This window comes from Colius striatus, chromosome 3 (assembly GCF_028858725.1).
Source record: "Colius striatus isolate bColStr4 chromosome 3, bColStr4.1.hap1, whole genome shotgun sequence".
Taxonomy (NCBI): Eukaryota; Metazoa; Chordata; class Aves; order Coliiformes; family Coliidae; genus Colius; species Colius striatus.
In genome coordinates, this window is record NC_084761.1 from 16685297 (window position 1) to 16966895 (window position 281599).

Below are 281599 nucleotides of genomic sequence, written 5' to 3' on the forward strand. Positions count from 1 at the left end.
GAGCCCCCCTCCAAGTGATGGAGGGTTTGTGTCTCCCCTGAAAGAATTCGATGGAGTTGGGGTCAGGCTGGTGCCTCCACAGGCTCGGCTGGGCTGGGTGCTGAGGCTCGCCACTCTGCCCACCTCCCCATCAGCATCTCTGCTCAGCCCACAGCCGTAAGCCCCACACAGGAGTCCTACCAGCTTCCTCTGGCCACATTTGCATGGGGTGAGCATCTTGGGTTTCCCTTCCGTTCCCAACTGCTGGGACTTAACCCTGATGTCCATGCTGGTGGCAAAGCCCAAACAGCTTCAAAGCCATCAGGGGTCGGGGTCTGTGGGGTGGACGAGGCTTTGCCACCGAGGCCAGGGTGGCAGCGGGGATGGTGTGTTACCTTCTGATTTTTGTGGCCATGAGAATGAAATGTGCTTTTTAGGTGGTTTGAATGGCAAAGCAGAGAGGAAGAGTTTTGATGACCTTGGTTGCTTTCTGGGGACATTCTCATTTTGAGGAAAGGGGTGTTTTTCTGTTGCAAAACATGCTTGGAAGGAGGAGGAACGAGGATGCCTTGGTCTGTGCCTTACCCCCGGGAGGGGCTGCAGATGGTCCTGGAGTAAATCTGTCACTAAGGACATTTCACGGTGTGAGGGGCAGGGATCCCATGGCCCAGAGACAGTTACTGACACGGGGAAACTCCAGCAGCTCTGAATAGATTTGTGTTTGGTATTTCCAAAACCCTCGGAGGCAATCCTCCTCGTTACAGAAAGGTCACTGGGAGAAAGGAGCCAATTCCAGCCTGGAGGGGCACAAAACGGCTGCTCAGATGGTATCTAATTGTTTTCATCTCCTTCCTCTGCCTGCTCCTAAAATTGAGTGTGTTTTTCTTCCCACAAATTGGCTCAGAAAAGAAAAAAAAATTGATCCCAGGTTGAGATTTCTGTCTTGCAAGTATTTGAGGCGTGTTTCTCTTTAGCACAGAGGGAACATCGCAGCCGAGGGCCTGGCTCTGGTTATTTAATACTCCCCTCTCCAACTCATGCAGCTTAAAGACAGCGTGAGCGGGCTGGGTGTCAGAGGCACCGTATGATGGGGGGACAGGGCATGGAGATACATCCATACAATCAGAATCGTTTTGGTTGGAAAAGACCTTGAAGGTCATTCAGTCCAACCATTCCTGTCAGTTCTCCTTTGCCGGAGTCCGTATGGGACCAACCTGACTTAGAGTGCATGTTTTTGGGTGCAGAGACTCTTCTGTGCCCCTAGTCCACATGTCCATATGTAGACCAGGTGCCCCACTCTGTTAAGATGGGCACAAGGAGTTGAAGGGAGAGCAAGTGCCCAGAGCTGGTAAGCACACAGAGGTGTTCTCCATCTCCAAAGTGTCTCTATGTCTGTTCCCTCCTGGTGCTCCAGTGGGTTCTGTCCATCAAAGACCACTCACTGGGCTGGAGAGAGGCTTGGGATCCAGCTGAGTCCTTATGTCCTCTCCATCTGCACAGCCCATGCATCACATAGACTTCTCTTGGCTGTAGCCCTCCTTGTGCCAGGCGAGCTGGGGAGCAGGACAGAGCTATAGCTCACACGAAGAGGTGAGTGATGCTCCTGAGGTCAAGCGAGAGCAGGAGGGGTCCCAGGGGAGCCCAGCAGCCAGGTCTAAATATGGATCCACCATGTGCATCTTCTCCAGGAGCAGCCAGCCAATGTTCCCACAGCGTGTGTCACGGTTCCCTGAATAACCAAGGCGTTTGTACAAACAAAACAAAGAAACTCTCCGTCTCTCCGGAGACAAGTCACAAACAGAGAGCCAGGCCAGGCCCATTGATGGAGCTGAACACAGTGAATCACTCAACCAGCTGTAGTTTAAGCAATTTGGGTCAAATATGCACCCTGGCATCATGCCACCGACTTATCTTGCATTTCACTTGTTGTACCTCAGCTCAGGGGCTGCCTTGCAGTAGCTTTCAGTTAACGGTAAAGTCTTCAGGGTTGAAGGTGGGTACCTGCTTCTGCAGAGTTCCCCGAGGAATCTGCTGTGCTGGCTTATTCCTATTCATTATGATGTCAGTTTTATTCCTGGCTAATTTTTATAGCAGCCGAACACAAAGGACAGCAAGAATGGTATTAGCAAAGAGCTTTACTGAGCTATTAATGTTCCCCATGGGTGCACAATGAACTTAGACACTCAACAAGTGTATAAACGGGTCCATAAAACGTGCCCAGGGTGTCCCAGGGGTGCAGCACTGAGGGGCTGCGGGGAGACTGGCCCACTGCCACGCACAGGCGAGGGCCTGGAACCAAGGGCTTTAGTGAGGCTGGGCCCAGGGGACCTTTCTCCAGGATTACATCAGTAGCATGAGGATGCTGAGTGTACTGTCTGGGAATCTAGAAGACGAGGGTATTTTTTTCTCTGAGATTATGTATTTGATAAAATATGTTCTTCTGACTCTCGGGCCGCCTGCAGAAAGGGATGTGCTACAGAAGCGACGTCGCATGGTTCTACAGTACCTGTGAACTGGCAGCTCTGTGTGCTGAGGCAGTCGTGGGGCTGGGCTGGGACTCACTCCCCTTCTCCACATCCCTGCCCGGGTGGGTACCTGCTGTTGCTGCAGGCAGGGATCGCGTGGCCGCTCTGCCGTGGGCAGGGAGATGTGTGCAGCAGCAGCGTCTGTGAAACAGGGCCAAAAACATCTGGTTCAGCTTAGTTGCGCTGCTGTTCTCTGCTGCCCCAGGGATGTGCTGGAGGTCCCGTGCCCTTGGAGGCTGTCCCGCAGCTGGGGACCTGGGCTGGAACATGATGAGGGTGCTTGGTTGGCTCCACACACATGGGTACCACTGGGAGGATGTGTGGGAAGCTTGGCCAGGGTGACTTTACCCATGCTGTCCATTTCCCCTTAGCACGCTGAGGACAAGGGAAAACTTCTTTGGTGTTGAGGTGAGGGAGCCCTAGGACAGTCTGCCCAGGGAGGGTGTGGAGTCTTCTTCTCTGGAGTTTTCCAGACCCGCCTGGACACGTTTCTGTGTGACCTGATTGAGGGGAACCTGCTTTAGCAGGGGGTTGGACCGGATGATCTCCAGAGGTCCCTTCCAACCCCCACCATGATGGGATTCTATGTCTCACACTGTTTGGGTGATGCTTTAAGCAGCTGTGGGATGCAGCTTTGTATGGCAATGAAACCTGATGATCCAGACATTCCTGATGGGATTGTACCCTGAAAGAGTGAGTGAGGTGAGAGAAGGAGCAGAGAGAGTGCAGTGTGCACACAGAGCTCAGCCTCTGAGAACACAGGGAGCGAGCCAGAGCCCTGTGAGGATGGGTGAGTGTCAGGAGGAGGAAGGCAGAGCAAGACTTTACTGGTCAGCTCTACACTGGCTCCTATGTGCAAAGCAGGAGTAGAAATGGGAGAAAGAGAGTAGGCCAGGGCCTTTCCTTTCGGGAACAAGCTGCTTTGAACAACTGTTTGCTAGCTGGTTGGGGGAAGGCAAAGAGGATCCAGTTCCTAAATTGGAGGCTATCTGGAAAATGGAGGTCTGTCGCTGGGCAGCAGGTGATTAGCCATGGGGAAGGAGGTAAAACATCAGCCTTCCTTTGGTCAAGATCACAGGGACATAGTTGAGCACCGGCCAACGCATCTCTCAGGCCAGCACTCCACAGACAGACTCCACCTCCCGAAACAACTGCATCGGGCTTGGCAGCACTGCTCCATCTGGCAGCCCCCTCCAGAAGAGGCTCAAAACTGAGCTCATATGGAGCCAGAATAACCTCTCATCCCGGGAGGGGACAAGAGAGGAGCAGGACCCATATCATTTTCCATGTCAGGGTTCGGTCTGTCCCACAGGTGCAGCATCCTCAGGAGCACTCAAATGGGTGGCATCAACCTCAGCCTTGGGTGCAGCATTCGAGGAGACCCTAGTCACATCCCTTAATCTCTTTCACAAGTCTTTCAGGGTGGAAATTGGGACAACTCTTTGCCCCTGTGCCAGACCCAGCCTTGGCCCCCACTAAGCCCGCCCAAGGCTGTTGGCTGGTGGGGAGGGATGCTCCAGGGGGGCTGGTGTTCCCAACCAGCATTGCTGGCCAGTTGAGTGAAGCTTCTTTAAAAGCCCCAAAAATTTACTCCACTTTAACTTTTCAGCAAGAAACTGAAATTTTAGCAGGAGGAGAAAAAAACAGAATTAAAATGTCAGTGAGGATCTTTAGTAAATCACTCAGATCCTCCCAAGCACAGAGGACACTGGAGTTGTTCCAAAACTGCAATTTTAACAAAAAACCCCCCAGCAAAAACAAACAAAAAAACAGTTGGCTGTGTTTTTCATTGCCCCCTTCCCCCTCCTTTTTGATCGTCTCTGTCTTGTACAACCCTGGTATAGGCAGACAACTGAGGATTTCACTCATCTTTTCAAAGTAGCATAGAGGAAGAAAGCAGCCTTTGTAAAGGGGTTTCTGAAGTTCTCTGTTCTGGGAAGGTTGGAAATAGCACAAAAACATCCTTTCTCACTATATTGTGTCACTTCCAGCTCTAAGCTCCACCACGACCCAGATGTTTAGATGCTGATGCTGAAAATAAGAGCCATGGTGAGCAAGCAAAGAGAGTGGAGATGCTGTGTGAAATTTGCTTCTGAAAACCTGCACTGCTTTGGGTACAGTGTCTTTCTTTTTGAAGAAGAGAAAGGGGAAGGGAATTAGAGAAGGAAACTCAGACCTTGTGAATTAATATCTTAATTCAGTAGATACAGTGATGACTGTTGGGCAAACTGCACATGTGCCTATGGGCAATCATATAGTTTAAGATAATAGGTATGTTCAACCTGGAATGTATTCAGCATTTTTTCCTGCTTTTTGATCTGATTATCCGTTTTTCACCACATTGCTCCCAAATTTTCCCAGCCTTGGGGCAATTATTGGTGTGAGTACATCGGTCTGCTTTTAAAACTATCTTTATAAAGGAGAAGGGGAGGCTTCCTTAGGCAGATACATGGAATAACTCTGTTATTACCTAATTGATTGGATAAGGACAGTTAAGTGTGAAACTTTCCTTTATTGTCTGTATCCTCTCTCTAATTATCCTGTCTCAGCAAGAACATCTCCAAATGTCCTGTCCATAGTCCCTCTCTAATTGTTCTGCCTCAACCAGAGTTTCTCCAAGTGTCTGAGCTGCTAATTCATCCCTTCCAGTGAGGTCTCAACATGGGGTTTTACGGTTGGTTTCAGACAGGCAAAGTCCATGCTGATGTGGGAAGGGGGTGACCCCCACCTCTCCCGTTGTGCCAGCATCAGTGTCTGTCCAGCTGCCGAGACCTGTTTACAGCTGGATTTTGTGCTGGAGAGAGGGACTGGGGCCAGACCCAGATGTTGATGGTGGGGGGAAGGCTGCAACACTGCTGTCCCAATGCCCTGCCAGCTGTCCTGGGCAGAGGGATGTTGGGGGAGAGTCAAGGCACTGTCTCCCACCCATCCTAAGCCCGCTGCTGCCAGAGCACAGGTTGACCTGGTCAAACCCTGGAGCAGGAGGTGAGAGCTGAACTCGTCTCTGCTCTGGCAGGCAGAGAAGTGAGACAAACTGCCCCAGTGCTGACTTTTTGCAGCCCAAACTCTGCCTCTCAGTGCACAAATGGCTATGGGCTCATCCCAGCCAGGCCCTGTGGCCATCAGTGTGAGAAGAGAGGGCACATTCCTGTCCTGCACTCTGCTGCCTTCTCGGAGGGATGCTTTAAAAACAAAGCCTGGAGCCTGCAAAGGTTGTGCTGCTGGAGCGACAAGGCTGATTCACTGGCTGTGGCGGCAGGCGGCCATGGAGCAGCAAACCATATGGTGGAGCTGGGTTGGAGGACGAGCTGGGCTCCGTGCTCCCCTGCAGACCCCGGGAATATGTCATCCGAGGGTCTCCAGGTACTCTGGGTGGGATGACCAGCCCGGGGAGCCTGCACCTCCCTGCCCCATGGTCAGCTTTCCCTTTAGAGCCTGTCCCCAGAGCACAAGCAACACTTGTTGCTTTGGAGGGCTACAGGACAGTGGTTGCAGGTGAGTTCCACTGCCCAGCTCCTCCACAGGCTGCCTGTGGTGGGTGATGGGTGCAGCGGTGGATGTTCCACTGTCCTGGAGAGGACACCCCCCACCACCACCGTGGGCTCACACAGGGCTGAGCTTTTGCTTGTGTTTGCTGCAGGTTCCCTGCCATCACACTGTCCCCAAACACCCCCCTCACCAACCCCCAGCCTCTATGCTTTGCCAAACTGGAGAGCAGTCAGAGACCCAGACAGTTTCTCCACGTCCCCACTCTGCTCTCCCCTTTTCCCCATTTGTGCCTAATTCAATTTGCCTCTCCCCAAACAGCTCCCCATAGCTTGACCATTAACAAACGGACTTGGCCAGAGGCCTCTACGACCATTTGCATGCTAAAGCTGCTGCTGCTGCTGCTGCCTGCCAGCTGGGCCCTGGGCATTTCTGAGCCACGCTGCCTTTGCCAGCATCCATCCATCCACCCATCCATCCATCCACCCATCCACCCATCCCTCCAGCCTTCGGCACGGCACATGGAGCTGCCAAATGCCAGCGGCACCGCTGCCAGTTCCGAGAGAAGGGGGCGAGGGAGCCACACACAAAGAGCGGTTTATAGCCCAGCCGGGCACCTGACACGGGGAGGAGGGAGGGCTGAGACGTGCTTAGCCCTGATAATCCCCAGTTTGAGTTTAATTTTTTTATTATTATTATTTTTTAATCAAAAGCACAGCAACAGCTGGGGCTGAGGCTTTCCAGGAGATGAACTCATGAACAACTGTTCAAAATAACTTTATTTGTACTGCTATTAGATCAGTCCACTGGGGAGCAACCAATTATTTTTGATTACTCGAGGCAGATAAGGCTGGGGTAGAGCCCAAAACCATGAGCTGTGAGGGATCAGGGGCACCTCGTGGCTTGGGCACGTCAGCTGTGCTGCTCACCCGCAGGTCACAGGCACCCAGCACCCATCTGAGCTCCTTCCACGGTGCCAGGGATGGTGCTGGGGGAGGCACAGTGAGGTAAGGGCTTTCTCATGGGGGTTTGCAGGTGTGCAGGAGGCAGCAGGCACTTGGGTGTGGGTGTATTTGCAGGCAGGTGTGTGCCTTTGCTGCCTAAAAACCAATTAACAGTGACACTGCTGAGCTAATTAGCCTGTCTGATGTTGGTCTGTCCATCTTGTTCACAAGCCCTGAAGCCAGCACGGCATCAGCACAGGGAAACATGAGGGGTTTGGAGCAGGACAAGTCCCTTCTCAGCAGCGAGGTGAGCAATGCCTGGGCTTATGGCACAGGAGTTATCCCTGTGTGCCCCTGCCCAGGAGCATCGCAGGGCTCCGAGCAGGGCAGTGCCCCATCCCTCACCCGGTTCCCATCCTACAGACCAAACTTAAAGCACCTTCAGTCAGCTGAGGCCACTGCCAGACGTTTCTGCTTTCCAGGATGACATCAAGCAAACCTGAATGTGAGATCTGTTAGCCAGAGGGATAATCTCCCAAGGGAAGAAAGGTGGAAGCTAAACCACTAGAAACTGGGCTGCAGGGAACAGCCTGCACTGGCCAGGAGACAGACTGCATGATCTAATAGGTCTTTTCCATTTCTCGCTGCTGTGATTCAAGAAGTCTTGTCACTAGGGATTTCTTAAAAATAGACTGGATGAAACAGAAGACGGTGGATGGATCAGTCCTGCCTTGGCTGGGAGGCAGGTTGGTCTAACAGGACTTTTCCATCGCGCTGTTCCATGACTACCCGAGACAAGAAAAGAAAAAGGAAATTGATAAACACGATAGTAACTCCATCCAGGGTTTGCCTTAGTCAGGTTATTGTAATCCTGACATCATGTCTTGAAAAGAAGACTGGAAATAAATCTCTAGTAGATAATATCTGCTCGCTGAGGATCACGAGGTGCACCAGGCTGCCAGGGGCACAAAGAGTTAATTGCCTTTAGTGGTCCCCTCCCCAAAAAGCCGTTTCTCCCCGTTTTGCTGGTTCTGAAATCAGCCACAGGAGCACGTAGCTTTCAAGGAGACCTCATACCTTCTTCTGCCTGTGTTCCTCAGCCCTTCTTGCTAAAATCACCCGCATGAAAAAAGCATTTTCTGAAGCCATCTCAAGGTGACTCAGAAGTGTATTTCCTGCCAGGTCGTTTAATCAGGAGGAACGCTGGGAATCATAGAATCACAGAATGGTAGGGGTTGGAAGGGACCTTTAGAGATCAACTAGTCCAACCCCCCCTGCAGGTCCACCTAGATCACAGGAATGCATCCAGGCAGGTTTTGAAAACCCCCAGAGAAGGAGACTCCACAACCCCTCTGGGCAGCCTGTGACAGGGCTCCCTCACCTGAACAGTAAAATCGTTTTTTCTTATGTTAAAATGGAACTTTTTGTGTTCCAGCTTCATCCCATTACCCCTTGTCCTGTCACTGGATACAACAGCAAAAAGTGATGCCCCAACCTCCTGACACCCACCATTTAGATATTTGTAAATATTAATGAGATCCCCCAGCAGTCTCCTCCAGACTAAACAGACACAGTTCTCACAAGTAGGAAGTTTGGGTTTGGCTTCAGCCACAGAGGTGAGCAGTCTCAGGACAGCCGTGGTCTGCCACTGGATGCCTCATGGCCAGGTCCACATGGGAGCAGGTCCTCACCCCCACTGCCAGCTCAGATTCAGATCAGCCTGAGCTATAGCTATTTCCAGTGGTCTCATACTCTGGAGGTGCAGCTCAGGTGAGACAGAATGTCTATGTGATGTGCATCAGGATTTTTTCTGTCCCTTTGCCCTTTATGTCTACTCCTGTGGACAGATGTAAAAGACGTGAGCGAGGTCGCTCAGAAACGTGTCTGATCCTGCAGACCCCTCACCAACGCCGCTGGGAACTCACAAACTGCTGCTTCATGGAGGAAAATGGAATATTCTCTCTTTTTTTCCCCCTGAATTGTCTCCACTAATGGAAGTTCTCAGTCTGGAATTGATTTTACTCCAGTCACCAGAGCTGCTGCTACCAGGGATTTCGTAAGAGCCCATGAAGCATTCAGTCCTTTCTTCTACAAATAGGTATGATGTAAAACCCAAATCCTGACTGCCTTGTGGTTAGGAGCCTTGTGGCACTCTCAGCCGGAGCCGGCGGTGTGAGCCTGGGGCTCCTGGCCGAACTCCAGCCAGGGAATTTGTGTTCTCTCTCTGCTTTCCCTGCAGCTTCATCTGTGAAAATCGGAGCTGCTCCAGGCTGGTCCCAGCTGCTCCCACCACGGCACAGCACTCGCTGAAGCAACCTCCACACCCAGCCCTGGGGACAGATGCATTTGGAGAGGCAAGACTTGCCTTTTTGCTCATTTGCTTCCTTTAACAAGCGTTTTTTTGCAAAATCAAAAACAAAATCCCACCTGTAAAGGAGAAATCCAGAGGAATGCAGCTCTGCTGCACCCTCCAAAGGTCTGGCCATCTCCAGACCAGGAGATTGCCAGCACAAGGCTCAGTGTTTCTGGGTTGAAACACATGAGAAAAATGATTGTGCTATTCATCAAGCAAAGGTTTGAATGTTGCACCCAGCAATTCTCACGTAGCATCTCTGCAGCCTTAGCAAGTGGAATATATATCTATAGACACGTGTATTTAAAACAGCAGCTCATTTGGAAATGGTCAGTAGCTCCAGCAAAGGTCATGATGCAGAGGTGGGTTCTCACAGCATCTCTGCATCTCCCCTGTCATGATCTAATCAATGCTGAAAAATACCTAAAGGGTGAGGGCCAAGAGTAAGAGGCCATTATTTTTGCTGCAGTGACCAGTGACGGGAAAAGGGGAAACAGGCACCAATTTGAAACACAGGAAGTTCCTCTGGAACACAGGGAAAAACTTCTTTGCTGTTCAGGTGAGAGAGCCCTAGCACAAGCTGCCCGTGGACGATGTGGGGTCTCCTCTCTTCTCATGCCAACACTGGAGTTTAACCAGCTCTTTCCTGTCCATTAGTGCCTATAGCTAGCTATCCTAGCCCATCTTGGACTTCATTTTCCTGGGCATGACACTCCAAAGTCTCTGATCTTCCCTGGCAGGTCCCACTATGGCTCAGGAGAGCCAGGGAACATACATCATTCTGGGTGATGCCTGGAGATGTCGGGGAGCATCAGTCTCGAGTGTTATCCCTGCTGGCCACTGCTGCAGGGAATTTCCATCTTCCCATTGCTTATGGGTTTTTTCCCCACTCTTGAGCTTGTGACTTGCTTGGAGGATAAGGAGGACAAGACAGATGAGGTCTGAGGTGTACCACAGCCTGCACAGTCATGGAGCAAGTTTGTGACCCCCCCTTCTTTGAGCTCAGGCACTACAGAGTGCCCCATTACCTGCAGTCACCCTCAGTATCCCCAAACTGATGGCTACTAGGTCACTGGCCTGGTGAACTGTGAGCATCCCTGATGATGCTAGAACTTTATAAACATTTAATTAAGTACACCTCCCAGTAGCACTGTCTGCCTTCACTTCTCTAGCTCCGGATGTTGCCTGGGGATGAGAAGGGATGTGGCTGGCTGTCCAGGAGCACCCGGCACCCTTGGCCACTGCCTGGCTCACTGTGGGACCTTCACAGCAACCTCAGCCAAACAGCATCGTATTCTGCTGAGGAACAGTCTGCGTTTCCTGCCTAGCTCTCTGTTAAAGCAGTCTGGAAATGGGGACTGAATGCTCCTGGTGCGTCAAGAGCATGATGCAAAAACTCCCTTTGTCAGAGCATCCCTCCGCTCTCCCACCTGGGGACGGTGGAGGTGGGGAGGTCTCCAGGAGGGATGTCAATATAGATGTTTAGTCACCCCAGGACAGGGGCAGGGTTGTTGGTGTTCATGGCTATCAGTGCAGCTTAACCCTGCACATGTTTATTTTCCTTGGCTCTGGCAGAGAAACGTGCTCCTTGAGGACTTTTCATGAAGCAAAAAATTTACGAGAGAGGATGAAAATTGTATTTTACTGTCTGAGGTCTCAGTCAGTGCTGTTTCTTCAGATGTTTTGGTAATTCATCTTGGCAAAGACTGAGAAAGTTTCTCCAGTGTGAAACAAAAATTTTAACTTCCACATTTGGAGTCGGTTGCATCGTCCGGTTCCGTCCCCAGCATGGACCAGTGCCCAGAGCAATGACCACCTTTCCCCCAGGGATGCAAAACAAAAGCGAAACACCTCACAATTTATGTCCAGTGAAAAATAACGTGTACATGATGGAAAGTGTTATTGGGATTTGATGCTAATTTTAGTGGTCACCTTGGCTGAGTCTGAGGAAGTTGCGGGTGCTGCCAAGAGCAAATTTACCTGATGATGAATGAGGAACCGGAGCATAAAATAAATAAATATCAGCAACACCTTTTTTCCTTTTCTTTTGGCAGATTGGTGTCATCCAAGGTCACACATTTGTGCAGTAGAAGAACTACTGCCAGAGCTCTAACGCTTTAAAGTCATCTGTAAGTAAAGAACAGCAGTTAAAAAGATTTATAAAGAAAAACCAAACCAGAATCTCACAAAAGTTCTTTCCCATTGGTTACATTTTCATGTTGCTATTAATTGTCTCCTGTCCTTGTGTTAAGGTTTGGAAGAAGCTTGCACTGAACTTCTTCAAAAATTCCTTGTTTTCCTCCTTGAAACCAGGCCTGAAAATTCCCATGCCAGGTACCAACCGCTCTGCATTTGACTTTTTTCTCCTGTTCATGGAAAACCTTTTGAAAAGTTGTGCTCCGAGATGGAGAAGAAGGAGGGTTTTTTTGACAAAACCCAGCAAATCTCAACAAGCAGGAAAATCTTTTGTTTCCATCAGCAGTTTTCGGGAGAGGGAACAGTTCCTGGCCAACTCTCAGCATAAACTCAGGCCAGGCTGTGCTTGGGGGGAGGAGGCAGAAACTCCCCATGGTGAAGCTCATCCCAGAATGGCCTCAGTCAGAGGGTCATCTCTGCTTCCCTCTGGCCACTGTCAGAGGACGGATACTGTCCCACAAGCCTGGGGAAAATGCAGCCATTCCCACATTTTTATGATTTCTTTTCATTACTCCACAAGGGAGTTTAGAAGGAATAAGTGTTTTCAGGCTCACAGCACTGTAGCGAGGGGAAGCAGAGAATCAGATGCTCATTTCTCCATGTGCTTTCTTTCCAAAATCTAACACAAACCCTCTGCACGTTAAATCTGTAACAAAAGGCTCGGGAGCAAAATGTGCAGAAGCCCTCCTGAAGTGACCCCTGGTCCCATGGGCTCCAAGGGCAGCAAGTGTCACTGCTGGCCTGCCCAAGCTGTGGCTAATTACTGAAGGCATTTTATTTAAAAGTAAATACCAAAAAAACCCCACAAATCACAAAACAAAAAAGCAGGAAGATACCCTGTTAAAACCTACAAGATTGATTTGTATGTAATACCAGCCATTTTGTGGTTTTGGAGATGGCCTTTAAAGATTTGGGGGTTCTTTAATTTTTTATTTCCCCCTCGTCCTCAAAAGAGGACACGGAAAAGAGATGTGTAAGGTTACAGAAATAACACAACTTACAAAGGGAGGCGGACAGAAAGTTTGTGTTATGTTAAGCAGGAGAGATGGGGCACAGCTGAATTTATAGCAACCCTCAGGAAAATGATAAATGGAAGCTGTAATTTTTTTATTGGGGAGGGGGAGCAGATCATGGGTGAGGGAACATAATAATAAAAAAAGCATAAATTAGGAGCGTGGCCTGACAGTTGGGAGTAGAGAGCATTTGGCTCGTATATAATGCGAGTTTCTTCTGGAACATGATCCAGGGCAGTGCATGGAAACTACCTGCAAAAAGACTTTCTATTAAGTCGTGTTAGAGTGAATTTTCTCTGTCACAGCTCCATCAACTGATGCCCCAAGAGAAGCGGCTGCACTTCCCACTGCCCCTGGCTGCTGCTGTCCTACAGCAGCCACCCGCACTTGGCCGCCCCACGCTGAGCTGCGCCGGGTTCACCAGACAGTTAATATGCACAGGGTGAAATTCACCATGTGGGGACAGTGCAAAATTTAAGCCAGACCAGCAGGAAGCTCTGTGTTTCTCCTAACAGCTTTAGGAGAGGTTTTGCTGGCTGTTGGGCAGCTGTCTGTTTCTGCAGTCACCCAGCAGAAGCAGGTGCTGGTCCCTGAGTTGTGGGGCAAAGTGTTGCCATTCGGGGTCATCAGCTCTCACCCAGAAAAGGCTTTACCTGTACTGGGAGAGCACAAGAACATCCACCTATGCAGCTGGGATAAATCTGGGAGCTCTGAGGACATTTCTTCCATCCAGCACAGGCTGAGGCCTCTCAGTGTGTTGTCTGCAGGAAACAATGGGACCCTGGCTTGTCCCCACTGGAGGTGCTCTGTGGATTTGCAGGTCGCTGGTTCCCACAGAATAAGAGTTGCCTTTATAAGTGGCCCCGTCACTGCAGACCTATGCTCCCAGAGCCCCATGGCCACAGAATCAATCCCAGAAAGGTGGGGATTGGAAGGGACCTGTAGAGATCATCCAGTCCAACCCCCTGCTAAAGCAGGTTCATCTTGATCAGGTCACATAGGAACATGTCCAGGTGGGTCTGGAAGCCTCCAGAGCAGGAGACTCCACACCCTCCCTGGGCAGCCTGTGCCAGGGCTCCCTCATCTGAACACCAAAGAGATTTATCATGTTCCAGTGGAACTTCCTGTGTTCCAGCTTGTGCCCATTACCCCTTGTCCTGTCTCTGGGTGCTTCAGAAAAAAGACTGACCCCATCCTTTCAACATCCGCCCTTTAGGTATTTATAAGCATTGATAGTGTCCCCTCTCAGCCTTCTCTTCTGCTGGCTAAACAGCCCCAAGTCTTGCAGCCTCTTCTAGTTAGAGAGATGTTCCAGTCCCCTCTTGGTAGCCCTCCACTAGACTCTCTCCAGCAGTTCTCTATCTCTCTTGAACTGGAGAGCCCAGAACATTGCCCATGAACTGTGCAGTGGCACGTGCAGAACATCCCTTGCTCTGCATTTTGAAAGGATGAACATCCCTGGAGGATTTTGTGGCTTGCCATAGGAATGGAGTGAGTCTGGGTCTGCATGAGTGAATAAAAGGAGTGAGAACGAACCAGGCATCTTTCCATGACACATTTCTACCCACCACATGTTTCTCAAAGAGCAGCAGACTCACAGTGCCCCAGACTTTCCAAGTCAATTGTCCTGACAGCCAATCTTGTCTCTAGACCTACCCGGCTTCTTTGGGTTTGAATCCATCTACCAGTCCTCATCTTTTTTATGCCAGAAGTGCAAATTTCCCTGGTAATTGTCCTTTGGATTAGTTTGGAAAATTGCATAAGCCCTGGGTTAGAGCTGGCTGCGTCTCTCATCTGAGTGCATAAGGCTTCACAGGGCAAGGACTAAAGAGCTGCGAAATGCACAGATATAACAGATGTTGACATGTAGTGAAAATACTAGACGCAGGAGCCTAAGATAATAAATCTGAAAAATTAACACATAGGAGGACGAAAAAAGGAGCAATATGTTTTGGTAATCATTCTGAACTGCTGAACCTTTCTCCTGCAGTTCAAAAATCTCTGGTATTAAGCAGATGTCATTCAACCAATGATTAACACATTACCGAATTTCTCCAGTCGTTTAATAAAAGTTTTACATAACACGCAGGTAATTGCTTCCAAATGTCAAGGTAACAATGTGGGCTTCTATGGATGGCATTGTTTCCAGCATCAGGTGAAAACCCCTCTTGTTGCCTTGATATCAGGCAACGTCCTCCTGCGAAGACCCCGTGCCCAGCCAGCTGCTTGCTCTTCTGAACACCAGAGACAAAGAAACAGGCTGGGGAGAGTCAAAGCCTTCCATCTGGGACTGGTTTCTTGCCTTCAGATGTCTGTATGGGCAGCAAGCAGGCCTTGTGCTCCAAAAGTGTGGCACATGTATATGTGATTTTTGTTTAATTTCTTTTTCTTGCCAGAAAATCTCATCACTGCTGAATGCAATGATGAAAGAACCGTGTGCATGGGAAAGTTTGTGATGGGGGGGATGTTCTTCATAGCAGCTCTTGCCCTGAGCCCAACCCATGCTCAAAATCTGAAATCATCCATCATAAAATCAGGAAAAACCTCATCCCAACCGGTTGATTTGCTGGGGAGCTGCCCTGATGTACAGCTGGGGATACCTGCTTCACACCCGTGGAGGACCTCGCTTGTTATTTCATTGTCGGTGCCGGAGTGTGAGAGTGATGGATGCTCAGGGACAAGGGAGCCTGACAGGCTGCAAACTCTGTGCAGACTCAGAGAACTGCTGGCTAATGGCTTTCAAGGCTGCAAATGAGCTTCCCAAATTATTATAGCTGGAGAACAGGACACCTTTAAAACAACCCAATCTGTCATAAGATGTATCCTGTGTCTGCCAGAGGCTAGCATAGCTCCACTGGGGGAGTCTGTGACAACAGATCTAGAGAGGGCTGTTAAAAATGCATTTTGACGTGCCATTTCTTTTTCAGCAGCCTTAAGTGATTTCTGCTGCCACTGCAAGCAGCACGTGCCATCTCTGCTAACCAGTGTCTCCACCACGACTCTCACTGCTGCTGAGAGAGCAGAATTGTCCTGTGGCCTTACAAACGGAGAGAGGACGTGTCCAAGGTGCAGATGCTGTGGGTGTAGTGCTCTGTGGCAGGACACAGAAAGCCTTGATCCCCAGGAAGATGGTGGAGTTCCTTCATCTCTGCACTCCAGTTCCTCAGCTGTGGAGGTGGGTTTTAACCCTTCCCAGACACCTGTGAGCATACATCTGCTGATGGCTGAGGATGTGCAGGTAGATCCTCTTATAGTATTAATACCCAGTGCTATGGCCAAGACCCGGATCTGCTCTCAAGACCTTGTGCACATTTTGTGTGCCTGGTGCCATTTCAGTGACCTGCAGGTCCCCACCTGGCCTCCCAGCTGCTCTTCCAGCAGGCTCAGGTGTCCTGTAGATCCTGGCAGTCCCACAGTTTGCACTGAAACCCCAAAGCATCTCACACAGCACCAGATACATCTGTTTAGGGCTCTGAATCCCACACTTACTTCCTTGGAGGGTGGGTTGCAACTGGTGGTGACCGCTGCCCTTGAGTCTCATTGGTAGCCATCTCTGTGCCACAGGCTAACAGGGACCACCATTCATGGCACCAGCACTGCATAGGCTTTCCTGCACCTGGGAAGTTTGGGCCTGTTCCCAGCACCACAATTCATGTCAGCTACTGTGGATCAGAATGATTTATAGGCACGTTATTAAAACGGTCATTTCAGTCTGAGAGCATGGGGGAACTGGTGGGTGGTACTGGAGGCAACATGACCAGGGAGAACTGGGGAGCTCCTCAGACCACCTGGCTTAACAGCCACAAGGCTGGGTGACGGGCTAGCCCAAAGCAGTGGACAGGAGACTCTGGAGCAGGCCTAGCCTTGCTCAGGAGGAACAGATTAACCAGGAAACACCTCCCACCTCCTCCTGCACTTAACATCATTCATCAGTTGCTTCTGCTCTCCATCATTGTCAGGCACCAAGTTTCTGTGCGTGGATGAGCTGCTCAGAGACAGCACAGATCACAGAATCCCATAATGGTGGGGGTTGGGAGGAATGTCTAGAGATCATCCAGCTCAACTCCCTGCTAAAGCAAGTTCCACTCTATCGGGCTGCACAGGAACTCATCCAGGTGGGTTTGGAAACCTCCAGAGCAGGAGACTCCACACCCTCCCTGGGCAGCCTGTGCCAGGGCTCCCTCACCTCAACACCAAAGAAGTTTTTCATGTTCCAGTGGAACTTCCCATGTTCCAGCTTGTGTCTGTAACACAGATGGTACCATGGTCCAGGGTGATGCAGCGGATGGTGAACTGCTCACATGCTTTCTGCTCAGCAGGTCAGAGTCACTGACGTGCCCAACCTGCCAGCAAGCGGCTGCATGCGCTCAGCATCCGCAGGACTCTCCAGTGAGCTCATCGCAGTCTCCAGGCAAAGATGTAGAAAGCATTTGCAGGGCATCTGCTCCCCCACCCTCACACCTGGACACCTTCTGCCTTCACCTCTTTGAATGATCAGCTGCGCTCACTCATCGCCTCTGGGTCCTGGCCCCGCTCCTCTGGCCCTGCTCATCACACCGTGCCAGATGGGTCCCTCCTGCCTTTTAAGCAGATGAGATGCACTGTATGACGTCAGGGCATGGCGTGCACCTGCCTGGAAACTGCTCTGACACATGCTACTTGTGTGTGTGGCAAGTACTGGGGCAAGGTCAGAGCCACCAAGAGAAACGTGCTCAGGCACAGCCCCGGGATGGCAGCAGGCCTGGTCATTCGAAGGAAGAAAACAGGGTGGCAGTAGCATCACTGGATTTCCAAGCCTGGAAATAATTTTGAAAAAAACCTAAAAAATAGGAGTGTTTCATTTCTTTTATCATGTCCACATCAGCTTTTATCATGAGCGAAAAACTGGCTCTTTTTTGTACATTTTGTGGCTTTATGAGGACGTAAATCTGTAGATTTTGGTTCCAGCCTGTCCTTACAGGACTGTATTAGTGAGCTCCAGGGATAACAGCTATTTGCTCTCCAGCTCCAGCTGGGTCTCCAGCTCTTTACAGCCTACCAGAACAAATCCCACTTGCGCACCCTCTGGTCCAAAGTCCCTGGGTTCTGAGATGGTATGGCCCAGTGATGAGAGCCATTCTGGGAAGAACAGAGCAAAGGCTGGGTAAAGCTGATGGAGATGGCTGATGTGCTACCTTGAGCTTGTTTGGCTTATCTTATTGCTAACATCTGTGATGGGGCAAGAGGTGTGCAAGCATCTACCTGTCCGTGGGCTGCAGAGTGGAGACGACCTTTCCACGGGCCTGCACTGAGCAGCTTGGAGAGAGCAGGGCTGTGCAACTGCTGAAATGGCCTGGCAGGAGGTCTTTAAATTGCTCGATGTCTCTGTACTGAAAAGCAATACCTGCTGAGATTAAACCATTTGGCCTCTATCTCCCTGTCTCCAAGGCAAACATAGACAGTTCTATTCATACCCACAAGAAATACATATTTCAGCATTTGATTCTTTCTGTGTGTGCTTTGTTTTATCTAGCGCCATGGAGCTTGGATGTCTTTTTCATCTCATATTGTGCTTTGGATGCAGCCTCTTTTATTCAGCCCTCTTGCTGCCTTCATAAAGAATAACAGCAGCAGTTGTTGTTTTTTCCCCTGGAGCAGGGGCTGCTGTAAACCAAAGGGAAACTTCTTGCTGAAAGAAGGAGAGGGCAGGCAGGGTGCTGCCATATCCATTTCCACACCAGAGCTGCGGCCCTGGAGGCCATGCAGTTTGGCTTTCTCAAGCCTTCATGGAGAGCAACAAATTGTCCTATAAAAATTCTTTTCTTGAATTTTATTTTCCTAAGGAGACGGGCCCAACTTGTAAACTTGGGACTAAATTCTAATTCCTAAATGGACAGCAGAGTCCAAGATAGAAGCCATGGCACTGAAATCTAACAGAGGCTTCGGATTCTGCCTCTCTCCCTCCCTGGATTCGCACCTGAAACCTTCTCCTGGCTGTGGAAAGCCCATTTTGGGGTCTTAGCTAAGCCCTTGTCTCATGCAGCCTCTCGGCAACTGGGAGAAAACCTTGCAAGGACATTTCTGCTTATCTCCCAGTTGAAGATGGACAAGCGCTGCCAGCCCAAGTACCAGATTTGAAGGATGTGGTCCAGCCTCATTTCCATTTTACCATGAAGGTAATCTGGGGTGAGGATGGGAACTGCTGCCCCCAGCCTCTTCCTCCCCATATCCAGCCTGGAAGTCATTCTGTATGTGTTCCAGAGAGCCAAAGGTGCACGTGCCCTGTCCTGAGGTGTCATTTGTCTTGCTGTCAGTGGCTGTGCTGCTTACTCTGTGCTTCCCCCTGCTTATGCCATTAGCTCTGTGGTGTGGCCCGGGAACAAGTGGCACTGAGGTTTGCTCTGCAGGTCACCAGCTGCTGATAAATGGTTTTCCTGTTAGAGATCAATCGCTTCCCGGGGCTGCCTGCACAGAATGGCTCTGCTGGACCCTGGGGAGAGGTCCCTGGTTGTGGTCACGCTTGAGACACTCTGAAAAACAGTAAGAAAATCAGGGCCCCATGTTAACCAAGAGAGAGGAAAGGCTGGTGGGGGAAGGACCTGGGCATCCCCATTTTCCCTTCTTTCCTGTTCCAGTCTTGCTCTATGCCTGAGAGTAGACAAGAGCCAGGGTAACATCTGTTTGGGGCTAAGATGCAACAAAGACCCTCCCATAGGTCTGAATTACACAGGTCCTCCCATTTTAGTTATTTTCACCCTAATCATAAATAGTGTGCTAAGCAGCAGTTTCTTCTTCCAGAAACCTTTATGCACTGGTTCCCAGTCATCCAGCTTGTATTATTTCCCAGACAGGGTCTTGCAAGCCACACCACCCTTTCCCTGCTGGGCCTGTTGCCGTGGTGGTTTCCAGTGACCGCAAGTGATGCTGGAAGCAAGAACATCTTGTGGCAATATGTTGCCCTTGAACTTCGATTTGGGAATCATGGGTTTTAAGGCGTCTATGTCTGATATCTGTGACTTGAGTCATGCTCAAACCTGAGAGAAGGGATACTTTGAACCTGTGTTGAGTTAACCAGAGCAGCTCTTGGGACCTATAGGGTCTGGGAGATAGTGCCCAACAATACCCTTCCCAGCTCTACAACCTGGTCCTTCATGCCCAGGTAAATACCAAAAAGTACTTATTTTTTAAACAGATGAGCCTCTTGTTGGCTTGGGCTGTGTGTCTGCCCAAAAGTGGTAAGAAAGCTGCTCTGACTCTTTTTTTTCCTACCTGCAAAGGGCCAGGTGAGGGATGGCAGGTACCATCCCTGCTACCAGAGCTGTACATATACTCCTCTGGCAGTGGCGCAGGGGAGGCAGGATGGGCAGGGTTGGGAGCAGCATCTCTTCGGCCACATGCGTCTGTTCAGCTGCACAGACCACTGAAGACAAATGAACTGGAGGAAGCATTTCCTCTGCCGATGGCTCACACCAGGGAGGTTTCTGTTCACAGTGTAGGTCAAGAGTTGAAAAATGAAGAAGAAAGGAAAATGGATAGAAAGATCCATCTTCCCTTATAAAATCCCCAGAGCAGGGGGCATTTGGAAGTCATTTTTCACTGAGCTCAGCGTTGTTTCTGGCCCTTTAGCAGACATTATTCTCAAACCTCATAGTTTGGGACATGGGGAAGCACTTTCCCTCCATCCTCGCGGGTGTTGGAAGAGGAGCGTTATCCTGCTGCAAGACACTTTGCACCTTCCTCCAAGGCCAGGCTCTACAGTGGCTTGGGCTTTGGGGCAAGATGGAGCCCAGTGCACATGGAAAATTGCTCTGTTCCTCAGCATGCAAACATTTGAAATGTGTTAGGACTCAGATGCAAAATGAAACGAGTGGCTTGGATTTGCTGCAATTAATGCATAGGTTAAGAGGGACAGCTTTTAAGAGGGAAAACCCCATGCAAGACTAGGAAAGAGAATTTCAGCATGGTTAAAGGAAATCTAAATAAAATTCCTTTCTGGAAGGAATTCAAGAAAATTATTTTCCTTCTGTGTTTCTCTCTCTCTTCTTCTGGCTTACAAAAACACCTTGGCTGGGATATTACATCAACTCTGCCTTTTATTAAAAATCCCTGCTCCTGTTGTGCAGATTTCATGCTGTTACATGAAAGTAAAATTTTATGACCAGAAGCTGAAATTAGGAAGGAAACTTTTTTGTTGTCATGGGTTGGATTTTGTTGGTAGTCATGAGGTTTTGTTTGTTTTTGCTTCTTCTAAAGCGCAGCCAACTCCTCTGGGTCTCAGCACTCTGAGCATTTTGGGGGATGTTTGTTCCAAACAGGTGCTAACGTGGGAGAAGCTGAGCCCTGGACAGAGCAAGGGGATGGGTGATGTCCTCTCTCCACTACCACGGTTGGCTTATAGCAATCCGGATTCTCATGGCTGTTTCAGAATAGGACATAGGTGTGGAAGAGCAAATGCATTCCATTGCGTGGGACACAGATACCGGGTGTCCAGCCTAGAACAGTCTCATGATATAAGCAAATTGTGCAAGACTGCAAGCTGTTCCCTCCTCTCAGCCTCCCCTGTGAATCCAGATCTGACAGATGATCATTTGGTACGAGCCCATATTAAACACCAGCTGCCTGATGGCTGGGTAATGCCAGCAGACTGGGGCTTTTTCCCCATTTCTCTCTTTAAATGTAGTCCTTATGATTTCCCATTAATTCCTCACTCCTTAAAAAACTCCAAACCTATGGAAGGGTGTAAAAAAAGTTCTAAAAGGTCATTCAGCCCTTCCTTGCTAGGAGGTACTACATCTGAGTTGCATGGAGTTAGATGACAGTTATAACTATAAATTACAGTATTGGTTTCTTGTGGGACCTTGGCAAGATGGTTTTCCATCTCCAGGATACCTGAAGGTCCTGTTTCTACCCAGCCCTTGAGGCAAACACAAGGACCCTTGGGCTGATGGGAACAGCAATATGGGGCCATCCTGCCCAGCCCAGTTGCAACTTGAGGCCAAGGACCTATCTCTGCAGCATCTTGTGGATGGTGCAGCCAGAGGACATCTCAGTGGGCTTCAGGGCATGAATCTCCTCTTCCTACAGGCATGTGGCCACCACAGCATGCTGGGAACAGAGCCAGGGTCCCACCACAGCCCTGCTCCAGAGACACTCACCACGGCCGGGATCGGGGATGCAGGTCAAGCCCAATGGCCCCTCCGATTCCTTCCATCCCAAACGTCTGTGCAACCTACTCCTGCCCTTGGAAGATTTACAGAGCAGCAGTAAGTATTTCACCAGCTCTTTATTAATAATGCAGCAATAAAAAAGGTGCAGCCTTTCTTTCCAAGGACTCACAGAGCCCTTAATAATCCAAGGAGGGATTTGGCTCCCCCCAATAGATAGTCCACTGGTGGGCATGCTTTACAGCCCCTTTGTTAGAGCAGGGCTGTTCCCCCATCCTCAAAGTGCGAACTGAGGCTCTGTGATGGGCTAGTCCATAAATCTCTCCCCTCTAATCCTTTCCTTTCTACTATTTGCAAACTAGGGGAGGAGGGGATGGACTGGACTAGGCAGGCCAAAGCTTTAACTCTTTGTGCTTTGGGGGATCTTCTCCTTCTGAGCAGATGGTGGTACATGGAAAGAAGGGTATTTCACAGCAGCCTTTTAGAAGCAGGTAGTTATATTCAGCAATTAAACCCCAAATGACAGCTTAAAGAGCTCCTTTGGAAGTTTAATAAGTCCACCACTGTATATAAGAAATAAATCTGGCTGTATTACAATCACTTCTAACTACTTAAGCAATAAATGCAGAACTCTGCTCTTATTCATCCATTACTTGTGTAATGTTGCTTAACTCCTCGCTTGGTTTCCAGGGCTGGGACACCAGAGGAGGGCCCAGGCCTGCGTTCAGAGCCAAATCCATGCTGCAGAGATCACAGGTTGGGGTGGGAGGGGAATCCAATGCCTGGGTTTGTGGCCACCTTGTGCCTGAGGCCAAAAGGAAACACTTGTGGACTCTGTGGAGGTGAAGAAACTGTCCGAGTCAAATGCCAAAATCTCCTTTAGCTCCAGGGCTGGTGACATATCAGGCTCCTGAGAGAGGCAATGCACCCTGGCTACCCGAGGGCTGATGTGGAGGTGATGGGGAAACTCAGTGAAGAACAGGAGGCGAGACAGTGATTTTTTTGTCTTCAGGTGTTTGTGCGGACAGCTTCCAAGGCCAGGTTTTGGCAGACTGGACTGATGCTTGTCATGGTGTGAGACCAAAGCATTTCTTGGTCTTGAGAAGGAGTGGATTTTTATCCTCCCAGCACCCGCTGGAGGTCAGGAACAGGTACGAGGTGCATCGGTGGTCACCTGAGGTTCACAGAGAGAATCTGGGAGCAGATCTTCTGTGGCATTCAATCTCCTAAACCAGGGTTTGCAAGCCCTCCTGGCCCTGTTACCTTAAACCTGCCCACTATGGGATACTTCCATGCCCGTGAGAGACAGGAGCAGGCCCAGGGCAGGATCCAGATGGTAAGGGGCTGCCTCCTTCCCCCTTCCATTTTTGAGGTATTGCCACACTTGAAAAGTGAACTCTCTGTCCATTTTATCATAACAGATCCTGGGCTTTTTACGCCCAGCTTTATAAACAGTGATGAAAGGTCCTGCAACGGGCAGAGGTCTGCTTTTGAAATTGAACAAATTGTCGTTTTATGGTTCCCATGGGGGGGGATGCTGTAAATCTCCGAGCATTTAACGCATCTGTTCTTTTCCAACCACGCTACCAGCGTCTCAAGGAGGAGAGGGAGAAATAGCTGACATTTCCTGACATCGGCTGCTCTCATGGCCCCCGGGAGTTCCTCAGGAAAGTTTTTAAAGTAATATTTATGGATGATCATGGTGAATCAGGCCCTAAAAGGTACAGAGAAAGGACTGTTGTTCATTAACATTTGGAAACTGTGCACTGAGGATTTCCCTGTGGAGGGGCAAAACAAATGGAGTGAAAGTGAAATAGCTTTCGAGTTAATCCAGATCTTTTTTGCCATTATTGTTGTTGGTAAAAATCAGAACCTTATTTTGGATGAAGAATAAAAAAATAAAATGGAAGTGCATTTTTGGGATGGTTTTCCTCAAAGTGGTTTTCTTTCCAAAATTCCGTAATGAGCTCCCCAGCAAAGATGGTTGTCCTTACTGAGGTAAGGATATGTGGTTGAGTTTCCTTCTTTGTTCATACACACCTCCATACTAAAACAACACAATATCTGCTCTGGCTAGGAACCTAGGAATAACCTCAATACAGTGGTTTTGTTTTCCTAAAGGTAACTTCCTTATTGCCACAAACCATTTCATCTTGGTTCGATAAAAATGTCCTTAAAGCTTTTCACTCATCGCAGCTTTCACATGATGTTCTCCAGGTTAAACCTCCCCATCAGTAAATAACAGATCTTTCACCGAGACTTGTAAAATCCCTCAGCGGTTACTCAGTATTAATTGCTCGAGTTTTATGAAGAGGGAAACTAAGCACAGGAGGAGGGATGGCTTGATAGAGCGTGAGTGGAATGGCATCCTGGGGTTTCAAGTCAGTTAAAAGCCTTCTATAGACTTCATTGATAAGAGAAACTTCCCAGAGGTGAGCCAGGGCTTGTCCTTCGATGTGTTTATGTAAAGTAGCTTTGGAACAGATTTATTCAAATGAATGCGTAGAGAAGATGAGTCCACACATGTCCTCTGAGCTGCCTGTTTCTTTCCTTTGAATGTCTTGAGGTTTATAGAGTGTGTCTGAGATTAGAATTAGATATGGAGAAAATCGGGGTATATACATATTCCTCCATAATCCCCAGTGCTGGAATTTGCTGTGACCCTGCATGTCCTCCTCCCAGAAGGGACCACCTGACTCCTGCAGCTCCCAGCACCTCCCCATGGAGGGATGGCATTTCCTTGGGGGTCTTCCAGCTGTGGTGGTGTGCAGGCAAGCAGAGGACTCAATGGATGGGACACACGGGTCATTTGGGTTCATCACTGCAACAGCAGGGCCAACAGCAGCCACAGCTTATTGGTGTGGTGAACATACGCCATGCCAGGCTGCCATCCTGACCACTCAGGTGATAGGATTGGTGGACAAGACAGGTTGTGGAGTCTTCTTCTCTGGAGGTTTCCAAACCCTCCTGGACACATTCCTGTGTGACCTGATGGAGGGGAACCTCCTTTAGCAGGGGGTTGGACTGGATGATCTGTAGAGCTCCCTTCCAACCTCCACCATTCTGGGATTCTGTGAGAAAGCCTTGGAAATTGTCAGGCAATTATTGTAAGCATGGGATGGTTTCAGAGTAACTGAGCCTCTGCAGGAGGTTGTTTTGATGTGCAGATGCCATGCAGAGGTGTGTATACCCACACACTCCAGTAATGATTTCCAGGGAGCAGCAGTTGGTCCACTCCTCTTTAAGAGGTGATGTGCCAAACAGATGAAAAATGCCAGGAACAAGTAGGTAGTAAAAAAGAAAGTGCTTCCTTCTTATTGTAAGACATCCCACCTCTGCATCATTTGTTGGGGCTGTGTACCTCTGATGTTTCTACATGGAGGTGATTGGCAGCCGGAAGGACCTACTTACACAGGTTCATCCATGATCACAATCCTCCAGTGAGGAACTGTTCACAGCTCGGCTTCTTTGCTTGACTCTGTGTACCTGGCACAAGGCAGGAGGTGAAGAACTCAGCCTGGGCAGGGCAAACCTCTCCTCCAAGTGCCTGCAATATCAGGGCCCCAGAGAGGCAGCAGGCAAGATGATGATGACGTGGTGCACTACAGCTGCTTTACCCCATCCTCGCAGCAGTGGGACGAGGAGAGGGACACAAAGCCACAATGACTTCATCAGCAGTGCAGGTGCAGGACAGTGTCCAGCTGACCCTTATGAAGCCCTGCTGAGCGTGCCTGGCCAGTACACCCTCCTCACTGTAGTCACTTCAAACCCAATAGTGAATTGTTACCACAGGCATCAAAAAAAAGGGGGTTTTTCTGCTTTTCTGTGACTTGTAGAATCCTAGACGCTGACAATTATCTATCATTCGTGGCATTTAAAACCTCAACACCTCCCTCCCAAATGAAAATGGGGTCCTGTTCTTCCCTGTACCACTTGCTCCCCCCTGCCTGCAGCAAGACCAAGGAGATTGGTCTTTTAGGAAGCAGCTACAGCAATCCTGCGTCCTCTGTTCAGCTCAATTGTGTTTGCAATTTGGGACCATGGCCTAGTGACCCTGCACTCTGCATATACAGTGGGGCCTGGGGCAACAGGAGGACCTGGGGACAGGTCCAGTGGGGAACCTGGTTTAGCCATTCCTCAGATTTTTCACCACAGCTCAGGAGCTGTTGGGGGTCAGCTGCATTTGGTCTGCGGTGGTCTGTTCCTGGTCTGTCCAGAGGTATTCAACCCCAGAGTAGGTGCTCCAACTCTTTGCTCATGACTCCCATGTGTTTCCAACATCTCTGTTAAAAAGAAACCTCCATCTCTCCCCCTCGTTTCCTTTTCACTGAGACTCTGCTTCGAACTTGCATAAATCTTGCCCAAAAATAACACTGGCTGCTCTCCCAGCTGTGGGCGTCGTGACTTCTGCGCAGGGAAGGCAAGGCTGCGATCTGATTCGTTTCATGGCAGATTTCGGTCGGCTCTGGCACTCCTCCATCCTTGCTGGTACCAAATTTACAAGATTCCTCTTTCCAGCTTTTCACTCTTCTCCTGGGCTTACCTCTACCTCTGTTGAGGCCTGGCCTCTGGAATACCACAGTGTTTTCTTGGCACAGCTGCCTGCAAAACATGGCACAGACAAACCAAGAAAGAAGTAGCCAATACACCCAGCGAGTTTTCTTTCCTTCGCTGCAAGTGGCCGAGGCAGCACTGCTTCCTTTGGGATGACATTAAAATGCAGCAGAGAGGATGAGACTCGGATCCCTTTCTGTTTATTTCCCGGCCAATATATGATTTTTCCACTGGTGTGAGAAGAATTCTGAGAAATAATATTTTTTTTCAAAAAGGAAAATAGTTATAGAGACATCTGGCCGCGGTGTCTTAGCCTGGGGTCCTCACTCTCTCAACCAGGCCTTAGGACAGTGGTGGGTAATCAAAACTGGAGTGAAAACCAAGTGCCTGATGCCCAACTGGTGGAAATTGGTCAACCTCTCGTGATTTTCATGAGCTTGACATCCATACATAGAACACTTGTGCTGATAGCTCCCTTGCATGCTTCTGGTGGGAGGCATTATAAGGAGGAGAAAGGGAGGTTGTTACACTTGGAAATCCTTCACCCTTCTCTGTGCAGAGAGGAAGGATGTCGAGGGAGATGAGTCTTGGCTGATGCATATGAGCTGGAGGATCTTTGAGACAAGGAACTAGCTTGACTTTCTGGTAGTGCGGATAATTTTCCTATTCATGCAGGATCTATCAGGAGGAAAACATACTGAAATGGTAAGCATGACCCATCAACCCATCAAAACAACCCATGCCATGGGGGAACAGCAGCAGGAGAGGCCCTGTGAGGTTGGCAAGGGAGCCTCGACCCTGCTCCGAGGCTGTGGGCAGCCTGGAATTGCACTATACTGCTGGTTTGCAAGAGCCCCAGGGATGACCTGCAGGGATGACCTGGTGGGGCCAAGACAGCCTTCAGCGAAACCCTGCTGCGGGCTGCAGCCCTGTGTGGACCAGGGGCACCCTTTGAGCTGAGCAACAGAAAGTGACATAACCCCCCAGGACCGAGTCCCCATGTGGGACCCTGACTCCTCCGACTCCAACTCAAGACATTGACAATGATGACTTGTGTTACTTCAGCAGGAAAGCTACTTTTCTGTCTCCTCTGGGTATGGTTGCTGATACAGTGCATTCGAGGTGGGAAGCAGGGACATTTCCCCCCGTTTGGGAGCTCAGAAAGCTCCTCTCTCAGACAGCCCTTTGTCTTGTTACAGTCCTGGCCTTTCTGCACTGTATTAATTTAAGATGCTGTGAAGTGAGAGGTGTGGGGGTGGGGGATGCTGTCTAAAACTTGTTCAGAGCCTTTGCTGGATAAATCCCTGTGGAATTTAATTTAAACGAGCTGACACCAGTATGAATCATGCCAGCATTACCAGCTCTTGAACACTTCCTACCAACTGCCTGCAGGGCTCTTGCTTTTATTTAACGTGAAGATTAAAAGCATCTAAAACGTTTTAAGACCTCTGCCCTAAAAGAATACTTGTTTGGGTTTTTTTTTTTCTCCTTTTCACTGTACGAAGAAACAACATCTGCTATAAAAATCTGCTGGCCAGGGGCAGTGGGAGCGGATACCACTTATCACAGCCTGGCTATTGGAGGCAGCGGCTGGTTCCCAGCAGAAAGTGTCTCAGCACAGGGCCCTGTGATCACGGTGTATACCAAAGCGGTGTCTCATCTGTCTGCAAGCCGGACAGATTAGATGTATGCAGAGAGGATGGAGAGCTAGGGGAAAAAAAAAGAGAGGACAGAGGGAATTGGCTGGGAAAGAGGAAGGAAAGGAAAGAATGACTTCCATGAAAGGGAAGGAGACAACGCTGTATTTACAAATATGCACCTGGGCTTAAATGAAGGGCTTAAATGCTGCCGGGACACAAAGTTGAGCTGCTTTATAGTAAAATCTGTGAGGTAGCATGTCTGTTCCAGGGCTTTAACTGAAGAGTGACATCCCTGAAGAGGCAGGAAAGTGGTCAGGAGTAAGCATGAAACATGTAAGATTGCAGAATTCAAAAGGATAAACATTATTTGATACCTTATTTATAGGGCACCACAGGGGAAAGGTAAAGGTTTCAGAAAAGAAAGAAGCACTTTAATTTTATCTGGAGATTTTCCAACAATAAAATCTAATCCATCATTCTCTCTGTATGACTGCTCTTAATGAAAATTTAGAGGCTGTGACTGAAATTTAGAATTCACAGGGGATACTATTAGGAAGATGTCTAGCAGCTATGCAAAACCTGTTATATCATAGCCCCTGCCAAAGGCCGAGGAAGAGTGGAGTGTGAAACGGACAGCTTTTAATTTGGCGCGTGGAGGCTCCGCAGTGCTCAGCCTCCTCTCCAGGCGGCAGCGGCACAGGGACGCCTCGGGACTCGCGGCAGCCGCCGTCCAGCGAGTCCCCCTGAGGTCAGCTCACCGGGTGACAGCAAGGCTCTGGCAACGGCAGTTGGGCCATCGACTTCAAAAGAGGTGGGATTCGGCCCCCTTACATTTACATCTGTTTACCCAGAGCAACTTGCTCACCCTCCATCGGTCTCCCTGTGGTGACGAGAGCTGTCGATCTCCTCTAATGCTGTCTTTTCTTGCCCAGATTTATTGATCGCAGTATTGAGCTTTCCAAACAGAAGAGAGCAAACCATTTTCTGCAGAACGTTTTCTTCCAAGACTGAGTGGAGACCCCCAAAAAGGGCCAGTGTTTGGGGCGGGGGGTGATAGGTGTGTTTTCCTGTTCGTCACCTGGACAGAGACGGTTCAAGTCACACGGCCACAGCTACTGCCAGTTAGCAATGCAGCAGTACCATCAGCCCATGCCTGGTGCTGTGCAGAGACAAGCTGTGCCTTTTAGCTGAAGGTGACCCAGAGGGGAAGGCTGACCATCTCTAATCGTTACCAATCCTCTGCACTTTATTTTTAATCAAAGCAGATCACTAGACTGTTTCCAATACTTTTTAATGGGCAAAAAGGGGCTTCGATTATGAAGACAATAATGTTAAACTATTTAAGGGCCTGGATGTACATCATGAATCAGTTTAGTACCAAAGTCACTGCCAATTATTCATCTGATTCAAAATGAGAATCCATCACAAAATGTTAAATCACAGGATAAATCTGTCCCGGGAAGGGCTTTAGTAATCAAAATTCTCTCAAAGCAGAAAAAGCTTTTCTAAAAGCAGGGGAGGGAAAGGGGGTTACAGCTTAAGCCAGACATCATATAGTAATGCCAGATGTTAAACAGTTGACTTAAATTATTGGCAACTATCAAATGCAAGATACTAATACTACTGGTTGCAGTGCTATGCCACCAAGTTTGTAATCTGTGGAATGGGCTTAAATATTCTTTTAATTTTCTGCCTATGGATAACGGGCAATTTGGATTAGCTTCTGCAGAATAATAACCTCCTAATTCTCAGCAGATGAGTATAAGCCTTCTGCAACATCAAAAAAACAAGACCATGCTTAATATGTAACCTTTTAATGGCATATGTTTTTAAATTATATGATTCCATTGGACCTGTGCAATTAGCCCAAGAAATGCCTGAAACTACTCTGCCTGCCCTGCAGACAGCAGAAGGCCCCTAGATAGTTCCCTGCTCCCAAATGCAGAACAAAACATCTAAAAAGTGTTCACAGATTTGCACGTTAACCTTCTCTATCCCCAAATTTGCCTATTTAAAATGTTGCTGTGCATGCCTGTGTCTGGAGAACACTGATACACCGCTGTTACAGGGAGCAAGGATTTGCTCTGTACCCATCTGCCTATTTGATCTGGACATCTCCCAGCTCAGTCCAGGCCTGGTGGGGACTGCCTCATCCCCTGAGTGGGCATTCATCTTTTCCCACTTGCCTTGCAGCATGACCATGAGACTGGGTACCTCACGCCTTGCCGGATAGGATTTGTTCTCTGTGTTGGGACTGGGATATATTAGAAATAAAAAGGGCAGAGTCAGAGCTTGGCCAGTTCTCCAGCCAATCACTCCTCAGCATGCGTGTCGTGCACATTAAGTCTCTGCAGCACAGCTACAAACCTACAGGGCCTGTGAGCTCCTCAGAGGCACAAGGACAGCCCCCAGCCTGACCTGCTTGCTACAAACCATAACACAATGTCCTGCAAGTCTAGGCTCAAGGTGAAGTAACAAAACTCAGCTGTTCAGATGAGCCAAAACCCACATTTGCTTTTTCTTTTTTACCCTGATACAAAGCTGCAAGCATTTGAGAGCATGGACAGCAGGGATCGGCCTGTTCCTGCCTCTGCACTGCGGGTAATGTCCTTGCTCAGGGGCTGGAAGATGGGTGAAACGGCGGTGAGGAAAGGGTCAAAACACATCTCCTGCCTGCAAGCAAAAGAAAAATGTTGGCAGAGCAAACCTTGCCACAAGAATAAAAGGTTGTCCTGACTGTTCATATGACTCCACATGGGGTGAGTAAAACTGTCGGTCGGACTGAAGCGTCTGATATACAAAGGGGAATAAAAACTCATTAAAGGTTTAAAAGGAAACCCTATTAAAATACCAAATATAAAACGGAGGAGACTTGATCACCCTAGTGCTAGAGAAGTGTCAGGGTTTGAATGAACCTGACTTTTTTTTTTCCTCCCTTGAAAGCAGAGGAAATGTGTTTTGTGGAAAGCCAGGTGGAATAAAGGGCAGGTAGAGTGTCAAAGAGCACTGATAATATTTCAGGGTCTCGCTAGGAGCCTGAAATACGAAGGGGATTTATTCAGCGTTTGACGGGGAGGAGAGTGCTAGCAGATTTTTGAAGGCATTCCAACGAGGTTCATATTCATCTGTTTCTTAAATCGAGAGCTCTTGGCCGCCACTGTGCCGAGGTAGGGAGCATCTCCACTTCTCCCCTCTCCCGGGATTCAGGCTGGCTCACAGCCGATGGCGAATTAGCACTGGTGGGTCCTTGTGATTCTCCTGCCTTGGCCTGGCTGTTGTTCCCCTGAAAAGCCAACAAACCAGACCATTTTTACAGAGCCTGAAATACCCTGAGAATGGTCTTTCTCACGGCATCTCGTTTCTACTTTACGTGGTCTTGGGGAAGCAAAGAAATTACGAGGGGAAAGAGCTAAACGAACCATTTTCTTTCAAGCATTATAAACTCACATCGTCTTGTTTGCCCTGGAAGCAATGAGGCCTGGTTTGCAATGGCTTCATTTCTCATGGTTGGTGGACATTTAGACCAAATTGTGGCAGGCTTTCACCTCTTCTTAGACACCAGAAAAGCTATCTGGGGATAAAAGACATGATGAATTACTCACCCCTAGCAATTACTGCCTTATCAGTCCCCAGAATCTCCTTCTCAAGCATGTTCTCCTGGGAGGACTCTCTGGTGTCTCATAGGTGTGAATGCTACCAAGGCTCTTCTGTGGCTTGGGAATTTTTGTCCAATCTCTTGCTGGATTTGTAGCTTTCCGATCGTGGTTGAACTCAGAGAAGGCATAAATAGAGGGTTTCTGTCGCTCACACACATACACGTCTCTTATCTCAACACTTTTGGGCATGTATTGCCTTTGGGATTTGTACCTGCTCTCCATTTGGTTGAAACGGGCACTAGAATTCAGTATTTGCCAAAGGCTGGAGCTGTGGGAGAAACATGCACTCATACATGGGCTTTCACCACAGATATCTCATTTCCTCACAAAATCAGGGTTCCAGTAAAAGCTTGGTTCTTATTTGGACAGAAGGAGAGATTCACTAAGGCAAGCCCTGAGCTAACCTGTTTTCCTTGCTCTCGTACCATTTTCCTCCTGCATAGCAAAGCATGGATTTTTTTTCAGCCTCTCCTCTTGGATCCTGCTTTTTGGAGAACAAGGATAGCTTCCTCCCATCCCAGCCACATCAAGATACAAAGAGGGGCCTGTCATTCAGTCCTACACACATTATAATCGCTAAGTCCTTTTTCCTTATGAAACCCGAGCAGAGCTGATTCTGTACAGCGGACGACACTTCAGCAGCCCATTGCAGTGTGCTATGCTATGAGGCACTTCAAAGATGAAAGCAGGGGGGAACCTGCCTTCATGTCACCATGGAAAGTTTGCCCTTTAACAGAGGCAATGAATCTGCAGAGACGCCAAAGGTAGCTAGAAAAGACCACAACTCTTTTCCCAGAAGCCCAGTTACAAGAATCTATTTTACAGTTCCAACACTGAACATCCTATTTTTTGTGCCAAACAAGCACAAGAGCCGTGATATGAGCCAGCTCTGAGTGCCTGGAAATACCTATGGCACCTTGCTTGGGTTCAGCAGACTGATGGATTAGCACTTGTCCATGTAGAATTGCAGGTTTCAATCCTCAGAGCCTTTTCCAGTCAATTGATCTATCCCAGGCCTTTCATCGAGTACGAACGGGCCTTTGACTTTCAACAAAATGAAGCAGCAGTAAATACAAATGGGACGTGAAAATCTTTTTGAGAAGACATTTTAATGGTCTGTTTGCTATACAACTCTGCTGTAGTGGTCAGAGAGAAATTCCCCTTCTACTTCAGGAGCAGGTGGATAGAAACCTGTCCCCCTGGCCCTTGCCTTTTCAGTCTCAGGGAGCAGAAGTCTTGTGCGTCTTTAGTTATGCCCCAGCCTGGTCCAGATGGGTCCTTGTCAGGCTTCCTGGAACCATCGATGTGGGTCCAGTCTGGGAACCTCACACACCTTTTCCCTGAAAAATAAAACAAGATTGTGGCAGAGCTCTGTGAGGAGGTGACAGGCACAGTCCCAACAGCTGGTGGCAGCTTTAATGATGCATGCTGTTGTGTGTTCCTTAATGTTTCACCTTCCAGCTTGCAGCTAATTATTGTCAATTATTGAGCCTGTTAGATATCCCTCAACACACTCTCATCTTCTTTATTCCTCTATCTTTGCTCCTATTCCAGACAGATGACGAAGATGAACCTGTGCTGCGCCGAGTGCCAGCAGTACCGAGTTCCCACTTCCTCTGCACAGAAAGGGGCAGAGGCAAAAGCGGTCTGTGCTGCAAGGGGATCGGAAAGTTGTTGCTCTCATGCTGAATCATGAGCAGAAAAATCAGTTTGCCTTTCCAGGTGTGTTTTGAGACATTTCTATGGGACAGCTCTTTACAGAACCCCGAATGGTGGGGGTTGGAAGGGACCTCTAGAGATCATGCAATTCAATCCCCCTGCTAAAGCAGGTTCCTTTCCATCAGAGGGCACAGAAACGCGTCCAGGAGGGTTTGGAAACCTCCAGAGGAGGAGACTCCACTGGGCAGCCAGTGCCAGGACTCGGTCACCCTCACAGCAAAGAAGTTTCTCCTCATGTTCCAGTGGAACTTCCTGTGTTCCAGCTTGTGCCCGTTACCCCTTGTCCAGTCTCTGGGCACCACAACAAAAAAAGACTGGCCTCATCCTCTCAAAATCCACCCTTTATGTATTTATCAGCATTGATAAGGTCCCTTCTCAGCCTTCTCCAGGCTAAACAGCCCAAGATCTCTCTGGCCATTGAAAGAGACTGAACATCAGCCTAATCACCATCATTGTGGGGGTTGACTGGAAGCTCTTTCTTTTTTCATTTACTTCACATGATTTGTGGCTCAGGATGGGGCGTTACATTTGACTTACATGGAGCAGGACAGCTGTCTCTTCACCTCAAATGGAAAAAACACTGACCTACAAGATGAAGACTGTGAAGCAGGAGCCTATGATGTCAGTCCCAGACCTCGAGCTTTGATAGGTCTGGGCACAAAACCTGACATGGCAGAGCAGACTGAGCTCAGGCGATGTGAAATTTAACCAACATATTTTACACCCACACCACTAAAAATAGGATGCCGACGCCAACTCTTCATCTGGAAAGAGAGGAAACACCAGCATCGCTGTGTTTTGGATGAGGTGCAGCACTGCAGTCCTGACCATATTTAGCCATAAGATCATCTTGTAGGACTTCTGCATGAGACTGGAGTTTTGAGGGAAAAAATTCTGGCCCAGTTCCAGTTCTGCCTTTATTTTTCCTTCCTGCTATCTCAATACTTCATTTCATCACCTTAATTACTGTGTTGAGTTACTCAAGGCTGCTAAAATGTTGTCATGCCACAGAGGCAACTATATGAAGGAAATGATGTCTGTGCAAGCGCCGAATACAGCTGAAATCAGGCCACCTATTTAGGTATCGCATTTAAGTTTTTTCATTGTAAGCACAGAAACGTGAAACATTTTGCCCAAATGTGCTGAAAGCCACAAAGACGTTCAAGATTATTCATGGAATAAATATTCATTTGCAGGCAGAGTTTTTTATCTTAGCACATGAACGTTTCTGGCAGTGCATTTGCAGTGTGTGCACTGCAAACAGAAAAACGTGATCGTATTCTGAGTACTGTTTCAATAGTTCTTTATGTTAACGACACCAGGAACATACCTAGTTTTTACAATTCAATGGCACTTTCTGCTTAAGTTAAAATACAGCCTAGATTTTCCTTAACTATTAACTATTAGTAATGAAAAAAAAAACCCCTGATAATTAGTCTTCAAATGTTTCCCTACCAGGTGCTGCAATATTGTCACTTTGCTGGTAATTTTTAACCACAAATACTATGCTACACTTGTTGCCCAGAACACCAGGGGGGAAAAAAAGGTTTTATTTTCTTCACAACTCCTCCCGTCCGCTTTTTCCCATAGAAAAAGCGAATACTTTGCCAACAGCATATTAATACATTGCAGCTTTATATCTTCAACTTTCCGTGTTTCAGAATTTCCAGTTTTTTTTACTTTCTATCCGGCCGTGTTCTGCCTGAGCCTGTGTGGAGCTCTGGTACCATCTAGTGTTACTGGGGAAATCCTCAGCTGCTGGATGTGGCTTTTTCCTCGCTGATCTCCCGCTGGGATCGCAGTAGGAAAAGCCTGTCGTGACAGAAAGGGTCGATTAAGGATGACTACATGCAGGGAACGCATTTCCTCTGCCAGCAGCTGCCGTCCCGGCCACGGTGGCTCAGGATGGGCACGTCCCAGCCGCACTGGAAGGGATGCAACACTCCCAGCTGCAGGGAGATGCCTGTGGCCACATGGCCACGCGTGTGTGCGGGTTGGCCTCTGGGGAGCCCGGGCCACCAAGACGCCCCCCAGAGGCCACGAGATATGCAGCGGGGCTTCGCCACTTCCCTCTTCCCCTACGCCAGGGCCTCGCGCGTCAAAAAGACACACCCCCGCCTCGGACTGTGCACCGATTCCCATTTCGCTCCCAATCTACGGTCTGAGGCGGACGAAGCTCTACCGAAACCCTGCGGGAGCCCCGCCGCCGAGGGAACCGCTCCTGCCCTCACTAAATATGGCGGCTGCAGCGGAGCGCCGCCGGCCCGCTGCCAGGGCGGAGGCAGCGCGGGCGGCGTCGGCGCGCGGAGCCCTTCCGGGGTGGCCGCCTCGGAAGCGGTTGTTCGTTCAAAGAGTGGCGGGGTTCAGCGGCTGGGAGGCGGCGAGAGCGGCCCGGGGCGGGAGCGGGGCCGGGGGTCGCGCGGTGAGCCGGAGCGCCGGGGGGGGCCCGGCGGGCGTTGAGCGGCGGGTCCGTGATGGGGAAGGGATGTGGGGCGAAGGGAAGCGGGCGCGGGGGGCGGTTGGTCGGGGAGAGGGTCGGGGCCCGCTGGGAGCTGCGCGGGAGGAGGCAGTTGGTGTGTGGCGAGGGGGCTGCGCGGGGCTTGGAGTGGGGGAGGGGAGAATCCAGGTGTTTTGGGGGGCTGTTGGGACGGTGGGGGAGAGGAGAGGTCTGGGGGCTGTTGCGTGAGGGCCGAGGGGTGGTTGTGGGGTGGGGGAGATGGGGGAGCGTTTGTTTGAGGCTGAGGAAGTGGGAGGGGAGGGAGCTGGTGGGTCTGCGCTGGGCATCTCTGATGCCTTGAGCACAGAGTTTCTGAGAGCCAGTGAAGTTACTGGGAATACAGCTGTCACTAGATGGGCTTTTTGAAGGCAGTTCCACCAAGGGAATTCTTTTTTTTTTTTTTTCCTTTTTTGTGGGACTGAGTTTTTTATCCTTCTGCTTCCCCAAACTTGTTTTTACAGTTCTCCCAGCTCTGGATGGAAACTGCAGTGTTTTTTGAGCTGTGGACTGCAGTAAGGGTGGAACAGTTCTGTCTGTAGTGTAAGTTAGTCAACATAGATGAAGAGTTTGTGTCTTGAAGAAGTCTCTCTCTTCCTGTCCTGAGAAAAGGACCTCAAAGTGGAAGCTGTCCTTGTGTCCTGTTAACTGCCAAGTCGTTCCTTTCCTTTGGAGTTCAACAGCCATGGGGCCATCGAAAAGAGAAGAGGAGGAGCAGAGCATAATCTTGATCAGCGATGATGAAGCTGAGGTCACATGTGAGAGCTCAGTTCTGTTAGTAGACCAATTGAGTAAGTACTTTGCTCTTGTTGGTGAAGTTCTGTACAGAGATTTTGAAATACACTGAAGTAAAACGTTATGTGGTGTGCTTGCAACGTGTCTTTCTGCTGCCGGGGAGAGAGAATACTTTAAAAGTAATTAAAACCAGAGGGAACTGCCATTATTTCATAACTCTGGGGATTTCTTTGATGGCACTAATTATATGTTGTGGTTTAACCCCAGCCAGCAGCAAAGTACCATGTGGCCACTTGCTCGCTCACCACCCCAGCAATGGGATGGGGAGGAGAATGGGGGAAAACTTGTGGGTTGACATAAGTTTAGTAACTAAAATGAAATAAAATATCATAACATCAATTGTAAAATATATAACAAGTGTAATGAAAAGGCAGATAACAAAAAGAGAAACAGAAGCAAAAAAAAAAACCCAAGCGATACACACTGCAGTTGCTCCCCTGCACTGACCAATGCTTGAGCAAGGATCTGCCCCTTCCTATCAACTCCCCCCAGTTTCTGTACTGGGTGTGACATCCTATGGTATGGGATAGCCGTGTCGCTAGTTTGTGTCAGCTGTCTTGGCCATGCTCTCCCACAGCTTCTTGTGCACTTCCTCATCTTTCACTTAGGATAAACACTACTCAGCAACAGCTGAAACATCAGAGTGTTATCAATATTATTCTCACTCTAAACGCAAAGCACTACAGCTACTGCAAAGAAAATTAACTATCCTAGCTGAAACCAGGATATTATCTTAAAGGATGCTGCTGTGTAGTTTCAAAATATTACCAACCTGGCTGAGAACAGGTTTTTTCAATATCAAGTGGGTCTTTTTTTATTAAATTAACCCTGTTTTTGTTAGTGTGTGGAAGTTGGTTTTTTTGGTCTGGGGTCAGTGTACTGTTTCTATTGGCACCGTGTGAAATCGTAAGAAAATTTAAGCCCTACAATGTTTTGAATTTGTAATGAAGTTACAGTTGCCCTTCTACTGATTTACACTGCATATTCTCTTTTCTACAGAGAAATCTGCACTGGAAGAGGAGAAATCTGAAGAAGTTGTGGATGAGGAATGTGAACTAATGGTTACTTTCTGTAAACAAGCAAATGTGATGCCTCATGCAAGATATGACTGTACAATGCACCCCTTTGAGTATGTTCCGTGATGTGGGAATTAATATGGGGGTCCTAGTTTCTGCTTTTAGTCCATCTTGTCAAGTAGCCTTGTTAGCTTTTTAGCAGCTGAAAGCAGGGGCGCAGTTGGATGAGCATGGAACTTGTTTCATAAGTAACATTCTGTTTTTCAACTTTGTAGGCGAACGGAATGTGACACATGCTCACCCCTTGGAAAAAATGCTGATATCTGTAATCAGTGCTACTGCTACATTTGTGATAAGCTAGCTTCTGAGGTAAGAAAGCTGTAGCCATGAAGTGCACAATTTGGAGTAAACTAAATTACTCAGGAATCCTTTTAAAAGAAATCACTCTAGAGTGACACATGGAATTTGACTATTCTAACAGTTTCTCTCCTAAAGGTTGATATCTGTCTACTTCAAATGCTGCTAAAAATGTGGTCGCTGTCTGGGTTTATTCCTAGTGGTCCAGCCAATTACTTGGTTTGAGCAAACGTGCCTCCCGTTTGCCTTAGGCACACAGTGTGTTTCATGGAATTGGATTACTAAACCAGGCTGCTTCTCACTGCACTAGGCAAATGTCCAGCTTTTTGTCTTTCACATCTTATGGAGCGGGGCGGGGGGGGGGGCATTGAGTGTGTGGAGTTTGTTTGGGTTTATCTTTATTTCTTTACAAATATCTAAAGAGTGGGTGTCAGGAGGTTGGGACATCCCTTTTTTCTACGGTATGTACCAACAGGAGAAGGGGTAATGGGATGAAGCTGGAACACAAAAAATTCCATTTAAACATAAGGAAAAACTATTTCACTGTTCAGACGAGGGAGCCCTGGCACAGGCTGCCCAGGGAGGGTGTGGAGGCTCCTTCCTTGGAGGTCTTCAAAACCTGCCTGGACACGTTCCTACGTGACCTGATCTAGGTGAACCTGCTTCTGCAGGGGGATTGGACTAGATGATCTCTAAAGATCCCTTCCAACCCTACCATTCTATGATTCTGTGATCTTAGAATTCAGAAAACTTTGATCTGTGAACATAGTTGGGGTGAACATGCAAAGACAATGCTCTGTTACTAATTTACAGTGGGGAGGGTACCAGCAGTAAGTGTCTCTATCAGGTGTTCAGGAGTGAGAGTAAATTGCTGAGATTTGGTTTTTCTTTTGAAGCCATAGTGTCAAGGTATTGCCATGTTGACCTCTTGCCCTGGTCGTCAAAATACTTTGCTGTGGCTTTGTCTGGCTGTGTAAAGGATGGAATTAACAGTAGTTATTCTCTTGGAGAGACAAGTTAACATTTGATTTGCTCATCTGTACAGAAAAGAAACCCTCAGATTTTCCCTGTTTTTCACATTTAATGAAACAGTGCCAGAACTGGACAACCCCTTCCCTCTGTCACTGCAATGCACACAACAAGAGCAAATTCTGGAAGGACCAGCGTGACTTTGCCTTGGCTGGTGTTCTGGTGATGTTCAATTTGGAGCTCACAGATATAGATGCAGACCTTCGGCATGGTGGTAAGAGTTCTGCTCTCCTACTGTCCTGAGACACCTGTGGCTGCTCAGTCTGGGGCTTTATGGGTGGCTTGTCTGGTCCACAAGTCTCCTTGCAAAGGTGATTTTTTTTAAGGTAGCAGCTTATTGGGCCATACTCAAACCAGACACAGATCTGCAGGTCCAGTTTGTGCACCTCCTCCCTCTGGAAGAAGCCACAAAGTTTTTCTGGCAAGTAAGATTAGGTGTGAGTAACTTGCTAAATATTTTACATGAGGTGCTTAAAATTGTCTGTTTCTTTTAGTTTTGAAAGAAAAAATAAACATTAAAAAAATTGCACTGACTGTTTCACATCTCTCTGCTTCTCTTAGGAAGTCTTCTATTAAAATTTATCCAGGAACTTTCTGTGGAATATAACAAGTACCTGCTTGGAGAAAGAATGTCTCCCACACAACACGAATGCTTTTGCCTCCCAAAATTGCCTCCTGGGCAGTGCAACATCTGCAAGTCACGTGGCATGGAGGTTGTATACAAGTAAGTGACAACAGAACTTGGCTACTAGCAGTACATACTGATCAGTGCAGGTTTGATTGCCTTCATAATCAGAACTATGGCACCTGGTACAATGGAAACATAGTTGAGAGAACTTGCTTGACCAGTGAACTATTAAATTGCATTTGGATGCAGTTTAAAGCCCCCCCCAAATACATCTTTAAACACAACTTTAAGTACATCTCATGCTATACTTAGCCACTTGATCAGATGCCTCATTATTATAACTTGGGAAGGCGTGAAAGTCGACTCCATGGTTTTTGTTCATTTGATTGTTAGAAGGGAGTTCCTTTTTTACTCCATAGTATGTGCCTTTACAATACTTAAAGTCATGGTTTTGCAAATACCTTTTCACCATTTTATAGTTGCTTTTCAAGGACAGACAAGTCAATTTGTTCACAAACTGGAATGGTCATAATTGCCATTTATTCACAAGGTTTATCATTGCAGCCCCTTTATCTTATGGACTACTTTACTTTCTTAGGTATTGTGGAGTTTTTGCGCTGGTAACGAGATTTTTAAATCAGGCAGAAGGAGAGAGTCCTAAAGCTGCTGCTGTCATGTTTCTGGGGGCAGCTAAAGAGATAGCACTTCATAAAGATCCTGCTTTGTAAGTATCCAGTTCCACATCTAGTGTGTAACCTTCATTTGCTCCTTAAAGGGAGGAGGCTAAGTGAGAGTTCTGGTTTTCCGTTTGTTAAGGGTAAGGACACAGATCACAGCCCTGGCTGCAGCAGAGTGAGAGGAAAATGAGTACACCTGAGGGAGAAATGAGATTAGTTAGGGGGAGGGATTTAAGGGGAAAGAGAAAGTTAAAAGTTGGATTTGAGAGGGGGAAGCTGTAGTGGGATTGAGTCATGAAAAGGGGAGATGATCTCCAGCAATAGGAAAGGATTTGAGATGGGAGGAGAGAGTGTCACAGACAGCAGATGGTAGTAGGTGAGGTTAATTCTTCAGAAGGTATAGGAGCTGGGGAGCTTTTCTGGGAGGAGAATGCATAAGCTGCATTGTGTGAAGAAACATCTGCTTCTGACCTGGGAAGAAGGGAGGATGCTATGTTCCTTGGGTAGTGAGTTTTAGATGCCTCCTGTAAGGCTGGAGGCTGGGAGAATTGCATGATAAATAAAACAAGACTTTAAATATTCAGGTTTTACTACTTGTGGTGATTATTTCATTGTTTATATCGTGGCTGTTTGATGCTTGATAGCCTTAGCAAGGTCAGAGCTTTACTTTGCAAAATCTAAATATTTTAGGGCATAAATTCAAAGCTTTTTATAAAGATTCAACAAGCTGGAAACAGCAGCTCCTCTGCAGTTCTTCCTGAGGAACTGTCAAGGTTTGCAAGGAGCAGGCAGGATACCTTATTTGGGTAGGTCTCTCTTTGTATGCTTACTAGGAATCCCACAGCATTCACTGTAGTCACAGGGCATGTGGTTTGCTCTCTCTTGGGATGATGATATACAGCCCTTCAGAGGCCCTGTAAGAGCATAGATGTGCCCACCATAGTCTAATAGGGCAGATTAGAAGATTTGGTGCTGCCTTACACTGCTTGGGTCAGGGTGGGGAAGCTATGCTTTAGTTGGTGAGGTACTGCTGTAAAACAGTGTTAATTCTAGAGTGTGCTTTAAACTTTGAGCATTTGTTTTATCTGTGTGGAATAATTTTTATTAGCATGAGAGCTCCCAATGCTTTCTAAGAAAATAACTACTTCTAAGAAAACTGGGTTTTTTTAAGCAATTGAGTATAGAGAAGGGGAAAAGTTAGGGGAAAATCAGTCAAACCTTAATTAGTCAAACCATAATTAGTGCTTTTTTTTTCCCCTCTTAGAAGCTGGCAGAACCTTGGTCATACTGCTTCATTGAAGATTGCTGTCCCTTGCCTGTTGCAAAGGTAAGACTTAGCATGTGATGCTGAGATGGCAATGAAATTGTTGCTGCCTGCAAACTTTCTGCTGGCATTTAAAATGGTTTTCAAATTACTTCTGTTCCAAGGCATGAAGGAAAAAAGTGAATGCTTGAGGTCTTAAGCCAAAAGTAAATTTGCGAGGTGTGTAATCTTACAGGTCTGTAGCACAGGAAGCTCCTTATCATGGAACACAACCCCACTCTACTGTTGTTGGCATTGTCTGAGCAGAGCAGGAGCAGGCTGCTGCTGCCTGCATGTGGGCTGCAGGTGGGTAGCAAGAGGCAGAAGAATATAAACAACATCCACCAGTCAACCTAAGAGCAGGGACTTCAGGCTGCTGTCGGGTTCTACAGTTGTACGTGACCGAGAAGGACTTTTAGAAGCTCTGTTTAATATTAGTCTCTTTCTGTGAAGGATGAGGGTGATACCTACTTTCCGTAGACCCATATAAACACTCAGTCCCTCCTTGTGGCCTCAAAGGAGAGTAATTTAATGGGGAACTCAAAGCCGAGACAATGGATTTCTGTTCAACTGTAGTCTAAGAGTGTAAGGCCAGACCGGAAGATGGGGTCAGGTATCTACCTGAGGTTATTAAGCCAAAGTGTAAATAGTGTCTGTTTAAAGATCAAAACAGCAGCCTTGTCATGCTCCACAGGGATGGAGTAGTCAGGGACATAACATAGTATGGTTCCCCCAGAGGCTGATGAATGAGGACATCTAGCTCACTTGGCTTAATTCATTTCTCATTTTAGCTTTGTATTTCACCTTTAACCCCAAATTCACTTGCAACAGAAGGTTAATGAATTAAAAATTAACTTCTTTTCAGGAGCACTCAAAAACAATTATATATTCTCACCTCTTATACCTGTCATTAGTTTCAAATAACCTAAATCCTGGATCAGTTTTCATTTTAAATTACTATTCTTGAAGTTTTTAATTTCTTACTTCAAAAGAACAGGAAAAGGAATTTTTTTTTTGGCCTCCCTCCCCCAATTTTTAAAGTGTAAACTTTGTGTGTGAGCTCATTTCCAGTTTTCAGTTAAGACAAAAAGAGTTTCAGTAGCTGTGAAGCTCCAGGAGCTTACTTTGCATGTCAGGTTCATCACACATTGCTGCTGTTTCTCACACATCTGGGGATCTTTATTTTAAAACTTAAGACCACATTTAACAAGAAAAACCTACCAAGCTTCTGTAGAATGGTCTCCCATGGGATTAAAACAAATGCAACAACTTACTAGTAATTCATCTGATTTTAAGAAGGTTTTGTTGTGTTGCTTTTTCTTGTCAAAACACAGGATCACGACACAACTTCAGAGGATGCTGGTGTTGTGTGACTTCCCAAAAAATTTGTATGAGAAGTTTGTTAATTTTTTTCAGTCCATTTCACTTCCATGTCACTGTTTTGGCTTCTCAAATAGGTACGTTCTTTACAGAATCTCTTTTTATACAGTTGCCTGGTTTGAACACATCTCTGTAGAGTGGTTCTTTCTCTGGTAGTGTTAGGTGTCAGCATTTTATAGAAAGATTTCAGTACCAGCGGCTTTTAATTTATCTTGTCCTTACAGGAAAAAATGTTTGATGCTAAGTTGTTGTCCACATAGCTTTTCTTTTTTTTCCCCTCAGAAGTTTTGAGCTGTAAACCTTACAATGTTTTATTGGTAAATGTTCATGTTAATTAAGGGAAATAAATTGTGGCATGTGAACACAACGTGATTAAAACTGACTTTAGTTTTGTTCTTCCAGCTTGAATGTTGTGCCATGGGACCATGTGTTACTGACCACAGTTTTAAAAGGCCAGAACATCACTGGTCAAAGAACACAGAAAGGAAGAAAAGTATTTCTGTGGGAAACGCTCCCTGTTATAGAGGCTCGAGTGGAGAGATTGGTAGACAAACAGAAGTAAGATTGGCTTGGTCTTGATCTGGAGTTCTCATTTTAAGAACTCAACTCTTATGTTTTGCGTGGTGCTGACTGTGGTGTAGTGTTTTCCTGACATCTGCAGGAGCTTTGTTTAATGGGGAGACACACAAAACAAAGACTCGTTTGAAGTTGTTTCTGGCTGTTGCTTCTTATCAACAAGGCCAGTAGCTTTTTGAAGTTTTTCAAAGCAGAATCAAGCCCTTTGAACACTTCAGGACCAAAGAAGAATGTTGAAGTGGATAATTTCTTTGTTTCCATAACCCCAGTAGGTTTTAGATATGGATGTTTAAAATAAATTCTGTTCATCAAAAGCTGACTAGGTAGAAGACAGCACAAATAAGTGCATTCTGGTCTCTGGATCTTCAGAAGTCTGTATTCTAAAGAGCACAGTCCTCTAAAAGAATTACATTGAAAGACAGCCTCCTGGGGTGTTTTTTTGCCAAAGTACAGAGATACATGGATATCTTCTTGGAACTTACAACTGTCTCTTTCTGCCAGTTGTATTTCTGTCCTATTGTACAACATCTCTTGTGTGGGAAGATCTACTGTTTTATGTCATTAGTTGTAGTAAATATTTAATTGACCTGTGTATAGCTTTGCACTTGCTTTTCCTGTTCACATTCTTTTTTTTTCTCTCCAGCTATAAAGAAGTTGTTCGCTACCTGAGAGCTGTGAAATGCAACGATACCAAAGGGTAAAATGGATTTTTTTTTTCCCTTTCTTTTTTGTTTTCTCAACTGTAAAGATTGTGTCCCAGTCTATTTTTTCAGTGTGTAATAAACTGGCAGAATCAAGAGCAATAGGATTTTGGCAGCTGTTTGCTAAGTGCAGGCAATGCTGCATTGCAGCTAATGTCTGCCTGACCTGCTGTAACTGCCCTAGTGGTCAAGCATAATCTGCTCTATACATAGCTACGGTAAAACTTTCATGTTCATGAAAATCAAATACTTGGTTCTTCCCTTCTTCCAGCTTAAGAGACCTTCGAGATAAAATCCCCTTCTATCTGTGCAAAACTGGAGACTTCCTGGACGCTGCACACTCGCTGCTGTTCCCTGTCAACAGCCTGGCGTGCTGCTCGGCCTGCCGAATAACACCCTGCCAGTTCGAGGTCTACCTCAAGATGTTCAGAACGGGCAGTGTCCCCACTGGAAAGGATATGCTAGACCCTGGGCCCTGGATTACTGTTGGCAAGTGTGATTTCTTGCTTACATATGTTTAGAACCTTACTTAATTACAGCTTTTTTTGTTTACTCTTTCATTAAATCTGGTAACATTCTGAGAGACTCTGAACCCAACTATAAATCATCTGGGCTAAAGCATGATACATAACACTAGACAGGAAGAACATCTTTGTATCTGAGCATGAATTTGTTCAATACACTTCACACAAAAGGCTACTTTTGTTGGCTGTGAAGTTGTTTTGCTGAAAGCAACCTACTAAAAGGCAATACCAAGCACGCTGTTGTATCCTGGCATTACCAATGGCAGCAGGTAACTTAGCATTATGGTATGACCCAGCTGTGACCTTGACCATAAAAGCTTTCTGATGGAAAGAGTCTCAAAATCTGTATTGTGTTCTGTAATGAGTTCACCCATTGATGACTGATCATCTGTCTTGGTGAGTGCCTCTTGTCAAGGTGTGTTCTGAAGAGAAAGGTTTATCTTGGAGACTTTCAGGTACCAGCAGAATTCTTAGCCAGACAAGATGCTGACACTGTGCTATGGTGTGATGTACATAATGAAAACTGTTCTGTGGTAGCTTACTCTAGATTGAATTCAGTTCTTCACAGCTCTTTTGAAGCATTTTGCAATTGATGTTTTTTTTATTCAGAGCCTACAAAATATTGCAAAAAACAAAAACTGTAGGTGCTTGGCTTTTTGTTTATGTTTCTGTATAAATGTACCTGTAACAAGTAAATGTCTGATTTGATGAGTACTCTGGAGTTATTCAGGGAATATAAGATGTGTTTTGGGTTTCTATTTCTTGCAGGGTCACCCCTGAAAGATGGTGTTCTGATTAAGCAGGCACTCAAACTCCTTTACAGCAACGTGTCACTATACAGGAATGTGAGTCTGTGTTAAAGCTGTGTATTACCTGTTTCTTCTCTAATGCAAGGGTTTCCTATCAGAACCCTTTTCTCTCTGAATAGTTCCCATCTCTGTGAAGGGATTTGACTTTGTGAAACAAATGTTCTGCTGTGTTTCAGCCTAAATGCTGGAGTTCCCTCATCATGATCTTGGGTAGTAGCAGTTTACTGGAAAAAAGTGGGAACCTACATCCCCTGTCCCTGAAAGAGCCACCGCTTGACTTCCAAAAGGTAGCATAAACAGAACTGTGCAATGGGAGAAGGTGTTGTCTTGGGTTTATATCACACTTCATTTGATGTGGGCTTTGGCTTGTTCTTCTAAATACTAAAGTTAACTGTACAGTGCCTCATCAAATACTCCTGTGCTATTTGCCTACTGGAACACTTGGAGAATGTTGTGATTCAGGAGTGTTAAATACAACAGTACACAGATTAACTCTGCTTTCAGCTCAATGCTTGGTACTGATTCTGTGTCTTTTAGTGTTGAGATGGATCAGGTACACTACTTTCCTATCCATTTCATTAAGAAAAATCTGTTCAGGTAGTCCTAAGGAGTCAGTATCTGGGAATTTCCTTCACAGGAGCAGAATTAACTATTTGCTAAGCATAGTTGGCTAAAATAAAGAATGATATGACACGGTTTGGCTGGTGCTGCAGAGCTTCAATTTTCCCTGAGTATAGTGTGGAACACTCAGCCTTCATCTCTAAAACGTCTAAAAAATAAATAAAAGCACACTAAAGAAGAGTCTTAGATACTGTTAAATGTTTGTAGAGTGTCTGGTCTTCCTTCTCCTTTACTTGTGACTTGTTACCTCTGTTGCAGGGGGTGCTTGCTGCCAGTGGTGGCCTTTTGGAGGAACTGAAGGCAAAAATTAATGTTTCTCTACCACCTTCTATTTTCTCTCCTCATGTAAGTGTGCATGTAGCAATGAGGAGACTTATCATTTGTGTTATTTTGCTTGATACAGCAGAATTGAAAAGAGTTGGATGATTATTAAAGGCTTTTAAGAGGGACTTGAAGCTTGTGGAGGTAAATCAGCATAAGACTGTTCATAGGACAGTCTAAAGGCTAGAGCAGACACCTGAAGGTAAGAGAACTATCTGGGTTTGTTCTGATCTGACACCATTTTCAACCTAGGACAAGTCACTCTCCAAATTTATGCATTTATAAAGTGGGAGGGCTGGTAATAATTGATTCTGTCTTAACTTCTCCCAGGGTGATCTTGTGTTTGATTCAAATTAGAGACCATCCTTTGAGACAGCGTGTCTGTCTCAGAACTCGGAATGGCCCACAACTTCTAAACTTGTTTGGAATGATTGTTTGAAGTGTAGTGGAACGTGCTTGAAAATTACTTGGAGTGTGTTCTATATGAGATACAGCCAATACATCTAAGGAGCTGTACATGTTATTTTTTCCTTTTTTTTAAGGAAATTTAGCTTACTTTCCAAATATGTGACCCTTGGGCCAGAAATTTGTACCCGTTGAGTTCTGCGTCTGTGATGGTGTGAGATGTTGTTTTTCTGTGAGGGCTTTGAGAGCACCAGCTGAAACGTTCTGTATACATAGGAGAACCTGCTCCATTTCCTCATCATTTGGTCTTCCTAAGACTCTTGTGACCTTTGGTGTCTGACATCCAGACTATCTGATTGGAGTGGCAGTAACTTAGTGCTGATTTGTCTGGACACCATATGCAAGTAGTGGGAAAGCAGGCTTTTAAATATGTGTTTTCTTGTTGATATCTCTTCCTGCAGTTGCACCATGAGGCTTGTCTCATTCTCGCAGTGCAAGCAGTACAACAGATGCTTTTCTGTGATCTTCCATACTTGACTTCCTTCTTAGAGATAGCCCTGGCTTTCGGGGTGAGTCCTAGATACTGATTTCTCTTCTAAGAGATTAAAGCAGATTGTATTTAAAATCTGTGTAACAGCAACTTTGAGATTTGAGATACATCTCACTTGGTTTTGTTCCCCATTAGCTTTGCTGACCTTTTATTTACTCTTTTTTTTAAGAAAGGATTGGCAATTAGGTTAAATCACTATTTTATCTCTTCCCAGAGTAACTTTTGGGCTCTGAAGCTGTTGTTGGACCATCTTTCCTATGAAGAACATGTTCTCCATGGCACCGTCAATCTGATTTTGAGAGATCTAAATCGTCAGAAAGCAACAATGCTAAAACTGTGAGTAAACACTTGCTCCCTGAAATCTGTTTATGGAAATAGTAAGGGCAGTCCTGCAGCAGTAATGCTTAACAGGATATAATCCTTAGTTCTTGAAACCCAACCACCCCAATGCTTTGGGTATGTCATGAATGCAAATAAGATGCTAGGAATCAATCAGGAAACTGTCTCTGAACAGCTATGTTGTGTTTCCTGGTTTTGTATTGTTTAGGTGGCAAAACCTAGGTCCCCAGTACGTGGGTGAATTCCTCTGCCTGTTCCTGACCTGCAGACATAAGAAGATGCAATCCATTGGCTTATTTGCTCTCAGCATTATCACAGAGAACCTGCACCTGTAAGTGTGGATCTTCATCACAGCCAAATAGAAAGTCATTATGTATTGCAACACTGGGATAGTTTTCTCTTAATAACGGTCTTAACTCAGAATTTGTTCTTGTTTCTTATTCTTCCTTGTTACTAGCAGTGGTAAAGATACTGAACACGAGGTTTTGGGTAGATCTGGAATTGTTCTGTGTTACCTGTTGCAACCAAAGGGCCTCCTTGCTCCCCAGGGAAAACCTGTTACCTGCTCTTGGCAGCCCTGGGCAGTCATCAAAGTTACATGTGGTACAGTCCAGTTCTATTAATATCATTATCATCAAGAACCAAAAAACCTTAATTAGGACTTTCAGCAAAGCCATTACTGGACTCTAAGGAGGCATAATACTGCAGAAAACTTTGTTTATTGAAAGTAGCTCCAAATGTATGTTGTTATGTATCTCCAAGAATGCAGTGGATGTACAGGCGTCAAGGTTCTTTTCAGCTTGTGACAAGTACTTCTCATGGTGGTGAGGGAGTCAATCCTCATAAAAACCTAAAGATTCAGGAACACATGTGCAGTGTAATGTGAACCGAGGACAGCGTTAGGTTTGTGCCTCTGGGTCTTAGCCTCTTTTATAAAGGAGAGAGACCACTTTCTATGCAGCAGCCCAAAGCTCAAGTGGGTGGGAAAACAAAGTTCAGGAAATGTCCGAGTTCTTTCTTTAGATTACAAACGCTAATGAAACACTGGTGTGTCACTTCTGAAACCACTAGCTGTTTGTAAATGTAATCCTTACTCTCCTGTGTTAAGCACTAAAGCTCTACAGGCTTTAGAGTGATAGACTTTAATGTATTGACATAATAGTTTTTAAATTAAGTGATTCTCTGGTTGGATATGGGAATGCAGAGTAGTTGCCTGCTCTGGCACTTTTAATTCACATGTAGCTGATGGCAGCAGAGTAACAGTGAGAATTCACCTCTTGGTAGCTGTCCTAAGTGGAAATCACGGACATGGGAGTTGACCATCTTTGTGAAATGCTTCTGTGTCTGTCTTCTCTCCAGCCCTTGCTGCGTGTAGCTGAGAAAATACCTCACTGCACTCCGTTGGGCTAAGCAAAGCTCACACATTTAACAAATTTGCAATTTCAATAATTATCTGGGTTTGATTTGTGAGGCTTTGCAGTATGCTCTAGCAGTCACCCAAGAGAATCTGCTGAAATCCTGTTCTTATGATCTGTCTTAATTATTTTACTGTACGTCTGCTGCTGAAATTATCTCCTTTTGGCAGCTGAAGTGAATGGTGGGATTAGCTGCCTCGTAAGGATTTTGAATCATAAGAGTGGCTGAGGCTGGAGGCAAGTCTTTCCTTGGCAGAAAATGGATTAAGGATCTGTATCTGTGTTTCAGGTGTCCGTGGGCAAAGCATCTTTGCAACTTCTTTCACAGTGCAGTGAGTATTCTCTGTATTTTACAATTCAGCAGCAAAGCATGTTGCTGTCAACTGCATTACTAATCAACTAGACCTTGAAACTTACCATTTGATATGTCATGTATCAAATATACCATATCTCAATGTCATTTATTAGAACATTATAATAAATATTGCTGAAGTGTTCTAACTAAGTTGTTTTCTCTGCCCAGGGATTAAGGCACCTGCCCCTCGGCACCACAGCTCTTCATGAAGTCTCAAAGTTCATGAGCATTTTTGAGAAACCCTAATTTGGCAAAAGCTCCAGGAATATTTTCCTATTGGAATCTGAGAAATCTCTTGCTGGAGTCCCACGTGTTCTGCCATGGCTGTCAGCTCCAAACACATTCAGCTATAAAACTGACTTCAGACAAATAAAGACAAAACTCGCGGTTACTCTGGTGAGCAGTGACTGTACTTCAGCAGACATGTTTGGAAAACTCCCTTTCTTGCAGGTCCATGAATTAAGCATTTGTTTCAAGAGGTAGCAGGTGTAAGTTTGGGACTTTTTCTTTTTAAAAAAGCTGATCTACAGAGATGCTGATGGAGGAAGTGACAGAAACACGGACGCAACAAAGCGCTGCAGTGGTTACTTCTGTAGTGACACAGGTGCGGGCACAAGGCCTGCAGCAGAGCAACCACGGGGGGAGCGAAAGCTTAGACAAGGGAAACTGCCTCAAAATGCTGCTTGCACACCCTCTTCTGTCTGTGTCATTTTAAAAAGAAGCCACACTTGAGGCTGAAGGACATTAACTGAAGTTTCCTTCCTTGCTTCGAGACAGATCCAGGGAGGCCTGATGCAGTAAGTAGCCTGGTTGGTTTGTAAGTTATCATAATCTCTAGTTTTCAGGGGTTTCCATTTGTGGGGCTTTTGGTTTTTGTTTTATCAATAGGTGATTGTTATACTGGTGCTGATGCCTCTCTGGATTTCTCAAGTCCTTATTGTGGTGCTAAGTTTAACTTCTGAACTGTGAAGGTAGAAATGGAGAGAGTTTTTTAACCGGTTGATTCTCTCCATTGTCCTACCGTGGTACCTGTCTGGACAGGTTTGGCAGTCGGGAGGGGAAAAATCTCAACCTGTGGTGAACTGTATTTTGCACATTTGAGGCTTTCAGTGGCTTTTACAGCTTTTGTTATCCTAAGCAAGCTATGCTACTATTCGAGTTCTGTAGAAAAGTGTACATGTATCGAAATCAACACAATGTTAAGTAAAACTCCATAGAAATTCTACTGCTCTCAGTTGGTTTGGGGCTTTGTGGGGGTTTTTGGTTGTTTTCAAAACAATGGCTGTACATCTGTCTTGTGTTGTGCCAGTTTGGCCAGGACAAGCAGAGGTTGGTGAAGTCCCTGGATACTGGGGAATCTGGTTCTGTTGACTGTCAGCAGGGCTGGGGTCTCTTCTCCTCAAGATGCGCTGTGGTGTTTCATCTCAGTTTCCAAAAGAGGTTTTCTTGCAGGTTCCTAATAATATGGTCTTTCTCACCTCACCTACCCAAGCAATAGAAGATCCCTGATCCTGAGGTGGCTGAGAGAGAAACAAAAAGGGGAGGAAACCAAGACACTGATCATTGTAGGTACTGAGTCTGTGTTCTCAGCTTTGCCCAGGGGCGAGAGCTTACCGTTATCTGCCCTGTGATGCTCTGGCTGCCAACTGTCCTGAAGGCACATAACAGCAGGATGTGGGTGGGAAATGGCAGCAGCAACACCACGTAAGAGCCCTAATGTCAAACTGAACTTGTACCGAGGTAGCCTCCAGTGTCAGACCTGGTGCAGGAAGGTGAGGGGGCAAGTGAGGGCAGGAGTTTTGTTACCCCTTCACGCCTGGATTTACCATCACAAGACAAGGCTAAGAACTGCTTATTTACTGTAAGTAAAGAGCATATCCATTATTTATCTGCTGCTGAATTCTAATGAATTACAGCAGCTCTTATAGCAAGGGTTATACTATAGATAACAGTATAATCTTTTATGCATGAAAAAACTATTTTCTCTGAAGATCTGCCCTTGATTTTGGGCATGGGTAGGGTAGAGAGGTACAGACATGACAGTTAACACCATCTTCCCAGTACCCTGAGACTGACTAACCTCTAAGGTAAAGTGAAGGCTGATCTCATCTACTTTGCTCCAGGTATAATTGAGACAAAAGGAGCTCATTAAAAATTGAAATGCAGCGTTTGGAGCAGAAAATGGGCAGCTAGAGCTGTCTCATCCAAATATTGTATTTTAGCAAACAGAACTCTGCTGTTTTAGCAACTGTGTATCCAACTGATCCTGCCAAACAATAAGCAGAACATTTGCAAATCCATGGAAAAATAACATTTCAGCTGAAACTAGTGAAATTGTGTGATGTGCCTCAGCTCTGGCCTGGGACTGCCAGCAGCTGCCTGGCTGGGGGCGGCAGCACACAGACCTCCTGGAGAGTGAGCATCCCCAGTGAGGGGGGAGAGGGCTGCAGGAATACGTTGCTAATGAACTGTTTACAGGCCAGAGAGGGGAGTTCTCAGTAAAATATTTAAGAACAAATGCGCACACACACACAGAGGATGCCAAGGTCTTTCTGGATATGACTAGAGAAGAGGAAGGGGGCAACTTTGCCAGCTCAGCTCCATGGGCAAGTGTGAACTCTTACAGTCATCTTGACCTTTGGTGAGCGCACAGCCACAGAGCCAGCTCCCAACCCCTTGCTTAGGCTTCCCCACCTTGCCTGTTGCATGGGCCAGGAGAGTGCTGATACTGTTTCTACATGGACACTAATTAACCTGCTCAATGAATCTCTCCCGTCGGAGTATGCAGCAGAGCACTGACTTCTCTAGAATAACATCTCAAACCCTGAAATTATAAGCCTGTGCTGAGGGCAGGCCCCCTGCTTCCCTGGGCTTCCTTTGCAAGGTAGTGGGGGCTGTCAGCTCACTCATCCCCAGAAACATCCCTAGGTCCTGCCTCGTGTAGCACCAGACTAAGGTAGACACACACAGGATCCCCTTCCCTGCCCATGGGCCAGATCCTGCCTGGGAAGCTCATCTTCCCCCACCTACTTGGGTTTAAGTAACACAAAGACAGCGAGGAGGAGCGGGATGCAAGTCATGGTGCAGCTACCCAGGGGCCGAGGAGCCACACTCCTCCAGAGCCTGCCAGCCCCAAAATACACCAGTTTAATAACTGGACTAAGCAAAGTGAAAAAAACAGCTCATTGCTGGCTGCCAGATTAACAGATGGCTCCAGTCATTAATATTGCAAAACTTCAGGAGTTCATAATTCTTTAATCTACAAAGCTGGCAGGGGTGGCCAAGGCGGGCCCTGCAATCTGCCAGCCCGGGTGCTGCCGCCTGCCCTCCCACCACAGCCACGGCCCTCGCTGACCCCTGAGGCCTGGGCATCTGCCTTGGCCCTGCCTGGCCACAGCAAGGCTCTGGAGGGTCCCCTAGGCTTGGGGCTGGCATCGAGGGCAGCTCTTCAGGCACTGCCCTGCACCTGCGCAGCTCTGCCAGCCCCGCTCAGCCCTCGCTGCCCTCAGATTGCAGGAAATCCATAGAAATCCAATAACCCGTCTCCAGCATCGTTTTATCGTTAAACCCAAGCCTTTCCCAGCATGGTGGGGAGATTATGATTGATGTCAACAGACAGATAATCTGTGGGTCAGCATTTGGGATCGCTGACCTTGTTCGTGGGCACAGGTGACATTTGGCACAGGGGGGAGCGTGCACTGAGCTGCAGCCACCCCAAAGCAGCCCAGCAGTGATGTTACAAGCAAAAAATACACTTATGATTTCCTTGGGGTGATAAAACCCTCGTGCTGCAACTGCAGCGGGCTCAGGGTTTGGCCCCAGCCAGCCCCATCGATCCCTGGCCCAGCCCCAGCCTCCAACAGCCTCTCTTGGGGAGGGCCAGTGGCTCCATGGGGCTGCTGGGCTGGCTCTGGCCACTGTGGATGCTGGGCAGGGAGCCCAGCTGGCCCCACAGGCTCAGCACCATCCTGCTCTCAGTGCAGTCACCCTGCAGAGGCTACTGGGGCTTCTCTTGGACCACATCAGTGGTCAGCATTGACCTCCTGCTTCATAGAAATGGCCCTGGTGCTGGAAAGGCCTACTGAAGAGGCCTTATGTATAGATATATGTAAGTATCTATACCTGTGTGTGTGCATGCATGTTGTATTGTATATACATATAGATACATTTATGTGCAGTTTAAATATCTTGTAATGCACATAATATCTCATTTAAATTAAATCATAGCTACATACACACACACATAATATGAATACAGGTTCTCCACCAGCAACACCTGTATTTACATATGTATTTACACATATGTCTGTGTATGTATGTGTAAATATACATGCACATACACAGTCTCTCAGGTCTTCCATGTGTTTATATATATGCACACATAATACATCCTACCAAATGTCATCAAGTCACATCATTAACATATCCTATCAGAAATATGATTCCATCTATTTCAGCTCTTTTGCACAACACCCAGGGCACCGGAGGCTCTGGCACAGGGGGGAACGCTGGATCGACAGTGTTAGCCTCAGCTCTTTGGGAAGGAATAGGACAAATCCCACCCAGGTGTGTTGTGTGGAGGACAAACAGCCACAGGTCTTGGGGCTACCACGGGCTCTTGGGAAGTTGGTCTTTATGGAAACCTTATTTTGGGGTCTTTAAAATTTACACAAAGAGGGTTTTTTTCATTGTTCCTGAATCAAGGGCAGGAGTGGGTAAGTTTTGGTTTGTGGGGTTTTTTTCACTTCTTTGTGTTTTTCCTTTTGCATTAATTCTGACACTTTTGATCAGCCAACTGTCAGTGGGCTTTTGTCCCTCCCTGTGAATCTCACATCAGTATTTTACAGCACTGCGCTGACCCTGCCCCTTCACCCACCATCTGTTTAGTCTCCCAACTGCTCACTTTTTGCATTTCTCATGTGGGGATTGCTTTTTTCATTTTACTTTTAGATCTAAGCCTCCCCTCCCTGGGAGCACCCCTGCCCCTCTCCTCTGCCAGCAACCGAGGACGACACGGAATCTGGGGAAGCCGTGGAGCGGCTGCCTTGGGCAGGGCAGAGGCAAGGGCCTCCCCGGGGGGCTGCTGTGGCCCACCACGCGTTCCCCCCGCCCCCTTGGGGCCTTTCCATCCCCTAGGGCTGAGGGGGAGGCTGGGGTAACCCCGTTTCGGCAGCTCGGCCAGCGAGTACCAGGACGCTGCCTCCATCCCGGGCGCTCATGTTCAGCGGAGCCAAATCCCCCGGGAGCAGCGGGGGGAGGACGCTCCCATTATCCAGCTCCTGCCGCGTCGGAGGCAGCTGGATGTGCCGGGCATTAATAGATTACACAGAGGATTTGGGTTCGCCGGCAGCAGAGGCAGCGCTTGCGGAGGCAGCGCGGGCAAGGCCGGGGCAGCCGCTCGAGCCAGCGGGGACGGACGCAGCCCCCGCGCCCCAGTAACACCTTCTCCAGCACAGGTAGGCGGGGGCTTGGCCGCGGGGCTGGGATGCTGCTGAGATGGCTGGAGCGAGCATGGGGATGCTGGTGCCCATCAGCCTCCAGGAGAGCCGGCAGCGGGGGCTGGAGCTCCAGGGAGGGGGTGAGGGGGGTGCTGGGCTCTGGGTGCTCCCGTGGCCGGTGATTTTTCCGGGGAATGCTCTGCAGAGAAGCCAAGCTGAGGCGGCCCGTGCAGCCGCCGAGCTGTGTCGGTGCGTGGCTGGATTTGAGCCGTTCGTGGCTGGATTTCATGCCCCCTGGCCCCAGCACCCCCAGCCCCTGCCTGCCCCAGCGCTGGGGGCTGCAGCCTGGCCTGGGGTGCAGGACGCGGTGTGAGGGCACCCGTGGGGTTCGCCTCTGGGGCTCAGCCACGCCGGTGCAGGGGTGCTGCTGGGCACTGCCCCTCGGCTCTGCACGTTGAAGGGGCTGAGGTCATGCCAGGCCACGGGCTGGGGAAGAGCCCCTTGCGCCACCGATTCCTGAGGTGGCACAAGGAGACTGGTGCTCACAGAAAACCTCATGCAGCCATGGTCACAGTTGGTGCCCCATCGGTCGCTGTGCCTCAGTTTCCCCATCCTGCATGTCCGTGCCTTTAGCCAGCATCCAGGGCCGCTACTGTGAGTGAGGGTGTGAGGGGTGTGTGGTGGTTTATGTTGCTCCCGGAATCAGAGGTGACTGTTCACATGAGGCAGCTCTAGGGCTCTCTATACACCCATATGGACGCCTAAAATCCCCCTGGCTCCTGTTCAGGGACTTGGTCAGGCAGAAGACAGACACCTCCCCCCTCTCACCCATTCCAAAGAGCCTCCAGTTGCTATTTGCTGCTCTCCACCCTGAGCAGTAGTACCATGCAAATTGCAGTCAAATCTGGGTTTTGCATGTGCCTGTGGGCACAGCGTGGCTACAAAAAGGCAGCTCTGAGTGCCTGCCCTGTGCCAGGCTGGCTTCCCACCCCCCAGGTAAGCGCAGCCTTTGCCTCCTAACAACCCCAGTCTCTCAGCAGGGCTGGAGACATCCCCCAGAGTATGGTGACACACTGTCCTCGTCCTGGGGGACCTTTCTTTGAGGGATGTAGAGCTTGAGGGGCTGGGGCAGGATATGGCCATGGGATACAGCACCATGATCCTTGTTTGCAGCCCTGCAGAGCCCTGGGCTGCCGCCATGGACGAGTGGGACCTCCCGCAGTGGAAGAAGGAGGTGGAAAGCCTGAAGTACCAGCTGGCCTACAAGAGGGAGATGTCCTCCAAGACAATACCTGAGTGAGTGGCCACCCTCCCTCCCGTCCCCGCACCCCTGTATGCAGAGTCTGGCTTTTCACCCCACAGCTGACACCGCCATCCCCCTCCAAATCACAGGCTCCTCCCAAGGAGGGTCTAGAGGGTTTTTTTTTCCTTTATGGTTCTTCAAGCCCTTCAAGCCCCAGAAGCAGAAATGGCACCAGCCCCAGTGCCAATGCCTGCAAAGCCCCGTCCTCCTTCCCACCCAATATCCCCCATGCCAGCTCCCGTCCACTGCCCAGGCTTCAGTGGTGGCCAGGACATGGCCACAGATATAGGACTCCCTGTCACCTGGTTGCCCCTGGGAGCTGCCCCAATACTCCAGACTCAGCCAGGCGAGACCCCTTACTGCAGAGCTCAAAAGACAAACCTGTGAAACAAAGTCATGAACAGGTATTTCCTGGTTTGTAGCTCACTGCTCTTTGTGAAGGGGCCTGGGACACTCCACCAGTTAACCCCTCCATGGCCCTGTCGCTCACTGGCCTCTTAGAAGGGGAAAGGACAGGAAAAATAAGTGCATCTTTAGCAAATGTTTTAAAACATGACAGCAGAGCGGTCCCCATGCCAGCAGCAGCATGTGGGTGGCCCCAGACGCAGGGGGACAAAAGGCTTTTATTCAACCTGTCTTGTGCTTAGTCCTCCCAGCCCAAACCCCGCCGGGCTGTGCAGGGTTCAGCGTTGGCACAGGTCGTGCAGGATGGGACCAGAGAGGGGTGAGCCCGGACACTGCTGCACCCCAGAGAAGGGTACACCCCAAAACCCCTGCCTGCCATAACAGGGAACACCCCCCATCGTTCTCCCATTTTGCCACTGCCCCATGTCATGTTTGCAAACCTCTGTGTGCGACCCCCTTGCTGTGGGCCGGGTCTGTGCCCACCCTTCCACTCCCTGCAGGTTTGTCAAGTGGATCGAGGACGGAATTCCTGAAGATCCCTTCTTGAACCCAGAGCTGATGAAAAACAACCCCTGGGTGGAGAAAGGCAAATGCAGCATCCTCTGAGGGGCCACCCCCTCCCACCCCCGGCGCCGGCTCCTGCCGCCCCTCGCTCCTCCCCACTGAATGTACACTTTTTTACTAGCTAGCTTCCTAATATGACTACCTGAACAAAAACCCTGCCCTCATCTTGTCTTATTTTCAGCAGTAGAAGTGGTTCATATTTTTAATATGGGGAGGGATGGGGAAGGCAGATGGGGTGGGCAGCGTGGGGGGCCGGGAGCAGTGAAGGTCTCTCTGGGGTTAGGGTGCAGTTTGCAGCCACAGAGCTCAGCTCACCTCTGCCATCGCCAAGCAGGCAGGTTTTTCAGCTTGTAAAGGAAGAAAACTTTTATAAGAAACATTTTCAGTCATTTTAAATACTCTTTTGTATACTGTAGGACACAATTTTGCAGCAAAACAGGCAAAAATATGGCAATTAAGGGCTTACAAATGAAATAAACAGAACAACACTTCGTGAATAATTTTTAATACATTTTATTTTTTTCCTAAACAAAACAAGTGGGCACTAAAAAAATACCCCCAAAAAAAGGAGCATGCACAGACACCTAATCCATGGCTTAGAAAGCCAAAAGCCAGCTTATCCTTTCAGTTCTGCCTGTAGAATTCCTGGTTTCATCTCTGCTAGAGCAGGTCCTTGATGTAGATGTTCCTCCTGACGGCGTTGGAAAACCCTTCGTTAAACCGGAACCAGACGTCGCTCCTCCCCACGGCCTTTCCCATCTGGCTCTCGATCGACTCTTCCTTGGAGGCCTGAGGGGCTGCAGGGGCAAAGATCAATGGCAAAAACTTGCAAAAACTGAGGGGCTGCAGGGGCAAAGATCAATGGCAAAAACTTGCAAAAACTCTGAATTTTAAGTTACAGCCTGTGCCCAGGCTGCACAGAGAAGGTGAGGAGCTGCCCCCCAGGAACACGGGGGCTTTGTAAGGGCAGAGGTGATACTCCCATGTCCCATACCCTGCAGCACCCACAGCTGAGCTTTCTAGTTCAGTATGTTGTTGGCTCTTTGGACACTGCCAGAAGCCACCAGCCTGCCCACAGGCACTTCCCTGCCTGTGGCATCAAGGGCAGTTTGTTCCATCCCCCTTTCCCACCCTGCTGACGAGTCACAGCCTCTTTGGGTGAGTGTGTGGGTCCTGAGTACTGCGAATACAGTGACCTCCCCAGGAGCACCCACAGCCACCTCATCCCTCTGCCATCCCCCAGGAGCTGAGGCCACCTGCAGCCACTCCATGGCCACCCCATCCCTCTGCCACCTCCCTGGGGCTGAGGCCACCTGCAGCCACTCCATGGCCACCCCATCCCTCTGCCATCCCCCAGGAGCTGAGGCCACCTGCAGCCACTCCATGGCCACCCCATCCCTTTGCCACCTCCCTGGGGCTGGGGCCACCTGCAGCCACCCCATGGCCACCCCATCCCTCTGCCACACCCCTGGGGCTGGGGCCACCTGCAGCCACTCTATAGCCACCCCATCCCTTTGCCACCTCCCTGGGGCTGGGGCCACCTGCAGCCACCCCATGGCCACCCCATCCCTCTGCCACACCCCTGGGGCTGGGGCCACCTGCAGCCACCCCATCCCTCTGCCACCTACCCGGGTCCACAGCCACCCGCTGCCGCTGCAGCGGCCGCCCAAAGAAGTCGGTCTCAGGCTGTGGAAAACAAAAAGGAGGTGAGTCACATTCAGAGGCTGTTTAGAGTCAGCCCATTTTCTCTCTGGCAGCTTGGTGCAAGGCCAGACCTCAGTGACCCCACTCAGCTCTGCCCAATTTTAGGCCAAGTCAGCTCCAGGCAGTCAGCCCAGAAGAGTCCCTTGCTGGTGCTGGTGTGTGGCCATCACCCCGCACTCAGGGCTGCACCAGCCCCTTCCCCCTTCCAATCCCCAGCACAGGAGGAAGCCACTGAGCAGGAGTTGGATGCAAATCCTGCAGGCAGAGCTGGCAGGCTCAGTAAAATGCAAACTGCATTCAAAAATAGGGGAGAAAGATAAACTTTATGGCTCATCATACTACAGCAGGGTTTTATTGGTGGCCAAGGCCTTGAAACTGAGAGGGCTGGTGGCAGGGGAACACCTCTTGCTCCTCCTGGTACACACTGGGATGCCTAGGGTGGGAGCAGCCTGGCTCTGATATCTATCCCCACAGCCCCCCAAGCTGTCTGTGTACCTCCCTGAGCTGAGTGTCTACCTCCCCACACCTCCCACTGAGCCAAAATTCAGCTATTTTAACCTATTCGCATCTCTTTCCTTCCTCATCCCTACAAAACATTGTGGGGCACGTCTGTCACTGTCACCCAGCTCTAATTCAACCTGATGCTGCAAACCCAGTGATGCAATGGTGGCGCTGAGGGGTTCCCTGTCACCAAAAAATAAACAAATGCTGGTGGAGAGGGTGAGTCTCCAGCAGCCCAGGTATGTGCTGCCAGGAAACTGGGCGGGAACGGCAGCCCCTCACCTTGTCCTCCACCGCTGCCCTCCGGACGATGTGCTCCAGGCGCTGCTGGTGGTTGGGGGTTCCGGCTGGCCCTGTTGCCGCTTCTTCCTCTGCCTTGCTGAGGCCATACCCAGGCTCCTGTGGGGACACAGTCCTGAGCCAGGGTCCCCTCGGGGCCAGTGAACTCAAGGGTTGGGCATCCAACCCCATCACCACCATCCCTCCCTGGCCCCAGTGACGCACAGCCCAGGGCAGGACGGTGCCCTGTCACCCATCCCACACGCCTCCTGTTTGCCGCTGGATTTGATTACAACATCCCAACAACCTGGGGGGGGGTTTGTCATCGTTTTCCCTCTCCCAGCAGCACATGGGATTAGCCCCCACAGAGCTTTGGGCACCCATGTGTTCACTGCCCCTTTCCCTGGGACTCCACAGTCGGCATCATGTCAACAAGGAGCCTTCAGAGATGTTTTTCCGGCTTCTCTTTTCCCCCAAGCATCCCCTGAGAAAGCCCTTCTGCTGCAAGAAGGGGCTCTCAGGGATTAATTATCCCCACAGCACCTGGGCAGGGCAGGCACCAGCTACACTCAAGATGTTTCTCAGCCTTTTTCCACTCATTCCTACCCTCTCCTGCCTGCTGCTCGACAGAGGGTTTCAGCAGTGGGCGGAGTAACTCTGCCCCTCCTGAGGGCTTTGGGACCAGAGGACCAAAATGAAGCAGCAAGGGCAGGGGCAGGCAGGAGAGCGCAGGTCAGCAACCCCACAGACACGTCCAAATTGCAGACAGACAAAGTAAAATTCCCCTCCTGTGCAGCCCTTGTTACAGTCAGAGGTTTTTCCCCCTCACAGGGAGGGTTTCTTCCCACAATTCCTATACAAAGATGATCCCTTGGGGCTCATCACCCCAGCACAGATGTACTGCCTGGAGACAGATGTGCAGGGAGACTGCTGCGACTCGGGGGTTAATCCTGGATTTCCATTTGCAGAGCAAAAGCCATGGGCTGCTTTGGAAACACCAGGTCCCCCACCCTGGCCCTGAGGACTTTATCCCCATCCACAGACCCCCCTGAAGCCACAGGACACAGTAAGCCCTCCCTACCTCGCCCTGGTTCCGTGCCTGCAGCAAAGCCTCCGTCCTCCTCATCTTCTCCAGCTCGATTTCCCTAGCAATGAGCTGCTTGGCCTGGTAGGTCAGCTGCCTGCGGGCTGGCAGGTCTGGGAACCGGCACACATCCTCCACATTCCTGCAGCACCCAGGGGGGAAGCAGAGAAAAGAAATCAGTACTCAAAAAGCTCTCCAAGCAGTACCACAGAAACCCAGAAAGGGGGGGGTTGGGAGAGACCTCTAGATCTCATCTCCAACTCCCTGCTAAAGCAGGTTCCCCTCCCCCAGAGGGCAAAGGAACGTGTTCAAGCAGATTTGGAAACCTCCAGAGAAGGAGATTCCACGCTCTCCCTGGGCAGCCTGTGCCAGGGCTCCCTCACCTGAACAATAAAGTTCCCCTTGTGTTTTAGGGGAACTTTTTGTGTTCCAGCTTGTGTCCATCACCCCTTGTCCTGTCACTAGAGATGACAGAAAAAAGTCTCACTCCATCCTCCTGACAACCACTCTTTAGGTACTTATAAGTGGTGATCAGGTTCCCCATCAGTCTTCTCTTCCCTAGGCTAAACAGCCCCAGGTCTCACAGCCTTTCCTCATCAGAGACATGCTCCATTCCCCTGATCATCTTGGTAGCCCTTCACTGGACTCCCTCCAGGAGTTCTCTGTCCCTCTTGAGCTGGGGAGCCCAGAGCCGGACACAGGACTCCAGATGAGGCCTCACCAGGGCAGAGTAGAGGGGGAGGAGAACCTCTCATGACCTGCTGGCCACACTCTTCTTGATGCATCCCAGGATGCCATTGGCCTTCTTGGCCACGAGGGCACATTGCTGGCTCATATTTAGCTTATTATCAATCAGGACTCCCAGGTCTCTCTCTGCAGAGCTGCTCTTCAGCACGTCAATCCCCAGCCTGTACTGGTGTGTGGGGTTGTTCCCAATCTGACCCCAGGCCTGTCCTCCCTGGCCTCTCAGTGTGCCCCTGGCCACAGTGCCTGCATTTCCCCACCGCTGCCCTGTCCGGTGACAGCTGCAGCCAGTTCCGGGCACTAATTGAGATATGGTCATGGACAGTAATGTCAGCTAATGAGAGCAGTTTTATTCTTACTGAGGCTGGTGCACCTGCTCTGTGGCAGCACAGCCCAAGCCCAGGTGCAGCCCCAGCACCAGGGAGCCAGTGGGGCCGCAAATAGTTCACTTTACTCACACTCAGTATTATTCCCTTTAAAACAAAGGCAGCAAAGTCCTCTGTCAGATGGCTTTGCAGTCACTTAGAAATTAGCTGTCAGACCTATGATTTTTAAGACAAAATACAGGTTTTGCTGTCAACAACAGCTTTGTTTGCCAGGCAGAAGCTGGGACACGACTCCCAGGTGTCACTGGGACGTGACACCCCCATGATCCCAACCATCATTGCACAAGGTCAGCCAATGGGTGCAGAACTCACAAAAAGAGCAAAGCAAAGCAAAGCAGGTGCTTGTGCCACACAGCTCCCAGCATGCCAGAGCCACGTTCTGGTGGCCCAGCCCTGTGCAGGGAGGGAGAGGAGGTTGGCTCCTCACAGCCCCTACAGGCCTTTCCAGGGGGGAAAAATACTCAAGTGCCTCACTGTAATTAGATACAGCTGCTTGATTTAACAGAGGCTAATTTTTGTAATTAACTTTGCACCAGGAAGACATTAGTGTTGCTCCTAGCTGTGGTTGGGTCTGTGTTACTGCACTGAAGCCTTGGGAGCATTTAGGGCTCTGCACACACAGAATAGTGAGACTCAAGTCTAGTGGTGGCTGGCTGTAAGTCACCCATGGCTACAGGGACCTCCTGTGTGGCTGTGCCCAGGCAGACCCGCTCTGCCCTCCTGCCACCAGCCTCCAGCAGCATTGGTCCCTCGTCTGCCAGCTCCAGTGAGCCAAAGGCAGCTGCTTCCTCTCCTTTAACCTCATTACAGCACAACCAGTCTCTCTTCAGCCTCAGCCTGAGGGGTGACGGGGGCAGTCAGACTGCGCTGTAGCTCCTGAAACCTCTGAGCTCCAGCTGCAAGAAACCAACTCAGTGCCAGCCACCACACTCTCTGGTTCATACTCCTGCCTGAACCCTCTGCTGTTATCTTCAACCTCTACATCTTCCCACCACCCTTGGGACTTACGGGTCGAGCTTGTAGATGTACTGGCCCTCAGGCAGGCGTTCCTGGTGGTAGGTGAGGTTGTAGGCCAGCATGATGCTGATGAGGTCTGCCAGCTGCTGCTTCTCCTTCAGGCTGTAGAGCTGGGTGTTCACCTAGGGAGGAGCCCAGCAAGGGGAGAGCATCACTAACCTAACACTTAATAACTTCTAAACATAAAAATAACTTGAAGCACAGGGTTTGTCTCTACATGAGAAAGGACAGTTAACACCCACGAGGCTCAGGACATGTTTAGGTTCCTATTAGGGACTTGCCTTGCCTCTGACTCCTGCATCTGCTGCAACACCAAATCCACCCCAAATTTGGGAGAGAGGTTTGGGATAGCTCAGCCTGGGCGAGGCAGCAAGGGGAACGTGTCCCAGCCCTCGTGGGGGGTTTGCAGAGGGGACACATCACCCAGGCAGGACTCCTGTGACCGCAGTGAGGGGGCTGGTGGGCACTCACCGGTCGGAGCTTTGGGGTGATGATGTCCAGCAGCAGACAGAGCACCTCCAAGACCAGGGACTGCTGCCCGGCGCGGCTGCGGGCGCTGGGCGTTATCCCCGACACCATGGACACCACGAGGTTCTGCATGTGGTTCAGCTTGGCCAGGGCCTGAGTGGAAAGGGCAGGGATGGCTCAGCTGCAGCCCTGCAGGTGACAGAGCTGCAGCCACGCTGCCGCCGTGCCCTGCCCCGTCCTTGCCTCGTGCTGGCTGCTGGGGTAGGCGAGCCGGGGGATGGTGGTGGCTGCAAAAAGCATGTGGAAAGCCACGGGCAGGAAGGGCAGGTACCGCATCAGCTGGAAGCGCTGCCCGTGCAGGACAGCCTGGCTCAGCAGGTCGGAGAAGCCCAACCACTCCAGGGCCAAGCACACCGAGCTTAAACTGGAGTCCCGCAGCTTCATGTTCAGGAAATTCTCGTACAGACCCTGGAAGTGGACACACGATCAGAGACGGCTCGAGGCTGGGCAGATGGTGCTGTCAGAGCAGCCCCCTCAGCCCAGTTCCATCGTTACACCCCACCACTCCACTCCAAATCAGCACAGTCCAACTGTGGGGAGGGATCTCCCGAGGCACCTCCCAGCCACGACCCTCTGGATCAGGAGCTGCCCTCGCTCCAGCCAACACAGCAGAGGAAGGGTCCAGCTCTTCCCCCCACCATCAGGTGCTCTACCTGGCCCAGCTTCTCCTGCTCCCCTGAGGAGACGGCGAGGTGCAGGATGTGGTGGAAGCGGTGTGAAGACGTGTTGAAGGCAGCTGTCCCGCCGAGGTGTGACAGGTCCTCATCACCCACCAGGAGCTGAGCCGGCAAAGTGGGGTCCATCCCTACCCTGTGCCTGGGACAGCCCAAAGAGGAGAGCTCAGCAAGGAACATTTCAACCCTTGCAAGGTGAACTGAAGGCAATGCTGATGCCAAATGATGGGGCACTCAAGAGAGCAGCCAAAGAGCATTTGGACGCACAGATCTGCTGAAACAAAGCTGTGGCTGCTGCAGGGCTGACCAGCTCTCGGGACCTTTCAGGTTTTTCTACCTTGCAAGCAGGTCAGGAAGCAGCAAGAAGCTGTCCCCAAAGCAGACCCAATAAATATCACCCCTTTACCTTTGGACCTTTGGCAGCTGGAAGATCTCCTGCCAGATGGAGAAAAGTCCCTTGTTTTGGTCCTTCAAGCCGATCTTCATCGTCTGCACCACTTGCACGCTCAGCTCCTTCTGGCCTCGGCTGTGCAGGAACTGCAACACAAGTGAGGGGCCTGGGGGAAATGGGTGCTGCAGGGAGGGAGGGGATGCCCACAGCAGCTGGGGAAAGCTGGAGACAGTGGCACCTTGCTCTTCCTCCCTTTGTAAGGCAGTCAAGGATAAAAACAGCAGAGGGAAAAGGGTGGATGCTGTAAGGATCTGCCCAGGACACGTTTTTTCTCCATTCATCCCCATCTGAGCCCAGATGACAAGCCAGAGCAAGCCCATGCCCCTGAGGCCCCCGGTGCCGGCGGTACCTGCAGGGTGTTGATGCAGGAGCGGATGTCGTTCTCGGCCTTCTCGCAGAGCGCCAGCAGCGCGCCCGTGTCCGCCCGCATGCCCTGCTGCAGCACAATCTGCCAGAGACAGCGGTCAGCACAGGGGATCCGCTGGCCGGGGGGCCCCGAGGAGCCCCGGCCCACCCCGCACCTCGCAGAGCCGCTGGGCGAGCCGGGACGGCGCCGTCCGAGGGAAGGTCAACAGGAAGGACTGCTGCCGCAGCGGCCGGAGGGCAGGGACGTACCTGGCGGGGGGAAACACAGCGGGCTCTGAGTGAAGACATCCAGCTATTAATGCCCTGCTCAAAGACAGAGATGGGTGGCTTAGCAGCTGCCTGTACACCACTGAACACCTGGGCATGCACAAACACAACCAGTGATGCTCACACTGAGCAGCAGGTCCCCCCAGCAGGTATGAAACCTGTGGGGTTCCAGGAAAGCTGAGTGTCTTCTAGTTTTATGCAGGTCTGCTGGCAGATAACTTGGCACAAACACCCCATGCAATGCCACAGGCTTGGAGCAGAGTGGCTAGAAAGCTGTCCAGTGCAAAGGACCTGGGGGAGTTTGTCCACAGTGGCTTAACATGAGCCAGCAGCATACCCAGGTGGCCAAGATAGGCAATGGCATCCTGGCTTCTATCACAATCAGTGTGACCAGTAGGACCAGGACAGTGATTGTCCCCCTGTACTCAGCCCTGGTGAGGCCACACTTCAAGTGCTGCGTTCAGCGTCGGGCTCTTAGGTATAAGAAAGACACTGAGGTGCTGGAGCGTATTCAAAGACAGGCACTGGAGCTGGGGAAGGGTCTTGAGCATAAGTCTGATGGGAAGCAGCTGAGGGAGTTGTGGGTGTTTAGTCTGGAGGAGGCTGAGGGGAGACATGATCACTCTCTACAACTCCCTGACAGGAGGCTGTAGTGAGGTGGGGGTCAGTCTCTTCTCCCCAGTAACAAGTAACAGGACACGAGGAAATGGCCTCAAGTTGTGCCAGAAGAGGTTTAGAGATTGGGATGAACTTTTTTACTGAGATGTGACACTGTCCCAGGCTGCTCAGGGAGGTGGTGGAGTCCTCATCCCTGGAGCTATTGCAAAGCCATGTAGCTGAGGTGCTGAAGGACATGGGTTAGGGGTGGGCTTGGCAGTGTGAGGGGAAGGGTTGGACTCAATGAGCTTAAAGGTCTTTTCCAACCAAAATGACTCTATGATTCTAAGGCTTTGGCTGGAGGCAACAGCAGCCACCTCCTCATTTGGGGCAGGGGCTCCAGCTCTCCACCCCTCCCCGTCACGGTGGTGATACTAACTGGTCATTGCAGATGCAGATGATGGGCCTGAGCAGCAGCCCTCCCTCGTGCCGCCGCCGCCGGCCTGCACCCGCCGCCGTCTCACACTCCGCGTCCTTACGGTGGATGATGTTCAGCAGCACGTTGATAGATGCCTTGGGGGGGGGGAGAAATCAATCAAGGGGAGAAGGGATGAATTCTTGCTCTTCAGAGCCAAGGCACCACTCCTAAAATGGATGAGGGCAATTTTCAAGCCAAAGATGTGCAGCTGCCAGCTGGGCTCACCGCGGGCGCGCCGTCTATCTCATCGATGATCAGGCAGTTGGGCTTCTCGTTGGCGCCCAGCACAGACTTCATCTGGGTGGCAGCTTCGATGCGGGTTTTGAAAACCTCAGGGCTGCGGTCATCACTGCAAGACCAGACAGTGCTGGGCTGCTGTGGCACCTCTGGCGTGGCGTCACTCTGGCGTGGCATCAGCTCAGGCACGGCACCAGCTCCACTGGCTTCGGGCCAGGGCAGGGCAGGGCAGGGCTAGGCAGCCAGCAGCCACTCACCTGGCGTTCATCTCCACGGCATTGTACCCCGCGTGCCTCGCGATGACGTGGGCCAGCGTGGTCTTGCCCAAGCCAGGTGGGCCACACAGCAGGGCTACCTGTGGCAGAGGGGTAACGTCAGCCCGGCAGGCAGCGAGGCAGGGCTACCTCCAGCACTCAGCAAGGCTGCCACGCACGGGGACAGGGCTCTGCAGCCTGCAAACCGGCCGGCTTCAACCCTTGGGAGCTGCTGCGCTGGCTGGTGGACGTACTGAGAAAAGGGAGAGTCACTGGAGGAGAATATACCAGAAACCTTCAGCATCTCTCACACGTGTGTTCAAGTTTGCAGGCCAACAGGTAGAAAAGGCTACACAGAATCCCTTCCAGAATTACACTCCAGAGAAGCAATGCTGTTAGGATCTGGTTCTGCTCCCCCTTTTCATATCCTCCCACTGGACAAGCTGAAGCTGGTAAGCTGCCCTGGGTATGTTATCTCTGCTGCCCTTAGCACTGAACACCACCATTCCTCTTCCCCAGATGCAGAAACTCCAGCTCAAAGCCATGTCACGTCTGTCCCTAACAAACAAAGTCATGGCCAACCTCTGCTAAAAAGAGTAGTTCTTTCCTCAACTGGCCTATTTAATGTGCCTGGGGGAAGCCTATTCCCCACAACTTGGTATCATGTTACTCAAGCCAAAAGAGAAGAAATGAGAAAACCCCAGGTTCACTAATAAGAAACACGGAATCCAATTTTCTCCTAGATCTGTAGTGGAAAGAAAGAGAAGTCCCCGCTTCTCACCTTGGTGAGAGGGTGAGTGGGATAGAAAGACCTATTGCTGCAGCATCCTGGCCTGCTCACCTTGTATTTGGGTCTCTTGTGCTGGTCCAGCTCAGCCTCCAGAATCTCCTCTGTGAGCTGGACCTTTGTTTTCCACTTATTCTGCTGCTCCTTGGACTGGTTGAAGGGAGGATGAACTCCAGTGCTGGGCTTGGCCTTCTTCACAGCCTTCTCCTTCCCAAATACCACTGTGTCCCAGAGCTTAAGCCACTTCAGAAGGCAGCGGTTTGTGTACTGCATGTTGGGCAAGAACAAAAGCAAATCCCATCAAACCTCAGACGGATCTCGCTGAGGACAGACTTAAAACGATCATGGCCCTCAGAGGAAGGAGCTGAGCCCAGGAAGGCAGCGCAGAGTGAGTCTGCCCAGTCACACCTCGAGGGCACAGCATGTCACCCCCAGCGGTGGGAACCAGGTTTCCACCTGGCCTCTCTCTGCACCAGTTCACAGCTTCCCCTCCCGCCTCAGCCACTGTCCTGCACGGCAACCCAGGACAAGCCACCTTGGAAGCCCCACGGTCAAAGGCAGCACCATAGAACCTGGATCCCACAGCGCTAAGGAAGAGCTATATAAGTGGTAAACCCGCCCCAGTCCCAAGCCCCCACTTATCCTAACAGCTCACATCATCACTGAGCAGCTCTACGTAGCGCCGGGGAGTGAACTTGTCCACCCAGAGGCAATGCTGTGCAGATTCCTCCTCAGGTGCCAGCTCTGCTTCCCCGCTGGGCTCTGAGCTCTGGGTGCTGGTCTCACTCTCAAGGCAACTGAAAGAATAAAAAAGAATTAACCCAGGGAGCCAAAGCAGGGCTGGGAATTACACCCAGACTTCCCAAGCTGGGGACGCTGAGGGCTAAGAGGCTCCTCTGCTTGTATGTCCCCAAATCCTGGACTTCAGAAGGATCTGGCTGAGGACAGACTTAAAACTTATCATGGCCCACAGAGGAAGGAGCTGAGCCCAGGAAGGCAATGCAGTGTGTCTGCCCACCAGAGCATCCTGGGAGCTGTATCCACCAGCACAGCAGGGATAAGAGTGGGATTTCATCCCAGTGTCTCACCTGTTTATTATCTCTGTCAGCTGCTGTGATGCCTCCAGAACATGCCTTCGACGCTTGAGAACAAAGACGGCAAGAGGTGAGGTCAGAGACAACCCAATAACCCACAGGGACAGCAGGGGAAGACGGGAAGGTCTGGGTACGACGTGATACCTCTGCATTCACTTGTTCCTTCAGGTAGGAGAAAGGCACCCCCAGCAAGTGGAGTGGCCTCCGTGCATTCCAGCCCAGAGAGTCGGGGTGCTGCAAGGACCAGAGGACACACACCGATCATCACATCGATGCTCAGCACAAACATTTCACCCCTTCCTCAAAGATCCCTTCAGATACCTCCACCCCTGTCCTGAAGGGATCTTCCCTCACGACCATGAAGACCCTGGTGCCCTCGGTGGATGTCACATTGATGTAGTCCTCCAGGATGGGTGGCCGCTTGAGGACCTGCTTCCTCTCGGAGGGCGGTGTGGTCTGCAGCGGGGCCATGCCACTTACCTCCAGGTGGTCTGAGCTGGAGAACATCAGATTCCTTTAGCAGGGATGAGGGATGAGGGAAAGGGGCCTTGAACCACACCTTTGGTGGGTTCCACCCCTGCTAAAAGCGGGGTTCACAGTGGCTGACCTGGCAGTCTGCAGAGTAGAAGGTGCCTCTGGACCAGCATCCCAGATGACATCAGGAGTCAACTCATCCTCCTCACCAAAGCTGAGCTTCTTAACAGCTTCCAAGCGTTGTCGCTTTGCTTTTGGTGCTGTGAGAGACACCAGGGCAGAAGGAACAGAAGCATAATCGCCCGAGGGTAGCAGCACCCTGCAGCGCTCCTGGGAAGGAGGCAGAGGAAGGGGCCAACAGCACCCGGGGACCCACCGGGGCTGCAGACACGGCTCGGGTGAAACCTACTGCGGTCTGCGGGCAGAGGCGGGGAGACGGGCGGGTCGCAGCCCCGGTCCCTCTTCCGTGGGTTGGGGCCTCCAACAGCGTCTCCGATGGGGTCGGGCTCCTCCGGCACACGCCTCCTACCCCGGAACTGGGAGGTTTTGGGGCCAAGGGGTGGGAACGGGTCATCTGTAAGAGACGTTGTTACGGGCCGCTGCCGGAGACCCACGGTGGGCCGGGCACACGCGGTCCCGCGGCCGGCCGCGCAAAGCCCGGCCCCTGCCCGCTCCCTCCCTCCTCTGCCACCACCTCCAGTGCCGCAGCGCTCCCACCTCCCAGCTCCGCCAGCGCCTCCAGCTCGTCGGCGAAGCGCTGGTAGAAACCCTCCTCGGGGCTCTCCCCGGCGCCCGCCATGGGCCGCGCCGGCCGCGCTTCCGCCCGCCGCGCCGCAGCGGGGACGCCGCTGATTGGACGCGGCGCGCCGGCCGGAAGCGGTGGCGGCGCTGATTGGACGCGACGCGCGGCTGGACGCGCCGATTGGACGCGACGCGCGGCCTGGCGCCGGCGCTGGAGACGATGTAGTCGCTCGGCGCCCCGCAGGCCCGGCCCGCGGACAGCGCTGCGGGGGGCGCGGGGCGGGCGGGGGCTGGTGGCGTCCCCTCGGCGCTGCGCCGTGTGCCCCTCGGCAGGGTCCGCGCTCTCCCCGCCGCGTCCCGCCGCCGCGCGTGTCCCCTCGCTGCCGTGTCCCCCCCGCTGTGTCTGCGGTCGTGCGGTCCCGCAGGATCCCATCCCGGAAGGGGGGAAAGGCCGAACCCCACCGTCGGGAAGGATGGGCCCGGCGCCGTGCGGCTGCGGCGCCTCCACGCGTGCCGGCGGGACGGGGCCTCCCGGCGTGACAGCGGGCCGTCGGCAGAGCCGTACGGTGTGACTTCATGTGACACCGGGACGATTCCCCCCCGCGCTCCCCGCAGGGCGCTGGCCATGGAGCCGGGCACCATCGACAACCTGTCCATCCTGTACCAGAGCTCCGACTTCATCGTGGTCAACAAGCACTGGGACATCCGCATCGACAGCAAGATGTGGTACGAGACGCTGACCTTGCAGAGCCAGCTCAAGCACCGCTTCCCTGAGCTGGCTGACCCCGACACCTACTACGGCTTCAGGTGAGCACCAGCCCAGGCTCTGCCCTGCCCCTGAGCCAGCCCCAGCAGGGGATACTGCCGGAGGGATGCTCCTCGGGATGCTCCTCTGTCCCCCATCTTCTCCCCAGGTTCTGTCACCAACTTGACTTCTCCACCAGCGGGGCTCTGTGTGTCGCGCTCAACAAGGCGGCAGCTGGCAGCGCCTACAAGTGTTTCAAAGACCGGCTGGTGACCAAAGCCTATCTCGCCCTGGTAAGCCCACCCTGCCAGGCCCCGCTTCAGGACATACCTCCTGAGTTTGCAGAATCACAGCTTGGCCTCTGCTTCTTGTCAGTCTGGCATCGGTGAGGAGCAAGGGCCAGGGCTTGGGTTGCAAACAGGCTTTCTGCCCTGCAGGTCAGGGGACATGTCAGCCAGAGCCGCATGACAATCAGCTACGCCATCGGGAAGAACACGACTGAGGGCATGACCCACATGATGTGCATCGATGGGATGGAGGGTGAGCGTCTCCCACACCCTGTCTGCACTGCCCAGGCCTCCCAGCCTGCGCTGGGGGAGCTGACCCCTCTCTGGATCTTGTTGCAGGCTGTGAAAATCCCAAGCCTTGCCAGTCAGAGCTGATAGTGCTGGAGCACGGATCCTACAGTGGAGACCCTGTAACCAAAGTGCTGCTGCAGCCGCTGACAGGTGGGAGCTCAGGGCTGGGGCAGTGTGGGGAGCTGCAGCAGTGCCTGTCCTGACAGCACCAGATGTTGCAGCTGGACAGGCAGGGGAGGCAGAGGTGCTGCAGCCCTGGGCCTCGGCCACAGTGTGGGCATGGGGGGCAAAGTGAAGCCTGAGGAAGCAGAGAGACAGTGATCTCAGAGGGTTCTCGGTGGGGCAGCAAACTAACCGTGAGCCAGCAATGTGCCCTCGTGGCCGTGAAGCCCAGTGGCATCCTGAGGTGCATTAAAAAGAGTGTGGCCAGCAGGTTGAGCAAGGTTCTCCTTCCCCTCTACTCTGCCCTGGTGAGGCCTCATCTGGAGTCCTGTGTACAGTTCTGGGCTTCCCAGCTCAAGAGAGACAGGCAACTGCTAGAGAGAGTTCAGCAGAAGGCTAAGATGATGAGGGGACTGGAACATCCCTCTGACAAAGAAAGGTTTCAAGACCTGGGGCTATTTAGCCTGGAGAAGTCTGAGAGGGGACTATCAATGCTGATAATCACCTAAAAGGTGGATGTCAGGAGGATGGGGCCAGTGTTTTTTCTGTGATGGCCAGTGGCAGGACAAGGGGTAACAGGCACAAGCTGGAACACAAAAAGTTCTATTTGAATATGAGGAAAAACTTAGCTGTTTGAGTGAGGGAGCCCTGGCACAGGCTGCCCAGGGAGGATGTGGAGTCTCTTCTCTGGAGGTTTCCAAATCTGCCTGGACATGTTTCTGTGTGACCTGTTCAAGGTGAACCTGTTTTAGCAGAGGGGTTGGACTGGATGATCTCTAGAGGTCCCTTCCAACCCTCACCATTCAGGGGTTCTGTGAAATGCCATTTGGTGCATCATTACCTCCCACCACTGTGCTCTCAAGGAGATGTTTGGGGATAACCTGTGTCCCCACTTGCTCTGTTACAACTCTCCCTAGGGAGGACTCATCAGCTCCGAGTTCACTGCAGCGCCATCGGCCACCCCATCGTGGGGGACTTCACCTACAGCCACAAGAAGGACAGCAGCCCTTACAGGATGATGCTCCACGCCTACTACCTGCGCATCCCCACCGGTAAGGAGCTCATCGAGGTCTGCGCGCCCGACCCCTTCATCACCGCCATGGACACCAACTGGGTGCCCCACCACGTCACTCACCGCCTGGATGAGACCATCCAAGAGCTGAAGGACAAGGTGCTGCAGAAGGAGGAGGAGGAGAGCCGGGAAGTCGTGCTTGGTGGCCAAGGAGAGGAGGCACTGAGTGAAGCCAAGAGCCTGGAGACGGAGGAGCAGCGAGCCCAGTGTGAGCAGTGGTTGGCCGAGTGGGCTTTGGAGTGAGCCACGTCTCTGCATTTCCAGCCCAATGCTCCATTTTCGTCCCAGTGGGTCCCCATGGAGCTCACCGCTGACTGCACGTCTGCACTTGCTGTATGCCATGGCTTCCCTCACTTCTGGGGCTGGGATTAGGCAGAATTTAGCAGCAATTAGGATGGGTTTATTTTTTAATGTACGCATCATCCATCTAGCCACTGGATGCCCTTTTCCTAATTCTGGGCCTCAACAGCAGAGTCAGTGTCACGTACCAGCTTAGAGTGACCCCAAAGCTTTAGGTCCCTGTCCCAGAGCTCAGGCACAGCAGGGGCAGCACACGTGCTGCCTTCACTGCAATGGACGTGGGGCATGAACCCTCAGTGCCAGGGTGCCAAACTGCAGCCCAGCAAAGGGAGAGGAGGACATGCTGGGTGCAGCTTCCTTGTCCCTTGTGCCCATTCTCTTTGCCCTATCCCGCTGTGCTCGCTTGCAGGAGCTTAGGAGGCACCTACAGCCCCCCATATTCCTGGGGCAGCCCCAGGTGTGTTGCCCATAGGGTTGGGCTGTGGGATGGGTGCAGGAGAGGTCTCTGCCTGCCCCTGGGATGTGCTGCCTGCCCAGGTCTGCTCATGAGCTTTCCTTCCTGCCTCAGCCCACGTCTGTTTTTTTAAAGGTTTGTTGAAGGTGAGTGAGTTGATACAAACGGATTTTACACTTTTTCAGATTTCTATGAGAAGAATTTAGTCTTTTAGCAGTTCTGAAATACGGGTGGTCTCAGAGATGACTGTATTTTTAGTACTTCTGTGGTCAGATAGCCAGCAGCCCAAAGCTTTTTTTAATAGCTCTTATCTTTCATTCCACTAGCGTTGCCTTTCCTAGTGCCCACTGTTATTCCGGGCATGGATGTAACCAGAGGACACAAGCCCCTTTCTGCTTTACCCACAGAGGAGGAGTAATGATCCTGTTTTGGTCCCGTCATGTGGCTCCTGGCTGGCAGGTTGCTGTGGGGATGTCAGCACCAGAGGGATCAGGAGCAGCTCCTTTGAGTGGGCAGTTTCGAAGGGCTCCAAAGCAGTGAGAGCAGCTGAGCAAGTGGTTGAAGCTGAAAGAAAGGCTGAGGACTGATTCAAAGGGTGGGAAGGAGCTCAGCTCTCATGCTGTCACTCAGCTTTGTAAGATACCAATAACAGTTTCTCTGGAAATGCCCTTGCTGTGCTAGTTGATGTCCTGCCGCGTCACTCTCTCCTTCCCACCCTGCTTGTCCTCTGCAGCCCTTAGAGGACATTTAGAAAATGAAGAGAGATGGGCAGCTGGCATGTGCTGGAAGGAATGGAGGTGGCTAGGGCCCATTGCATGCAGAGCACCCATCCCCAGGGTATTTGGCACTCAGCACCTGCCCCGAGTTACCCTCATCCCCCAAGCCCTGTCCCATTTAAAACGCACCTGACGGGAGTTTCACACGAGATTCCTGCCCTAAAGGGGAATGAAACAGCTGAAATCCCAGGGGGGTTGCATCACCCATCCCCTGCATTCCGAGTGCCACTGGGTGGGTGCAGGCTCCTGTGCTGTGGCATGTGGCTGGGGCTGAGGCAGCCATCACCTTCGTGGCTTGGTGAGTTCTGCCATCCACTGCGGGAGGAGCACAGGCACATGGGGCACAGCTCTGCAGGCACCAGCCCAGGGCACAAAGCAGGGACAATGGGCTTGTGGTGGCAGAAGGCTCAGGGGTGGCTGGAGGAGCAGGATAATATCTTCTTCCTCCTGAGTCCTGTCCCTGCCCACCTCATCTCCTAGGAGCGGCCAGGGAGGGGCAAGGCAGCAGCAGGCGGGTCCAGAGGCTGTAAATTAATGCCATGAACCTGTTTGACGAAGTTTCGGGTGAGATTTGCAGCATCAGAGGCGGGACACAGCCTTCCCTCCCCCTGGGCCTGGTGTGGGAACAGTCTCCACTGCGTGACGGTGGTCCATGGGGACAAGCCCGTGCCCACGCCAAGGGGACCCTGACAGACTGTCCCCCAGCACTCTGCCTCGGCGCTGAGCAGCCCTTGCACCCCACACCACCTGTCAGCCTTTGCACGCTGCACCTTCACCTGACATTGCAGGAACCAGAGATAAATATCTATTTTCCTTACCCTGCAGAGAGTTGTTTTCCAGGCTCCCCTCCCACGGCACGTCAGGTCCCGCTCCCTCCTCTCTGTCCTCGCTGCCACGGGGCCCTTTAGCTGCATCATCTGTGGATACACTCGTGCTTTCAGGCCCGGGGGCGGGTTGCGATCGGGTGTGTGTGTGTCTCGTGACGTTCTGTATGGCTTGCAATAGCCCATATTTCTGGATGCACGTTACTGTAGTAAACCATCCCCTGTGTACCCCGCAGTTTGCCCTGTGGTCTGTCCATCCACGCTGTGCTGCACAGGCTGGGGCATTGCTGCAGCATGGCCAGAGCAGTGCCAGAGGGGGCTTCCAGGAATGAGCATGGCCCAGTGGGACCAGACCCAGGGCTCCAACCTGGACAACCTGTTGTGGTGAGGACTGTGCTCATCCTGCTGAAATCATTCTGTCCGAAACCACTGGGTTTATCTACCTGAAAGCCTTCCTGGATTTAGTAACTGTGACACAGATGACCAAGAATGCCTGAGGTAGCTGAAGCTGCTGCCCTGGCCCTTCTTTGGGCTGTTTCTGCCCACTGCCCACCCTGGCCAACACATGTGGCTGGGATTGTCCTGAAGAGCAGAGGCAGAAGAAAAACTCCTAACACTGCATCTCTCCCTGGAAAGAAGGAGGAACAGCCCTGGGGCTGCTGGTGTTTTCAGGGTGCACAGGGAAAGCTGCTGCCATAGGCAATTTCTATATAACTCTTGTAAATCAATGGTCATTCCTAAGGGTGGAGTGACTGGAAAAGGGTGTGAAAACCCAAAGGAATTATTTGCTGTCTTCAGGTTGTGAGATTTTTAAGGTTATAAACGAGGCAAGGGCAGAGAAGCAGCTGCTTAAGGGGAGGGAGCAGGGAGCGTTTCGAGCCCACTCAGCACTGGGAGATGCAGCCGAGCCTACCAAGGCCCCTGGGGAAGGGGGTTGGGCAGATGCTCCCCGGCACGTTCAGGTTTGGGGGTGAGGCTCCTGTGCCTGCTCCTCCTGGGGTTGGTTTTAAACACTGTGGGGACATGGTGAACACAGTGACCTGCAAAGGGGAGCCTGGGGCAGGGGCTGTGTCTCGCCAGCAGCCTCATAACTAACAATTTTCTATAATTTTACCACTGCAACTAGAGCTATTTTTACAGCAAATACTTCCAAAATAGAAACCAGAAACACCCACACGTGTTGCCCAAGCCCTTGTGCTGCAGGACCGGTTGCTCAGGAGCACCGAGGGGTCGCAAATCCCACTCAGCACCATGCCAGCACATCCAGGGACCCTTGGCAGGGGCTGATGCCTCCAAACCTGGCTGAGTAGGTGGTGCAGCCAGGTAGCCATCCCAGCCAGCTGCTGCCAGCTGCTTTCACCCTTCCCTTTGCTGGGCATCAGTGCTCAGATAACATTTGCTGCCCCACAGCATCTGGCTCCTCCAGGTTTTCATCACATAGCCTCAGAAAGGTTTTGCTGCCTTTCTTTTTGGTCTCCTTCTTCATGGCACGTGTTGGATGGCGTTTCAGAGCAGGATCAGAAATTGCAGGGAGAAAACTGTAAAAACAGGGAGCAGGATTGTCCATGGTCAAGGCAAAAAACATGGGCACACGGGAAGCGGCTCCCATAGCGGTGCTGAGCCCATCCACAAGGACTCTGCGCTCCACTTGCCTTCTAAAATACAGCCCTAAATAGCTCAAAGCTTTTTCCCTCGAGAGGACCTTTGTCTCCATTGAGAGCACAGAAATCACCAGAAGATTTAACTCATTTGCCTCAGTGACCCTTTACAAGGAAAAAAAAAAAGCCAAACCAAAACCAGGAGAGGAAACAGCTTTACAAAACACTGTTGAGAAACTGCCCTGTCACACCCCGTTTTCAGAGCAACATCCCCACCCCACAGCAGATAAGTGCCGAGCTGTCCCTTGGTGGTGCCCATCCACAGCCACCGCGGTTGTGTGAGCACCTTCCCCCGCCCGGCTGCACCGAATCCTTGCCAAACCTCCCAGGACAGAGAACAACCCGGTAAGGCCACTGGTGGGATTTGGGGAACAGAGTAAGGCTTGGTGGGAAAATAACTGGCATCTTGTTGGAAGGGCTGTAAGCTGATTGCTCTGGGCAGTGCTAAGCAGCCCAGCTGTGGCATTTCTGGAGCAGAGGTTTATTTTCTATCAGGGTTTTCCAGCTGAGAGGTGTGGGGTTGGGTAGCGGGGGGAGGACAAGGCCTGCTGGGGCTTCTCCACTGGGTTTCTCCCAGTCAGTGATGGTGTGGTCCTGGGGGATGGAGAGGGACTCTGTCCCTGCAGGGCACAGGCGCAAGTGGAGCTCTGGTGTCAGGACAATTTATTAAAGAGTTTCTTCTAATAATGGCTGGAGAATGAAGTTCTGTTTTCCTTTACAGAGGATCTAGTCTCTCTCGTGGCTGTGGGGGTTTCTGCAGGCACTCACCCAGCACAGGAGGGCACTCTGAGCCTCTCCACGTCTCCTGCCCCAGCATCGGACGAGAGAATCAGCTGCAGAACCCTCCCGGCACCTTCTCCAGCCCAGCCAGTGGCCAGCACTGGCCCAGAGCCTGGGACACAGCCCCCTGTTTGTGCTCTGCTCACCCGACCCACCCCAAGGCAGAATGGTGCAGGCAGCCCCAGCAGCCGTCGCTCTCTGCCTCCGTGAGTTATACCCTGTCCCCCTAAAGCTGGCCCTTCCCCAGGACCCCCTTCCACCCCCAGCCTGTGCTGCTTTTCATTCCCAACCCTCTTGGCTTTGGCTCTGCCTGTGCTCTGCCTCGTGCTCCCTCCAGTATTGCAGGCAGGGGGAGTTTTCCCCAGCTACAGCCAGCACCGCAGTAGAAAACTGCAGAGACAGATTTACAGGGACAGATTTATCACTTTTTATATAGAACACACCCCAAGGCACCCCAAAGTGCCCGGGCTGGCAGAGGCTGCAGGGGCTGCTCTCTGCATAGTGCTCACCAGCATTTACTAAACATTAAATTGACAAAGGCACTTCCCAGACCTTAAAACTGGAGCTGCTTTAGAACAGCCCTCAACCGCCTGTGCAGACAGTGATAGAGGCCTTATAACCTGCTTCTGCTTCCTTGTAGGTTTCTCCACAGACCTGATGAAAGCAGCAATGGTGAGTCACCAAATATCCCAGGGCTTCACCAAAAACTCACAGCTGATGCCAGGACCAGTCATTGGCTCGAGGGCAGCAAAGCTATCACCTCCCCACTGGCCCTGGCCCTGGCCCATCGCACCCGTTGCTCGCCCGCTGCCCAAAAGCCTCCCTGCCCTTCTCCCAAACTGAGGGCCGGGACCCTCAACCTGACAGGCACCCAGGACCTGTAGCTCTGGGCCAACAGGACAGGGAAGATCTGGGCAGTTCTCAGCTGCCCACAGCTTGTGGGCAGCAACAACTGGTCCGATCTGGTTCCCTGCCCAGGCTTTGCCTTTAAAAGCCTTTCTCACCCTTGCCTCAGCCTCCCTGTTCTCCTCCCCAGGCTGCTCTGATCATCGGAGCTGTCTTCTGTGCCACCGAGCAACACACTGAGTGAGTACCAGCCCCAGCGGGGTTTCTGGCAAGTGGGAGGGTCTCGGGGCCAGCGTGGGTGGATGTTAGATTCTCCCCACACCTATGTCCCAGCTGCTGTGACAGGTCACTTGGGCTAGAGAGAATTTAGAGCCTTGTGCAGCCGGTTCTGGTGCTGGCACCCAGGCTGGGATTGCACCTGAATCGGCTTTTGTTGTAGCACAAACATACCAGGAATTTCCTTTCCTTTATGGGGCTGACGTAGGTGCGACATGAGACTCCCCCAAGCTGAAATCCAGGCTCTGCTGGTTTCTCTCTCACCCTAGCCCTGGGTATGGTGGGCACCTCTGCCACCACCCAGACCACAGGGATGGGCATCCCCCTGACATTGGCATTATGGGACATTTTCATGACACCCCATGTTATTCCCACTTATCCCCACAGCCATGGTCAGGATGGAGGGGGATTTCTCAAGGGAACAAGCAGTTTTTTCCTCCCTGGAGTGTTGGGGAGCTAAAGTGGCTGGGGAAATGCAACCGTGTCTCCCCACTGCAGCCTCACAGCATCGGTCCTGCAAGGTTTCCAGTGCATCCCAGCCAGCGACGTGTCTGCTGCCGATGTCCTCGCATTTGCCCAGGGACTGGAAAACAAAACAGCAGAGCTGAGCAGTGCCCAGGTGGGCAGGGAGAGGAGTGGGGGGTACAAATCCCCTGGAGCCTGATGGGGCACCGGGAGCTAGGGTTGCCAGGGTGAAGGGGCTCTCACTGGTTTGTCATTGATGAGCCAAGCCTGTCTCTGCACAGCTCTCCTGCCTGGCCAAGCTGCTTGCTGCCAAGAACCTGACAGCTGATTTCAGCAGGTACTCTCCAGACCTGTTGCTCTTCTTTGAGTGAGTATCAAGGGCAGCACACGGCTGTGGTTTTGGTGCTTAATCACCCTGGCACACCCTGGGGCACATGGGAGCTCTATGTGGGAGGATATCACAAAAATCTGTGAAAATCACTCACAAAGGGCATTTCCAGCCCCACACACTTCCTGGTCTTCTTCTCACTCCACTCCTCTCTGAGGCTGGGGCCATGCTGGCCATGCCATTGGGTGCACAGGGTTGGGCAACCCCATCCTGTGCCCAAGACACTCTCCCCAGGGTAAGATGGGACCCATGAGCCCCATGCAACTCTGCAGCTCATTGCTCAGAAGGGAGCAACAGTTTCTGCTTCCCTCATGCCCAGACAAAGCGTTACGGGTCTTCCTCCCGTTGTCCCTGCCCCCCTGACTCGTGCTCCCCGCAGCTCGTCCGAGGTGCGCGCTGGGACCTGCAGAGCGTTTTACGCCCAGGCATCCCGTGGGAACCTGTCCCTGCTGCCCCGGGGCTCGGCCCGGCGGACGGGGCTGCTGTGCGGGGCACTGGCCTGCCTGGTGAGTGGGGGCTGAGTGGGGGGCGGATGGCATCCCCTGTGTCCCTCGCCAGGCGTTTGCACTGGGGCTGGTTTGTCTCTCCCAGGGGGTGAGGAGCAGCCGCCTGCATCCTGAGCAGCTCGGCAGCCTTGGGGCACTGGTATGTGACATGGAGCCAGAGACCATCACAGCCTCTGACCCCAGCATCTTGGAGAACCTGAAGCTCTGCCCAGCACTGACGGGGACCCAGCAGGATGCCCTCAACGCTGTGCTCCTCAAGGGGGGCACAATGTACGGGTACTTAGCCTTTGTCTCCTCTTATGGGAATAGTCAATAAGCACAAGAGATGGTGTACTCACGAGGATGCTGAGCTGGTCCTTCTCCCAATGGCCACAGGGATCCTTCGAGCTGGAATTTACAGACTCTACAAAATTTGGGGCCCCTCCTGCTGGCTTTGAACCAGACCACGCTGAGCTTGGTGGCTGAGGTAAGCTCCCTCCTTGAAACCTCGTGGCGAGTTGCCCAGCAGCAGGACCAGGACCCAGCAGGACCCAGCACCCTCCGTTCCCCGGCAGGCAGTGCGGGAGGCTTTCGGAAGGAGCATCGTGACCACATATGACAGCCAGGAGCGTTCCCAGAGGGAGAAGTCCCTGACCCTCCTCAGGGCCTTTGCAGCACTGTCAGCTTCAGCTCATCCCAGGCTGAGGCGGAGCGCAGAGGGTGAGCATTTCCTTTCACCATGGCCAGCTAGGACCAGATCAGGGCTCTTGGGGAGGGGAAAATGCCCCCAGGGAGGGGGACGGGACCAGGCAGAAAGCTGTGAGGTTCCTGTAAAGAAACTGGGGAGGTGAGAGAACTGTCCTTACAGCAAGCTGCGGGGTTTGCTCTTAGCTGGGAGCAAACAGCAGCAGCCAGGAAGGAGCCAGGCAGGGGCAGCACCAGCGGAGGACGCTGCAAGACCAGAGGGTGCTCGTGTGGGTGACATGGGAAAGGGTTCACTTCACAAAGCATTTTTAGTTGCCTTTAACAGGATAAAGCACATGTGGCCTACAGAAACATCACCAGGTTCTTCAGGAATAACTCTAATGAATCCAAGCAAATAAGGCCTTTTTCTGGGGTGGGGACCTGGGGGATGGGAAAGTGGCTTACAGAACCCAGCTCATGGGACCCAGGGGATGGGAAGGTGGCTCACAGTCCCTCTGGCCAATGGTTTGAGCTGTGTTACTGTGATTCCCTGCTCATTCACTGAGGCCTTTGCGAGGGGCTCTGAGGCCCAGCTGGAGGGAGGAAGAATGGACGCACCCTCCCTGCCCACAGGCTGCCAGCCCATCACCAACAGCACTGTCTCGGACCCCTTCTTAATCATCAATTACAACAGTGAGCAGTTCAACTTGTGCCTGAGTGACGAGGTTTTAAAAGCAAACCTGAAGCCTTTGTTGGAACAGCCGCTTCCCATAGAGTTCCTCCAGGTCATGAAAGAAAAGCTGGATCAGGTGATGTGTGACACAGTGCAGGGTCCCCCACACAGCTCCTGGTAGCGTGGGCATGCTCCATGATGGGCAAGGCTCACTGTGGGAGTGAGCATCACCAGCCATGGGGATGAAAGCACCTGAGTGGGTCCTTTGCACCCGTTGCTGGCTTCTTTTCCCTCCCCTGACCCTCTTTTCTGCCCCACTGGCCTGGCCCCACAGATTTACCCCTTGGGGATGCCAGAGGCGCAGCTGAAGCTGCTGGGGCAGCTGTCACGCCTGTACACAGCAGAAGAGATCAGCCAGTGGATGGTGACCTGCAGCGACACATTGCTGGCCCTGCTCGACCCCTCGGATGGCAACTGGGAGGATGTCCAGGTAAAGCCATGGCAGCAGCAGGGACGGGGGCTGGTGAATCCTGAGCAGGACAGCACAGTGCCCCAGCCCAGCTTGGGGTGAAGGCATTGCCCAGGGCAGCATGGTGGTTTTGCAACCCACATACCCACCCATTCCTACCGGGAGCATCTTCCCTCCCTGCTTGCCCGCAGCCATGCCAACTGTGTTTCCCAGATCCAGCAGCTGCTCAGCAGGTACCTGGCCCTGGGGGGCATCTTGACTGGGACCTTGCTTCAGAGAATAGGTGGGAGGAACCTGTGTCTGCTGCAGGAAGAGCAGATTGAGCAAATCCCTCCAGCAGCAATCAGGTAAGCAGCTCTATGAGGAGACTTTCCAGTCCTGCCAGGCCCCTGGGACAGGGGGAGATGAGGGCAGTGGGGTGGCAGACTCCCACCTCCCTTTTGGCTCTGCAGCACAGTGGAAAGGCCGCATCCTGCTCCCAGTTCCTGCCTGAGCCACCAGCACCACGGGCAGGGACAGACCACCCGTCTCTCCCCGCCAACTAAAAGGGCTTTAGCTGTGCTTTGGGGCAGTGCTCTTGGCTCTAACCTGTGACTCTCCCTCTCCCCAGGACTGCTGGATATTTAAACATTTCTTCTTGCTCTCAAACCAAGAAGGACCTATTCTACAGAAAAGGCCAGGAAGCCTTTGCTGGCCAGGCTGGCATTACCAGGGCATATTACTGCCAGATTTGGCCATACCTGGGTAGGTGTTTCAGCCTTTGCCCTCCTTCCCACAGCAATGGAGGCTGGATACCTCTTCCTCAGCCAGGGGGGTTTAGCCATCCTGAGACATGTCCAACAGTCTCCAGAACCCCTCCAAGAGTCCTGGAAGTCTTTGCACGTGTCTAGGTACCCCAAACACTTTCTTTAGGTGGAGCTCCAGCCAAGGACCTGAAAGAAATGGCAAAATCTGGCATTGCCATAAACATGGACATAGATACCTTTCTTGCCCTGAATCCTGATGAGCTGCAGGTATGTGCCCAGTATGCCACTGCTCTTCTCCCTGCTGAAGGGCAGGGTCAGTTGAGGCTGAGTGGTGAGGTTTGAGGCTACAGCCTCTCATCAGATCACCAAGTCTTTTTACCTTTTAAATCTGGAAGTTGCCACTTGCTCTGCAGTCTCCTTAGAAAGATACTTTGTGGCAATGCCAGAATGGGGATGAACAAAGATGTTGTTGTACATGTATTGCAGAAACTCGGTGTCATGGATGTGAAAAATTTGCTTGGAGAAAACCTCCCCTACCTGAAGGAAGCTGAAAATGAGACCTCGGTGATGCAATGGGTGAAGAGACAGTCCCAGCAGGAGCTGGACTGTATCCTGGGAATCAGCCTGCAAGGGGGAACAGAGGAGCCCAGCCCCATAGGGATGACCACCCCTCCTCACCCCACCACCTTGGCCAGTATCACGCCCACGGCCACCACTCCCACCCCTATTGCCATTAGCAGCCACCCAACCACTAATTCCAGTACGGGCCTCCCCAGGGTCTCCAGCACAAGCACTGCCAACCTGACCCCCCCGAAGAGCCCTCCCCCAGGCACCTCCACCGCTGCCACCTCCGCTGCCCGACCTGCTCCGACCAACGGCTCCCTCGCCCCCTGCTCCACTCAGCAGCCTGCTGTCTCAAGCAGGGCCACCCCCTCCACCATCACCCTCCTCACCACCCTCCTTGCCTCTGTCAACCCCAACACCACCTCCCCCAGCTCCGTCCCACCCCCTCCTCTCACACATGGGGCCGCCACCACCACTAGCATTGTTACTAACTCATCTGTGGCCTCCCACAACACCAGCACTCCACTGGTGTCCGTGAACCCCCCAGCACCTGGGGTTACCACCCATGCTACTCCTGACACCCATAACACCATCACCCCCAGCAACCACAACGCTCTCAGCACCCATGTCCCTAACTCCACTCTTGCCCCAGCTGCCACAAAGATAAACACCCCTACCCATAAGCCCACCCCGATTCCCAACTCCACCGTCTCCACCCAAAAGAGCCTTGTCTCCTCAACAGCCAAGACTACAACGTTGGCTTGCAAGACCGGTGCCTCTACGGCATTTTCTGGTCCCCCTTCCACCACCATCAGCAGTGAGACCACTAAGGAGACACCCATGGGTGTGCCAGAGACACTGAGACCGACACTTGAGCCTGAAGCTGGTAAGGTGTGAAGGTTCAGAGTTGGGGAAAGTGTGTGAACTGATGGCAAGGCAGAAATCCTCACCAAACACAGGACCTGATCCATCTTGTTCATGGCCAGACTCAATACAAGTGTGCTGCTGTCCACAAGAAACCCAAGGAGTTACTGGCTGGACAGGCAGCAACGTGTCTCTGTAGGGCATTACAGCTCCTGGAGCTGGAGCACACTGCCCTCCTGCTTTCCCCTGGGATGGAGATAATCCTCTTCTGAGTACAGCAGCGCTTAGTTGCTGGCTGGGGTTAAACCATGACAGGATTGCACGTGCTCTCAAGTCTGGCAATGCACACGTTAAGACATCCCACCTCCTTCTGAGCACACTGTACCCCTCAGCTGCCCTGCAGAAAGTGGGAGTAACTCCCACCATGCCAGCACCCCATGCTAGTTTTCACAAGGCAAGGGCACGGCCTCCCTACTTGAGCTGCACAGGGTGTTCCTGACTCTGCATCACTGTAAAGGCACTGACATTTGGAGTCCTTTAACCTGAAAGAGCTACAGCTGTAGCTTTAATGACTCCAACAGATCTGCTCCTGCTTTATGCTGGTGAAGGTAAGACTCAGTCCTGCTGACCACTTGCAGGCAGGTGACACATAACTAGGATGCAGGTCAGTGCCCGAGGTGCAGGTATGGGCAATGCCACAGAGAGCAGAAAAGCGTTGTTCAGACACAGGTGACCCTCTGCGTACCCGAATCCCAAAACATCCCTGCTACCTGTTTGGCACTATGAGGTCAGTAGTAGGACTCAATCATCTTAAAGGTCTTTTCCAACCACAGCAGTTCTGATTCTATGCCCTGAGAGCTTGTGTGGATCATTTGCCTAGATAACCCCCATCTTTCTCATGTGTCTCCACACAGGATCAGGCTCCAGGCTCTCCTCCTGCCTGCTGCCCATGCTGCCCATAGTCCTGGGGAGCTCACTGCTGCGTGCACTGCTCTGACACCTCCAGCACCTGGACCCTCCTTCCACCCTCACCATCCTGCAAGCAGTGCCAGCCCGTTCTCTGCCAAAAGCAGAAACCCAGGGAAGGAGCAGCATTTGTCTATTTGGTACCAGCACGTAATTGGCTTATTATTTTTAAGGCTGGGCAGTGAAAAGAGGACAGACTTTCTCCAGCCTGAAGAAGCCCGACAGGTACCTACCAACTCATTGCTCTATGTGAAACAATCACCAGCAGTACTGACTGGTGTGACAACATAGATCTGCTGGAACAGTGGGATAACTCAGGGATTTCAGTCACTGGCTGATGCAAAAGAAGCATAATATGGCTCAGCAAAGCACTCTGACAGCTCAGAGATTCACTAAATTGCATTTAACATGTTTGATGAACTCAGGAGATTTTGATCAAGCTTTGTTCAAGCTACTTGAAGCGTAGGTAGATGGATGATTGACTGAAGAGAGCTGATCATGATTACTGTTGCAATGCTATATAATAAAACATCAATCAACTTTTTTTTACCTAATCAAATGTGTTCTTTGGTGTGTTTAATGCTTTGTAGGGCATTTCTCCTAACAAGCTCAAATCTAAAGTTTCCACTTGTTTTGCTCTTTCTTCATTACACAGTGCCTCCTCTTCCAATAGCTCTGCTACACCAGAGTGCTTCTCCCTCCTCCTTGAAGACCTTCCACTTATTAGTTTCATTCTCCATGGGCTGAGGAGGATCTTGCATGTCATTTATTGAGAGTCAAGGCACAAAGAAACAAAGATCTCTACCAGGGGAGCACTGCTGTTCAAAAGGCAACTGTCCCACATCAGGCTCTCTGCCCGCCAGCCTGGGCTGCAGGCAGTGAGGAAGTATCTCTTGCAGTGAAGGACAGACTAGGCTCTCCTGGTCTCCATAAAACCCAGACAATGCACATTTGTGACATTTTTGCAGGCAGGGTCTCCTCCTGAGGGATAAAGGAGATTTGGGGAGGTGGATGCAGGTTCCACTGAGGCTTTTTGGGACACAAATTCCCAGTAAGTAGAAAAATAGTGTGGAAAGTCTTATACAAAGTTATTGTATCCTCCCCCGGAGGAAGCTGAGAACAGCCTGAGTTCTTTAGCCTTGAGTAGTCCACAGCACAGAAGAGTCACAGGCATGGCTGAGGTTTCTAACTACTTAAATAGGATGACACCTGCAGGCAGGAAGGTGCAGGCAGTCTGAATGAAGAGGAGACAACAGCAACTCAGTAATTTGCTTCTGGCATTTTTTACTTAGTTCCATTATTTATTTATGATCAGCCAGAAAACTTCACTCCCACTCAGAGGTCTGGGCAGTATGAAGGGATCAGGCTCTTTGAGAAACCCGTAACATGCAGAGCAGCCAATTTGCTCACCCTTAAACCCACCAGGGTTGCACTGGGAAATATTGACAGCGTTTGTGTTGCAGTAACGTGGATGGGGCTCACCTGTGTTTGGTCTGTACCAAAAGCCAAAGATCCTGCTCTGTGGAGTCTGAAATCTGTGCTTCAGTCAGAACACTGGGGGATTTTTTTGAGTGATTTGAAAGACAAAAGTAGCTAAAAGTGAACCCTGGGCTGTATAACAGTTGCCTGCTAGCACCCATGACCCCTCACCCCCCAGGTGTAGCTGTCCCAACAAGCCCCAGAGCAGGTGACAGGCTGGTCCCCCTCATTTTGTTTTCTCTTGAGGGAAGATTTTCAAGACAAAACTGACATCATCAGGAAACTGATAAGCAGAGAAGGCAGGAGGTGGAGCATCATGGCCACAGCACCCAACGAGGCTGAGGATGGTACTAGAGGAAAAAGAGGGGGCATTAGTGCAAAGAAATCCATGATTGGACCCTTCTTCCACAAGGAAGAACATCCCTTTATGCCACATCCAGGGAAGATCTTTAGCCTTATAACTACAGTAAGAATCACCTCTAACACCACCATCAACTAACACAGGCAGAGGAGGAAGCTCTGGAAGTGCTCGCTCAGTTGAGATGGTCAGCCAGTGAGGATGCTCTCAGGGGGATTACAGGATTGTTTCTCATATTGGACCCAGAACGTGCTCTGCAAGGCTTAAGGCTCCTCAGTAGAACTGAACTTGCTGCTCTTTGATGCCAGGAGGCCAAAGGTGGAGGTGAGCACTGCCCAGTGTGGTGGGGCTTGCTGGGTCAGTGATGACAAGTGCCACTGGAAGGGGTCTGCAGTCACCCAAACCAATAGACTCTACTCTCTTCGCAGGACTTTCCAGGGCCTTGGCACAAGTACTGCTGAGGGCAGGACCAGGGCTGTTTGGCAGCACTGCCCAAGGCCACTGCTTGTTTGAGCTCGGTGCACTCACTCCTCTTTTACAGATAACTGAAAGCACTTTCACAAGGCAGTTTCCCCCCCTTGCTGTAAGCCAAAAATAAGTATTTAAAGCACAACAATCAGAGCTCCTAACAGAATACGTACACTTGGGCACAACAACGTTGATGTAGCCTTCTTGTGTTCCCCCAGTGAGCCCAATATGCAGCTGATCTAGTTCTGATTGTTTCTGCCTTTGGACCCAATTCCAGACCGGAGGCTTGTTCTGCCATTTCTTCAGATCACCAAGATGTGATCCCAGCAAGTCCTGAACCTCAGAAGGCGTCAGGCTCTGAGAGAAATCAAAGAGCAAGGATTACAGATGTAAATGCAGGAATGGAAATAATACCTTTGACCAAGGAACCAATGAGGCTTGCATTAGCACAAGTGTGAAGAACAAGGAAGAACAATGTCCTGTGAGTGGCTTCAACTGGGACAATCTTCCCTTACATTAGGGGAATGATGGTTCCTCAAAGACTATTTCTGTTGTCCTGTGATGACAAGTAGCCTATACTCAAGGCAGTCCCTGCTCAAATCACTGGACTTTCTCCCCAAATCAATTACATTACTGCTAGTACTCTTGTTAGAAGATTTATCCCAAAGCTGTGGGCTATAGCCTGTAGATGCCTGTCCCCTGCTCCTGGCACTGCTACTCTGAGAGCTTGCTCTAAAGAAATCTCTCTGGTATCACTGGCTTAGCATTCATGTATGACTCCAAATTACACTTTTAAACACATTTCAGGCCAGTTCTTCACTTTCTACGGGTCTAAGCATCACTCTGGAATTGATGGGAGTGATTTACATCAACAGACAACGTGACCAAAAGCAACTACTCAGAGTAACACAAATGCAAGGAGTTAAACAATTTCAGCTCACCAACAAAGAGTCTTCTCGCAAGTTCACAAAAGTACTGATTTTCATGTTCACGTTGTCCTTACTTAGAGCTTTGAGATCCACACCAGGAGCACCCCCTGGGACCAAAAAGAGACAGTGTATGAAAACGTGGAGGATATCCCTCAAAGGAGCAGTTGTGTGTCTATCAGATAGAGCTATAATTGTCCCCAAAACTCATTAGGTTTGGGCTGCTAAGAGACTGAGTTCCAACTGCAAAATACACGGATGCAACTTCGCTTTGCTGGGAGGTATCATTGTGTTGGTCACTAAAACAATCTGTGACCATGCCAGATGCTGGACAGAGAGGTAAGAGTTTGCTCAGGCTATGAATAAATTCTTGGCTTAACAGGGATAGAAATATATGTTTTGTGACATGGAGAAGGGCTGTGAGGTAAGTGTTAAGCATTGGCAGATAGATTTCTCATGGATCTGGCAGATCTTATCCATCTCAGAAGTCATGAGTTTGGTTTTCTCTGTGATAGTCTGGCAATTGATTTGCGCAACTTTAAGTCAGGTATAGAATCTTTCAAGGATATTTTATGTCACCTAGAAGCTGGAAAAGACTGAAACTTGGCTTTGAAAATTCCTAAATCTTAGATGGCTTTGACACACATTCAGCTTCTGGCTAAGACCCCTCCCCAAAACATATTGCTCTTTAACATACCTAGATATGGTTCAATAAGCTTATAGTAAGCAGGTAAATAGTGCTGGTCTGAAAAAGCACGTTTTGCTTTATCATATAAGGTGTCTTTCGTAAACTGTGAACAGCCTGAAGAATTCAGAGTTGCCAGTCTGCAGAAAAACAAAGATTTGGGGAGAGAGAAGAGTTTATTATCTTCAACCTGAATACATTTTGAACAGGGTTATCTCTCTGGGATTCTCTACATAGAGTCTCCTCTTCCCAGTAGACAGAAGAAGCTGAGCAGAGATGCTAAGAGAAAAAAAGAATGGCTCAGTCTTCTGCTCAAGCTGATACATCTTTGAAGTTATGATGGCTCTGATGGCAGATGATAAGTTTTGTGTGTTTGTAAAGATGAGATTAATTTCATTTAGCAGTCTTTCACAGGAATTTAAGTCAAGTTTAATTAACCCTCTTTTGCCTCTGGATCAAAGCTTGCATGCAGACCGTATCTGTTGTCAGCTGGGCTGCTATAAAGAGAGCTTGACTGCAAGTCTGAGCCCTTCCTGGCAGGATGGAGAACAGCAGGATTCTAAACCTGGACACAGAGCCAGTACTAAGTCGCTTCTTAGATATCCTTTCACTGAGTGGAGAAAAAAGGAAAATGCACTTGCTGTTGGGAAAGTGCTTTTGCAAGAAGCCAAGAGCATCACAATATTTGACTCACTTCAAGGTGTTGGGGTCTATCATGGCCAACTCGGTGGCATTTAGAAGACATGTGTAGTTCCTACCAATTGCGTTCAGTGCAGTGGCATTCAAGGCATTTCCCAAGTCAATATATCGTCTGATTATTGCAGAGGCCTAGAAATACATCCAATTTTTTCAAAAGTTAACTTGAATTGGGATTTATGTTTTCATCTTCAAAAGAAAAACAAATGCAATAAGTGAAAAAAAAAAAAAGGAATTATTTAAAATCCATTTGTTTGGACCTCAATGATGGGCCAATTGTCTTGGAACCTGCGAAGTTAGTCCTAAACCAGCAGCTCCCAAACCAGGAAGCAAACACGGGCAGGAGAGAAAACTCAATCCCTACCTGATCATCACTCCGATCTTTGAGCAAGAAAGTCAGCGTGTTAGCTGAAGTGATCTTCAATTTGGAAAGATCCTGAAGGGTGATGAATGAAAGGAGAGGGCCAAGTCTGGGAAGTAGACTTTCAGGATACCCATCAGGATAAGTCTGTGGAGAGATGGTAGTTGTTACTGCTGTGAACACTCATAGTCATGCCCATGCTCATGAATTCACGCTCGTTGCAAAACTAATGTGGAAATGTCCCGAAAGTCTGCAAGGGATACAAAACCAAAGCTAGTGAGATTCTATGAGCACATCTGCCCTTTTTTTCCATGGTAACTCAGGCAAGTCTGGGCCAGGGGAAGGAACACAACCTGAAGCACTGTGAACTGATGCCCCATGGATGCGGGAGGCAGGATGCCTTACAAGTGGGGAAGGCTCATAGAATACTGGGCTTCCCAGTAGCAGCATGGCCAGTGGGTCAAGGAAAATTACTATTCCCTTTCATTTCTCTGACATTTGTGAGCACCCACCTGGATACTATATCCAGTTTTGGGCTTCCTGGTACAAGACTTGGATGTGGTCTAGCAAAGCCTAGCAAATCTAGCAAGGGGCCATGCTGGTAGGGCAGGCAGAAGCATACAGCATGCAAAGTGGGGCAGTGGGACTGAGAGAGATGGTGCAGTCTGAGTCCCTGGAAATACTCAAACTCAACTGGACAACTCCCTGAGCAATCTCATCAGTAGATAATTTGACATTTTTCAGCCTGTCATTACCTCATCCAACTTATCCTTCAGCACAGCTAATTGCTCATTACTGAAGGAATAGGTCAGTATCTGAGATAAGTGATTTTCCAGAGAGACATTCTTCAGGCAAGCACGTAACTCCTCAGGTGTGTAGTAAATAGGCATCAAGTCATCATCAAGAACGACGTCTGTTATCTTCTTTTCAGGTGGGCAATCTGGGGAAGCAATTATAGAATCATAGAATCATAGAATGGTAGGGGTTGGAAAGGGACCTTTAGAGATCATCTAGTCCAAACCCCCCTGCAGAAGCAGGTTCACCTAGGTCACGTCACACAGGAACATGTCCAGGCAGGTCTTGAAGATCTCCAAGGAAGGAGACTCCACAACCCCTCTGGGCAGCCTGTGCCAGGGCTCCCTCACCTGAACAGTGAAATAGTTTTTTCTTATGTTTAAGTGGAACTTTTTATGTTCCAGCTCCATCCCATTACCCTTTGTCCTGTTGCTAGCTACTATAGAAAAAAGGGATGTCCCAACCTCCTGACACCCACCCTTTAGATATTTATATATGTTAATAAGATATCCAATTATCAGAGTGTGCTCAGTGTTAAATTCTTTTGCTTTAAGGTTTGAATGTTCCCTTGCTGGAGATGGATCATGGTACAACCCTCTTCTTGAGTGACTTGCCACGAACGTTCCATACACATTTAAGGAGACCCACTAGCACTAGGAACAACCATGATGCCAGGGGAAATGCTGTCACTATGGATCAGAGCAAGCTCTCATACCCACAGCACGCTTATGCCTAGTAGGCAGGAGTTCTTCGACAATGGCAGCCAGCTGTTCCCTTGACAGATGTGATTCATGTGCAAAGTTCTTCAGCCAAAGAATTAAAGCATTCTGCAAAGAAAATGACTCATCAGTCTAGAGAGTCTAGATTCATTACAGTCTAGAGAGTGCCACCAGCATAACAATTTGCTATTCAGATAAAGAAGAAACTTCATTATTAAAGTGCTATGGGCAGCAGACCCACTGCTATAAGCCTAGAGGTCTTTCCTTGGTAAGCCAAAAGGAAATTTCTAAATGCTTGAACTCTTTCATATCCCATACCTCACAATAATTTGAGGTAATTTTCTCACAAAGCATGGTCTATAGTTACTACTGCTTTCCACCTCTGGTGCTTGTTCAATAGTTCGAAGAAGAGAAGGACAGTGACGTAGATTTGCAGTTCCAGACTGTCAGACTCATTGACCCTCATGTCACATAGACCATCTATCCCCCTTAGCACCACACTTTTAAATGAAGACACTACTGAAAACATACTGGCTGAACAATTCCCATCATATTTTGTCCATACTGCAGGACCCAGGAGTGCTCCTCAAACTTCCCCCATTTCTGTGAATAGCCCACCTTGGGGATCTTCTGCAAGATGCTGTGATCAAATATAGGAATCAATCCACTCAGCTCATGCAAGGTGAAAGCTGACCACGCTACAGGGGGCCTGTGTACAAGAATTAGCAGAGATCAACTTTGATGGAACAACAAGAAAGCACCTTAAAAGCTGCTGGGATCATGTCTCTGCAGGATCTGAAGAAAATACAAGATTTAAATCCTAAAACTTCCCAGTCACTTCCTGTTACACTAAGCTTCACTCACCAGAGCAGGAGCACTTGTTAGTAACATGAGTAAAAGCAGCTGGATGGGGAAATGGCATTTAACAAAGATATCATTTTCATAAGCATGAAACTCAAAGAATATCTATTTCTTACTATCACCCAACTCAGTGCCAAGATCCCAGGGCATTTGACACAGGAAGGAAAAATACTTTGCACCTCCCTGGACTTTGCCTCTCTGTTAGATACAGCCAGCGATTCATCTGTCAGTTTGACAGGTTGAAACAGAATGTTTTCTGAAAGTCAGTGGCTGACAAACAGCTAGAGCCCACCCGGGTTCATCAGGACAGTCTCAGAGAAGTTTGCTGAATGAAAAGGGACCAGAGGGCAGGCTTTTATATCTACAGCAGGGGAGATGCAGAAGTGACAATGTGTTTTCCAATGGAATTCCAGACAAATCTTTCAGATGAAGGAAGTTCAAATAACACTATGTAAAAGGCCCATTGTGAAATTTAAAAGCAACAAATTACTCAAGTTTTTGATTAAGTTGGTTGGCTGGAGTTCACTCAGGTCTTAATACAACAAGGTTTTGTTTTTAGGGAACTGTTTTACTGATGTCCAGAAGAAAAATTCATACCCAAATGTAGTGTTACCACTGCTGGTGACAGTCCTAATCGCCTCTTCTTGATCAGGCAGGAAAGATTCACACTGGCTTAACTGCTTCAGCAAATGCCCACCAGAACTTCTAATGTATTCTCCACCCAGGTCACAGACCAGATGTCCCAGAATCTCTGCATTTTCCATGTTTATTTGTGTGCCAGGAATTTTCTGAAATAATACGAGACAGAGGTGTTAAATAAAACTGGATGCCACTGTATAAGAGCCTTCTGGAACTCCAGGTTCGCCCCAGTCCTGTGCAGAGCTGTCCCTTCATCACATACCAAACATGCTAAAGCCTCCAGGAGCAGTTGTTTCCGCTGAGACGACTCTCTTTGCAAAATATCAAGATTTGCTTTCCCAATATTAGCAAAGTACTGCTCACAGCTTCCAGTCTCTGCATAGTCTGAAGGACTAGAAAGACAAATACTCCATGGTCAAGTTCAAGGCTGCTGTGTTCAACAGAACATCTTCAACATCCACAGCCTAACTGTGCAGCTGTTGTTCCCAAAGATCCTAATCTACATTTAAAAAAAATTCATTTTCACTCTCTTGGAAGACTCAGCTTAAAACTGTTCAAGATTTGGATAGAGAACCACAATGGCTAGCTACCAGAACCAAGAAATCCACTCTTCTGTCTCTCTTCTGATTTATGGGAAAAGCACGTTCACAGAGGCCAGAAAGAACTCAAACCACATACTGCTTTCATATCCAAACATACATAGCTAAAAAGAGATTCACAGTATTTATATTAATATGATAATGGTTGACTCTGAAAGGATCTTAAAACCCTTTTGAAAGTTTTTGGCAACCTGATTTTCCTTTCCCCTGTAAGAAGGCCTGAACAAGTTTGAAATATACAACAAACGTGAAATAGTCATTACCAGCTCGGTTATAAATACCTTTTTTTCACACTAACTACTAAAGCAATAACATGAAAACTGTAGTACAGATACCTTAAAAACAGCAACAGGTCTTCAGGATAGCTGTCCAGATCCTTGGGAATCCCATGCAGTGTCACCATCTTCACTAAGCAACTCAGCTAAAAAGACACCAGGGTTCACATCAAAGAAGAAAAACAAGCATTAAAACACAAGAAAAGCTGAAACAAATACAAAGTTTTTACTCTGCTCCAAAGTAGGGAGGAAAAAAAAAAAAAAGACAGACAGAAATCAGAGGTTTTGCTTCCTGAGAAACCCAGCCAACTTTGACTTCCCTCTTTGAGGAAATCCAGAACTGTGGATGGAGATGCAAGACCAGTTTCACTTGCTCTAGCCCCTTAAGCTGAAAGTGGTTTTGTTCTTGATGAACAACTCTGATTGCCCTCCTCATGACATCAAATGTGGCATTTCAAAGTATGGGAACTGACCTCATCTTCTCCTAGCTTGACATTCTTCTTCTTCATGACTTTGGCTAGTTCCTGAAATCTTTCTACTTCCATCCCATTGGCATCTGCACATGTGAAGCCTTGGAGGACTGACTGGGAAAGCCTGAACATTTACAGAAGGCAAATCAGAGGGGTAAAGACTTCAGCAGAAAGCTCAGTGCTGATCTCCCACACATACAATGACCAATACAGCAAGCATAAACATCCCCCCACTTCTTGAAGCTTAATGCTCTCCAAACCTCATCCCCTCAAAATTGCTCGTATTGACATGTATGTGGGAGATCCAGAAGCTATCACTGGTCAAATAAACATAATCTAGACACTCATAGTGGATGTAAAAATGCAGGGACAATCCCTCCACCTCAAGTAGCATTGCTGTGTCCAGAATGACAAGATTTCTCTCCTCCCTGTGTTGTCAGTACATGCCGCATGTTGAAAACGATATAAGCTTTGTGCAGGTCCTCACCACTGGACATGGTCTGCACAGCCTGGGAGAGCTTAAGGAGAAGTCCTTAAAACTTTGCTTTCCAGATGGAAAAGCCTCTCTTGTGAAATCAGCAGGACACCAATGATGACTCCACTGTTTTTCCAAATACATATCACAGGTTTCATATTTTTTCATCTCAGATATAAGAGCTGACAAAAGATGTCTATCAGGCCCACTAAATTTAATCCCTGAAATAGCACTGTGGAAGATTGACACATTTTCTGATCAGAAATAGCTTCCACAGAGGCAGTAAGAGCAAGGTTTCAAGGGCAGTCTGAGCCAGCAGCACGGGTTTAGAAAGCAAGTGTGGCTTAGGGGTATATTTTACAGTTGAGATCATGGTAAATTTTAATGTTACATGCCTGTGTTTGGGTTTGCGTGCTGTTACCCATCTATTGGTATGGACTGAATATGGTGAGTATGCTATACATACCAAAGAAAACATAGAAACTGCCATCAAAGCAAACACAATCATAGAGAATGGAAGGAAAGAAGAAAAACATTACCTGCTGAAGTCAGGCTCCATCTGTATGGCATCACTGAAAAACATGGCAGCCTGTGAAGAAAACCCAGAGTGTCAATGGTTTCCCGTGAGGAAGTGCCACATCATTCACCTGTACTTTCAGAGAGATTTGCAGAGTGGACTCGTATCTCTGTAGACTCCAAGGCTGACACTGAGGGATAAGAAGGACACAAGCCACCAGCAATATTACCTGTTCTCTGGTCCACATTTTACTGTTGAGATCCTGAATATTGGGCTTCTCTTCCCCAAAAACGAGTAATGATTTTGGAACGTAACTGGCCAGAGCATCAGGGATATATTTAACCAGCTCAGCAGGGTGGCCTACACTGAAGGAAACCTTAAAAAAAAAAGCAACCAAAACATATCATTCAAACACTGTGGCTAAAATAAACAATTGCTGAAGAAGAAATGACGAACTGGAATAAAGCCAGGAAAACTCCCTGCTGATCATCTGAGCATTTCTCAGAGACTTAACACTGTGAAATGGTTGACATATTCATCTAGGAGAGCTGCTTGGAGCTAATACCTGGAGTCCTGATGAATGGGAACAATTCTGTCTCTTATCAGTTTGCCACCTCCTGGCTTTATGCCCTAAAAATGTTTAACAGGCTGGAAAGGAGGGAAATGTCTTTCCTCTCTGTCCACGCACGCAACACCTCAATCTGCCAAAAGCACATTGCAGAACAATCCTGTGGCCAACAAGATGTTATTTCTCTAATGCTTCACACAAAACCCTGGCTGCTCTGTTGCCCCAGGACATGCTACAGGCAGGACTTCTGGTGGCAAACACAGGTCTTTCCTACCAGAAGGAAGATGAATAACAACAAACTTGAAAGTTATACATGCAACTTAAAGTCAGTGAAAGAAAGAAAGGCAAAGAGGTGCCCAAATCCTACACAATCACATGGGGGAATGGAATAGTGCATTGCTGAAGCATCAGTCACCTTCATTTCTCACACATTCTTACTCCAAACCATAAGATGGTCTGACAGCATCTTTTCAAGTCAGTGGGGAATTGTTGTTAGGACTATGATGTGAAACAACCATCTTTTCTGCCCTTGTCCCCAACAGACTCAGCAGGACACGCTGGCTGGCAGTCAAGAACATCTACACAGGCACAGTGACAGGGACTTGAGATGCCTGTCCTGCTGCACACACCATTTAGCAACGGCAAACACCCCAAGGGAACGCTGTCTGGGTGTGCAGGTGTGTGTCAATGCCTGGCCCCAGGTAACCAGTGCTCCTAAATGTGAGTCACTGGACCTTTGCTAATTTATGACGCCAGAAGAGAAAAACAACTTTACCTTTTCCACAAATGTCCTTTTCAGAGCAGAGGGCACGGTCACCACTTGCTGCACAAACTCAGGCAACTTAATGGCTTCCACGACCAGTTCTGGAGGCAGACTTTGAAGTGTGCTGCTGTTGAGGCCAGTCATCAAGCTCCCTAGGTTTGCCAGGCTCTGTCCATTCCGGATCTGAAAGGTAACACATGAATACGTGAAGGGACAAATGTAATTTACTCCCAGCTAGCTATGCCCTAGGTGTGAGGTGCTTTTGTGGACCTTGTCCTTTTTGTACCTGATAGCCAGAGCTGAGGAGTTTGTTGATAATAGCACTGGACTGGTCAGCATTCCAGCCACGAACTTCACCCAAGGCAGGAATAGATGCTTCAAGGTCTTTATCACTGATGCTATTTTCAATGTCAGGTACAGAGAGTCCAACTGCAGTCTGGCCCAATGCATGCAGGATTGCAGGGGAGAAATGATCAAACTTTCTCACCAAAGAGGATGCAACCTGAAAAGGTCCCACAAGGACAGAAAAGAAAGTCAGAAAAGCAATAAAGTGTGCCTACCAGATCCTACAGACTTTGGGTGTCTTAAATCACTGGACTTTCTGCCTCAAAACTTGTCTGATAAGCCTGTGTATGGACTGTCTCCACTCATGGATAAATTTCAGATTAAGAAACACCAGCCAGATAACACAATTAAAAACCAGCAAGATGATATACAGGAGTGTACACAAGAGGAAGCACGAGAGTTGAATTCTCAACCCCCACAAATTTTGTCTAGGTGAATGATGAACTGAGTTGCAGGGCTGGACAGGAGATTACCTGCAGCTCTTCTGTTGTAAGGGAGAAGGGAGCTCTTTCTCTAGTTGTTCCTCTGTGTGTCAGGTTCAGTAGGCAGTTCTTACTGATCCTCTGGGCCAAGCTCAAAACATCATCTCTGCTCAAGTTGCTCACTGCTGAAGGTCTCAGGTAGCAAACAAATCTGTCTGGGAGACTGCAAGTGGGAGACAAGGAGGAGAGATTGCCAGTATGACAGACAGTGGCATTGTCAGATCTTTTCCCTTTTTGTAAAGCATGCTCTTTTCAAGTGTATGCTTCCCTCAATTAATTTTAGCTGTGATAATGCTGATGATCTTGTTTAGACAGAGCACTGCTACATCATGCAAAACTGCAAAACTAGTTGGTAGCTGGCACCGCATGGCCATCAGTTCTCAAGACTTGGAACTTGTAGTCTGGTCCTTCCAAGACCATGTGTGCAGTGTTTATTTGAGGAACAGAAAAATGCTTTAAAGGTTTGATGGCAGCAGCCATCAGAATCACCATGAAACAAAGTCATGGTACCAACTTAAACCATAAGTCAGGTCAGAAGTCAGGACAGGCCTTGTACCTTGATAAGGGGAAAGCAGGCACAGAGGTCAGCAGCGAGGTGTAGTACAGCGCTGTCTCCCGCAGCAAGGTGAGGTTGCTGATCAACTGCATATTGACTGGATCCCTGGCAAATTTTTGTAGCTGAGGGTGTTGGCATGGGAAGAAAAATAAAAAACAAAATTAGGTGGATACTTTAATTGCCACTTGGGACAATTTGAACAAACCTCAATTCAAGCAGTAATGGTTTTTTCACCTGGTTTAAAGTTGTGAGGAAATTTATTTTTTGTTTTCAAGCAACACACTGAGACCTTGTTTTATTTATCTTGGCACTCTGAGGGCATGGAAGCCTGTCTCTGACTGCTGCAGGGCACAAAGGTGGGCAAGATGCTAAAGGACATGGCCTTGCCCCTACAGCACTGCTCACACATGCAGGTCTGGTACAGTCAGTCACTAAACCAAGCCCAGACATTGGTCCAGTCATGAGATGAAATTTGGGTTTGCCCCTCTTACTGACTCCAGTTTTCTTTCTGCAGAACTAACTACACAAAATCAACTTCTGTGCAAATGTCTCTTATCACAAGAAAGTGTGATGAGTGAGAAATCTTCACCAACAACCAGGATGAGGGGATAGAGTGTACCTTCAGCAAGTTCCCTTTCATCACTGTGATGAACCTGCACTTACTGTTGGTTCATCACCAAAAAGCTGCAGGTCTTCAACAGTAGCATGCTCCAAAAAGGATCCAAGATAATGTTCAAACCAAGCAGTGGAATTCAGACCTGGAACAACTGCACTATAGCACTTCTGGTTTGATCCTGCAAAACAGCAGACATCATAAACTACAGATTTGCACTGCATCAGAAAATCAGTGGAGAATGGAGATTTCCAACCATGGCTTCAGTCTGTCAGAGAATTCAGTCAACAGAGAGCTCCCTAAGTGCCTCTGATCACACATTATGCTCAAATCTACACATTTATGCATTCAGATTATGAACATGGGACAGGAAAGAGATCTTATTCTTTCACAGCCCTCTGAATACTTCATCATGACTCTCTTTCTTACTCCCTTCAATTCTGCCCAAAACTTCTTGAAGGACATTAATTTTTTGCATACAAGCTAGTGCCTGGAGATGGGGGAGTGTCTTACCTGAGTCCCTTTTCTGAGCTAACTTCTGAGCTGAATTCTTTAGCTCTCAGAACCAAACCCTGCACTGTTCCTTCACAACAAAAACAGTAAATGCCTTTTGCATAGGATGTAAGTCAGCATAGGACTGACTGTGCTGATTTACAAAATCCTAGATTAATAAAGCCTTAAGGCAGGAAAATGATTCCTGATACCACTCATCACTCCACATTCTCAGTCTATTTCCACTGAAGAGACAACATAAATTCACCATAAATCTGTGAAGGTTCAGCCCTCTAACAGAAGGCAGCTAGTTCTCTAGCATCCATCAGTGGCTTAGAGTGTTTTGTTGTTTTTTAAAGAAAATGAAGTAATTTACCATCCTGGATGAGATAGTACTTCATCCCAGTGTAGAGATTCCTCTGTTCTTCCACCGATAGGTCAGAATATATGTCATTCAGGGCAGCAACTCTAAAGATGGATAAGAAAGGTAGACATTGCAAGCACAGATGAAGCCAAATCTGGCAGGGTTGGATTCTCACAGAAAGAGCTGTTATTTGGAAACTGGTATTATCAATCACATCCCTTTTCACCAATGTGACTTCCCTTCACAGTAGCCCCCACAATCAACTGGGGTGGCATTGCCAATGCTGCAACACAGGGTCATCACACACACATTGACTGACACAGAGGATCAGTTACAGGGTCAGCAGGTTATGAAGCCTTCAAGTGAACATCTCAGAAATGCCCATCTGGTCCTCCACCAATTCACAGCACTTAGAGGGTTTAGCCCCTTGTATTGGAAGGCTGGAGTAAAGGCTCCTTTCCTATCTCAGTAACATGGGACTGAAACAATGTCTTTGTTCAGCACTTACATCATCTGAAACGTCTCACACAACATGTTTTTGGCATGGAGGCAAGCAAAGACCTTGGGCTCAACGAGGAATGGCTGAAGCCCCTCTTGGACCCACTGAGACAAAACAGATGGGCTGTCAATATCCGGTATTTGCATTATCTTCTCCCACAGGCCATTAACAAAGATGATGTTCCACTCGAGCGAAAGAGGCGTGTGAGAAAACTGAAAGCAAGAGACAAGATGAAACACATGAATTAAAGTGAATATAGACCTCCAAATACACATTAACATAAATCCATGTGAATCTGAACAGAATCAGCCCTAGCAATAACCCCCTCTCCAGACTGTGAGCCTTTCACCATAGCAATATTTGTGCAATTCAAGTGCAGTCAGCCTGTCATTCACATTGGAATCCCGAGACTGTGTTGCCACTGCAACTAGTAAGAGCTAACCTATGTGAACTCATGGCTGTTATTCCTGTCCCCCCAGCTACTCTTGACAGCACAGAACTCTACTCTGTTGGTGGAGATCTATTGAATGAAATGGTGCCCTTTTTTAAATAAGGTAAAGTGAAGGTGAAAAATAAGGTAACATTAATTCAGGCCTTCCAGTGACATTAATGTCATAGATGAACACACAGTTGGATGTGATACCTACCCGCTGGCTGAACATGGTCAGGGCAGCTAGAAGCTTCTTGGCATCATATTTGGAAAAGAACAGGATGGAGTATTCTCGATCCATATCACTGACAGGTTTAGGGGTAAGGCAAGAATACAAGGATATGAGGAAATCATCCTGAAGGTCCTGGAGCCAAGCACGCTGAAAAAGAAAAGGGAAATCCACATAGTAATAGTAAAAGATGTGTCATATTTAGAGATGTTGCAGTATGCAATTCCTTTCAGGTCTGCTTCAGCAGATCACCTACATGTGAACGTTCAGCACTTTTAAGTATTGAAACCTGCTGACAGAAGAGTTTGAAGAAAGTCCAACTAAACATTGACTTGAAGTAAATCTAAACTTACCAGGTTCCAAGCACTTGGATCCTCCTGTTACCTAGCCTGTGCTCCCCTCAAGCAAGGGGAAGCTTTAAAAAACTTTATTCAAAATGTTTTCCCACCAAACAGTGATTTGATTAAAGTGGAAACTTCCACAGGGAATTTCCTCATTCCAGAAATATTTTTTCAGTGAAAAAAAAAAGCCAAACAAAAACCCCAACGACAGATTTTGAAGAGACGGCATCTTTTTGTCAGAAACATTTATGGGAGAATACAAATCATTGTCCATTCAGTTGCAATTACTGACAGCAACTTAGAGACAATGACAAAAGTGGGGAAGGAAGTAAATGTGAAATATTCCAGATGACATCTACCACACTGTAACCGCGTTTTATTGTGCTTGTACCAACTTCTCATTGTGGCTTACCCTAATGGACCAGGGTTACTCTCAGGCAGAGATTTGTTTCAATGCTATGATGTCAATCTCCAAGAGTACATTTGTTTTGGAAATCTCCTTTGTTCCACCTTTTCACTGGAGAGGTTTTGGAAAGGTGGGCATCCCAGGAAGGCCACTGTGGTGGTCTTAGCCACTCCAGAGCCTCATGACACAGAGCATGTGTTGCCTGGGAAGGTGACATTGCTGTGGCTCAGTGCTCAGCATGGTCCCTGTGTCCCTGTGTGTTTGATCCATCCCTTCTCTGAGTCTTGTGAGGGGAACCTTGACAACCCAGACCACAAGCAAGCACAAAGCTGTGGCCACTGCATTCAAGGCTACAGTGGGATTGTTTTACGATAGAAATGGCACTATTGTCAAGGAAAGCAAAACACATTGGCCCATGAAAAGAAGGGGTTTGCCATTACCTTTGAACAGGCATATTGACCAAAAGTGAGGCTGCAGGGGGAGGCTTGGCCACGGGTTATCTCAAGAAGCATCTCTTGACTGACACTGGTGGGGAAAGAACAAAGACATCACCTCCATACCAGCTGCCCCAGATGTGCAGCAGCTGGTGACAGAACTGGCGGGGAGTTGGCACGCCGTCAGCAATACGTCTGCAAAGGCAGGAGTGGAGGACAGCTGGCTCAAATGCCTCTCTTGTTCACTGAAGTTTTTATTCATCTGCAGCAGGGACAGCTATTAGCTGCTCTCATGGGAAGAGCCCATCCCATTCATTAAGGAGCAGGAGCAATGCCAGGCAGCCATTATGAGGAGGCACAGCCCACAGAGCAAATACAGAAGAACAAACAAACAACATAGATTATGAGAATTATTTGCTGGGACCATTTGGGAGTAGGAAGAGGGTATTTGTAAATTGTTGAGCCTTAGGAAGAAATCAAGCTAAATGAAGGCTTGAAAGGGACCTGTTTGAGTCTTGGGCCCTATCACTAGCCAAGCTAAGCTCAGCACCAATGCCAAGGCTCTTAGAGCAGTAAATCCACCCCCTCCCACTCGACCATCAGGCTGGCTGACACACCAGGGACTTGCCCTGCCTTTCTTTGTCCTGCACAGACACAGAGCCTCAGGAAGGCACTTTCCCTTCACTCTTCCAATGAGTACAATTAGAGCCCTCCCTGCCCACAGGCAGCCCTGGGGCTTTCTGGAGAGAAAGATGCTGCACCTGGTTTCATAAACTTCCTGCTACTTCAAGTGACATCCCCAACAAACCAGTATCACTCCCAAGGAAAACACTGCCAAGATAATTTGCTGATGGTTCACATACCTTTTCACTGAAGCACACACAGCAGATTCTGATTCCCCCCCAAAAAAGAGAAAAGACAAAGATAAAGGAACTGTGACAGGAATATGTATACAGAACAATGTCTGCATCTTCCTCACGGAGATTACTCAGTAAGAAACTCACCATTGACAGGGGAGCTGGAGCACTGCATTGGGAGAGAGGGAGAAAAGAGAGAATCTTACCATGCAGCTACAATGGCAGTACAACATTTTTTGTGATCATTGCACACAGACAAGCATGTTAGCTACAACCATTTGTACTTGGATCTGGCCTGAAAACACACAAGTGCTCAGATCCAGAGCTCTCATCTTGCTGTGCTAGGTAGCTGCCATCTGCAAAATTTGTATCAGTGCTGGCTCTATACTTCAAACAGTTGGAAGGTTCAGGGTTATGTGAGTCCTCACATCACTCTGGCAAGAAGGCCAATGTGACAGTCTGTTCTCCTGATGATTTGAGAGGGGTCAGTGGTGTCACATCGCAATGGTGATGTGCTTGCACTGAAGCCTTGCAAAGCCCTGGAGAAGCCATCCCAACTACACTCACTACTTGGGAAATGGGAAGGGCACTTACCATCCACTTTGCTCAAGCAATGCACCGGATCTGGCTTGTAGCAATTGATTCCACTGCTCTCAGGAAGGGGCCTACACTGACCACCAACCCACACACACACTTTGCAAGTAAAGACATGGATGACATTTTAAACACCCAAGTTGGCCTTACCAGATACGGCCCAGCAGAAGTTGCAGCAGCTACTTGCCAACCTGGAAGACAATGTGTGGTGACTTTAGCAGCAAATCCAGGACAAAGCTCATTCCCAAAGTCCAGTCCCTGTCTGGCTTAACAGATCCTTAACATCACTCATATAATTATTTTATTTCATTCCTCATTCTTGACATAGTATTTCACAGAATCATTTCTGTCAGACCTTGCTGCTGTTTTCTCTTTGATTCTGTGACAGCTGACTGGGTGAGCAGAAATGAGGTATTCCTCTATCCACCCTGGGTCAGGCTGGCAGAGGACAGAAATCTGGTGTCTTAGATGGCATGAGGGATTGCATGCATCTCTGTCCCCAAAGAGGAGGTGTGGAAAAGGGCAGAAACACCACCCCAGGGACAATACTCTCCAGAACTTCCTTGTCCAGTATCCCTCATGCACCGTGGCCAGCTCATGGGCAGGGATCACCGTGGAAGGCCAGGCTTGCCACGCTCACACTTCCGTGTTGCTTTTAGCTTTGCAGCTTCTATTTAGTTCTTACAGTGTCCATCAACATGTCAATTGTAGCCAAGCCTGTGATGTATTTCATATGTTTTTCCTGCTAAATCTTCAACTGGATTAAAATCATCCTATGCTGCAGAACTGCACAGGACACAGGCAACGCCAGTGTATGACAACCCTAATGCCAGTCTTGCCTGAGAACCTGACAGGGATTTACTGAAAGAAGTCAACCTGTCATTGCTGGCTCTTGGCAGGCTTCTGCAAGCCCTCCACTTGTCTGTTCCTTGTTTCCCAACTTTTACATTGTTTCTGATGGCACCTTACATCTTCCCTGTCAATGCCATGAAACTAGAAAGGTGGTGAAATGCAAGCTTGGGAAACCAGTAACAAAATACACAGACTCAAATCTCCCTGGCATTAGTATTATTTACTTCAGATTAGGAGGCTGCCAAGCTCAGCATCCCCGTGTACAGATAAAAAAGGGGTAGGTAGAGACTTCCATTAATTTCTGACAGGACAAAACAAATGAATGCAACAAATGCTACATGAAATGAGAAGCAGGGAGAGGGCTTCTGAGGTTACACCCACAGGCTGACTGTCACAATTTGCTATCAGCCACTGCACAGTTGATTTCATGGAATCACAGCATGGTGTGGGTTGGAAGGGACTTCTAGAGATCATCCAGTCCAATCACTTGCTAAAGCAGGTTCAACTACATCAGGGCACAAAGAAACAAGTCCCAGGTGGGTTTTGAAAACCTCCAGAGGAGATTCCACACCCTCCCTGGGCAGCCTGTGCCAGGGCTCCCTCATCCTTACAGTAAAGTAATTTTTCCTTATGTTTAAGTGGAACTTTTTGTGTTCTACCTTTGTCCATTACCCCTAGTCCTGTCACTTCAGACAACAGAAAAAGTGTCGTCCCATCTTCTTGACACATACCTTTTAAATACTTTTAAGTGTTAACGAGATCTCCCCTCAGTCTTCTCTAGGCTTTTGTCAGCATGTTTCTCTAACAGTACACTGGGGACTCTGTTGGACAGCACTTTAACTTTCACCCACCTCCTGGAGCAGCTGTGGCCAATCTCAGCCCACAGTGAGGCATCAGGGCCTTGCAGAGCTGTCTGCCACAGCCTCCCCTCACTGCACTTGACCACCACACCACATGGCATGCCCAGTTTGCACCATTCTCCTCCTACCCCTTTAGCTACATCCTCTGACCCACCTCGGTGTGTGGCAGACCCTAAAAAGCACAGAGTACCCCCCACTTCCCTGCAGACCTTGTTCCTCTGCTCATGGAGTAACACGGTACTGAAAGTTTGGCAGTTGTCTCTCAGCAGGGAGAGCAATACCAACTTCAGAGACTTTGGATCACTACAGTTAACAGGAGAGATTATCCCCACCCACACCTCATCTCCTGGACCCAGGGAGCAGCTAGCACAGGGCCTGCTGAGTGGTGCCCAGCAATCACGGGGAGGTGTGGCAGAGCTCAGGTTCAGCACAATTGCTCCACTGCTGTAAAGCAACAGTGACTCTAACTCTCCTGGCCCCGTCTCTCCCCCCCAACCCTGGGGGAAGCACAGTCAGGATTGGTGATGTACAAATATGTGGTCAGAAGTGACTCATGGCCAGAATGTGAACGACCTGAGCCCCCAAATCAAAACACAGGAGCAATCTCCTGTGCTTCCTCCACACTATATGGTTAAGGTACTGGGCTAAGATGGCCGAGGGCAATGCCAGTCAAACACATGGTGATATTTGGGCACAGAAATCAACAAGAAAGGAGCCCCCTATCACGGGTCTATGGCGGGGAAGAGGAGGAGGAAGGCAGTGGTTTTACTGAGTGGGGATGTGTTCACAAGCCCAATGACCTACATTAGGAGGGGGATTATAAAACAGCTTGTAGGCATGGACATGCCTCTAATTAGTTGAATAGCTTTTTTTGATTACTAACTGCTATACCTTTTTAATCATGTAATTAACAGACAACTGTAACTAAGTAATGGACATCCTCATAAGTGGGTAAATGCAGTGCTTTCTCCAGCCCTAACACACCTCAGCTTTACTCCTAGAGAAAGTCCTGAAAGAGTTACCAAAACCATAACCAAGAGTCCAGTGCCAGAGGTTGGCCCTGAGGCCATGCTTCCCTCCTTGCAGTCAAAGCTGGGCTGTTTCTGCTGTGATGATCACCCCTGCTCACCTCAGGACTGGGCCTTGGAAACACACAGCCAAGCTCTTTGGCCCTGCTCTTGGAAAGCTCTTTGATGTGTGTTTAAGCATGCAGATCATCCCATTGACTCAAAAGAGCTGTGTACAGAAACACCGACATAGGGAGAAGGAGGAAGAGGAAGGGTGGGTTCCTGCTCTGCAAGATCAGAGAGGACTCCAACCTACTATCACAAAAATCCTCCGTATATGACAATAGATCCTTCATATCACAACAAAGGCTACAGACTCAGCTCGTCTCATGAACCTTCTAAGATACGTGCACATGACTTTGGGAGTAAAATCCTCCTAAACATTGCTTTTGCTCCCACACTTTGTTAGGGCACGGGCACACACCAAGCTGTGGTGAAACCTTCTGTAAAGGAACAGACTGTATCTGTTCACAGTTCAACTCGTCTCCACAGCGTCTCCTCCTCCATGGGGGCACTTCTGTGAGCACTTCTCTGTCTCCCTATGGCTTCTTTACAAGGCCTTTCACACCGATAGTGTGGCACTGCTACACTTAGACCTCTCATCCTTCCCTTTCAGAAACCTGTTTAGAGACACTCAGAAATTTGTGCTTTCTTTTTTCTCTCTTTGATCCATCCCCAAAAGAGCAGTGCATGCAAGCTGTTGCATACAAATCCCTCAAAGCTCAGCACATTTCTGATATTCTGCCTTTCATCCATCCCCAGTTTTCTAGGGTATTTACAGAAGAAGATGAGTAGATGGGTGAAGGTAAGCACAGTCCAAAGAAATGGAATGATTTCCCATGGCTGCACGTTGAGCCAGTGGCCAACATCACCAAAATCACTGTCCTGTCAGACTTAAAAGCAATTGCACAAAGAGTAATTAACTTTTACAAGCAACCTGTGTACTTCTGCTGGACAGAGACATCGCTCCTTGTACAGGGTGCTAATAAGTAACAGGAAAATCACATTTTCATCAGGGTAGCCACAATACCCTGGTCAATTTTTAACAGCAACAACTGCTTAATTAAAGAAATAAAGAAAATAACAGAAGTTATCTGTTTAACTGTTTTCCTTCCCTTAGTCCTAATAAGTCAGACTTTTGGAGGGTTATGGAGTCTCGTTCTCTGGAGGTTTCCAAAACTCTCCTGGACACTTTCCTGTGTGACTTGATCTAGGTGGTCTTGCTTTAGAAGGGAGGGTGGACTAGATGATCTCTAAAGGTCCCTTCCAACCCCCACCATTCTGTGATTCTGTGAAAACGATGGTCCCTTTATTTAGCTCCTCTCCAGCCAGCGGCTCATTAGCTTGTTCATACTGTTACAAGTTCACACTTTACTGTCTTCAATATTCACTGAAAACATGATTTCCAGTCTGATGAGGGAGGAAGAATAAAGTGCTGACACTTTCTTAAAGAAAGATCCTGCTCTGGAATCTTTTACTACCAGAAAATAGATGAATACACAAAACAGAAAGTAGGTACTCAGACTCAGCTAAGATTATTTTTTAAGAGTTTTCCAATAGACATCTGAATACTCCAACAAACAGAGCAATAAGCAGACAGCTCTGTAACAATAGGAAGAGATCGAATTGCAATTTTGCCTTCCCATCCTGTTTATTACAAAACCCAAATATATCTTGGTTCACAGATACAGTAACAAACATGCATAACTAAAGACTGAAGAATCAGAGCAATCACCAAAGTAATGTTCAATGGTCTTTCAGCACAATTTTCCCTTTTGAGGATTCTCTCAACCACAGATGCTGGTATGAAAATCCTCCCAGGATGCTCGTTACCCTCACGGTAATACTCACCAGCCAAAAGGAGGAAGCCCAGTCCTGGAAGTAAAGGCAGCATTTCTGCAAAGGTCTTCACAGTGCCCACACATTCAAGGAATCACCTTATTTCAGCCAAGAAAAATCAAACATGAATAATGCTTGATTGCAAATCCAAACTCAGGGCAGGAAAATTAAAAGGTGACTGTCTCACAAGCAAACTTAAATGTGCCAACATCGTTCACTGAAACTAAACTATCTGAAACTAGACCTAAAGCACATGAAAAACTATTGAGGGTTTGCTATGCCTGGGAAAGCATGGAGCTGCATGCAGAGAATTCAGTTAGTTAAGATTCACTGCTATCAATACCCTCAAGTCAGGCTCCTCTCTGACAGAGGAGAGGAGGTTGCACAACCCCGTGGTGCTTACCTCCACGCTGCTGGTCGCTGGCACTTGCGTGTGCAGGACTACGATCCTGGAGGGCTGTTTTTCACTGAGCAAACCAGGGTGTGTCTCTGGCTTCTTAAATCTGCTTCTGAAATTACAGGATGGATTTGGAGCACTGGACACACCTATGAGTTCCTGAGAATACAGACGTTTAGCTGTACCAACAGATGTGTGTTATTTGTTAACGGCTGTCATTCCTAGGATACAGTAGGAAACACTGAGTGTGAAGCAAGGCTGCCTGGAGTGAGAAGGACAAAAGCAGTGAGTAGGTGCATTCCCTCCTTGCCCTGCATGGGACACGTTTGGCAATTACAGGAAGCAACAAAAATAAAGCTGTGCTCCCAAGACTGCACTATTCTACAGCCACTTTCCTCCAGTTACTAAAGAGATGTTTGTCATCAGGAAATTTGCTTCAGTGGAGCTTGAAATGTTTGGCCCTTTTCTTGAAGCTTCCGCTAACTCCAGTTGCCTCCGCCTGGGAAACCCCAGAGGATGGGATGGCAGCTCATCTGTTGACCAGTTTGGCCATTTTCAGATCACAGGTATGTCAAACTGGGACCCCTGCTCCAGGCTCAGCAAGGTCAGTCAGACGAAACACAGAGCTCTGCACTCAGCACAGAGGAATCAGGATAGCTGAAAGCAAAACATTGCAACCCTGCAGCAGGATAAGACCAGGGGTGGTACAGGCAAGTCCCATGGCAGGGCCATCTCTTGTTTCCTTGATGAACTTTTCCTTGCTGAGGTGTTCAGGGACACTCATGGCACTTTGACCTCATGCCAAGGTGCCCAGAAACTGTACCTAAGCGTCACATGGACACTTACATAGGCATCCACTCTAGCAGCTCTTTAGCACTCACAAGCACCACAGCAATGAGACCACTGAGTAGGAATGTTATTATGCAAAGGTTCCAGAACTGTAATCCCACAGATTCCTGTCTATCTATCACCAGAAGTGCCCTTTCCCTCAACAAACTATTTAATTCCTTGCTGCAAAGATCCTTAAACATAATTTTATGGCTGCTCTATTTTAAAAATAATGTTTTAAAGAGGTTACATTTAGTTTTAAGGAATCTTTATGAAGTAATTGCATGCTTCAGGAGCTGAAGGATGGGTTTGCCCTGCTCTTCAGATGAATCACACATGGTGGTGCTCCCCATGATCTCCCCAGACCTGTGCATCAGCACTCAGGGAGATCTCCTGATTTTGACTGAACTTGTGTTCTCCTCAAGCAAACTGTCAGCCTGTAAGCACTTCAGCAAGGAAAACTTGGCAGGCATAATCTGCAAGAATAAAAATGAGACCTGCTGCAGATTCTAACAAGGGATGGGTATTAAATTTTATTCCACCCGTTTCAGATTCCTTTTCACTGACTCTTGGATCTGATCCCCCAAGTCACTAAGAAATTGCCCACAGTAGCTCCCCCAATTTCTCCAGATGCAGTGGAGTATTTTGCATCCTCAGATTTGAAAAATCATTTGGTCATTTTAATGATGCTTTTCAAAACAAGTTTTTCCATAATCCAGTTATGTCCCAGGCTTAGGCTTGCTCCATCAAGCCCACCTAAAATGCGTGTCTTTGTGCAACACAGAAAAAAGCTGCTTGGCACACATCACCATGTACCCAAGGCCTGGCTCTCTCCACACCCCCCATTTTCTTGCCAGACATAACATGCTTATCAGTTATTTTGGAAAAAGTGAAGCACTGATGTATAAATGTACTTTGTCTGACTCAGAAGTACACAGGATGCTCAACATGAAAGTGACTTTTATCAACACCCATCCTAAGCTACCCAAATCTATATAAACTTTAAATACATCATTTTGTAAATACTCAGAATCACAGACTCCTAGTTCAAAGCAAGAAGCTTCTTCTTCAGGATATCCAAATGAGGTGCCCTTGACATGGATGGAGATCCCTCAATCAGGGTTCAAATACCAAAGCTTGCAGCATCTTGCCCCTTTTGGAAATTCAAGCCTGAAAGCAGGCTGTCAACAGCAGATGGACAGATAGATCTGTGTTTCTGGAGAGTCCTGAACACGCTGCGAGCCAAACTGAAGGTCCATGTCAGAGTCAATCGAGAAAGCAACAATGTGGCACAGCAGGGCTTTGTAGCCAGACCTATGGCTCTTCCCCAGGGCATTGGGAGGTGAAACGCAAGAACAGGAGAGATCTGAAAAGGTGAAAAAGTAACAGTGAGCCCTGGCCACAAATTGGGAAACCACGGGAGGGGGTAGACAAAGTGTCAGAATTTTCTGCTCACGTCAGCTAGGAAGTCATGCATAGCTAAAAAGAGCATGCAGAGAAGGGAGAGAAACCCGAGACCACAAAGGCAAGGAGGAACTCTCATCTGGAAGTAAATCAATACTTTTCTTAGGTCTGTGTGCAGGGTGGCTGAGCAGAATCACCCAGTACCTGCCGTTTGTGTTCGCCCTTTAGCAGTTACGAGGCATGAGCACAGATCCAAGGATGCTAGGTGTGGTACAAACAAGAAGGTCTTTGATTCAAAGCGCATATGGTTGAAGAGCTGAAGACAGAGAGAGAAGCTCAAAAATGTGAAGACAGGCAATGAGTTGAAGACAGCAACAGGTGAGCCACCATCACATTTTTGCCCACTTATGAAGCAAAGCAAAATTCTAATAGTTACACAGAACAAGGCTGGAGCTGATCTGTCGGATTGCATCTGATAAGAGTAAGCCTGACAGCTACAGTTCCCTGAAACAGGCCTCCAGCTAGAGGATTTAAACTTTTTGGATGTGGTGCCACATCCAGCTTCACCATTCTACAGCACAGAAAGCTGTGAACAGTACTTTGGCCTAGCCCAGGCCTGGGACACTGCAACATTACCATAGGAGGCTCAGCACTGCTTAGCATGTCAGTGCAGTTTTCAGAGCAGGGTTAAGATCACCCAGATGGATGGCAAGAGAAGGGAATGTCACAGTCTTGCACAAAGTGACATAGCTTTAGAAAAGCATGTTTTATGCTCATAACTCAGCAAAAACTTTCATACTAACCCAAAAGGGTTTGTATGAAAGGGTTAGTATGTCATTGTCCAGGAGCTTCATTCCTATTATTAGAATATCCTTAGCAGCATACAGTGATGCAGGTGACAACTGTGAGTAAGCAAGAACTATATATTCACAGCCCACATCTGGGCAGATGAGCCCTTCAGGGGACAGAGTCTAGCACACCCTGAGCACACCGCCCAAGAAGCAAAGCCCTCCCTGTCATTATGCTCATTTGCACCATGATCTCTTCCTAAGCACTGCTCTCCCCACCCTTTATGAAGTTTTGTAATTTTGCAGCATCACACAAATGGGAACACAGAGCACATAACAGAAATGCTAGTAAAACTTGCTCTCAGTGGGAGACAACCAAAGATCTTCTGTCACCCAAGAAGTACAGAGCTGGGAGGGGTCTCTGGGGCTGCCCTTTCCACCCCTTGAACCATGGTGCAATTCTATATAGCTAAGCTGACAGAGGGTGCAGCCAGTCTGCCCTTGCATAGGCCTGAGGGAGATTTTAGATTTTATTTTGGTAATAACAATAATTTCTATCTCAACACAGTTACACAGGAGACCTCTCTCTACCTCTACCTCTACCTCTACCTCTACCTCTACCTCTACCTCTTGCATTCCTTCCTCTCTGCAAGCTTCCTTTTCCCTAAACTGAAAAAAAAACAATGCCTTCATGTCACCTTCCCCTCTTCGCTTGCTTGGTGATAGCAAGTGTGGAGTGAAGCCCAGTTCTGCATCACAATCTCTAACACACTCCCCAAGAAGCTAGAGCAGGAGGGGAGGCAGTGAAACGTGCAATGGGTGGGCAGGGGCAGGACGGGCCTAAAACGTGGGCTGTACAATGGGGAAATGAGTCAGTGCCTTCTCACCTGACCTGACTCTGCATGTGTAGTATCAAGTATGGCTCAAGTGTTCTTCAGTAACTTTAAATTGTACAACTGATTAGCCATGTGTTCCTGCCATGTTAAGCCAGGTGTGGCACCAGACAATAAAGCTTTCCCAATCCCTTCTCCACCACATGCACCACATGCCCTGCACAGCCCTGCACAGTTTTAGTCATAACTAAACAGAAAGGCAAAGGAAGCTGCTGGAAGGAAGAAAGAGTATAATTCAAAAATCTGAAGTAATTTTTCTGTTTCTTCATTAGTTGTCTCACAAAGAAGAAAACTGTCAGGGCCCTGCTGGGACAACTATAAAAAGAAGATCTAGAGACTGACGTAGAGCTGTGAAAGGGAAACAAAATTCATTATTTGTATATCTGTATTCTTCACACCAGATCCCTTCATACATGAGTGCATCTAAGAATGATTCCCACATAGAGGTATTGACAGAAGAGATTACAGAACAAAATCACACCAAAATGCCCAGATAAGGTAGATTACATCAAAGAGTCCTGGAGGAGCACAACACAACACAGCTGTGGTGTCCAATCCTTTGCTTTGGACCACGGGTCAGAGATGATAAACACAACAGCAGCTTTTAGGAGGAGTGTCAAAGCAGACTGGACAGAGACCAGAAGAACAGAGACATGAAGGTCAAGTCTCAGCCTAGAGCAAACCTCTTCTCTTTGGTTGGGCAAGAAACAGGCAGGCTTGCAGCTAGATTCAAGTGAGCTGTGTAAGCCACCTGAAAAAAAGTTGTCTCTAAAGCTGACAGAAAAAGACAGAAGTGATGTAAAGCCTGTGGCCTACAGCACAAACAGCTCCAAGCCCACAAAAATGGTGTTATTATATAGTCAGCACTTGCACCAACCTTTTCCTTTTATCCTCCATGTACAGACCTCAGGCTTACTGGGACTTGGCACACAAAGGAAGACTCCTCAATAACTGAAAGAAGGCTGTGTGAAGCCTCTCCCCTCCTTATCGCTCCAAAAACACAAACAAGGAAATGCTGCTAAAAAATGCCCACATGTGAAAACTGTGATTTCAGTGGCAACGAACCAACTAGCACGCCTCACTGCTTCCTCCACACAGCAGGCCAGCCCTCTCTCCTGCTACTCTGGACCACCAGTACTGCTGCCTGCCTGCAGAATCACAGAAGAGAAAGTCAGGAGGGGTCCTCAGGCACTCATCAGAACATCTCCTGGCTTAAGAGTGGGTCGGTCTTTAAAACTACTTTTCTTGGAGCATTGTTTTGAGTTAAGGCTGAAGATGCATTTTTGGAAAGCCTCATCTTGCAGGTAACCTATGAATAAGGTTTTCTTCTGGAACATACTATTGTGGTCAGTGTTGGTAAGATGAGAGCTTTAGCACGAGCAGGAAACTGAGATGTGTGCAGCATGGAGCATTTTGGCTCATTTCAGCTGCACAGCCACCTCTCTCTGCTAACCAATGGATTCACCAGACCAGAGGGATGGTTCAGACCAGGAAAGGAGCCGACTCTCTACACAGGCAATGAAATTGCACAGCTCTGTCTCAGGGAGTGGCAGGTACTAGAAGTGGCCGCTGGTTCAGAAAGCAACTGAACAAAAATTATACCCTCAGATTTGTTATCAATGCATGTATAGTTTCAAATTGACAGGACTGACTCATATCTCAGTGTAGATCTTTAAAAGAAGGCGTAAGCACACAGGTCATACCCAGTTATGTGACTCTGTGGCATTATGTGCCTGCTTGTTAAATGTCAATTAGAGAGATTTTTATAAACAATATTTGGTTCAATAAGCAGCTTGTCTCACCTCTGTTTGCTTAAGTGTTCAGTTACAAGCAGGGAATATGTGAAAAGAAACATTATTGGCTTTGAGATGTTACTGTGCCCACACCTACAAATACCAGTGAGGTCACCAGAACCTGACACTGAATGTTTGTGTTTTACAGCTCATGCAAGACCATCTATCCTCACTTGCCTGCACTAACAGACCTTCACTTGAGGCTACTTCTAGGTTGCAAAGGAGGAGAGAGGAAAGCCAAGGGTCTCAGCGACCTGACTAGCATCAAACATGCTAAATCCTCAGACACCAGGACTAAAACCCAATCATTATTTATCCCTGGCTCTAGTAACTCCAGAGCAAACCCTGCTCTGGCCACATGACACTCCCACAGCTATTCTCTGCATATGGCTAAAGGAAGCTGAGATTATGAAGACAAGATCAAAAGGATAAATAGCATCAAATATGATTTGGTACCTGGAAGTAAAACCCAACCACCACATTATACCTTCCCAGAAGTTTACACAAGAGATTTTGCTTGCTTTCTACCTCATTTTCTCTTCTGTAATCTCCTCTGCAATTTTTGTGTTGCACAAAGTCAAAAACCACTTAATCCTTGCCCCGACTTACAAGCCTAACCAAGCAAAGAAAAAAAAAAAAAGGTAATTAACCTGACTTCTGGGTTTTGCCTCTCTGCAAGTTCTATTCATGCTGGTGACCGACTGGCTGCACTAGAGAGCTGAGGTGTTGTTCAGCAATGCCCTAACCCTACCTGTTCAGCTACCCATCAGGGCAGGATCTTGAGGCTATGCCTGTTGGAGATACTCATGACACATCAGCAGCCAGGAGTAAGAAGGATGACCAGTTTTAAGGTCACTTACATTACTGGAAGGCCAGTTTTCATTAGGGGCAGGCTCAGAGTTGACATACTGTAGTGGGTCTGGGATGGTAGTGATTTTCCGCAGCAGCTCTTGCAGTGCTGTGCTTACTGTTGATATCAATATTATGACTACTGCTCACACAGCATCAGGGCTGTCCCTCCAGCATTCCTTCCCCCACCTTCACCAATAGCTGTGGGTGGGCACAATCTTGGGAGGGACCAGGGCCAGAACAGCTGACCCAGGTTGACCAAGGAGATATTCCATGCCATATGACGTCAGCTCAGTAATATAAACTGGGGGAGAGGAGCAGGAAGGGGAGGCAAGATTCATTTCTGGCCTTCCAAAAGCAACCGCTACACGTACTGAAGCCCTGCTTCTCGGGAGGTGGCCAGACATCGCTGCTGTTGGGAAGTAGAGAGTAACAGCTTTATTTGCTTTTGCTTCACTTCCCGCGCACGCGGCTTTGCTGTATTTTTATTAAACTGCTTTTATCTCAATTCACGAGACTCTCACCTTATTTTCTCACCTCCCTGACTTGCTGAGGAGGTGGGTGATAGAGCAGTGTGGTGGACACCTGGCATCCAGCCAGGGTCAAACTACCATACATACATACCCTCCTAGAAGTTCAGACTAGCCTTGAAAGGCTGCTCAGGAAAAAACAGGCTACCATGACACACATTCCCCTCAGCCATCGTGGCTGTAGCAGAGTGCTCACAGCATTAGAAGTGTTTGGCATCCAGCACTCCAGGAACAGCACTGCTGGGTGTTCTCACAAGCACTGTGTTTTGTTCTCACAACTCCCACGTCCTTTGGCTGAGTGCATCCAAAGCACACACTCACAAGAGAGCCAGGGTGTGGTGCTGTGGGTGCCTGGCACTGCTCCCACCCCTCCCGGCTCTGTTGTGAGTATTGTCAGCATTTGGCCATCTCTGCCATACCCTGAAGAGCAGCAAAATACAGCTATAATTAACAGGCACTCCTTACTCTCAAGTACGAAGGAGCTCTGCCTCCTTATAGTATAGCTTCAAGAAAAAAAGTCCCAAGTATGATTCAACTACCTGCTAAGAAACTTTGTGTGTTCTCAGGTGCTTCTCCTTGCAGCAAGGCTGACACCTTGTGATAAAACTGAGCAGGCTAACCTGCCCTTTCCTTCATATACAAATATAGACATACATGCATGTGCACACAGTCACCTATAGGGGGTGACGGCTCATACACAGCCCTACAAAAGAAGGGAGGAGAAGGCAGAGCTCACGTTGTGGAAGTCAGAGCTCCAGTTCACCAACTGGAAAGCCTAATTCGTTTTCTAGCATGCCTAAAACCTGTCTCATTCTCTCTAAACCCTAGTCTGCCACCAGCCCTCAACACTCTTGGTAAGTACCTTCTCCTCACACCCACTTAACACTTTGCTGTGCCAATCACATGCAAGAGATTTATTTACTTCAGCTCATTGTATCCAGCCATGTCTTGCCCCTTGCAGTGATCTGCTCTGGAGGGTAAGATAACGAAGGTTTAACCCTTTCCTGCTGCATATGTTGACTAAAGAAAAGTAAACATGTACCAAGCAGGTCAAGCAATGAACCTGGCTGAACATCACATTCTAAACAGCACATGGGGCCAGCCATAGGCAGGCAATTTGCCTGGCTGTGCCCTTATTTTCCAGGACAGGAAAGGCAGGAGAAATATAGGACATTAAGCAATGTGTTAAAATTTACATGGCAAGGTCAGAGCTGCAGAGACAACCGGGGAGGAGAAAGGTAAGAAAACTTTGCAGGGTCAGTTCTTGTTCCTGCCTCTTGCAACCTGCCGGCCCTCCAGGTAGCCAACCATAAGGGTCACTGTAGTAAGCCGGCAGAGCTGCGCATAGCCCTGCCGCCTCCACAGCACCTTCTCCTGGCTTCCTAGGCTCAGGCAAGCAGGACTCTGGGAGCAGGCTGTGCCAAGGAGCGTGCAGGCACCAGAGGGCACCAGGAGCCCGGCCCGGCAGCCGCCAGCGCGCCCCGGCAGCCCGGCCCGCTGCCGCCGGAGGGCTCTGCAAGTCACTCAGTCGGCCGAGGGGAAGAGCCCGTTTCAACCAGCTGGAAGATTTCACAAAGCAGTATCTGTTCTTGTGGAAACTACCGGAAAATATTCACGTGTACCTATCACTACACCCTCTAGACAGGCCGCATGGCTGCCATTCCTGCCTGTCAGCCTCTGAACCTCGTGTACTATTCAGCAAGTTCCCTCCTTCTCTCCGAGTATCTTTTGGTGACTTGTCAAATGAACAAAAGTAGAAATCTGCCTCTGCAGCTGGCCTCATGCAAGAGCAACAGCTTACATGAAACCAAGTGGGATGTACTGATGTAACTGTCAAAGCTGACATAAGCCTAGACATGGAAAGTGAGTAATGTCTGCAACAGCTGTTTCCAAAATTATTTAACTGCTATTGAAAAAATAAATAAATCCAAGAGTCTCTAATTATTGCTGACTTAGCTTCCTTAATACTATGATTCTTCTGTCTGTACTGTAAATCTTTCCATGGTGCTTGCTTGTCCTCTAGTTTTATGTACTTACATTATAAATCTAATAATACATCGCCCTTTGACTTGCCAAGAAAAAGTCCTTCTCCATCCCTAGAATAAAACGTGGCTTGGAAAGAGTCTCTGAGTGTCTTGAGAATGTGGTCTAAGAAAAAGTAACAGGAAATCAGATGTTGACCAATAACTCACAAAACTTAGGAAACAGCCCAGATTGGACAAATTCAGGAAAAAAATGAGGAACTGAGGGCTGTCAGAAAATGGCTACTCAGAGCCAATGCTTGCTGAAAATGGGAAACTGCTCCTCACTGGATTAGACGTGCATTAGAGTCATCACTTGATTTTTAATTGTGGGTACACCCTTTAACCCTGCTGCCTTTGAAGGGCAGGAACTCACTCGGGTCTTCCACACCCAAAGGTGGCTTCAGAAGCACGCAGCCCCTTCACAGCAGAGTAACTTTGCTACAGCATAACAATGTGTTGCAAAGCAGGGAAGAGGCCACCCGAGGCCCAGGCCTGTGACCCTTCAGGCCACACAACTGCACTAAGGGCTTGGGCCGGATTCTGTAGTGGAGATACTACCTTGACAAATGCAAAATCCCAAATGCTTTTGTTGTAACTCAGCAATGCAAGAGAAATACCTGTCTGTATGTAATGAGCTATCACCATCTAACAGAGGTACCTGAAATATGTCCCAAGCAACATCTTACTAATTCACCTTTATCAACTACATAAATGCAATGGGTGAGATTTGGTCATTTTGGCCACTTTATCTGCTAACTTTAAGTGAATATCATTTGGAAACACCACCTTCTGAAGAATGTGGACCATTCCCTACAGCAGAAAGCTCTGACCTAGGCATCACAGACCTTTTTGGAAAGCCTCCATGTATGGTAGAATACACTATCTTTTTGGAGAAGAGACAGGCTTTGCTCCAGGTGATGTTGCAGAGTTTGAGGTCAGAACAAAGAGGAATACATTCGTCTTTCTCAAATGCAAGGTGAATTATACTTTAGTTTCATGATCTGTGAACAGCAGCAATCCTAAAGATCACAAAGTGCCAAAAAATTGGTTTTGTAGCACCAAATAAAAACCCTATTTGTGAAATGGTTACAAGTCTTTAAAGATAGCAAATGCCTGGAACAAAAGCCACAGCACTAAGATAGGGCTTGTTGGGATGCTGTAGGTCCAAGAACTACCAAGAGGCAAGACTGAAAAAGAACAAATACTGACAAATGCAAAACTCAGCTCCATCACTGGGGATTTTTCTCTTGCCTACACTGAAACACAGAAGATCCCAGAATAATGCTTAAGTCAGGCTGGAGGTCAACCAACCAGAGATTAAATCAAAGTCACCTTCTAACATCTCTCTGCTCAGGCAATTAGATAGTGGTGACAAGTAACTACTTTTACCCATCCAAAGGTACACCTAAAGGGCCTGTGATCATGCTCTCGAAAACCAGCTGCTTCTTTCACTTCTGGCTGCTACACCTGGGGATTTTCACCTCCACAGTTAAGCACCAATGAACAGAAATGGCCTGTTCCAGGGGTTTGTTTACTCCTGAAGTGAGTTAGAGAATTCCTGAGATGGGCAAGGACAGGAAACTCAAATGTCATCTCAAGAGCACAATAATTCTGAAGCCACTTAACGCTCTTTCGTGTTACAGTTCACTGAGAACCTCCCATGTACTAAGGTATATCAGGAAACTGAGCTCACCTTTATACACGGAATAACATTCAAAGTGACAAATACAAAGAGACAAATACAAAATGGAAAGAGCCTCTGAAGGGAAGAGCAGGTTAACACAATGCTGCTGCTGAGACCCTGGTGTATGTATGACAACAGAAGCAATCGGGGAATCTAGCTTAACTTCCCAGACAGGGCACATGGCATCTCATGAGGGAAGAATGAAATGAAGCAGGTGTGACAGATTCTGTTCCATGGCTTGCTTCAGAGACACATCAGGGTCACTGAAGTGAGTCCAGATTCTTATAAAAGAAAATGACAATGAGAGTCAGATCCTGTATTTTTTTAACCAGTTCTACTGTCACCACAAAAGTCTCACAAAGGAGGATCATGTTATCACAGTATTACCTCATTATTGATAAAAAAGGGCATGGCAGATAGATAGCATAGCAGCAGGGAGGATTACAAAGCTTTGGGAGATGAAGCGTAGCAAAATATCTCAGCGATGAGGTGCTTCTGAAAGACATTCTTCCCAGGTCATTCATTCTTGAGAAACAAATAAGCAAAAACTATTAATTCCAACTGTGCTGTTATTACATTCACCTTCCTTCCAGTTCCTTGATCCTGCCAGATGGATATATATATCCATTAGATAGATATATATTTGGCCCAGGTATTTCTAAGGGGAGGATTTGCTGCCCAATAGGGATGTGTGCAGTCCTGCAGCCTGACCTCAGGGCCTTGCAGTCACACCTCCCTGTGGCACCCATTTGAGGATCCAAGGAGTAAAACTGCTGCTGTTCCTGCAGTGTAACAATGGGGGAAGGTGAGGTCTTTCAGCACATTATCTAAGTTCAAGGCATGGGTTGTGCTTTCAGATCAACGGGGAAGTAAGCAGATTTAAATGCAATCACACAAAGCCCCCACCCCCCCCCCTAAATTAACCTGTTTGCAGCCACAAGCAGATGTACTATAAGGGATATCTTCTGGCACAGGACAAAGTCTGTCTCGCTCCTTATGAGAGTCCCAGAGGAACGTTAACAGCTCCTGAAACTGAAGCAGGTCCCTGGAAGAGGCTGTGTAAAGAGCAGCAGCATGTGGCTACTCCCTTAATGTCAATCTGGGGTTGAAACAGGCCAAACAAGATGACAGAGGTGGTCTATATTGAGCCCCTGCCATAAACCAAGTCAGAAGGTGGCCCTGATGGGTGCTTCCACCAGTGAAACAATAGTTCCTGTGAGGAAACAAACACAGCAGCCCAGATCTCCTTTCCCATGACCTGTACAAGATGCATTTGTTCACACCAACCATCTTGCAACTTCCTGGTTTTATTCCTGATTTACACAGGGTCTTGGTTTGGCTTCTAGTGAGGGGCAGAGCAGAAGACATTTCCTTCAAAAGAAAGCTAAAGACTGGGTACTCAGGAAGTAAAGCTTTGAAATATAGCATGATGGTGAATGCATAAAATCATAAAAACCTCTGAACTGTCATTATATCTCAACAGCTCAGACTCAGGAGTGTTGTGAAGCAAGAGGGAACAGCAAGATAGAATTCAAATTTTGCAAATTCTCACTACAACGTAATTCAATAATTTGCACTTGAGTGACAGTGTCTGCTCCCAGTGTCACATCACACCTGTGCAACTAGTCACCCAAGTGAGAAATATTTGGTCAGGCTTTTAACAGACATCCATAGGCCTCATAGGACTCTTAAGCATTTGGTGTACAAAGTAAAACTTTGAAAGATAACAGGAGCTTAGAAGAGTTCTTAAAACAGTGAGGATTAAAGGAATGACTTATGGATGACAAAGGAGCATAATTCAGCTCCCCTAAAGCTAAATAGCCACCTTTCTTTCACTATTGAAACTGATCCTGTTACAGAACTACACCAATAAAGAAACAAAGGACTTCCTCTTCCAAAACTATCCTCTTGACATTAAGCCACAAACCTTTAAATCACAGATATCAAAAAAGACAAACTGGTTTTACACCCATCAGCTTTCACTAGTGTTTCTGAAATCTCCTTTAGCTCTCTCACCTCAAGCACATAGCTGACTGATGGAGGTTCAAATGGCTCTGGCCAGTCAGGAGGCTGCAGTGACTGTTATCTTCCCCTACCTGCCTGTACTGCACAGTGGAGCAGCAGTCCAGCCCCTGGCAAATCCCTCTGATGCTTCCAGGGTACCGACCTACCTTCTCTGAAGGAAAATCCCATCAGACTTTCTGTTACTGTGCAGAAGTTGCAAAGAAGCAAAAGGAAGCATCTTTCCACATACTAGGAGCTCAAGGGTGGAATTTGTTGTCACAGAATACCAGAGATGCAATTAGACAAATTCATGGAATATAAGTCCACCATGGGCCCTCAAACACAAAGATGTATTTCCATCCCCTGACTCAGGAATTCCTCTAACATAGACAGCTGAAACTAGGGGTTCACAGATCTAATGCAGAGGAGTCTGTAAGTTCTTACAATCAATTCAACGTGAGTTTGCACTCATTTTAAAGTTTCCCTTTTCTGAACCAAAACAGAAACAGTTGTCTAGAAGAAATAGCTAAGAAAATTTACAGAGAAGTGTAATGACTATAATTGCTTATTCAAACAATCCCTTTGGATTCAGAAGTACAACAGAACAGATTAGCCCATCAGATCACATCAGAAGTCTCCAAAGCAGCCTGAAAGGAAACTGTCCTTGCAGCTAACAAGACTTAATGCTTTTCTTTACAATACTACTGAGGAAATGTTTCCTGTATCAATATACAGAATAAGAACATAACAACCAGTAATTGTAGTAGCCGGTTATTAAAACAGTGTTATGTGATGCCTCTCTGTTGGCTAAATTTAATAGCATGAGACTACAGAGGGCTCTAATTCTGCCAAGTTTTGAGCTTTCCAGGGGACGCTAAACTGCCCCCCACAAACTTGCTTGGGAAAATAATACAGAAATGTTGTCTATCTAAATTGCACTATCAAGTCTTCATCAGTTCTTTGACTTTTCCCACTTAAAAGCTGTTCTCACTTAAAGTAGCTCATTTCTATGCTGAATGGGTGGAGAAGGACAGAGACTACTACTGGGGTTCAAGTTTTTAACAAGTGACACCCAAGGATACCTCAGGAAGGGCTGGGCCTTTGCTCCTTGGAACAGAGTCAAAGACATCACCTGGTATCACTCACCATGTCACCTGTCATCAGCTGGCTATCACCATATAAAAAGGTGACTCTGGAGAAAGAGTTACTCCTGCAGTCAGCTGCTGGACTACATGCTGCTTTCTAGGATTCGAGATGTTCTGAAAGGAGAAAAAGTACATTTTTGAAGGTATGGCTGCTTTCTTTTCCACTTAAAGAGTTAAGTTAATGACTATTAATGAACAAGTTGGTACTCTGTGTAAGAATGTGTATGTTGCTGCTCTTCTATGTCATTTGGCAGAGCAACTGATCTCCAGTTGAACTGGATGCTGCTCTTGGCCAATTCCAGCTGTTCCATTATCGATTTCAAGGCTTTTTAAAAATAATAAACTCAGGTGATCAGAGAAAAGGTAGAGACAGACAAGCACAGTGAAAAAATGAGTAAAATATGACACAATTTCAAAACAGTGATTGGTCAGTGGTTGTGGCTGTGCAAGGACAAAAGTGAGTTGGAGTTTTGCTCTATCGAGGCACAGTATTACTACATGGATTGAAACACTGGAGGCATCTGTGGTACAGGCTCTGTGTTGTGTTCCAGTGACATATGTTAAATATATTATGTTTATATCAGAATTTCTAATATAAGCAAGATCTGACTGTCTCTGATCATCAAGCTGAATGTGACAGCTAACAAAGTACAACAGGCAAAAAAGTAACAACTTAGATATTCTCATGAAAAAAATACAATCAAATTTTAACAGTCTCTTTTTGTGTAGAAGAAATTATTTTGTTTACTGGTGATTAATACCAGCTCTGATTATTTGTACAAGGCACCCACCCATACCTCACTATGTTTTATTTCACAAGTGTTGAGGCCGCTGAAATTTCCATAGCACTACCACCCACCCCGGGAGCAAGGCAAACCTGGGGAGCTGATGTTGGCTCCAAGTGTTCTGAGCAGACATGCCAGCAGGATTCTTTGCCTTACAGTTTCACTTTCCAAGCTGCAGGATGCACAAATGCAGAGCAGCTTTCCAGCACAATCACAGAAACTTAAAGAAGTACATCCACTGTCTGTGAGCTTCTGTTCACTCTGCAGAGACCTATACCTGCCCTTGGAGTTCACCTAAGAAAGGGCTGAAAAGTCTTACAGCAATTAAAGAGAAAGCTGGTTCCAGCAAGCAGTAAGGAAGCCTACAACTAGACTGTGCATGTGCTGAGAGCACTCCAAGCTTCTCCAGCTCCATCTGCAGAATGCTGGTCTCTACAATCTGGGCAATAAAGAGAATTTCTTCAGAGTTTCAGGAGAGTATCTGTCCTCCAAAGAGAGAATTCACAGATCATTTATGCTTTTTTAGGTTTGAAGAGGTGATCCATTCAATAAAGGAAGAACAATGAAGGGAAAAGAAAGGCCACCACCTTTAATTACACTTGTAACTTTACTCAGTTTAGGTAAGTCAGTTCATCTCTATAACCATGCTGAGGGCTGATTTCCACACAGTTGAATATACTGATTAGAGCAACAGAGCAAAGTGTGTCTGGTACTCGCAAGACACCACAGTGTGGTCTGGGCTCCAACACTGAACACACAGTGCTATGTAACAAAAATAGCACAAATCAATAGGACATGTGCTCAGTGTTCGTATATAACCAGTGATGGATGAAAAATGTGCTTAATTTCATACTGCCCAGTCTCTGGTTCTTGCATTTCTGGGGGTCTATGACAGTTAGAAGAAAATGGTTTATTTCCACTTATCTAACTATTCCACTTGTGGTTTGTTTCTTTTTAGGGCCATGTGTAAAAAGTTTAAATCAGGTATGTTTAGATCACTGAATGCTGTAAAAAGTTTGTTTCTGGATTATTGATATACAACAGGCTCTTAAAAGTAACATCAGTTACCTGCAGTAACCACTTATAACAGGCAAAATTCCATTTATTCACTCAGCAACAGCCACTTAAGAGCAAGGGAACCTCCATAACATTACTAGCAGAGGCCTGCAATACTTCCCAGAGCTTCATAAGACCACGAGCTGAGGGAGAGAAGGTATAATACAACAGCCAGGGAGGATTCCTGACCTAAAGCTGATCTGTTGGCTGAAATAAGAGTGCAGCTCCACCAGGACACTGTCAGTCTGTCCTGAGCTAAGAGAGACCAGTCTCTCCAAACCAGTGGATAGGTGGTAGTACTGGGCATCTTCCAACACATCCCAATGGTTTGCCCCATGAAACTAGGGCAAGGCAATACAGAAGTCATTGCTTCCTAGCTGGCAGCCCAAGTAAATTATATCCTGTTTCATGTCATGCATATTCTGTCCTCTGACCTAACGACTATTTTCTCTCCTTTCTTTCCCCAGTGTCCAGCATTCCTCATGTGTAAGTAAAATTTTGTACACTTGCAATGTTGAACGGGGTCTAGACACAAAACATTGCAGAATGGAAGTATTTGGAAAAATAACACCCCCAGGAAATGTCCCTGGATAGAAATTATGTGAAATTTCTGCAACACTTATTTAAGGGACATCTAGAGCATTTCAGGGGTCTCAGCCTAGCACTGGAGAGAAACATTATTATACACCCACAATTTCCCACACAAGGTGAACAGCAAACACTAGGAGCTGAAGCAAGAGGTTGTCAAATGTCAAACTGTTCAATACTTTCTGCACTCAAAGGAAATCATTGTAAGTATTCTCAAAGGAAGAGACCAAAATATTAGTATCACACATTTCTTTCTTCTTTCACAGCTCCAACATACTGCTCATCTGAAAACAGGTAGGCATCCCTGGGAACTGGTATCAACACTGCCTGGGTGAGATTATGCTGGTGGTAAAATACCATCTCCCAAAAACTTCACCGAGAGAACCTGAGCCCTCTACAGCCCATCAAGCCTTTTTTTCTTCAGACCTTTAGTAGAAAGTGTTCAATGTTTCCTTCTTCCTTTGCAGTACAAACCTAGGCTCCATCCTGAAGAGTGGTGACTGGTGCAGTCCCTCCCTCCAGCAGTATGCCTGTGCTTCAGTAAGTCACCTCCAACAGCTCCCTCCTACCAGCTCCCCAGCTATTCCTTTCTAGGCACTTCAAGACATTCTCATTCAGATCTGGCTTCCCCTCCTTGGGCACATCAGATGGCCTTGCTTTGTCTGATCACTCCCATCAGACAAAAAGAAGCAAGCCTGGCCACTTCACTTTCTCTAGAGATAACCTGTACAGGGAACAAGACGAGCAAGAGAAATGCCAACTCCAACTGTGGACTTGTAGCTCTTTACCCTTTTTCTGCTGTAACATTTTTGTGTCTGTCTCAGGGCACCAAGCTGACATCAAGACAACTCTTCTCCATCCTCACATGCTACATTACAGACCCTACTGCTCCTGTGGACCAAGGGGCTTTCCTCCTCTTGTTCCAACAAGTCAACAGTGAAGTGTTGCAAACTGCTCTGAATGAAATCAGTGTGCAGGTAATATTAGCATCAGAGAAGGCCATCAGCAGCTTCCTCTTCAGACTGTACATAGAGGTTCTTTAGTTTGGGCTGCCTCAGTAGCTGCTTGCGTATTTGACTGTTTTTTTCCCCATGCTGTGATGTGAATAGTGACTATTCAACAGTTACCTGAGGAGTCTGCAGCCCTGTGTCTCTATTGTGTTGTTATTATGATTATACAAAAATGTGTGCACACGTTTCAGTACAAACAAGCCTTATCTTCCCCTCCAAATCCTCCTCAAAACTTCATTTTCCCATTCTCCTTAACAAGAACAAGAGAGGAGTCTGGCTACTGAAGTGATGAATCCACCTCTTAGTCAGCTGAACACCTCCTTCCTCTCTACCTGCATTTACTTCTTTCTGTGAGAAGAGCACAGACTACCTGAACAAGTTACTGCCCTTCAGCCCAGACATGTCCACACTCCTAGTACAGTGTTGTCATCAAAGAAAATAGGTTTGCTCAAGCCATTCTAAAGATTAATTTTCAAGGCAGTATAGATAAACTCATTTGAGGACTCATTTGAGGACACATTTGGGGATTAGAGGCACAAAGGCAATTTCTGTGTCTTCTCAAGAAGAACAAAGTTGCCCACAGTTGGACAAGCATGACAACATCCAACCTGAAGGTCTTGTGAAAGAGATAGCATTCTTGTCCCAGTATTTGTGCAGAACCTACTACAAAGAATTGCTGGTCTTGGCATTATCCCTAAGCATGGCAATAATACCCGTAATAAATTCACAATACATTCAGCATTTTCTATCTTGTTTCCAGGTTCGCAGTGACCAGATTGCATCAGCCACCAAAGGCTTCATGTTAAATGCAGCATGGGAAGTTGTGAAGTCTGATCCTAAAGTTGCAAATGCAGGTTTCCTGGCATCCTGGTTCCAGGAAACTCTGCATGCCTACCTTCCCTCCATTGGCACCAGCATCCTGGACTGCATGGTGCAGCTGCCAGTCACCTGTGATGGCCTGGCCACAGTGTATGTCTGATCTAAGCTCGGGCTCTCATTAGATGGTATGCATGAGCCTGTGATTTGACAGAACCAGGAAATACATTGCATTGACAAACAGTGGGTTTTAAGACTTGAATTTTGATGTCTATTTTCCTGCCACTTGTCTCTAATCCTAACTAGTATTATTAATGTCAATCCACAGAACAGTTAAGATAGGGCAAGGGAAAAAAAAGAGATTGAGATGCCAAGGCCCGCTGTATGAAAGCTGCCAGCAAAGAACAAAGCAGATACAGTACAGTGTCCAAACAGCAGTATGTGCCCACCGGCATCAGTGTCACATGCTTATATAGGGTACAACTAGGTGTAACACTCACCTGTGCCTCACATGCCTTCACTGCAGTTCAGAAGCAGCTGTGAGCATGTTTGTCTTCTAGCCATATAAGAAAGCAGTATATCTTTATTAGCCATAAATAACATTTTTTACTATTATATTCTTTGCCTCTTGGGGGCCTCTCCCACAGAAAGAAAGTGGTGAAAGAGATAAAGACAGGTAAAAACTCAGAAGAAGACATAAAACAGGATGGAGATGTGATGAAACCAGTTGGGATATTAACAGGGGTCTACAAATTCACCTTAGAACATGAAGGATTATCTCAGTTTCTATCACACACCCAATCAGAATTTCTAATGTTCAACTTGGAGCAGGAAGTGAAGGGAAATATGAGCTAACACATTGCTGTTCATACCAGGAGCCAGCAACAACTTTTGTTTGATCTGTCCCTTCTGAATCCTAGGGTTCAAGCTCTGGATACTGCTTATTCTGAGATGGACAACAGCACACGGAAACTGGTAGCTGACTGGATTAGAAGATTCCTCACCACACATGGTTAGTGATCAGTATTTACAGTCCAAATTTTCCTGGTATCATTTCAAAAGATTCAACAGATCCCTGTATAAACTACTAACATCTATTGTCTGCAGAATGAGAATTAGCTGTTAAGATGATCAAATGATAAAGTACTCTAACTAAAAATATTCAGTAACATGCCCCTGCTTTCAGCAGTACAATGAGATTGTTTAAACAGTTCTTCTGAATTCAGGTCACACTGTTATGTTAGAGGAGGGGAGATCAGTGACAGTGATGTTCCTTGGGTCAAAATCATCTTTGCTTTTCCCTGTACCTTCCCTCCAAGTCTTTTCCACTCCCATGGTCTCAAAGGAGACTCATCCTTATCTGTCTGTCAGGAAATATAAAATTATTTTATGTTTTCAGTTTGTGAAAAAAAATCAGCCAAAGAGTGGCTACTGACCAACTGGAAGAGTTTCCAAAATTATGCATCATATGGTGACCTCACTTCTTGCTGGAGCAGCTTTGATGGGGTAAGAAATCATTCTGAAAACACGGCTTCCTTCAGCTGTTTCACCCAGCAGCCTGTGAACACTCCAGCAGTAGAGGGGTAGGGGGATAAAGTGACTGAAGCATTCACTTGTCTATGGATTGAGTATCCGTGGTTAGAGCTATAGGGCAGTGCACAGTCAGACTTCAGCAGTTCACGTCCACACGGCACCAATGAACTTACATCAGATATTCACCAGGCTGGTAACTCCATGGCTGTGTGGAAGCACGAGCTCACGTGGCCACTTGTGCAGTAGTTTAACTCTTGCCCCAGGTTTTGAGTCATGCCTGTCTATTCCCAGTTTACAGCTCTCCAGGTCCTCACTGCCAGACAGCTAGCTCAGCTGACAGTCCTCAGCAATGTGCTCTCCAACAGCAGCCTAGCTGCTGCCATCACACAAGTCCTCAGCACCAATAACATCCTCTACCTTGAAGACTACTTGACCGAGCTATCAACTTTAACACTGACACCTCCACTGGACCACAACGCAACGTACTCAATGCTAGAGACCATTTTGACCAAAGTCAGAGAGAACTTCCCAGATCTGTGCTCGCCCTCCTTGAAAGACTTGTTTCAGGTGAAACTGAAAAGACTGCTGTCTGTTACTGATGCAAATATATTAAGACTCTTCCCAACAAAAATAGGCTGCAGCGATTTCCAAGATATGTGAGTATACCTGTCATCTGCACTTTCTGAGAAACAAAGGTGGGAGAGATACCTGTCTCCTCACTGCAAACCTTGTGACTGCTCTGCATTGTTATTACCTGTGGCTACTAAGACCACCATGAAAATTAACCTGCAGCACTTATCATATTGTCAAATGTTGCCCTGGAGATTTTGAATGATAATTTTTAGATTATGACCACAAGATAAACAAATGTTGTATCTCTCCAGCACAATAAAAATAACTTAGCACAGGCTTAACTTTGTACAGATGATATATGAACAAAGTACCTCAACACTTAAGTGAATGTTAATCTTCCACAAGGTTCAAAACCATTTTACTTTTCTCTCACTGGCTAAAGTTATCTTGGGGGGGGGGGGGGGGGTACAGTGTGATTCATTACTATTCTGATATGAAACACTAAAATCACATTTCATTTTTATCAATATACAGCTACAAAGGACTGAATTCATTGCACCGTGAATTAGATCCTGACACACAGAAAGCTGTATACCAGGCCAGAATGGATTTTCTCAATGGACAAGCAGCAAAAGAAGGTACAGACTACTGCAAATTACTTTCTCTTATGATCCTGTGAGGATTTTAATACTAAAATCTTACACTGCTTTCAGCAACACATGAGCAATCAAACTCATCATTTCAAGATGACAACAAAATTCACAAAAGCAGGCAGACCCCTGCCTTGTCTTGGATGAGCTATCCCCAGTCTGTGGTATGGCATGGCCAAGCTCAGCTGCAGGAGGGTGGGATTGTTGTAGAATCTGAATTTGGGATGAAATTTCAGTCTCTTGAATGGCACTCTTGAGCACTACTTTCTACTTCCTCTCTGAGCTTTTTTAAGGCCCAGTTGTGGCTACAGCACCACTTCCACCTCGCCTTCTTACAGAAAGGTATATTTCCAGGAGCACATACTTATCTGGCTGCCTTACATAAATGAGCATCTGACATGTCAGACAAAGCTTCCCTCCTCTGCTGCCAACAGATTTGTTAATCTTCTGACCACTCAATATGCTCTGTCTTGCAGGAGTAGCTTGCACATTCACCACTTCTAACAGTCGAGACTGGTTAGAGGACAACTTTGGATACTCGAGCGTTTACACTGACTACAGTGATCTCTCGCGCCTCAATCCCAGTTTTAATGGAGTAGGTATCACACTCAGGCTGGGCTTCCACAAGGCTGCTCTGTGTTGTTGCTCTGCAGTGGCAGTAAGGCACTGTACTCAGCCTTGGGTTACTTGTAAGCTTCTGAGTGGCCACTCACATGCAGAAAGCCAAGAGCTGGTGAGAGCATTTAACTGTCCCCAGGATTACACACTTTTCCTTTCCTTTTTAGTTTGAGGTGACAGATTTGCTAACTTCAGTGCAGCTGGCAAAGCTACTTATCACCTCCCAAATCCTGACTGACAACACAAGGGCCAGTGCAGAGACAGATATTATAGAGATTATGAAAACCCTCCGAACCCGAAACGTCTCTGACCTACACACCTTTCTGCATGAAGTTAATTCTCTTGCAGCACAGGTAAGAGACTTCCTCCAGTCACAGACTCTATTTTCTATGGGCACCATCCTTCCTCTTGCTGGGTCTTATTTTCATTCTCTCACTCCTGATGGCACAATCATCTATAGATTTAATCAAAGTAAATTTCTCTAAAACAATGTAGTGGTTTGATTCCAACCAAGCAGAATTATAAAGCTTCTCAGACTAAGCAGCAAGGGAAAAAAAGTAGAAGAAAAAACCTGTAGGACATTTTCATTTACACTGCCCAGCCCTGTATCACAAAACCTGCTTCTCATTTCTGCAAGAATAAAGCTGCACTAATATCCATAGTGACTTAGACCCAAAGATAAGCATCTCCATCACACTTCAATAATGCATCCCTTCCCATTTATTCTTCTCCCTAGATGCACTTGGAGAGCATAACAAGCACTGGAGTTCGTGACATAATGCTCCAAGGCATTTTCCAGATCCTGAAACCATATTTTGCCTCAATGACAAGGACAGACTTGGAATCTCTGTTCAGTGGGACATTGACCTTGTATCTAGGCTCCATCACTCACAATGAATTAATGACACTGCCTGCTATCAGTGACTGCTCAGTCTTACAAGTGATGTGAGTCCAGCTTAGTTTCTCTCATGTATGTGGTAAAAGAGAATCCCACTGTGGCTACAGGGAGGGCTCTGACTGGCAAGAGGATGGGCTGTAAATTCATCTGTCTCAGATGAGAAGACACTTCTATATGCCTGTACTAAAAACGTTACAAGTTTGGGTCTGTGAAAGTCACAGCAAATATCTGATGCCAACATGTGTCTTCTCTCTCTCCTTGTAGAGTGAGAGGGTTGGACTATGCATTTGATGACATGACAACAGAGACAAAGACTGACATAACTCAATGGATTGTTCAAACGCTTCCTCACTTAGGTGAGCCTTTTCTTCCCACTGAGTTTGTTCAGGTGCCTTGTGTCCCTCAGACCTCACTGACATGTTGATTTCTCCTGTGCCTGGGCATTTTCAATAATTTGGAGTCAGGGCTTTTGTAGACTGTAACTGTTGTGCTCCAATTACACCCCATTGAGACAGTTCTATTCCAGTGCATCTGCCCCAATATGAAATGGAGAGCAGCCTTCATCCTTGTAAAGAAGTAACACCAGATTTTCTTGTTCACTGAAGGGAAGGGTAATTTTTTTTTAAGCTATTAATTGTGCCATTATTACAAGCACAAACTGCTTTTAAGACTTACTGAAGCACTGAATCATGTCTCCTTTTCAAGATCCTTGTCTCGCAATGTAAGGAATAAAAGTTGAAGAGTAACCAAGCAGCAGTGTCCTGATTTCCATGAAATTACTGGACATCATTTTGCAAGTCTTTCAGGAACTTCACTGACATAAGCCTACCTGGTTAAAACCAAGTTGATTCACTGCTTAGATGCATAATAATTGGAAATATTTCCTCTATCATTTCCATAAACATCCTGGAATGATCTTAGAGTTTGTGAGTTTTAAACTGAAACGTAATTTGTTATTGCTTCATTTTAGAGTGTCAGATGGATGAAAACTGGATGACTCTTAACTTCCAGAGATTCAGATCCATAGCTAACATCACAGACTTTGTTACTGCGTATGAAAACTTTACTGGGGTAAGACTACTGATTTATATATCTCATTTTACTGCTATAGAGCAAAAGTGTTTCTATTTTCTTTTTCAACAGTCACACAATTCGTAGTCGGATTTTATACTCCAAAAGCCAGAGAGTATTACAAAATGTTCTGAACAACAAACATGAAATGAAAACTTGTTGCCTTTTCCCCCTTAACTAGAAAAAACAGATGTGTTTCCATCCTCTGCAGGAGAGGCAGGATATTCCCCTCTGCTACATAAAGAGTTCAATGACAGTTTCTAATTATTCCCTAATTTTCAATTCCAACAATCCCTAGCCAGTTGGTTTATTTTGCATTGACACAGCAGAAAGGATGGGTGTACAACTACAACACCTGCATGGGAGCCAAAGGATCTCTTCATCTGATTCAGATGCTCTGTCTGTCTTTGAAGAGTTTAGACCTGGTTATCAACTTGGTTTATTTTCCACGGGGCACTGAAAGGATGTTTCTATGGAGTGTATGCAGGACACACATGCTGACGGTGTCAATTCTAGAAAATGCAAATATATATTTATAATAATTTCTCTGTCTGTCCCAGATGGCATTCCTGGAGGAGCTGACTGCTGTCCAGCTTGCCCAGTTAACGCTGTGCCAAGATGTGTTCAGCTCTGTTGCCAACATTGAACAAATCTTTGCCAAACTAACTGAGATGTCGGGTCTCCATGAGTTGGCTGTTTACTGGGATGAGCTTAACTCTGCTTTAGAGGAGGTAACTGCAGACAGCTTGTTAATGGGACTCAGAGGGACAGAAGTCTTCCAGTGGTAAATGTGCAGTGACCTAGAGTAAAAGGAAGGTGATACAACAGGTTTGCCAGGGAACCTTGCAGCAAGTTCAAGGCCAAAAAGAGATTATGTCATTGCATGTTACATTCCTCACATGCTTAGGCTCAACACAGCTGCCACCAGCCCCCTTCCCACCTTAGACTGCCTCGAAAACACAGGCCAGATCTCCAATCGTTGTAAAAGAATAAGGTTCAAAGAGGTCTCTAAGGCATCATTAATTTACATCATATTAAATCTCATCAATTTACTATTTGTCTTTGGCTGAGGCTGCAGTAATTCCTCTCCTGCAAACACAGTTCTGGCTGTTCACCCAGTGCCAGTCATTTGCTGAGGGTCTAATACAATAATTAGCTAAGGGCCTTTCTTGGCTCCTTGTAAGTACAATACCTTTCATCAGGCCAACAGGAGATATACAAAGTCTCATTCTGCAAGACTCAGACTCTGCAGGTCTCTCACTCAGGTAAGATCTGATCACAGAGGGAAGCCATCCCACTTGTTATGCCATCACAACTAACTCAGCGTTTCCCAGGACTACGAAAGTTAGCTTTGCACCAGAGCAACTGACTTTAATTCCCTGCATTTATCCAGAAGATGAACCATATGCCTAGAATGGTATAAAGCCAGCTTCTAGCCTACAGAAATAATTTGTTACTTTTTTTTTTCCTTTGAAAGAGCAAACAATGAAACTCTTTAGAATCCAGCTGCTCACACTTTGTTTGATGAGAAAGCAGGAGTCCAGCATGGAGGCATAGTCTCACCTGGGCTGTACTCACTCAGGCATTGGAAGCACCTCCTGGAGGCAACAGGAGCTTGACACTTGGCAGCTTTGTCACATAAGCTGAGCCATTCAGTGCTTCCCTGGTACCCTTTGCAGAAAACAAGAGCTGAAATCAAGTCATATCTGAAATTCCATTTGAGGCTCTGCAGCAGAGGTGGCAGAAAGGACTGTATACCTCTTCCTCAGGTGTTTCAGTTCCTAGCCCTGCATAGCCACCTAAACTGCCATTAATGACCACTGACAGCCTGCATGAAGCCACAAGGTCCAGTGACAGCTGGAAGAGTAGCAAAGGGCTGAGTCCAGCCTGTAATTCTCCCTGAAACAATAATACCATCAAATAAAATGATCTTGATGGTGAAAATAACACAGCTAGAAAAGAAAACAGATGATCAAACCACTTCTTGAAGCTCAGTAGGAACTAATTTACAAAATAGCTATACATAGCATGTATTTTGTGCTGTAAAATACAGAACATGTGCAAAGAGTCTGAGGTGTCACAGAATATATTTAGCATTTGAAATCAAAAGTAACCCAGAAAATCTATTCTATCTTGTATAAGCACCGGGTGCTATGCCAGCTTGGCTGCCTCAAACTACTCACAAATACAGAAGAGTGACATCCCTGAAGGTCAAGAGGAGAACACAAAAGTCTGTTTCTCCTCCTGTGCTGAATTAATTTCAAAACATTTCCCTTCTGCAGAAGATCAAGGTGGGGATATGAAAAAAACCTTCTATTCTTCTATATTGATTTTTCTGGAAATTTTGCCTGTGTGTAACTTGATGCTTCACAGCAATTCAGTGAGGTCTTGGCTGCAGTGTTACAGTGCTGTAAAATCCTTATGTATGTTGCATGATTTGCATTCCTGTTGGGTTAGAAATAGAAACTCCATCACCTAGAAATACTCTTCTCTCGATTTTCAAATATTCTCCCAGAGCCTCACAGTTGCATTTTGTGTTCCTGCTGCAGCCTTTTGCCAACACCTTCAATATCTCCATGGCGGTGAAGCGCACCATGTTGGCAAGAACAGTGAGGCAGCTCCATTCTGCACTCCCCACCTTCACAGACAACGACTACCACCTTTGGTTTCAGAAGAGGCTTGTGGCTGCTCTGCCAGGCATTCATGACACCATCCTTCAGGACATCCCCAACACTATGTCCTGCAGATCCTACAAGTCTCTGTGAGTTATGGTTGCCCTGTCTGAGGCTGTTACACATTGCTTTTGAACTGAACCATTTAGTAAAAGAATAATCCTGTGGGGTGTATGAACTGTAAAAGGAGGGAACATAGTGCCATGGTTACAGAAGAAGGCCAGAAGACAGTTACTCCCACTCCTCTCACTCATTTGTCATGCATGTCTTGGCAAGTCACCTTATCTGGCTTTTATTTATCTTCTGTATTAGCCCACATGCTGCTAATTCAGGTATTAGTTGGGCTCAAACATTATTTTGGGACAAGATATTTAGCAGATCCCAATTTGGACTCACTTTGCCTCCACTAAAACCAGTGACAAACTCTGCAGGCAACAATGAAGCCAGGCTTTCAATACTTTGATTCTTTGGATACGTTTATTTTTAAGGCAGCCAGAGACAACAATCCCAGAATATTTCACAAGGGCTGTTCAGCAATGAGTTGGCTCCCAAAAGTCCTTCATTTACTCCAGGTTTCTTTCTCCTGCAGAATTGCTGGGATCAATACAGTCTTCTCTGAAATCCCCATGGCTGGCAGAATGGATGTATATAACTACATTGTGGCATTCCTCACCCAGCAGTCTGACTTCACTGGTAATCCCCATCAGTTCAGCTAATTCTCTGTGAGCCCTGTCACTCTCTGCAAGCTGTGGGAGAAAGCTAATGAATCCCTTGCTTTGCTCAACACCTTTCAAGCTGCTTGATTAAGTAACAGATGTTTCTTCTCAGAACTCATTCCTGCTCACAGTATGAAAATAAAAGAGGGCAGCACATGCCACTAGAGGGCTGATGCACATACCATGATGTGAGGGACTTTGTGTCTTTTCTTTGCCTTTGAGATGCTTTGGCAATCCTGGATACTGATGTGTACTTGAGTCTATTCTTCTGTGTTGCCTGTTTTCCTGTGTCCTCACCATAGGTCCTGCCTGCTCCACCCAAGCCACAACCAGAGACTGGTTATTACAGTTCTTTGGAAAATTCTGCACAGAAGCACCTTACACTCAATTGGTTTCGCTCTACCACCAACCTTTTGATGTGGTAAGTCTGATATCCAGGCTGCCTTTGCACTCAAGCAAGGATGTGTCAAAAAACATAAAAGTTAAATTGCCCAGGTATGGGGTAACAGAATCCAACTCCCCTGTCTTTCTCCAGTATGCAATTTTGGACCTCCTCACGCCCACTCAGATTGGTGACATGATGGTATACTCGGACACACTGACCCATATGGATGCAGCACTCCAACTTCTCCAGTTCTTCCAGCAAAGTGAAGCTGAGGATGTTCAGATGATTCTGATGCAGTTCACCAAGGCTGCAAGCATGGTAGACACTACCCATGTTCTCCACAATCTCTTTCTCCCCTGCAGATACTCACCATCTTAACTTATTTGTTGAAAAAATGGCTTTGCAAACACATTAATTTTGAAGTACGCTGTTAGAACAGTAATCTTCAAACATCTGCACCCACCAGGTCCCTCAGTGACACAGACTGCGCTCTTCAGAGTATTGCTCGCTTCCATTTTGAATTCACCAAAATTCTGGCCTAGAAAACCACTTACAGAGCTCCCCCCCAAGCTGTGGCAGTGCAGTTCCGATTGTCCTAACACCACTGTCTTCATCACATAATTTTGTTTCAGCGTAAAATCACAGTCTTGCCAAATGATGACATTGCTCGGCTGCTCCTACTGCAATACCTGACCAGCATGTCCAAGCAAATGAAGACATACACTGCTGCTGACTGGAACGTCACCTTCCAGAATGAGCTGTACTTCCTGAGTCCTGTCATCAATGAATCAACCCTGGCCTTCATTGTGCCACAGGATTATGACTCCTTAGTTGCTATGTAAGTCTTCTGGGCATTGTTAGGATCTCTCTTCAGCCAGTACGCAGGGCAACACTGTTCCTCATGGAGCTAGGTTGAAATGTGAGACAGCTGATGCACTATCAGCCTGGATGGCTCTAGCCTGAGTACTTTTTCCACAGCTCTTACTCACAACTTAGTGATTTTCTCAGAAGCTGGTGGTGAAGTTACAGAGCTAGGCCATATCAAATCTAGGCCTTGGTCCACAGATGTTATTTGTACAATAGGGGTGGAGTATTAAGTCCCTCAGCATAAATTTCCAGGCAAAGGAATAGGCCACAGTATTTTGGGGAAGAGACTGTTCTTCTTGTCCAAAGCTCCAATCAGAGGAAGTTACAAAGAGTTTGTCATTGCACATATTTCACATGGGCCCTTTTTCTTGTTCACTCAGTGTTACTGCACTTGATAACACTTACCAATACATGACTGAGTCCTCCAGAAGAGATGTAGCACTCTGGATTGCGCGGAACTGCCAGGTCTTGAAAGGTAACACTGCAAAGCCACACATCACAGCTGGCTCCACTAACAGTTCTTCCAGGAAAGCAAGGGCTAAGCTGGTAGACTTCTTCCAAGATGCACTAAACCACAGCAATACAGACTTGACACAAAGGCAAGCACTAGTGCACTGCAGGGTTGTCCAGATGGAAAAATGCTGTCTTTCCAATGCCACCTCACAGCAGGCAGCCTTGTTTATCTCTGGTGACTGTCCCAAGAAAAGATGTCTATTTATAGAAAATATTTCTTAAAACAAGGATTAAGGGATATCTCTGGTATTGATCTGAGGATCCTCTTTTTTTTTTTTTTTCCTGTCTCTTGACATTTATTGCACATTGGTTTTACCCGGAAAAAAACCCAAATCCCACCTAGTCCAGCATCCTGTATCCAGCACTAGTCAGGAGCAGATGTCTAGGGAAAAGCAAAGGAACCCAAAGAGGATAATCTGATATTTCCCTTTTATTTTTCACTGCTTTCCAAGTGATCTGTGGCTCAGACTTTTCTCAAGCTAGAAGTAACACTGCAGTAAATAGGTAGATATCCTTTCAGTCAGTTGGCATCCAAGTTTTCCACTTTTCTGCAATAACTATATTGTTTAGAAAGAAGGACATACTGCGGTGGGTAATTCCCTGAGAGTCTCTGCATCTTTTCTCACTTAGATGGTCCAGCAGAGCCCACTACTGCATGGATACAAGCCACCTGGAAATCCTTCTTCAACAATATAGCTCTCCAGGAAGTCATAGCAACCAACAACAACATTGAGCCTGTATGTATGATCTCTGCACTACATACATATGGGTAACTGGGGTTTTCAGAAATGTTTATCACAGGATAGAGAGCCTTAAAGGATTTAATTTCAAGATTTTTAATAGCATATATTCCCACTTCTGTGCAACAACTATAAAACCAGCTTCAGACAGACAAAACAAAAAAATATGTCACACTTTGAATCTCTTCTCTGCATTGAAATAACTTTGCCTGGGATGTGAGAAATAACTTCAGGATGTAAACAAACCTCTACAAATCATCACATACAAACATAACTTGCAACAAGAAAAGTTTTAAAACTGTGAAGAAAAACTAATCAGCTAGTTCTAGTGAAGAGGGAATAAGCTCAACTTCCAGGGATGACATTTGTGTTTCCTAGGCCAAAATTCTGGATGTGCTGAGCATAGAGCAGCTGGTGGAATATAGTCTGACTTCTGATGCACTGGTCAAAGTGAGCACAATGCAGGACATCCTGAATGCCCTGAGGGGTGAAAGTCCCCAAATCTCAGAGCCTCGAATGAGTGAATTCCTGGTGAAGTTTAACCTGGCTCTGACAAAGGTATTAAAACTCTCATTATAAGCATTCTTCCTCTTAAAAAGACAGGGATTTCTAGGCACTTCATGTGTGACAAAGTCCTGCTCATGGTGCCAGGTAAAACAGGGTGTTGATGAAAGGGATGTCATCATCCCCTTCACCATGCCACCACCAAGTAGCTCTCAAATAACAGATGTTTCCACTCCTCACAGGAAGGTGTTGTGGGCATCAGAAACGATGAAGTAAGGATGGAAATGCTGACAACGCTCTTCACGGACCTTTCCAAGCACTTTTATAAATTTGCTGATCTTGACTATGAATTCTGGTTCCTGGAGAAACTAAGATTCCTCTTGCCCAGCATAAACACAGATCTGCTAGAGTTAATCCCAGGAGACCTCAGCTTCCCAGCCTACACTGCCATGTGAGTACATGTGCTAAGGAGCGCTGCCTGTCACGCTCACCCTGCAGGAAAGCTCTGGCAGGGGAAGCAGTGCACACTTTAGCAATTGCTTTCCCAGCATAAGTAAGTGGTAGCATTTCCCATAGATTTCTAAAAAAAGAGTCTCAACTTGATTTTTGCAGTAAAGGAGATTCAGGCAGCATTTTCCATATATACATGTACTGTATTGTGCTGTACTTGGGTATCTTCACATACTCTCTAATCTCCTGCCCCAGGACAGCATATGCTGAATGTATGCAAACTCTCCCATGACTTACAAAGCCTGTACTTTTCACACTTCTTATTACCATTGTTAATGTAATGTCTTACACATTATCATAAATAATGTTATGACTTCATTTATTACAAGATTCTACAGTCCTAGGCTGATGAGATTGTATTTCTTGACCCTTACAGAGTACAAGGACTAGATAACGTCTTTTCTGAGCTTTCACAAAACACATCCCATTCTATCTACCTCTGCATTAAAAGGATCCTGGAATTTCAACTTACTTTTTCAGGTATTGGTCTGTTTTTGGGGATGCTCTGTGTCATATTGGAACTGTAGCTATTTGTCATATCTGTGCTAAAATCTCTTCTAATTTCCTGTCCCTCCTTGGGTGAAAGAGGAATTAATTCATGGGAGTGACTACAACATGGGGAGGCTGCCCAGCAGCCTTTCTGTCCCTGGGCTTCCCAGAGCAGAGTACTGCCTTTCGTCTGAAACAACCAAAACCCTTGGGCATCTGTTCTCTTCCACAATGTCTCAGCACTACAGGTCTCCCAGTAATACCCTACCAGGAACCCCTGGCAGCTGCCAGAACGACATGGCAAACAGCAGCTCACCATACCCAAACCAGCCCCACAAGCATGGGGGATCCCCAGCCCTGCCCATCACCACAGTTCCTCCAAGCTCACTGCATGCTGAATCCCCCACAGTCTGATGCTGCTTGGGACCAAAGGACCACACGGTGTTCATGAAGCACTGACAAAAAAAGACCAGTTACCATGCTGTACTGACAGACTTCTTGTACTTTCTCAGAAAAAGTATATCCTGGCACATATGACAGCAGCCGAAGCTTCCTGGAACTTATCTTCTACAGATTTTTACATTTTGCTCCTTACAGCGACCTCACTGACTTCTACAAGGACTTTAATGGGGTAAGGACACACGTAGCACTGAGAGCACATCTATAAATAGTTCATGGAAAAAATTGGGCTGTCTTTCAGTCTTTAATTTCAGTAAGTCAAGAGCATTGCCTATTTTTTTTTATATTAACCTTCAGGCACAACCCTATAGTTTACAGTTTACTCTTATTCTTGTTTCTGCCAACATTGTCATTCCAAAACTAGAAACCAAGACAAACCCAAGACTATTTAGGAATCTCAGAAAGAGCCTTTTCTTACAAGCTTTCCACATTCAGTTCTGTAAAAGGTATCAAAAGTTCAGAATGCTTTCACAAGCTGAACTTCCAGGAGGTATTCTCCTTCTCTGTAACTACTCCCAAGGGAAGATGCTCGCCAAAGAAATCAGAAGGACTTCCTCCAGACTTTTAGTATTTAAATCCAGTTCATGGTTCTTCCATGCGTTTTATACAAGCATAACAATCAAGTAGGGGTACTTCTTAGCCTAATGCTCTTTACTCCTCTGCAGAACTCATTGCCATACAGGTTTTCAATACTGCAGGAGAGTAAGTTATGTGACTAGCAATGAGAAAAGAACAGCTACTACATCAGCTAGAACAGTTGATGATTAGCATTACTTCATGTTTGGACACAATATGTTTTTTTATCCGGTCAGGGCAGGCTGTCACTTGGTGCTGTGTAGCAGGGTGGGAACATTCAGGTGGCTTTAGGGCTCTGATGAGTCATTATCAGTCAGAAACATAAACAATGGACCGTGTGCATGGCTGAGAACTGTAATGAGCGGGTAAGCAAACAGCTTTCTAAGTCTGTGTCCTTCCTTTCTGCTGTGTTTTCCTCATTAGTATGAAGTTCTTGACCTTCTCTCTGCCAGACAAATAGGAGAGATGACTGTTCTCACAAATGCTTTCATGAGGGAACGCCTTACTGTCCAGATTTTGCTGGAGATGGAGAAACGCTCCTTTGAGGAGGTGACTGAATTCATAAAAGCACTGAACATTGCAGCAGAAGAGGTACAGTAAAAGCTCCTATCCCAGAGAACAGCACCTTTCTACAAGTCTCAAAAATAGTACAGATGCCACTATGGAGACAAATTCTTCTTACAGCAATGTAAACCCTGGGCTCTAGACCATTGGGCTAGAGCTCACATGCCTGGGCTTCACAGAGGAGTATCCAAAGGGATTATTCTTATACATGTAATGGACTACACTGCAGACACTGTAGTCTTTTAAAAGGTTATTTATTTTCTCTCGCAATGTTTATTTAGTACCTTAGTTTTCCTTCAACTCAGAACTCATCCGTTACAGAAGAAGAATAACAATCTTCATTAACTAAGGCTGTGCTCAAATGGCTTTTCTACTGGAAAATGTAAAGCACAGTTATTTCATTAATTGACTACAATAACAATCTCATTCATTTCCCACATTCATTACTCCAGTGTTACACTGTAATGCACTGCTGTGCATTCAGGTTAAAACATTGGTGGCTTTCCTGAAAACTGCACACCACAGGATGGGGAGAATCGTTTAATCTACCCATGGAAAGCACTAATTGCTAAAATAAATTTTTGTGTGCTGCTTTTGTTTCCAGAGGGATCTCATTACCCTTCCTGACCCCCGGATTCGTGAGCTGCTCTTCGATTTCCTTTTTAAATCTTTACCCCTCAGCACCTTTACAGCTAAGGAATATGCCTTCTGGTTTGGCTCCGAGCTGCAGCTATTCCTACCAGCTATGAACACCAACTACCTGCAGCTCCTGCCTCTGGACATTGACTGCCAGTCTCATCAAAACCTGTGAGTCACAAGCAGCTAGCTGCCCTAAGGGTGGCCAAGCTCTCGCTACCTCATCAAGCCATCAGGGTCACATTCCCCTGAGTATCTGACATCTTACTGCTTCCGGCATACTGAGATTCAGAACACAGCCAAAACCAGATTAGCATAAAGTGTCAGAGTATACCATTTTATTTTTCAAGATGTTACAAAGGGAACAAGGAGGAAAAGGAACAGTTTGATTTAGACCAAATTCAAGACTTCGGTTTTACTGTATTTTCATGTTTCCTATGGACTTGAATTTTTTTCTCCAAAGGAAAAGTGATTTCTTTGCACTTTTGGCCCATAATCTCCTTCTGTTCTTACATTGATGCAGTGTACAAGCAATGGACAGAGTGTACGAGCATTACACAGATGAACAGAGACTCTCCATCCATCACAGAATACACAACTTTCTGGTGACATACCATACTGCTCAAGGTAAACACACACACACACACACACACTTATACCAACCCCCAGCCCAACCAGCCTTTCTTTTTCTCCCATTGTAGAATTTAATCTACATGCTTGGGCAAACACTTCCTGGGTTGCAATCTTCTAATCCCCAAAAAACTATACACACACTGAGCATTTTAACTGCAAAAAGGGAATTGTGCAGACCCTCTGTGAAGTCCACTAGGATCTAGTTACTGCTATTAATTTTCTATGTTAACTCACTAGATGTCACCAGTGATAGACAGTGGCATAAGTGTCCTAACAGAATCTGGAAAGGCGACAGACGACAAGATGCTTTCTGATATATTGTGCTTGCTTCCCTCACTCTAATACCCTGTTGAATGCAGCTGAAGTGGATTTGATGTCCCTTCCACCCCAGTCACTAACCAGGCTTTGCCTCCAGGCTAATTGACAGCTCAGGAAACTATTGACTGGTTTACTGACTGTGGACTCTTCTGCATTTCAGGTGTGACCTGTTCCCCAAATGCAAACAGCAGCACATGGATAGCTGCCAACTATGGCCATTTCAGTGCCTATGCAACCCTTCATGAGGTCTCTTTGGTCAATCCAAATTTTGATGGGGTAGGTCACATACTGAAGCTTGCTGTACCTCAGCATTGTTGCCTTCTCTCTACATAAACTCAGCTGATCTGTGAACTTCTCACCACAGGAGTGACAGTGAAACCTGCTATAAATACACAGGAATACACAGGTGTTTCCATGTTCCTTTTCAGATGTCAACTCTGGAAAAGCTGTCACCAGCTCAGCTCGCACAACTAACGCTGGAAACAGGGGCTCTGGCTGATGAAACAAGTGTCATCACCATCATGGAAAACCTACACACTCCATCAGATCTTGCCAAGTTCTTTGCCACGCTGAACAATGTGGCATCGGTAACTTTCCTTATTGTGCTCCCCCTAAGCTCCTCCACCCAAACACTGCAACTACTTGAATCAATGCCCACTGCTGTCCAATACTCAAACCCCAGCCCTGAACATAGAAAAGAAAGGCTCATCCCACAGTCTCACTCAGTTGTCAGAAGGAAACCTGTCTGAGACAAGGCTACAGGTCAAATCCTTTGAGAGCTGTTCCTTAAAGGCCTGAGGTTGCAGCAATCTGCTCTTTTTCTGTCCAGATACCAAGCTTCCTCCAAAGGTCTACATGAAGCCATAGCAGGACATGATGGGAAGAAATGAGAGTATAGCTCAGGGAACACAGACCCATTCAAAAACAAGCATGATGCACTGCTTCCAACAGCTCCCTGCTTGGGTCCTTCACTTGATGCTAGAAACCTAGTCACCTTTACACTGACCTCCCATGCAAGAAGAGAGAGATATGAAATAATCCTAAACAATACCCTAAATTGGGGAAGACTTAGCATGATAAATTACATGTCAACTATACTGAAAAGACATTATGTGGTTGCAGGTAGAGCTTCAGAACAGCGACCTTGGCCATCTCCTCCTGAGCAGCGCCTTGCATAAAATAGCTCCTAGTTTTCCCAAAATGAAAGCTGCTGTCTTTGCTGACTGGTTTCAAGACACTCTGCAAAACGTGTTGCACACAGTGAACAAGACGATTATTGCAGAGATACCTGTCAATATTTCATGTGACTCCTACCAGCAAATGTGAGTTATCCATTCCCTACACATTTATCTTAACTGAGCATTTCTGTTTACTTACACTATGCCTGACCTCCTGGCAATACATTCACATAGTCTTAAAGCAGAGTGTAATACTCCTGTTGAAAAGCAGCAGTAACCAGTTACAGTAGAACACAGCATTTTCAGGTTTACATGCAAAATACACTGAAACTCAGCAAGTTTTTACTTGGAGCAGCCTCAGCAATTCTATTACCTTTATCTTAAGCAATTGCATCAAGTAAAGAGTATACTTCTTTTAAAATAAAAGTAACCTTATCACGGTGAGCTATATTCAGTCTGACCTGAAGATACTTCACAGCTGCTTCTTAAGAACCACTCTGATAAGGTCTTGCAACGATGAATAATAATGAAAGCTGTTGAAATTTTTCTAATGGAAAGGTGTTTGCTATTGGAAAATTCTGATCTGATTAAATTAAAATACTTCCCATGACCATCCTGATGTTCCTTCCTGCAGGCTGAAGGGTTTCAACAAAGTCTATGCTGCCATCCACACAGAAAACATTCCCCATGTTTTTGGATTCTGTAAAACCTTCTTGACATCAAAAGTTAAATCAGGTAATGGCACAGCAAGTCTTGGCAATGTCCTTTGAAAGCTTTCCAGCACACTACCAACTTGAGAAGCAGCAGAAATTCCTGTAGTAATGTCTGAGACGCTCTTAATGACAAGAAAAGGAACAGAAGTATGTATTCTGTTAATGCTCCTACACTACGGCCTTTTCCTCTTACTAAGGAGATCTTCACAACTTCTTCGGTATTTCAGATGGCTCTCTAGTAAGTTTAAGCCAGTCACAACATTAGGTTGCCCAGCACTATTAAAGATAAGTAAGCCTAAATTTAGAGAACAGGACAAAAATGTCATTACTTAATAACGAAGACTCTGGTCTCTCTCATTTCAGTGTGAATTCAGAGTATTCTGCTATCTGCCAAAGTTTAATGAGAATCTGAAAGAGTGACTAGAGTTTCAATCAGAATGTTGGGGAGGAATATGCAGTCCCCAGCATTCCTGGTGTCATTGTTTTTCCAGGTGTTGCGTGCAGCAGTACAACCCAAAGTACTCAGAAATGGCTGGAAGTAAACCTTGGAAATTTTAGCAAATATGCTGACTACCAGGACTTAGTCACTTGGAACAAGCACTTTGTGGGAGTAAGTATTTTTGGTTTTCACTAGCATTCACACGGCAGTGTTCCTCCAAGAAACACATTACTTTGTCAGCACATGCAATGCATTTGCAACGCCTTTATGCTCCACACAGCACAGGAAGTGGTGGCTTATTTGCCTTAAAAAAATACTCTGGTATTAGTGTCTAATCACAACCATTTTTACTGCTTTCCAGTGGCTAGTGGCACTTGAAGAGCTACAGTAACATTCAGAGGTGGGGCAGTAAGCAGCCTGATGGAAAAAGGACTTTACAAGTTCTGTGGATATTCCACTCTTTGCAGATTTGTCCTGAATCTTCTTGGAAGCACTTGCATTTACAAATCACTCTCACATGCTTAAAAAGGTTGCCATCTGCTTTGTGTCCCTTTGCACAGATGGATGTCTTGGACAAGTTATCACCACCACAACTAGCATCCCTGACACTTTCATCTGATGCCATTAATGAGGAAGAGATGTGTCAGATCCTTGCAAAACTGCACAACAAACCATCAGAGGAAATCTATCAGTATTTAGATCAGTTCAACAGAGAGGCAGCCCAGGTAGGAGTATTAACACTGCAAGTTCAGCATAAGCCCAAGCAGTGTGGGCTTCAGCTATCTAAGTTCTTAAAGACACCCTCAAAGATGGTTTCTGAGCTTTCCTCTCCAATATGAACAAGTGCAACAATGCATATCATGTACAACCTCTCATCATGGGTGTCTGGCCCAAAGCATTCAATGCCAGTGCCCAAGACTTAATGCCTGGCTGATCCTCAAGTGCATGTTCATGGCAACACGGAGGTTGTACCAAGTAGAACCGCTGAACCTCATGACCAGTGCTCTGTGGAGGAAGCTGATACTCACAGCCACTTCTCATCTGCCTGTGCTTGAGTGATCACAAGAGGCCAGCATGCAGTGTCTCCAATGACCCTGAAGTGGTAGTGTCCCTGCACCATTCAGTGACACCTGCTGAGACTGATAGCCATCCCTTGATGTCTGCTGCCTAAATGGCAGGTTCACAGGGCACCCTTAAGAGGCACCTTCCCTTCTCTGTGACTCACTCAGAATCATTCTCCACAGTTCTGTTCCCTGTGGCTTTCCACTGGGTTGGTTTTTTAATCCTGCCTTCTCACTGATGCTCATTACCTCTCCCTTTCAGCTGGGAATAACCACTATCAAGAATAACAATGTGAGGAAAAAGATGCTCACTCAGCTCATAGGAGACATGGAGGCAGAATTTCCAGCTTTCAGCCCTGCTGAATGGACTCATTTGCTTGCAAGACTTGCTCTGTTACTGCCAAGTGCTGGCAAGGAGGACACCAAACTCTTCCTGTCCCACATTTCTGGTTGTGACAGTTTCAGAGTTCTGTAAGTACACAAGAGAAGTGTCCTCTTTATGATGTGAAAAATAAAAAAAATGAGGTTGTCAGGAAAGAGCAAGGAACTGCCAGGGCAGCACTGTGGTCAAGAACATCTGTGCAAGAGCGTATCATTTGCAGAAATGTTCCATCAGGTAAAGAAGATATCCCAGGTCAGATCTTTGTTCCTTTAAGTAAAACTGCAGAAGCAAAAAAAATCCCCTTTTAAATACAGTATAAAGTCATTAATAATTTCCACTGAATAGATTTTACCTGTTTATAAAGCAGTGCAACTAGAAGCAGCAAGATTAAAAAAATATCAGGAAGAAATGAATGGAAAAATCCTGGCTAATGAAAGAGATGAAGCTGAGAAATAAACCCTGAAGGGCAGCACTGGAGGAAACCACATAGACAGTCATGTCTGGGCCACACAAAGCAGGGAAGACCATGCTGCCAGTAACAGTCCTGCTCTTACCCAGGAAAGGCACAGGAAAGCAAACAGCAGGGTTGGACTCTGAACAGGCATTTCCAGTTTAGTCTTGAACTTCCCTTTCCTGGTACAGCTTTATTCTCATGAGTTGGCATGACATAGCTCTGCTTTTTGCATCTGTGCAGGACTTTTGTATCTATAGCAAATGGTTCAGATCTAGCAGTTTATAATGGCTCTTCAGAAAACACTCTGAAACTAATTTGGCAGCACTGGGAATGAGGCTAATTACATGAGCTGTTCAGGGGGTTAATAGATTCAGGAAACACACAAAGAGATCACTAGGGGAGGCTGTAATATCATAGTCTCAAAGGACTTCTGACAACAGCTTCGACAAACATCTGCACAGAGCTAATCCTGCCCTAGGGCACAGATCTCTCAAACACCTTTTGGCAGCCCAGTCTTTCCCCATACAGATCACAGCTAGTAAGAAATGAAGCAACATGCCATTTCATAACAAGGAAGCTTTCCCTTCTTCTTTCTCTATTTCATTTTGTGAAACTGTTAATGCTAGAGTAACATCTCTCCCATCTATAGTATCATGGCACCAGCTAGAAAGCAGGAATTAAACCTTTGCTTTGTGTTTTGCCTTCACAGCGTGGCCTCCTTGAGCCAGGCCTACACATCCCTGTTGCCCATGAATCAGGAAGGCATCTGTACTGCTTTGCTGACCTTCCTTGAAAGCCAACACACCATGACAGGTAACATGAGACAAAAGCTAAAATGGATTTTCAGCATTCCTGTGCATTCTAGCAAACCACGAGTGAAGGCGAGACACCCTTTCTTGTTCTTCTGTGCTGCAGGTTCTGCATGTGCTTTGGAACAGGAAACAAGTATGGACTGGATGCAGAAGAACTTGGGGGCATTCACAGCCAATGCTCGTTATGAAGACTTCATCAGATTAATGAAAGATTTCAGTGGGGTTAGTTTGCTCTCTGACTCAGACCTGAGAGCTTTGCCTTTGCTCAGGTTTAGCATCCTGCTTTGCTACAGCTCCTTGCACACACAAGGTTGAGCACACTCCCAGATGATCCAATTCAGTAAACAGACATTGCTCCAGCCACAGCAGAGCTCTTCTTCCCAATGTGGAGAATCCAGCCAACTCTGCAGCTTAGGTCTCCCCGTTAGCAATATTTTACGTGTCACTGATCATGTCCCATTGGTTTTACAGTTCAATGCCAGGGACAATCTCACCGCTACCCAGCTCGCCCATGTATTTTTTGACCCTGGAGTCCTGGATGATACCAGCATGGTTGAAATCCTCCTGGTCTCCCTGGAGAGCAGGCCAGCTCTGGACATCTCTGCCTTTGTTGCAGAGTTTGTGGCCACTGCTTCTCAGGTAAGAATCAAATCCTTGCTCTGGGTTTGCAGGGAGATACATCTGCTCGTGGGGATGTTGTTTTTGTACAGAGTGAACTGCAAGAACAGTGTCTTGCAGAAACTACTGGGCTTTAGCTCATATGAACCTAGAGAATATCTTCCCAGAGCTACTCCCGATGTCAAATGTTTTATTACACCCAGACCCACACACTTGCTACAGCAAGAGCTGGGAAACAGCTTCTTCTCACAGCTGACTTGTGTTCTTACTCGCTTTGTTTTGCAGCAAGGCTTACCATCCCTGACAAACCTGCAAGTCCGAGATGCCATGTTCAGTGCAATCTTTAACAAACTCCAAGGCCAGTTCTCCACTTTTAGTGTCTCCCAGTATAAGGACTGGTTCCAGAACAAGCTCTGCTTGTGGCTGGGCAGCATCAATGCCTCTGCCCTTGCAGCAATCCCAAGGAACATACCTTGTAGAATATACCAAATTATGTGAGTATTCATTGCCTGCATTCACTTCAACTTTTCACTTAATCTTTTTCACATAGCAAGAGAATTCCTATTGCTCTGCTTGGTCCAGTCTGAACACAGAAACCAAATTATATTGCCACTCTTAAAATCCCAGGCTCACCCTTCCTTCCCATTTTCACTCCCAAGAGCTCCATTCTCTCACAGCTTCAATTTCTGACCAGTGCTGGGTCATCTCTATCCAACTCTAATTTTGTCATAATCATGCTTGTTTAACAACGCAAATTCATCTAAAGAAAGAAGTGTGGTTACTACTGAGAAAACAGGCCATAGGCTGCAGTCTCCTCACATGCAATCATGTTACAAACTTTTGGTGACTTTAGTTACCAAAACCAAGGCGTTACCACTATAACGACTCTCCTGCTTTCCCTTCTCTCACAGAATGAGTGGCTTAGAAAACAGCTTTCAACAGATGTCCCCCGCTAGCCACCAGGATGTTTACAGCTTTGCAAAGAGCTACCTGTCTGCTAAGGTCTCTCAACAAGGTATGCTGAAGGCATCCCACACTCTCCCCCTCCAGTTACTTCCCTGCATCTCTCTGTCAGAAGCAGTAACATACTCACAATTAGGGGATGCTGGGCATTTATCCATGAAAAAGACAATCCAATTAAAATTGGAAGATGTCAACTGATTTTTGCTCTATTGCAAGGAGAGAAGGAGAATGAAAGCATCTGCAGGAACAGCTATGTTCCTCCCTGAGGCCAGAAGCAGCTAAGCTGTTAATCATTGCCCCTCACCAGCTGAGAACTGCAGCATCATTAGTATCTCTCTGGCTGCTATTACCATAAGAATGAGAATCTCCCCAGTTTAACATTCTGATCCCTGTACCTTTGCCAAAAGGCATGGGGATGCTATTTCCTTACCAGGTATACTTACAGGTTTAAAGGTACATGTCAGGCATTAGTCACTCCAGTGCTGTTGATATCACCAAGTGATTTAGACACCTAGATGTCTTGGGCAACTTTTGTATCAGCATAGTTGCACTATTCTCACAGGAGAACCAGGGGACTGAACTGCTAGTTATATCACCCATGAATTATGCTTTGTTTAAAAGGTGTCCCATGTGTTGAGAATACCAGGGGAACCTTGGGTTGGCTGCAAACAAATCTAGGATCCTTCAGCTCCTTGGCTACATACAGAGACCTGACTGACATGAATGTGGATTTCAGCACTGTAAGTAACTCTTGTAAAACAGAGCCCAGAGTAAGGCCCCAATCCTGCCTGACAGCCTTTCATAGCTTCAAATACTTGCTGCCATAAGGCAAGACCAGTGATTTTAATGTTTGATTTTACAGGCTGACGCTGTGGCAGGACTTAGCCCAGAGCAACTGGCAGATTATACACTGGCTAGCGATGTCCTGCGTGACACAGACAAAGCAGGCAAAGTCTTCAGCTCTCTGAGCTCTCACACCATTGGGAATTTCATGGATGCATTCAATGCAGCTGCAAAGCAGGTAGTAACTTCACCTCCTGTTGAAGTGGCTGGAATAAAACAGTTTACACCTGAAGTGCATAGTGATGTGGGAGCTGAGGCTCCAGGTTTGGGAAGGGGCCATAACTCTTAATTAGTCTGGGTCTTGTCCTGGGAGGTACACAGGTCCTCTTTAACCCAGTATGAATGTCAGTGTTGTCACAAAGACTAACAAGTCTCGGGGAAATAACAAAGGAGTCGTTATGCAGGCATTGTATTATGGTCTCCTTGATCACACAGTAAGAGCCCTCTACCCTTCACTACCTATAGCCATGAGCATCCTGAGGAGATCCTCGGGAGCCTGTACCCACAGGCCATGCACTGGAGCCAGGCAGTTTGTGTACCTGCACCTTTAAGTGCCTGGGAAGAGGTGAGCCCTGGGCACGCAGTCACTGCAGACAAGTAGCAGACAATCCACCAAAACTGCAAACATTGCAGCAATCTTTGCATTTGCAAATTAAATTAATTACATCTTCTTAAGATGAGTCTCTAGCAGAGTTCTCGGAACTGCAGTGTACTTCTTGCCCCTCAGTTTGATTCCTTTTTACCAGTCCCACCTTTAATATTAACTGTAATATTAACTGAATTGTGGTCTCTTAACAATGCCTTTTTCTTTTGGTTGAAGCGTAATCTATCTCAACTTCCTCATGGTGATGTGAGAAGATTCATCCTGGGGCAGATCTTCTGTCACTTAAGCACAGTATTTGAGCTCTTCTCTACTGAGGACTACATTGCCTGGTTTGGAGGAAGGCTTGGCCTCTTCCTGAGCAGCCTCAATGCACAGAATCTTGGCTTCTTACCCAGTGATATGACATGCAACTCTCTTAAAGCCATGTAAGTATCAAGTCCATTATCATTTCAGTGACGCTCATCTACTTCTTTATTTGCCTGTAAAGATGGGAGCCCATCTTTACAGGTAAAGAAAGAATGAGGAGAGCAGCTTCCACTAACCCAACCAACCAGAGCCAAAACCAATACTCTCATTTGGTAAATACCATATTATCTTACCTGGCTGCCACTGCAGTTTCACACTTACAAACAAACACAAAACCCTAAGCAGAGAATCTGCTTCACTCCCATACACCCCTGCTTCACTCCCATACACCCACATGTCCACATAAAACCATCCAAAGAGCCTAATCTCCTGAAAAAGCAGTTTTGGTCACACTAATTGAAGTTTCTGTTCACTGGCAGCAAGGGAGAGGAAGCCGCCCCTGAATGCAGACCTAACACCTCTTAATTCACTGGCAGAGAGCTCCACAGGTTCTGTCCATGTGGTTGTGGATTACTTGGTTGTGGCAAGCTAATCCTGACTATCCATGTCCTGCAGAGTCAAGACCCTGAATGAACACAAAGCCCGAGGGTCCTATGAGAATCCAGAGCACATCTACTTCTTCATAAAGAGAGTTCTTCACTTCCAGATGCAAAATGCAGGTAACAAATGTCTGGGCCTACTCATCTCCAGGTATTTAGAAACACAGAAAGGTGGAAAGATTCAGTCACCTCATAAAATGATTGTGATCTCAGGTGATATGCAGACTTGTTCATTCTGTCGGAAAGAGCAATTTTCTCATTTTAGCAATCTGACAGTGAAGCACCTAACCAATGCTAGGCCTTCAGAGTCCCCTGAAGTCAGTAGACAGAAAAATGTCTCTACTTTTGGATAATCTGCTTCCCTGGAGGATAAAAGTGCTGAATCTCCTGTTAATACCTGATGAAGTCCTCTCTCACTCCTTGGTCTGCTGTTTAGCCCTTCAGCTCACAGTGGCTGGAGAAAGGTATCATCCTCCTCTTTGGAGAACTGACACCTCTCCCAGATGGCACAGAGAGATAAGGTCAAAAAGCAGCAGCTTTATCAAGACTAAGACTAGAACATACTGATATTGCCAGAATCTGGCAACCCCAGTATGCTCAAAGGCTAAATGGTTCCCCATCCCCTGTCTGGTAGCGTCTGGATCCCACAGGGAACTTGCAACATGAACTGAAATATATACTTCCCTGCCAATGAGGACTCAGTGTTACATGCCTCAGCCATACAGTGAAATAAATAACGCATCTTCTGAGCTTTGCTTTTGCTTTTGCAGGCTCTGCCTGCACACAGGACACTGCAGCAGATAGGGAATGGCTCCTACAGTACTTTGGTTTATTCACTGCTTTTGGATCATACTCAGATTTTGCAACACTGAAGCACAACTTCCATGGGGTAAGAGCTCACTATGAAATTTTTGACATTTTATTCTTTGCCATGAAACATGCTGACAGGAACAGAGTTCAACTGCATTAGCTTATTTGTGTTGCTCGCTTTCTCCTATCGTCCCATCGTCAGAAACCCTGTCCAAAGAGAAAATGATTCTCATATTATCAAAGCTGAGGTGCGCTGAGATGGATGAGCTGGGGGAGAACTTATGTGGCTTTATCCCAGACCTCACTCTATGCTCCATCTTCTTCAGCATGACTGCCTAGACCTTTTCTCAGCTGAGGCACTGTCCCAGCTGACTGTTCAGACCAAGACCATCTACAGTCCTTCAGCCATCCAGATGGTCCTGGAGGTAATCAGGAACAAGGAGGAGCCTCTCCAGTACCTCAGTGCCTTCCTAGAGGACTTCAACACTTTTGTCCTGAAGGTAGGTAACCAAGTGCCTGCAATAACAGAGTCCTGGGAAGCAGAACAGGTCACAAGTGGAACTTTGAGACTTCCAACTCCGTGACCCTCTTGGCTAGATATGATATAAACATGGAAGATAAGGCAGAAAGGAGTTCCTCCTGCTCTGGTATGATCTTGATCTCAGTCCAGCCCTGACTCTGGTTTCACTTTTGTCTACAGACCAGTGTAAAAAGTTCTTCCCCAGAGGAACTCTGGAAACCACCCCTACCACGCCAACCTAGAACCAGGATGTCAGTAGCAAGGGTTTCTCTGTTGTTGGTGTGTGGTAGTCTATTGATTCATGAAAGGTTCTGGACCAAGCCTTTAAAATTGTTAACATCAACTAACACACTTGTGTACAAGTGAGAGAAAGACAGGCTCTTCTGCTTGCCCTGGTCTTGCTGGGCTGAGGCTTGTTTGTACAAGTTAACAAGCCAAGCTGAAAAACCTGAGAATGCCCTAGCCTTATGTAATGCACAGTGTGACCACTTTGTTACAAAAGCAGTGGCTGAGGGAGTGTAAGAGAAGGGAAATTCAAACACCTGGCTTGTTTTGCTGTCCAACTCTGCTGACAAAAGAAAACCTGACTTGCCAAGGTCAGCCAAGGACACAGGCTGCATTTCCAACTTTCATTTTTAAACAGGAAAGGAAGGAAGGACGGGACAGCAGCGAAGATGAGAAACTGGTGGTTTTCCTAATTTCCCCTTCACCACTTTCTCTGCTTAGCTTCAACATTCAAGGCTTTCTAACAGCTCTGCTTATCATTTGCTTCAATTTCTTCCTCCTTCTTCAGAGCTCTGCTGTCGTTGGAAGCGCTAAAGTTCGAGAAACGATGCTAATGATGTCAGCTGAGATCATCTTCCCACAAATCACTGACATGTCTCTGGAAGACACAGCTACGTGGCTGCAGAGACTGCATCTTCTGCTCCCACACGTCAACACAACGGTGCTGGAGCTGCTGCCCCTCAGCATGCCATGCCCCTACTACCATGCTCTGTAAGTGCCTGCCTGCAGGGCTACACCTGCTTCAGCTTCCTGGTGCTACCAGGGCAGTTGCTCTTGCATGACTAGTGATTGATCGGGCAAGAGCTGTTTTTTACCTTTATGTTTATCATTGGGAGTAACCAAAATTAGTCAGTGACTCTGCTTTAAAGGGGGCATTTTTCAGTAGGTGGATACCAAATATTAATCCTTATTCTCAGCCACACAATAAATTACATGGCCCAGCACAAACCAAAACTGATTACTCACATGCTATAGACCAACTACTGGCCCCTGCCACCTTTTGTTTGTCAACACTAAGAAGTTCTCCTCAGCACACTACACTCAGCAAAACTGCATTGCCCACGTGAAAATCATCTCTTACATGGTTTGTTCCCCAGCATTGCAGCAATTGATGGAGTCTACCCAGAGCTGTCAGCAAGGAAGAAACATGATGTGTATGAGTTTCAGAAGGCCTACTTGACAGCCCAGTTCAGAGATTCAGGTAAGGTGCCTACACAGAAACTCCCAGTAAAGCACTAGTAAGCACATGGAGCACCTTTCATATTTCAAACATTGATTGTTTTACACCTAACAATCCCACATCTTCCCAAGATTCAGTCCCTTCTGCTATTCATTACAACCCTGGAATAACAACTCTGTGAAAGAGGACGGAAAATCCCTTCTCCTTTTGAAGCTACAGGGAATGCTGGTGTCAGAATGTATGATATTCTAGAATGAATAGGATATAGGCAGAGAATTAAGATTTCCATTTGGTGTAATCATTTCCCTAGTCTGGTGTAATCATTTCCCTAGTCTGAAATCAGATAGAAGATCAGACCCTGCACAGGAAGAAGTTTAGCCATTCTTCTGCTAGTAGATATTTAATCATTCAGAGGAAGGATGCCTAGCTGTCATTTTCTGTCTACGTTTTGGCATTTACTCCTTGGATCTGTTTTGGTTACAGGATCCGCGTGTCAGGACGGAACAACTGGGACCAAAGACTGGTTGCAAAAGAATCTGGGAGAGATCTGTTCAGTAGCTAAACTAAGTGAACTTCAAACCTTTTACCCAGACATTGTTGGAGTAAGTTTTACTAGCCTATGCACTGAACACCAGTAAAATTAGCACCAGCTTCCAAGAAAAACAGAAGGCTCCTGGGCTTTGCATTTACAATTATCAGTAAGGGCAAGATGCAGGTGATTCCTCACACTGTAGCTGCATCTCTCAAAGCAGGATCAGTTTGGGTTTACATGGGAGAGATTCAGCATCAGGGGTTGAAATACACATTCCAGCTGCTTGCCTTTCTTTTCATAGCCTTTCCTTGATGAAAGATGTTAACTGTTACCACTACATATCACAACCAATGCTAAGAGCCTGGGATATGTCTGAAATAAGGAGCCATATTGTGCTATGAGTGCTGAGGGGAACTTTTTAAAAATCATCTTTACAATCAAATTGACTTAAAGGTCACAATAACATTGCACAGATGGATATTGCCTTTCCTAATTTCTCATTACAATAACACTTCAAATCACATTTTGTCTACAAAAATACTAGAATTTATTTGCTCAGGCCTACTAAAATTCCAGATATATTCTAGTGCTCAGAGTTTAGTCTAATCAGTAGCAATGGGTTGCACTCCCTGAGGACACACTGAATTAGCCTTCCAAGCTGCTTGTATTATGATACCAAGCTCTAATGACAACAGTTTAAATGCTGCATTAAGAAAAGATGTGACAAAGAGCAACTGCAGTAAGACCAACAGGAACTGAATCCTGCTAGACTAATATTTGACTGGGATGTATGTGTCTAAATGTTATATAAAATATTGATTTCACAGCAAAGATAGAAATTATGTTAATGAAACAATTCAAGTACCACTTGAAAATCCAACAATTCTGCTTTCATATAAAAAACAAAGATTTCTCTTTGCATGATGTTCTAAAAAACCCAAAAAAGACCAGTCCCACGCAGCTGTAAAACATGCCCTAGACAATATGTTTACTCATACACTCTGTAAGACAGTGCTAGTATTTATTAAAATGCTGATTTTGTTTAAACAATTTGTGTGACACTACCTATCCAGTCATCAATAAAAGTCATGTTGAACAACCCACTTGGTATGTTTCATATTGTTTCAGATGAACTTACTGATGGTGTTTCAAATAAACTGATAAAGTGGGTAGTGGTACTGATATAGTAGTTGCTACTGGTTGAACTAAACTAAAATGTCCATAACCCCAAAACAAGAACCAGTTCACTATAACTCCTTACAAAGATACTGAAAGCACACCCCCTGACCACACACCAGGCAGGCACACACAGCTTTTGTAAGGGAGTTATATCAATACAGAAAACTTTATGTTCCAACAGATTAAATCTTAAGTACCAACACTATCAGAATTTAACATAATTCTCCTTTTTACTTGAAATTAAATCAAAAGATACACATACTGTTCTATATGAAACATGGTAGCCTAGTATATCCACAGCTTCTGAGCAACTGCCAGTAGAATCCTGAACACCACCACCTGCCTGTATTATCGTTTACCATCTGCACTGCAGCAGCTCAGTCCAATATTCCCAGTCATTCTGCAGCTGAAGCTCTGGAAGGAGAAATGTTGGAGAGTGTGTGTCTCACAGGGCTCCACTCTGCTTAAGACAGTCGCCTGACAAATGCTGCCACTTTAAAACCCTTCATTTTCATCACAGAAAGTGACCTCTCTCTGGCTTTGAACGTACACTATAGCAAACAAGAAACCTCTATTCAAGCCATGGTGAGATGCTTTTGATTGATGAATGCTTCCTCAAAAAGGCTTGAAAACTGGAGACTCTGCCATTGTTTTGATGTTCATTTTCTATTCTCTTCTTATCTACCTCATCCTATGAGGAATGATGCTGTATCAAAATGTATGATCTAATACCCATCAGGGCTTGGGGACAGCCTTGCTTCACCTAACCTCCTCAGCTTGGCATGCTCTGTAACTTTATAGCAATTACTGTTTTTCTCTCAAATACAGTGCTAAAAGTCTTTAGGTCTAACTTTTTCAGTGCAGGTTGAAAAAAGCACTGTTTCCTCCCTCAGCAAAATGAACAGTTTTATATGAGGAGAAAGAAAAAAGTTGTATATGAGGAGAAAGAAAAAGTACGACTTCCACAGAATCACATTTCAGAACAAAGTTATCTTTTAATACGGTAGATTGCTACACGCAAACAAGTTCAGTCAGGCAATGTCTCACATCTTTAACTTGCTAAAGAAGACACTGCATTTACACCAGCGTGACACAGCTCAGCTTCCTGATGCTTTTATTTAAATTCCCAGAGAGCAGACAGTACTGTCTGGGCTAACACAAGGGGTCAGAGTACCCCCAAACAAAAATCTATCACCTAGTATAACAAGTAGAGAGAGATATAGACTCATTGTACATTCAATCTTACAAACAACTGAGCTAAGCAGTATTTACAAGCCACCCTTATCTAAAGCCCTTTAACCTGGTAATCATTATTTGGCAGTTTTATTCAGAGTCTAAAAGACTGGAGCAGGTAACACCCTATAAGCAGTCTAAGCCAAGTCATACCTGACAAAGGGAGCAGCTTGGAAAAGAAAGCATTAAGGACATGGTCAAGACAGAGCAGGGAAAGGTGAGAGGAAAGAGGAAATGGAGGTGATGAGGTAGAAGAGAAAGGGCTATTGCAGATGGATGCTGCACACAGGAGACAGTAGAAGCTGAAGATCCAAAAGAATAATCCTTGTCAGGTCCCAAATCCATAGGTTTTCAGGCAGTTTTATCAGATTCTCCTTAAAGCTTAAAAGATACAGACCATACTTAAACTAATTCACTAACTAATCACTTCACAGGCAAGGAATTCATGCTGATACATCACAGCTCATTTCCAGAGGGTTATCTGACATTGTCCCCTGGAAGGCCCTTTACACAAATCTGAAGGGTTTTTCACCCTCATCCTCCCGCCACAGCCATAACATAACAGCGAACATGGCCCTTGGACAACTCTTTTTACATGTGTTTCTTCTTAGTTTAAAGTTCCTGACCTTGGTACCCCAGAAGAGATGGCACAGTTGGCTGTCAACTTAACTCTGACCAGCCTGGAAAATACACTCTCAATCCTGGCAATACTCGAGTGCGGATCCTACAACACAGTCAACAGATATATGAGGCAGTTTAATGCGTGTGCTCGCCAGGTCAGTCCTAACACAGCCCAGGATTTCTCTGATTCCCACATCATTGTCCTGGGGGAAGGTCTATGCCACAATTAACTGCCTTCACTGTACAGCTCTCTTGTGGCAGCTGTCTACATGTAATAGAGATGAAAGGCTGAGAGGAGCTGTGGTAAATATTAGACCAACTTTAGAAGGACAGACTTCAGCAAAGGGCAGGCTAATGCCCAAGAAAATGGGCTTAAACCCTGGATAGGGATGGGCAAGTAAAATATTTAATTCTGTTATGATGTTCTCTTAATAGCCTCTTCTGATTTAAATGCTTATCCAGAACATCAAGCCATACTGATGGTCTTACTCATTGTTATACCACAGGTAAACCTGACCTCCTTACCCAGCACGCTGGTGAGAGACGCAATACTGACAACTGTACTAGTAAAGCTAAGACCTGAACTCCACAACTTCTCCAGTCAAAACTGGGCAACCTGGTTCCAGCAGCAGCTGCCCTTATTGCTGCCTGGTATGAACAAAACCTATCTAGGATGGCTGGGGACCAATGTCTCCTGTGATTCCTATCAAGCAATGTGAGTTTATCATGACACACAGGGTTATGACAGCAATGCAGTTAAAAACTAGTGTTTCAGCTGAGACTTCCACATTTTGAATTTCCAAGACAGCAGAATTGAGCACCCAGCTGTATGGTGCTTGGCTGCTGGCTGGGGTTAAACCATGACACTCCTTTACCATTGTACTTATTAGCTGAAACCAAACACAGAACCACTAGGCATCGAGATCTTCCAGGTTTCCCAATTTGCTTGACACTGTTGGAAAGCTGTGAGCAAGTCCCATACATTCTAAAATGTTTTTCTGTTCATATAAATGGAAAAAATAATGAGTCTCTTTCATGAAGCCAAATTAAAAGACACGACAGCCTCAGGCACCACCCAGGCCACACAGAAGGTTGTAAACAATGGGTCACCTTCCTTAAAATTCCAAACAAATGCATTTACCTTCTGAAAATGTCCTCTTTTATTTTCCAGAGTCAAAGGATTCAACCTTGCTTATGAGTCCCTTTCACCTTCCAACAAAATCGACATTTATAACAACTACATTAAAATCTACCTGAGCCAACAAGCACATTCCACAGGTAACAATGTCAAAGAGGTAATTTTAAAGTCCCAGGGATAAAGAGTGATCACAGAGTTTGTTTTCAGGGTACAAAATAACAGCCATGGGTTCCTACCTTCACTTAGCTGTCCCCGTGGCTGGAGTAGGAATAGAGTAGGCTTGATTTAAGTCTCCTTGGGGGTGGTCCCATCTGTGGGTCCTACTGGCACTGCATTGGGATATTTCCCAGAGTAAGAACTGGCTCCCTTATAGTCTCTTAATTCAACAAATAATCTAAACCAGTCAATACCCACAAGAATGGTGTTACCATTTCATTACCATGGCTGCTCTGAAAGGACAGAGGTTGTCTTAGTTTGTGACACTGCACTGTTAATAGACCTACGGGGCTTTTTTCTTCTTTCTAGGCATTGCCTGTGACATGCAGAGAGGAATGAGAAACTGGATTGACATAAATCTTGGGAAATTCATACAACAGTCATCCATGCAAGATCTTGCTCACTTCAATGCCAAATTTAAGGTATTGTTGAAAGTCTGTACAGAGTGATCAGCAATGCCACAGTTCATCCTTGGCAACCACCTGTCATACAGGGCTTCAGAGGAATTAAAATTTCCTACATAATGGGCAAATCACAGCTCCCGGTGTCATGTAATTTACCTCCAGCTACCCCATCATAGTCACCAATACAGCCATAGGCTTTGATTCAGCAGAAATAAACATTACACAGTAAAACTGAGCACTGCTGCTAGCCCTACCTTGGAGACACCATCATCCCTGTGTAGAGCAGGTCCAAGTTCTTGCCCAATCACACCTTCACTTTACCTGGGAACAGCTAACATGATCCAAAAACTGCCATACATCTGTAAAGTCTCATTATCTAACTTCCAAAAGAGCAACTCCATGTGATTTTGCATGAACGTGACTGATTCCTGTATTATTTTTCCTGTGTAGGGACTAAGTGCTCAGAGGCTGAAAGATTTGCTGGGAACTAATTTTGAGGTTCACCTTGAAGCAGGATATTCACAACAGCCATCAGCAGGTGAGTGAATGAAAACTGAGAAGTTAACATCAAGTTTTCCCTAGTTCTTGCACTCTTACATTTGTTCAGAATGCAATCAAACTTCAAAAAGCTTTTATATGCATAGCAAAAGTATACAAAAAAAGGTTATTCCTTGTCTGCCTCATGGCAGATTCTCTCCCCCTGGATAGAAAATAATAGCTCACCATATGAAAGAAAGCATGTGGCACACCTTGCAGTAGGATCTCCTGACATAGCCTCTGCTGTAAGCTCAGCATCACTGCACAGAATACGGCATACAGGGTCAATTGAAAAGTCAGACTGGGTCACACTTAGCTGGCTGTGAAGGAGAGTCAGGACTGTTGCACACCTCATGTTGCCCTGTGCTTTGCACAACCTAATTGTAACCAACTTTGCAGATGACTTTCACTCTCTCCCTTGGGAATCTACTCCACTAGTAAAACATTTCCAAATGGGCAGATGGGAAAGTTATCAGGAGGTGGAATGGTTATTCCAGACTTTTGAACAGATCATTGTCTGTGGGCAATCTCTTTGGATTCAGAACTGATTAATATTTAATCGGAACCTTAATCAGTACCTTAATATTTATTACAGCACCTCCAGTAACGGCAAGAGCAACAACGTATATTAAAAAATACACGTTTCAGATTTTTCACAGCGTTCTCCCCCTCTGGCTACTAATCACTGTTTTGTAAGATAGTATTCCACCCTACATGCTAAGGTGTTCTAGCACACTGAAAACTATACAACACTTCCATCAACAAGAGTGTTTACTTTCTTCAGAGCTCATCACTTCTTAACAGTAATCTAGAAGTGTAGCTGCAGGATGTTAAAGCGATACAGAGACCTGCAGAGTCTGGTGCATTTGTTGGCAAAGTATGTTGTCTGGAGCCCCACTGTCACTCCTTAACCAGAGCTTTTGAAGCTGCAAGGGGAAAACTCAACAGTGCTTTCAGGATCAGGCCCTAGACAATCCCAGATTCTCCTTGCATTAGCCTACAGCTACGCCTGGAAATAACAAGAGGAAATGGCATCAAGTTGCACCAAGGGACGTTTAGATTGGAGATTAGGAAGGACTTTTTCACAGAGAGGGTTGTTAGACACTGGCAGAGGCTGCACAGGGTGGTGGTGTGGAGTCCCCATCCCTGGAGGTATGGCAAAGCTGTATAGCTGAGGTGCTGAGGGATGTGGGTTAGGGGTGGGCTTGGCAGCGTGAGGGGAGGGGTTGGACTCAATGAGCTTAAAGGTCTTTTCCAACCAAAATGACTGTACGATTATTAATGGCACACTACACTTAGCACTTTCCATGTACTTACCTCACAGTGCTTTTACAAACACTGCAAAGACTTTTGTTTGTTTGTTTTTTAACACCTCTGTTAAAATGCATTCCGTTGCATTTCTAAGAGCCCAAATTTGTAAGGCTGACACGGGCCAGCAAGCAGGGTCTGCAATCAAGACAATGCCAAGTTCTCAAAAAAACAGCACTGCAGGCTTTGAAAATTTGTTACAGCACTTTCTCCACTGCTTCTCATGTAAATAAAATTGCCTTCTTCAAAGAACTAATAATTTCTCACACTGAGATCCGAACCTCTCACACAAAACATCATGCATTTGGATGAACACAGCAAGCTGTTCAGGGAGCTTCAAAGCCCTCTACCACGTAGACAGAACTCTCACCGTGTCCCACCCGCGGGGGAAGAGTAGGCACAAGAAGTGACAGGCACCCACGGCTCCCTCACAAAGCTTTCGGGTGTTAAGGGCTTTTTAAAGAAAGATACCAGGAAGAAAATCCCACACACACGACATCTCCCTCAGTTTAGTGCTCACACCACACCTCTGCCTAACACACCTTCCGCCGTAGCCTGTAAACCAAGAGAGGCGGGTGCCGGCCGCCAGCCCCGCGCCCGCCATCAGGCCGCCCTCCCCTCACGGCTCCCGCGCCGCCGTCCTTTCCGGCAGTGTGGCAGTCTCCCCCTTTTACGACAGTGTCGCGGTGGCGCTGCCGTGGCGATGGCGTCTCAGTTCAGCGGAGTGCTGCAGCTGACGGACCTGGACGATTATATCGGGCCGTCGCAGGTAGGCGCGGGCTGGGGGCTGGGGACAGGCCGCGGCCGTGTGATGGGGTGGGAGCCGCGGCGTCGGGCCGTCCCGTCCCGCGCCGCCTGGGGACGGTAGGAAGATGGCGCTGAGGGGAGCTGTGTGACAGTCCTGGCCGTGCCGCCCGCCGGGGCAGCAGCTCTCGGTCTGGTAGCATGAGAGAGGCGGCACGGGAGCAAGGCCGGTCCTCTCACATGCTTCGGGTGCAGTTAAATGACACAGTGAACGGGAGGGGAAAAAAGAACACGGAGATGACCTCCTTGTTCCGTCTTCTTGCAAGCTCAGAGGGCAGCGAGGCTGATCGGTGCGAGCCTCAGTAAGCAGGTAACGAGAGAAATCTTAGCCCAGCAGCCAGTCAGTCATTCTCACCCCGATCTGGATACTGCCCCATTAACTAGAACTCTCAAATCCTTAAGCCTAAAGCTTCCTTGCACACAGCTCATCTGCATAGATGCAGGAGTAAGCAGCAGGCAGAAAGGTCCTTCCAAGGGGTTCCAATTCCTCCAGCTTTTCAAGAGTGGAAAAGGACAAGCTGAAAATAGAGCTGGAGTCCCTGCAGCCAGGGAGTCTGTTTTTCTGACAACATTACACTGTTGATTCTGGAGGAGCCGATTCTCCAGATCTCTCATGTTTCCCCAGGCTTGCTCAAAACAACAGACTTTGGAAGGATTTAAATCTTGTTAAAGACACTTTAAAATGCATCTGTTAACAGTGAAAAACAACATTCAGGAACTATTTGCAGCTACAGCATGGAGCACTCTGACAGCAAGTGCAAAAGTGTTTGCTGAACGTGAGACAGAGTGAAGAGAATTGCAGAATGTTCAGTTTTCACCATCCTCTGCCAGTGCACAGGAGCAGGTGGCAGAGGGGTGCAAATGAGCAGCAAGGACAGGTCAAGGCTGTTCCCTTTGGAGTCTTCAACCGTTAGGAAAACACACAAAATAGTAATCTCGGATGTATTTGCTGACAGCAGATAAAGTCCTGAAGTGAGCTTAGTGGAACAGAGCATAGCAAAGCCCACTAACTCTCCGTGCAGTACTTGAATTTCCTAGGGGTTTCAAGTAGAGATCACTATCTTATTCAGTGAGCATAACTGAAGATTTGTTATGGCTTGTTCTCAGTAGTCTCTGAATTTTGCAAAATGTAATAAAGCTGGATTAATTTAGGGGAAGTAACCTGAAGATGTTGACAGAACAATGATGGTAAAAGGCAAAGAGAGTCCTGGCTGTAGAAGTAGGACAAGGAGTCATGAAGTGCCTAAATAATAAAAGTCCCACAAAATGCAAAAGCACCCTTGGGACTTGATCATCGACCAATAGTGAAAGCTGGAAGCAGTCCATCTGAGGTCATCGGAGTCCTTTGGACAGTAAATGAAACTTTCTTGGCAATAGCCACGTGTGGACTGCAGAGACCACGCCTCCAGCAGTTAACATTTGCAATGAAGAATGCACTGTAGTCTGGAGGATTTGAGAGAGGAGTGTGCAGTCAAGCCTCTGTTCCTTTCAAGGCTTCGTAAAGCATAGCTGTGTTCTTCAGACATAATAGCAAAATTGCCCTCTGTTTTTGGTATGATGCTGGAGAAGTGTTCCTTCTGTAAAAAAGGGGTAAGAAGTTCTTTCTTTTCTTTTTTACCTTGGTGGTTAGAGATGCTGCAAGTAAACCCAGCATAGCTTGAGGGAGAGTAAGCAGCATTCACTCAAGAGCTAGTGTTTGAGTTTGATCACTCTAGTTTTTATTAAATCTACCTCTTTGTTGCCTCCTCACTTTGGGGGTTTATTTCTCTTTCAGGAATGTATCAAACCTGTAAAAGTGGACAGAAAGCCTGGAAATGCAGCAGCTAAGATCAGAATTGAAGCAGATGGAACCTATTTTCAGATCAATCAGGTATGTGTGATTTTTCTTCATTATTGTGTAAAATAGCCAGAAAATGGGAGTGTATTTGACTAGTGTTAGAGCTATTTAATGCCTCAAAGAGGACCAAGATATTAAAGAAGTGTTGCTGTATCATTCTCATCGTCATCCTCCTCCTATCTTTTTTCCAAAGTCCAACTGGTTTTTTACCCTGTTTTATAAACAATAATTCTCATTTTTTTCAGTCTTTTTTTCCTGAAACCCTGACATTAATTAGTGATGATTTCCAGTCTAAGAGCAGATGAGCTGAGAAGTCTGTTTTGCCACCAGTAATTCAGTATTAGCAGTTCCTGATTATTTGCAATGATGTCTTTTCTTATTGCATTGTGATCTATAGCAGAGCACTCAAAAGAGATTCAACGGGATACTCTTATCTTTTGCTCTGATTTTTAAAATAATACATCAACTTCCTTGTTAAATAGCCTGCAGAATTCATAAGCCTCCTGCTTCCAAAGTTAATGCCAAGTTTTGCAGGATGATTTTCCTGTTTACACAGAGAAGGTTAGCATTTCTTAGTTAACCAAGCTGGGAATTCCTCAAGAAATGGTACTTTTGACCGGGAAGATGATGAGCTTTTGACCCAAAAAGGGGGTGCAACACTTCAAAGGAGTCTGGTTTCTTATTTTAAAATGTTAATTTGATAATACCTAATTGCTTGGTCTGATTTTATCGAGAGGTGACATTTAAGAGGAGAGTCTTATGGGAAAACTGACTTATTCAGGTCAAATATTCAGGAACAATATTTTCTTTCCCATGGCAAGCCACACACTGTCTTTGATGTGCTGCCATACAGTTCTGCCATCAGCCTCCATGGAAGTCCTGCACACAGAAAGATTGCAGAACACTCGGTGTTACACCTTCAATAGGATTGTTTGGCACACCGATGCAAATATTAAAAGCAGCAAACTTAAAGATACTTGTCTTCTTCCTCATCTTACTAAAAATAAAAGAGACTTTTAGTTAGTGATAAGCCAAGATCACAAAAAGGGCAACATCTTTGTTACTAAATCTAGTAAAGGTGGGAAGACTGCTCCCTTATGCCACGCTGGGATCAGAACCAAGTCTGATCTGTTTCTTTATAGGATGGAGGAGCACAAAAACTGGAAAAGGCTAAAATTACTCTGAATGACTGTTTAGCTTGTAGTGGCTGCATTACATCTGCAGAGAGTGTTCTGATCACTCAACAGAGCCACGAAGAACTCTACAAAGTGTTAACTTCCAACAAGGTAGGTGACAAGCCATGGCCGGGTAGGCTGCAGGATGGGAAGTTGCAGTGGATTGGTCTGATGCGTCCACAGAAACGTGTGCAGAAGTGGCACATGTAAAACTGAGTTTCAGAGACCTGAAGGTTCTGAGGATGTTCTCAGTGCACTGTTGTGGGTTTTCCAAGCTTTAAAAAGTAATCGTGGGTTTGGAAAGGATGTTTAATGTAGTAAGTTACTGACTTCAGAGTTCAGCCAGAGTTACTGTCAATGCTGTAGTGTGATGGAAGCTGTGCGTGTGCCACGTTAACATTGTCTGAACAGTGTTGTTGTTTGGTTGTTTTTTTCAAAGACTGCCGCTCCCAAAGAACAGAAATTGGTGGTGGTTTCTGTTTCACCACAATCCAGAGCTTCACTAGCTGCAAAATGCAAAATGAGTATTCTAGAAACAGCAAAGAAGTTGACTGCATTCTTCAAAAGTTTAGGCAAGTGTGGCATTGGGTTTTGTTAATCACAGAGGGGCCTGCTGGGGTGTACATGCAGCATAACTGGTATGAGCACACCAGGTCAATGGGATTTAACCTGCCCGTGGATTCATCCCATTTGGTAATTGGCATTAGCTAAAATGCAAACTGTCTGCAACTTCAGTTGCATAATAAACTTGGAGTGATGGAAGGAAGGAACTTCTAAATTGTAGATTTGCAATTCTCCAGTCACTTTTGCTCGTCTTAGTGCATTGGGGAAAAAGGTTCACTCTCAGCTCTGGAGCACTGGAACGGACTGCCCAGCTGGGTTGTTGAGTCTCCAACTCTGGAAGCATTCAAAACCCACCTGTGTGACCTGCTCTAGATGATCCTGCTCTGGCAGGAGGGCTTGGACCAGATGATCTTCTGAGATCCCTTCCAGCCCTTGTGATTCTGTGATTCAGCTGCAGAGGTTGCTGCCCATAGATGGGGTATGCAGTTTGAGTTTGAGGACTGGAGGCTTTTTGTTGGAGTTTGCTGTATCATTCTTGTGAATTTTAACACAGATGCTGTACTGCCTAGGTGTGCACTATGTTTTTGATACAACTTTCTCAAGAAACTTCAGCCTATTGGAGAGCCAACGAGAGTTTGTAAAGCGCTTTCAAAAGCAATCTGAAGACAGAAAGGCTTTGCCAATGCTAGCTTCTGCCTGCCCAGGTATGGTGTTGAATTAGTTATGGAAATCATAAAATAGCATGCAAAGAACACACCAGAACAATAAATCAAAATGTTAGTCACAAAAGCGTACATGGATACATTCACTTGGAGGATTGCTCTCTTCACAATACAGAGAGGTTTTGGTGTTAATTGCAGTTACCTCACGATCTCTGAAATTACTCATGTTACACTTCCTTTACTTTTTGTGCTAAAATGAGGCTGAAAATGATACTGAGCCTGGTCTTGGGGGGAAGATGGACAGAGTGAAGATCTGCTTGTTATTTTTTAATTTAGTACTCTAATTACACACTTCTCAGGTTGGATCTGCTACGCAGAGAAAACTCACGGCAGTTTCATCATCCCGTACATCAGCACCACCAAATCTCCACAGCAGGTCATGGGCTCTTTGGTCAAGGGCTATTTTGCAGAACAGCAGGTGAGGGTCTGAAGTAAACTGTGCTTAATGCCAAATTGCTAAAATGCAATGCTTTAAAAGCTGATTTTTTTCCTGCATGTTATATGTTAGAGTTTAAAGGTAAAAATTATCTTGCAGAAGCCAGCAAAGGCAGCATCTGTCTCCCTTCTGTTTTGCCTAATGAGAAGTTAGCAACTAGGGCAGGAACACGAAGCACATGCTGCATGAGCTGCTTAAAACCTCTGCATGTTATTTGAGAAGGCTAGAAAAACTTTATTTTTCAGTGTCTTTGTGCTCCTGTCTTGTCTGTGTGTGGTATTTTCACGTTGCTTAACGTTGGCGAATAGCTTAAATTATCCTAAGACAAACTTTCTGTCAGTGCATACGTGCAGTTCATGTCTTGTCTAAAAATTACTTGCTCATTCCCAGCTTGTTCTGTTTCAGTTTGACTGAGTTCTGTTGTCAGTCTTTAACCTTTGGAATCTTTCCAAACATAAATCTGATCTTTAAAGACTAGAGTTATAGTCATAGCCTGGATTTGTCCAGTAAGAAACTTAAGCATCACTTCTCATTGTGTGATTTATTGTCCATTAATGAGCAGTGGTTTAACACTTGCCTTAAGTAAATGCTGACATCTGCATACTTGTTAGAAAAATTGGCAGCTAGTAAGAATATTTGGCCCAAGATACTGAAACAATGGCCTTGAGTCAATGACTTGTTTCCTCAGCCTGTGCTTAGTACTTGGATGGTCATGCAGTTTTTGTCTGACTCCAGATAATTTATCAGTTACTGATACAGAGGCTGGGGTTTTGTAGCACTGAGGAAACATGTTGTCTAACTGTTTAATTAGGAATTCACTTCATTGACTGTCTTTTGTCTGGACCATCTGCACTAGCAAAAAGAGGGGGAAACCTGCAAAAGACCACACTGCTGTCACTTGCTGCAAACTGAAATTGAGTTCTATGAGGGAAATAATTTAATGTGTGTTTGTGTGTGTGATGTATGTATAAATAAGTGTTAAGTAACAGTGGGGAGTATTTCCAGAGGCATGGTGGCCTTAATTTCCTCATTCTTATTTGTACTTGGAAAAATATCTCCCTCAAGTCAGGTTCAATACTGGCCAACCCAACTGCACAGCTTTGTCTTTCTTCCAGCACTTAAGACCTGACCAGATATACCATGTAACAGTGATGCCCTGTTATGACAAAAAGCTAGAGGCTTCAAGGCCAGACTTTTTCAACCAGGAGTACCAAACTCGTGATGTGGACTGTGTAATCACCACAGGTGAGCAGAGCAGAGGTAGTCCAGCTAATTTCTGGAAGCCTCAGTGCAAGGCACTGGCTAGTTTTAATAAGCCCATGTCTCTGATAGAGGATCCAGTGTGTGGATATTGCTGTACAGTTACATTTCAGTGATGCAAACCATGTCCTTGTAAAATTTACAGATGCACTCTTAGGTACTGATCTGTGGGATTTGTTTTCCTTTGTCCCCAAAGTAAGAACTTTTTATGTCTCTGGTTCTGTTATAGGAGAAGTGCTAAAGTTGTTGGAACAAGAAGGAGTGTCTCTATCAGATGTAGATCCTGCTCCACTGGATACCATGTAAGAACAAAACCTCATTTTTGTCTTCTGTCACATTCTTTTTCACCAGTATTTGTAGAGTTCTTCAACAGGCTTTGCTTTTCCACTCCTGTTCTACACAAGACTGCCTGTGTTTGCATTTTGTTTGTTTTCTTTTGTCACCTGAATCAGTACAATTGTGTATTCTGCATATTTCTTCTGCACAATATGATGAATGTGCATTTGTAGAGAATCTGCAAGTATTTGTTCTAGATTTTAGTAGTCCAAGGATCAGCAACTCTGTATATCAGCGGGGTTGCTAGAATTAGCCCCAGAAGAGTATGATTGCAAAATAATTGTGCAGAGAAGTACAAATTGCAAGACGGTCGTTTACATCAGTTGCTGTTACTCACTGTATAGCTGGTGCAAAATCTACCTGCAAACTCTGACAAGTGAAAGAATCTAGATCAGCGATGAGAGAGTTTGCTAAAACAAAGCCTGCAACTGCACTGAACTCAGTTTGCCTGTCTCTGTTCCTAGTTATCAGAGCTACTGCAAAGATTCCAGAATTAAAGCACAAATAAGACATATTAAAGTCACTCAGCTAATCTCTAGGAGTCTTTAATTGTGGGGGGAAAAAAAAGAGATCTAAAACATGTGCAAACCAGATGAGACCTCAGTTGCTTCCACTGGGAAGTAACATCTGCTTAAGTGGCAGCCACGCAGATATCCAACTGGCTACGGAAACATTAAAATCCCATTTTACTCATCTGAGTGGAGATGCAGTGGTGGCTCTGCCCCGAGTGCCAAAGCAAAGCATTCTCTTCTCCAGTTTAAAGGAAATGTCTTTAGAGCACTTTGCACATGAACAAACAGAAAAGCTACACGTGCAGGAACTTTTAAGAATTATAAAAGATAAGTATATGGTTCAGAAACTTACTGCTCAGGCTTACATGTAACATTTTTCGGAGATTTTGATACCCAAAGTATGCAGCATCCAGTACACGATTAGAACATGACACTACTTTTTCTTCAACTGTGCTGCTTGTAGATGTGACACTCTCACTTTGGAATCTGAGTTACTTCTAAATAGGCTTCAAGTCCCTCTGGTGCAACGAAGAGCCATTGTCAGCCTTTGCTCAAGAGCTCCCCGGTGAACACATGTACACTGACAGAGCTGTGAAGGGAAGTGTCCTGACATGCAGCCCCTTTCCTACATTACAATTATGGGTCACTCCTGTGCTTCTGAAGAGGAGGATGTGAGATAGAGACAGTCTATTGCCATCCAATGCCTTTTATGTAAGGGACACTTAATTTAAAATAGATATTTAAAATAACATGCATGCCCAGAGCCTTGATTTCCTTCTGCTGCACTTCAGTGGGTCGCTGTAGGTGCAGGTCTCACATAACACATTTAGCAATACAGATCTATATATGCACACTTTTCCAAGGATTAACTTGTCTTTTTCTGACACAGTGTGTGCTTTCACACCAAAACAGAAGAGTGTCCTCAGCTGTAGATGTCTGCGTGGTTGAGTCCTAAAAGTACAACTTCAGAAGTTGCCCGTGTAAACAAGTACTTGTGTTCTACCAGCTGTATTGTGACACCACTAACAGAAAATTGAGGAGAAAAAAAGGCACTGAAGCGCTTGGGGTCTCTTAGGAAATAACATTATGGAAGTGTCAGTTATAACATAGCACTGAATGTCCAATTACTTGATAAGAATCTCTGGGCAGCTTCTCAGGAGTACATTCTGCGCCCTGGGCCTCAAGCTCATGGTGATAAAGTGCCTCTATAGCCTTTTGCTGGCTTTAGCACGCCGGGTAAATTGGCCGGTTACAAACAGCACGTATTCCCCAGGACACAGAGCCATCCCAGGAGCAGGCCAGGGGCTGTTCTGCTTCTGCCTCTAGCACGTGGAGAAGCCCATTAAGAGGTTATTGCATTTGGCAGGAAGAGTGAGATAAAGTGCCAGAAATCCCCAACTTGTGCTGGTAGAACCATTTCTCCAGGCCAGCACTGGGGCTTGCTGGCAGCCTCGCTCTTAAGAGAGTAGCGGTACGTGAGGCCAGACACATCGAAACACATTGATAATGAAGCTCAGTTCCTGTAAACAAGATCAAATTAAAAATAGTTTCTGAGGCTGATTGCAGGCTAAAGTGTTGCCTTCTGCCATTCTTCCAAAGAGAAGATCTTATCTGCAAGAGGCAACATCTTCGATTGGACTTGAAATTGTTTGGCCTGAATTCAAGTGTTTTGCTTTCTGCAGCTGTTAGTGGGAGAATGCAAGTGTCCCTGCCTGAGGAGTGCTTATAAGCAGATCCCTCAGCTTGTTATTCTCTCATAACAAAAGCCATTGTTGTGGCTTCCATCTGGTGAGCTATTCTCAAGAAACGTTAGCTTGACCTCGGAATAGCTGGTTGTATTTTGTCATGTCCACAAGATGGAATTATTTGTGCAGAACTAGAATGCCAGAACTGATGCTAACAGAGCTGTTTGACACCAGAAAATTGTTGAACTTGAACCAGCATTCCACCCAGGACAACCATGTACGGGGCAAGTGTCCTAGCATCATTAGATTTGATAACCTTTCTGACAGAACACGAAGCACACAAAACCACAGCAATGCAGATTGCCTCTCCTTGCTTGAGACTGTAGCACCGATCCTCCCAGAGGTGTCCCAACCGTGAGCTCTGCTTTTGCTCATGGTGCAGAAAAGCTTCAGCCCTCATGAGGTGTCTGTTGACTGATACAGGACTGCTGCTGGGTTAGAAAAGCAGAGGTTGCACACACCTGTAGCATCATTGCCTCATCATTTCTCTTCTCCCATTTCCAAGCAGAACCCAGGGTGGTTGTAGAGGCATGAAACAGGAAGCTGACAAACATGCCTTCTGACTGAACATTCCCAGATATATTTTTGATATGTGAGGGTTAAGTTGGTAGCACATGGGCCAGGCTTGGGACGGTGTTTCCATTGAGCTTGACTCAAAGGGCAGAAGGGTTAAACCTGCTGGGCTCTGAAGCTATAAATAATTGATTCCCAGGAGAAAGAAAGAAATTGAGAGCCCAAAGGGAGCTGGTCTGGGGCTTTTGAGTCCCCTGGACCTTTGTGTTTGTGATGGCTGTTCTGTTTTGTCAAACATTCCCTTCAAACTGCTGCTCTTGTCCCTTCCCAGGTTCCAGAGCACAGCAGAAGCAGAGCTCACGGGCCACTCAGGAGGGGGATCTGGCGGCTATTTGGAGCACATCTACAAGTATGCAGCCAGGGAGCTCTTTGGAATTCAAGTGGATACACTTCAGTACAAACCTTTAAAGTAAGATGTTTAGCACTATTCTGTTGCAGTTTTGTTTACACTGTTATCTTGCCGATGGGCTGGGACTTTCTTTACAATGTTAGATTTTACTTTAAGGCATGGGAATTGGCTTCTCACTCCCACAGTTGTTGAGCAATAAATCAGACAGCACTCTGTACAGCCCTTCCTTTGGAGGTCCCTTCACCACCCACACACTGTATTCTGGCCTGATGGATTTTCCCAGCATCAAGTTGCAGACAGTTTTTAGATAATTTCAAAGACCCATGGATCTGGGATTGCTCACCTGCACTCAGACCAGTGAAGCAGATTTGCTACTAACGTGGATATCACAGAACAGAACATATTGTCAGGGCTTTCAGGCTCCATTTTAAGTGTGTTGTGGCAAGACAGAGAACAAGTCACTTGAGTTTGTGCACAGAGGCTCATTGAGCTGAGATCCCTTCTGCCTTCTCAGTTACTATATCAATCTGCTATTTGTAATTAATTGTATCCCTGATGAGCAATATTTATGTTTGGGGCTCTCTGGTCTAGGAAGCAGAAAGAACAGTCACCCAAAGTCTCAATACTGGTAAAATAAAGTTTATGAGGAACAGCTATTTCCACTAACCTTGGGAGTCTGGGAGCCTTTGGTAGTGGTTTGCTCCCTGGTTTTATGATACATTGCAATTTAAAAGTTCCCTCAGTGGCCTCTTTGATGCGTAAGTTGTCTGAAGCCAACTCCTAAGGCTTGTCACAGTGAAACACTTGTGGAGATCCCATTTGCTTGGCTTTTAAGGATTTATTTAACATAGGTGATCTTCAGCAAGCTCAGTGCAGGTGGCAGGTCCCCAAATGAGGCTGGGAAAGCATCTGCAAGCTTCTTCCTTCAGCAGTTTGGTTTGGGTGTCAGAGAACTAGGGCTGCTTTCTCCAGTAAGCTTTCTCAAAGAACTTTGTTTTAGCACAGGGGTCTTGGAAGTTTAAAATAGAAGTTAATTTAGAGAAGATATTTTCTCTGCTCTTGTTCCTCAGAAACAAGGACTTCCAGGAGGTGACCCTGGAGAAGGATGGAACAGTCCTGCTCCAGTTTGCTTTGGCATATGGCTTTCGGAACATCCAGAACTTGGTGCAAAAGCTGAAACGAGGAAAATCACCCTATCACTATGTGGAAGTCATGGCCTGCCCATCAGGTGAGTGTGCAGGGCTTCTACCCTCACAGCCCACGGCTGTAAGAAACTAGACCTAAAGGAGAAAGCAATTTCTCACATCCTGAATATTGTGGCAAAGCTTTCAAGTTCTTGTGATAGTCACAGCATCAGAACACCCAAGTTGGTTGTGTGTAGTTTTTTCCTACTTAGAAGCCAGTAATTCTTTGGGATTCCAGTAGTTACAGTTCAATTCTATGGCACAAAATTTGCCTAATTAGTGCTTTCAAGGAGCCCCTCATGGGTTTCTGAGCCCTTTGGGGAGATTCCTCCCCTAAAAATTGCACAAAATGGTTATGCTTTTTGGGAACCTTGCTATGTCTAGTGAAGAAAGTTCATTTCTATCCCTTTTGTTCCCTTTCCACTTCATGCAGGCCCTCCTTTCTCTCCCTACTGCTCTCAGGGCACCAGGGCAGCCTGAAACCAGCCCAAGGTGGTAGGAAACCGCCCCCCTGGCACTCTGAGCAGCTGCCCACCCCAAGGGTCTGCACAGCTCCCTAACCTTTGCTGCTCAGCCACAGGACAGGACCTTGGGCAACCACATACTGCATAGCTCAACTCCTAACTCACCTCCTCCCCAACAGCAACTCCAGAACACATCCCAAGTGCACTTATCCTACCTTTAGCTGTCACTCCAGGGCTGTTCTAACCCAGGTTGTGTTCTGGAGGCACAGGCTGGGAGCCAGAGCTTGCTGTTTCTTCTACATTGTCTTCCTGGTGCAGCCCTCTCCCAGCTGGCTGAGGTGGAAGCAGGTCCATGCTCTCCTCCCAGGGCTGCAGCCCAGCCCACTAGCATCAGATGACTGTGTAGGAGACCACACTTATAATGGGGGTTTCATTTCTGTAACTGTTTTCAGGTGTAGAGCAAAGGAGCCACAGTTGTGGCTTTTTCTGATAAAGCTGAAGTGCTTTCTAACACTGATGTTTTCTCCCTTGGTCACATGTAGGCTGTTTAAATGGAGGTGGCCAGATCAAACTAGCCAGTGACTCCAACAAGGAGCAGCTCCAGCAAGTGGAGAGGTTGTATGAGTCTCTCAAGAGTGAGATTCCTGAGGAGAACCGCCCTGTGAGGGAGCTGTACGAGCAGTGGCTGGGCGGCGCAGGGTCTGAGCGGGCTGCGGGGGCCCTGCACACGTCGTACCACGCAGTGGAGAAGGCAAACTCCGCGTTTAACATCAAGTGGTGAAGCCTGACGCTGCGATGCCCAGATGCAGATACCTTGTGCCTCGTTCTAAGTCGATTGCATTTAAGACTCCCAAAGGACAGGTAGAGTTCTGTGCCCCAGTGGGGAGTTTGCAAGGCCTGAGTCCCGCTGGGGATGAGAACGTGATGCGCCATGCGGGCAGGCAGCGTTCAGCTTTAGAGTTGCTGAAGTGACATGAAGTAAAAACCAAACGCTGACGTAACGCACACAGCAAAAGCAGCAGCGGTGTGACCCAGCCTCTACGTGATCCTTAGGGACCAGCTCTGCTCCCTTTACAACGCTGCTTCTGCCAGAAGTGATGAACCTCAGGTCCTGAAGGATTTGGCTCGCAGTAGCCGCGGCCTGGCCGAGAGGAGCTTGGTGCTGTGTGACAGTGTTACCTGTGCGGGCCTTGCTGGGATGTCAGGGCACTGTTAGGGCTGTCTCTGTCAGGACATGCCCAGTTCATTATAAATGGTCTGGTCAGAGCTCAGGTGGTGGTTTTCTGTTTCCTTGCCCTGCGTAGCTGCGCTAGGCCTCCTGTCAGAGGGTGGGCACCAGCAGCCTGGTGCTGTGGGGGACATGTGTGGGGCTGTTCACTCTGCTGGAGTGTGATGGGGATGGATGTGTAAGAGGGAAAAGCTGGAGTGGTTTATTGAACAACCGTCTGTAACTGTAGGTGATTACAGCTCTTTCTCTCCCTAAATACACAGTAGTCACACAGTGGGCACATCTGCCCCCTCACCAACAGCCAGCTGCTGATGGACAACACCCACAAATTCAGAGACAACATTTTTTACAGAGTTCCAAGGCAGAATTTATTGCCATCTTTCCTTCCAAGAAAGGACAAAGTCCTCAGTGCCTCATAAAGCTGTTACTTTCCAAAGGTTAATAGAAGGTGGCTGTGAGATGGGATCATTGAGGGTGTATCCTTCCAGACCTGCCCAGGAGGCTGCAGAGCCCTCTGCTGTGGTGCCTGGCGGGGCCACAGGTCGTGGTTACCGGGATGCCCCGACAAGGGCCTTGTTGCTGCTAGTCACTGAGCAACTCTGGTTTGCTGTATTTAATCGCAGTATCAGTTTTGCTGGAGTTAGGGTGCGTGTGGGAAGGTGGGGGGACAGCCACAGCTGGAGGGGAAGCTGCAGCTGCGAGTGGGTGGGAACCTCAAGAGACTAAATCACTTTGATACTTCTCCATTGTGCAGTTCCTCTGCATGCAGGAGGCCAGTGCAGGCAGCAGAGTTAAATGGGTGAAAACTGAAAACAAAGCTGCCACGGTGCCTTGTTCCCTCAGAGTCAATGTCTGAGGTGCAGCTGGTTACTGACTCTGCCCCCCGCAGACCCCTGGCCCAGCTCCTCCCACCCAAAGTGCAGGCAGGGCTGTCCAGAAGCAAAGCAGTCCAGCTTCAGCCTGGCTCTCGTCACCCACCCCTGGCAATACTCGCCTTCCTCCTCGCAAAGCCTCATCCATTCTTCATTAAAAGCACACCAACAGTGCATAAGGCATTTTTTGAAAGGGTTTTAATTAAAGCTGTACATTTTCCAGGTGTTGCTGATCAATTAGTGAATTCACAGTGTTCATAAGGCAAGGAGCTCCCACTCTGTTGTGTTTACAAGCAAGCTGGTGGTTTGGGAGACGGCCCCATTCCAGGCAGAGCTGTGTGACACTCCGTGCTGTGCTACCCCACGAGGGTTCCTCAGCAGGAGAGCTACTGCTGGGTCAGTCCACAGGGCCAATGGGCTGAGACTGGCTGTACATCAGGGCAGAAAAAGCACATTCTGTGGCTGCTGAGAACATTCTCAGGATGCCCAAAATGCACAAATAGCTCAAATTAGCTCCATTAGCTGGAGATTAAACAACTGGGGGCTACAGTGTGTTACCCAGGTACCAACCTGTGCCCCACTGATACTGCCAGAGGGCTCTGCTGAGGATAGGCCCAGCCCTCAGCTCCTGCAGACACTCCTGGGGCCTGTCCTGGCAGCTCAAACCTGCTGGCCCTGGTGATTTGCTGCAGGCCAGGACTCAGCCCCAAGCTGCTCTGGGAGAAATAAACTCCCAGAGGAACTCCCAGGTAACAGCTACTCACTGCACCGTCACAGTTAGACTGAGGGGCAACTGGTACAGAAGGATCAATTCCTCCCCTCTTGTAGAGGAGAGGAAATTCTCACTGTAACTTAGGAAAAAAGAAAACCTTACTTGAGTTTCTAGCGAGGGAAGAAGAGGCCACAAACCAGGTGTCAGTGCTAAGGGGTGCAGTTCACAGCCCACACAAAGCTCCTGAAGTCAGCCCTGTTCCAGTGTTAAGAGCCATAAAATTTGTAATCAACACTTCAAAATGACAACATTTGGTAAAGGATTAATGCCTACTCTGTTCCTCTGATTCTATTTGAAACACACACAAACACACACACGGGTGTAACCTCAGCAACACTGAGACACTCACCCGCCCGGCGCAGCCCTCGGGGCACTGCCACAGCCTCCAGAGCAGCCAGCAACCCCGAGGTTTTTCTCCCCAAAAAAGGTAATTGGTTTGTAAGACACCTGCCCACCACCTGCACAGAAAAGCTTTGCACGTTCCTCAAACTAAAATACAATCCTGATTCTGCTCACACTGGAGGCTGAAGAGGCTTAAGGGACCCAGCTGCTCCTGAACGCTTGTTGTAAGGACAAGGCAACATAAATGAGAGGTTCGGAGAAGTGTTTTCCAGTTTTTAAACTTGGCAGGGGGGGAATGGAAGCTGCTTATAAACTGTCACACCTTGAAAAGTGAGGAAACCCCTGGGTCAGACTGGCTGTGCTCCGGGCCTGGAGGCCGCCTGAACACGCTGGGCCCGGTTTAAGCGGTTGGGACAGGTCCCCACAGGCAGCGATCGCGTTACAGATCCCTGCGCCACGCTTCTACCTTGGCCTGCTATAAAAATAAGGAACAAAAAAGGAGGGGGAAAAGCCCCACCGCAATGAGGGTTTCTATTAGCCCAGCCCTGAAGTCAGGCAGGTAGTGCTGAACGCCAGTGGCAGTGCCAGTTCCCGGCTTCCTCCAGTGCATCCACGTCTCGGTGCCTCATCCCTGCCTGCGGAGCTGCCCGAGCTCGCTGTAGATTCCCTCCCCCAGGGACCTGCCTCAGCTAGGGCACTTGGGCATGGTGCATGGAGTGAAGCAAAGCAGCCTCAATACGAGCAGGTTAAAGACAGAAACCACTTCCCAAGTGCAGAGTCTCACAGGAGGACACAGGGCAGGAGGAAGCCCCCGTGGCCACGGGGATGCTGCTTTTTGGCAGCTGCTCACTTCTTCTCAAGGAAGGGGCGGAAAAGTCCCCAGTCGAAGGCGAGCACGGCCTGGGGATGGGGCCGCTCCTTGGGCTTCTTGAAGTTATCCTTCTCGGTGCGGAGGGTCCTCAGCACCTCCACCGGGTCTGTCTTGCCCGTGAACTTCTGCAAAGACTCCTCCCTGCAAGCAGACCAGCTCTGCTGTGACCATGGGGAGCAGGATGGGGACCCCTCTCCCCACCAGGACCAACAACAGGGCAGTCACAGCCTCGTGCTGGGTGGCTGCCACAGGAGAGGCTTGTCTGTGGGTAGTCCTGGTCAATACAGGATCCTGTGCCCAGGCACCTTCCCCCTCCCTCGGGGCCTCAGTTTCCCACGGACTAGTGAAGCTGTTGGGAGAAGGGGCAAAGCTAGAGGGAGAGAGCAGAGATTCAGGGCAGGACTAGGCACAGTTTGGGGTTGAGCACAGTGGGGCACTGCTTACGTGACCCGCAGGAAAGGGTTGTAGAGGAACTCCTCCTGCAGCGTGGAGGGAACTGTGGGCAAGTCCTCGTTGTCCCGCTGCTGCCAAGGAACCAGAGATGTCCAAAAACTCACCAGCACCCAACTCCCAACTCCACCCCCACCCTGGCAGGGTACAGCCACTTACTTTGGCCCAGGCGAGTTTCTTCTTCACTATTTCATTCTCTGGTTCCACTTTCAAGGCAAACTTGAGGTTCCGGACGGTGCATTCGTGGCCGCAGAACACCTTCTGCAAGGCCAGCGGGAAGCACCTGGTATCACACGTGTACCCTGTGCTGGGTCCAGCCCACCCCAGTCCCGCTGCAGCCCCAGCCCCAGAGACGGGTGCTGCCTCTACAGTGGTGCCAGCCTGCAGCCCCTCTCCCCGATTCTGGGGTCCCTCCCCAGGCCAAGGCTGAGATGCAGGGTACTCACTGTCTCCTTTGGCAAAGCCCCCAGCACTTGGGTGAGGTTGGTGTACATCTGCTCCGCTGTCCCCTCAAAGAACCTCCCACAGCCTCCCACGAACAGGGTGTCACCTGCAGGGAAAGGGGTCTGGGCACAGAGGGGACTCTGGCCCTGCTCCCAGGGACAGGGTGCCAGGTAGGAGCCCCCATGCACTGGATTTGCCCTGTGAGTGCTGAGCATGGTGGGGGGTCAGGCAACGTGTCCTGTCCTGTGTCCCTGGTACCCAGGGGGTGTGTGTCAGTAGGGTGAGGTACCTGAGAAGAGAGCAGGAGCGTCCGGGGAGCCGTCCTCCCACATGAAGTAGCACATGTGGCCCGAGGTGTGGCAGGGGGTGAAGAGGCACCTCACCCGGATGGCCCCAAACTGCGGGAGAGAGGGTCAGGACACTGCTGGGGACAGACAGAACTCCTAGACCTCCCTAAGCCCCACAGCATCGCCTGCGGGGAGCTCAGTGGGTTGCAGATGTGCCAGGGGATGGTGGTTTGGTTGAGCCCTAGTTGCCTGTGTCTGCTCTGATGGAGTCTAGCAGCAGGGCCTCAGGAGAGGATTGCATTCCCCAGTGCAGTCCTGAGTGGGCTGGGCACTTCATCCAGCCACTGGATGAAGCTTCTCCCCTCATCCAGCCCTCCATCCCACCCCAAATCCACAGTGCCACGTCTGCAACTGCCCCAGGACATGGGGAGCCTGAGCAGGGCCCGGGCCAGGCACCAACCCTGTCAGCTCCCGGCACAGTACCACACCACCAGCACCCGCACCATGGCCCAGCTCCGCTCCCCATCAGCCACAGGCACCCTGTGGGGCAGGATCTCTGCATGGGGAACCATCCCCTGGGCACTCCCCGATCCTACAGCCACGTACCGTCAGCTCCTGGTCATGGGTCACCTTGTGTGTCAGGGCCCCGATCCGCTCATCGGCGCCGTACACGTGCAGGCCGGGGCAGAGCCGCGCCAGCTCCTCGTTGCCCCTCGCATGGTCCCTGTGCCAGCAGAGGAGGGAATGGGCACCCACTCCTGCACCAGCCACAGCCACCCCCGGCCCCTGGCTCGTTCCAGCAGCACTTACCAGTGGTGGTGCGTGGTGAGGATCGCTCTGAGCACCACGTCCTCCTTCCTGATGATTTCCAGCAACTGCAACGGACCCAGAGCGGAAGGCAGTGAGCATGCGGACAGGAGGTGACACAGGTGCTGTGACTGCTGCAGCCATGAGCAGCCAGGCCCCACCACAGCCATCCCCGCATAGGGCCTGTCCCCTGTGCGCTGCTCCGCAGGCGAGAGGCCTGTTGGACCATGGCAGAGGCAGCAGTCACAACCACCCACTGAGCAACGAGAGGATGAGGGTGGCACGAAGGCTTGGCTCCCTGCAGCAACCCCGTCAGGCACAGCGCGGCAGGCAAATGGGAACACGCCGCTCCCGCAGGCCCGTGGCATTTTATGGCCAGTGCTCTGGCAGCACAGGTGCGGCACAGGGTGCATGGGGTGACTGCTGCGGCGGGGAGACGGCGGCTGTGGAACCCACCGCGGCTCCTCCGCTGCAGCGAGGGGCCCTGTAGGGCTGCCAACCCCGCTGCTCAGCTGCCAGGAGGCTTGGAGTGCCAACTTAAAATTCGTGGCTCCTAACAAACCCTCTGGCAGCTCCTGATTACGTTCCTCAAAGAGGAAGGAAATGTCAGAGCCAGTTACTAACGCCTAAAACCCGCGACAGCGTTTGCACACTGTGCTGCGGCTGAGGGTGGCACACGGGGGCGTGGAGTGAGGGGCAACCCTGGCTGCTGCCTTCCCAACCAGCACAGCCACGGGCTGGCTCCCAGGGAACAGGGCCTCACCTGGGAGATGCACTCCAACACTCTATTTTAGGCTACTTTCACTTGCTTCGGGGTCGGCATGGCTTCTGGCTCAGGCACGGGATCAGTCAGGGCACCAGGGCAACCTCCCCACAGCCCGCGGGCGAGTGGGAGGGGGGTGTCACAGCCCCCTGACTCCACGGGGGCTGAACAGGGATCGACCCACTCACCAGCAGGATGCTCCACGCACACAGGGACGTGCCCCACCGCACATCAAGCCCACGCGTGGGACCCCACCGCAGCCCACCCGGGACACGCCGCGCCTGCGGCGCTCGGGGCCGAAGCTCTGCTCACCCTCTTGGGGACGGCGGCGTCCACCGCGATGGCGTCCCGGGTGCTCTCCTCGATCACCAGGTACATATAGTTGTCCTCCAGGACAGAAATCACCTTCACCTTCATGGCCCCTCAGCAGCGCGGGCCGCGGGACACGGCGGGGGCCGGCCCCACGCAGCGAAGCGGGGCGGGGGAGAGCGAGGGGGAGCGGAGCGGCCGGGCCCCCACGCAGCCGCGGGGCGAGGCGCCCCTCTCCCGGCCCCAGCGCGACCCCCGGCGCACCCACGCGTGCCGCGGCGGGTACCTGCGGGCGGCAGCGCCCGGAGCCGCGGCGCGGCCCCTCCCCGCGGCGCGCCGGTGCAGTGCGGGGCGGGTCACGCTGCGTGGGGCGGGGTGACATCCCGCACGGCCCCGCCGCGCTGCGTGGGGCATTCTTCCCTCACACACCCGCTGCCGGGGCGAGGGGAGAGGGTTAGACTTTCCCCCGTACACCCCGCACCCGTGGGGGGGCAGGAGCATGAAACACGGTCTATTTCACCGTGGACCCCCCCATCCCCCTGCCCACTCGGGAGCCCCCTACCACCCCCACGTCGGGCCGCGAGAGTGAAGAGGAGGTGGAGGCAGAGGGTGTGCCCCCCACCCTGGACCCCCCAAGTGCCAGCCCGGCCACTTCCACCCCCAAGGGGCTGCTGGCTCCTTCTAGGCGCTGGTAGAGGGGGGACAGACACGGATCGATGCAGGCCCAGAGAGCCCCACGCTCAGAGCCAGGCTGCAGCTCCTCCCCCAGGGTGGGCTGTTGTCCCCCAAATGTGTTCCCTCCACGTGTGAAGTTGCAGGCAGGAAACAAGGGCTGAACGTGCTTCCTCATTCAAAAAGAAGATACAGCTGATACAAGACCTTGACTAAAGCCCCAGAGGATCCCAAAATGCCACCCCACCACCCCAGGCTGAGGTAGAAAGATGGTGCCAGTGGCTGACCAGTACAAAAGAAGAAAGGGAAATGAATAGAAGTGTGATAAAGCAAACACCCACGCCCATGGCTGCCCCACGATGCACACCAGCCACAGGCCAGGCACATGCCCTTGCAGCAGCACAGTGTTCACCTTCAGGAGGCAGGAAAGGTTTAGGTGCCGCTTTCCTTTCTGAGTTACCTAAAATTTACCTTTTAAAAGCAAACAAAATGGTGCCATGCCCAGTCCCACTCACGTGCTGCCGCTGGGCGCATCGGCTGCAACAGCAGAGCACGGATACAGCGGTGATGGGCTCCACGTGCCACTGCGCACCAACAGGCACAGGGGAGAGGGGGAAGAACCAGCCCCAATCCTTTGAATCTTTTGCTAAAACGTTTGTTTGAAAAGCTCTTGTACTTGAGTAGATCCACAGTACACAGCTGAGAGCAGAAACAATGAAGAAAACACCAATGAGGAGGAAGATGCATTAAAGAGGTGGGTGCGGGATGAGTCACACACTGACACTCACCCTTCACGTTCCCCCAGTGTTTGTCCCATTCAGCCGCTTAGACACATTATCCCTCCCCCAGAAAAACAGCCTGAGGGGAAGCTCCCCTGCTGCAGTTTTCAGGCTAGCCAGGGTTGTACAGCACTAGCCCAAGAACAGAGACGACTTCTGAGCCCCACGGGCCACCCAAGAAAGAGCCGTGCCACACTGCTGCAGGTTCTCAGGGGCCGGAGCCGCGTTTAATCTGGCAATACATGGACACCTTCACCACCTGCAACGTCACCTCTGCAGCTGCAGCTGGGGCAGGCAGAGGCTGCTGCAGGGCACACAGAGCTGCTGCCAGCCAGGCCATCACCACAACAGCCGCCCTCTCGCTTGGCCTATAAACGCTCGTTTGCCATGTTACTTACAGCACGGTACGACACAGCTGCTCTGGCTATCGGCAGCAAGGCGTCTGCTGGAGGACCTCCTCACTCTTCCAGTCGGTCAGGCACTTGCTAAGCTCTTCTCAGGACTTTGAACCAGCAGATAAGCCCCTTCGTTTGCGTGGCACTAACACAAGCTACAGGCAGGTCACACCTACAAGCAGTGAGCAGGTACATGCAGACAGGTTTAAGCTAAGAGGGAAAGGCTGTAAGGAACAGTGCAGCCTCTAAGCCAGCACACTGCCTGGAAAAGCCACCACAGCCTACAAGAGGAGAGAAGCTGGGCCCAGAGCCAGCCTACCCTGCCCGTGCCACACACGAGCTTTGGGGCCTGCAGCAGGTCTGTCACCCAGAACTGGTTTAGCAGAGCCACGAGCAACAGACTTGGAAGCGTTTAAGTAGCAGCAAGGCAGAAAGGGTCAAATCTTCATCTGGAGATGTCATTACTGCGCTTTGTCTCTGTTGTACATGAAGAAACCCCAAGTCCTACAAAAACATCAGGAGCCCTTCCCTAGACCTCGAGGTCTGACCCTTCCCCACCCCAGACTCTGAGCCATGAACCAGTGCTTGTAAAATGGCCTGCACATGGCACACGTGACAGCTCGAGAGCCAGCAATAGAAGGATAAATACTCTTCATTATAATATAAATATGCTGTAGAACATCTCAATAAGGGCAAAGTGCTTTGTTGGTTTTTTTCTCCTTAATTAAAAGAAAAAAAAAAACCCCTAACTATGACTGTCTCAACCACATTCAACTCCTAAAACATCTGACTAGTCTAAATGACACAGAAATGGACATTAAAGTGGCATGAAAGTGACGCAGGCAGAGCGCTCAGTCCTTCGGGACTCGGAAGTTATCCTTCTCCTTTCGGATGGCCCCCATGGTTCGGACAGGGTCAGTCTCCCCCGCGTGCTCCTGAACCGTCTTCTCCCTGCCGGAGGGGGGCAACAGTGAATACAGAGACTACAAGATCAAATCTCATACATGAAGTCACCACTGTCACATTTTGCCTGCACCAAGGGGAAACGTTGCACTCGAAGATGAAAGACTTGGAGCTTTGGTACAACTCGGGGCTTTGGCACGAGTCCCTCGGTTTAAATACTCATCGCAAGAGGAAACTGCAAACACCTCTGTCTCACACATGCATCTCGTGCTGCCCTGGCTGCCAAACACTGCTTGGAGGAGGAACATCGCTTCACCACCGAGCCTGTACTGGCCCCTGAGCTGGGGTCGGTGGTACTGGCAGAGACCCTCACCACAACCCTTCAAGTCTCACTGCGCCAAGCTCCTGCCAGGGCAGCGACGGGTCTTGAAGGCCTCAGAATGGGAATACACAAGGCAAGAGAACAATTCCCACTAAGGGCCCTTTCCCTGGAGACCTCCTCCTTCCCCCATCCCTCCTCCTGCTCCCACAGCTCCTCTCCATACCTCACGCGCATGAAGGGGTTGTACGTGAACTCCTCTGCAATGGTGGAAGGGATGGTTGGCTCACCACTGTCGTACTTTGCCTGTAACAAGGGACAGGTTTGTGCCCAGTGAGGAACACATTGGTGAACAGGAACTGTCCTGTATGTTAACGACTCAGGGGCAATGCTGCACCTCCCTGGTTGAGCAGCTCCTCGGGCCAGGCGCAGCTGGACAGACAAGCACTGACCTACATACACACACACTCAGGACAGAGCTGATCCTTCCACACAGATGTGGACATCACCCTGCCATCATACCATGAAGGTTCCAGGGAGGATCACGTCTCCACCAGACAGCAAACTGTCCTCTCTGGGCCACACACAAACCCCATTCGCCAACACATCTCTCCCCTGGACACGTAGCACACTGTAGCTCTTGGCTCTTAACTCCCATCAGCCTCTCCTTCTCCCCAGTGCTATCTTCTCTTCCTCCTCACAGAGGCTCTGCCTCCACAAAACCATCAGGTCTAGGGAAAGGATGAACAGCTTACCTTGGCCCAAGCAAGCTTTTCCTGGATAGCAACATTATTGGGTTCAACGTGTCGAGCAAACTTGAGATTGTTGATGGTGTACTCGTGACCGCAGTAAACTCTCTGGGAAGAGAAAGGCAGAGTGACAGCAGTCACTCTGAAGGCACAAAGGCAGAGGAGTGCCAGGTACCACCATGGGTCCTCTGGTACAGCAGGAGCAACAGAGTCAGAGCCCTCCAGGACACATGACCCTCACATTGGGGCCAGGCACAGAAGAGATGACAGGAGCCACCAGCCAGTTTAACCGCTGACTGAGGAACGAGCCCAGGCATTCCAGCTCGCTTGTCTTCAGTTTATTAACCAGCCCCTACTCTTTCCCCACAAAGCACAAAAGTATTTGGGCCAGGGATTCCTTCCCAGAGGACTCAAGATATTCAGCAGTGTCCTGGTTTCAGCTAGGATAGAGTTACTTTTCTTTCTGGTAACTGCTACAGGGCTGTTTTGAGTTTAAGCTGGCAAGAATGCTGATAACCCAGGAATGTTCTGATTGTTGCTGAGCACAGCATCAAGGGCTTTTCTGCTTCTCAGCCTGCCCTGTCAGTGAGCAGGCTGGGGAGGCAACAGGATCTGGGAGGGAGTGTGGACAGGACAGCTGACCCCAACTAGCCAAAGGGCTATTCTGTGTCATAGGATACCATGGCCAATATCATGCCCATCTCCCCACCTTGGTCAGCAGCTGGGGAAAGATTGTGTTGGGCATCACTTGGTTGTCATTATTGAATTTTATTTCACTTTAGCTAGTAAACTGTTCTTATCTCAACTCAGGAGTTTTACTTTTTCTCCTCCCATCCCTGAGGGGGAGCTGGGGGCTGAGCAAGCGGCTGCATGGGGCTTCACTTCTGGCGGGGCTGTTAACTACAAGCTTCTAAAGGCAGCTCCTGATGTAAGCACTCCTTCCTCCCTTCAACACGAGGAATTCTCTCCTTGAGCAACGGTGTTATTAGGAAGACAGTGTCTCTGATGCCTGCAGTAGTTTCTGGCTGGCTAACTCACTGCACAAAAGAAGAGGTTCTTACTGTTTCAGGGTCCAGGCTGCCCAGAATCTCAATCAGCGCTCTGTACATTTCCTCGGGGGTTCCCTCGAAGAATTTCCCACAGCCGGCCACAAACAGCGTGTCACCTGCAAGGGAGGTGTGACAGGGCATCAGGGCCAGGGCGGGCTCCCACGCGGCTGCGTGAGCACAGGGGCCCCGAGGGCTCGGTCAGCAGGAGGCACAGGGAGAGCCAGGCTGCGCTGCTGCCACGCGGGCTCAGGGCTACACAAACCCGGGCAGCAGACACCACTTGTAACACAGGAAACCCCGCGGCCTCCCAGGCACACCATGCCAGTGCCTCCCTGCCTGTGGCCAGTCTGCTGTCCCCCTCTTCTCCTTTCCAGAGTGGATGAGGAATGCTCCTTCTCTTTGCTATGAAGTTGAACCAAGATGAGTCGCCTCTGCATTTTCTCCCCAGTGCTTGCTAAAACCTTGCTTACGCCGTTACTCCTTCCATGCAGCTGCTGCTGTGAGCTCCGGAGAACGCCCTGGGAGAGGGAGGACAGGGCAGCCTCGAGAGGCTGGGCACAGCCTCAGGGAAGGAGGAACCCTGCTCTCCAAAACAGGATCCAGAACCTGGCTCCTAGAGATGGAGCACCAACTCTCTCTTACTCCCTTATTTTATCTTCTCTTAACTTTGTTAGAGATGTAAGTACAGATATATGGAAAAGCAACAGATTCGGGAATTGGACACAGTTTGGCCTGAGACAGTAAACCAACAGCTCTTGTTTCAAGGAGGAAAATGCTAGAGGAAGGAACAGGCTGCCTAGAGAATTTGTGGAGTCTCCTTCTCTGGAAGCTTCCAAACCCACCTGGACGTGTTCCTGTGCACTGTGATGGAGGGGAACCTGCTTTGGCAGGGGGTTGGGCTGGATGAGCTCTAGAGGTCCCTTCCAACCCTCACCATTTGGGCATTCTGTGACTTGTCCAGGGCTCGGTGTCCAGCACTGGTTTACAAACCCAGAGGGGTTTCACCAGTTTCATCTACAGTTACTGCTTGGGGAGGGGGAAAGACACGGATGTCAACCAGCTGCACTGGCAGTAGGGATGAAGGCACCTCCAGAGTCAGGAGCACACAGGCAGAGGGTAGCTTATTTCTTTGCAACACAGACTGCCGGCAATGTCACCTCCCAACTCCTCACCTGTAAAAACTGCAGGTGGCTCGGAGCTATTTGGCTTAGTCACATAATAACAGATGTGTCCAGAAGTGTGACACGGCGTACAGAGGCATTTCACATTAAGAGATCCCACCTGAGAAGAAGGCAGAAGACTAGAGCTTAAGCTACTGTTTGCTAGAATTTGTATGGTTAGAAAAGAATTGCAACTATTACAATGGGCTAGTAGTCCTGCAGGCAAATTCTCACATAGCTGGCCAGTAAACATCAGCTCTGCTCCTGGGAGAGCCCAGCAAGAGAGTTTTACAGCAGTGGCTTGGAAGGGAGCCCTTTCCTCCTAGCAGGTGTTGTCACAAAGAGAACTGCCAGATTCTTTCTTTTACATGCAGAGTGACTCAGCGTCTGGTTGGCAGCAAGAGCCAAAAGATCCAGAGCAACACAAAATCCTAAACAAAGTTAATCAAGTGTGAAAAAGCTCCAAACAAAAATGAAGCTGGAAGGAAGAAGTGGATGACATGAAAGGGAAGGATTAAACACATTCATGAGGCCAAGGGGAGGTTTCCCCCACAGCTCTCATCTGCACACCTTCCCACATATTTCTGTGCTCTCTCCTGTGCTGCTGCCCCACCAAAGGTGCACCCCAAGCCCAGCACTGACATTTACGCCAGCTCCCACATTTCACAGGGAGTTATGTCAGCTGCCAGCTCATCTGTACACAAGCTGCTGGCTCCAATGAAGTTTGCTGCGCCAGCTCTGGAAGAGGAATGCACGCTGCTAGCGCTGGTGACCCGCTTTCCCTTCACCCTGCATTCCAGCTCTCATTCAGAGAGGACCCCTTTCACCAGTTCAGTGCTGACCAGGCTCCAAGCAGAGCACAAGCCCTGCCCTTTCACACATCCGTTCTGGCCACCCTGGCTGAAGTAGCTGGCAAGGAGCACAGGGACACCCAGCACGACCCAGGCAACATTCCCATCGACGAAGCATCACCAGCCAAAGCAAGACAGAGGGTTATGGTTCACAGGGCTGCAAAAGGTCAAAGGCGGTACCTAAACTATCAGCCACACCCAAGAGATCTTAGAAGAGCTGTGACCCCAACATTAACTCAAGTTGGACCAGGCTGGTCCAGCCCTAAAGCTGCGACATGAAGGGGAGATGCCTCAGCCGAGTCCAGCAGCTCCCTCCTTTTACCTTGAGGGACGTCAGGTGAGACACTTTCTGCGTCAGTGCTCCGACTCTGCTGTCTCCCCCATACACACGCAGCCCTGTCTCCATCTTGACGAGCTTCTCATTTCCTCCAGCATGGTCCCTGAAAGGTCAGAGAAACAGATTTGTTGAAGACAAGTTCATCGTAACATTTTGCAGTGGTACCCTCTAGGTGACCATTTCTGATCAGCTTGTCTTCTAGTATCTAACACTGCCACATCAACACAGGTGGAGAGCATTTCTCCAGTAACTAGGGCAGGGAGAGGGGGAACAACCTCTCACAAGTTCATACCTAGTTGGAAAACACCACTCTTAGGGGCTCATGGTCCACTCTCCAGTAACTAGGGCAGGGAGACACCGGGATAAGTGGGATATGTCTAATTCAGTGTTCCAAAAGACACTGCGGAGCAGGTACATAGATGTTCAAACAGCTCAGCATTGGCTCAGGATGCTGGTCCTGACAGATCAGGGCTGGCTCTCCAGCCACAAAAATGGCTCCACTGCGACCCAAGGGAGAGGTGACTCAGGTTCAGTGTTGCAAAACTACTAAAGCAAAACATTCACCTTCACCTCCCTGGCAGAGCTAATCTGCAATGCAGGCAATCCTCTCACAGTGCTGACTGAGCAGCACACCTTACAGGCAAGTCCCAGCACCTCAGTGTGCTCCCTCCTGTACTCCACAGCTACTTTCACACACATTTATTTCACTAGATACCTGGAAGAAGTCAGTATTTTAAAGGTTAAAGACACTGACACACAGAGCTTGCAGTCTAGACAACGCATCTGGTCACAGCAAGCCCAGGGTAATGCTTCCTGAGCTCTGATCATTCTCCTCACACCTAAGTTCCCGCTCAGAGAAGACCAACTGGATCCAGAAAGCAACACTTCTGGACTGCTTGTGTTTGTGCAGAGGGAAGCAGGATCAGAGAGTTACCAGTGATGATGTGTGGTCAGGACAGTGGTCAGCTTCACGCCATGCTTTTTGACTGCATCCAAAACCTGCAGGCACAGGGCACAGCAAGAGCATTACAACACAAACAAACTGACTCAGCAGCACACCCGGTGCCTGGCGTAACCCAGACACAAGTGGCCTGAGCTTTGAGAGCCATGCCAGCAACTCTGCAAAGAGCTCATCCCTCTCCAGGTCATAGCTACAGAGCAGGACATGAGGTCTCTGCTCCAGCCAGCCATGACTAAGCCCTCAGTCCTTTTTCCTCTTTTCTGCACTACAGCAAACTAAGGGCAAACCCCCAAATCAGGTCAATAACCCTTGAAGTCGGGGACAAGCTGCCTGAGCCCAGAAGCAGGCTGCCTGTGAAGCCTTGTCCATACCTACACATGGCCAGCATTTGCTGCCTTTCCCCCACACCTGAGTCAGCATGTGATTAATTTTCTGGTGGATGTGGTAACCTGGAAGGATCTCCCAGAGGCGCAGCAGTGAGCACCCTGCTGACAAGGGCAGCAGGGAGCATTACCTTCTGAGGCTGCACAGGATCAACTATTGCAGCCTCCTTTGTTTCCTCATCAATGAGGAGGTACATGTAGTTGTCTGTGAGGGCTGGGAGTAATTCCACCTTCATGTTGGCTTGTGTGACCGTCTTCGGCTGCCTCTGCTCGTGCTCGGTGTGCAGAAAGAGAGCTCGCAGCTGCACCGGACCTGGGGACCCCAAAACAGCCAAACCTCAGCTTAGTCCAGGGAGGGGAACAAGTAAGACAGAACACAGCAGGTCCCCCAGCCCACGGCCCCAGAGATGAAAGGATACAAACAGCCCAACTTGTCTCCTGCAGAGGAAGAAGAGAGGCCACCACTGGACCAGGCCTTAGTACCTGGCTGTGTCACCTCATGTCCCAAAGTGCAGGAGGCTCTTGGTGCCCTACAGCTGCACAGAAGAGGGACAGGACACTCTGCTCCCAGATGTGTGCTGATGCCATGAAAGCGTAGCACCTCCACTGGAGAGATCTCAAGGTACAGGGAAGCAGAATGAGGAGGGAACAGCTGGACAAAGGTCAGCCTGGGACACAGACTTTGCAAAAAAAACCAGCCAAACCCCCAAAAAGCACAGAAGGCCACATTACAGCCAAAAGACAAAAAAAAAGAAGGAAAAAAAATAAAAGGAGAACCACAGAAATACACCCACTGCTACAACAGAGCGTCTGGCTCGTAGCTTGGGAAACCACACTTTGCACAGGGCATGGAGCAAAGACAGGCTCCCTGCCTGGCCAGGTAGCAGGCACACACTGCAGCAGGCTTCTTGCTTACAGACTCCCCTTGATGCAACAGCACTTCCTTATTTGCTTTTGGTTAAATGGTTAATCAGATCCATGAAGCAAATCTAATTCCTGACGCAGATAACCCATGCTCCAGTGTTCAACCCACAGATACACAGTTCTTACAGAAACAACCAAGCCCTAAGAGGCTCTGCCATAAAAATTAACCTTCCAAACAAAGAGGACAAGGTCATCCTGCAATCCAGGCAACCCAAGGTCCATCCCCACACAGAGAAAGATGGGCCAGTGCAAGTTAGAAACAAGTTGTCTTAATGTCCACGACCCTGGCACACCACTGAAGGTGACTGTGATGGTCTGAACTGCACTGGCTCAGCCTTTTTCATTTTGCACCACCAACTCCCTCTGCAAGGCTCCTGATGCTTGGTGCTTGGTCACCTCCACTGGTGCCAAAGGGAGGGGTCACCACACTCCTAATCAAGCTGCCCCACTCTCCCAAAACAGGCCAGTCCTGCCCACCCCTGATAAGATCCTGTTTGAGAGAGAAGAGGCCCCACACACCAGCTGCAGCCAAGAGGGACACCTCCCCTGCAGCTCCACAGACCTCAAAACCACGACCCAAGTTCCGAGCAGAACAGACATCCACTGCCAACCCAGCCCCGAGGCAGTGGAAGCTACATGGCCCCTCTGTGCAACTGTCTTGCCCAGAATTTTCTCCTCTTCTACCTCCACCATCTCACTTGCTTCTAAGAGCAGGAAGGCCAGGAGGTGAGATGGTAGGAAAATTAAACAGAGTACTGCAAAGAAAACCCCACTGTCACTGCATGACAGTGTAGGCAATACTGGCCACATGAGAGTGAACACAGGTAGTACTGGGAAAAGCATCCATACCTGCCAAGTGGTCCTTGGGAGCAGAAGAGTCCTTTAAAAAAGGAAAAGAACAAGTGTCACCCTTTACTACTCTGTGACAGTGGGAAAAAAATGAAATCAATTGTTTTTAACTTCTCCCTAACATGAAGCACTTTTGGATGCCACCAGTCACAAGAGCTATATATACTGCATGTTTGTTTGCATGCCAGGCACTAAGTGGGGAAGAAAAAACAAAAACCAAACCAAAGAAAACATCACCTTTACTTCAAGTCAAAGTGCTTGCTCCTATGAACCATTTCTAACCTTGGTCATGATCCCAAAGGCTCTTTGCATGTTTAATTTTCAATTCTTACAAAACAAACAAACAAACAAGCTAAACCACATAAGGAAATGTTTTCTGAAACAGAATTTAAGCAAAGGAATGAGAAAACATCCGCAAAGTATGAAACTGATTCCGAACTCCCATCTGCAGCTCAGCTGCACCTTTGCAGGCTGCCCAACACGCTCTCACGCACACCCACTCCGACCAGAGGGAAATTCTCAGACCCAGCTCTGCTGAGGGAAACTCATCAAGCCACACGTAACCCTGCCCTGGCCCAGCACTGACACTGATCCCTTCAGGATGGCTGCACTGCATGCAAGGCTGCTTCTAAATTAACACCCAGCGACTTCACCTTTGCTCAGTTTCGTAACGTGTCCCTCCCGGCTTCAGAAGCCTGAAGCAGAGGGGACTGGGGAGAGCAGAACACCAGCAGCCTTTGAATCGCACACTTGGGCTTTCTGGAACAGTTCATTAGCACAGCTTGAGTTGCCAGGAGGCAAGGGCTTGCAGATGGGAAGCATTAACGTTATCACATCAATGCATACATGCTGCAGGCTGAAGGCAGCAGCAGAGCTTACAAAAGTAGGTTCCCTCAGAAAAGGGGAGCTTCACACATTTTCTCCACAGCATTTTGTTTTACTCTTTTTAATACAGAACAGAGTGGAGAATTTCTATGTCAGACGTGGCTGTCACTCCAGAATGACAGCCTGTGTGTGCCCAGAGGAACATCCCTGCACTATGTACGATGAAACACTACGTTTGCTCTGTGCATATTCTGCACGCAGATATTTCCTGGATACGCAGTGAGTTGGTGCACAAACCCAGGGCAGCTCTCCTCCCACTCCACTAGCCTGCCTGGCAGACGCTGCTGGCAGCACAGCTGCGTCCAGCCAGTGTGGGCAGGGCATGCACCCACCCGCTGTTGGGGCAAAGCCTGGGTGGAAGGCACTGCACCCAACCTGCTGCCTGGGCATCTCAGGACCTGCTGGCTACTCAGTTTGACCTGCTTGTTCCATAGATAGCATCTGGGTTTCCCAGCCTGGCAGTTAACTCTAATGGATTCTCACTTGTTAAAGCCAGGTCTTAAAATTGGAATGATGCAAAAGGCCTCTGGCAAGACGCTGTGAAGCTAAAGCCCAACCTCTAGTTCAAGGAGATGCTTTCAGAATTTAGGCCTTAAATGTAAATGCAGAGCTTGGTTTTGGTTTTGCTTTTTTGTTTACATTGCCAATACAGTGTGCTGACCATCAAATCCAGTTCCAGTGCCAAGACCCGTCCCTCAAGCCTCCTCCCAGAGCAATAACCAGCACTTTAGTAGCCCAAAAACTCCAGTAGCCTCCCAGATTGGTTATCAATGCGAACAGCCACCACAGAGACAGGCTCCAGCTGAGCAGATACTGACCTACTTAGGGCTGTGACTCAGCTTAAAAACCTCGGCGCACCCCTGAGCCGGGAAAAGAGAAGAGCAAAACCACCGTCAAATTCCCGAGCTGCCAGCCGGGCCGCCCCGCCCCGCCAGCCCCGGCGCCGGGTGCCTGCAGCTGCCCGGCTCCCCACAGGTCCCGGCCTTAGGGGCCACGGCGCACCCCTTCCCCGGTCCCAGCTGCGAGGAGGGCACCGCAGGTCCCCTCCGCCTCGGCACTGGCTGCAAGCAGGCCACTACACGGGCCCCAGCCCCGCTGCAAAGGGACATCCCCTGCGCCCCCAGGGACGAGGCCCGGCCCCCCGCACCCCGGCCCGGCCGCAGCCAAGGCGCTGCCCGGCCCGGCGGCTCCTACCGGGGGCGTATCCCCGGCGCCGGGCGAGCCGAGCCGAGCCGCACCGCCCGTCGCACGTACCGGCTCGGAGCAGGGCCCCAGCTCCCAGTGCCACCAGCGCGGTGCCGAGGCCCCGCCAGCCCCCGCCGAGCATGGTGCGGCGCCCCGCCCGCTGCCCAGGCCCGGTTACCTTCGCTCCCCGCCCTCGGCCGGCCCCGGGAGGCGGCGGCGGCGGCGACCGGCACGGCCCGGCCCGGCCCCGGCCGGCGTGCGGCGGGGGCGGTGCTGCGCCCGGCCGGCCCCTTCCCTCCGGGTACTCTCTCGGCACGCCCGGGCCGGGCGGTTCGCTAGCACGGGTAAGGAGCGGAGGGGAGGGGGCTGCCCCGGGCAACCCGCAGCGGGCAGGGAGGAGAGCGGGGCCGGAGGAGAGGCAGAGGCGGCGGCGGGGCGCCGGGCCCGGTAAGGACAGCTCAAGGTCGGTCGCCCTCCCTGAGGAAGGAAGTCCGCTGCGGCCATGGCCTCCTCCAAGCCCTTGTCCCGGTTTTGGGAGTGGGGCAGGAACATCGTCTGTGTAGGGCGCAACTACGCGGAGCACGCCAAGGAGATGGGCAGCGCGCTGCCCCGGGAGCCTCTCTTCTTCCTCAAGCCCTCCTCGGCCTACGTTCGTGAAGGCTCGCCCATCCTCCGGCCCTACTACTGCAACAACCTGCACCACGAAGTGGAGCTGGGAGTGGTGATCGGGAAGAGAGCCCAGGCCGTGTCCCAGGAGGCTGCCATGGAGCACGTGGCAGGCTATGCCCTCTGCCTGGACATGACGGCCAGGGACACCCAGGAGGAGTGCAAAAAGAAAGGTCTGCCCTGGACCTTGGCTAAGGGGTTTGGTTCATCATGCCCAGTCAGTGACTTTGTGCCCAAAGAGAAGATCCCAGACCCTCACAAGCTGAAGATCTGGCTGAAGGTGAATGGAAAGCTGAGGCAGGAGGGAGAGACCTCCTCCATGATCTTCTCTATCCCATACCTCATCAGCTACATCAGTGAAATACTCCCTCTGGAAGAAGGGGATTTGATTCTGACAGGGTCTCCCAAAGGAGTTGGATCTCTGCAGGAAAACGATGAGATAGAGGCCGGGATAAGCGACATCCTCTCCATGCGGTTTAAGGTGGCACAACAAACACGTAGAGCCTGACAGGGACCCTGCCTGCATAGGAGGAGGCTCTTCGGGGAGTATCTGATGAACGGAGAGACACAAAAACCGTCCTAAACACTCACATGGCCCAAGCTGTAATGGACTGTCATGCATCAAAGACACACAACCCATGAACTCAAAAGGCATTTGAAACAGCCCCATTTCCGTGGAGGCTTCAGCCTGCTCCGTGGCTGTGAACCTGGAGGCTGCACCAGCTTGGGGCAGATGGTTAATGCCTAAACTGTACCTTGGAACCAGTAATGGAGACAGCATGTGGGGCAGCCAGGGAGGAGAGCTGGGCTGGCTGGTGCTGCGCCCGTGCATCTCTTCTGTTGATGTTCTGAACTTTGCCAGTTTATTGCCTTAAGATAAAATCATAAATTCAACCATTGAAATGGTGAGGTAGGAGTGAAAGTTCACCCATGCTATGGAAAATCAAAGATGTATGTGTAACAGTCAAGAGTTCCAGCTTAAGAAAGAATTGCTCTCCTTGGGGTATTCTGCAAGAAAAAGATGTTTGCTTTTTAGATTAGCTTCACGATTCCTCTGTGCGCTTTTCACATGTACAAATGAAGTGAGGATTGCTTTCCCTCCCGCTCTGAGGGCTGTAATGCAGCAGGAAGTGTGCCAGATGCTTGGCAGACTTTTTTTCCTAAGTTGAGCTTTAAATATGCTTCTAAAAGTGAAATAATATGAAAGATCAAGAATAAAGCAGCTCATTGGTAAAGATCACCAGTAAACTTGTCTTTACTTTTACTGATTTAAATACACTTCTAATAAAAATCTTAACTGCGGCAATTGCTGTCACTTAGTGCAGTTGGAGTTTTAAACTCTTTCCAGCTGCGGGAAAGCCGTGGCGTGTAACTTTTCCTGTTTCCAAACTCCAGCTGATGTAACACTCTCTCTGAGTTTGCATGACAGCGAGTTCTCTTTCAATTCAAGGCAGTGACAAAGTTGTAAACAATAATTAAAAAAACCCTCCCCTCACAAACACCAGAACGTACCACTTCCAAAGGTTGCACAGAACTGGCTCATTTTAACAAAACCACATGGGTTAGTTATTCTCTTACATACATGCAAGCACCAGAGTTGAGAGCTTCCATTTATTGGAGCCAGATCTTAGTAACCACTTTGATTTTGAAAGTGCTTTTGGAGAGCCTTGCAGAGGACCGTTACCGTGGGCCAAAGACAAGCACCTCTGCAAAAAAGTACTGCACATCCCATCGGTGTGCTTCTGCAGCTGTGTGTATCTGTAGCACACCACCAAGCACCACCTGCGCTCCATGTCAGCCCTGCAAACGTGGCTTCATTCCACTCCGGTTTGACTGAAGCTGATGATTTTCAGCACATGTAAAAGTTTTGTGTGCTGAGGCCTAGGCGCTACGGACACAATTCAGATTGTGTCTAAGGAACCCAGGCCAACTGAAACAAATGTTCAGGTGTTACATCTGGACAGAACCAGCCCCCGGCTCACGCAGTCAAAACACTCCTTGATTTCAGCCTGCCTCTCTCCATGGGCAAGCTGTGGTCTGAAGTTGTAGCTCGATGAGCTGGGCCAAGCAGAGAAGTCAGGCCAACAGAGCTGGGCTGAGCAGGGCAAATGATTCTGAAAGAGGAAGGATTAAATTCACTTTCTCTGCTTTTTCCGTTTCTTCACGTTACCACCTGTGGCAACAGCAACAATGCATCGTTTGTAGTCTGCTCTTCAGCACTGTATACTGATAGCAGAGCTGAGTTGTGATTAACGTCATTGGAAACACCAGTTTCAGAACGTTGAAAATGGTGAAGTAATTAATTGCTGCAACAGGAGGGATGCAATGATCCAACACCGGCAACATTTTTTGGTGCATTTAGTCCCTTGTTCCCACTCACATGAGTAGGAGGATGCAATCTTGGTGGCTTGTTTGTCAAAATTCACTGTTTCTATAGTTATTTTCTCTCAGCTGTGTTGCTTTAGCAGGTAGGCAGTGCACCAGGGGTGATCTGAGTTCCTCAGAGTATTGCAGCCTAACAAAGACTTTGCAAGAAAAGGGTCATGGTATCACAAAATCCCAGAATGGTGGGTGTTGGAAGGGACCTTTAGAGATCATCCATTCAAACTCCCCTACGAAAGCAGGTCCACCTGGGTCAGGTCACAGAGGAACATGTCCAGGTGGGTTTGGAAACGTCTAGAGAAGGAAACTCCACAGCCTCCCTGGGCAGCCTGTGCCAGGGCCCCCTCATGCTTCCCACCATTTGAAACAGATCAACTCCCGATACACCCAGAAGGTGAGGACTGGTAAATTAAGCAAATACATCAGCTGCAGGGGAAGCTGAGGACAGAAACAGATTTTAAAAATAGGAAACAGTACATGGAGAAAGGCAAAATTTGCATACCTGGATCCTGTATGTTCAGCTAAGAGCAACTGTCTTGGTGAAGAAGCGTCTTTTCTCCTCCGCTGCTTATAGCCTTAGCTTAATTGTTCGGTCGTTGGAGGTCCCTGGTAATTGATTACTCCATTCTAATAAGACTTAGTCTGCGTTAAAGCAAAGCATCATGGCTGTTCCCAAGCCTCTGCAGGGGCCAGAAGTTCCATGGTTGGACTCACCAACATGCACCACAAACCCAGGCAGCGTTTCAAAGTGGGTCTTTATTTTTAGAACTAACACAAAAGTAGCACAAAACCAGCACAGTGATTAAAAACACAGAAGCTCAACAGATCTGTCTGGTACTAGCTGTTATTTTTGGTTTTTTCAAAGGTATTTTAAACTGAGAGAAGAAAGGTTCCACCCTCCTTGTAAGGGGTGGAATTCAGTAGAACTAACTCTTCTTAAGCTGAGGCCCTAGTACACTTTTTAAGGTACAATCACCTGAAAAGATCACCACAGAAGCCCACTTACAGGGATTGGTAACATATATTGCTTCTCTACCACCACCACATAACAAAATACGATGACAACAGCATTCTACCTCTAATACTCCATTGGAGAAAATCTTTTTCCTGGCTGTTATTAATAGTGTAATCTCTTGTTTCCAATCTCTTGTCCTAACAAGATGCAACTCGCCTCTACTGGGTCTGCCAGTTTGCATGAGAGAACATTCACCTTCAGTCCGGTTCTCCAGCTGGGTGACGGAGTAACCTGTAAAAATAGTTACAGGTCTTCATTTTTACTGCTGTAGAGAACTTTGAAATAAATCATTTTGGCATATCACACCAGCATTGACAGATTTGGTTAAACGTATTTTACATGGTTTTATGGATGACTATACACATTTCGTGCTCTATTCGTGTCACTACTGAAGTAAAACACTTTCATTTTTCCTAGAAACAGAGGCAGGAGTTGAGGGAGGTGGGAGAATAACGGTTTTGGTAAAAAGGGCAAGTTTTAAAACAGGAGTCAGTTTAGATTAGCCCTAGAACAAGCAGCTCTATGAAAAAGGAATCCAGTCCAGTATACAGCATGCAGTTAAAAGGTAAATAATAGCAGATATTTAACAATTTCTCCAAGTGTGTGAATCCAGTATAGTTGTTGCTTTAAGGAGAATTGCAGATTTTAGACATGCCTGTATTTTTTTAAATAGGATTAGGTAACTGAGAAACACAGAATCATAGAATCGTTTCAGCTGGAAGAGACCTTTAAGATCATCGAGTCCAGCCTTTGTCCCAGCCCTATCAACCACTAGATCATTTCTCTCAGTGCAACATCCACTCATCTCTTAAACACCTCCAGGGACAGTGACTCCAGCACCTCCCTGGGCAGCCCGTTCCAGTGCCTGACAATCCTTTCAGGAAAGAAATTCCTCCTCATATCCAGCCCAAACCTCCCCTGGTGCAACTTGAGGCTGTTTCCTCTTGTTCTATTGCTTGAACAGACCAATCCCCACTTTGCTACAACTTCTTTTTGGGTTACTTAGGTAACCCTGTATACCACACAGTCTATGACATATATTGGCTGCCCTTACACTTGCAAATGGATGCTGTTGGCTTTATTTGTTATAAACCAACAGCCATAGCAGTCAATGACTGAAGAAATCATGTTTACATGCTTTCAAAATATCAGCTCCTTATCCAGTACCGGCTCAGGAATATTCAGAATACAAACAAAAACTGATCCATGTTTTTAAAAGCTCAGCAAAATTGACATGGAAGTTTTCAGTACTAAATATACCACCAAATAGGAAACAGCTGCTTTTTTAAATACTAACTTTAAAATAAATCTTGCTTCTTTCCAAAAGAAGTTGCCATTTCAATGCAGTTTTCTTGTCCTCTGCTAGAGCAAGGAATTCATGGACCTGTTAATAACAGGACATCACAGAACATTTCTTCAGCGTAGAGTCATAACAACATCTCCATACAAAATAACGATGAAAAGAGCAACTTACACATCTTTATACATTTCTAAACTGTATTTTTCTATTTTAATGTAGTGTTTGGTGTACCAAGACAGTCAGATTAATCAGAATAAACTGCAAGGTGTTTGAGAATCAAAGTCAGGGAATTCCAACCATATTCTCAGAAAAGTGTGAGTTAATTAAAATAAAGTGATATTCTGAATAGGGCAGTCACTCTGACATTTAGCACGTTTCTTATTAGCAGCTCCTGGCTTCTAGCATTTGACTTGTTAAAAAGCCATGTGTGTGTGCATATCCATATGTACACGCAATTTTTTTAACCAGTGCACGTATGTGAAGAACATTTACATCTATTTGTAATTTTCATCAGGTTTCACAGTTCGGATCAAAGAGGAACAACCTAATTAATTTGTACTTACTGTGCAGCCTAATGTTTCCTCAGCTACACAGTCAGACAGGTAACAAGAATAAAGAGTGCCTGTGTGATCTGTCAGACTGATGAGTATGTCAAAGCTTGCAAAAGTTGACTTTGAATATGGAGAGACGTCACTGCAGAACGCGCATGTGTTTGACATTTCATTCACTATGAAACGGCACGTTGAACTGCAACATAAGAAGATAATTAATGTACATATGCAATCCCTCCTTGTTTGAAACTTTTCTAGACTGAGATTTCTCAAGAGACTTTTCATCTTTAAAACTATTTTTCATCTTCTGAACTCTTAAGTCTGAGACAAAATGACCTCTTCCTTCCTCTTCTCCCTCCTAGGAACAGAAAGAGCAAGTCCTTCATAAACTCCTCTCGCTACTTCCGGAAGTCTACACGACAGAGATCCACACAGCATCCTCCAGAGGAGTTTTCTTTCTTGCCTGGAACTGGATTAAAATATTGTTCTATCTAACTTGGGTCAAGGGAAGAAAGACAAGTCATTTTTAACACAAATTGAAAACAGGCATTTGCTTACCATCTGTTGCGAATAATTTTAGATGCATTATCATCAATGTCCAGTGCAGAAATGTAACTGTAAGTAATGCCATAGACTGGTTCAAGTTTCCCATCATTCTGTAAAGCTTTTTCTTTCAGCTGTTCCACAGTATAAATGTCAACTATAGTATCCACTAAAATTTAAAAGACACATTAAGTGCGTCTGAGAAAGAAAGAACACAGAAGAGCAACAACAAAAGGGGATCTTAAGGTAATATAAAGGGAACGATTTGATCTAAAGCACTAGAAAAGCCCCCCACACCTTTTTTTTTGAAGCAGGCTTATCATCTGGGGATAAAAAAAATAAAACAAAAGGAAAGTTGAATGAGGAAAATATCTAATCTTTAATCATTGTACCCCTCCCAAATGAGTTTTTGACAAAAACTTTGCATTGTTTGGTAGTTATTCAAGAGAGAAAGACCCTACCAGTCAGGCTGAAATTACTGTAGTCACTAACCCTGAAGATACTGATATTATAAGGGACACTCCAGTAACAACAATCCAATATTAAGTATTCAGCCAGGTTATACCATAGTTTTGTTTCTATGACCATGCAGAGCAATCAGCTGAAATTCCAACTACACTGTGAAACTACATTGTGCCATTAAATAAAATCAAAGTGTTTGGATCCATGCTTACAGTTAATGGAATCTTTTGACAGCTCCTCCATTTTATCATACAAGGCTCCCGATGGCACACTCTCTTTTATGAAGCTGAAGAGAACATTTGCTTCTGCTGTTTCTTGAAAATGTATTTTTAAAAGTTAGTAGTATATGTATCATGTAAAAATAGAGCATTGTTATTTATATGACTTTTTATTCTGGTAGCACCAACACGTGGTCTCTTGGAATTAACCAAGAGATGCTTTTCTGCTTTTCACTGCAACTGTTAGTCAGAATACACAGAATACATGAAGGCTCTTTAGATTAAAAAAAGAAATTAAAAAGATAAAAGGGTGTAAGCCAAAAGCATTGGTCACAACATAACAGATAAGAAACAGGGAGCTTTCTGAGGTAAGCAAGCAGAAGAAATCAGACGTCCAATAGATTCATTCACACACTCTAGCCTGTAATGTTTACTCATACCAAAGCAACTTTCAACAACTCTTACCTGGATTTGTTGTAATGATGGTTTTTGATATCACAGTTGCAGTCATACAGTTCCTAAATTTGTCAAAATTTATTCTCACGTCTGATGCAAATATCACTGTGCACACACACAGCAAAAAAACAATGCTGTTAATGTAGAGCAAGTACCACATTAAGAATTACAGTAAAAACATAAAAACCAGAGTAGTATACCTGTTTCTCGTGGGATCCAACTCTGTGCAAGCTGGATAGACTCATTATCCCAACTAAATAAAAAAAAAGTTAATGTATCAAACCATTTTTGAAACAGCACTCAAACTGCTTAGTACTAAACTACTAAATAATATCAATTAAATCGGTCAAAAGGGGACACAGTTCCTCTGTTATCTGCACATGCAAATGAATGTCATGTATACCCACAGGCATCTAGTTTGCAGCCTGCCAGGATGCTTTATGTGAGGTCTAACACAGCCTTTATTTTATCCCGTGCCCAACAGAATGAAATACAGGGCTATTAGATGGTTGGAAATGATTAAATGCAAACGATACCTGGAAAAACACTCTCTGTATTTCAGAGCTTTGACCAAAGTAATTTCTAAAGCAAATCCCAGTTAAAATAACTGCTTATCAGATGAGCCTTGTTTCATTGCTTACATCACTAGGCCAGATGTTCAGCCCCTTTCCAACACTGGAACCCTTGTAATTGCAGATGACAAGACCAGAGTGAGGTCACTGCTGTCAAAACTGATAATTTGATGGCTAGATCCCTCGATAAAATCTCATCCAGTTCCTGATAAGTCTGGATGGCAAGAATACTGCCAAAGCATAGTTCTGCTGTGGGGTTTTTTTTAATTAATCTTTGGGAAAAGATGTTAAGATGTTTACTATTCACCCAGCATTGCTCAGCCACCTCTGCTCCAGTGGCCCCTGAAGTATCTTTTCTACAATGCTGTTGCTCAAGGATTTCCTGAAACTCCTCCTCTATCTGCAGCTCCACCAAGGCACAAAAGGCAGCGTTTAGGGAAACCACAGTAACTCCAGTAACCTCTGAGGACTCCTAAAGTGCACTCTGCCACTGCATACCAGCACCAAAACAACAGTATCAGAGCTGCTGCTGCAAATTGACATTGGTGGCAGTTCAAAGAGTAGAAAACTTCATGTTTTAGATGTTCATTAGTGTTCTTGTGTATCCATTAACTGAATGATAAGACAATTTATAACTGAGACACAGAGTGCAATGCTATCTTACTGCTTCTAAGGCACAAAGGTCATTTCAACCACCGGACAGCAAACTGAGTGCAAATGAATACTCACATGCCCTTGCACATGGATAAGCCATGAGTTTCTTGAACAAACTATGGGCAAAATGCAAAAGTTTATGTGCAAACAAGTCACTATTGACATACATAAATGGTATGGAGGTAGTCCTGTTTTTAAATGGGATACAGCTTGAAAATACGGACAAAGTGGTATCAAAATGTGCTATTTTAAACATTTAAAAAATATTTCAACCTATTTCCATTCTACTTGTTAATTCTGCTTGGCTTTATATATGAAGCATACTCCTCTTTTTACCCCTCTTGTTTGTGGAAGAAATGTGCTGCCTTTGCAGCTGTTTTCAAATGCCTTTTCCTGAATTAGTTCAAATTTCCACATCAAGAAATGTAACTGTTTGGAACTAAGTTTCATTTTGCCATTCATGAGCTAGCAGTCTGTCAGCAAGCCATAAAACTAGATGATACATACAAGGACACTTTAATAAATCTCTTTTTAAAGCCTCTGTTCAGCATACATTGCTGCCTCATCACAGTTGCCACCCAAATAACAATGCTTTTAAATTAAAAGACAGCCTTAGCACATCATGTGTGGTAGTTTATTCCTTCACCTACTCTTACATTAGTTTGTGTAATTTAGGGAATTAAAAGTCATCTTACCATACTATTGGAAAAGACATCTCAGTTTCATCAAACAGCTTTACTTCACACCTCTGACCTTTTCTTTTGTCTGAGGTGGTAAAATACTTTGGCTCCCCAACCTTTAAAAAGAAAAAGCATCAGTCACTTCCTTCCTACTAAGTGTTTAGGAGAATAAAAGTGATAACCTAAAACACAGAAGAGTTAAAAAAGGGGGAAAAAAAAGATGTACACCATTAAACGAAAACCTGTACACTACTAAAAGTTTAACAACAGTAGTTTTAGTTCAAGGTAAGGGGACACATTTAATTTTATAATGATTTGCAGTTTATGTATTTACAAGCTATCTCCTGCTTGCAACTGCATGATTTCCAAAAAGACGACTGATGCAGGACATTTCTATTCCCTTAATTTCCCCTTTCATGTTGAACAAAAACTTAAGTATCTCATGTGGTTGTTTTAACTCAACTGAACTGACTGTCAACCTAAATAAACAAAACCAGTGATTCATGCCCACTGTCAGTCCCAAAATCTATATCCACACTAAAGTCAATTAAGTTACCCATGGTACAGAAGGAAAAAACCATCCTGTTGTGACTCCTTAACTTACTGACATGACAGCTGCAAGCACATTAAGGATTCTTCCATCGAGGTTTTGTCCATTTGCAATGATATCACCCAGTGAATAATAATCCTGAGGGTCCTTGACTGGCAGATGCAACAGAGAAAGTAGTTTGGTGTCCATTTCATAACGTGAAGATGTTTTGACCACTGAATGATTTTCACTGAGCAATAGTTTGTAGCAACTGTATCATATGCACAAAACAAATCACATTGATCAATATTTCACTCATCGGTGTACTAACAGTGTAAAACGTTAATTCAATTCACATGAGAAAATAACTGTGGATTTATTCCTCTATTATTTTCCCTAAAGATACTGAAAAGTTTAAATCAATTTGTTCTAGAATTATTTCTTTAAATATAGACTTTATTCTTATAGAAGACTTGTTACTGTGTACCTAATATTTACCTATGGTTGAAATACTAACAATGCAAAACACATATTTGTAAAAGTTCCAGCCAATATCACTAAAAAATAAAATAAGTTCTGAAATGTCTGTAATCCAGGTAATTGAGAGGTTTTGGCATGAGGAGATAAGAAGGCATTACCACAGTCAGACTGATTTGGTAAGGTGCTTTCAAAAGGAATAGCCCAATGACCTAAGTAATACTTATAATGCACTGTTAGCCAGTGGAAATCAGATATAGTGAATATGCTTATGAAATTTACAGATTTAGAGAGGAGCTTTTTTCCTCAGTGAAGTTTCTACCAGACATTTGCTCTTTTATTTCTTTCTGGTTATCCAGGAAGTTAAGTAGTGAGTCTAACTACTATAGCTACGCATTTGCTACAAAGCTTAGAGAGAATCAGTAAGCAAGAACTGCCATATGATTAAGAATGTTAAAATATCCTCAATTAGAAAAGAAACCCTAATTAGAGAATAAGTGTGTTAGTCTGTCTTTTTCTAACATCTGCATCTAGGGTAACATCTGATATTTAGGGTAAGTTAAAATGTATCTAAATTAAGACTTGCAATGTTGGTGTCAAATTGTTCAGATTTTAGAGAATACACCGAAAGACAACACGTATACGTTTCATGAAACAAAAGAAATGACAATGCCTTATCAAATAATTAACAAACATCATTACAATATATTGAAATACTTTCTAGATAAACATGACATGAGAATGGATTTTGCTAAGGATATACATTCCATGAAACAGCTATGTCTGATGAAACACTTTGGCAAAATAAAATAATTCTAGTAGACTTCCCTCAAACAATGATATTTACTCTGTTTCATTACAAAGAGCATTATTGCTTGAGGGTAAAACTCCAAAGACTATAGTCCTGAGAAATATTTTCTCTGTTGAGGTTACCTGACCACAGATAAGAGAGGAATGAAAGCATAGCTACGTGAGAAGACTAGCCTCAAATGCTTCTACCAATTGCAATCAGCCAGCAACTAAGACAAGGATTAACTTTGATCTTTCCGGAAAGAACAACCAGTCTATGCTTTAAATTTACCTAGGAGTTACAGGGTTGAATTTTTCTTCCCTTTCTGCCTCCTTTGACTGAACTAAAGGATTTTCAATTGTAACTGAAATAAAATGACAGTAAAAAATGTTAGAAAACTGAAGACAGATACATATAGAGGTGGCTTTTAAAAATGTTTGTTTTCAAGGTCAATATAGAAAGGAGAAAGTACGTGCAGTAACTACTGCTAAATGCTTTCATACTGAAAACCCTACCTGTCCAAACAGCCCACATCATTGCCACAGTCCCTCAGGACTTCTCAAGACATTTAAGGAAGCAAACCAACAGTGAGTTCTCATGTGTAGACTCTTCATAGGTATGAGTTTTACCTAAACACTCTGATCTAGCAACCATGGGCAGCAAAGTCCTTCTCTTAATTTCCCCAGACAAAAGCACACACTGTAAATACAAGACTTCTGTTGCATTTTGATGAACAATCATAGTCATATCTGTAACAAAATGAGGACAAATTCCAAACTACTTTTATAGAGTTTAGTTTTCATAATGTAAAAGAACTTAATGTAATGTAGGAATTTAGAGTGATTAACTATAGGTAAGTTCTGGGTGGCTGCATTCAGTGGGTTTGTATCCGGTCTTTGTGTTGACATATTTACTGGTTTTGTATTTGCAATCTTATTCCTTTCTTCTTTATACTTAACTGAACAATTTGTTTCCAATTAGAGTGTTTTCTGAGTCCTCAGAGAAAATATAACAAAACCACAAACACATAACACTAATTTACTGAGGGAAAAAAGCATTCAAACCAAAACATATTAAGAATAGACTCCAACTTACCACAGTCACCAACTCTAAAGCTTTCTGAAAGGGATCTAACATACTCTTCTCTGCCCCAAGAATTTACATTTATAAAGTAAGCTGGTGAATCTCGAATAGTAAAACTGAAGGTGTATCTTTCAGACCCAATATCTGCAAAAATAAAACAGCAGGATTACAGTTCATCAGAACAGCTTGATCTCAATCAAGAATATGTGTATAAAAACTGTTATTTCGAGGCTTTCTTGGATTTTGTCACAAATTTCCTACCCGCAATCTGCTGATTACCACTAGAGGCCAGCAGTCGGTTCGGGACACCCAGTGGTGCTCCCGTCTGAGCTGTACCTGTGCCGTCCCATCCACGTACAGTTAACCACTGAACTTTAGGCAGCACCATATAAACTTACAGATTTAACGCAAGAGAAACAAAAGAACCGTATGGTGCTACCTTCAAAGCATGGGCAAACACATCAACAGGGCTAACGTATGAAGCAATGCCACGAAGGAGCATATGTAGTAGCCTAAATTTTGCAGTAGGTGGCTGTGCCCGTGCATGAGACCACTACGCCGACTGGCAAGGCTGCAGATGGCAGGCAGTGGTATTGGCCAGGCAGCATCAAGGGGTTTAACGGAGTAAAGCAAAGTGTTTCCAGCTCTACAGAAAGTTCATGCTCAAGAGAGTATCAGTCTCCAAAACACTGTACTTCCTTTTCTCTTTCAGCTAATTAGTAAAGCTTTCCATGGATCAAACAGCATTATGCAATATGTTATTTTAAAATTATCAGTGAAAACTCTATAATGATCCACACAAAGTGGGACAATCCACACATATAAGCATAATCTGACTGTAATTCCATGGAGGCATAAATACAAATATCACATTTTCAGATGCTGTAGAATTGTTCCTGGCAACAATGATGGCTTTCTCCTAAAAATCCACCACTAGAGCAGCTCAGCATGGTGACAACATCAACAGAAGAGCTGAGTGCTTCACACAGAGCCAGAATGGCTCTCTAAGGAATGGAGATGCTTGCTAACTGTGTCTGTGTCGTCTCTAAGCTGTAAATACAGTATTTCAGCTACCAGCTAATGCTCTATTAACAATGTATTTTTCCCATTTTTCTTTAGGAGTGCAGGATAAGATGAAACCAATGCCACTCAGGTCAGAAATTACTTGTTTCACTCCTCAAGACCTCTCCTGAACATTTCTATTTGAAGAGAAAATGGACATGAAGGGCCCAGAACAATTCCAGCAGTATTCATGCAATAGTGGGTTCGTATCAGAGTCATCTTCTTCACGCCCTGAAACACTTACTTCCATGACAGGATTTTTCCAAACAAATTCTAACTGATAAGGTTTAGCCAAATGAATGCTGCTCTTTCATCTTGGTATTCAAAAACACATCCAGGTTTTTTTTGCACGTTTTTGTTCTATGCATTTCACACTAAGAAGTCTGTTTATCATTTAAGTATTGATTTCAATCATACGTGCCAAATTATACTGTATAAGAAAATAAAGTAAAAACAGTTAAAAGGGACTGTACTTTTTCTGTCTGGAAAGCCTCTGACATCTGTTTTCCCAATTACCACACCGATTACATTCTAAAAAATAAAGAGATTATAGAATACAAGTATTAAACACAGATGTAGATGATGAATTAGATTTCATGGGCTTGTACTCTATTGATGATGACAATAAACATATTTCTGACTGGTAATCATTTTCATCTATTTATTCCACAGTGCCTGCCATATGAACTAAGGACTAAAACATAAACATACCATTTTACTTTAAGAAAAAGAGGGACTAATAAAATTATTAAAAGAAATACATCTGTTTCTGTTTGTAAAGACAATGGGAGGACAAAAGTTCACACAAAACATTCACGATTTTGGCTGTTCTACAGCAATCTCTCCTCAGGTAGGCAGCAATATTGTTGTTTCACGCTCTCTGCACGGGTCTCAGATCTCCTTAAATGCACCATGAAAAGTCTGAACAGGATTTACTTTACAGTTAAGTGTCCAAGGTTTTCCCTGCTGTCAGCACTGAGATGCAGGCTCATACATCCAGAGGGAGGGAAATTTGTCCTATCGTTGTCTAACCAACCTAAAGTTGTACAGGTGCTTCTTTCTTGCTACTGTTTCTTTCAACCAACTACAAAAGGAGCTGAGACAATGAGCGGTTTTAACGATTCAAAACAAAACAAATCTTATTATATTCTGCTAAACCTGTATTTATTATGCAAAAGCACACTGGTCTCAACTGTCAAACAAAACTACTAAGAGCAAACATAGAGTAAAGAAATATGTTCTAATATATATATTAATAATAGATCTGAGCAGTGGGTTTGAGTTTGTTTGTTTGAGTTTTTTAAAAAGGTCCTCCTCTGTGTGAGAGAAGTGTATTGCAGTGGAAGTTTGGGATTTAAGAGGTAAACAATGAAAGCTGGTATGGCAACAAGGGCTGGAAAGACATTGGCATTGCAACGCTGTCAGGGTCCTTGAAAACATGAAGCATCCCACATGTCTTCCACTTCACATGAGCACTTAAATTGTCAGTGTTGACTTTCTCATTCAAGCATCGGAAGCCCAGCAGTCAGGGGCAATGTAGCAATTTAATCATCCAGCCAGGCTGGGCTTTGCACCTACTTACAAAGCAACACAGTCTAACTGACCCCTCTGTGACAGTACTGACAGGTGCTCAAAAATGACATCTCGTGTTCCCAGTTCACTCTGAATCACTAGATGGAGCAAGGTAACTGTGGAACCTGCAGTGCTGGACGTGAACTGGCTTAGAGGAACTATGTGTACAACAATGGCATAGTCTTATTCTTCCAATCTTTTTAACAGAATATTTTCTGTCCACAACGTGTAGTAATTTAGATTAAGATTTTATTTTTCTATTTCTGGCCTTTTTTTTCTTAAAAAACCAAATATTTAAATTAAATCAGAGTGCAACACACCCTTGAATCTCACCCACCAGTCAGAAGAACTGACATTTAGGATGACTCACCTGAATCATCAATTAAACTGATATAAGTCTGCACTTTACAAAAGAGATCTCCCCTATCCCTGTTTCAAATGTATTCACCCCTCTTGTATGAGCACTAAGCCTGCACAGCAAGCTAGCAGAAGGAAGTGATCTCTCTGGAAACTATTTTGAAGGAGGCAGGAAGACAGAGGGTAGAAAAACTTCCATTTCCCTGATCAGCTTGTTGTGCAACCACACAAGCTCTAGCTTCACCAAAAGAGGAGGAGCAGCACATGCCTGCAATGAGGTAGTGGGCCACACTGCCTTTTTTGGCAGAGCATTGCATCAGGCCACTCAACTAAATCATGAGACTACTACTCTGCAAGTTTGGACTTGGATCTCTTTCACTTTTAAAAATTAAACTGCAAAGTAAAAAAAAAAAAAGGACATTTTTATGCTTTGAATGATGCCTGCTCAGCTGTTTAAACATCCTAAACACATACTGTTTATTCTACCAGGAGATACTAGTGAATTCTTTTTTAACAAAACCACTTCCTTTACTATATGTTTCTAATTGCAATAGTCAAGATTAGTTTTATTTGTAAAATGAAAGCTTTTAACTGAGATAGTGGATCACACTATTTGAGGGTAGCTGTGAATAACAGGTTAAATTAGCTTTGCTAGAGACCAGGATTTATAAAAAGTTTATAAAAAGTTATAGAAAGAATATACAATACTGCTGTGAGGGCATATAAAACTCCTTCTCCTAGTTCACCCTTTTCTGTGGTTTCTCTTTCATTTGTTTAAAATAAATGAGAAAAAAAAAAAAAAGGCTAAATTTCCCCTTCTCAAATGAAAAAGCTGCAGGAACAGGAAAACTTGTTTTCACTCTCTTCACAAGCATCAGGACTTCTAGGGGGCGTACAGCTATGCAGAGAGTGCATCTGCTTTAAGCTGCTCAGGGATACAGGGCTGTAATGCCACAGCACAGCTCAAAGAACATCCACAGGGAAATGCTGCCTCTGGTTTTGTTCTCCAGGCTCTAACTCCCAGGAGCACTGGACACCCAGGAGACACATTATTGGTGCTGGGCTACACAGTGAAGGGTGGGAAATACTGTGACAGAGAATAACACAGCCTTCTCCCTTCCATATTAAAACATCGCCTTTGAGAGCAAAGATGGAAAATTACACTTCCATTTACTCAACCATTTAAAACTCAAAAGAGAAAAATACCTAGTTTTACAACATGCTCCCCTGTTCGGCTCTTACTCAGGACAACAATATCAACAAAAATCATAGTCAAACATCTGTATAACTCTGCCAACTGCAAAGCTTAGCTGTTTGTTAAGTTTACTTCTTTGGTTTATCCTACTCTCCTATACTCCCAAAAAAAGCAAAATTCTTATCTCCTTATAAGCTGACAACCACCAAAACCTGCTTTGTGTTCTAAGAAAACAGAAAGGACCCTATCTTACATATAATGGTGAGATTTTTTTTTTTTCTGGTTAAAGCACCATCCCATTCAATGAGAGTTTTGTTTGAATAATTCAGGGCTACATTATTTAGTCCAGAGGGACTGAGCACATAAGTCAAGACTGCAGGATTGGGCCTCACGTTCATAGCTTGTAGTGAAAGACTATTGTAGGTTACACATGCATTGTGAGTAGATAATGCTGACTCTGTACATGTCTTTACTAATTCAGCATCCATTTAAAACATTACAAAGCAGCCTCTGATACTTTCAGACATTGAATTGTCCGGTCAATATCTATAGTTGAGGTACCCACATACTACGGACAAGAGCAGCATCAATTTTCGTTTTGCTGGTTTATATACAAAGAAGGCAAGGCACTTTATATCTAACAATTATACTAATGCTCTTAGTATCTAAATACACATCAATTACATAATTTTGCAGTAATATAATACAGTCATATTCAATTTCATTTGAGAACAAAAGTACTATGTCTATGAGACTTACGGGACGAGCAAGATTTGGATGCAGATCTGAAAGTGCAACAAAGTCCCGTGCTGAACTAGAATAAGCCATTCTTTATCTGTAACTTGAGGAAAATTAATTTAGACTTCTTTTTTTTAAAAATCTAAACAAATAATTTAAAACTATTCATAGTGGTAATGACGAGTTATTTTTTAACACAAATATTTTTCTCTAAATAACACCTGTTTTCAATAAGAAGCATTTCAAACCATTTCAAGTTGACAATTATTTATTGTGGGTATTTGGCTATGTAAGTTTCAGATTTTACTATGGTTACCTGTGCTTCTGAACTAAAGGTCCACAGAACTTTTATTTATTTATTTATTCAGCATTAAATTACTCCATTAACACCAGCCTCTGAAAAATATTTACCCTCCTTCTCCTGTCCGGGAAGTCCAACTGAATTTAATGAGGCAGTTCATATATAAAAGGCCATTTACATGGGAGGAAAGAAAAGTGTTGGGTTGCAAATCATCTTAACTGAAGTCTTGGACTTAATATTAAACTGCTTTAAGATGCGAGTTCATTCCTTCCTCAAAATAGAAAAGTTCTGTATTTATTAAAATATATATTTTTTAAAATCAGTTATTTTTGGGCTGCCAACATAGCAATCCTGCCCATTCCTGTGAGCTACTGTGCACTCAAGTCCTCTCTATTGCCAAAGTCGGGCCATGGACGCTTTGTTAGCCCATTGAATGCCTCTTATTATTTCATGGGGAACCTCAGAGACATTATTGATATTTAGCAAAGAGTTGTCAGATACTTTTTTTTTTTTTGTAAAAGGAACCATCAAGTTGTCCAGACCTTAATAACCTTTATTATGAGAGAACTGCTGACGTTTTTTGGAGGATGCCTGTTCAAGCTTTATGCCAGAACTCCTGAATGGCTTTTGCAGTTTTTATACCTGGCACCTTGTGTGAGAATTGTTAACCATTTCGTTGGGCATTAGTGTAACAACCTGTTGAACACATCAGAAAAGAAATAGTCTACACTTTTAAAAAGTAAGCAGTTATCTCAGAACAAAGTGATTTCTCTAAAAGAGCATTTCAAATTAAGTTCTCACAGAAAGATATCTCAAATTTGCCTTACAAAAACTCCTGAACACTGGGGCCCTCAAACTTCCTCCCATCCTGTTATATGGAACTATTCACATTCACTTATGTGGGAAAGTCTCCTCAGCTATCCCTCCAAGGCATGTTAATATTCTTGCCTCAAAAAAAAAGTTAAATATTGTTGAATAACATACCTCACACCATAGCCGAATCAGGTTAAAGAAAACAGCACTGGGAACACATGAATCAAAGAAAGAGTGGAGAGGCAAGTTACAAGCCCTGACAGGGAAATCTGCAGGATGGAATTGCAGCCCTCACTTACCCCTCAGCAGCAGAGGCCGATGTCTGAGGACAGCTGAGGGAACCTCCTTTCACTAGCACCCTGGATCAGACCTTCTAACGAGAGAAACAACAGGGTGGAAATCACAATAAATAAAAGCAGAAAGCCTTTGGCACCACCACCTCACCCCAAACTGCTGTCTGGCACCAGATTACCAGGCCAGGGTCTACATTGCAAAGAGATTTTTCCTGTACAGGCCCATCACCAGCCTGCTTTCTTTTCCTGTCCAAGCCTGAGCAGACACCACTGCTGTCCCACACAGGCAGAGATGTCAGCTTGGAGGCTAGGCAGGCAGGAGCCCTCACCACAGCCCCACTGACCACCAAAGGGTCTCAGAGGAGAGACAGACCTGATGGGATGCGAAGGGAGTGCCCCAAGAGGCAGGCACGAGGTGCTCAGGACAGGGAGACAAAATGGCGGAGAGCACTGTGGGCGGGAAAAGGGCTTCACATCCCCTCGCTGCCAGCAACCATCCTTCAAGGGGCCGCGAGGCATGAGGCGAGTGGTGCAAGGATGGCCATCTGGCCATAGGCCTGGGGCTCAGAGGATGGCTACAATAAAAACCCAACCCCACCAGAAATTCAGAGTCCTGGGGCTTCCACATACCTGAGGAAAGTTGTGCAGCCCGGAGAGGTCTGCTCAGAGCTCAGCACCGTCAGCTTTGGCTTCAGCCAGTGAGCTCTCCCTCAAGTTCAGAGCTGAGGGTTCAGAGCTTGGGTGTCACTTTTTGTGACTCCTCTGACGTGTGGGCCTTTACCTGAGTGCCCTGACATCACTACCCTGTCAGTCCCTCTGGGGCAGCAGCTTCATCCTGACATAAATCCTACCCAGGTAACCTTGTGTGAATTTGAACCACCTCATTGCATCTTTTACTTGTTGTTGTAACAAAATTTCTGTATATTCTTGCAGGGCTACTCTACAGCAGGCCCTGGAAGATTTTTTTTCTTAAGCCAGTGCATTCCACAGGATCATTAGTGGGCTCAAGTCAACAAAGCACCAGCCCAGGAATCTAAAGTGAGGCTTATTCTGCTACAATTATAAATGCACAACAGACCAGCAAGACAAATTGGAGGAACTGTTCCCTAGTTGGTTTGGGTTTTTCTCTTGTGGTAGCTCTAAGGGAAAAAAAAAAAAGAAAGAAAAAAAAGAAGCTTGTGTTTTATAAATGAATTAAAATTTATGGTTTCAGATATGATTTGTATTGATTTGCACACAGCATTCCTGGGTTTTCAGGCCCTGCAGCAGACTGGCATGAGCCATTTTGTCCATTTATATTGCATATAAAATCCTGTTTTATAAAATCAATACTCTTTGCTTCTGTATCATAAAAAAATTTTACTCCTGATGAGTAGTTTTATGACCTCAAGGTCATAGCTATTGAAGTTTTTAGTGCAGCCTGACAAATTCTCTGTGTTGACTCTGTATTACAGGATCTTTCATTTCTTCAATTAAACAGTTGAAAATGGATACCACCTGTGCTCTCATATTTATTGTGTCACTAAAATCCATGATAATTACACTGTGCTGATGACAAACGACATGCCAGAGAACTGGCAGCCTGGGTGCAGGTTTTTTTGTAGGTTACCTTTTTTACAGTATGATCCCTGGATGCAAGTTTGTTCCATAGGTTTGAAATCTCCAGTAAACAGAAGGAGCTAAGTTTTTTGTTAACTCTTTTGCTTTAATTATCTCAATCTAATGAACAAGCAGAAGATAATGAACATGGTGATGGGATTCTAATTGAATGGGAAGGAGAACTTTTACACTAGCTGGAAAATGCTAGCAAAGATACAGGTCTTATTCTTACTATTGTGTTTGCAAGGTAAACCAGGTAAAAAAGAAAGCCTGAAATGAGATTTGTGGGATCTCCACTGCTGCAGAAGGTGGTAAAAACAGGATCACAGCCCATGAGCTTGCAGGCATTGAGTATGTTTAGTATCTCAGCAAGATTTTGGTGGGATAAAAGCACCTGCTGAAATGGAGCCTTACAGAAACAAGCTGGGATACTGTGTTGCTGCCCAGTATGGTCACCACTTTCATTAGGCTTTGTCCAGATTGAGCTGCTTTTCTCCCACAGACACAAAAGGCAGGTGAAACCTGATGCTACCAGTGTCCCCTGCCCAGGGCTGCAGGCTTTGTTTCATTTCAAAGCCACCAGAACAAGGATGCTGTTGTGCACTTCTTCTTGGCGTCCCAATAGCCTCAGTAGACACCTAATGATTTGGTGGTTTTGCTTTGTGGTTTAGCTCCTCTCCCATTCTCAATGTGCCTACATTTAAAAAAAAAAAGAAAAAGAAAAAAAAAAAAGCTGCTTTTAACTTTCCCATGATAGCTCCTGGTGAGGAAGATGTTATCAGGGCAATCATGAAGGGGTGCACTGATCTGGACACAGGCACAAAGGCAGGGACATGAGACCAGAGTTATTTCCCTAGGAGATGTGATTGAATGTTCTAACTTGCAGATACTGAGGCAGGAATTCACTTGATTGATACACTGTTTCTCACAGTGGTGCTGTGACTTCTGCCACTGGCACAGCATATGACACAACAGGGGATAGCCAGTTATTTGGACTCCTGAGGGTTATGGTAAACGACTAACATCTTTTTTGGTGCCTTTAATAAAGAACTGTTGAACCTGAATATCTCCTGCTAATTTACAATGTTAAATGGTTCTCCAAGTTGGGAATTTTTAATACAAGCACTGAAGAGAGCTTGCAAAAATAAAAGTTACTTAACTTGTGCTCAACTTTACTCAAGCTTTCCTACTCATTTGACCTCAAAGTGATCTTAAAAAGAATTCAGCTTTGTTACCTCCCTTTGACAAGTGAAAAACAGAGGCAAGAGAATGACCGTGAGCAGTTTCCTGAGGGCCATGCACCACACAAGGACCTGCTCCCCTTTCCTGTTCTAGCAGCAGCCCCTAAGGGAATGCAATGATGATTAATTCACTATTCTTCTGATCTAGTACTTGATCCCTGAAAGGTCTGAGTGATTTTAACTCTCCATCCCTTCAGCGACACTTAGCACTCTGCCGGATTCAATCAGCGATTAGCAGAGACTTCCCATACATGGCTGCAAATGGCATAGTCCCTTCTAATTAGGCCTTCATGAATGGATTTATTTAAATTACACTCATTGGCATGGTCAAGGAGTGCAAATGCTATTCGGAATTCACTTAGCAATCACTTAGCTACGTGACAATCAGTACCAGTACCGTTTGCATGCAGGGGAAGCTGGTCCCTGTTCAACAACAGCAGGGACGTTTCAGAGTTCATCTTCAAAAAGATCTTCAAAGCTAGAGCAACATAAAAATATTTGCTCTGTGAGTTTTACCCTGCCCACAGCATCCACTGAGTGGGCTCATTGAATATTTATACATTCTTAGGACCAAAAGAATGTGTAAAATGAAAAGGGCAGACCTGTAATTTTATATAATTGGCCCGACTGAATGCGTTAAAAGCAGGAAATTATGAAAGGTATTCACTGTTCAGTGGCTTTAGCTGATACCCGAACTGACTGTGAATCGGGGGTGCTGATGGAGTAATGATGGACATCTTTAGCAGAAGCAATACAGGTGCTGATGCAGCCAACCGGTGCTCAGTGTGTTGAGGGATATTTAATCTAAGTTTTTCCCCATCACCAGCGAGTCATTGTTGATCTCTCACTTTGCCCCGCATCTCCCCCATTCTAGTCCCCAGCACTCAGGTCAGCTCAGTACTGTTTCAGTGGGATTTCCTTGCATTGAGCCATGCCAGAAAACAGAGCAAGCTGGAGTTTTATTTTAAAATAAGCATGAATCATGGCTGGTTCTTGCCTAATCTGTGCTAATTCTGGCTTCTTTGGTCCAGGGAAGACACCAAGACCTGAGGCTGACACATCCATGCAGCAGTACATGAGCAGTGCTTGTGTGCCTGCAGGCAGCTCAGATGGCGAGCGTGTGTGTGTGTGAGCAAACAGGATCACAGGCTGAGGGCTCAGCTGGGGATGCCAACAGCTCTTTTCTGTGTGAGGAAAGCCTTGATGCTGGCAAAGAAGAAAAAAGGCTTTCTTTAAGGTGTAAAGCTATGTGGGACATGTAAGTGTGGCTCTTTCCAGCTGTCCAGGAAGGACAGTGTTTTGAAACAACAGCTGCTTTCAGGATAACAAAGTCTCCCTGTTCTCTCTGCTGAATTCACATAAACTGCTTAAAACCAGAACCAGCTTTCCCCATGGGCAGGGAGCAAATGACATCCAGGGCCCAAATGCTGCAAGTACTGCATTTCTGCAGTGGTTCGTGCTGGGGGAAGGCAGTGTCCTCGTTCTCCAAGGCAGGGCCTGGATGCCCGTTCACCAGCAAGCTCAATTCATAACTATTTCCACATTAATTAATCCCTTCTGCAACATTCGTGCAAGGGTGGAGCAGAAGCGTCACGCAACCCAGAGAGGAAAGCAAGCCACCGGCGCCAGCCCGTACACCAAAACCAGCTCACGTCAGGTGGGCATCACAGGATTTTAACAAAAAATAAACACCACAATTGAAATCTGAGACCTTCTGGATAGTCACTAAGTAATTGGCGTATTTTTAGAGAACAGTTAGCAAATAAATTATCTCAGAACTAATCCTTCTGTGTCTTTTTTATAGCAAAAACCTAAAGTAAGATGTCCGTATAGGAATTCACTGCTTGAAAACACTGACACAAGTCTTTTCCCTTCAATTCTCTGTGTCAGCACCATGCTTTTTTGAAGATCAAGCATTGATTACCTAAGATTTTGAAGCCCTCAGCCTGCAGTTCAGTTTGCCTGAAACTACAGAGGTGGAACTTTTTTTCCAGAGCCTCAGAGAGCATTCAGGCTATAGAGAGTAACTTCTGCACAAAAATTCCAAAATCATTTCAATGAGGTCAGTGAAATTATTTAGATTTTCATCACTTTCCCCAAGACCAGAATTTCCTCCTCCCTCTCTGAGCAAACAAAAAAAACTATGAATATTTTCCAACAAAACTTCATGAATTGAAAAATACAGCAATTAAAAATAGCTTTAGCGACAGCTCCCTGACACTGGGGAAGAATGCTTTGGGGGGAAAAAATAAGAGAAGATATTTAGCATCAGTTGGCTGCCATTCAAACATTTTCAGCTATTCAAATCAATGAAACCAAAACCAAATACATTTTATCTGGATTTCAGTTTGAGACACATGATACTGAACAATACCGATTAGGACGCAGGGGATGACAGAGTCTTCCAGGGGGGAAAATGAGGGGAAAATCCTTCCAACCTTCAGTTGCTCCAGTTTCCAACCAAGTCTAAAACTTGATCCCTGCATGAGGAGTTCATAAGGAGGAAAACTTGGGACATAATTCTCAAAGACATAGAGGGATGACTGTAAGAGAAAACTGGGACCTTAAAGAAAAAAGTTTCCCCCACCACAGAATTCAGTGAACAGAGCATGAGTAAAATCCAAACAATCCATCCAAGCTAAACTTTCCAGCAAAAATACACCTTTGATCTCCTGGCTGAGCACTTGGCCCCGGCGTGGTGGTGGCAAGTCTCCCATTGCCTCCGAGAGCCAGGACTACATCCAGCCCCTTCCTAGGTAATCATGTATCAACATTTCCACAGTATGCCTGGCTGCCAGTCAGCCAGCTCGTTAGAAAATTCCTCCAGATTGACACTGACATTTCAGGGTTTTATCCATTAGAAAAACAAAACCTCCCCCCAAAGCCTGTTCAGAATGCAAAGGTACGAGATCTGATCAAAACGGGACTTTATGAGGACATTTTCCCTTAGAAAAAATGAACACTAGAGGTCAATCTAACAACTTGTCCCGGAAACATATATCCCTGGAATAAAATATTACAGACTTCTTCTGTGTACTGTACACCTCTCTAACTACATCCAGATTCACTGGCTTGGCAGGGCACTTCGTATCTAACAAGGGTTTCTTCTATTCTTTTGAATTTGTTCTTGTCTTGCTATACGAGAGTATTTCCTTTTCTGGAGCTCGCCTGTATGATTGCTGTCCCAATTCACGTGGCTCACTAATGTACTTAACTACCCGTTTATGAAACGAAAGAGGAAATTGGCACTTGCATGTGTAAATACTTGGGGCCAAATGTGTCCCTGATGTAACTCTGCTGCAGCCGGTTGAGTTGGATTAAAGATGAGTGCAGAAACAGAGGAGCAGCCATTGCTGCACAGATGAAAGCTCCTCTGACTCAAGGTCTGGTGTTTCACGGATAAATCCATGGTTTCAAAGAGGCAGCAGGGAGCCAGTGGAGAACTGGGCTGGGATGCGAGCAATGGGTTTGTGACTTACAGCCTTGAGGTCTGATTCCCTTCCAAAACATCTCCCATCTAACAGTGGGGATGACTTCATTACCTGTGCCTCACATTTTACTTGTCTTCTGTACTCAGATTCTGGAGGACTTTGTGGCTACAAAATCCCACAGACTATTTAAGCGTAATACACACACAAAAACGTGTTCTTTATCACTCTTAAACACCCAGTCTTCCAATTTCAGTGAATTTCTTTCTCACTCTTCCCTGCCCTTAACACAAAAATAAGATGTAGTCCTGCCAACCTCCTTCAGCCTCCTCATTGCAGCGTTCTTTAGCAAATCCCCAGTTCCCCTTTCATAAGGCTTCCACCTAAGCCAAACAGAGACAGAGAGGCAGAAGGAGTACGAGCTTCACTGACACAGAGGCTGCCTCCACTGGGAAAGCCAAGGGAGATTCAAGATACAAAAGTCAAGTTGGATGAAGGTGCAGGTCCAGCAAAGAGTGCATTTAAGCACAAAATTTCTCCCAGGGAGTCACCAGGACCACTCATGTTCTTCACACTGAGCACATATGTGAGTGCTTTGCTGAAGCCGGGCCAAGACACAGTTCCTCTTTACAAACGCGGGCCAGATCCTGCATCACTGAGTAACGCCGATGAGTAACATTTATTCACACAAGTGGTCTCTGGAGAAGCGCTGCCAAGTCCTGGCCCTGTAGGTTTTTTTCTTTAGCAAACAGCCAGAGCAGAGCTCCATATGGCAATGCCGACTCCTCACTCAGCAGCTTGCCTGCTGCCAGCTCCTTGGTGGAAACGACCCAGTGAGGCAGAAATCTTCCAGCTCAACCTTCGTGTTACAATTACCTTTAAAAAAACCTGCCAGATAAATTCCTCAAAATTCTTCCAGGGAGTTTCTTCCTGCTGTGGCTCCCTGTATGACTGTGGCAGTCCTGACTGTTCCTCTGGGGCAGCTGCTCTTCCAGGGTAGCACCCAGCCATACCCAGGCATGTCTCCCAGTGCACTTCCAAAGGGTGTCTGTCCTTAGTTACCAGCCCCTCAGAGGCCCGTCACATCCTGAGACAGCCTCAGAGGAGATGGTCTAGCTGGAAATCGCTTTATGCTTCTCTTCAGACAAACTGACCCTATAGCTTAAGTTTCTGCTGACACCCGTCTCAGAGCTCTTCCCAGTTAATGCACATGCAGGATTTAGGAAGGTTACAAGAGTGGCTGAGTGCAGAGATGGATGCCTCGTACCACTATGCAGCTGTCATGTATCAACATGCTTGTTCTGAGACAGGAAAAATGGGGCAGAGCTGAACAGGACACCTCCCTCCTCATTGACCTCCCTTGCAGCTTGCCTCCAGAAGCTGGGGGCTCTCAGTGCTTCTCCTTGTTAGTTTCTATTTCATTAAAATGCACAAGGGAAGATGCAATCCTCTTCATCTCCAGGTGCTACCCTTCATCCCCATCTGCTTGGGAGCTAATACAGCCAAAGGCTGTGAGCATCCAGAGGCTCTTCCTGAGGGCTGACAGCAGTGATCACAGCAAGAAACCTCTAGCCACAGCAGAGACATGGCACAGGGCCCACACCAGCCATGAGGATCTTTCAAGCACTGTGAGGACCCCAGAGCAGAGACCCAGCACAGCCCTTGGTGCCATCACCCTCCTGTTAGGGTATGGTCATACAGCAGGGCTTGGGGTGACACCAAAGCAGCAAAAACCACATTGGTACCTAATGGACTTAACCCAGGCAGGGTCAGGCACAAACCAAGGCTGGCAGCAAGCCCAGGTTACGCTGATGGAGCCTTTCAGCATCCCCGCAGCCTCAGCCCTGCCCTGGCGTGTGCAGTTACTGCCAAATCAAGATGTGCGCCTTCCCGGTAAATAATGGTGTCAGTGGGATGTTAATGGTGCACAGTGCTCATGATGTCAAGGCACTTTTTTTTGTCAACGAAGCAAAGTCATTTGTTTCCTCTGCCCTCTTTCCCCCCTCCCCAAGCCTTCCCAAATGCACAAAATAGGCTCCAGACCCACCTCCTGCAAGGAAATGAGAACCAGCCCCAGAGGATCACCCAGCAAGAAACCTCTGTTAGGAGATTTGATGCCTCTTCAAAGACAGGGGAAGCAAATGTGCTCCTACCTCCTCTGATTTATGAAGAACGTCTGCACTGCCGATGCAAGGGAAACACTTAAACACTACCAGAGGGAATGGGAACAGAGCACTCGCTGCCTAGGCTTAGGGGGTTGCACTGAATAACCTCTCTATTTAATACAGTTTGTTTTCACATAGTTACATCTATATTGCATTTTGAAGGAAAACAAACAACATAGTGACTGCAGCACATGCTGCTGGATTACATGCTCACTAGCAAAATAAACGCCAGCCTGCCACCGCTGGGACCGGCCGATGGCAGGCGGGACGTGCCAAGGGCAGCTCTTGAATTGCAGGTGGCAGCAGCCACACCAGGACTCTGTCCCCATGTGTGAAGGGACATGGGGAAAGCAGGTGGCTTGCCTGTGCTGGTAGGAAACAGCCAATATTGCCTCGGCTGGAGGCAGGAGCGAAGCCAGAAGCATGGGCAGCCAACCTAGCACCCCAGAAAAGGTAGGAGAGCAGCTCAAATTAAGTGAGGGGCACAGCCCAGAAGCATTGTCTGAAGCTGTTGTTTCCTTCCTTCCTTCTTGCCTCTGTCAAAAAATTCTGGGTATAAATTGTTGTGAGTTATGTCTGTTTGGTTTTAATTTCTGCTGATGCCCCAGTGTTATTTATGCTCTTGAAATATAGCAGTAGGCACATGTATGGTGGTGTGTTCATGAAATACAGTCTGCTGCCTATAGTATTTATTGATCAAGGCAGTAAATAATTCCAACAAGCACAACTCATCTGAGCGAGCAGAAGACACAGCCAAAGGCTGCCCATCTGCCAGGGCCTAACTCACATCCCTTCCAGAGCTGGCAGGATTGCACCAGCAGGACAGAGCTGACAGATCCCTCCTGAAATGCTCTTTTTTATCCAAAACCAAGCCAAGAGAGACAGTGTAGCTCCCAGGTGGGTCCTGGTAGGAGCTGTGCCCTGGTCTGGCACAGGCCTCCCTGCCAGGATAACCAGTCTTGCAGGTATATCACAGGATGCAGCCCACTGCTCTCCATGTTAACAGCAGAAGGGCAGCAACAGACAAAAACTGCTCGATTGTGTCCAAGCTGGTGCTAAGGCACGTGAAGGACGTGCAGCCACACCAGGAGCTGGATCCCCACAGCACTCTCAGCACCACATGCTCCAGGACAACCAGGAGGTCACTGTTAAAAGTAAAAGCTCTCTACAAGGAGAGGTTTTTTTAGTTTGATTTGGCCACATTTGGGGAGAAGAGGAAGGCAGTACATAACAGATCTGCATAAGCAGTTGCTTGATTAACAGAGTTAATGTCTGTGGAATTTGCTCAATGCCTGAATTCTTGCACTTTTTCCAGGGGAAAGGCAACAGGGGACTCTGCATAATGCTGTCCATGCAGAACTGTGTCTCTCAGCTGTCCCAAGTATTTCCCTGGAAGCTCTCTCTTTGCCACGGCAAGAAGAGAGACCTGGGAAAGCCAAGCACAAAGCTGGATAGATTTAGTGTTGCTACACAGGGACTCATTTATCTTTGCTCAAAGGTGAACCGACACCATCCTCAAGGACAGGAGCTTAACAAGCAAAGTAGGAAGATATGAACCAGATCTTGACCTGGTCTCAATCATGCAGCTGCACTGAACCAAACAAGGTTGATTTATGCCAGCAAGAAGCCAGTCTCTCAGGCTCAAATTCATGCCCAGCTCCTCTTGCCAGCAACATTGCTGGGGCTACCTCTCCACATCAGACAGAGCTCATCCCACTGCTGACAGCAACTCAATGCAGAGCTATAATGTGACACCAACACTCAGACTCCATGGGACACTCATACCAGGACTTTGTACCACTGACCTGCTTCAGTAGCAGCCTTAAGAATCTCGGGGTAAAGGCCCTCAGAAGAGGATGTGCAGCAGCAGACACTCCTCTGGGTTTCACATGGCTGCCTCTCACCGCAGGATACTGTGCTTCTTAAACACAGCCTGGTTTCAGGACAGACCCTCAGTAACATGTGGAACATATGGGACTGTCCCAACAGGCACTCACAGGCAACTCCTCTTGGCTTTGCTGAAAAAAATATCATTTCCCAGAGAAGTTATCCTTGCATCAAACTCCTGTCTCAGCCATGAAGCCAGTCTCAGAGGAGGACTCTGATTACGGACTGGAGGAGGTTACAGGGGATCAGTGGAGCTCTGCAAACCTACAGATCAGGAGTGGATGTGGCACACAGATTCAGCTGCCTGCCTGGGTGACACTGCACACATAGCAGCTGCAGCAGCTTTGGTGGTACCTACAGTGTCCCCAAATTCTCTGCTAACACAGAGGCCCTGCATCTTGCAGCATCCCCCACTCTGATGGCCAGTAGCAGTGCTGGGACTGTTGCAGTGATGTCTCCAGTGATGCAGCAAGCTCTGGTCTTGCTGGTCCCAGTTCATCTCAGGGCAGAGTGATACACAGCACAGCACAAAGAGTTTCTTTAATCAGCTCCGCACATTCCTGCCCTGAGGCGAGTGTGATACCCTGACAGTCTCTCACTAGGAGAAAGCTCCTTCCAATTTAGCTAGTCGCTGCCCCAAGAGGGTGAGCACCATCTGAGACACCCTGGAGACCAAAGTGGGATGCAGGCAGTATAAGCTATTGGATAGCTCTACCTCCAGCCAAGTCCCCTGCTTTGCACTTCTGCCAGCAAGTATCAAAAGCCTTTTGCTCTCCCAAGCTGCCCTGAAATATCCTCTCTTGCTCCACAGGCACAGAGGGAGATGGCAGCAGACACCCACTGGACCCGTTTCCCATGCTTCCCTCAAACTCAGCACCTGCTACTTTCTACAGTCCCAAGGAGGTGCAACATCTCCCTCACACTGAAAAATACCCCCATCTCACTTCCAGGGCTGAAGACACAAGTCTCCACTACTGGAGATGTCCCCACGCATGCAGCATCAGCAGCAGGGAGGGATTAGCATCCATTGCACTTCCCAGCACCCCAAATCCCACAGATACTGAGCAGAGTCACTTCACCTTGGCCCAGTCCCTGGGTAGGAGCTGGTTGCCAAGCTCAGACTTGGATCTAGTGATAGACTTTTGTGCTTTGGCTCATGGATCGTGAAAACAAGAGCTTTAATCATTGCTTGCTTTCATGTGCCGAGAGCCAAAATTGTCTTGTTAAATACAGTAAGTGATCAGTGCTTGCAGTAAAAAACATTTCAATGACTGCTTGTGTGGGTAATTATTTCAGGCTTTCCTCTTTCCCTCTTGAGAAAAATTATGGAATGTGGAAATTATTGCGAAGCCTCTCCAGACTTGGAATGTTTTCTGCCAGTTGCAGGCGCTTGCTCTGGGCAGCGCTTCAACCTGTGCCTATATTTTGCTGCCTGGTTGTGCACTGTCCCTGGGCAGACTGCACCAGAATAGCACCCTTCGTGAACAAGGAAGAATGCCTTTAGCTCAGACAGGTCTGAAGAGCCTCAATACTTGTCCTTAAGGCAACAGGAGCCTCTGCCCTGCCAGCCTTGGGGCAAGCCTGTCTGTCCTCCCCTGCCTGAGAACAGCACATCATGGCACATCAGCCAAGCCCAGAAAATGTTGATTTTATGACTTTTTTCCCTCTGTGTGGACCTCTGTGTCCCCAAGTGGCAGCCATTGGTCTATGCTTGGAATCCCCACCTGTGCCACAGCCCCAGACAGGAGCCCTTTTCTCCCACTGCTTCTCTTCCAACCTTAATATTACACTACTAAAGCTGCTTCGCAGCTTTTACCGTGTCACTTGAGTTTTTAGAGTGGGTATCCTCAAGCTGGGAGCACTGCACCGAGCCCAGGTGTGCAGAGGAAGAGGAGGATGGTGCTCAGTCATCCCATCACTCAGCCCAAACTTTGATAAAGGGACCAGGAGAGTAGACTACAGAGACACTCTGCTTCAGTGGTCAGGGGATGTCTTACTGGAAGAGGAGGATTTTTTTCCCCTGCAGGCACCTATGCCTGCTGGAGCAGAATACCTCACAAATCCCAGCTCCCTGCAGCATTTAAAGAGCATCACAGCATCCCAGTGAGAGGGTGATTCATGGGGAACTTTCCTTCCTTTTATTTCACTCTCACACTCATCCCACCCTCACAGTCAGTGGGCACCTCTTCTCTCACCTCCGAGGGGATTTTGTACAGGGCAATTTTGGCAGTGGTGCCTAGGACAGACGAGTGAAAGGCTCCAAGAGGATTTGGGTGAGTGAACGAAGCTTAAAAATGAAGAACAAGTCCCTGAGCAGCTTCAGTATAAACACCTCTGTGCAGGTTCATGGGCAAAGTGACATCTATCCCCAGTTGTCACATGGCCAAACACTTTCACTCTGAACCTCATTTTTTTTGCAGTAGGGCAGAAGTGGCAGAGCCATTAGCTCCAGCAGTTGTCCGAGTGCCCCATAGTGTCCTTATTACCCCTGCCCTGGGGTACCCCTGGTTTAGGGTCCTGCAGCTGCAGGAGATGCAGCACCCCATGGAGGCATAAGAACTACAGCAGAAAGGGTCCTTACAATACCTTCTACCCACTGCAACTAGAGCAAGAGCTGAGCAGAAACCTTTCAAGGTGGACTTTAGGGCGGGGCTGTTTTGCCAAGGGTGAAGCCTGCCACGAGGATGAACCCAAAGGGGCTGCAGTCCCACCCAGCACCGAGGCGCAAGGAGCAGAGCTGCAGAAAATCTGAGCACCATCAGCAGAAAATAGATGTGTTCTTTAGCAAGCACAGCTCCATGGCACCAAACCAAAAGCAGCTGGGTACAAACAGGTACTTGAGGGAGGGTGAGTGTCTTGGGAAGATGCTCACCACCTTTAGCTGGGCTTGAGGCAGCCCCACGGCACTGGCTCAGTTGCATGCACTCAAAGGTCGCTCCACATCGACCTTTGTCCAACTCAGAATTCGATGTGTTTGGGTGTTTTTTTCTAGAGGCAATACAAAAAAGCATCTGTGAAGCCACAGGTACGGCACAAAGCAGTGATATTTGCCCACTTTGACTGAGATAATATTCAGGTACCCCCAACCACGAGCATCTTGCCAGACAGGAGCTCCTGCACTCCAGCTGTAGTTTTGACCTCATGTAGCTGTCACCAGATCTCCCCACAACCCAGAAACAGCTTTTGGGGCTGCTTCCAGGCACCAGTATCCACCCCAGAGATGGATCTAGCACTCCCAATCTAGCATTTGCATGCTGGGTGTGAGACCACACTGTCCCCTCCCAGTGCTCAGTGGTGCCACCAGCACACTACCCCCATGAACTGCTCCAGATGCTTCACTGAAGATACTTGGGTGTTGTAACCAAAGCCTTGCCTCGGCCCTCAGAGTGCAGAGGGTTCCCCATCTTCTCCACCCAGATATGGCCCCATTTTACTCTGCACCATTTCTCGGGAGGCGTGGGGTCCCATCACCCACACACAGGGCTGACAGGAAGGGAGTCATTCCTGAGGAGCATTGCTTCTAAACCACTCCAATATGACAAGGCAATGTTAACCAGCTGGGAAAATGCTTTAAAGACTCTTAATTAAAGGCTGGCTGTTGCACAAGCCCCTTTCCCACCCCCACTAGAAGCATTTCCCAGTTTCCCGGCCTCTCCCCCGCTGCCCTCCATCCCTTGCACTTTCCTTCCCTCTGGCATCTGCCGGCAGCATGCTGCGGGGTGTCCCTCCAGCAGTCAGACCCTGCTGGCAGATGGAAGTTTGCACTCATAACAAAAGGGGGAAAAAAGTGGGAAAAGTTCTCTCTCTATATGGCTGGAGGCAGCAGCTGCCTGCGTGGATGCTGGTGCTGGGGTAAAGCTGACACAGACTCACTAGCCTGCTCCCGCCTGGGCACTGTGAGCAGCAGCTTCATCTGGTCACAGTCTGTGCCACCCCTCAGCAGCCACGTTAGTCAGGAGAAATGGGGCAGATTCAGACCATCCAGCACCATCACTCACTTCCAACACTGGACCTTGGGTACTGAGTTGTGGCACGACTGGATGTACCACCAGGAGCCAGCCCCAAAGGCTGTGGCCACTCTGCTCCTCCTCCTACCCACTTTGTGTGCCCATGGCCCCAGGGCAAGGAGCAGTGTTGGCAGTGCCCTGTCCCACATGTCTCTCTCTACTCCACATCTGTGGAAAGTAATGCAGGGGTACAGGATTATGGCCTGGGACTTGCCTTCTGCCAGGGAAAAGCTTGCCAGAGAGACATCAATTTATTCTTTCCATTGATATAAATTGCATAATTATGTAAGGCAACATGTTGCTGTTTCTAATAAAAGGAAAAAAAACCAAATCCAAGCTCTCACATAAGCCGAGGGAAGGGCCCAGCCTGTGTGAGGGTGCCCAGCTCAACGGGCTTCAGCCAGGATCCAGCCCCCTCACATGACTATATCCTCAGCTCTTGGAATGAGAAAAAGGATGGTGCAAGCAAAGGAGACATTCCTCTTCCTGACCATGTTGGTCACAAATTCCATGTGCAGCAGCACCTCTGTGAGCTTACACAGCTGCCCTGCCAGCATCACCAGGATGAAGACAACTCCGAGCACCCAGAATGAACAAGGTGCTTGGAGCATTTTTACACATCCCTGCAATCAATCAAACCTGCGCAGGAGGTGGCTGAGGCAGACCCCTCCTTCGGAAACTACAACTGTGTGAATGCACAAGCAAGACTTTAAAACCTGAACAGAGGAGCAGTTTGCATTTTCAAAATGATTCAAAAACTCCTTTATTTTTTTTATCCTCCACGAAATGCAAATAAACTCAGCAGAGCTGGTTCCCTCCCAGCAGCCACACCACTTGTATGTCCTTCACCTTTGCTCTCGGAAGCCACGGGGTTTGGAGGGAGCAGGGGGACCCAGGGCGGTGGCAGGGTGAGGACCAGGGCTGGGGGATCCAGACCTTATCTGCAGAAAGGCCCTCAGAGACACCCCTGTCATGGGAATATGCCATCAGCGTGCCCTGTCCCAGCTCAGCCAGGCACAAAAGCCACCGGCTGCTCACAAATAAATCATGTGGTTAATTATTTCAGTAAGCAACTAATATTTTCCTAAAAACAGCTTGCTCACAGGCTTCCAGAGCAGCTGAGCACAGAGGCTGTGCTCATCTCACCCCAACTCCAGTCCCACCAGTGAATAACTTCACCCCATGTCAGAGCACAAGCTGGACCAAGGCAGCCCAGCTCACTCCAGTATTAGACAGAAACACCGTGGACTCCGTCTTCTTTATCACATCTTTGTTCCCTGCAGCTGCCTACACCTGATGAAGGGCACTTGTGCCCACATGTGGGATCCAGCCCACACTCTACATGACTTAGAAGCCACCACTGGGCACCTGGTTGCAATTACAGCAGCCTCTTCCTGAATGTGGGCATTTTCTTGCTTTGTGGCAAATACAGCATGAATTTATTCTGTGTGTTGAGATCGCATCAAGATTGAAACCCAAGCAGCAGCCAGTGGAGTTGGCAGCCTCGTGTGCTGCTCAAGGGTTGTGTGTGGTGATGAGGGGCTTTAGGGGAAGGCAGAACTCTGCAAGGGGACTAACACATCCCTCCCAGGAGCACTACTCTGTGTTGACCGGGAAGGGAGGCCATCTCAGTGCACTCTGTGGCTAGAAGCATCACAGCCCTGGACATCCTCAAGCACAGGACAAGGCAGAGGTTTGCAGGCATGTCCTGCAGAGTCATCCCCAGCCCAGCTTGCTACCCTACACCAGAGCCACTGGGACCCCAGTGTAGATTGAAAAGACACCAGCAGCCCTCAGGTGAGCCATCAGAGGTGCAGGGAGATGCAGAACTTTACCACAGACAAAACTCCTCTCGGAGACCACAAGCACACAGATTGGAAATCTTAGGATCCACCAGCTCCTTGAGCACTGCTGCATGCAATTACACTGCTCCATTCCCAGACACCCCTCTATCCCTACAGCCTCCAAGCAGAACAAGGGATGCCCAACATCCCTAGCAATAACTTACCAGCCAGCTCTTACTCCCTCCACTGCACACTCCACACCTGGGGCAGGTCTCACAAGGAAGATTTATCCACCCACCCTCCCACAGGGCTATAAAGCCCACAGGTGCCCCAGCAGCATGAGCCTCACCTGGGGACTGTAGCATGCCAGGAGGGCAGTTTTCCCTGTTATGGGTTATAAAACATTCCCAGGCCATGTTAAGATGAAATGTAGAGTTAACAATTAGCCCTGCTGCTTTCCAGACATATGCAGAGACAGGGAAGTTTTCATTTCTCCCTTTTGGAGCTTTTTTTTTGGTCCTATTTTTTGTTCTTTCCCTTCTGTCCTCCCAAATTTGTTATAAAAGAAAAAGGAGTAAATAAAAATGTTGAAAAGCTTTTGCGACTCTGCTTTTCCTGGCTTATGGAGTAGTTGGGATTGAGAGGGAGGTCCAGGACACAGGAACCACAACACTTTGGATAGCTGGATTTTCAGAACAAAAATGGGGTTAGAAAGGGAAACTTTGGTTGACTGAGATGGAGAGGAACATTTCATTTCACACTTGGCTCTAAAGCTGGTTCTCAATTGCCCTCTTGCTCTGGCACCTCCTCCAGTTAACCATTTTTGGAGTGTGTCCAGAGCTGAACATGAAGCTGGTGAAGGGTCTAGAGAAAAAGTCTGATGGGGAGCAGCTGAGGGAGCTCGGGGTGCCTTGCCTGGAGGAGGCTGAGGGGAGACATGATCACTCTCTACAACTACCCACAGGAGGCTGTAGGGAGGTGGGGGTTGGTGTCTTCTCCCCAGTAAGGAGTACTAGAACAAGACGAAACGGCCCCAAGTTGTACCAGAGGAGGTTTAGATTGGAGATTAGGAAGAACTTTGTCACTGAGAGGGTTGTTGGACACTGTCCCAGGCTGCGCAGGAAGGTGGTAGAGTCCTCATCTCTGTAGATCTTGCAAAGCCATGTAGCTGAGGTGCTGAGGGATGTGGGTAGTGGTGGGCTTGGCAGTGTGTGGTTAGTGGTTTGACTTGATAGTCTTTTCCAACCAAAATGATTCTGTGATTCTAACCTGGTGCCCCAAAGGCATTTCTGCAGCTCTGGCAGCACTGGGGATCTTGCCATTGTCCTCTGAGCAAACAGACATGGGCACGCCATGGCCCAAATACTCCTGGGAGCTCAGGTGGCAAAAGCTCCCTGAGGAAACGACAATTGTTCACTGGCGAGCAGAGAGTGCCTGAGATTTTAAGCACATTCTCCCATCACCTGCTGTCCTGGGGGAAAATATCACCTTCCTGGTGATAAAAACCCACCTTCTGGATTTTTAGCATTCTGAGATAGCCACAATGAAGGGAGAAAATCATAGAGGTGGCCAAGGGAGACTGTGTCCCCTCGCAGCCCTCCCCAGTGGTGTGTAGTCCCAGACACACAGAGGACATCAGCACAGTTCAGCATCATCTTTTAATAACTTTATTTCCAGAGGTCTTGTTCAGAGAGGCACAGCAGTGACACCTCTCCCTGAGCCTCTGTGGGAGTTTTCTGGGGGCACTTCAGAACGATCCCTGACCCCATGTCATCGCCTGCACAGGGACCGCAGTGGACCAGGGTGAGCAGTTGCAGCCCCAGTGTCCCAGCTGGCTGGTGGTCCTTGAGCTGATATCAGTGATTTCAAAAGCCACTGGAAAGGGAGTTTCAGCTTAGATTTCCCCTGGAGCCCACTACCTGTTATTAGAGAAAGGGCTCCTGTATAAGCTCCACCAAAGCACCTACAACTGAGGCAGTTTCTTTTTCTCAGTAGTCCTCAGCTCTTGGTCAGATGGCATGAGCTGTGTTGTGCGTCCACTAAGGTGTGAGCTGACACCTTCAGTAAATCACAGAATCCCAGAATGGTGGCAGTTGGAAGGGAGCTCTAGAGATCATCCAGCCCAATCCCCTGCTAAACCAGGTGGGTTTGGAAACCTCCAGAGAAGGAGACTCCACACCCTCCCTGGGCAGCCTGTGCCAGGGATCCCTCGCCTGAACAGAAAAGAAGTTTCTCCTCATATTCTAGTGGAACTTCCTGTGTTCCAGCTTGTGCCCATTACCCCTTGTCCTGTCTCTGTGTGCTACAGAAAAAGGACTGGCCCCATTCTCTCAACGCCCACCCTTCAAGTATTTATGAGCATTGATAAGGTCCACTCTCAGTCTTCTCCAGGCTAACCAGCCTCAGATGTCACAGCCTTTCCTCATCAAAGAGATGTTCCAGTCCCATGATCATCTTGGTAACCCTTCACTGGACTCTCTCCAGCAGTTCTCTGTGTGTCTTGAACAGAGGAGCCCAGAGCTGGACAAAGTACTGCAGATGTGGCCTTACCAGGACAGAGTAGAGGCAGAGGAGAACCTCCCTCAACCTGCTGACTGCACTCTTCTTAATGCCCCCCAAGATGTCATTGGCCTTGTTGGCCACAAGAGAACATTGCTGGTACATGTTTAATTAGCTTTAAACAAATCAGCTGCTGATTTGTCTTAAATCTCCCCTTTTAATTAGGTGGGTGAGGTGGTGATGGCAATGGCAATTTGTCCTCCGGGTAGCAGTGAGAAACATTGCACTAGCACAGGACCCTGGATGGGCCAGTGAAGTGAGCCCACCTGACCCAGGGAACGTAACCTCCCACTGGAGAACTGCTCGGTGAGCACCACATTCCAAACACTCTGCTGGAGCGATGCCCACCCTCCCCACACCCCAGCCCTTCCCTTGCACACCGACTCGCTTCTCCAGCCAAAACCCCCACACTGCCGGGGCACCCCTGCAGCAGGACAGCACGAGTGGGATGTGGGTGCTCCGTCCCTGTGTGACTGTGATGACTGGGGAGCAACACGGCACCGATCCAGGCAGAGCCACCAGCCCGGCCACCATCCCGCACTGAGCAGCTTCCATGGGAAGCCGGGGCTCTGCAAAGCAGCAGAGACAACCCAAACTGCTGCCGAGGTGGACACAAGCCTGTGCTTGGGTCACAGCAAGAGCTGGGAGATTTCATCCCGGGCACCTTCCCCCTTCCTACCCAAAGCCATTTTTATTGTCTTGATCTAATGAAGTGCAGACTTCACCTGGACAGACCCATAAGTGGCTCCTCTTGGAGGCAATGAATACAAATACTTGACCTCATGAGCTGCGGGGCAGCAATTAGTTTAAGCAGGGGGTTTGTGTAACACTTCAAAAGTCTTAATCCCTGCGGTCAGCCCTGGCACGGTATTTGCCAGAACCTATTGAGTAGTCTTAATGAGTCTGCAAAGCAAGCTTTCAATACATTTTGGGTCGCTTCAGATGCTTTAAATGGCATAGTCTATATGGTATTGTGCGGCTTTAGAAAGGCCCGGGCTTTAAAAAAGTATGGCTCCCTTTCACAGGGCAGACAGAAACCATCTTTAGAGCTGGGGACCCTTAACGTTTTGCATATCAATATGGCTGGGGCTGAATGCAGTCACTCAGCTGAGAAATAGGATCACTATCAGCGTTTCCAGGCTTTCACAGGCACTTGGGAAACTTTAAAGCCCTTCATGGAGAATAATTTGGTCGAATGTCGTGGCTGGAAACAAAACCTAAACAAGCAGAGCGCAGTCCATCACGCAGAGCTGCCAGCGAGGCTGACAACAGGCTCCAGCCGCTCGACATCCAGCCCGCAGCGGGTGGGTCGGTGGTCGGGGCACCCACAGGCCTGGGGGGATGTGGCCAGGGGACTCCGCACTGAGCTCGGAGTGCTGAGCCCATGCCGGCAGTGGCCACATCGCTCGGAGGCCTCTGGCATTTTAACCAGCAGAAAATGGTCTTGATTTCAACTCTTCTTACTGTTTCTTTGCAATATACTGGTTTCTTAATACCAGACATAAAGCCTCTCAGCACTGGCACTGCACTGGTGGCATCTGCTGCATCCCCAGCACCCCTCACACTCACACAGACTGACACGATGATACCCCACTGCCCACACAGAAACAAGCAACAGCTTCCATTTAACTGCAACATCCCCATTCATGTCACTAATCCCAACAGTGACCAGAGGAGCCCAGGGGCTGAACTGGGCAAATGTGCTCAACTCCAGCTACAGCATGGAGCATTGGTACTGAAAACACAAGTCACCTCCAAGAAGATACCAACAGATGGGACACAAAAGCAGGGAGACGTGTGGTGTAAAACCATCCCAGAGCTGGGCAGAAAGGGGCTCGTGCCTGTCGTGCATCCCAGGAGAAGCAGTACCTGTGGCTCCATCACCTACAGACAGCAGAGGTGAGGAGGGGAGGCAATGGCACACGGGGCAGGACACACCTGGCAGGACATGCTGGACAGGACAGCCTGCTTTGAGATGCTGTGTGATAGAAGAAACCACAGCCAAAACATATTTGCAAACAATGCAGGGCCTGAGCACCCTTGAAAACACATAATTAGCTCATTAAAGAGACAAATACAAGTCACTAATAAGATAGTAGAGGTTAATTAAATGTTTTCCCCATCTTTAATTAAGGGAAAACTAGTTAAGTCAGATTAAACTAATTTCTGCAGCCTCCCATGATGGCCCTCTATGGCTGCAGACTTGAAAATCTATTGAGATTATTGAACAGAAAGGTCAGAGTTTGGGGCTTTTGTCTGCTCCGCTTGGGTGAACTCAGGGGAAGCAGGGATTTTCCTCCCAAGGACCCAAAACGCCCTGCTTTATCATCTGGGTTACTCACAGAACATAAGAAGGTATGTGGCGCACAACTCCCTCTCCCTAACCCCAGACCTGGCATTTATTCAAAACTACTGCCGTTAATTGTTTTCTCAGCTAGGAAGTTCCTGGAGACTATTTTCTGTCTGCAAATCATACCCCACGCTTGGGGGTCTGCTGTTCGGACGGCCTCAGCCACAGCAGCCACTGCCCCTGCTTGGCACCCAAATTTGATTTAGCAACAACCCACTGGCCTCACACCCAAGACCCCAACTGGTTTCCAGAGCTTTTGTTGTGGATGGCAGAGCCGTCCTCCTTGCACACATGCACTCTCCCCCATCCACGCACTCACGCACTCCCGCTCACTGCCCGGGAAGGTCACGGTTAATATACTTTAGCAAGACTTATATGGAAGAATATTTAATCTGGTCAGGGAGGGGAGAGGGGTCATCTGTGGTTTTTATTCCTTAAATATTTCTCTCTACTCCGGAAGGGTCCGTTTCTCACCAGAAAAGGTCCGATATAAATTAGAACGAAGGGAGGAGGTTTCTGGTGGGGTGGCCATGGGCATCCCAGGACCACGGCAGCCACGAGCATCCTTGGGACACGGCAGACAGTAGCAGCCCTGGCTCCGTGCACTGCCAGGCAGCCCGGGACCCAGCACGGTGGGGTGCCCTGGGGATGGCTCAATCCCACCCAAAGTCCTGCCCTGTCATCTGATAAAACTTCATGTTGAAGGGTCTGTAAAACTCCCGCAGGCGCTGGATCACCTGCACGTCGATTTTGGGGTGCGGCCGCCCCTTGGATTTCCCCAGGCAGCGGGGCTTGCTGCTGCCCTCCGGCTTCTTCAGGCAGGGAAAGCCCTTGGTCTCATTAAAATAGAAATGTTTGTCCGTCACCACTCTCTTGAGACCCAGAAAGTCCTGGACACGGCCCATCTCCCCGGCCGGGTCACTGACGAGCCTCTCCCCACTGACAAAGAGGAACTTGGAGAGGGGGAAGTACTGCAGCCAGTTGTCCAGGTGCTTGGCGTAGATCCCGATCCTCACGGCGCTCCAGCTCGTGTCGATCAGTCCCGTGCTGATGTTTTTGAAGGCCAGGGCCTGGAAGCTGGGGATGGCAGGGTTTTTGGAGAGCGTCTGCGTGTAGTCCGAGATGGCGCGGGTGACCGGGTTCCGCACCACCACGATCAGCTTCGTGTCACGGGACATGTTGTAGATGCGCTGGGGTGCCTCCTTGGTGACAAAATAGCTGGGGGTCTTCTCCATTGTGATCTGTCCCTCCAGCGTCCGTGGCATCAGGCTCCTGGGGAGAGAAAGGGACACGGTCAGGGCTAAAAGCGTGGCTGCTCCGACTTCATGCCACGGCGGGGATGAGCAGGCGCAAACGCAAGTCAGGCAGAAATGCCCAGGGGCTCTCCAACTCAAACCATCTCTCTCCTTCCCCTGTCCTGCCAGGGACACTGCCTTGTTACACCCCTCCAGTTACCCAATCTCCAAAAGCCTTCCTAGGAGCCTCCCTCCTCGGGTCTGTCCTTTCCTCACCTCATCTTAGTCTCCCCTTTTTTCTCCCCCAGGGTCTGTCCAAGGGAAGGACTCACTGTCACTCTACCCTACAAGTAGCAGTGTCCAAGCTGGCAGTCCCCCTCAGCAGTCCCTCACAACCCCCTTCCCAGCCCTGGAAATCCCCCCTGCTCCCTCCTCCTCCACTTCAGTGAGTTTCAGTGGTGGCAACCAGTATCTTCACACGTGCATTTTGGGATGGTCCTGGTTTTCACCCCAGCCTCCAGACAGATTATGTGTCCTGGAGCTGCAAACTCCCATGTAGAGTTGCAAAGATGCACCCACAGGTGGCAAGCCCCAGTGGCAGCTGGAGATGGAGCCACCAAGGCTCCCACTTCCCCAGCCTCCTGACTGCAAGCAGTTAAGGCCAGAAAAAGACTGGTTTTGGAAAATCTCCCAGGGCCCAGCCATTGTGCTGTGTAAAATTCACTGCCCTGATTATTCCCTTGTGCACTTTAATGAGGCATTAATTGCCAGAGAAATTACCCAGGCATGTCACCCTATGAGCAGAGCCAGGGGCTGCAGAATAGGTCCCTCCTGCTACCAACACAGGCACCTGCCCCAGAACCCTTCATGTCCCAGAGAGCCCCCCATGTCCCCCTTCTTCTTGGGGGTGGACACGTCCCCTTGGGCCGGGAGAAGAGGGAATTTGCTTTCCTCAATAAGAAAAGACTCGTTCACGGGTCCCTGTGGACACAGCACCGGTGTAGGACTTGTCTTAGCAAGGAACAGAGCATTTAATCCAGTAGGCAAGTGCTGGTTTACAGCTGAGGCACCAAGCTTGTGTATGAGCTGCTGTGTGGATGCCTACATTCCTCCAGCCAACAGACATCCACCATCCTGACACAAAATCACTTGTATGGGTCAGTAAATGTGTGGGGATCAACCTGAGTGCTCCACACCCAGAGGTATCCCAGGATGGGCTCCCGGGATCAGGAAGTCTCTTGGAAAAAACGTACCAATACCCAAATAGTAGCTGTAATAAGGGACAAAATAAAGCAAAAAAACCACCCCAACTTTAACTAAGAGGTTTCACTTAACCAAATGGAGAGAGCTGGGACTGGGCAGATTCTTTCCTATGAGGACTTTCCACTTTGCATGAACGTGGAAGAATTCTGGTTTTAAAACTCAAGATTTCCCCCAAGGTCTCCCCTGCACCCCTGGGGATGCTCCACCCCATGTCCCTTGGGCTGGAAAGGAGGAGATTCCTCCTCGTGCCCCTGTATGCAGTGACAGGGTTTTTTAACATTTCTTGTCTGAGGCCAAGCCAACCCACACAAGGGCAGGGTGAGCTCCAAATCCCTGCTCAGGGGATCCCTGCAGGAATGCTGGCAGAGCAGAAGGTTCAGCATGGACCTTCCCATCGTGCTGCAGCTGGGTCCTGCAGCAGGGCTGGCTCTTGGCAGTGGGGTTTCATGGCAGGGCAGGGTTTTTTGAGGATCCCCAGCCCAGGCACCAGAGGATTGTGCCCGGCAGGGTAGAGGGGTCCCCACAGCAGGAGGGGACGGGCTGTGCAGCAGCCAGGCTGGGCTGTGGGAAGCCAGGGCTCTGCCCAGCAGCATCTGTTCCTTATGTAATGGGAAAAAGATTGAGGTTTCTGGGTTTTTTTTTGCCCTGGACGCAGGAAAGAACACTTTATTAAAAGCATTTGTGAGTGATGCTAGGCCTGTATAACTCCTTCCCTCTAACAAGCAGCAAAAGCCACTTGTGGCTCCCTCCACCTCCCATTCTTTTGTTTGTTTGTTGTGGACAGCACCAGCGTTTTCAGAGCCACTTCTCATCCCTGGCATCACCACTCAGCAGCCTGGCCCCTCCAACTGGCAACACTGGTGCCTGGGCAGGTGGGACGCCCTTCAGGGGTCCATGCATCCCAGGGCAGTGAAGGGTGGCTTCACCAACCTTTTTAGCAACGTTTCCCCCAACTGCCCCAAATAACCATGCTCACTGGAGGGGCTGACTGCCAGGCTTCCCACTGAGAAGCACCTTCCCAAACCAGGATCAGGCCCTTGCACCCCACTCTGTCTCCTTCCTGCTGTGCTTGCACAGAGCCAAGCCAAAACCAGCTGCACATTTACAAAGGTAGCTCTTCCCACACCTGCAACCTGCTGCTTGGGCTTCCCCCCATGTTTCTAGGAACATGCACGGGCAAAGAAACCCATGAGCCACCCCTGCAACAGCGGTGCTCTCTGGCAGCAATGATGCAGTGACCATGAAGAACAATGTGAGACCAGGTGCCTCAGCAAAGGTTTCACCAAAACAGTTTAACAAAAGCCCTTTTACCCTCCTCTTCCCCTTTTGTAAAGGCCAGTCTCAGCTTCACAGTGCCAAGGCCATCTCCAAGGGGTCTGCAGGGCTGAGGGACAGCCAGGACCCCAACTCACTGCAGGCAGCCCAGGAGACCAGCACCCAGCAGTACCAGCACCTTCCCCACACTCACCCTGAGTCAGTGGGCTTCTCAGCACGTGAAAACAGCTCCTACTTCAATTAAGGCCAACCACACCATCCTAGGCTTAAGTGTCATAAAACTGAACTTTTATAAAAAGTCTGTGTTGGGGCAGGGATTCCCAACTCTGAACAGGTACCACTGGAGCGGTGGCAAGCAGGTCCTGTGCCTGTGAGCTATGATGGGGTGCAGAGACCTTACCCCCAACAGTAAAACCTCCCTCTGATCCATCAGAGCCACAAGCTCTACAGGCCAGCACTCAGGCAGACCCTGGGACAGGCTCCAGCACAGCTACAGCTTTGTTTCTGATAGGAATGAAGGGCCCCTGACCCGTTGGGGGATGACTTGGTTTAAACCTGGGGTCAGGGTGGTGGCAGAGGAGCTGGGTCCCAACATCATCCTGGGATCTCATCCAGAACAGCCTCCAAACATTTAATTGTGCAACACCTCCTCTTCCTCAGCAGCTCGATCACTCCCAGCAAGATAATTACACTATTTCACATTTTCATTAACTCCCTAATACCTTCCCCTAAATTACCCCAGTTAATTATTGATAAGCCCCATCTCCCTGCAGATCTGGCTTAAACTGGCAAAGAGCAGACCTGGCTTCTGTTGTGCTCCACTTCAGCAGAAGCATTGGAAACTTTAATTAAATTTACAGTCAATTCTTCTTGGCCTTAAGAAAACACCTTGGGAATGTGCAGCATCGCCTGCAGGTAGGAAACACTGCAACGAGGGAACACCTCAGCAGCCTTGGAGGGAATCTGTATTTCAAGAGGAGACTGCATACCTAAGCAGAGAGAGAAAACTCTCTTACCTTTCTATGTAGCTGATAAATTAGACAGTGAAACAACTGGCCTTTGAGAGGCATCAGAAATGGGGTTTCCTATGTAGAAATGGCCAACACATGAAGCTGTTAACATTTAAAGAAAATAGCAAAATCACAGAGAGGGGTGGAAAATGCTACTATCTACTTCAAAGCCTCCTAGATACCACTTCACTCATTTCACCAAGTTTTTCTTTCCACCTGCCCCGGTGATCCATCCTCATCCTCCTCTCACCCTCCAAGCTGTAGCACTTGGTGTCTAGAGGCTGCATGCTCACTCTTGTACCACTTCTTACCCCACACCAGCAGTCACTGAGGGCTGGAACATCCCCTAATTGCTCTCAGCTGAGGTGCATTTCCCAGGGACTGCTGGACATCTCAGTCAATGGGAAATTGCAGATTAAGGCAGTGCTCCCAGGGGCCCCTGTTTAGATTAATTACCTCCTCTGTTGAGGTAGCAAACTGCAATAACTTACAGTCCTGATAAAAATGCAGAAAGCTGCATTAAATACAGATTAACAGCCATAGCAGGCAGGTAATCAAAGCAGACTTCAAAAAACTGGGCCGACATAACTTTCCAGAGTTAATTGGTTCATGATTCCTCAACTCCAGGATGATTTGGTTGGAGATGAAGGCGAACTCCTCCCAGAGCTGAGCTGAGAGTATAAAGTAATAGATGCATCTGTCAGGGGACAACCTCACTGATAAGTAAGTCTCCAGCCTCAGAGCATCCCTGTTAGCACCTATGCCGGCAGCTTCACGTGAGGGACAGGCTCTGTCCACAATTCGACTCCCCCTGACCCCCACAATCCTAAAATGCCAGGCAGTATCTTTAGCAGGGATGTAGGTCCAATGTGTGCTAGGAGCAGGAAGGCAGGCCCCAAAACCCCAGATGAACCTCAGGCACAGGTGAAGGGTGCCATGAGGGCTTGCAGGTTCGACATGATCACCGAAAGTGTCAGGGAAAAGGGAGGGGGAAAGAAAATCCTCCCTATTATTATTAAAAAAACCCCGAGCACTGACACACACACACAAAAAAAAAGCCCCCAACAAAAGCAAGTGAAAAGCAAAGGGATTTCTGCTGAGGGGATATGGTTGAGAGCTTTCTGCTGGGCCAAAGAAAGTGACTCTTTCAAGGCGGTCAGATGGGCGATGGGATGATGTGGGGGACAAAACCCGGGCAGGCCAGCCCAGCTTAGCACCGGTGACGGCTCTGCTTGCCCAGCCCAGCCCTGTCTGGGCACCCAGCGCCGGCCGGACGCGATTCCAGGGCACCTCCTCTCTCAAAGGCAGGGTGACAGGCTGCCCGGGACCCAGCTCAATGTTGGACAGAACCTTTTTTGTGTAAATGTAAAACAGTTTGGAACCAGGAGAGGGGGACAAGGCTTGGGACAGATTTATCCTCTCCCAGCAGACACCCGGTACCACCCGGATCTGCATATGAATCACCCCAACAGGCTTATCTCACCCTGCGGGACAAGGCCGCCTTTGTGGCCTCACAGCAGCTATGAAGTTGTTAAACTGGAAACAGTTATGTAGACTTTAAGATACCAGTCTTTTCCTTCCAAGCGGCTAAAATAGCAGCACCTTTGCTGGGAAGCAGGGCAGAGAAAGCAGCGAGGAGGGATAGGATGTCGAGAGGGACAGAGCCAGCCTTGTGTCCCTGCTCCCAGCTGCCAGGGGGCACGCCAGACCCCCTATTCCCCAAAGCAGACCCCCCCAGTCCCCCCCATCACCTCCTCCTCCCAGAGGAAGCATGGGGGCATCTGTTGAACCTCAGTGCAAGGCATGGAAGGCTGAATTCGTCAGCAAGCCGCGGGGGAGCAAATTAGGCCATGTTCTTTTTTGCTCCTAATTACTGTGATATTCCCCCTTTCCTTCGCGCTGCCCCTTTGGAGAAGGCAGCGGGCCCTGCCACTCCCCCACCCCAGCAGGCAGAGCCCCCCGGGTGCTTTCCATCCCAGGCCTGCCTCCATTATTTTTTGATTCTTTCACCGATTCAAAAATGTGCAAATGAGGCCACGGCTTCCCAATCAGGCCTGGCCAGGAGCTAATTGGCTTTAAGCAGGGAAACCTGAATATGCTAATGATGGTAGTAACAAGCCTGTGATGTGCCTGGAAGGGGAACCAAGCCCTAGGCTCAACGATCTGACTCTGAGACACGTCAATTAGGAAGATAATTTATTAATGCTCCTTTGCATCCCCCTGCCCTTTGCTCCTAATTACAGCTTGATACATGAAACATTGCGGAGGTCTGTCAGGTCCTGCCATGGCCCTGATCCCAGCCAGAGCATCCCTGGGCAGCCCCAAGAGTCTCTTCCTGCCCCCAAGCAGCCTCTCCCAGGGTGACAGCCCAGGACCTGGACTGGAGGCTCTCCAGCCAACACAAAGGACCCTCAAGCTTACACATCACCAGACCATGGGGGCTGGGGTCAGACGGCTGGGATTCAGATGGATCAGGCTGCAAAAGAGGCTCAGAGGAGAAGGGAGATGTGATGAGCTGGCTGGTGTCACTGGCCAGGGCTGCTCCCTGTGGGGTCTGACACCCCGCAGACCCTTCCCAAGGGCATCAGTACAAGGGCACAGGCTGTGCGAAGGGCACAGGCTGCAAAGCAGGATGGAGGCAGCAGTGGGGGGCTCTGGGGAGGGCCAGGAGCCAGGGAGTTCTGTGTTTGACTTAGCAGCAAGATCTGGGACATGTGGAGGAGGGAAAGGGGAGAAGCTGGAGCCAGCATTAGCATTTCTAATGGCATGGCTGCTTTCACAAGTCACCCGACACTCAGTTTTTAACCCTGATAAGAACCAGGACTATTTGGGAAACCATGGCTGTTTCACCCCTCTGTAAGGCATCCAGAGCCCTCTGCACCCCAGGTCTGGCAGGAACCAACATGGTAGGGCAGCTGCAGGCCCCCATACCCACTGCTATGCAGTCCCAGACCCACTCCTCTCTCCTTCCTGGCATTTGCATCACCACCGTGCTCAGCTTTATTGCTGGGGGTTGCAATTATGGGCAGCCCAAGGCCCGGAAGGTTTTTTTTCTTTGCCTGGTTATTCCAGTGGGGTCATTAAGGCCAAAAGGGCTACTAGTGAATGCACACATTGGCTTATGATTATGAAAAGCAGAAATCCGAGTTAATAAGGGCACAGCACCTTCCCTGCTTGGGAGCCGCAGCACTGGAGGAAGAGGCTGCTTGGCCTCAGTCAACATCCATAGGATTTGGAGACAGACAGTCCCTCCTCATCCTTCTCCATTGTGGAGCTACATTGCGTGAGGTCACCCCAAAAATGCAGAGCAGTTGAACTGCCCATTGATGCTCACAGGCCCAGGACCTGTCACAGCCAACATCACTCACGTCTCCCTGTGCTCTTGCTGAGGGTGATGTCCCCTGGCCAAGACACAAAGCCATGGCCACCCTTGGACTCCTGCTCACCCATGGGCTACAGCAGTGAGCATCGGGCACCCCACAGTCCATGGAGACATCCCGGAGCTCACCCAGAGACAGGGTGGATGGCAGGACAGTACTGCTGGCAGCAGGACAGTACTGCAGAGGGCACCTGTTCCCAGGAGCAGTATTTTACTTGCAACAAGCAAATAACAAATTTTGAACGAGCATGAGTGAAAAAGCAGCTGAACACACTGTTTGGGTTAAAACAGTGAGAAACAGAAAAGCTACGTCAATCCCCCCAAACCCTACAGAAAGTGTGGGCTGCCACGTGCCCGGCTGTGGTGGGCACTGTGACCGGAGCGAGGCGAGGGCAGGGCTGCAGCGGGCACACACAGCCCTCGCCATTCCTCTGGAACGGAGCACGTCTGCACAGCACCAACTAGAAACCCCCTTCCCGCAGCTCACTCCCCTGTGCCCCTCGGAGTCCCGCGTCCCCGCAGTCCCAGGGGCATGGGGACAGCCTGTGGCAGGTGTCTTGCCTGTGACCCGGGTCAATCGAGGGCTCTGATCTCCAAATGACCCTTCCCTGCAGTGAATATGTACCCGCGCTCAAACAGCTTGCAGATGAGGGAGCAACAGACTGGAGATGATTTATTCAGGAATTAAAGGTTCAGTACTCCTTTTAAAGGCTGTGCCTCGGCACTGTCAGCCTTCATTGCACACAATTAAAGGGGTTAGCTGCCCTGGCCCGCCAAGGCCCTCCCCCCTCTCTTCCAGGGGAATGAAATAAAGCAAAACCAACCCCCCTGCCGAGTCCCAGCCCAGTCTCTTCAGCCTACGGCTGGGGGCACTGTAGAAGGACTTGCAAATTCAGCACACGAGTGGCCCTGAGCTCCAGTTCCATTCTCTGCCGGGACCCAGCTCGGCTCTGTCCAGGATGGACGGCTGCACACACTTGGGTTTTGTCCCTGCTCACAGGAGGGGATGCTCAGGGTTGGGGTCTCTGCTTGGCTCACAGAGGAGGTGGCCCCGGTGCCCTTGGTGCAAAGCTGTTCCCATGGCCAAGGCTTGGCGACACGCTCCTGAGCTCTGGACTGGGGAGAGAGGCAGGGGCTGCCTGGGAGCAAGGCATGGGGCTGCTAAGGAACAAAGCTCCTCTCCTCTTCATGCCTCCAGAGCAAGACCCAGTCCCTGCTGCGAGACCCAACCCCCCTCTGCCAGCTCAGCACCTTCAGGCTCCAAACAAGGAAGGCACTGATGGCCCCGTAAGCTCACACCAGCACAATTCAAACATAGGCTCAAATTTCCCTCTCACACCTGAGAGGGGAGATAAGGATACAAATTGGCATCATCCGGATTAGGTTTTTTTTCCCTTCTAAGCTATGAGAACTGCTGTGGCGGTTTGGCTAAGGGGGGAGCATTGCTTGTGGGCACGAGCAGCAGGAATTCAATGAAAAGCTTCCTTCCTCTTATAAAAGAAAAGGAAGAGATCTGCTGGCAGCAGCCGCTGCTGATAATCTCTTTCCAAGGCAGTAAATTTCCCTGCAGCTACCCCGGCAAGTAATCCGGCAGATTATTACACCTTTCAGCAGAATCAGTCTTTTAAATACGCTCTCCCCTCACCATGCATCTTGTGTTTTATGACCTGACTTGCTGTCTGAGGGCAGTGAAACACAAATTATGCTCTTCTGCAACCAGAGTAGAGCCACTGGTGACAAATTTTATACCTCTGGTAACGGTGATCCTCAGGCATTCCAATAAATAAGGAAAATTTGCTTTTAAAGCTGCCAGGCTTGGGGCTCAGCATCACTGCAGCACAACAGGCTGGGGAAGGGACTCCTGAGCACCCCACTAACCAAGGGTTAGCTAACTAACGACCAGCTCTTTTTTATGGACCAGTTGTCCCCAGCCTGACCACCCCAGGCAGGCAGCGTGCTTCTGGCAGGCTCTTCAGAAGCAAAATTTATTGCTGTTTAAAAAAAAAAAAAGGAAAGGAAAAAGAAATTCCCTGTGATCACAGTAAGTATGTCCAAAGGTCTTTGTTTTCAATTACAAATAAAAAATACAGCTATTGGTTTTCATTAAATTATCCTCTTGCAGCACTGGGCTGATTGTTCATGGTTTCCTACCTAGACTGAGGAGAGCACAGGAAGGACATAAAAAGACCACAAAATCTCTTTTTTTTCAGGTTTAAAGTTACATGGCCAGTAGAAACAGGAATTCCTCTGCTTCCCATGCTTGAGTGGGCAAAAGGAAACACCAGCCTCACTGAAAGCCACTCTTAAAAGACAAATGAGAAAGCACAGACTGGTGCCCCGTGACACTGTACTCTCATGGCATCTGATCACCACCTCCTCCCTGACCCTCGCCACTCTACCTCACCCCATGCAGCCAAACTACGGCCAGATCCTGCCTGGGTGCTGCAGAGGTGGCAAAGCTGTGCACCCACTGTGCCAGCCCTGAGGGTGTTGGGGTTTCCCTGAGCATCTCTGTGCCCCCGGGCAGACGGTGGTGTTCTATCCCACAGCTGTGTCTCTCATGGCACAGCAGCGTCTGCAGCTGTGGAGAGGAGACGTTATAAATAGTTATCTATAATCTTGCAGTTGCCTGCAGGCCCCTGGGCTGCTGCATGCCCTGTGCTCACCACACTGCAGAGCTGAGATACTCAAATTTGAGGCAAAATCCTCCACTACTTCAAGCGCATCCATCCCCTCACTGCCATGCAGTGCCACGTCCTCGGGGACACTGGCTGTAGGTGGTCCCAAGCCCGTGAGCAGTCAGCATGAGCCACAAGCTATCAGATAATTAGCTCAAACTAATTAGTGTGGCAGGACCTGCACAGCCCTCTGCAGCCATGGGGCCCTGGCATCTGTCCTTGCCTCGATCACGGGGCATCCCGCCCTGCCAGCCTGGGGGAGGGTGCATGGGCAGGAGCTCCACGTCCGACACCCCAGTCCCAGCCCTGTCGCAGGTGCAGGAGCAGCGGGAGCCCGCGTGAGGGAGGAAGAAAGGAGGAATGCACACATGTCTGCCAGAGCGAGACCTTCCCGCTGGCTGCCGAATTGACAGCTGCTTTGATTTGATTAGCAGATGCTGACGAGGCATCGAGACAAGTCCCCAGAGCCATGAATAATTTCAGTGTATTTGTGTTTATTTGATCTCAGTATGGGGCTGGCCCTGCCGCCTCGCCCTGCCACAGCTCCAGCCCGGACCTCGCAGGGTGATAGGGAAGGGGCTGCTGGACTCTGCAGAGGGTTACTCCAAGGCCACCTTCAACAGGGCTGACTGGCACCTTCAGGCCCATCCTCTGGGGAGGAGTGAGCCCTTTGCCATGCTCTTCATCATCCTCCATCCACTGTTCCTGCAAAGCCATCCCACCGAGCTGGCGGGTGAGGAAAGGACATCTCAATAGCTTTCAAGGAATAGAAAACATCTCCCCAGCCTCATGACTTTTAACATAACTCCCTCCAATGTTTTCAAGTCTTTTTTACAGTTTCTCCTCTTTTAAACGGAAAACAAATTAGTACTTTGAACTTTGTCTCCTTGATGAGGGCTGGAATCAGAAGCCATGTGCCAGGGCCACTGGGTCCTACTAGCATCACTAAGGGCTTGATGCTCTTTAGAAAGGAATTAATGTGCTTCAGAGTAGTGAATTGGCCATGGTCCATGGTTACCTCTGAGCTGATGTACCCAAGCATAGCATAAGGTATTTGGGCTCCCTTGTGAACAGGGGGAGGGGGAGAAATTGGAGCTGAAAAAGAAAGTGGCTTCAAACTGGACAGCCAGCGCTACTGGCAGAAGAGATAGAGAAACCCTCCCTGGGCTGACTCTGGGATGCTCAGCTCCTCTGCCCCAGCACTACTGTGCACAATGGCACATGGACCCAGGAAGGACTGAAGAAAGGGCATCTGAGCCCAGAGTGAGAGCTGAGATTCCTCTCGCAGCTTCTCCTGCAGTGCCTTTGGGAGAAGCTGAGCCAAGACTACGCTCCGTGGGTGCAGCCCTTGCCATGATGTGCCGGGGGTCTCCCTACAGCTCCCGGACTGAAGACTCAGGTCCTGCTCCAGTAGATAAACCAAGCAGTAAAACCCAGGCAAACAGCAAATCCAACTGCTTTACCAAAAGCAATTGTAACGTAACTCTCCTGCTGACACCCCTTCCGCATGCAGTTTAACATGGTACTAGATGAATCCGGTGGCTTTGAAAGCAAAGATGCTCTAAGTGAGGTGAGGGCCCAGACCCTGCCATCACAGTAACGCCTCTCCCATCACCGTGGGCCCATCTAGCACATGGCAAGTCCTCCGACTGCATTTCATGGCGGCTTCTGCAAAAACGCTTCCCTAGTCTGGCTCTTCTCTGCTCAACAAGCACTGAGACCCGATCAAAGCTTCAGCTTCAAACTAACCACGAGTCCTTCTGAAACACATCCAAAACTGTCTCATTTCTACCTAAGAAAACATAAATCAGTCCTTGCTTGCAAACTGGAGCCAGGTCTGAGGTCTGCAACGAAGCTGTGGAGATCCATCAGCACAGTTTCCAGTGACAGTTTTAAGCTCTCTTGGCTGGATCCACAAGGACATTTGGGAATGTAATGCTCACTGAAATGACTGGTGAGTGCGTGCCTCAATCCCCCTGCAAACAGGACACTCCACTCCTCCAAAGGAGGAGAACTGTTCTGGAATCCCCAGCTCAAGAGTGATCGAGAACTTCTGGAGAGAGCCCAGCAAAGGGCTACCATGATGGTCAGGGGACTGGAGCATCTCTCTGACAAGGAAAGGCTGCAAGAGAAGAGAAGGCTGAGAAGGGACCTTATCAATGCTGATAAATACCTGAAGGGTGGGTGTCCAGAGAATGGGGCCAGTCCTTTTTCTGTAGCACAAGAGGACAAGGGGTAATGAGCATAAGCTGGAACACAGGAAATTCCACTAGAACATGAGGAGAAACTTCTTTGCTGTTCAGGTGACGGAGCCCTGGCACAAGGCTGCCCAGGCTCCTTCTCTGGAGGTTTCCAAACCCAGCTGGATCCATTCCTATTCCCCCTGATGGAAGGGAACCTGCTTTAGCAAGGAGTTAGATTGGATGATCTCTAGATCTTCCAACCCTTACCATTCTGAGATTCTGTGAATTGACCTGGTGCCTCACTCTGCTCTGTCTGCTCCGACCCTCCATTCCAGCCCACCACCACCTCAGCTTGCTGGGAGCATCCCCCACGCTGCCCCTTCATAGGGGAATCCCATGACCCACATTAACATGACCTTCCAAGAGCTGAACGCACATCACCAGCAGCACCAGGGTTTGACCAGGAAGGTGCCCTGGGCAGCCTTCAGCGGGGACGGACAGGAGCCAGCAGTGCCAGTCCTGCCCTCACTGCATGGCGCTGGCCCAGCCCCACTCTGCTCTGAGCCAGCAGCAGCTGCAAAAAACAGTACAAAGTGATGCACAAGTTGTAGGGTTTGGCCCAAGGGAGGAAAAGCACCATATTGGTGCAATTACCTGAGTTTAGACAAACTTCGGTGGGTGCCTGGGCTGGGTTCAATAGCTGGCAGAGGAACAGCATCATCTGCAACACCAGCTCTTGGCCCGGAGGCAGGGACCCTCCACAGGGCTGGCGGGGGGCTCGGGGCAGGGAGCAGATGTCCCTGGGATGCCGGTGTGGGGTAGGGGGTGCCCACGGAAGGGAAGACAGGAGGCAGCAGTGCCGCAGCTGTGCACAGGCAGGAGGGGCAGAATTGTGCTGAGGCAGCAAGGCTGCTATGGCAGAGCCTCTGGTTCCCAGCAGTGACTGGGCCGTGGGCAGGATCTGGCCCTTCGTGTCTCCCTGGTGCTGCTGTAACGCCTTTGACAGCTTGAGTGGGCAATCGCGGGGCTGCTGCCCGCCTGGCCCTGGCAGGAGGCACGGCTGCCTGCTGCCTGCATGCTGCCTGATGGCCTGGAACAGGCAGCAGCTCTGCCAAGCAGCACGTTACACCCAGGATAACCCATCCAAAGGTGACAGTTACCTTCACTCCCTCTTGAGAGCTGCCTGCAAGGAGGCAGAGATGGAGCTAGGGCTGCCCAGCTCTCCTCCTCATCACCTTCCCCAGCCAAGCAGGGCAAGGGAGCCACAACTGCATCTGAAAGGAAAGAGGTTTCACTCCGTAGCTGGAGGGCAAAGCTCAGAGGGTGCCTCAAAGCACAAGCAAAACACTACCTTGTCTTCCCCTTCCCCAGAGCACAGGTTACAACAGCATCCATCACCCCAAACCCCTGCATCTTACCCCAGTTTCTGCAACGGTGCTACAGTTTGCACCCTCCCTCCCTGGCTTTCAGGGTCAACAGAGGAAATTTTGACTTAAAACCCCTTGCCATGGACACCTGGTGTCCCTCAGAGCAGCTCCTGGCTCCCTGCAAAGCACATGCCACATATTCTACGGCTCCAAGCTGGAGGAGCTCATCTGCCCTCACTGTCTCCATCATCATCGACAGAAAACAGAAATAGGGTTGGTTTGGTGTTTGTCTCGGGTCGAATGCTGTCATGCTGCTCCTGTTGGGATGGAAAATGCATCCAGTTTTCCACAGAAACAAAAAAGATTCCCCATCTGTGTCAAATTTGTAAAACAGCCTGGGGGAGACAGGAAACAAATTTAGCTCTTTTAAAAATTGCTTTTTTTGCTATCAGAAGAAGCCCCATTTCCTGGCAAAAAAGCAGAGCTGAGCTTTGTGCTGGCAGCCACCACCATCCCACGGCTGCCCGTGCCATCCCATGCCATGGCGTGTGCCCAAACACCCACAGGAGCCAGGCAAAGGGAATGGCGAGAGGAGCCCCGATGTGCAGCTCATGGCCCCAGAGCAGTTACCAAATGGCCCTTCTCCCTGACAACCTGCTCAGGCACTTCCACATGTGTGCAGGACTTCCCAATCTGCAGCCCATCACATGGGAGCTAATAACCGTTTCCTCTGCAGATAAGGGAGAAGCCTTCAGAAACCCAGCCAAGCCCAGACAACGAGGGCTCAGTGTGCTGGGGGTGCTGCTGGGCTCTCAGTGGGGCAGCAGCCCCTCCTCCTTCTCCTCTCCCATCGCGGTTCAGCTGGTCCCCAGGCGAAGGAAATCCTCCACAGAGGAGGGAGATGGGGGTGGATTACGCACTTGGCTGCAAAAATACCCAAAACCTCCAAAGGCTGTTTCTCCAGCTCTAAAGGAAGGGGCCAGGGAGGCATGGGGAAGGCTCAGAGGAGCCGGGGATTTCTCCAGCCTGGTGCCCAGGCTGTGCCACTGGCAGCTGCCAGCTCCCCATCGCCTGCGCTGGATGAGCCCCAGGCGCCCAGGCGGAGAGCGTTCTGGTCTCTCACTCTGACATCAGTGCTCCTGCCCCCTCTCTCTGTCCAGCAGGAACAACTTGGGATTCTCTTAGAACACATTTCTTCACTGGAAAAGCATCAGTTTGTGGCAACTGGAGCTGTTTGTGGGAAAGGACTGGATTTTGATTATTTTTAGCCTGGTTTCTTAAGGAAACGTGGCTTAAGCAATCACACGGTCTGTCTGCCTGTCTGCCCAGCTGTCTGCCCATCTTCCCCCAGCCACGTCTGACCCCACCGGCTCATTCCAGCTGGATTCGATGGAGGACAAGGATCAAAAATAGGAAGTTTGCACAATTCCATGGAAAGCTGTGGCTGAGACCCTCGGCTCAGGGGAAGGCAACTCCAGCACAGCCCAAAACCCAGAAGCCCCGTCAGTCCTGCACAGTACCTGGATATTTGGGTAGGAAGCATTACCAAGGAAAGAGAAATACACTCCTTGCAACTAAAACTCACTTGCAAAGCAATAAAGACTCAATAATTGTCTCATTAAGCAGCTCTCCAGGCAGGGCCACCTTTGGCAGCTGTCCCTGCACACCACAGTAGGCAGAGAGTCCTCCCTGGAGCCAGGAACCAGATGCTGCCAGGTCCTGGGCATCAGTCAATAACAGCAGCTAGGCCAGACATCCCAAGGATCACAGTCCTGACCCCACACTCCAGGGTAACACCCGACTCTGGGGACAACTCACTGCTGGTCTGTCCCCCAAATTGCCTTTATCATAAGGAAAAAACGAGTAAGCATCCTACCACACCCCATCCCCGTGATGTCAGCGTGTCTTGCTGCCACGGCTTCTTTTCCTGGTGGGGAAATGACCCTCAGGTCAGGCAAAACTCCCGTGGGTCCAGCAAGACTGTCCCTGCAGCAGGCAGGGCAGCGCGGGAAGGGACTCGTCCTGCCCTGGCCAAGCAGGACAGAGAAGCGGCAGCAAGGAAAAGGCATTTCTGCAAAGTTCCAGGCCTGGGGCTTCAGGAAGAGTGAAAAGGAATTCAAAGGCCACAGTACTTGCTCCGAAGTAATTATGTGTCATCATATATAATTGAGACAGTCTAAAGCCCTCGGAAGCTGGTGACCAGTGGAGCAGGAGGGTGAAATGCAGGGGCTGGCAGAAGCAGAAAGCTGCCCTTCATTTTCATAGAATCATGAAATTGTTTTGGCTGGAAAAATGCCTTTGAGATCATAAAGTCCAACCACTAACCTCACACTGCCAAGCCCACCACTAAACCATGCCCCTAAATTTTGCCCCAGTTGAGGAGGGGATTAATCTTTGCACTGCCTTTTCCCCTGATGCAATGACAATAATGTCCTTCATTTAATTTGTGCTGTTTCCAGCCATCAACTATTACACACTTCCAAGAAGCGATAGTTTGATTTTCATTTCTATGTTTGAAAATCAAGAAGCCAATGACCGGCCAAGGTGGAGCTCCCAAGCGCTGTGCCAGCTGTGCCACTCCATGGCTTGCAGACGAGCCACTCCAGTGCTGCCCGGGCTGAAGGGCACCTGCAGAGTAAATGTCTCCATCAGTGACCGTGGTCCAGACCAGGGCTGGGCATCAGAGACAGCAGAGCTGCTCTGCCAGACCTGCCGGGAAGCCTGTGCCACCCTTCTGCTGTTTGCCAGGCAGCAGGTGGTTCTGCCCTGCCAGGATGCTCGGGCTGCATCAGCTGTCCCTGTGGCTGAGCTCATACTGAGGCTGCCTGTGTGGATTCTGTGGTGCCCAATACCATAGCTGTGCTCCCAGTGCAGCCCCTCCTGGGACAGCACCTCCCCAGGACAGAACTGGAGGGGCACTAGTGGGGCTGCCTCATGTGTGTATTCCCCCTATCCTCAGATGTTTACTCACAGCCTGTAGATTTTCCCTCTACATTCATCAGCAGTAAAATGTTTCCATAAGCACCAGAGGCTCTCTCACCCCGGAGCCTGGCAGAGGTGGGAGGAAGCGAGGCACAGCAAGTGGTTCCGCAGTGGCAGAGACCAAGGCTGCCTGGGACTGACACGGATTCCCCTGGGCTGCAGCCAGACACACGGTGACTCCTGGGAGAAGTGAGAACCCAGCTCATTCTTTGAACCCAGCTCATATTCTGAATCCCACTCATTTTTCTCCTAAGGCACCAGCGGCATACAGGTTGACAGCCACCTCTGTTAAGAATCTGAGGGCCAATTGTTGCAGCACAAAACTCTTAGTCCAAAGGGAGTCAGACCCAGCTGCAGAACATGAGAGGATCACAGCCACCTGGCATCCTGGAGCCATGAAAAAGCAAGAACCGTGCTCCCATGGGCTCCTCTAGAGGAGCACTATCATGGACACTCACTTATCCACTTACACAGCACAGGGAACAGTTTGGTGTACCGAGATGAGCAGGAAAGCAGTAATTCCATCAGCTAGGAGCTTCAATCTATTCCTCATCTCCTACAGCACCACCGTGTTAGCATCCTTAACTAGACACTTCAATATCGGGGTGATGATGGATGGGCAGAGGGATGATGGATGGGGGTGTGCAGTGAGATGGACAGATCGATCCCCTCATCCCTGGCAGCTGCTCCCAGCTCCTCGGGTTATCCCACCCCAAGGCAAGGAGCAGCCTGGGGCCGGGGACTGGGGTCTGCAGTGGGGGTATAGATGGTGAATTTGGGCTGCAGAGCCTGAGGACAGGTGGAGCTGAGCTCACATCAGTACATATAACCAGTACAACAGGCTGTGTTTAAAGGACTGGGAACATCAAGGCTTGCAGCAGATGATGGTCCTGCCATGGAAGAACTTCATGAGCAGCCATTGGTAAAGCAAAGCAGTGGAGACCACTGCCATGGACACAGTAGCAGTGCAATTGGGGCTGTTATCTGCTAATATCCAACCTAGGAAATCATCAACAAGCAGCAGTAATGGAAACACCATCTTACACAACAGAATGGGACAGTGAGCATGGTCCTCCTGCCACTGGCAACTGCAAAGACCTGGCCCACGATGAAGCCCAGGCCATCAGCACCCAAGCCAGGCATCTGAGCATCCACAAAGGCATCAGCTTTGTGTGCTCCTGTCCAGGGGCTGCTCCTGCCAGCAGGACACAGCCCAGCCTTTCCTCAGCCACAGCCTCAGCTACCTCCGCAACCAGGACCTGGAGCAGCACAGAGCAGTGCTGAGCTTGGTGGTGCTGAAACAATCTTGGTGGGCCAGATCAGCCACTGCTCACAAACATCAGCACACTGATCCACCAGTGTCCCTTGGCCACCACACAGCTGAACTAATGGGCCTTTTCTCCCCCAGCACAGCTACACCCACGTTCACACGCGCACTGAACAGCATCTCTGTTAAAAATATGCCTGAGCAGGGCAAGGGCCAGACCCTGGAGCCCAACATTACAGCAGCCAGGAACAAGGCAACAATCCCATGGCTCTGTCAGGACAACCCACCTAGCAGGGACCCAGGGAGCTCGTGTTCACACTATCCATGCTAGCAGAAAGCAAGCAGGACTCTTGCATGATCTGTGTGCCTGTGGGAGGTGTGGGGGGAGCTCCCCAACCCACGGCCCCGGAAGCTGCTGCAGGATCATAATTTCATCTTTCCTCCCCTTTTGGAATGCAACAGAGAAAAAGTTCATGGCTGCTCAGAGTGCATTGAGTGGTGGGAGACCAAGAGGCATTTCTCCCAGGGCATGCTCAGCCAACGGCCAGCACACCTGGGAGCTCCAGCTGCTTTGTAAAAGCAAGGAGGACACTGGGAGCTTGTTTGCTGCTAGATTCACACAGGGTGGGATGTTACAAGCTGACAGAAGCATTTCCCAGATCCTCTCCCATCAACTCAACCTCTGGGATGCCCCTCATCCATGGGATATCTTTCTCCAGCATCCCTGTTCTCATCTCCACAGTTGGTGATGTAGAGAAGACAAACACCACACAGACCACCCCCTGATCCTCTCCAGCTTCATGCCCTGGCCTGGGCTCTGCTCCCCCTTGTGCCAGGGCCACTAGCTGCAGAGGAAGGGGAAACTGGAAATTAGAGAGTCATGCAGCTCTGAAGCTGACTGAGGACTGCTAGGCACAAACTGTCCAGCACTGGAGTGATTCAATGGTCCACAGCTTGGGAAACACCATCTCAAAAGCTCCCAGGGACACAGGGGATGCTGTGAGGAGGATGCTGGAGGATCCAGCCAGGAACCCCATGAGTGCAGGTGAGTGGAAGCAGATCACACTCTCATTGGGTCTCCTCCAAAAAGCCATGCACAGCACACCAGCACTGTGAAGGTGCAAATGTGAGCTCATGCTGTCTTGCTTTGCAAGTGCATGTGAGCACACTGCACTGATGGATCCTGCTGAACCACCCCGACCTGCAGGGTCACAGCCCCATATGCAGGGTTCCACCAACCCACAGACTCACAGATGGCCAGGACACTGCAGCAGCAATGAGCCCATAGCACATCACTGGCCTGTGATACAACAGGACCTGGCCATGGGCAGAGGGACCAGGGCTACCTCTCCTTGGAGCAGGGCCACCTCTCCTTCAGCACTGGTTCTCCACCCCACTGAGTAAGGAGGAAACGCACAGCACATGGCAACTTAACCCCAGACTTTCAATGACAAACTAATCCCCAGCTGTCAGCGATGGGGACACCAAGGGGCACTTGGGCTCTCAGAGCTGCAGTCAGGGTAAAGCAATCTGATGAGAAATGGCTTTTGAGCCAGGGTTGGTCTGCGTGGACCACAACAGTGGGTGTGAGCAGAACTTGTCTCCTAGTGACACCCAGGGATGGCTGCAAGCACAAAAACAAAAGGAAAATAAAGCAGGAGGTGGAAGAAGACAGGGGATGGTGGTGGGTGGAACGGCAGTGAGTGCTGACTGCCTGTGCCCTCCCTGCCTGGTCCCCTCCCTGCCCACCCAAGCGCTCCACAGGCCGAGGGGATGGTTGGGATGCTGACAGCGATGCTGCCTTTATCTAGGTCCACACCACTCATTAAGCTCATCTGTTCCATTCCTCAACATCACAGCTCAAACTTCATTAGCAGATAAAACAGTCGGATTTTTAATCTGCTAGCAGAGGTCAGCAAGCTTGTTTTCATGCTCACTGAAGTCAAAAGGATGCAGGAAAAGCACAGGCAGCCAAACGCCCTGAGGAGCTCCCAGAGGGTGAGCCTGCAGCGAGGGGACCCGAGCAGCTCAGCACAAGGCACAAGTTTCAGGGCAGGATGCACATTTCTACAGCACACCAAATAAAAATCCTGACAGAAACAGAGCAATCCACTGACCAGAGCTGGGGCAGGACCATACACTTGTCACCCCATGCCAAGGGAGGATAAAAGTCCCATTTTCCCTGTGGCATCCTGCTGGATCACAGCTTCCCCCAGTCAAATGTCCCACCATGAGAGGGGTGCACACTGTGGCAGCTCCCCAGCCCTCTTAGGACAATTGTAACTCATGTGGGTTTTGCCTGAGTGGCAGACAGTAACCTGGGACCTACCTGCAATGGCAGAGCACATGGGTTTCCCATCCCTATCTTGGGTTTCCCATCCCAACCCCAGGGAATGGTCCAGGAAAGCTTTGGGATCAGAGCTGGGTGTGGGAGTAGGACAAGGTGTTAATGTCACTTGGTGCTCCATTTCCCAGCGTGTGGGAGGGATGAATGGAGCCCATCACAGAGCCTCAGCGCTCCTGCAGTTCACCAGACACCCCTCTGTCTGCTTTTGATTGAATCTGCCCCTCAGGTGGATGGATGGACAGATGGATAGACACAAGCAGCCCAGAAAGCATTGGTCATTTCTATTTCAGAAATAAGTGACCACAGGGATGGTTTGTCCTGGGATCTGCAGGTCCCCCTGCACCCTTGCCAAGGAATTCTGCTTTAGCATGAAATTTAATACTGGGGGGGAAAAAAACCCAAACTAATTCTGAGAAGCCACCTTCCAGTAAATTGATATTTCCCCCTGCATAGCAGCATCTTTAAAGAGAAAAAATCCTACCTAAAAAAACCCCTCAAAACAAAAACTTCTCTAGGCATTTCAGAATAGTTTTTCCCAGTTATTGTGAAAATTTAGATCAGAAAACGTGTTGGGTAAAATATTCAATTCCCCACAGCCTGGAAAGCCTCATCAAAAATCCATTTGAAGTATTACTCTCAAATCCCTCATGGCAATGGGATATTTTAAGGTCAGTTAAACTTATTATTCACTCAAGATTTTCTTTCAGGTCTCTGTATATTTCAAACAGATTTTTTCCCCCATCTCCAGCCCAAGTGTGTTACAAAAAGCCCTTTCCTCTCTCTTTTTTTTCTGAAAAGAAAAAAAAAAAGTTGTCAAAAGAAAAGATACTAATCTGAAACAGCTTCTGAGGTCTTAAAACCCACTACAGTTTGTACGTGTTACCAAAAAAACACTGACGCTATCTCCAGATCCCCAAATCCCCTGACTTTTAAAACGCTGAATGGAGCTGTGCTTGGAAAAGAAGAATTAAGTCAAATTTGTTTTTCTTATTTGCAATTCATTTCCCTTGAAACAGGGTCTATGCAGATTATTTTTCTTCTCCCTTCCATTGTGGGGAATAAAAACCAGAAAGCTACTTCAAAAACTGCAACCTGCATTGTTTTTTGATTACTTAGGATTTACAACCTAATGGAACTGAAATTTCTGCTCCCTTACCCCCAAAGGACACCAGGCACTTGTACCTGGTTGAGTTTTTACAAAGAAAGATCCTCCACAAAATAGGATTTCTTTTGTTTCTGAAGCATCCCCTCCACTGGGGAGGAGCACACAAAACCCAAGAGGTGCCAGATCTCAAATCAGGGGAACCTGCGCAAGGGTCAGCAGGATCTGTCCCTGAAGAGACCACACAAGAACCCTGAAAGCAATTTGTGCTTTCCAATCAAAGCAACAAATATTTTCTCTAAAATATAACAACATTTATTTTTACAACCGTCCACAGCAGAACTTGACAGAGGATTAGGAGGTTCCAAAGCAGAAAAAAACCCAGATCAGCCTTTCGCCTAAAACAAAAATGCCCCTTTTCTGCTCCAAACCTCCTTTGGAACCCCAACACACCAAATCCAAGATTGAACTTGGAAGACCGTGACTTTCTTTGTATTTCAGAAAACAAATGCAAACTCCTGTTTTGAAGAGAATGAAACTTTTGGCCGCAACAAATCAAGCCTGAATTCCCCACTGACCTAGAAAGGCTTTGATTTGGGTCTTCCCCAGGTGAGAGGTTTTTCTGGAGAGGAGATGAGTCGCCAGCACAAAGCAGCTCCTCTGATTAGCAGGGACCCTCAAAAGGTGGGATTTAGCCACCTGTCTGCACAATCCCAGAGTCCCACACTTGGGAAGCTGGCTAGTGGTGGTGGCAGAGCACAATCCAAAGCTGCAAACTTCTTCTTTCCTGCCCAGCAATTTTGCACAGTCAGCATTGTCCATCTTATTTTGGCACTTTCAGATCTTCTTGGAAACTCGAGAGAGAAAATCAGCTGCTAACCTGGCAAGAGGTTGAATGCTGGGATGAAGCATGAGGATGCAGGTTCCTGCCTGCTCCAGCTTGGCCTCTCTCCTTATATCTCTCCCCTCCCAGACATGGCCTGAGCCTGCAGCAACACCATCTCACCCAGGAAAGACAACTGTTGCAATGCAAACGCTTTGAGCTCAGCTCCTCTGCAGAGTTACAGAGCTTGGTTGGAGTTAGAGGGGCGCTGGTGCAAACCAGACCTTGTTCTGCCCAATCTCAGAGGCAGGAACAGCGTGTGCTTGTCCCATGGACCAACTTGTGCTCTGCTCCAGGGAGCTGACAGTGATTTTGCTGGCGTCTGACACAGATACTCCTGCTTTCAAATTGGTTCAGCCAGGTTGGTTGGAGTTAGACAGAGAGTCCAGCCTCCCTCAGGACCTACCCCAGTTACAGCCGAGCTCTTCAGACCTTATAATATATATGAGACTGGGACTGTCCCAAAGGCTCTTCCAAAGCCTCACCTCCCTGGGACCCAGGAGGTCATTCTTCAATTGCCTGCTCCATGAAAGATGCTCAACATTTATACCCCAGGTAATAATTCCACAAATTTCTGAAGGTCACATACAATATTAAGAGCTCTACTCAAAGCCAGGAGAAATGCAGCCAACACAGGAGGCAAATTGAGCAGAGAGGAAAAGATTGCGAGTGCCCATAATCTTGCTCCAGAGAGCAAAGAGTTTAGAAATTATTAAACAGTTCATAGTACTTCCAGCCATCTGGCCTACATTTGTCCATTTATTCAATCAGACACATGTTGCTTTTATCCCCACCACTGCCAGCTCTCCCCTGTTCTCTGAAAACACGTGCATCCTCCGCGCTCTGCTCCTTTTCAGCTCAGCACAAAGCAGAAGCTGCGAGTTCAGCACAGTGCAGACAAGTGAACATGTCCATCAGAGCCCCTTCCACCAACAGATTTCTCCCACTTCTACCTAAAATTCAGTCTTTGCACAAAATAAGGCAGCTCTGGCAGACTGAGATGTTCGTTTCAAGCTGGGAAACCCACTGCTGCAGAGCAGCATCACTCCATGGAAGCCAATGGCATCCTATCATTTCATGCCAGCCAGGGTCTGGAGGGAGAGATCTCCTCCAGCTATTAAAGATGTGGAGGACCAGAGCCTACAAGAAGAGCATTTTCTCTCAGATCTCACACTGCTCTTCAACCCTGCGACACGCAGGCTCTGCTGTGCACTACTAACACATGCAATAACACAGCCAGGCCATCTCTGCCAAGGTGTAGCATCACCTTCTCGATCAGGCCGCTCTTTGGACCAGCTGTGGTTTCCTCCCTCTAACAAGCAGAACGCTTGTCCAGGGGAACCAGAATCCAGAACTCCAAATAATGGGTAAAAAGGGAGAAAGAGTTGCTGCAATGCTCCAGCAACGCAGACTCCCACTGCCTGAGCCAAAAGCATCACCCCGGATTTCTACAGTCTTCAGAGGGCAAAAGAATGAGGAGATCCCGCACTCTGTCCAAGAACAGCCAATATTGTCACACTAACACTAGACATGGGAAGGGATCTATGAGCCATGGAGGCTGTTTTGGAGCTGCAATCATCACTAGCAACAATGCAGAGCTGTTGGTTGAGATCAAGCATAGTTTCCACCAAACATGAAAACTCCAGGCCTGGCTCTTTTGCCACATGGAGATAGATGATTACTTTCCCAAGATACAACTCTCACCTCCCAGCAGCCCACAGCAAAGCACGTCTTCCCCTTCACGTCAGCTTTGGTTGCATGTTTCTCTTCCACGAGGGTCCTCTGCAGACCGCCCTTCAAGCAGGAAGAGCGAGTCCGCAACAGGGCAAGGAGGGAATTGCATTTAATTACACACTGTCCAGGGTCTTAAGTATCAGGCCAAGTGTTACCAGATGTGCAGGGATCTCTGTCAAAGCTATCCACAGGCTTTAATGCCTGTTTGGATATTTAATATGTTGGTATCTGGGGTGTGAGGGTCAGAGACGGGGTTTTCGATGCAGATGTTACAAATCTTTTCTACTCTTACCGTCACCTTTTAATAACACCATAAATCATCAGGCACTTCTCAGGTGACCACATAATTGTGTGTGTGAGCAAGCTTATCTGGACCCTTAGTCTTTGCTGCCATACAAAACTGCTAGCAAAGGAGACCTGCTGAGAGCAAACTCCAGGGTTTTGCGTGCCCCGGCTCTCCTTCCACAAGTCATCTCTTGGCATGTGTGCTTCAGATGCACTGTGGCAGTGCTAGAGAAAGACAAGTAACCGATACAGGAAGATTAAAAAAAGGTTGGATGGGTCTGTTCCTAATGCGAGTCTTGCTGCTCACAGCCCTTTGATTGCAGCACAAATAAAGGATGGAAATTCACTGGAGGCAAAGGAATTAATTAGAAGGAGAAGAAAGGAGCATCAGTCTGTTGGAGTCCTGGCATCAATTCTGAGACTAGTTTTGAAGTGGCAACAGTTTTACTTGCTCTTTAAAGTTGTTCCTCTAACGTCCTGCATGGTGACTCAGGGAACTAACGTGCAGCACATGCAGTGCCTCATGCTAACACTGCCCAGGGATGAGGCAACTCGGCCAGCATGGACCCTACCTGCCTGCCTGCTGGAAGGGACACTCAGCCATGGCCTCAGCATCCTTCCACCTTCCTCTGCTTCAAGGGTCTTCCTGGAAGAAAGACTTCTGCAGAAACCATGACTCTTCGGGACCTCACACCATGATCCTACACTCAAATGTTCCTGCTTTCTTCTGATCCACCAAGATCTTCAGACCATGGTGGAGCCACCATCCTTCACCAGGCTGCCAACACTCATTCAGGGCTTGTAGTTGTAAACTGTCTCCAAATGGTTTCGTAACTCTGCAAGAAATAACTGCTGAGGTATCTCTGTAGGCAAGAAGAACACTAACCACCTTCAGCTGTAATCACACCTCAAACTGGAATTGTCTTCAAATACAGCTATACACACACATATGGACTGTGGTTCTCAAAAGTTCTTCTGGTTCCTGAGCCTTTGGCTTGCTTGTCTTCAGGAGATGCTGAAGTAAGAACTAAAACTCTCCCTGACTCCAGGAGCTACAACTCAAAAAAACCACCAAGTTTGTTGAGATTCATAAGAGTTCCCAACCCTACCCTCCATCCAGGCTGCACTTTTAAAATGTACGCTCAAGCAGCCATACAAAGAGCAGGACCTGTCACTCCCAGCTGAGCTCAGGAGTGTTTCACAGAGTTCTTTCCAAAGGGCACTGGTTACCCTTCCTCTTCATCCACAGACTTGGCTCCAACTTCACCCAAACGGAAGCACGGCATTTGGGGACTGTTTTAAGGTCAGAACTGGGCACATGGCACACACACAAATGATTGTGTAATTCATGATGTCATGCAACCAGAAACCCGCTAACGACACGGCATACAGTAACACTTGCAGGCAACTCGCTGAGCTGTGATGCGAGCGCTGACGTGGGGCTCCCACAGCTGAACACAGCTGGAGGTAGGTGCTCACCAAACCTTGGCAGGATCTAAGCCTGAATTCGCCATTATTATAATGTTTGCCTAGAAAAAAACATTTAGATGAGGTCTTGCACCATCAGAGTGATTAATGCTGAAAAGGAATCGCTCTCTCAAGGTTCCTGTTGAGTAATTCAAGTTTTACGAACCTTTTAAATGACAGAAACCTTCTTGTGATCCCTGCTAAGCCTCATGAATACAGCAAGCCCTCAACATACTTCCTGCTACACCTCGAAGTGGTGAAATGATAATTTTTAATATACATAACACGATCGGGACTGAACAAGTTCCTTGTTATCTGCCTTGTAACGGGAGCAGGGGCAAACCGAGCGCGCTCGCACAGCAGATGCAGTGACTGGGTCACATCAGCACATCTTCAGGGAGGGTAATTAGCCACAGCCCACACCTGGGCTAATTAGTGTCACCCACTGGGACCGACGTGGGCTGTGCCGGGCTCAGCAGCCCCATCTGCATTCAGTTCTGGGCTCCTCAGCTCAAGAGGGACAAGGAACCGATGGAGAGAGCCCAGCGCAGGGCCACAAAGATGATCAGGGGACTGGAGCATCTTCCTTATGAGGAAAGGCTGTGAGACCTGAGGCTGTCTAGCCTGTAGCAGAGAAGATTGAGGGAGGACTTTATCAGCACTTATAAATACCTAAAGGGTAGATGTCAGGAGGATGGGGATGACGCTTTTTTCTGTTGTGTCCAGTGACACGACAAGGGGTAACGGGCACAAGCTGGAACACAAAAAGTTCTGCTTTTCTTTGCTGTTCAGGTGAGGGAGCCCTGGCACAAGCTGGAGGTTTACAAACCCACCTTGGACAAGTTCCTGTGTACCCTGACGGAGGTGAACCTGCTTTAGCAGGGGGCTGGCCTGAATAATCTCTAGAAGTCCCTTCGAACACCTGCCATTCTGTGATTCTGCAATCTCTTCCCCAGGGTTGTGGGCTCTGACATGTCTCTGATCCCTCACGCAATGCAGCTGAAGCACCACACATGGGCTCTGATGCCCAGCACAGGGAAATGTCCCCCGACCATCACATTTTGAATTCTGGGGCAGGTTTAGGCGATCATGGCAACGCTTGTACCTGGTGGTCTCCTAAAACAGCCTAGGCATCCTAGAGGCAGGGACCTGAAGCAGAGCTTGTGCAGGGAGATCGATACTGAGGACATCCTTCATCACTGACTGGAAGAATGTGAAGGACAAGGTATAGGCATCCAGAGAGCTTCAGTCACAGAGAGGGGGGGGACACAAGTGACCCAGAGCTGTCTGCTGGGCCTGCCAAGAGGGTAGCACCCTGCAACAAAACCATACCATCTAAGCCACCACCGCTGAGATCTGAGCTTCAAACTCGGGTGGAGCCAAGCACTGCCATCCTTCTAGCCAAGCTCCCTCTTCACACAAACTCAAAATAAATAGCAGAGCACAAGTTCAGCTGCAGAGCCATCCAGCAGCCTGGACCCCAGGCTAACCTGCTGGGTGAGGGAAGGACAGTTGCCCTGGCTGGTCACACTCCTGCCCGCAGCTCCTACCCTGGACTGGGGCACTGGGATACTCCCACCATCACACTCTGACCTCATCTCCAACACGTGAGCTGGTCTGGAGGCAGCACGCACCCTCCCTGCAGGGCAGGATGAGGCCCTTGGGGATGCCTTTCTCCTGTCTCCTTCCAGCAGCAGCCCGGCCCCTGCCCGACGGCTCCTTTGTGAAGGAGAGGCACCAGCGACAGCTCCGCACCGCCCGGGTGGCAGCAGAGCGGATGCAGGTTGTCACGCTTGGGTCTCTGACACCGCGGGGGGACGTTCAGCTCCCTCCCTCCTCCCAAAATGGGCTTTTCATGGAGACAAACGATCCCTTCCCTCAACAAAACCCAAATTCTCAGCCGAAAAGTACTTGGCAGCAGCCCCTTGAATTTTTTCTCATGGCTTGTGTGGCTTAGGAACATGACTTTCTGAAATATAAAAGCAGCCGGAGGAAACAGCCGATGCTCTTGTTGAAGGATAACCACCCCCCCCTAGCCCCAGCTAAGTGCCCTGCTGAGCTGTCACTCGCAGGGATGGAGCCGGCAGGTCTCGGCCAGTCAGGTCCAAACAAGTCAGAAAAGCTCTGCCTAGCATCAGCAACCCATCCCCATCCCAGAGAACCACCACGCCGGGGCCCGGACAACTGGGGGACCAGAGGGATGGCCAGCAGCCCCCTCCCACTCCCCAGCATCTATTGAGAGGTGGCAGCGATGAGGGATTGTGCTGACAAGCACCAGATCAATGGCACTTATCAAGCCCCCTCTGCACTCCTGTAATTGGAGGATTTCTTTCGCTTCACTCTTATTGACATTTCCTCCCTGGCAGGGTGTCCGTGGGGGTGTGTTGTCACTCGGAATTACAGGGCAGCTTAGCGGCACACAGGCGGCATGGGGAACAGCGGAACAGCCCATGGTGTGAGGCAGCATGGTCAGTACCCACAGCCAGCCTCCCGAAAAGGAAAAAACACACTAAAAATCTGAGGTGGGACTGCAGAGCAGGCACAGGCATTTTAAGATCCTGCCCTGGCAGTGCAGAGACGCAGAGTGCTGCTGGAGGCAGCTTGGGCATTGTGCTGGCAGCTCTGCCCATCCCCTCCTCACTCTGCTGTGGGTGGTTTTGCGAGGTTTGTTTTTACCTGCAGCAAGAAGAGAGTCCTTGTGCTCATGTAGGAGCCATCCACCTGGCTGTGTGCTGGAGTGGGGAGCAAAGGAGGCAAGCGCTGCCCGCAGGCAGCCAGCCCTGCCCACAGCCCAGGCCCCAGGAGCGGGGCTGGGGTTGCTCCGGAGCAGCTGGACAGTTGGGGGGTGAGGGGGGCTCCACAAATGGCACCACGCAGCGCCAGGCTGGAGCCAGAAGCATGAGGTGGCCTCTGGGGATGGAATCTGTCACTTTTCTTGTCCTTTCCCATCAATCACCGGTGGGTCTTTTTCTATCATTATTATTTATTTTGCACAATGCAGAGCCCACCAAAAGTGGCTGCTGATTCACCGGCTGAACTAGCCCCAGGGGTGCAGAGAGTGGCAAGTGGGATGGCTCGTAGGTGCACAGGTAGGTGTGCACGCGGACATGGCTGTGGATTCATACACTGGGGCCTAAGGAGCAAATCAATAGCAAGGTGGTCAGCCTTTTCCTCACCAAGGACGCTTGACAAGGTCATATCCTTATTCTCTCCAGACTAATGAGCGGAGATTACTAATAAGACCTCAGTGACAAGTGACTATATTAATGTAATTCTCTCCTGCTTGTAATCAATTTTGTGTGTTGAAATGCACAGCGACCTCAGCCGCCTGGGACCACTGTGCCACCCTCAGCACTGAGGAGCTGCTGCCTGGGCTGGGTGAGATGAGTTTTATTCCACTCAGAGAAGCTAATTTTACCTATTTCACCCTGTATTTGAGTCTCAAAATGCTCCAGGGCAGGGCGGTTCATGTCACCAGCAGCCCCAAAGCGAGCAGCACGTGCCAGAACAAGGATGCTCTTTTTGGTCTGCAGCTGGAGAGCACGGCAGCCAGGCAGAGCCTGGATCTCTGCTGCCCTCAATTCCAGCAGCACACCGGGTCAGGCACTCACAGCCTCGTGCAGAGGGATCACCTGCAGGTTCAGATTCAGTTAGCCAGGCCGCTGCCTCTGTGCCCTGGCTACCACCCCAGTGGCCCAACAGACTGCAATATTCCCCATTTGCATTTCAAACGACTCTTCAGATCAAGAGAGACTCACTTAAGAGATGCATGAATAATTTTGAAGACGTTTAGACTTCTGTGATCTGCGAGCTGTCTCTGCGCAGAGGGAGAAAGAGGTGAAATCAAATGAACTGCTGTGAATTTTTCCACCCACGACCATTACCACAAAAGGTGAGCGTGGAAAATCTGAGCAGCCATGAGACCACAACGCCCTGAGCACCAACACACTGGGACCTTGCCGAAGGGAAAGACCCCATCTGCACAGCCCAGAGGAGACTCTCCCAGCCCAGGACACACTGCAATGCCAGACATATGGTGCATGGGAGTTTAGGTAGAGCCCCCATAACTAACAGATCAGTGTGGGATCAAGCCTGTGCTTCTCTGGACTCAGCACCTCTGCAGAAAGCTGCAATACATTTATTGCTTCCAACCGCCGCGGGTGTACCATTTCCTTATTACAGAGAGGAGCTGGCCCACCCCACTCAGAGAACTCATTTGGACGAGCCCAGGGTAAGACAGTCTGCTAGAGAGATTCCAGTCAAATCCCACAAACTCTGACTCATGAGAGTATCGCACGGGGTCCGTTGGAGCCCCGCGAGCCGCTGGGGAGCAAGGATTGTGCTTCACATCCCCTATTGCCACAACCAGCCCATACAAAACCACTGCCCCGGTGGTGCCCAGGCTGGACCAGCCTGTCTCTACCCCAGGCGTCCCAGAAACAGCCCAGGCATTCAAGCAAATGCTTTTCAAAGACCCACAGGAACAACCCACTGCTCCTCACTTTCATAAATTTCTAAACAAATGCACCAGAAAAACGTGATGGGAGGTGGAGAGCGAGACCCAAGATCTCTACCCGCTCCCCTGCCCTCCACCCCCAGGTAGATAAGGTGATGATGTTTTTATCCCACTGGTGAAGGGCATAGAGGGCACGGCTAGCAGAGACGCTTGGCATGGCTCTGTGCCCCAGGCAGGGCTTTCTGGCAAGGACAGCCGGGCATGCAGCACCTCCTTGGTGCTGGGGGACTCGGAGCAGCTTGCTCTCCCACACACCACACAGATTTGTTCTCACTGGAGGACTGAAATGCAGCATGAGAGCAGGGGCAGGAATTAAACCAAGTTGCATGAGATGCTCTGCAGAGGAGGGCAGCTGCAGGGGCACTTCGTGAGACACAGCTGGGAGGGGAGTAGACTAGGGTGGGGTAGACAGGAGGGTGATGCCAGCCTGCCCTCCAGCCATCCCACCAGCTGGGACGTGCAGAAAAAGCCACGAGGTTCAGGTCTCATCCAGCTCCCAGAGTCCTGTCAGCTCTTGCCATGGGCCCAAGGGTGGTCCTGCAGGACCCAGGAGCATCCCTCCGACACCAGCCAGCTCCCTAAGCAGGAGGATTTCCAAAGCCCTTTGAAAAGCCATTTAGAGCTAAGTCCTGGTATTAGACCTGGCCTTTCATTAGTCAGGTTTTCAATCTCTGCCCGAGCTTGTTTCAGCAAGAAGTTTTTTAAAAGGTCAGGAAGAAGCTTTTAAGCATATTTGCCAATTAACTATTGTAACCCCCTCCTTGACTCCACACGAGCTGCCCACTTCCGTCTCGGGGGATGGTAATTACTGTTTTATAAATAAGCTTTGAACTCTCTTAAGTAATAGTCTCTCCTTGCCTAAAAGCACCCTTTAAATCCACTGGCCTTTTCCACCTTCTGTCACTGTCTGCATCTAAAAATCATCTAGGAAAAGAAAATAAATCATACTTTTAAAGAAGAAACTCCGAAACTCCCTCATACTCTGTGATGACTATTTCTCCAGCCCCTCAATAATTCAACTAACAGAAACCCTGCAGCTTTCACTGCTCTTTGTGAACTTTTCATGATGTTTGACATCTTTTCAGGAGTCCTCTGGAGTTACACAGAAGGGATAAAAAAACCCACCCCATCCGTGTTTATGCATTTAGATTTCTAGCCTTGAGGTTACAAAAGAGTAACCAGGAGAAGACAAGAAAAAGGGCAGGAGTGAGGAAGTATTTCCCAAAGGTATTGATTCACATACTATTGATTTCTTTTTTTAAAGCCAGCCTCCTGATTTCTAGGTGCCCAGATTTATATATGTATTTCAGCAGTCTGGGATAGCGACACCAGCAGATTTGAGCTCCTTCAGACACTCAGGTTACTCCTGCACACCCCACTGCACAGCCTCTGTATAAACCCACCATTTATTTAAAAGAGACAGCGACAGAGAAAGCATTCCTCAGTCGGGAAGACCATGGCTCGTTCCACTCTGCAAGTCACAGCTTCTACCCGAAAAAAACAGAGCCAACACTAACACGCAGCTTTAATCGCTTTAGCCCGACACTATCTACGTAACAACACATGGAATAACCCCACTTTGCTTCATCTTGCAGCTGAGCCAGGCTAAAATTCAGCCTCAAAAACCTGCTTGTATCAGCAAGAAGCACTTCATAGGCTTGGGAAAGACTCCCTTCAACAAGACCAGCATGGCCCCTCTCACCCGCCCACCGTAATATCTGCCTGGGATCCCTTTAAACGATTTCAAATGTTAATTCCTCATCGTGGCAGTAAAAGCTATTTTTAATCCCACGTCAAAGCAGTTTGCAGAAGACCAAACTTTGCACGTATTACAGATTTCTTCCTAAGGACAGGCACTGCTGTGTGTTAGGGAGCCCTAAAGCAGGGCCACAGCGTCGCGGGGCCCTGGCCGGCTGCTACGGATCCACACAGCACTCGGGTCCTCTCCAGAGTGGAGAGCTGGGATTAAACATCGTATAAACAGCGAGAGATGGAAAAGGGACACAGAGCCCCTCTACACATGGACACATTCTTTTTCAGTCTAGCAGCAAGTCCAGAGTACTGTGCATTAAGTAAAAACATAAAAATATCTTTGTCATAATAGTTAAGGGAAAAAAAAAACAAAAAAACCATCTTTTTCTCTGGTTTCCTGCTCTTTTTTGTTCCGCTTTGCTTGTTAGGGTTTATTTTCCAAACATGGGGTGAGGACAAGGGAAGCTGATACAGAAAGGCCCTGTTTTGGTAGCAAAAGTTTAAAAAAAAAAAAAAAAAGAAAGAAAAGAGAAGAAGGAAAGAGGAGATCACAAATAACAAACCCAAGAAGCGTGCTGCAGGGCTGAGTTTCTGCAAATGCACCAAGAAAAACAAGGGCCACTCTCAGCCGCAGAGCGTTGAAACTCGAGTCCATCAGGAGAAGAGATTAGCTGGTGTCAATGAATAAAAATAATGTCCCGGAGCAGCTCTCAGTGAATCGCCATCTGACTCCTCGCAACATTCTTTTGTCTCTTCCCACCTATGTATTTCTTAAATGCGCCTGTGAAAAGCTCTCCCTGGAAGGGGATACAAGCTCCGTGCCAAAACGCAGCCCGGTGACTCCAGGGTAGCTGAAACGTCGGGTTTTATTCGACAGCTCACACTATTGAGTGTCTTGATCTGTCTGTACAATCGCAACACACACAAAAACCCCCTCAAGGCATCTACTTAGCTCTACTTTTCAACTGCCAATAACACTCACAGCAAAAGTCAAAAGAGCAGCGCTGGAACCGCGTCCTTTCCCCACCGCTCAAAGGCTTCGGGGTTGCAAGGTTCGGAGATAACAAAGTCTGGCTCAAGAAATCCTGGATGCCTTTCAAGAACGTTATTAGCTCCCATGAATGGGTTTGAAGGAGGGGAAAGGGGAAAAAAGAAACACCAAACCACATCGCGTGTAGCAGCTCTCTGCTAACCGGCCACCTCCCCTGGGCACAGACAGATGCTCCCAGGCTGGGACACCCCCAGCACTCTCTAACGCATCCACAGAAGCCCAGTGTAACGCATGATGAACCACAGGACAAATCTCCCCCCACAGGCAAATCTACAGGCACTGCTTGGGATCAACAGGGAAAATGACAATAAAAAGCTAAATTCAGCCTCTGAGAGGCTGAGAGTGTAGGATGGCTCCACAGTGCCGGGGGATGCTCAGCGATGCCCGCTCCCCATGTGCTCCAGCCTGGCCACTCCCCAGGAGGCATTTGCCAACCATGACTAGCCATCTTTTAAGACTTTTCACTACTCCTGTCCCAAAGGGTAAGAAAGCAAGGAATTCTTTACAATTCCTATGAAGTCCTGTGTGTGCCACCATCCAGGGCGCAGTTCCCCAACAGCTGCAGTGAAGGGTCACTGGGAGCCTTGGCCCCAACATGTGGCTCTTTCTATAGCTATTGGAAAAAAAAGCAGGAAGAGGAAAAGGAAAAGGACTGGGATCATAGATCATATATGAGGAAATACGAGACAGAGAAAAACTTCTACTGAGCTGATGTCACTGCAAAGTTTTGGGGGATGGAGACAAGGAAACTGTTCTTTGTATAAGCTACGTCAGGCCGAATTCCCCAACATTCCCCCTCTTTTATGCAAGACAGCCTCTGCAAAGACCCTTCCCTGCACCCCACTTCATGTCCCAAAGCCTCTGTTATCCACCACATCTCCTGCCCTTTTCCCCACAGCACTGGCGCTCCCGAGGCTGCGCCGGGTCACGGTGCGAGGCAGATGGAGCGGTCCAAATCTCTGAGCAACATCGGGCAGCCACGTGGGAAACAAGCCCGACTCTGAGAAGCAAAGAGGGAACAATCCTATGCACAAATCTCAGCTATGTCCCTCAAATGTTGCCATCAGAGCCCACAGCACCACTTACACAGGAACAGTACGAAATGCAAACACCCCAAGCACCCCAAATGCTGCCTGTGACCCTGACAAGCAAGGGCAGGATTTTTCCTCTTCAGTTTTCTGCAAGGAAGTTCTAAATATCACTGGCAAACACCTTGGATTCAATTACATGCTTAACATTTGCCTACATCCACGTCCCCACGCAGCAGACAGACAGACAGACAAGCAGCAAGGTTGCCAGCTTGCCAAGCAGGACACTCACGTGCCCCAACTGCTGCGTGAGCGGAGCAGGACACACGCCAACAGCACTTCTTTTTATTGAGGTTTACATTAAGCAGTACTGAGTGCCAAAAACATTAAAACAGTGTTTTGCTTCAGGATAAGGTGTCACATCGTGCTTGGGTTATCCATTAGGTAATTTATGTCGCAGTCTAGAAAAGGTGTTTAATCTTCTTATAATTAGCTAAACCTATAGTAACCCAAGGAATTCCATATGAGATGCTTCCTGCTTTTGCAGAACTTTTTCTTTCACTAGCAAAAATAACTACGCCAAAAAAGGGACTTTGGGCTACTTCAAATTTAAATAAGATACTCCAGTAAGAATAAATGGTTTTGGTCAGTAACTTATAAAATAAACCCCTCAGCACTTATGCCACAGCAGTGAATCCATGATAGGACTAAGCTACCAAAAAAGAACAAAATCATTCTGTGGTGATACTTCCAAAGGATTTTCTTTTTCTTCCTCACTTTTACTTAAGACAAGCAACGATCTACAGGTGCCTTCAGGCCAAATATCTTGGCACGAGAAGCAGTTGGTGTAATTTTGGTTTCCTAGCAAGTTCAAATATTTTAAAAATGTTTACACCACTTTGAGATATTCATTGGAAAAACTTGAACTTCTGTCCAACTTCCATTTTCCTGCACTCCAACACACCCCAGCTTTAAACATTTAGCTCTGTCTGGCTTTCCCAGGGAAAAAAAAAACCTTCAGTATAGCGAGGTCTTGCAAGAAGACAAAACAAGAGAGGCACAGAGATGAGGAAACTAAGGAAAATAGTGTGCATGTGATTGAAAACACGCTTGCCCTATGCTGAGTTAAAGCAAAGCATCTACAGATTTTTTTATTCCTCATTAGAAAGGATGCAACTTCTTCCTAGCACAGCGTACACTTCCCTGTGATGCATCTGGCCGCACCGAAACGCTCCCCTATACTCTCCTTCTCCAAATTTACCATAACCATATGCAGAACCATCTTAAAACATCTCGCTGGTGTCAGGCCAAGCTCCCCGCAAGCACTCACAGCACTAAAAACTCACTACGCAGCAATCCAGAACTCAGATTTATGCCTCCTTCCCTCGCTGTGGTCCACCCTGCAAACGTCTCGCCGGACTACGGCGAGCGATATGAAAGCGTTCCATCTTCCCCGCTTTAATTACGCGCTCGCAGTCATTAAAACCCCCGTTCCGCCAAGCGAGATCTGTCTTGTAACCTTCACCCAGAAAGATTAGTTATCATCATTATTGTTTCTAGAGCAGCGTAGATACAAATGGAGCTGAGAAATGAGCCAATAAATCACAGCAGTATTAATACAGCCATAAAAGACAAGCGCGCTACTTACTGCGTTTGAAGGTGCGCAAAGTCAATAACTTTACAGCCCAGATGTGGTCTCGCAGAGCTGAAACTCTGCGGGTGAAATTACCACTAAAATTACACTTTCCATTAAACACACCAATTTTCACAGGTTGTTATTATGTTGGCGAGGATTGCCGAGTTGCAGCCTCCCCCAAAAACATCGAGAAACATCAGGAGCACGTAAGAAATACAGAATTCCCACGGGGCCTGAGCAGAAAAGGATGGTGGGGCAGGAAGGACAGGGAGAGCTACTCCTTTTATTATTTTCAGATGTTTCCCCAAGAACACCGCAGTGCTTTTATAAACCGACACGTTTGGAGACTCTTCAAAATAACGGCCCAGATTCTTTCACTGCCTTCAAGGGGCTGATCACTCCAACTCCGCTGAGCCCGGCCGCTCCGGAGTTGGCCGGGAGATGGGAGTTTAATCGACACCACATGCACGGTAGCTGCTGCTCTGAATGCTTTATCACCCCAAGAGTTCAATTCCATCAGAACCCTCAAAACTAGACAACTCCCTTGAATCAATCTGGACCTGCCTTTTGACACAGCACTACCAGGGAATCCGAGCGGTACCCCTACTCCCTTCCCCTTCTCTCGCCGGCAGGGAGCAAGCCTGGTCCTGCTAATCAAGGCCCTCGCTCCCGTTATTTTTATAAGCCACTCGAGTAAAAGAATTAATTCCTAAAGGAAGCCGATGGGGGAAAGGTAGGATGGCAGAGAAGAAAGTATCAAAATCGCAAAACCTGGATCATTTTTTAAAAGGCAAATTGCTGCTGCCAGCCATCCAGCTCCTGGCTACGTGAGCTGTGGTGCTGGGGACAGGGGGACAGATGGATGAGGGGATACGGGGACAGAGGAAAACGGGAGACACTGAGGAACACAAGAGACAAACACTGAGGAAAACGAGGATCAGCTCTCACACTTCTAACTTCAGCAGCGGCCTCCCAAAAACCAGCCCCCAGCCCCTTCCCCGGGCAAGGCAGAGGGTCAGAGCTGCAACCCCCCACCCCACCCCACCCCCTCCGTGCACCCGCAGCTCGGCTCCCTCCGCATCCCCGCCCGGGACGCGCATCCCCCGCCCGGTGCCCTCCGAAGCCCTGGCCCGCCTTAGCCCCCGGAATCCCCCTTCGACCCCGGCAGCCGCCCCGCTCGGGGCAGCCTGTTGCAGCACAACCCCATCACGGCACGGGAGGCAATTGCCGGCGCGCTGGCCGCCTCATTTAATGACCCCCGGTTACCTGTACCAGCGCAGCCCCTTCTCGTAGCACCTGTCGAAGAAGTGGGGTTCGGCACCCACCGCCCGCACCCCGGGGTGCGCCCGCAGGAACTCCAGCAGCGCCCGCGTCCCGCCCTTCTTCACGCCCACGATGATGGCCTGCGGGAACCGCCGGCTCCCGCCGCCCGCCGCCCCCGGCCCCGTTCCCCCGGGCCCCGGGCTGCCGTCGGGGAGCGCGGCGGGCGGCGGCAGCAGCAAGGCGGGGGGCAGCGGCTCGCAGGGCCCCGGCAGGCAGAAGAAGAAGTAGGTGAAGAAGAGGATCATGGTGAGGAGCAGCGAGGCGCGGCGGCCCCCGACGGGTCCCAGCAGCCGCCCGCTACATCCCATCGGGGGCCGCTCCCGGCCCCGCCGGGCAGCGCATCCCGCACCGCCGCCGCCGCGCCCCCCCCACCCCGACCCCACCCCCCCTCCGCCGCCCCGCTCCGCGCTCCCCCTCCGCGCACACCCACCCTGGCCCGACCCCTCCCCGCGCACACCCGCCCCGGCCCGGCCCTCCCCACGCCCACCCGCGGGGCGGGGGACGCCGCGCCACACGCGCGAGGGGGCGGCGGCGCCCCGAGGGCTGCGGGGCGGCCGCGGCACACGCGTGGGGCACCGGCGGGATGCCCTCGGGAGAGCGGGGCAGCGTGGGTGCCAGCCTGGCCCCAGTGCGCCGGGCAAGGGGGGAAGGGATGCGTTTTCCCACATTTTCTTATGTTTTCCCACATTTTCCTACGTTTTCCCACATTTTCTCCTCCGATTTTCTTGGGTTTGTTTTTTCTTCCCCCGCTCTTTAGGCAATCCCCGAGGCTGCAGCGAGTATTTTCGGCCGCTCGCATCGTGCGAAGTGCTGCAGCGGCTCCGCAGCGGTGCGGGACCCCGGACAAGAGCCGGGCTGGAGCCACCCCCGCGGCGGCAGGGCCACGCAATTAGCGAGCCACACCCGCACTAATTAGGCTGCACGGGCTCCCGCGACAGGCGTGGAAACACAACCCTCGTGTGTGTGTATTTACAGTTTGGGATGGGAAATACAGCCCTGGGTTTCCACTCGTTCCCCTGCACCTTCTGAAATAAACCCCAAAGCAGCAGTTCTGGTGATGTAATTTAAAATGCACGTGTGTGAAGGTCGGTGGGGTGGGACTGGGTGGTTCTGCTGCTGGGGAAAACCCATCCCTGGGGCCCAAAGCAATGTGCATCCTGGGGGCTAAATAAATCCCATCTGGTGCTGCAGCATCTGGGACTATGTGTCAGCAAGCAGCTGCACAGGCTGCATCCCTCGGTGCCACCAGGGCTTCACCCACAGCGATGGCACCTTCCTGGCTTGCTCCTGCCTTCCCAGCTGCATGTGCCATCACCAAAGGCAGAACAGCCAAGGTCCTGTCCCGGGGGCTGCCCATGCCTGGGAGGGGTCCCACGGGACCGTGGTGACCGTGACCTGCTGCGGCTTCATCACAATGCTCCCCAGGTGCACCACACCATGCACCTCAAAATGCTGGGGTGATTTCCAGTCTGTGCCAAAGCCTTCCTTTCTTGTATCTCAAATCAGCAGCATCTTAATTAACCTATTAATATAATTAGTTCTTTTTATAATTAGATCTCCCGAGTCTTCCAAGAGTTTGAGCTTGGCAGAGAGAGGGAGATCTGTGGCCTGAGACCAGCGCCGGTGCAGACATGCACACACACAGCTGCATCAGGAGGCAGCGATGCTCCTGCACAGCTCTGCGGTGCCATAGCTGCACTGCTGCATGCTTGTATGGTGGCATGGCTGCAAGGCAGCACCCCTGCATGGTGGCATGGTTGCGGGCTGCAGAGTGGCAGGGCTGCCTGTGACAGGGCTGCAGGTTGATATGGCTGCAGGATGGCATGGTTGCACAGTGACAAAGGTACAGGATGAGTGATGCAGAGTGTCATGGCTGCAGGATTGCAGGGCTGCAGGGTGGGCAGAGTGGCTGACATGGCTTCAGGGTGACATGGCTACCGGGTGTTAGGGATGCAGAGTGTCATGGACACAGGGTGACACAGATGCAGAGTGGCATGGCTGCAGGACTACAGAGTGGCAAGGCTGCTGGGTGACACGGCTGCAAGGTGACATAGCTGCAGAGTGGCATGGCTGCAGGACTACAGAGTGACAAGGTTGCTGGGTGACAGAGCTGTAGGGTGACATGGCTGCAGGGTGGCAGAGATATAGGGTGGCAGGACGGCAGTGTGGCTCAGCTGCAAAGTGGCAAGGTTGCAGAGTGACACAGCTGCAGGGAGACAGAGCTTCAGGCTGATAGGGGTGCAGAGTTATGTGGTTGCAGGGTGACAGGGCTGCAGTGTTATACAGCTGCAGGGTGACAGGGATACAGGGTTACATGGTTGCAGGGTGGCAGGGCTGAAGGGTGGCAGCAGGACAGGGCTTTGTGCCCTCTCGTGGCTGGCGCTCGGAGGCTGCACTGGGGCTGCCCAGCCCATCCTGCACAGAAGCTTTTCAACAAGAGGAAATAACTGCACGAGTGCGACCGGAGAACCTTTCCAACTCGCAACACGAAGGTTCCCCGGGGGAAAACGAGGAGGAAAGATTACGGCGAGGAAGTGAATCTGTTATCGGGAGCAGTCTGATAAATACAAACGCATCCAAGATCTGCCGCGCGGCACTTGCCAGCTCTTGTTGGGTTTACGTAAGCGGTTAGAAATAGGAACTGTTTCACTCGGGGCGAGAGCGGGTGGGAACTGTGCCAGCTCCTTGTTTGGGTTGGGGGGGGGGGAGGGGGAATGTTGTTGTTGGAAAATGCCAATTTGTCAAAATTGGAAACGTCTGAGCAAGAATAGGTCCGTTTTGACAAACTTCTGTCAAAACCCAGCCAGGAGAGCTCGGGAATTGGGGGGAGGGGGAAGCGCAGCACTGCACACCCACTCTCCTCATCCTCAGTACCGGAGGGTTCTCTCGGGGCCCAGAGCACGGGCTGACTGTAGCAAGTGGCTGCATCGGTGCCTTTGGCACTGCCAAACCCCGCCTGCCCTGTGGGCATTGCCATGTCCTAGCACGTGCTGCTGCCAGGGCACAGCCAGTGGAGCAGCACCTTTTCCTTTCTCACCTTGAAAATTGGGGAAAAAGGCTTAAAACATGAGCTCAGGGCTTGCTGCTGGGGCCAGATGCCTGGCAATGAGGAGGGGATGCACCGAGCACCACGGGCTCTCGGGCTGTGCCCGAGGCTTCCTTGGCCTCACACTTGTATGAGCCTCCTGTGGCCATGCGGGAAGGTCTGTGGCTTCAGCAGAGACCCCATGGGATGAGCACTGGCTCCCTGCCTCGCCAGCAGCTCAGGCAGTTGAGGACAAGCACTTGGGTGCAGTATTTTAAGCAAAATTATCTTTTTTTTTTTAAAAAAAGAGGAGTTTGGAAAGGAGGAGCTCTGATGCTCCCCATGCTCAGTGCCTTTGGCACGCACCAGCCACCGTCACAGCTCTGTGGTCACCCAAGGGTGGCTGTGCAGGACGTAGACATGGACCCGGGCCAGCGGGGCCAGCGCCCAGTGCCTCTCCGATCCCCTGTCCTCTGCCAGGACACCGTGTGCCTTCCGCCTCTGTTATCAGCCCTTGCCTGCAGCTCTGATAACACACGGGACTGGAGAGTGCAGCTTTCCCAGAGTTTGGTGATCTTATTGAAGGGCTGCCAGCGGTGCTGGGGTCTGTCAGCAGTCAGGGCTGTCTTCCCCAGGCAGGAGCAAAGCCATTGTGATGGGCACTGACCTGTTTGCACCAAGGAGCCAAAGCTGGGTGGGCAGTGAGCAGCAGGGCATGGAGCCAGCGCAGCCAGCACACCGCTGTGCCTCCTGGTGCTTCGTGGTAGGTGGCTGGGAACAGTGTTGGGAGGATTTGTCCTCATCCTGGGATGAGCAGGGACAAACACTACCCTACCCAGTACCCCAACACTTCACCTCTCTCCCAAGGCTGATATGAACCTCAGTCCCTGCCCTGTGTCACTGCTTTAGCCCTGGCATCAGGGCTCTGCACCCTCAACTGGCAACCACAGCCCCAAGGGGCTGGTGGCAGTGGCCTCACAGGCACCCTTGGGGCACAGCCACACCCCAGAGCCACTCACAGCACGCAGGAGCCACCGGGCTGCTCTAGCAGAGGCAGATGAAATGTTTGGGGCTGTCAAGGGTGTTATGGATGGGCTGCGAGTGCTGGCGAGGAGCAGCGTGCAGACACTGCGGATGTGGAGGGAGCCTCCACATTTCCGACCCCTGATTGATGGGATGCAAGCACCAGCCGTTTCACTTACTATATCATCATTGTCTCAGCCCTCTAACCAGCACAAGGGTGCTTTGAACCTCGGAGATGATTGTCTCCACTGAAGGACAAGAGGGTCATTTTTTTGCCCTCAGGAGCAAGTGGGTCCCTAGGAAGCCAAATGACTTGGCTGACAGCTTGACAGCTCCCTGGGGACTGGGAGGCTCCAGCAGCCCGAGGGCAGCCAGGGCACTGCAGCCACGAGGAAGAAGATGCTCCATGGAGGGGCTGGAGCATGGCCCATGGAGTATGCAATGGCTGTCAAGGGGAAGAGGTGAGACGTATCCAAACTGGCCAGGAGGTCCCATGGTAGTGATGCCCTGCACTGGCAGATGAGAAGCAAAAAGGGAAAACAAAACAGCAGAGAGGTCTGAAGGTGGCCAGTGCCAGAGCTGCAGGGCTCATGGGAGGTACCAGGGAGCAGCAAGCAGTGTCCCAACCTGCAGGATACTCAGCCATGTTGACGTTCCCTCCATGCAAAGACTCATTAGATTTGCAGTTTGCCTCTGGGATGCCTTTCATTGGTGATGGGCCAGCCTTGGCTGGCTGAGGGTGGGGGTCCCCGTGTTGCCAGGGGCAACATGCCTGTGTGACCCTGGGGCTGGGACAGCTGCAGGCTGCCTTCTGCCCTACACATCCTGGCTGGGTCAGCAGTGATGTGAGCCCTCCCTCCAAAGCATCTGGGTGCTGCTGCTGTGGTATCAGAGAACCATAGAGTCATTTCAGTTGGAAAAGACCTTTAAGCTCACTGAGTCTAACCCCTCACCTTACACTGCCAAGCCCACCACTAACACACATCCCTCAGCACCTCAGCTACATGGTTTTGTAATACCTCCAGGGATGGGAACTCCAATACCTCCCTTGGCAGCCTGGGCCAGTGTCTAACAACCCTCTCAGTGAGAAAGTTCTTCCTCAGCTCCAATCTAAAGCTCCCCTGGCACAACTTGAGGCCATTTCCTCTTGTCCTGTCACTCCTTACTTGGGAGCAGAGACCAGCTCCTACCTCACCGCAGCCTCCTGTGAGGTAGTTGAAGAGAGTGATCATGTCTCCCCTCAGCTTCCTCTTCTCCAGACTAAACACTCCCAGCTTCCTCAGCAGGTCCTCATCAAAATTGTCCTCTAGACACTTCCCTAGCTTTGTTGCCCAGCTCTGGACATACTGCAGCATCTCAGTGTCTTTCTTGTAGCAAGAAAATAAATGCCTTTCTTGTCACCATCTGAGGGGGTGAGCAGGAACCCATGTGTGGCACTGGGGCACTCAGGGAAGCACTGCTCTAGGGGGTGTGACCTGGTGCTGCAGAGCTGTTGTGCCTCCCCCTGCATCTCCCCCTTGCTGGTGTGGGACAGGCAGCTGGGGCTCCCTGCCTGATGATGGTGGGTGCAGCTTCCCAGACAGGATCCCAGACTGGGGGTTGTGGGGTCAAGGGCTGGAGTCTGGCAGTTCTTGTGGCAAAGCATCAGTTGGAAACCTCTGGTGACCATCTCAAACAGCGAGAGCCTGATGCTAAACATGGTGGCACATGTGTGGTTTGAAATGAGGTTTCCTGGGGGGAGGGCTCCCACTAAGCCAGGCTCACTGCCACCTCCTCTTCCATTGCAGGCCTGTGCTTGCTAGCATCCCTCAGTGTGGCTCAGTCCTGGAGAAAGGAGGCACTGGGACAGAGCACACAACCATCCCTAAAACTCCCTGCGCCCCACCCCAGGACTCACCTAGAGTGGAGGGGTTAGCCATTCCCACCATGGGCTGAAGTCCCTGCCCCAAAGCAAGTGAGGTTTGTGCCTGATCTGGGACAGCCAAGTGACAAGCCCCATTGAGGGACAAACGGAGCTCAGTGCTCCCCTTGTCCATCCTCTCCCCCACTCCAAAATCAGCAGTTCCAAGCAGGATGAGACCCTGGATAACCAGCCAGAGTCTCCTGGCCAGCCACTCCAGCACCATGACCCAGCCCCTCCTCCTGAGCCCCTGCTCTGCCCGCTGCAGCAGGCAGGCAGGAGCCACAGCACGGGTGCTCCGGGACTTCCCAAAGTTTGTTATTACAAAGAAAGAAAGAAAAGGGCTCAAGGGATCAGTGGGGATGAAAAATGCTTTAGAAACACGGGAGATCATTTAACAGGTCACCTCCACAGTGGAGTTTTGCCAAGCTGATAAAGGCAAGCAAACTTATTAAGGCACGCACAGCTTGATTCGAAACGGCTGCTCCCAAACAGCCAATTACTCCAGGCTATTCCAATCCAATTAGGAAAGCTGTTTCCCTGATTATGGCGGTGTGTTTTACAAATACAGCACAACTCCTTGGGTTCAAAGAGCAATCCATAAAAGGGAGCTTGCTAAGAGGCAAGCCAGTGCCTGCAGCCAGGGAGGCAAACCCCATCCATCCCGGGCTCTGGGATGCAGGTGTCCCTGTCCCCGGTGATGCGGGTAGCACAGGGGATGGATGCCCAAGCCTTAGGCACGATGATGCTCACTGGAAGAGCAGCCCTCTGACTGTCTCTAAAGCAGCAGAATTCCCCCATCCAAGGAGGCAGGGTCACTCTTTCCAGCTGTGGTCTCCACCAGGAGCTGGAACCTGGGGTCACCTGAACGGGAAATGCCACCAGGGTCTTTGTCAGTGCCACTGTTCTGTAGTCCCCTCCACAGTTTCAGCAAAGGTGCCCCTTGTCACCCATCTCAGCTGTAACATCCTCAATGTAACATTGCAGAGGGATTTGCCCTAAATCCTGGCAGACAGCAAAAACCCAGACAGGACCGCTGGGGCTGTGCCCGAGCTCACCAAGGCCAGCCTAGCTGGGATGGATAGGAAGGAGGAGGAATGAATCACGTCTCCCTCTGACTGGGATCACGAGCCCTGCAGTGCGGCAGAGCAAATCCCCTCCAAAACGGGTTCCCCATCACCCAGGGCAAAGGACACACCGACAATCACTGTTCTCACGTAGAGGATGAAAAACAAACCCACAAACTCCATCCTTGGTCCAAGAGAATGAGCCAGGCTGGAGGGCAGGAAGGGCTGGGGCCACGGCTGAGCCACGGCTCCAGCGCCATTGTGGCCGTCCAAACCCTCACCACAACCGCTCCGACGGGTTCGCTTCCAAACCCTGGCGTGCGGCCACCTCTGGGGTGTAGCACAGCCCCTGTTATTAAAATGTGTGACAGCAGCTCAAGATGGAAAGTGAAGTTGTACATTCTCCATCTGAGACTCCGGGAGGAATTTCAAGCAGGGGAATGCAATTTCCAGCCTGGAGGAGAGCCAGCAGCACCAGGGTGAGATTTTTCTTAATATGGTTTTGCAAAACTTGAACACAGAAAATTGCCCGGAGCTATAGCAATACCAGCGAGCTGGAGACAGCCCTGCTTGGGGGAGGAGACGAGGCATATGCACAACAAAAACACCCACCAGCTCCAACAAGCTGGCCCCTGCCACCCACGGGACCTTCGGCCACCACAGCTCACTACTCCAAGCCTGGTTGCCACTGGGATTTGAAGGCTAAGGGAGCCGGGGCAAAGCTGCCCTCCTGCCCATCTTGGGAAGGGAGCAGCAGCCCAGGAGTGAGTGGTTTGGCAGGGGATGCCCCAATGCCCAGGGCACTGGCTGCAGCCATGCAAAACACCCTCACAGGATGGCAGGATGTGGCTGCACAGCACGATGCTCCTTCCCGCTGCAGTGCAAGCAACCAAACTGCATTTCACAGAAGGCAGAGTCTGGTGCTGGCAGCACTGAAGGGAGGATATGGCTTTTCCCAGAACCTCAGCACTCGCAGGTCTCCACTCCCTCCATCAGCTCGGGGGGGATGTGGGTTCAACGGCTCCACCTCATTCTCATAACAGCATTTTGGGGCATCAGGCACCCTGGCCGTGGGACCCCCAGCCTCCCCCCAGCCCAGGGAGCACTGCCTGCTTACGGCAGCGCAGACACAGCTGGCTCCCAGCCAGATGCAGTTACAAAAGGAGCCTTCCCCCTATTTCTGCTTTTGATTTAAATAATCCCAATAAGGGGATAAAGCAGCCAAAACCCACTGAATTTTTTAAAGCTTCAATTTAAAAAATAATATACATGACATGTGCAGTTTTTATGAGAGCAGGCAGAGCTGCAGAGCATCAGAGACAGCCCCTCACTAACCAAACCTCTGGCCCCAGGACTCCAACTATCAGCTGTGCCATCCAGAGCATCCCAGCTCCACCACAACTCCCCTTTCCTTCCCATTTCCCCTGCAAACACAAACTCGGGGCTGCCTGGGATTACCCCTTCACTGATGCCCTCCTGTGCAAAAACACAAGAGTGACAATGGTTTCACGTAATCCCGGGAGTGAAAAAAAATCACACAGTCAGGGAGGAGGCACAAAAGCGAAGGTGCTAACTTGCTGCTACTCAGTGCCTGGGCACACAGGTCTGTGGAAGCAGAGGGATTTCCCTATCCTCGTTAGATAGACAAGGCACCAAGGCCATTTCCAGCCATCGGCAGCTGCAGCCAAAGCCAATGGTTTGGAGCTTGTCTGGCTGCAGTCCTCAGATGAAGCAGGACTTTCAGTGCAGTGCCAGCACCCTGACAGGTGTTTCAGGGTATCTGTGGTCCAAAAAGCCCAGAGTCGAGGTGGGTTTGTTGCTGCAGAGGTGGCAAAGTCCCTGTGGGCTTACTGGAGCCACATGGGCTCAAGGGTGAGCCAGCAGTACCTCTGCGCCCTCGCAGTTATTTCTGCCTGTCTGCTACTTTGGTCTGCAGGACAAGCAGCTGACTGACCAGCCAGGGGGACCTGACAACTGCTTAGCTGCTCTTTACAAGCTTAGTAACTCACTGGAACCATAATTCCATGTTCATTGCTGAGCTCATTTAGAGTTAATTACATGCCAAACTGACATACCTCTAATGTGTTTGGAAGCATCCCAGGAAAGGCTCCGCATAGCCCATCAATATGTGTATGAACGTGGGTATTTGTTCTGATGGTGTTTCACCACCCAGTACTTATGTGTAGGTCTAAATCAATAGCATCATCCCATTTGGAGGGGAGGGAGGAGGAAGATGCAGCACCAGTTCAGCTCTGAGGGAGGAGGTGAACATGGGGGAACCTCTCCTGGCCACAACCGTCATGACCCAAAACCACAGCAGTCACCAGTTCTGGTAGCAACACAGCTAGGATGGGACCAGTATGGCAGACCGTGTTGCCACCCTGAAGTTCTCCATTTCTTTTAAAAAGTGCATCTACAACAAGCTAGTTATTGAGCTGTCACATGGTTTAGCCTCACTTCTTTAGCCAAAAAATGGAGCTGACCTCCCTTTGGATCGTGCCTCTGCTGCATTCCCCCTGCACTGCTGGGCTGGGGGCTGTGCCAAAGGTGCTGGGACAGCACTGCTGTGGGATGGGAGAGCCTGGAAGGTGCACTGGCACCCTGCAAAACAATGGTGGCAAAGAATAGATGCCAGCCCTGAGCCCGCTCTCCCCAGCACCATGGTGATAAACTCACCAGATCAGGGAATCATAGAACCTTTCAGCTGGAAGAGACCTTTAAGATCATTGAGTCCAGCCTTGTCCCAGCCCTATCAACCACTAGACCATTTCAACATCCACCCATCTCTTAAACACGTCCAGGGACAGTGACTCCAGCACCTCCCTGGGCAGACCGTTCCAGTGCCTGACAATCCTTTCAGTAAAGAAATTCTTCCTCATATCCAGCCTGAACCTCCCCTGGTGCAACTTGAGGCCATTTCCTCTTTTATTCGACCTTTCAGGTAGTTGTAGAGAGCGATAAGGTCTCCCCTGAGCTTTCTTTTCTCCAGGCTAACCAGCCCAAGATCCCTCAGCTGTTCCTCGTATGAGATGTGCTCCAAATCCTTTACTAGCTTGGTAGCAGCCTCTGGATCCTCTCCAGCACTTCAATGTCCTTGTTGTAGAGAGGGGCCCAAAACTGGACACAGTATTCGAGGTGTGGCCTCACCAAAGCTGAGTACAGGGGAATGATCACCTCCCTACCTCTGCTGACAACACTGTTCCTGATACAGGCCAGGATGCCCTTGGCCTTCTTGGCCACCTGGGCACACTGCTGGCTCATGTTCAGCTGCTGTCAACCAACACTCCCAGGTCCCTCTGTGCCTGGCAGCTTTCCAGCCACTCCTCCCCAGGCCTGTAGCGTTGTTGGGGGTTGTTGTGGCCCAAGTGCAGGACCCAGCACTTGGATGCATTGAAACTCATGGCACTGGCCTTGGCCCAGCCATCCAACCTAACTACATCTCTCTGTAAAGCTTCCCTACCCTCAAGCAGATGGACACTTCCACCCAGCTTAGTGTCATCTGCAAACTTACTAAGGTGCACTCTATCTCCTCATCTAGATCATTAATAAAGATGTTAAACAGGAGTGGCCCCAGTACTGAGCCCTGGGGGACACCACTTGTGACCAGCCACCAACTGCATTTAACTCTAATGATCACAACTCATTGGACCCGACCATCCAACCAGTTTTTCACCCAGGAAAGCGTATGCCCATCCAAGCCAAGAACAGCCAATTTCCCTGAGAGAACATTGTGGGAAACAGTGTCAAATGCCTTACTAAAGTCAAGGTAGAAAACACCCACAGCCTTTCCTTCATCCAAAAAGTGTGTCACTCTGTCATAGAAGGAGATCAGGTTTGTAAAACAGGATCTGCCCTTCATAAACCCATGCTGCCTAGGCTTGATCACCTAGTTGTCCTGCATAATAGAACTTAGGATGATCTACTCCATCAGCTTCCCAGGCACTGAAGTCAAACTGACAGGCCTGTAATTTCCTGCATCATCCTTCCGTCCCTTCTTATCTATGGGTGTTACACTGGCTGACTTCCAATCAGATGGGACCTCCCTAGCCAGCCAGCACTGCTGATCAATGATGGACAGTGGCTTGGCGAGCACCCCTGCCAGTTCCCTCAGCACTCTAGGATGTACCCCATCCGACCCCATAGATTTGTGCGCATCAGTGTGGAGCAGCAGGTCACTGACCAACTCCTCCTGAATTATAGGGGGGACATTTTGCTCCTCACCCCTGTCTCTTGTCTTGGGGGGCTGACTTTCCCCTGTGGAAATGCTGCTATTACTGAAGACTGAGGCAAAGAAGGGATTAAGCACCTCAGCCTTATCCTTGTCTTTTAATACCAAATTTCTGGAGAGAAAAAGGAGAGCCAGAGCCCAGCCAAGCTCTTCCATGCACAATGCAGGCAGGGCCAGCTCTGTGCCAAAAAACATAGGCACAGCTTGTCACCTCAGAGGGCAGAGCTGGAGAATTATACTCTAAACGTGTCCCAAATGAACCCTTAAGCATGAAGAGCTTCTCCCAGTCAAGCAGCGAGCCGCTGTAGCCACAACACATCCTCACTGCTCGCTTGTGG

The 281599-nt window shown here is 48.4% G+C and overlaps 12 protein-coding genes across 26 annotated transcripts; 6 read left to right on the forward strand and 6 right to left on the reverse strand.

Annotated features, from left to right (window-relative positions):
- Positions 1-35550: 35550 nt before the first annotated feature.
- Positions 35551-50693, forward strand: LOC104551532 (uncharacterized). Of its 3 annotated transcripts, none has more exons than XM_061993108.1 (20): positions 35551-35630; positions 36167-36493; positions 37497-37626; positions 37789-37882; positions 38963-39113; positions 39461-39623; positions 40126-40251; positions 41469-41531; positions 42842-42964; positions 43290-43445; positions 44107-44160; positions 44436-44653; positions 45457-45533; positions 45674-45784; positions 46377-46463; positions 47306-47413; positions 47609-47730; positions 47942-48064; positions 49438-49480; positions 49672-50693. In XM_061993108.1, the coding sequence occupies exons 2-20, from the start codon at positions 36388-36390 to the stop codon at positions 49747-49749; spliced, it is 2133 nt and encodes a 710-aa protein (XP_061849092.1). In that variant the 5' UTR covers positions 35551-35630; positions 36167-36387; the 3' UTR covers positions 49750-50693. The 3 variants fall into 3 exon arrangements, with proteins under 3 accessions (XP_061849092.1, XP_061849095.1, XP_061849093.1); XM_061993111.1 differs by having other exon boundaries at positions 35607-35630; positions 36315-36493; XM_061993109.1 differs by lacking the exon at positions 35551-35630 and adding an exon at positions 35635-35675.
- GNG13 (G protein subunit gamma 13) lies at positions 50284-57402 on the forward strand. The gene is made up of 5 exons (XM_061993112.1): positions 50284-50300; positions 50956-51068; positions 54454-54959; positions 56115-56237; positions 57150-57402. The coding sequence occupies exons 4-5, from the start codon at positions 56140-56142 to the stop codon at positions 57253-57255; spliced, it is 204 nt and encodes a 67-aa protein (XP_061849096.1). The 5' UTR covers positions 50284-50300; positions 50956-51068; positions 54454-54959; positions 56115-56139; the 3' UTR covers positions 57256-57402.
- A 308-nt stretch (positions 57403-57710) lies between these two features.
- CHTF18 (chromosome transmission fidelity factor 18) lies at positions 57711-69949 on the reverse strand. Its single transcript, XM_061993236.1, has 22 exons — positions 69853-69949; positions 69545-69709; positions 69269-69395; positions 68983-69157; positions 68806-68895; positions 68656-68708; positions 68223-68364; positions 67622-67834; positions 66784-66881; positions 66515-66638; positions 66251-66384; positions 65103-65196; positions 64931-65029; positions 64537-64667; positions 64110-64272; positions 63640-63864; positions 63400-63549; positions 62920-63050; positions 60779-60923; positions 59701-59817; positions 58842-58899; positions 57711-58010 (listed from the first exon to the last, which is right to left on the reverse strand). The coding sequence occupies exons 1-22, from the start codon at positions 69932-69934 to the stop codon at positions 57874-57876; spliced, it is 2853 nt and encodes a 950-aa protein (XP_061849220.1). The 5' UTR covers positions 69935-69949; the 3' UTR covers positions 57711-57873.
- Positions 69950-70120: 171 nt separating this feature from the next.
- Positions 70121-75015, forward strand: RPUSD1 (RNA pseudouridine synthase domain containing 1). Its single transcript, XM_010206620.2, has 5 exons — positions 70121-70683; positions 70791-70914; positions 71059-71161; positions 71248-71349; positions 72279-75015. Exons 1-5 carry the CDS (start codon positions 70502-70504, stop codon positions 72674-72676), a joined length of 909 nt encoding a protein of 302 aa, XP_010204922.2. The 5' UTR covers positions 70121-70501; the 3' UTR covers positions 72677-75015.
- Positions 75016-76695: 1680 nt separating this feature from the next.
- Positions 76696-83504, forward strand: LOC133625099 (mesothelin-like protein). Its single transcript, XM_061992112.1, has 14 exons — positions 76696-76790; positions 77167-77431; positions 77866-77897; positions 78262-78311; positions 79833-79982; positions 80082-80172; positions 80261-80405; positions 80973-81178; positions 81377-81532; positions 81725-81858; positions 82122-82255; positions 82424-82524; positions 82744-83351; positions 83474-83504. The coding sequence occupies exons 2-14, from the start codon at positions 77392-77394 to the stop codon at positions 83502-83504; spliced, it is 1878 nt and encodes a 625-aa protein (XP_061848096.1). The 5' UTR covers positions 76696-76790; positions 77167-77391.
- A 2414-nt stretch (positions 83505-85918) lies between these two features.
- Positions 85919-173577, reverse strand: LOC133625193 (mesothelin-like). Of its 2 annotated transcripts, none has more exons than XM_061993679.1 (30): positions 173196-173577; positions 107969-108074; positions 107578-107663; positions 103098-103138; positions 102501-102522; positions 102360-102387; positions 101503-101587; positions 100304-100465; positions 99666-99868; positions 99170-99261; positions 98352-98482; positions 97689-97810; positions 97124-97295; positions 96592-96807; positions 96318-96488; positions 95204-95350; positions 94997-95046; positions 93986-94106; positions 93573-93658; positions 92901-93030; positions 92597-92787; positions 91757-91847; positions 91135-91246; positions 90380-90564; positions 89628-89771; positions 89262-89395; positions 88580-88707; positions 87898-87992; positions 87130-87313; positions 85919-86480 (listed from the first exon to the last, which is right to left on the reverse strand). In XM_061993679.1, exons 3-30 carry the CDS (start codon positions 107618-107620, stop codon positions 86386-86388), a joined length of 3381 nt encoding a protein of 1126 aa, XP_061849663.1. In that variant the 5' UTR covers positions 107621-107663; positions 107969-108074; positions 173196-173577; the 3' UTR covers positions 85919-86385. The 2 variants fall into 2 exon arrangements, with proteins under 2 accessions (XP_061849663.1, XP_061849664.1); XM_061993680.1 differs by lacking the exon at positions 173196-173577 and adding an exon at positions 172000-172501.
- On the forward strand, positions 161706-174251 carry CIAO3 (cytosolic iron-sulfur assembly component 3). Of its 3 annotated transcripts, XM_061993682.1 has the most exons (12): positions 161820-162133; positions 162976-163413; positions 163598-163693; positions 164803-164946; positions 165275-165407; positions 165969-166103; positions 166421-166539; positions 167673-167802; positions 168047-168119; positions 171255-171392; positions 172403-172560; positions 173523-174251. In XM_061993682.1, the coding sequence occupies exons 2-12, from the start codon at positions 163378-163380 to the stop codon at positions 173759-173761; spliced, it is 1401 nt and encodes a 466-aa protein (XP_061849666.1). In that variant the 5' UTR covers positions 161820-162133; positions 162976-163377; the 3' UTR covers positions 173762-174251. The 3 variants fall into 3 exon arrangements, with proteins under 3 accessions (XP_061849665.1, XP_061849667.1, XP_061849666.1); XM_061993681.1 differs by lacking the exons at positions 161820-162133; positions 162976-163413 and adding an exon at positions 161706-161788; XM_061993683.1 differs by lacking the exons at positions 161820-162133; positions 162976-163413; positions 165275-165407 and adding an exon at positions 161706-161788 and having other exon boundaries at positions 165953-166103.
- Positions 174252-174550: 299 nt separating this feature from the next.
- On the reverse strand, positions 174551-180428 carry HAGHL (hydroxyacylglutathione hydrolase like). 2 transcript variants are annotated; one of them, XM_061993685.1, is made up of 8 exons: positions 180129-180428; positions 179057-179121; positions 178853-178970; positions 178249-178357; positions 177962-178065; positions 177675-177776; positions 177510-177586; positions 174551-177206 (listed from the first exon to the last, which is right to left on the reverse strand). In XM_061993685.1, the coding sequence occupies exons 1-8, from the start codon at positions 180231-180233 to the stop codon at positions 177041-177043; spliced, it is 846 nt and encodes a 281-aa protein (XP_061849669.1). In that variant the 5' UTR covers positions 180234-180428; the 3' UTR covers positions 174551-177040. The 2 variants fall into 2 exon arrangements, with proteins under 2 accessions (XP_061849669.1, XP_061849668.1); XM_061993684.1 differs by having other exon boundaries at positions 177510-177589; positions 180129-180426.
- Positions 180429-181775: 1347 nt separating this feature from the next.
- Positions 181776-192780, reverse strand: HAGH (hydroxyacylglutathione hydrolase). Of its 9 annotated transcripts, none has more exons than XM_061991768.1 (11): positions 192705-192746; positions 192160-192201; positions 190457-190487; positions 188815-188996; positions 188274-188338; positions 187325-187442; positions 186164-186272; positions 185004-185107; positions 183949-184050; positions 183420-183499; positions 181776-182922 (listed from the first exon to the last, which is right to left on the reverse strand). In XM_061991768.1, exons 4-11 carry the CDS (start codon positions 188917-188919, stop codon positions 182823-182825), a joined length of 783 nt encoding a protein of 260 aa, XP_061847752.1. In that variant the 5' UTR covers positions 188920-188996; positions 190457-190487; positions 192160-192201; positions 192705-192746; the 3' UTR covers positions 181776-182822. The 9 variants fall into 9 exon arrangements, with proteins under 9 accessions (XP_061847752.1, XP_061847751.1, XP_061847757.1 ...); XM_061991767.1 differs by lacking the exon at positions 192705-192746 and adding an exon at positions 192596-192653; XM_061991773.1 differs by lacking the exon at positions 192160-192201 and having other exon boundaries at positions 192705-192772.
- Positions 192127-194432, forward strand: FAHD1 (fumarylacetoacetate hydrolase domain containing 1). Its single transcript, XM_010209388.2, has one exon. It carries the CDS (start codon positions 193029-193031, stop codon positions 193698-193700), a length of 672 nt encoding a protein of 223 aa, XP_010207690.1. The 5' UTR covers positions 192127-193028; the 3' UTR covers positions 193701-194432.
- A 2259-nt stretch (positions 194433-196691) lies between these two features.
- Positions 196692-209918, reverse strand: MEIOB (meiosis specific with OB-fold). Its single transcript, XM_010209389.1, has 13 exons — positions 209850-209918; positions 206440-206497; positions 204917-205048; positions 204113-204185; positions 202630-202825; positions 202041-202141; positions 200320-200372; positions 200129-200224; positions 199658-199759; positions 198999-199152; positions 198453-198636; positions 197887-197973; positions 196692-196820 (listed from the first exon to the last, which is right to left on the reverse strand). Exons 1-13 carry the CDS (start codon positions 209916-209918, stop codon positions 196692-196694), a joined length of 1434 nt encoding a protein of 477 aa, XP_010207691.1.
- A 22990-nt stretch (positions 209919-232908) lies between these two features.
- Positions 232909-270326, reverse strand: HS3ST6 (heparan sulfate-glucosamine 3-sulfotransferase 6). The gene is made up of 2 exons (XM_061993510.1): positions 269962-270326; positions 232909-233527 (listed from the first exon to the last, which is right to left on the reverse strand). Exons 1-2 carry the CDS (start codon positions 270324-270326, stop codon positions 232909-232911), a joined length of 984 nt encoding a protein of 327 aa, XP_061849494.1.
- Positions 270327-281599: the final 11273 nt, after the last annotated feature.

Excerpts from the sequence above, each read along its gene's own strand:
- MEIOB (XM_010209389.1), bottom strand. The coding sequence starts at position 209,918 with ATGGCTTATTCTAGTTCAGCACGGGACTTTGTTGCACTTTCAGATCTG. Across the intron at positions 206,498-209,849 it reads ATCCAAATCTTGCTCGTCCC|AATGTAATCGGTGTGGTAAT; the intron begins GTAAGTCTCATA and ends TTTATTTTTTAG. Across the intron at positions 200,225-200,319 it reads TTGGATCCCACGAGAAACAG|TGATATTTGCATCAGACGTG; the intron begins GTATACTACTCT and ends GTGTGTGCACAG.
- CIAO3 (XM_061993681.1), top strand. The coding sequence starts at position 161,723 with ATGGCGTCTCAGTTCAGCGGAGTGCTGCAGCTGACGGACCTGGACGAT. Across the intron at positions 163,694-164,802 it reads CCTATTTTCAGATCAATCAG|GATGGAGGAGCACAAAAACT; the intron begins GTATGTGTGATT and ends GTTTCTTTATAG. Across the intron at positions 166,104-166,420 it reads GCTAGCTTCTGCCTGCCCAG|GTTGGATCTGCTACGCAGAG; the intron begins GTATGGTGTTGA and ends CACACTTCTCAG.
- CHTF18 (XM_061993236.1), bottom strand. The coding sequence starts at position 69,934 with ATGGCGGGCGCCGGGGAGAGCCCCGAGGAGGGTTTCTACCAGCGCTTC. Across the intron at positions 66,639-66,783 it reads GCCGTGGAGATGAACGCCAG|TGATGACCGCAGCCCTGAGG; the intron begins GTGAGTGGCTGC and ends CTGGTCTTGCAG. Across the intron at positions 64,668-64,930 it reads CCTGCATCAACACCCTGCAG|TTCCTGCACAGCCGAGGCCA; the intron begins GTACCGCCGGCA and ends CTTGTGTTGCAG.
- LOC133625193 (XM_061993679.1), bottom strand. The coding sequence starts at position 107,620 with ATGCTGCCTTTACTTCCAGGACTGGGCTTCCTCCTTTTGGCTG. Across the intron at positions 100,466-101,502 it reads GTCAATATGCCTGTTCAAAG|CGTGCTTGGCTCCAGGACCT; the intron begins GTAATGGCAAAC and ends TTTCTTTTTCAG. Across the intron at positions 96,808-97,123 it reads TTACAACAGAAGAGCTGCAG|GTTGCATCCTCTTTGGTGAG; the intron begins GTAATCTCCTGT and ends GGACCTTTTCAG.
- HAGH (XM_061991766.1), bottom strand. The coding sequence starts at position 192,668 with ATGCTCGGCGGGGGCTGGCGGGGCCTCGGCACCGCGCTGGTGGCACTG. Across the intron at positions 188,997-192,595 it reads TGGGGCCCTGCTCCGAGCCG|GTCCGGTGCAGCTGCGAGCT; the intron begins GTACGTGCGACG and ends TGGGGTCCCCAG. Across the intron at positions 184,051-185,003 it reads GCAGCCTGGACCCTGAAACA|AGAGTTTACTGCGGTCACGA; the intron begins GTAAGAACCTCT and ends TTCTCTTCCCAG.
- HAGHL (XM_061993684.1), bottom strand. The coding sequence starts at position 180,233 with ATGAAGGTGAAGGTGATTTCTGTCCTGGAGGACAACTATATGTACCTG. Across the intron at positions 178,971-179,056 it reads CTCACCACGCACCACCACTG|GGACCATGCGAGGGGCAACG; the intron begins GTAAGTGCTGCT and ends CTGCTGGCACAG. Across the intron at positions 178,358-178,852 it reads CCCATGACCAGGAGCTGACG|TTTGGGGCCATCCGGGTGAG; the intron begins GTACGTGGCTGT and ends TCTCTCCCGCAG.
- FAHD1 (XM_010209388.2), top strand. The coding sequence starts at position 193,029 with ATGGCCTCCTCCAAGCCCTTGTCCCGGTTTTGGGAGTGGGGCAGGAAC.
- LOC133625099 (XM_061992112.1), top strand. The coding sequence starts at position 77,392 with ATGGTGCAGGCAGCCCCAGCAGCCGTCGCTCTCTGCCTCC. Across the intron at positions 80,173-80,260 it reads CGCTGAGCTTGGTGGCTGAG|GCAGTGCGGGAGGCTTTCGG; the intron begins GTAAGCTCCCTC and ends GTTCCCCGGCAG. Across the intron at positions 83,352-83,473 it reads AACACCAGCACTCCACTGGT|CTGCCACAAAGATAAACACC; the intron begins GTCCGTGAACCC and ends CTCTTGCCCCAG.
- GNG13 (XM_061993112.1), top strand. The coding sequence starts at position 56,140 with ATGGACGAGTGGGACCTCCCGCAGTGGAAGAAGGAGGTGGAAAGCCTG. Across the intron at positions 56,238-57,149 it reads TCCTCCAAGACAATACCTGA|GTTTGTCAAGTGGATCGAGG; the intron begins GTGAGTGGCCAC and ends CACTCCCTGCAG.
- HS3ST6 (XM_061993510.1), bottom strand. The coding sequence starts at position 270,326 with ATGGGATGTAGCGGGCGGCTGCTGGGACCCGTCGGGGGCCGCCGCGCC. Across the intron at positions 233,528-269,961 it reads AAGGGGCTGCGCTGGTACAG|GAGCCTGATGCCACGGACGC; the intron begins GTAACCGGGGGT and ends TTCTCTCCCCAG.
- RPUSD1 (XM_010206620.2), top strand. The coding sequence starts at position 70,502 with ATGGAGCCGGGCACCATCGACAACCTGTCCATCCTGTACCAGAGCTCC. Across the intron at positions 70,915-71,058 it reads CCAAAGCCTATCTCGCCCTG|GTCAGGGGACATGTCAGCCA; the intron begins GTAAGCCCACCC and ends TCTGCCCTGCAG. Across the intron at positions 71,350-72,278 it reads GCTGCTGCAGCCGCTGACAG|GGAGGACTCATCAGCTCCGA; the intron begins GTGGGAGCTCAG and ends AACTCTCCCTAG.
- LOC104551532 (XM_061993108.1), top strand. The coding sequence starts at position 36,388 with ATGGGGCCATCGAAAAGAGAAGAGGAGGAGCAGAGCATAATCTTGATC. Across the intron at positions 36,494-37,496 it reads TCTGTTAGTAGACCAATTGA|AGAAATCTGCACTGGAAGAG; the intron begins GTAAGTACTTTG and ends TCTTTTCTACAG. Across the intron at positions 44,654-45,456 it reads TGGGCCCTGGATTACTGTTG|GGTCACCCCTGAAAGATGGT; the intron begins GCAAGTGTGATT and ends TATTTCTTGCAG.